At 36.1% G+C, this 288,358-nt stretch overlaps 1 protein-coding gene across 3 annotated transcripts; it reads right to left on the bottom strand.

Moving 5' to 3' along the window:
* Window positions 1-5,994: 5,994 nt before the first annotated feature.
* Window positions 5,995-210,869, bottom strand: Grm3 (glutamate metabotropic receptor 3). Of its 3 annotated transcripts, XM_047562725.1 has the most exons (7): window positions 209,940-210,867; window positions 133,244-133,279; window positions 89,506-90,117; window positions 68,979-69,834; window positions 29,205-30,271; window positions 19,544-19,718; window positions 5,995-6,590 (listed from the first exon to the last, which is right to left on the bottom strand). In XM_047562725.1, the coding sequence occupies exons 3-7, from the start codon at window positions 89,965-89,967 to the stop codon at window positions 6,517-6,519; spliced, it is 2,634 nt and encodes an 877-aa protein (XP_047418681.1). In that variant the 5' UTR covers window positions 89,968-90,117; window positions 133,244-133,279; window positions 209,940-210,867; the 3' UTR covers window positions 5,995-6,516. The 3 variants fall into 3 exon arrangements, with proteins under 3 accessions (XP_047418681.1, XP_047418680.1, XP_047418682.1); XM_047562724.1 differs by lacking the exon at window positions 133,244-133,279; XM_047562726.1 differs by lacking the exons at window positions 5,995-6,590; window positions 133,244-133,279 and adding an exon at window positions 18,403-18,838 and having other exon boundaries at window positions 209,940-210,869.
* Window positions 210,870-288,358: the final 77,489 nt, after the last annotated feature.

A 288,358-nucleotide genomic window follows, 5' to 3' on the forward strand; every position in this document is an offset into this window, starting at 1 on the left:
TGATATTTCTTATGATGGATTATTAGCCTTAGCACAACTTGGACATTATTTGTTGAAAGAAGTTTGAAGATGAATTTGACCAATTTTGTGTAAACTTTTAGAACTGAGAAACAAAGGTAGTTACTGGCCATTGATGATCTAAGGTGCTCTGGTTTGTTTCCAATAAACAATAATCTTTATAGACCTTAATCCAGATTTTTAAAAAGATTTGTATTGGCTGAGAGAGGCAGGGCATAGGGGTAAGGCATTTCAATGAAGTATGAGTTGTAACATTTGATATTACAGACAGTTTCTTCATTTTTGTGAAAAATGGGAGAAAATGAATAATTGTGTATTTGGTGGATAAAAACTAGACCATTTGCTTTCATTAAATGAATTTTTGTTTTATGTATACCTCTCCTGTTGTGTATAGGCATAGAGGAAGTTGCCATTGTTTCATTGTTCATTGTGGGATTCAAGAGGTTGTCACATTGCATAAAACTTTTTTTTTTCATTTAATTTCTTGAATCTTTGTATAAAGAAGAAATTATTTTGGCATTAGTCATTTTTATCCCACTAACAGACTATTGGCATGCCTTCCCCCATCTTGACAAAATTTAACCAGAAGAATGAAAATACACTTGAAATGCACACTTTCAGGAACCCTGACAAAGTTGTACAGACCGGACAGAGTCTGAAAATTTCCGCAGTCACCTGTCACCTCTCTCTTCATCTTCTGCTGTGCTCAACATGTATGTTTCAAGCCATAGAGATAATTGGGATTTGCTCCCAGGTAGCTTCTTTCTTCTCTTGTCACTGGACTAAAATCTCTGACATGTCAAAAATGCCTTAAATTTTTAATGAACTCTCTGAAAATGTAGTTGATATTGAAGAATTTATTTATTTTATTTCTAATTTTAGATATTAAGTAGATTTTGTCAGCTTACTCCCAACTTTGGAAAGGAGCTGCCTATTTCCTTTGGATTCTAGTGGCTTGTCATTTTATTTGAAGAACTGAAGAAATATGACAGAAAGAATATTATGAGGAAAATATTCAGACCAATTCTGGTTATAAAATTAACTTTAGCTTTATGTCTGGTCTTTGCAAACAAAGCTCAGTGAAATGTTGAAAGTCATAAACTAATTATGTTTCTGTGACTTTTAATTGACATTTTTTGTTCCTTTCCCCCTAAGTGGTAGAAAAAGATGTTATTTGTTATTTTCCAAAAAGGCCCAGTTTTGAGGCCTTAAATACTTCATTAAATCAACTGTCGCCTATAATATCTCTTAGCATTCTGTCAAAACTATTAAAATCAATTTTCCACTGGATGAGAACATGTCTTCTATGGATAAATTATATCATGCCATTTAATGATGTTGAGCAATTTGATATGTGTTCATTTGATTTAAAAGACTGGATTTTATTATTATTGACTTTTCACCTCTTTGGTTACTAATAATCAAATCCTTCCTAGGATTAAAAATATTTCGTATTATTTTTGTGTAGACCTTTGTCATTATTTTCTTCCCAAGGAAAAAGGTGGCTTATTGGTTATGTGGAAAACATTGCTTGGATCATCATTTACCATCTGGATCTCCAGGTCCTCAGGTGGTAGGTCATGCTTAACTGTGCTTCTTCAAGACTCATTTGGTCAACTGTCATTTAATGTCTATTGATAGAACTTCCTATAGCTCATAGTTGTTCTTAATGGGAGGCTAATGTGTACATCATTTCTCTTTTTCTCATGAAAGTAAATTTCTGGGGGGTGTTAGGATGAAAACACGACTGCATTGGCCAATTTAAAGTCAATGTATTGTTTGTATTTATCTTTTTGCATTAATGAAATGTAGAAGAGATCTTCAGAGAACTTAAATCCTCCATCTTTATTTTAGATGAATCATGAATAACATCCCATATTTATAGGCCCAAGTCTAAGTTAAGGATGCCTTAAACAAGAGTTCCTAAGGATAAGATGGGGGTAGATGTTAAAAAATCTCAACACCTGAATCACTCTTTGGAAGCTAAAACAGAGTTCACCCTCTTAGTACTGACTAGAGACTCTGCTCTTATTAGATTTTATTTCTTTTGGTTTATCATATTTAAGGCAAGTTCATTTTAGGATAATAAAGAAAAGAATTTGTAATTGATATTACTATTTCAATTGTCTAGATCAGATGACAGCAATTTTTCAAGGGTCACATAGTACATATTTTTGGCTTTGCAGGACATGTGGTCATGTTGCAACTACTTGGCTCTACTATCACAGCATGAAAGCAGCCACAGACAGTATGTAAACATATGGGTATAATTGCATCCCAGTGAAACTTCACTCATGAATGCTGAAATTTGAGTTTCCTTTAAATGTCTTGAAATATTATTTTGATGTTTTTCTAATTATTTAAAAATATGGATGCATTCTTATCTCACAGGCTTTATAAAAACAGGTGGTAGGCTGAGTTTGGCCTATGGACTAAGGTTTGCTAACACCTCCTTTAGATTACAGCAAGCCACCATAAGCAAACTGACCAGAAGAATCTGTTTGCACACAGTTGCTTTTCCCTTTGTAGGAGGTTACCATCTCTAAATTTTGTCAAGTCTTCTGAGATGTTCAAGAAGAAAATGACCCATCGTCTACCCTTACTGATTCAGTCACCTACCTAAAGTGAGATCATCTCCTGAGTCCCTCTTGCACTTCTGGGACTCCATTATGGATTTTAATTGGCAAATGGTTAAACTAAAGCAAGAGAATGAGTTCAGAGAAAATTAGCAAAGTTGATTTTTAAGCCACCTCTCAATAAGGTTAATATGACATTTATTGCTCAGGTAATTGGTTTTAGAGATAATATTCAGTCTTTTATATAGATCTATTTAAAGTAACTATGTAGAAATAGGGTATATTGGTACACAGAAGCAGTTTCAGCATAGATTCTTGAGACCTGGCACCAGAGAGCATTCCCTGGTTTATTTTCATTCATTCAGGTGAGGTACACCTTAATCATCACACATTTACCAATTCTGCTGTAAGACTTGGAGAGCTACAGAAGGCATTTGGGATTTGTTTAATGATTGGTGACTCAAGAAACAGATTTCCAGTTTTCTTGAACAAAGTGTCCCATTAAGGCTTTTAATTGCTGGACTTTTCTTCATCTTATTAATAACTTTCTAGAAGGAAAGTTCTATCTAAAAGAACTATGAATTCTGGTAAATTTGATTTGGAGGGGGAAATATTTTCTTTATCTGAGACAACTGATTTCAAGGACCATTAATTATATTTCAAATAAAAGAGTTAAACCAGTGAGAATTATGTAAATCCAAACCTTCTGTCGTACAGCAGGATGGATAACTGCCTTATTTGTGGGTTTGGCCCCTTGTCTTTAAAGCTCTGGTTATAACCCAGTTTCTCAGCCTCTCACTTTCATGGCTTCTCCACATTCACAGCCCTTTGCAAACCTCTGGGTCTTGAAACTATCACAGAGGGCAGGTCAATATAGCAGAGACCAGCAGAGAGAAGGTGTGGAATCAAAGGTGGAGAAAGAAAGTTCACCGGCTGAATCACTTCCTTTCTCACTATTCATTAAACTGTCCTGTGTGTGATCTACAAGCCAGTTTGCCTCACAGTTCACAAACAGGAACTGGTTTATTTTACCATGATAAACATCAATGGTCAGGAAAATCTACTGATATTTAAACTAGAGTGGACATGGAACACCTCAAAATCTGTAAACACTTAGAAAATCATGGCTAATCAAGCATATAGTTAGGTTCTGATTTTTTTTTTTTTAATGAATGGGATATATCATTTGGTTTAGGTTCCTTAAATTTAGGAAGTTTTTCAAAGATGGATTGTCTCAATCGGTTTTATATTACAGAAGGACAAAACATTTCTGATGTGGAGGAAAAAACCCAAAATACATTTGCTTTTAATGGCTTATGTAAAAAAAAAAAAAAAAGATTTTATAGCACCTATTTTCCGCATATATGTGTAATTTAAAAAAATTACTTTTAGGAATCACATGTTTTATGATGCACTCTCAAATCAGAAACAAGTTTTGTAGCAAGGTAGGAGAAAACGACAGGAGCTGTCAGTTAATGTATTTCAGTATACTGGCAGGGCATGAAATATAGTGAACATAAATAAAAGCCCAGACCTCAAAACCACAATTTTCTCATGATTTGTACACAAGCCTGATTGTCTTGTTTTAAAAGGTCGGTGATCACTTTGATCGTTGGAGGCATCAGCTGCATCTCTGCACAACCCATCTGATACTGTCTTCCACAGACTGTCACATTCCATCAGTGGATTCAGTTTATTTTCTCTCCCATCAACCTTACCTCAGCTTTATTCTGAACAGATGCTCCTTCTGAGCACACTTATCTGGCATTCCTGCCAGTTTCGGTCACAGCAGAATTCATTTTTGTCATTTAGTGGTTTTAAATCTCTTACTCAGTCTACCCCATTCACTCCCCAAATTCCAGGTTCCTGTTTGAATATGAGCATTCAGGGACTGGTGAGCACTAGTGTTTTGAGCATATATGAGCTTTGGATTGATTGATTAGGTTGCTAATTCAAATGCATTCAGAAGGAAGAGAATTTTTAACATCTGAATCCCTTATTTCCTTCAAGGCCAGTCCTGTTGTCTTTTATGAACTTGTTCATTATTTTTGGAGGTTTTAAAAATAGTGTCAGTGTATCTTGCTTATTTCAAGCCTTTACTGTTTAGCTTGAGGGTCCCTCATATCCTTGATTCTCCTCTGCTTCTCATTCTCTTCCTTAGTCACAATTAACCTCATTAAAATATTTTCTAGACTTGATTCTTCTTAAATGTGGAGACTGCATCTTAGTCATCTTTCTTGTGCACTAAATAGTGGCCTCTAAAACAAATATGTCCATAGCCCATTCCCTGGAACCTAAGAATATTACTTTATTTGGATAAAGGACCTTTGAACATGTAATTAAGAATGTCAAGATGAAAAAACCTGGATCATCTAGGTGGGCCCTAAATCCAGTGGCAAATGTCCTTTCAGTAGACATACAGAGGACAGGATGGGGACAGAAGAGAATGTGATGTGAGGATGGAGGCAGAAATTCAAATGATGTGACCATAAGCCAAGAAAATTGGCAACCTCCAAACACTAGAAAGGGCATGAAATGAACTCTTCTTTGTAGCCTTTGAAAGGAGCACAGCCCCCTGACTTTGATTTCAGACCTCTGGCCTCCAAAACTGTGAGAGAATAAATTTATATTGTTTTAAACCACATAGTTTGTGGTGATTTCAGACATTAGCCATAGGAAACTAGCATTTTCTCTATCCATGGTACCTGGTGCAGGATCTGGCAGATAGTTGCGTTGTCAGTAAATGTTCCTACATTAATTAGTGATTTGGGACTACAAGGTTGACAGAAGTAGGACAGTATTAGGAAAGAATAAGCCAGTTTTAGCTTACTCATACTTTTCCTGTTCACTTCTTTATTTAGGTAAGGACAATGTTAAAGTTTAGTGACAAGCCTGTGTGCCTGAGCATTGTTACTTGGACTTTGGGAAAACATTGAGAAATAAGATATCCTGTACTTCTATTACCTTATTCAGCTCGGAATGGTAAGAGTAATTTTCCAATGAAAAGACAAGATGCTTTCCAGTCTCTTTCCTAGTAATGAAGTTTGTGTTTGGAAATGGGAGTCATCAGATTTTTCTGGCAGTTTCTATATTCAGGATGTAGGAGATCTCTCTTTGCCTAAGAGCTCTATTTAGGCAATTCTGGGCTCTCATACAGATGTGACTTTAAAAGAAGAAAAATTAATATGTATGTAATCATCTCAGTAACCAGATACTTATGGTGTCAATTTCTGATCATCGTAATCTGTAGAGAAGTCCAGATCTACTCACAAATCTCTAGCAAGGTAATAACTTGAGCTTAAAGTATGCATGGATGTAAAGAGCAGCAGACAATTTCTTCCAACATTAAAAGTAAAAATGACTTGAAGTACATATATTCAAATTACACTAAGTGATTCAAAAAGGACAAACCATTATCCACCATGCTGGAAAACCTCGAAGGTTTTATTCCCAATAGCTTTACATTAATACAGATGCTTTTTATTTTGTGCTCAGAAAAACAATCTGTTACACATAATGTAACTTTAATATACAACATAGAAACTCATCCTAAATTAGTTACAACAAGGACCTACAAAAAACTTCATAGGAAAAAAAGTTACCTAATATTGCCACCGTATTTTTTTTTTTTTTTTTTTTTTTAGTAGACTGACCCTGTCAGACCCTGTCACCAATGCTCAGCTCTGTAAACAATGGTTATTTCCATGTTCTGGGGAATTGTTAATAATAGGGGCACTAAAATCAGCCTAGAAAGTTCTAGCACATCACTATATACTGTACAGTCCTCAAAAATAATTTATTGTACTGTTTCTAAAAAAAGGTACTAGGGTTGTTCTTTTGCTCTGTTTCCATATTCTGGAGTTGCACATGAGCACGTTTGTCTAACAGTCTAAAAACACAAGAACTGAACTGCAAATCACAATCACAGAGACGAGGTGGTGGAGTCTAGGACTTCCCGCCCATTGCACACCGTCGGGACATACGTGCTTGCGGAGGCTGCAAAACAAAGTGGGACAGAAAACTCAGTTAAGTAGGTCATACAGGCAAGGCATGGATTATCATAGAAACTACTTTAAAATTAAGTTAAAAATTCATTTTAACTTGACTTTGGCTTAATGCTATAGTAGGTCAACTTGCAAAAATATTCTGTTCAAAATGATTTTGTATCTTGGAACATACCTTCACACATCATACCTCCTGTGAAGAGAGAATCTGTAAGCATAATCATTGCTGAAAGAATTCTTTTGTGTTGAAAATTAGCTTTGATAATCTATAAACTGGTAAAAACACAATGCACAAAATTGAAAGTTCAGTCAATTTTCTTATAGCTTGTTATTTACTATTTTCAAAATCTTTAACTAGTTTTGGCATCTTTATCACAAATGACTCCTTCAGGGCCCCTGTCCTGTCATCTGTGAGCTCCACTGCTTTAGAGGAGGGTGATATATATTTTCATTGCCTTTTTTCATGTTGTATTTTTTAAAAATAAGAAGTCTAGGTTAAGAAAATTTTATCTATTTCACTCTTGGTGATTTTTCTTTTCACTGAATGAGGACAAAAACAAGAAGCCTCATTCCCCATGTGATGAAACCACATAGCCAAGAGAATAGGTTAAAGAGATAGCCCAACATTACCTTTAAGGTCTCTGCACATCCGGTTCATTGGTTTGTCTATTTGGACATACTCTGAACAGCAGGGGCTGGTCCTGCAGACACCTGCCAACAGCCCAGATGAAACTGACAAATCATCTGTCCCATCCTTTAAAGATATATGAACTAATATGCTAAAGTGTTCATGTCTGATAGTGGATATGTTGTTGCCCCACAATATTGCATTTCACATAGAAATTTCTTTAAACACAAAGGAGTAAATGTGAATTTTGGGATTATGTGGCATTCAGTGGGATCATGTTCATCAATGTGAACACTGAAATCTTTCAGCAGGTCCACCACTAGGGAAACTAAAGTCCTTCAATTTTGCATTGATAACTTGGGTAGGTATATGAGAAAGCCTCTAAAGTCAGGTCTGTGTGGCTACCTAAATTGATAGCAAAGTCAAGTGGCATACTAACACTTAGAGACATTTTTCATTTTATCATTGTTAAGACGAGGTTCAATTTTCATTACCATAGGAGTCCATTACAACTATGATATCTTTCAGGGCAGAGATAGCACAAGCTACATCTTCTGAAGCTTCTACAATGAAGATATTTTTAACACATTGTATACCAGACAAATGCTTGGTGGAAAGTGGTTGTAATTCCAAATGTGAGGACTTTATTTTATTATTTTCAAAGTATTTTCATTTCTTTATCTATTTCCAGCAATATCAAAGCTAGGGAAGGTAAGAGAAAGCGATAAGGTGAAGTTCAAAATCCAGGTCCCTGGAGACTTAGGGGAGTACGCCTGGTCATTGAAAAAGTGCTCTTTCTGCAGCCCCCTCATATCTAAGCACCTGCTTGATGTCTTCATGTGGATATTTCATGGAAATTTCAAAACCATCATCCAAAGCTGAACTCTTGATTCTGCAACCTGTCCCCATTTAGCCTTCCTTTCCTCGGTAAATGGTCTCATCATCTTACCCAGACAAAATGTCTAAAATTTGTGTTTTTTTTTATTCATTTCTTATCCCACATCAAACCTATTTCAAGATCCTATCAACTCTCTTTGGACACCTGACTACTTCTCTCTCTGTACCCTGGACCAAGCCACCCTTTTCTTTCTCCTGAGTATTGCAATAACTATACCCCTGACATCTCTGTTTCCACTCTTGTCTCCTGGTGATGTTTCCTAAACAGCAGTGAGAATATAGTTATCTCTCTGTATCCCCGGTTCTGCATTCTTGGATTCAACTAACTATAGATAAAAAATATTCAGGAAAAAATGTTTTTGGGTATATACAGATACTTTGGCATTCCCTAAAGAGTACAATATAACAGATATTTATATAGCACTTATGTTGTATTAGGAGTTATAAGTATTTTAGAGATAATTTAAAGTATATTGGAGGATGTACATAGGTTATGTACAAGTATGAGCATCCATGGGTTTGGAGTCCTGAAACCAATCCCCCGTGGATACTGGGGAATGACTGTATTTTTAAATACAAGTCACTACCTATACACTTCCAGTGACTTTCCCTTGTGCCTTACCTCCCTACTCTGGCTTACAAATCCCAGTACAATTTGGGCTATGCCTCTCACATGTTTTCTCTGCCTTTTTGTTTTTGTTCTCCAGCACAGCAAATCTGCTTCTCAACTTTGTGCTTTGCAGTAGCTGTTGCCTCTGCCAGGAACATTTCCTCTCTGATGATCTTGTCTAGCTCCTTCTTGTCATCTGCATCTGACATATCACCTCCCCAGAAAGACTGTTATCAGGTCACCTAGTCTAAAGCAGCCAGTCAGTGACTCTGTCGCATCACCCAGTTTTAAAACAGACTAGCCTCATTGTTTCTGCCTGATTTTTTCATGCTTATCATTTCTTTTTGTTGCTGTTATTGTTAGTATCCATACTCTTGACCAGAAAATATGTGGGTGCTTTGCTTGTCTGTTTCATCACTTTATTTATCTCTAATGTGGACCATGGTGTAGAGCTTTAAAACAATTTCCTGAATGATCATATAACTATTTGCATTTATATGCAAAGAATGAGGAAGCCAAAGGAAGTTTTAAGAAGGCAATGGCCTACATAGGTGAGGCCTCTAAGCAACCTTTTTTTGGGGGGACAGGTGGGCCTTTCTGTTTCTCAAACCTCTTTGTGGTGATGACCATCATCTACTCTTGCAAAGAGAACTGGCTCAGGCAGTGAGCTCCCAGTAGCAAGCATGCTGCCGTTGACATTTTGACTAATCCCTTTATCTTTCCCAGGATCAAGTTTTATTATTTCTGTGCAGGATTTTCATTTTTTGAGATTGAAGAGGAATGATGTGTCATGAGGGTAAGTCAAGGAGAGCAGAGGACTGGTGTGCAAATGCCCCTGTCTACCTTAGACTCGTCTAAGACCCCTTCTTACCCACATTTCTTATGATTGTATCAGAAACCTATTCTGATGTTCCCAGTCCTATCATGAAACTTGTCACGGCTCTTTTGAAATCAGTTTGCTCTGTGCATTCTGATTGCTTAAACATCAGGTGTATTTTGATTAGGTAGGAAGTACAGGGGCTACAAAAGCTAGCAACTGCATGGTTTAAATATTCTTCTCCTATACACCCTATGGACATCATTTTGGAGTTTATAGAAGAACTTTGAGTAATCTACCTGCTCCACAGGGACAGTAAAAGGAATGCCCAAAGTCAGAATATCTAAACTCTTTGTGAGGAAGTTAATACACATGCTTATAAGAAATAACACCAGCAAAAACACCCACAAGACATCTTCTGCAAGTATTTTTTCCCCTAGATTCTTTGTAGCATGTTGAAGGAAACTCTACCTTATATTTTTCTGCTTCTCTTTTATTGTTTCATCTGTAGCTTTTGTAATACATTTTATTATGTAAAAAAATCTCATTTTTGCACATGCTGCTGAATATAGTAGAGAAAATTATTGTTTTATGAGTTTATTACCTCAATTATTTTGCCTTTCATAAATATTTTACATGTGCCTCCCATATTAGCCCATCTGTTATTCCCCAAGGTAGTGAAATATGTGGAAGAGCAGAGTACTATCATTTTTGTGTGTGTTTGTGATGAGCTTTTGCTATTGTTCTGATGAAATTCTCATGAGATTTTTAATGGTGTAAGTTTAGCCCATTTTCTTAAGTGCGGTTAAGCAGATTTCTGTAATCATCCTGCCAGAAATAAGAAGCGAGCAGGCCTATTTTTGGCTTTCCTGGGACTTGGGGTGAGCAGCAGCTGTTAGTTACTGTAGGCTAAGGTGGTGCTTTTTGCCATTCAAAGAGAAAACCGAAGATAGCTGAAAAAGACCTCATAAGTTTCACTATTGATCACAAAAGGGCAATTTACGCCCATTAAAAGGCATAATTTGCTTCACAAACTTGGTGGAGCATTGGAGATCAATGCAGCCAAGTGGCAGCTTTTTTTCGCTCTGTGAAATACACTAGTAATGCATTGGCTGACTGGGCTTTGTTGAAAATGACCACTTTTTTCAGGTAACTGGTCCCCCAATCAATGCTAAACATATTTACTTAATAGATTCTTATGGGTGCCAAGTCTGTTAAGTCAATTTAGTGATTGAGATGTTCCTGAGAATCAGCGTCTTACTATAACTCTGTACTACATCACAGTCAGAAGAAAATAAAATAAACATTTCAACAGAACAGACATTCCAGTTTGTGTCCATCTGTTCCATTTCCTTGTTCCCAGTGACCCCAGCATGTCTGCTTGTTTAGATGTAATGTTATGATCAGGGGATCCACTTTCCTCCAGCCAGAGGTTGCCTTGTCCTCCTGCTTTTTCATTGAGTCTGTTTCCTTAATGGTCACCTTAATTTCACTTGACCTATTTCAGAAGAAGTTCACCCGCTGATGAACATGTGTTGTCTGGGAAGATGAGGACACCGTTAGCTACAGGGTGCTTAGTCTCATCATCTCAGAGACTGCACAGTGGAGATGGAGAATTCATTATTACGAAGCGCAGACTGACTTCTTAGGACGTGTTTCCTCTTTATGATCCAAGTAATGATCTTGAACTATTTACAGCAGGTTAAGATGAAATCATATCCCTTATGCTGTGGGGTAAAAATTAACAAACCCAAGATTTAGTTTCCAAATGAGGAGTTGGAACTGTATGAAAGCAAAGTCTTCTTCATCCCAGGATTCTTTTCTTTTAAGATTCACAGAAAGAGAAAATATGTTGTGTACCATTTTTAGGATCCACGATTCATCTTAATTACCATATCAGCAGAAGTTTCACTTGGTTTTCAACTAAATACGTCACACCATTGTTGCTGCATCAGGCTGTTTTTTTTCGATTATGTTCTTTTACTCTCTGCTCCCTCCCCCAAGAAGTACAAAGTGGATTTCTGGTAAGTAATTGGTAAATGAAAGGACTCCATACATTTATGCACTGTGTTTCTGATTCTGCACTTTTCTTAGCACCTCTTAGTTGCCCAACATTCGCTTTTCTATCCAAATATGGATAGAAATTCATTCAAGGATCAGAAGCTCGTTCACCCAGAGGCTCAATAAATCAATGTAAGCTGCATACGCTACTATGCCTAGGGATCAAAGTCTGAAGATGAAAGTGTTAAACTGTAATAAAATTATGACTGGCATCAGCCCTTTTTTCTAGTGAGGCTAATCCTGTTAGCTTCACCTTCAAATTATACACAGTAACTAAACACTTTATTAGCTCCCCCTTCCATCACCCTATCTGAGCCACCAACATTTGGGCTATGCAATAGCTTCAGAAGTGATTTCTCTGCCTGCTCCCTATGTTATAGTCTACCATACAGCCAAAGCGATGCTTTTCAGGTCAGGGCATGCCACACCTCTGATGAAACTCCTCTAGGGCTTTCCCATTTCTTTTAATAGATAAGTGAAAGTCCTTACAATGATTTCCAAAGTCTACACAATTTGCTCCTTCTCTGTTCTCATCTCCTCTCACATTTACCCTGTATGGTTTTCTGTGGTGACCTTGGCCTCTTTGGTGTCTTCCCAACTTTGGGCCTTTGTGTTCACTGCTCTACCTGCCTGGAACATCATTCCTTCAGACGCCAGCATGACTCATTTCCCTTGTTTCCTTTATGTCTGCTCAAATGTCATTTTATCCAAGAGGCCTTTCCTGGTCACTCAAAAAGATAAATAAATAAATAACTCCCTGTGTTTCCGTTGTGGCTTATTTATCCATTCCCCCACCATTCATGTCTCTGCATCATTTATCAACACCTGATATATCAGATGTTGTTGTTTTATCCGTCTGTGCTCCTCCTCTGCTTTAATAGAAGAGCACACACTATGTGTGTAGAATTTGTCTGTTGTGTTCATTACCATATACTTGGTGCTAGAGCTTAGCCCAGGTTCAAAGAGTTTCCTCAGTGAATGAGTGAATTGAAGATGAGTCATATCAGATTCTTACATTTACCTGGTAAGTAAAAAAAAAAAAAAGCCTCTGAAATTGTACTAGGTAAGACAGACATTCCACCTTGTCCCCCCTATATTTTTCACATGAGTAGGGCAAAAAATATGTATGAAAAATAAGTGTAGCCTATTTTTCAAGGTGTATAGGCATACAAGGCTCTCCATGTAGGGATATTCTCCAGGGAATTTCACTTAAAAAAAAGAAGTAGGAAAGAGAAATTGAGTATGATAAATCAGTATTATCTTTTGCTTGCCTGTTTTAACGTATAGAAGTCAATGCATGGGCAATAGTTAATTGTATAATATTTTCTTTTTAAAACTAGTATCTATATAGTTGTGAGAATGTTATCATGTTCTCAAAGACATTTAATAAATTCAGGGTTACTTGAAAATGTTTGACTATAGTTAATCTCTTGTACAATGTTGAGCTCTCTGGTTTAGGAACTCTTTATGACTTTTACATTGTTCAAATGTACAGGACAGAAGAGGGAAATATGCAGTGTAATTCAAGAAAGGATACTTGCTTTAAAAGGATCATCAAGTGAGAAATTGTGCCTTTGACATAAACATTTATCCAGTCACTACTGGCTAATGATATTCTTTTATTTGTCTTCAGTGAATCACATTGTCTGAAAAGCTTTGTGGGTAGCCCCTCTGGAAGGTCATCCCTTTTCCATGTGCAGTGTGCTTCTGTGGAGCCCTGGGGTCTCCAATGGACTTGATCTGTGCTGTGGAACTCCCTAGCATGGGATTTTTGAGAGGATATAAGTCTGCACTGTGCTGACTGAACGGGATGCTGTTCAGAGGCGAAGGGAGAACTTTTAACTTAAAAAAGAGATCTGTGAATTTGTAGAGGCTAAGATTCTCATTGTCAAAATAGACTCTGAGTTGAATTTTGTAACTGAACTGAGGCAGAAAATTCAGGAAGGCCAGAATAGTGATAGAACAACTTTTGAGAGTTGTATTTATGATTTCAGTTGCCAAATTCCTTAAAGTATATAATAGATAAGGCCCTGGCTTTCTCATCGGGAAATGTTATTAGAATAAATGATCATTAGTAACCCTTCTAGCTCCAATCTCTGTGGTCACTGTTATTATAGAAAGTGGGCTATATTTGCTTAAGGGAAAAAAAAAAAAACCCAAAACCTAGCAAAATATTAAAGGTAAAGGAAAGTAATTTAAGGGTTGGAAAAGAGCAGTAATGAGAAAAAACATGGTGGTCTTGAATAGAATAGAGAGAGATTTAAACATGAACTCTTGAATACAGGTGGGATTCCCCATTATACCCAGAGTCTCTATTCTTCTGTCCCCGATTAGGGAAAAAACAAAAGGGAATGGGATGAGAATCTCAGGAATGCTGTGGACTTTTCAAGAGGAAAAATGGATTGACACCTATTTGAATTAGATGCACTAGGTTCTTTTGCCTGGAAACAGATGGCTTAACTTTCTGACTGCTCTAGCCTCCCCCTGAATTGTCCACTGAAGATATTTGTTTATAATATACTCATTCTGTGGTGAAGAAGATGGTTAGTTCAGTCTGTGTTACCGGATAACTTGCTAATTAGCCTGGTCAGGCTAGTTCATGGTGTCATTAGGGTACTCCCTAAACTTAAGAGTGTAGGTTATGCTGCTGTGTCTCTGGAATTGCAGCGTAGAGAAGAAACTTGGGTATTATGTGGTATTTTCTTTTCTTTTATAAAGTCATATTCAGACTTCAACAATGGCTTGCCCCCTGCTAACTAGGGCATCTTCAAAGGCTCAGCCATTGATAAGTACAAAGTCTTGTCCTTATGCACTTGCTTTCAGTAGCTATAGTTCTGTGGGAATTATGCTGTGATTCTAGAAGACTGTTCATTTGATCTTTTTATAATACTTTCATTTTGTAATGTGAAAATACTTTGTAATAAAGAATAACTATTAATTGAGCAGTTCACACATTAGCATCCTGACAGGTGACTTTCTGAATAAGGTTTTGGCAGAGGAAATCAATTTCTATGTGCCTACAGTCCCTCAGGGACCCAAATCTGGGCATTGCTAGTTAACAGAAGGCTCTTGACTAATTGTAATGATAATGACACACATACATCTAAATAATCACCATGAGCAAGAGAAATGCATATCTCTGTAGTACCAAATGTGGGTACAAAATAGCTCTGCATAGTACGGGGCTCACTTCATTTCCACCTCTCTCCCTAATCTATGCTGATACAAAAGCATATTAATACCAACATCCTGACCTGCACAGTTCCTTACATGACATAACCTCATGTACACATCCAGTTTGTCTCCTTCAATATTTTGCAGTTCCACTTAGCATTTCCAGCATGTAGTTTTGATTGCCTGTCTTTGGGAACCAGCTCTGAGCAGAACAGAATAAAAAATGACCTCTTTTCTTTTTCATCCCAAAACAAAGGATGTTTGCTTATGTGTGTGGGTGTAGAAGCAGCATTGTAAGGATGCATTTAGGATGCCAGGGTCTCTGAGTTATACTGCCATTGGAAGGAACGTGTTCACTTTTAGGAGCATCTATCCTGGAGGGGCCCAGAGAAAGCTTGGGAAATAACTGAATGGTTATATGACCACAGACATCACAAGGCCAGGAAAGAGAGAATACCACTCCCTCTCTGAGCCCCATGTCTGCTTCCTCTGTAAAGCTCATTTAAGATGACCTGTTTGTGCTGTGCTCCTATCAATGGATAAAGTAAACAAGAATGTTTCAGTTAGGTTTCTCAAAATATTTTCTCCTGGACCACTTCCACTGAAGCAGCTGGGTTATCTGTTACAAACCAGATTTCTGGCCTTTGCCCCAGACCACAAAAATTGGTGTATCTATGGGTGGGGCCAGAGAATCTCCATTTCAAAGATGTTACTTTTTGTACACAAATGTTTGGAAACCATTGACCTATGATTAATGAAGAAGAGATAAAGTTTCATTTATATTCATTCTGACTTCCATTATATATAATTAATAGATATAACTTGAATTGTTCTCTTTTGCACATAGTAATGCATGAAACATTTCTCAAATGGTGCATTTTCCAAGATGTCCTTAACCATATTCTTTCTTCCATGCCTGCTTCTCAGTTTGGTCATATCACTTTCTTGAAGAAATGTTTCAGCCTTAATAACCCAATACCAATACTATTTCTGTTATTAACCACTTTAGTTACTGTCAAAAGACTAACCTAGACTTCAAAGAACTGTGGTATATTTGCCATTCTCTTGTCAGAGAACTAACTGGCAATTAATGTGGTCACACCTTGAAGTCTGGGTGACTTCTTGGTATCATTATAGAGAGCATGCATTTTATTTAGATTATACATGTAGTCATTCCTCTATATTTGTAGGTTTTGAATCCACAGATTCAACCAACTGCAGATCAAAAATATTTGGAAAAAATTGTATCTGTATTTAACATGCACAAACATTTTCCTTGTCATTGCTCTCTAAACAACACTATAACAACTTTTTACATACTATTGTATTAGGTATTATAAATAATCCAAAGATGATTTAAAGTATATGAGAGGGTGTGTGTAGATTATATACAAATATTGCACCATTTTGTAGAAAGGACTTACTTAGATTTTGGTATCTTTGGGAAGGTGCTGGGGGGTGGTGTCCTGAAATCATGAATACCAAGGGATGAATGCAATTTATATTGAATGTTTCTGATATTGTTGCTGGTTTTGGACTTATTTTCTTTAGAGATGAAAGAAATACTCCAAGTATGGATGAGAGTAAACTGGTAACAGAGGGTTATACTCTGTCCTTTCCACATGTTATGTCTTATTCCTGCATAACATTCTCTTAACTTAAATGTCTTAAAATGACCACTAATTTATTATTACCCATGGTTTTGTGAGTCAGGAATTCAGGTAGGGCTTGGATGGGCAGTTGCTTTATAAGGCTTTGCCTGGCATTCTTCTATGGCTTCTGCTGATATTGAGCTGATCTGGAAGATACATGATGTTTTATTCTTATTCTTTGCACCTTGGTGGGAAATCTCTTCATGTGGTCTCCCAGAAAGCATTCTTCATAAAAGAGGAAGTAGAAATTGATCTGGCCAGGACACTGTACAGTATGACTGGTGCCATATTTAGTCATCAAATAACCTCATGATAGAGGTTGTCCAGATTTAAGGGGAAAGATATAGACTGATTTATTATTATGCCACATTCCCTGAATTCTAACTCAATCCAGGCCTATGCTCTTTTTGGGGATTACAGCAATTTGAAAATAATTAATCCTATTTTCTATTCTATTTTCTTTTTAAAAGCACCAAACACATTAAGTAAATTTCATGATCCATTAATGAGTTATATTCCATAGAATGCAAAAACACTGCCCTAGACATTAAGCTTCATATGGAGTACACAGAGATTAAAAAATTTCTGGTATATACTAGGTACTCAATAATTTAATGAAAAATATGAATTTTATGATAATAGTTCTAACTTATTAAAATGGAAATGATTATAACTACAAGTCAGGAAATCCAAGGTCAACTCCTAACTCTTAAATGATTGTATATCCTTGAGGAATAACTTCAAATCTCAATTTTCTTACTGACAAAATAGAACTTTTGATATCTGGTATTCATGAGGATAAAATTAGTTCATAAATGCAAAACTGCTTTGAATAAGAGAAATAGAATTACAAATAACAGCTGAATGTATTTGTTACTTATGCACTTTGAAATGCATAGGTATATTAATTTTTCATTTTGTTACATAGTATGACTTCATTGGTTTGGATTAATTAATTAGGGTAATACTGCTGAAACACCAAAGTCTGAATTTAGATCTTTTATGAGGAAGAAAATTTATTTAAAGTATCATTGAGTAATAGAATAGTCTAAAAATGTTGGGTTGAGTAGACACCTACCTGGAAGCACTATTTGGATCATATCCGGTTAGCATATTGAGCAATAGCTTAGGCAGGTCCATTGCAGTAGGTACATTGTTTTTTGTGTAAAAGGATATTTCTGAATCTCTGAGGAAAGACTTGACTGGGTAAAATGCCCTTGTTGTCTCTTCAGGAATTTATTCATTCCCAGTGTATATATTAGAAAATGCTATCATTTCTGAACTATTGGTCTGGATTTATGAGATTTTGAACAAAGTCTGTGGAAGAGTTAAGGATTTGCTAACTTTTTCTAGTACCAACTAAAGCTTTGAGCTCTCAACAGAGGCCAGAGGTAACTCATCCTGCACAGGGCAACCTCCCTTCACCCTCCTTGTAAAGTCTACCAAGAACCTAGCATCATGAGAGCTTTCCCAACTTTATTTCTGGGAGAAGTTGCATGATACTGTGTTTAGGTCACTGACTTTGAAATCAGAGGTTTTGACCCTAAAAATCTGCTTCAGCCACTTTTAAAATGTGTGAGCCTGATTGGGTTTCTTCACTTTAAAGAGCTATGAACATTAAATAAAATATAGAGTGCACACACACACAGTATTTAGCAAAGGGTCCAACACACAGAAAATAACACATAATTCCTGTTAAATGTTATTCTTGTTTATTGCCAATTCTTTCTTGTCTGGACTAGCTATCTGTTAGAATTAGGCTATGAAGGAAGACTTTTTGCTGAAGAAATAAGCATGTTTCTTTATTTTACAGGTCTTACCATATCTTGGGATTCAACCATTGTGAAACCTGGGGATTTAACTGGAAAGACAGTAAGTCCCCCCCCACCCCACAGCAGCTGAGGAGCTATGGTAGATACAGTGCATCACTGAACACATGGGCTCAGCCTGCCAGTCTTCCCTCTGTTTGCTGGGGGAGGGTTGCGCTGTTAAATTCTGTACTTTGTTGAAGAAATTGGGGCACTGATGTGATTGCTCACCCTGTGATGCTGAGTTATTTTGAAGTATCCTTTCTAATTGACTGGAGGCAAAATTGTGAAGTAGTCATTTGTCTCAGTCACTTCTAGTCCTCTCTCCCTCCTCATGGCTCCACTTCCCTTCTTTCTCCTCTCCCGTGTGTCAGTGCATTTCTCTTACCGAATACCATAAATTAGCTGAGGTGGTTTAAAAGGCTGTCCCCTTCAGGTACATTTGTGCTTTAGAAAACTCTATAAAGAATTAAGTCACTGATTCTCGAAGGATAGTGTTTCAGACATCTGCCGGCCAGTAGGAGAGGGATCTTTGGATTGGGGAGATGTCCTGGGGTCCTTCAGTTCTTACTGCCTTCTCAGCTGGCTCTCAGCTGAAAAAACATGGTGTCATTGAAATAAGAAAATCTATTCCAGCATTTTCCAAGCTGTGTTCCATGGGAAGTGAATTGGGTATAGTGTGGTCAAATACTTTTAAGAAACTTGGAATAACATTGTGAATAAACACATTTCTTTGCTGTAGAGATTTCTCAAAACCTTTAGTAGGCTCGTGGTAAAGGAAGTACTTTAAACTTTGAAGAGGGTATTTAGGATGTAGCATTTCCCATCTTATTTGATTATCTTCCCCTTTCATTTTTCAGGAAGAACCCTCAGCATCTAATTGGCATGTAACATACTTTGCAAGCACCAAACTTGACCAACCCTCTAGTCCAATGAGTAAACTGAGGCAGGGAGAAATATCTTGCTTAAGGTAACCAATTAAACTGATTGCTGAACAAGATCAGAGGTCAGGTTATTTGGCTGCACAACAGGGTCAAAAATCCTCAATACAGTTATAGGTCAAATGTCTTTCTTCCCTTAGTCTGTACATAGTGCCCAAACAGAAGTTTGACTCTCCTATGCTCCACCATATCTACAACTCTTAAGAAAATACCTGACACATAGGTATTGTATGAATTAGTGCTTACTAAGATTGAATTGAGATTGCTCATGGGGCAGACATAAGTTGCCTATTCCAGTCAGCCTATTCTCCACTATGATGTTACGTAAGAAAGAGTCAGTGTTGAGTCCATACTTACACTGAGAATATGTGGTTCCTGTTCCACTGACACTGAACCTGTTGAGGTGCAGTCTGTGTGTAACCACATTCTTCTGGGGTTGGAACAGGATGATGTGCACCTTGGGTGCAAACAAACAACCCAAGACCACAAAGCCACTCAGGCTAACGGAGATGCACATGGTTGTCGTCTGCACCTACAAGACAAGAAAGGTTTGACTAGTAAGTGTATTCTGCAAATTCAAGCTGCTTGCCAGCTAAAGACAGGACTAAAGAGAGCAAAGAGAGAAACCAGAATCAGCCATAGTTGTATACTTATTATAGCCAAATCCAGATCATATTGGATCTTCTGTGTTTACAATATCATGGAAACATTGTTGAGGATTTATTTATACGTAAACTCCCTTTGTGTGGGTTACTTCTGAATGGTTGCCAAGACTTAACAGGAATTTTCTTTTCTTTTTTTATTTCTATAAAGATATTTATGCAGAACCACTGAAGTCAAAATCTTTAATAGTAAAACATAAGTATTCAATGAAGAGACCAGATTGCTGATGGTTTCAGTCAATGAACTTGGCTTACTTAAGTTTGACTACATTATGAATCAATTTGGGCTTTAACATTTTCCCATCTTCCTTTCCTGCTGGGAGCTCTATCAGCCACTGGCTTTCCTACATGATATTGGAAGACACTGTAAACTTTTCTCTGTGTTAGTATTCCTTTTACATATTTTGTTGGAATCTTTCTGAATTTTTTACCTCAGGTATTCACCATTGATCTTTGTATTCTCTAGGTTTCTATAATCCATCCTTGAAAGAATGTTTACTCCTCCCCTCTTTGCTTTCCTGGAAGTGTTCCTTGGAGTGTGGACTATCATCTCTTCTCCTTCTTTTGCTCTCTTCTCTGATTTGATCATTTCTTCTGGCTTCTGTTTCCACAGATTTACTGGAAAGTTATGCATTGTACCCCACTTATTTTTATCACCTTCAGTACTGAACAATGAGAAATTAATGACTTCTGCTATTTTTGTGAACACTGACCACATATACTCAGAGATTTCTTAGCATTCTAGAGTAATTTTGGTTTATTTTTTTTCTCTTCCTCCTAAGGCAAATTCTTTTATCAAATAGCATAATTTTTAGTGCCCAAAAGTCTATAATTTTCCTTTCTAATCAAGAAAAGCTGAACTGAAAACTGAACAATTAATTGGAGAAGTCACATGAATTTAAAGGCTTCATTCTGGTTTTTATTTAAATAAAAAGATTCAGGGTATGTTTGTGGTATGTATATATGCATGTATATGTGTGTGCATTCATGCGTGTGTGTGTGTGTGTGTGTGTGTGTGTGTGTGTGTGTGTGTGTTGGGAGTGGTGGTGCTGGGGCTCCAACACAGGACTTTGCACGTGCTAGGTAAGTGCTCTACCATGGAGTTACACCACCAGCTGATGATATATTTCTTTAGACCCTACTTTCATTTTAAATGCTGAAAGCGTACTTCATCCTTAACTCTTGCCTTCCTTAACTCTCCCAGTGCCCTCAAATTTCAGGCTCCTTTCCCTTTTGCCAGCTTCTCAGAAAAAAAGGCTACTATCCAATTCTAGGATGTAAAACCATGATAAATCTGTTACAGTTTGTTTCATTTTACATATATATGTAACAAGGGTTTTAGAATTGTACTTCTTTTACCTCAGTTTTGACTGTGAAGCTAATATAAGAGACGGCATATGTCATACTGGGGAGAGACAAATACAAATATGTGAATTTTTAAGGAAAACTTTTCTAAAGATATTTTTATGTTCAAAGTTCTCACACTTTAAGACATCATAAGGAGCTGGGGGGTGTGCATAGCTCAGTGATAGAATGCTTGACTTGCATGCATTAGGCCCTGGGTTCCATCCCCAGCATCTTTTCCCCAACTAAGACATTATAAGAAGAGGAGAGGAGAGGCCTTTAGAAGGAGATCATGGAAAAAAAACTTCACAATGAATTCTATGCGCACACTTAAAGCCTAGTGAGGAGTGTTTCAATGTGGCCATTCCAGGAAGAATCTGGTGTCTCTACAGGAGGAGGATGTCCTGAATTGGCACCGGATTCCTGCTCTGGAAATCTAGAAGGTGAGAAAATGCTAATCACCTTAGTGGCATTGCACAGAGACTTGCTACTATATTGAGATATTCCAGTACTATAAGAATTTATTAAAGCAAAGGATATGTGAATTGTACACATGGACAAAATGGGCTACACAAGAGCCATCCTGGGTAGTCCTGGGCCAATGTGGAGGAGCCTGACACTTTCACAGAAAGAGGTTAAAGGTATACAGCTGGGTGCCTTGGGACTGAGTAAGGAAACAAAAGAACTCAGACTAGAGAATTGCCAGCCAACTCACTCAGTGACCTTCTGAAGAAAAAGACTAGAAGAGAAGCACAATTTGCAAGATCATAAGAAAATACCTTTAATTCATCTTCTAGTCATCCTAAGGATGCATCTTTAACCACTTGTGAATTTTGAGATGATAAAACCATCCAGCTACATAAGAACTGTCCTACTTATTTCTTATTGCTCTTCAATCGGCGTCAAGAGGGAAATAGCAATTGGTGAATTGGGAAATACAAAGGAGAAGTCAACCACTGAAGGCTATTGCCCCAATGCAGGCCAGACCTCAGGAGGAAATGAAAATTTATGTTAAGATATGATTTCAATAATTACATAGGTCTAGACATTTTAATTTATTAAAAGAGATGATTTCCAGTTGAAAAATGGTTATATACTTAAGAGCATACAAATTCATAGATTTGCCAAGGTCATGAGTATTTTCTTTCACTGTTCTCTCCCTAGCATCAGAGTAGTATCTAACATATGGTTACACTCAACATTTGAATATGTCTACTGGAATTTCCATTCAGGGGAGGGGCATGATTATCCTCACTAATACTAAACGGATGAGCTGAGGCAGAACCAAAGCTATGCTTTGATCATGGTTGGTATGTCATATTTATTCAATATGCCTGTTGTAAATTTAAGATCTTTAAAAAAAATTTTTTTTGAATCTACAAAGCCCAAGTATCAGCCTCATAGTTTCAGTTACCCCGTTCCTTCCATGTCACACTCTTAACAATCTGTATTTATCTACAATTCTATGTTCTGACTCTTTGTACACTGGCAGTCCATACTACTCTGTTTTTATTTCCCTCAACTCCCAACAACGTTTGACATGGTCAGTCATGTCTTTTTTGGCTCCCTGGTCCCATCATCTTCCCTCACTGACTGCTACTTGACTTCAAGTGAGGAAGTGTCCCAGACCTCAGTTTTGGGCTCTCTTTTTCATCTCATTACATTCCATGACTTAAATACCTGCTAGAGTAATTATATCCAAATATTTATTATGAGTTCAGGCCTATCCTCTGTTCTATATATTCTTCTGGATATATAATAGGCCTATAGGGATTAATATGTAAGCAAGATTTGATCCCCTTCCTCAAACATCTCTATTTGAGTAAGTGACACAAAACATCACCCATCTGTGCAAGTCAGAACCTGGGAATTGTCTTTGATTTTGCCATTGCCCTTACACCCACACATCCAATCCAACAGCAAGTTCTGTTAGTTCTGTTGGGAGGTAGTTCTCTGTCTGTGACTCATGTTTCCATATATCTTGCAAGCAGAGGCTCTGACTGTTCTGAATTTTCTTTGCAAGTATACTTGTATAGCAGTGAGTTTTTGAAGATGGACATAGTGCTCACCTCTACAGCCAAGGGCCATCATACAACCATGTGAGCATTAGAACTCAGGACCACTGCAAAGACTGACACTGGTTACTATTATATAAAACTTTTCAGGCTAACTTGCCACCTTGTAAAAAGAGTAAAATCTCAGGCAGTCTTTGATAATTTTGGCAATGAGGATGGAATACCAACAGAGACATGACTTTGTAAAAAAGGAAGTATAAGGGCAGATTAATAGGATTTTAGGAAAGTTCATGAGAATCAGTAGCAAACATGTTCACAAAACTGTATGGTCAACTGGGAATAAAAAACACCCCACTTCATTGCCTACTAATGAGGAATATTTGAGGGTGGGGGTTGAAGGAATATTCGGGGGTAGGGGTTGGAGTAATAAGAAGTAATTTCAAAGAGAGCTGTTGGACCCGCACTCTGACTGTCACCAACTCCCCTCTGGAAGGAAGCGTGGGATGAATTTCTCCCCAGTAGGATTCAGAAAATTTGTCCTGAGTGGGCAGAAAGGTCCACTCCCTTTCATATGAAAGTTGCAGAGATAAGCATCTATGCTGAGCCTAGAAAGAGGGATCTTCAGAGAAGGCAGAAACCCAATGAATTCTGGTTACAGAAAAGGAGCATCAGTTCTCATGATGAGACTTCCCTAAGGCAGAAAAACTTTGGAGGAAATCATAGATGAAGTAGCAATTAGTATTTGGGCACTTACTCATCTGGATTGGGTTTATAGTGATGCCAAAGGTACTGTATTGAAGAATGAGAAACAGATGCAAAGAAATCTAGATAAATTCATGCAATAAAGGTGCTCTGGAAAACTTCCTTAGCTCTAAAGTTAAAACCAGACAAGATTCTAAGAAATGATGAAACAGTAAATGCCATGGATTAAGGTGGCTATCTTTAAAAATACAGTTATTGCTATGTGAGCCAAGGTCAAGATAGTTGAAGTATATAAGCTAGGAGTACCAGCCAGAAAGCTATTGGCCCTGACATTCTGAGTCAATGAATTGCCAAAGTTGAAATGAATAGTAATAGTAAGGATGACCTCATCATCCAGTTTAGGCTTTTGGGTCCACAAAAACATTGGGATCTTTGTTTGACAAGCCACAAGTAGCTCTTCGGTGCTTAAAACTGAAAGCAAATGTGTCTTGCTTACTGTCATGGAGCTGTTCTTTTCCATCAGCATTCCTGACTCCACCTCCCTGTTCACCCTGATTTTAGCTGCTTTAGGAGAAAGATGCTTAAGGTTAGAACCAAAGTTTCTCTCTCATGAAGGGTGGTTGAAGTCTATATGCACCACACCAAATCTGCTGGGGAACTTCAGAGACGGGAGGAGTTCAAGATTTTATTCTGTATTGTATATAGATACCCATATCACCCTCCAACTAGACCTGTCAGGGGAAAGGCAGGCCTGGGAGAAGGAGGCATCTGAGGCACTTGTTTCAGATGCAAATTTATGAGGACACAAAAACAAATAATATTTTAATGTAATATTTTTTTAAATTAATGGTAAAACCCATGATGAACACAACATGAATACTTTAAATAACCATTGGATCAGTAACAGTACCAGGCCATGGCATATTCAATTCTAATACAAAAAGAAAAATTAGTAATTTTGATCTTATCTTGATTACTGAGTATGCAGGTATCACCTAGTTCACTTTGCATTATTCTGTGGAAATTGGGACTCAGGGAATCCCCACAAATGCTGATGCTATTGCTACTGCTCTGGTTGTAAGAAAGTTGTTTGTCTATGAATCAGGAATCTCGACTCTTCTGCTAGCCTTCCTGTAACTGTGTGGCAGTCTAGCTCTATAGATTGCACACAGAAAAAGAACCTTTCATAGTGGGGTGTGGTGGCACATGCCTGTAAGCCCAGCGATTCAGGAGACAAAGGCAGGAGGATCACAGGTTTGAGGTCAGCCTTGGCAACCTAGCAGGACCCTGTCCTAAATAAATAAATAAATATATAAGAAAGAGCTGGGGATGTATTTCAAAGGGAAGCACCCTGGGTTCAATCCCCAGTACCCAAAATGAAAAACTGAAAACCAACTTTCACAGTTCTCACGGGGTTCTATCTCCACTTCCAGTCATTCCTGATGTAGTTGCTGAAGGCTAGGCTCTGTCCTACCAAAGCAGCCTAACCAGTCTCCCTATTCCTGCCTTTTCTTTTTCTTTCCATCATACAAAGAGTCTTTATAGCACCTTGATGTTTTTTCCTTAAAATGTAAGCTCAGAGTTACCTCTGCTTGAAAAATTTTAAATGGTTTCCTTTTCCATATAAAATATATTTATTTTTTGCTATGGCCTGTGAAGTTCTATGTGATCTAACTCCCCTGCCTACCTCTCACACCAAGTCACTCTTCCAGTTGCTCATAAAACTATAGTCATGAGAGTCTTTCTTTTCTGAGACATTTTGCAAAAATGTGTTTGTACTTGCTGTTTCTTCTGCCTAGCACACAGAATTCCAACTGTGGCATGAGTTAGCCTGCATTTTCACTCATTCATTATTAACTCTCCATTTCTATCCTCCCCTACTCCCCACCAGACTGTAAGTTACAAAAGAGGAGGAACTTTTCTATGCTGATAGCTCTATCTCCAAAGTCTATAAGTGTTCAAATACTCCACTGAAAGAATATTGTGAAATGGGCACAAGCAAAGTAGGGGTGACAAACATTTTGTTTGAAAGAATTTAATATTTGATATATTTTTAAAAATCTTCAACATAGTCAAAATGAGTAAGTTGGAATTGCATTGTAAGTACTTGAACCTTGTTAGAATTCTAGAGTGACCTCCAAGGTCTCTGCCTACTGTAGGTAGAGTGCTTTACCTGTCCTAGCCCCAACAACAGTCCAGTATCTTCATACTGGAAGTATGGCCCTTTGTCTAGCAGGATCTGCATTCCCCAAGAGCTTGTTAGAAATCCAGATTTGAGGAACCCATCCCTTCTTACTGTATCAGAATCTTTATTTTGACAAAGTCCGCAGGTGATTTGTACTCACATTAATGTTTGAGACACTGTAGTAACTCCCTTTTCAAGAAAAAAAATTAAAATCCCATCGCACACCACTGCATGAGTTAGCCTGCATTTTCATTCATTTATTATTTACTCTCCATTTCTATTCCCCACTAGACAGTAAGTTACAAAAAAGGAGGGACTTTTCTATGTGGAAAGCTGTATCTCCAAGGTCTGTATGAGTTCAAATATTTTTGGAAAATGTGAATGAACAAAATACTTAGCAATTACTCTTAGTGATTCCTTTGTGGATCATTTTCCACATAAACATTGTCTAGGTTTTATTTATGCAGTTTAAAGTATGTATTTTGATTCCCAATGACTCAATGATTGATTCTTAATCTAAGAGGTTTTGGTTGTAATACAGCAGGAGATGACCTGGAAAAATTTTCAAAGGGCCTTTGAATTTTTGCCTTTTTACCTAATTCTTGCTTGCTCTGTCTTGGATGCCTGCAATAGCTTCGATTAGTCCTCCTAGTTCTAGTCTCTTCATCAAATCTGTCCTTCACATTTAAGATAGATAAGTTTGTGGTACAGTATCAAGGGCATGGATTTGGATCAGAAAAACTTGTCCTATTATTTCTTAACTGTGCCACCTGGGAAGTTAATTATCCTCTGAGTTTGTTTATTCATTTCTCTGATGGATAATAAAATTTGCTTTCCAGGGTGTTAATGAGGATAAGTGAGCTCATGTATGCAAAGCACCCAGCAGAGTAAGTTGAACAGGAGGGAATTGTGAATTCTTGCCCTCTTACCTTGCATTATGTCTCTTTTTGTCTAAGCACTAACCAACCAAAAGAAAGCAAGACAAATTTTTTAAAACTCAAGACTTCAAAGCCTTTAATCATTATCTAAATGAAATCCCCTGCTGGTATAATCTGGCCAAATTGACTATTTCCATTCAGTTTTCACTAGACCCACCCTTCCCACAACCCATTTTCCACTGAGTAAGACAAATAAAACTGCTTTCTGGTTGATTCATTCCTGTCATGTCTCAGCACTATTCCCTGTGATCTCTGCCTTCCTTAACTGTACCTGCCCACTAAGGTATGGGGGAAAATCCCACATCTTCAAGAAGTATCCTTGGAGAGACTAAACTCTTAATGATCTGTTTTTTAAAGTCCATAGACATTGAGTTCATATCACCAGTTTAATTATAAGCTATTCTAGGTTAATCTTGAATTATTTCATCTAATGGCATGAATGAATTTATAAAGACTCAAGTGGTATAAGGGCATTAAAATACATTAAAAGTAGTTTTCCAATTTAATCTTCAGACTCTAAAAGTTCAAACTGCCCTGTGGTTCATAGATTTTTTTTCCTTTGATTTTGCTGACCCAGTGCTAGTGTTACCTTTTCTTAAAGATTTTTTAAGTTTTTTATAGGTAGACTTAAAATGCTTATCCCAACACCAAACTTATGGTCTCAATTTTTATTGTTCATCCTCTAGCACAGTCCACAGGTTTGTGTCACATAGTTGTGAATAATTTAAATAAACTATATATGTTAAGCTTTACCAACCTCTTGGAGGCAACCTCTTGATCTAATGCTTTGAATAGATTTTCTTTCTTTTTCGTTTTCTTTTTGATATTTTCCTTCTTTTTTAAAGCATTGTTTTAACTGACAAAAATTGTTTATGTATATCACATACAACATGATGTTTTGAAGTATGAATATATTGTGTAATGGTTAAATTGTGTTAATTGATATGCAATATCTCACATACTTACCATTGTGTGTGTGTGTGTGTTTGTGTGTGTTGAGAACATTTGAAATTTCAGTCTTTGAGTGACTTACTAAGAGTGTTATTAACTGTAACCACCATGATATACATAGATATTTTGAATTTTTTCCTTCCTATCTGAAATTTTGTATCTGTTTTGTCTTCCTTTTGGGATGCAATTTTCTAGGTTTTGACAAGTAAGAATTGCTGGTAAATAGATTTGGGGATTATTATACCTATGGGGCATTTCATTTTGTAAAGTCATGTATAACAAGGAAACTATTATGCCTCTGGAAAATTTTAATTTCTGATGATTTAAGAAATATGGTGAATAAAAACCAATTGCCCAAGGAGAAAAAATTCTTACACTTATCCATTGTAGGATACCAATGTCAGAATTTTTAATGTAAAAATAACTAATGAATGGTTTCAACAATTTGGGAAGTTATGATAGAATGATGAAGTTTCTTTTAGAAGAAATGGTAATTATATGGGAGTTCAGAAATTTAAACTCTATGTTACTAAGACTGTGAATAATGACTTACTTAGGTCTTGTATATGCACAGTAAAAATTTTGAGTAGTTCATGGACTCTCAGTTTCTATACATACACACATAACATATTTGAACATAAAACTAAAATTTTAGAAAAGGCATAACAAATTAACATTGCATTTTAATCTGCTTTTGGGAAGTAATGAAGCATAATGAATTTTTTAGATCTTTTAACTGGTCCTGGATTAATGTCACAAATATATTTTCATTTGCAGATAGATCTATTGTTGCAGATGGATTCTCTTCTGTTTAATTTGAAGGATTCTTATTAGGTTCTTACTGATTATGTCTTATTCTATTTTCAATGGCTTTTTAAATTTAATTTAAAAAATTTATGTGTATGTATTATATTTCCTTTACTACTAGATTTTACATGGCTTGAATAACTACAGCATTTACATTTATTTTCCCCACTGTGCCTAGAACAGTGCTCTGAAAAATACTGGTACTAATGAAAGGCTGTAAAAACCTACTGAATTAATTTTTATGTATAATTTCAAGGTTTGTCATGGCACTTGCATGTACTTAACTTGTTCCTGAGATGAAATAAAAACATTCTATTTCCACTTCTACACTCCACAACACTGACAAGGTAAAACAACAAAGGAATGAAGAAACTAGTCAAAACAAAGAAGAGAAGAAACTAATCAAAGACTTACTCTGTAGTCGCTCGATGTCACATAAAATATAGGGAGGAAGGCCAACCAGATGATGCAAGTGGTATACATGGTAAAACCTATGAACTTGGCTTCGTTGAAGTTTTCCGGGCACTTCCTCGTTTTGAAGGCATACACAGTGCATAGGATCACCAGGATCACATCGTAGGTAAGAGAGATCAGCATGCTGGAATCTCTGACATTGCATTTTAAGATGACTGTTTCCCGCTTCTCAGGAAGGGTATACCTCCTGGTGCCTGGAGTCTCCAGGATGAGCCACACAGACACTACTACAATTTGCACCAGTATCAGACCCAGGCAGATGAAAACCTGCGAACTGGGACTGATGAATTTGGGCCTCTGAGCGCCGTTCTTGACACCATCGAAGATGCGGGCGATGCAGTTTGTCTTGGTCAGCAGGGCTGAATAACAGACAGCAAAGGAGGTCCCCAACCCCAGCCGGCGCAATGCACAGATGACGGGTGACGGTTTGGCAATGAAAAAAAATGTCATGCAATATGACAGGCCAACCCCAAACAACAAGATATAGCAGAGTTCCCGGCCTGATGCTTTGACCAAGGGTGTGTTGTTGTGCTTGATAAACACAGTTACAACCATGCATGTACACATAAAACCCAGGCAGGCAATGGAGACTGGGCCAATGGCCCAGGCATCTTCCCACTTGATGTAGTCCTCGGGAAGATTAAAGCATCCAGACAGATCTGCGGTGGGCCACTGTCCGGGCCCACAATCCATACAGGTAAACTCATCAGCCAGGTATTCGTAGGGCTCACAGGGGATGCAAATCCAGCAGCAGACATCCCCTGGTTGCATGTTCTTCATTTCATTGGGGGCACAAGGGTCACTGCACTGGGAAGTGGGGATTGAGTTCCGGGACCAGTGGATAGAGTCAACATCTAGTGATAAAGTTTCTGCCCAGTGACCAACCTTCAAGTAGGAATACTTTCCACCCACGAACTGGAAATTGAACACGTTGTATCGTCCCATCCCATCTCCATAAGTGTCAAACTTGACGATGCTATCTGCACCTTGATTTGGGTTGAATGGAGCTGTGATAGGTAGAATGAAAGAGGGAAAAAAAGAACACTTGTTTAGGTGTCTTATATGTGATCAGTCAATTACTATATGTCATACACTTAGCAAAATTGCAATAACAGAATGGGGACTCCAAGGCTGACACAATTTATCCGTTAACATTGAAAATTACACATCAAAAGCTACTAGAGTACTTATGCATTCATAAATTCACTCAACATTACTGAGTGTCTAGGGGGTGCCACGTGCCAGTGATAAAAATGAGTACAATACAGTGCTGCCTTCAGAGGAGCTTATTATGTAACAGAGGAACTGGCAAACAGGTCATCATCCTCTGTGTGTTGTGTAAATATTCTTTGCTTGAAAGATTTCACAATAGGAATTGGATATAATTTCATGTCTCACTACATATTTATGTATAGCTACCAAAATGTATTCAATCCTTGTGGGGTATGGTAGTGCATGCCTACAATCCCAGTGACTAGGGAGGCTGAGGCAAGAGGATCACAAGTTTGAGGGCAGCTTCAGCAACTTAGCCAAGACCTTGTTTCAAAATAAAAATAAAAAAGCACTGGTGGTACACTCGATGGTGGAGTGCCCCTGGGTTCAATCCCTAGTATCATACACACACACACACACACACACACACACACACAATATTTCACATCAAAATTTGCATGAAATTATAAAATTAATAGGACAAATTTTAGAAGAATTTGGGAAAAATTTTCTCGTTATAGATGTATGATACAGTTCTTTAATACAGTGCAAATGAATCAGAGAAAAAATGAAATCCACTCAGAATGTTTCAATCCTAAAGTTTTACTATTTTGGAGTATAATTACCCTGACTACATATATGTATGTGTCTATATATATCATATTCCTTTGTACATAAATACCTGGATATCATACAGGTACCCACAGTATGTAGAATATAGGTAAATATTTGTTAAAATTTGTTCCTTTGTGTGAAGGGTCAGCAGCACTCAGAAAATGGTCTGCTGAAAACCCTGTTCCTTTCCTATATCTCCCTGCAAGTCCCTGGGAGCAGCAGATTTCTGAGCATCTACACTTCTCTCCTAGTTGCAGTTTGTCTTGTCTCTCTTGCTGATGTCTGCTGCCACTCTGATTACCTTTGTTTTTTGGTACTAAGATTTTAACCAGGGACGCTTAACCACTGAGCACATCCCCAGTCTGGTTTTTGTTTATTTATTTATTTATTTATTTATTTATTTATTTATTTATCTATCTATCTATTTATTTATTGAGACAGGTCTTTGCTAAGTTGCTGAGGCTGACCTTGAACATGTGATCCCCTTGCCTCAGCCTCTCAAGTTACTGGGATTACAGGTGTGTGCCACTGTATCTGACCCTGATCACCTTTTTGTTTAAGTTTCTCTAGAACAATTTATTATTATTATATTTTAGTTTGCATGTATTAAGTGTCTTAGAAATATTACCCTTAAGTAATAGAGCTCTAGAGAAAGACCACTGACTCAGAAGGGAAGTTTTATTTAATATGTCAGTCTCTGAGTTAGCCTGTTCACCTCCCAACTATGGATGCTGCTCTCTTATGCTTGTTAGGGTGTAATTGTCTTTGCAATATGGCTGAAGCTTTCCATTTAGCATGAGACCAAGTCTGTGAATCTGTGATCACTTATTTTTATGCCACCTACTCTGATCCACTGTGCACTTACTATTTCACACTGCCTGTCTTTACTCTTTCCTGGGACTTAGAAGAGGAATCATGCTGCTGTCTCTGTGGTACATAAACACACATAGTTAGAATAGGTTTGTGAATGTGACACTGACTCATAAATATATGGAGAAATCAACAGAGTAAGAATAAGATATTTATAAATCAACCCAGTACATGCTAGAATTTTGCTTATGATAAAGGTGGCATCTCAAACAAGTAAAGAAAGATATTTAAAACATAATATTAGGCAACTGTTTTGTGAATTGAAAAAAAAAATTGAATTGGTATCTCCTAACTTATGCCCAAATAAGTTTTGAAAGGATCATGGTTTTATATGTGAAAAATAAAACCATTATAAATTTCTAGAAATAAAGAAGGCAAATTAACATTGAAGTGGGAGAAATCCTTTTTCACCACTACCAAAAGTGCAGGAACATATCACAAAATCTAACCATATGACCTTTTAAAAAAAAACTCTGAATAACAACAAACATAACAGAAGAGCACAAATTACAACTAATACTACAAATTACAACTCAAATTGAAGAAAATGGGCAAATTTCTAATACATAAAGGATTCTAATAACACAGTAGAAAAAAGGTCAAAGGTATAAATAAGTATTTCATCAAAAAGGATAATCAAATTATTCTTAAGCATGAGTCAAAATATAGAAAAAAAGGGTTGGGGAGATAGCTCAGTCGGTAGGGTGCTTGCCTTGCAAGCACAAGTCCCTAGGTTCGATCCCCAGCACCGCAAAAAAAGAAAAAAAAAAAAAAATAGAAAAAAAGCAAGAGGTAAAATAATAGTCCTTCAAAGATGTCATGTTCTCAACTTCCAGAATCTGAGAATGTTAGCCAACAATAAAGAATTAAGGTTGCAGGTGGAATTAAGGTTGTTAATCAGCTGACTCACAGTAGGTAGATCATTTTGTTTTATCTGGATAAGCCCAATGTAATGAATCAGGATTCTTAAATGTGGAAGAAGGCGGCAGAAGTTCCAGTGTCCTAGTGATGAATAGGAGGAGGGTGAGCCTGACCTTGGTGGCTTTGAATACAGAAAGGTCTTTGTATGTGGACGGCTGAGAGAAAATGGAAAGGCAGAAAAATGGATCCTCTGCTCGGGCCCTCAGGAAAGAATGCAGCCCCATGGAACTTTGCTTTTTAGCCCAGTAACATTCATTTTGGACTTCAAACCTCCAGAAATGTTAAATAATGAACTTATATTGCTTTAAAATATCATGTTTGTAGTAATTTGTCACAGCATCAGTAGGAAACTATATGCACAGATGAACTATTTTGTGTTTGCAACATGTGTTCTGTTAATGAGACTGTAGTGAAGCAAGAACTCTTACCCTGAAGTTGGGTGTATAAATTAGTACACCTCTACCTGAGGATATTGACAAGATTTTCAAAATGGCAGATGCTTTAACTTTTGACTTAGTAATTTTAATTTGTGGTATGTATTCCATAGATTCCCCTACATGTGAATGATGTTTTTATAATGATATTTACTGAAGGACCATTTGTAGTAGAAAAAAATTGGAAATAACCCAGTTGTTTATAAATAGATTTCATTAATAATAAATACAGCAGAATATTACATTGGTATGAAAAGAAGGAAGTGTTCTGTGTTGTGCACTATGGACATGATAGAAAACCTAAGTCACATTGCTATGTGTGAAAAAATAAGGTGTTCAATTTGCTATGTATAATGTAAATAGGGAAAACAAAATAATTTATTCTTCTTTCTTCTTTCATGTGTATACAAGAACTCTGAAAGGATGCCTAAGATTAGTGGTTACCTACAGACAAGAGATAGGGAACAGATAGGTGGATAGCAAAGCAAAGATAGGAGGGAAATTTTCGGTGAATGTCATCTCATACTTTTTGTATCTTAAAGCATTAAAATATTTTATCTATTCAAAAATTAAATAATTTAAAGTAAAACATAAGTGGACAAATATCACCAGACACTTGAACAAACTTCTAACCTGAAAGAGAAAAACTGGAAAAAAAATTCAAAGCAAAACAGAATTAACTAGGAGAGAATAGGGATGATTCAGGGAGCAAAGACAAAGCCTTTAAAACATTAATATATCCAGAGAGAGAAACAAAGAGGTTACATCTATGAGAGGTACAGAATCATCTCAAGAAGGAACAGAGAATAAGAATGAGCTTTTGGAAATGACATAGCAGAAACAAATTCTATATAAGGATTGAAAGATTAATATGAGCAAACCCTCAAAGTTTGAACAAAATGCTGCGAAGAAAGTAGAAAATATAACAGATAAAGGATCATGGTGTGGAATTTCAATATTCAACCAACAGGTATTAGAGAAAGACAGAAAGAGAAGGTAGAGGACATTTCAAGAGTCAAAAGGGACACTGGTAGGGAGAGGACGTGGTTTGGGGAAAGGTGAGGCAAAAAATGTTTCTTTCTCTTATATGTATTGTGTTAGTGTAAAAATTAAGTACATATATTATTTTACAAAAACAAATTATGAAGTTAAAGTAGAATCATTGAACAAGGTCAGGCAGAACAGTTTATAAAGTAAATTATGAAAATAATACTGCTGCAAATATAATAAATGCTTGAAAATTATAACAATGCTTGAAAAGCATTTATGATACATGATCATTTGTGGTGAATAAATAAACAGTACTTTGGGTGGAATGTTATTGTTTAATAAAAGTTTACCTTTTATGAAATTTGTTTTGTTAAATTGTAAAATATGAAACAAAATGTGGTCCATTGTCTAAATCCTTTAAATTTATAAAGCCCATAAAGTACTTCAAATGAATACATTACAAATTCCAAACAAAAATTAATTGCCAGAGAAGTGCCTTGATTCTTAGTATGGAATACAAGGTGGCAGTATCTACACTAGAATGGAAAAGGTGAACCACATCTGTAAAATATTCTATAAGTGAGAATAGTTCTGTTCTTGAGCAGAGATCACAAACACAACATTGGCCTTGGGTGCTCTTGGCAAACTCTCAGGTGTTGTTGGCGTGACTTCAAGTGGCAAAGCAGAGGCCCGGGTGTACTGATCCCATTGCCTTCCTGATGCATTTACAGTTGCCTCTGGGTCAGATGACTCACTAGGGAACTGGCTAACGCCAGTGAACTGGAACCATGATTCTCTAGCAATCAGTCATATAGCTCTTTCGTGTGAGAAAACTCTGGAGAGTTTTGCTGTTTCTCAACTTGGGTCTCACCAAGAGAATAAACATCAATCAGAATGGAAAAATAAATCACTTCACCTTTCACTGGTATTGCAGTAGCATGAAAGAGCCCAGACTAAAAGGATGAAAGAAAGAACAACCAGAAAGATGGTAGGATTTTTTGAAAAAGAATTTACAACCTTCTCCAACATTGAATTCCAAGTCCCTTATCATTCTAATGCCTCAAAATCAGGTACTCGTTTTCAGAAGGAACCTGTTCTGGCCTCAGGTCAAAAGAATGGTTTCTCAGTATAGCTCATTATCCAATTAGCTCCAATATCAGCATCGAATGAATTTATTTGAAAGGTTTAATACCAAGGTGACTAACCCTCCTAGGACCCATTTGATAGAGATGAGTCAAGTCTATTCCTTAGAAATATCACAGGTCAATAGCAGGACAAAATTAAATTGGTTCTTTATTTTTTTTTTCTTTTCAGACAAAGTCCAATTAAGGTAAGACAATAATGTGACTCATAAGAGGCCTTCAGTAATGGGACTATTGCCTCCATTGCCAGGGGTCACATTCCTAAGTACCAATGAAGATTGCAAAAGCTGCTAGCAGCAACATAGCTCCAATTGGACACTGAAGTGTCTGTGAACTAATCTGAGGAAATGCAATACAGATGTTGGTGAGAAGAGAGAAGATGGCATCTCCCTTGAAAGACTACATTAGAAGTCCAGAGGTGAAGAAATCAAATCCTTTGGCTAGAGCAGCCAAAATGTTTTACAAACATCATGTAGCAAGAAGATAGGAAATAAGAATGAATCCCTGGCTGTCAGCAATTAACCTACTGATTAGGAACAAAGTCACTGAAGTATTTCTCAGTTATTGACTGAGTACAGCATCTGGGACAGAGCACCACTTAGATGCCTTAGGTGCGTGGTAAGAACCTAATATGCACAGGGAAGATGAGTTTTGAGAAAAGATCCAAAAAAGTGCATTGTGTTTTTTAAGATGCTATCATTTTTGAAAAGGGCTCTCTTCAGTTCCCATGAAGAGTTAGTATGGCTAATCTACTACCAGTGATTAGTACATTAGGGCTGTCATCAAAGTACCACAAACTGGGTGGCTTGAAATGATGGAGATTTGTTGTCTCACAGTTCTGTATGAAATCAAGGTGTTGGCAGGGTTGGGTCCTCTGAGAGTGGGCATGGAAATCTGTTCCATGCTTCTCTTCTGGCTTCTGGTGGTTGCCAGACATCTTTTGTGTCCCTTGGCTTATAGATGCATCACTACAATTTTCCATCTTTATGGGGTGAGCTCCCTGTCTGTGTGTCCAAATTTTCCCTCTTCAGAAGGACACTAGTGATGCTGGATTCAGGTCCATATGAATGAACTCTTCAACTTAGTTACTTCTGTGAAGAATCTATTCTCAAATAGTCACATTCTGAGTTGCCAGGGATATGGCTTCACAAATACAGTGTCTTTATGGAAAGGATATAATCCATCCCAAACCAATCATGTACTATTTTGCCTGATGTTGAGGTTTATTCTAATGTAACCATAAAGTGGGTCTTGTTTTGTATTTAACAGCTTTTGTTCAAAATTAAGTTTTGTGAGATTTATTCATGGAGTGATGAGAAGCCACAGTTGGTTAATTTTTAATGATGCATAGCATTTAATCATATGATGTGCCAAATTATTTTTTCTATTCTTCTGTTGGTGGACATTTCTTTCAAAATTTTTCTGTTAGCTTGTATGAATAAAGTTATGTCTTTGGCTGGATTATCCCAGAAGCAAGTCCCTAGACTAAATTTGAGCTTGAGCCATTGATTTTGGGAGGTAATAGGAGAGTCAAAAATTAAGATAGAGGGAAGAAAGAATCCAAACCCAATAAAGGGTACAATGATAAGTGAGGGCAGGTAGGTCTCTGGCTCATTGGGGCCCACTGGAAGGTAGTATAGAATGGGAACTGGGGCACAATACCCCTTATCTTACTCACCAGTTGGATCGGACAACTCTTATTTTTCATTGGTTGATGGCTGCTCAGGAGTGCTAACTTCAGGAGACTTCTAGCATGTTCTAGTTATAGGTAGAGCATACTCCTGTGGCCAAACAAAACTCCCAAGCAGAGAAAAGCAGACACTTTTGTTAAGAAACTATTAGCATGCTTGAGAATGTATGTGTGATTGGTAAGGACATATGGGCAATATACTGACATCTGCTACATGCTGTTGTGATTGCTCTTGTATGCATGTACTGGTATTCACATGTATGAGTTTCTATGTGCGTGTGTGTGTGTGTGATAAAGTTGTAAAACTGTGAGTTCCAATTGCTTCATATTCTTAATGTTAGTCATTTTAGACATTCTGATGGAAATGTGGTGGTATCAACCATACCATTGGGGGTGTTTTAGCAATTCATACTTTCCTGATACTTGATGATATTGAGTACTTTTTACAAAAGTTAATTACACACTTGGAAGTATTTTTCTATAAAGTACCTTTTCAAATCTCACTTACATTGGATTTTTTGACTTTTAAAATTTGGCAGAATTTTTTTTATATATTCTGGAAGCAAGTTCTTTTCAAATATGTGTTGCAACTATCTCTTTCCACTTTGTGGCTTGTCTTTTCACTTGCTTGGTAGTGTTGTCCAATAAACAAAGATTGTTAATTTTAGTACCCAATAAATTATTAATTTTATGTTCAGTTTTCAATTTATCAATGTTTTACTTTGTGATTAGTGCTTTTTTCACTCTGTTATTTTTATCTACTCTAAGATGATGAATATATAACTTTAAAATCTGAGGTTTTCAGATTTCAAAGGAACATTGTGTCTTTAAGGCATGAACTCTTCCTCTATGCTGATGATGTGATGTGCATTTAACTTTAAGGGGATTAATGACAGTGCATTAGAAGACTATCCATCGCATGCCTATCTCATCAAATCCTAAGCCTAGAACAGGGATAATGACTTGTTCATTTTTGTTCTCTCATTGAAAACAGTGCTGGGCACATGGTGGGCTCTCACTAATAGTTTCTTAAACAGATCATTAGACTCATTAGAATCATCTCAGGAACTTAAAAATCATACTAATGCCTGACTCATAAACACAGATCAATCAAATATGAGTCTAAGGAAATGAGTCTTGACACTTACATTTTGACATCCTATTATATAGCCAAGATTAAGAATGACTGGCAGGCAGGAGTGTACCAGTGGCATCCAGTAAGTAGAAGCCAGGGATGCTGCTAAACATCCAGCAAAGCACAAGACACACCCTCAGAACAAATGAATATCTGACCTACAATGTCAGCAGTGCTGAATTTGAGAAACACTTGCCTCAAACTTCTAGATATATTTTGAAGATCTCAGTCCCTTTTGTAAATGGAAAATGCCCATGCCAGGTTAATTCTTTATAGTTTTCCCTTCTCAGGGTTACCTGCCGTTTCTACTCCTCACAGTCATTTCCAGCTTACAGACTTCCTTTGATATTCTCCTTTGCAGGAATCTCCTTTCCCCATTCATCAGCAGCCTCAGGCACAGGAGATTCAGTGCCCCTGACTCCTGTCTGAACCACAGACCCCATTTTGCCCAGATCTTCAAGGTTCCCCTTTATCCTTCTTTTGTAAAATTATGGACGTCTCCTTCCTGTCAATCACCTTCTAGGAAAAAGCACATTCTTATCTGTAGCAGGAGTGGGAGGTAGGTAGCCTTTTAGAGCCAACTCACAGCAAGAATACCTGTGGTTAGTGAGAGTTAAGTGGGGTCTCTGTGGGAAGTTTCTCCATTTGATTTCTAGCCCCAGCACAAACCTGAGTACCCAAGAATACTATGTGACTTTGCAACACTCAACAAGGGTTTCAATTTATAAAGAGAAATTGTGAATTCTGAAGACAAACTCAATCTGTCCTCTTATTTTTGAATTTGACTAGATCATGTAGGAGAGCATAAAAAAAAAAAAAAAAAGAAGAATGGAAAAAAGAAGGGTTTCCCCAAGTTAAAATTGGGTAGAAATACATATCCATGACTTTTTTTTTTTTTTAAGAAGGCATATGTTTCCCTTTGTTCTGTCCTTAAATTGCCTCTCCACCTGCCAAACTACAGACCTAAGTGCTACAGAAGAGTGAAATGTGATATGGACAGAAGGTGAAAACGGCTGAGAAAATCCCATTCAGAGATGCTCCACTAAGCCAGCAGTGCAAACTATGAAGAAAGGATTTGAAAGTCGGTGGCATGGCTAATAGTCTGAAGAAAGCAATCACAGTAACGAGAATACTTAATAAAATGAGCTTTCCCACTTTTAAGCAAACAATGGACTTCTTTATATAAAAAACAGAACAGCAGAAATTTTATTCAGTCACTGAAGACGTTGGTGCCAAAGATAAGCACAGCAGCTTAGCATGCAGTCACTGAAATTTCTATGGGTGAAACAAATTAATTTCTATTCTCTTGCCTGATGCATGCACGGACATGTATTTTACTCTCTGTGTCATATCATGTAAGGAGAATACAAGGTAAAATAAATTACTTCTCCTGCCAATTCGCTGGTCTATTGTTAAGTTGTCATGTGCTTCCCAAGCCACCATAGCATGGTTTAGTCTTCTCTCTTCACAGAGAGGGGCTGTATTATTGAACCATAAGATCTCAAGCAACATTGTCAGGTCATCAAGCATATCCACACCTTGCTAAGAAATTCCAAACCTACATCATCCTGAAAGAGTTTCTGTCTCTTAGGAAATAATTAAAGTGACAGAGTAAAAAGTTATGATTAAAAAATTTCTCCTCTTCCCCATGCCACAATTTCTGTTTTGAATTATTCTGAAAATAAAGGTACTAAGGGGATCAGAAATCTGGTTTTCTTGTTCCCTTTTTAGAAAATACACTTGGAAATTGATCAGCCTCAGAAATCCATTCAGCCATTTTGAGTCCTACTTCTGCTCTTCCCCAAATTGTGTTCAATTAATAAAGCAGATTAGTTTGACTTGGTTAGAGTTCCCTACATATCCCTTAAGCTTAACAATTATATATGCATATCTACATGTCTTTCTTGCATGAACTCCCACTTGTCCTGTCCCATATTTTTTACTGTAAAACAAGGGAAGATGGCATTGCTAACATCCAGATCTTCACCCACAGTCTCCTTTAAACAGATGGAGGAAGTTAGTAGTTAGTAGTACATGTGAGAATCATGGTACTCACATGTCAGCATTCAACCAGGTGTCAGTAGGGAGCTAATGCACTTCTTCTTTGTGCTCTTCTCCTTCCTTTTCCTCTTCTCCTTTTGTTCTCATCATTCTTTCCTGTTTGTAATATCCCCTCACTCCATGTAGACTCTAGCAAAGCCAATTCTCATCCAAGTACTGGACACTGTGTGTGTTACCTCTTCAGGGACAGTCAGTTCAAGAAAGCCCAGTTAAAGACAATATCAAACCCCACAATGGATAAATTAGTGGTGATGGAATCTGATATGTGAGTGGAGAAAGAAATTTGGATAGGAGGTTTGTCCAGCTTTCCTAAAATGATATCCTTTGAGAAAGAAAAAATTTTTGTTCTTAGATCATGTTTTTGTTTCAGTCTAGGAAAAAGGAACTTTTGCTCCCTAGTTTCCATCCTTTCCCACCATTTTCTTTTCCTCTGCAGAGGGGGAGAACTGCAGATCTGATTGGCAGAGCTTGGCATTCATGGGAACTTCTTCCCCAATGGACAGGATTCTAGCACCCAAAACAGCCACCTGAGCAGGAGCTTTTCTACTCCAGTGGCAAACTGATGGAGGGGCTGACTCTTCAGTACTGACCCAGCCATCTTTATGCTCACCTTTGCACTTCCAGTCTCCTGGTTGTACAGACCAGTGGGACTTGCCTCAGTACTTCTCACTCTCCCTGGGGTTCTCTGTTCCACCTGCAGATGGGGAAGGAAGACCTGCCATACACTTATACACATGGGTGTTTAGATAGTAGGCTTGAAATCTGCTCTCAAGACAAAGCCATTGAGATGAAGGTGTGGCAAATGAAAACTTTTTTGACTTCTGGCCTAGGCCCAGCTATAATATCAGTTAAGTCTTTTTGAAGGAAGATGGTGGGAGAGATTAGGTTCAGTTATTAACAGAAGTTAAAATTTGTTTCCTCTTGGCTGTTGATCTTTATGTGTTTAGAACCCAGGAAGGGAAAAGGGCAAAATAGGATTGGGGCACTAAATCTCATCCTATATTACATACCTCCACCAGCCCCCTGCAGTTAGCCATATAATTTCTGTTAGTCCAGCTAGTAACATATATTTTAAAAAAGGACAGAGAGAACTAAGAGGAAGAAAATGAAGCTCCATTGATCAAAAAGTTAGGTAGTAGCATCATTCAAATTTCAAAAGTTTGTTTTCTTTCAAACTGTAGTTGAGGGGTATATGTACTAGTGCTAGATGACAAAAGGCTGGGGCAGTAGAAAAGTGAGATGGAAAGAGGGGAAATTGGGAGGGTTGGAGGGGTGGTGGTGAGTGCTGGCTTATCTATCTTTGCCCTTCAATTGGATATTGGTTGCTGCTATTATCCCAGGTCAGTCCTCATTAGGAAATGCACAGTAGGAAGAGCACCTCAGAGGTGTCCAGTGTTTAGGGAGTGGTATGTGATAGGAAGCTGTAATTACTACCATAGCCTATTGTCATAGACTTCTGCTATTTTCTGTATCCCATCTCTCCCCTCCTTTTCTGGTTCACCCGTCTTTTAAAATGTCTTCAAGTTTCCACAATCATCAGCATCCCATTACTCCATTGAACGAAGGCTTAAATGACTTTCCTGTTGCATCCAGGAATATTCTAAAAAAAGTTTTGTAACCATGCAAGCTTGATTAACAGAGTAAAACATTTTTCATTACTGGACATAGGGATTAGTTCTCAGTGTTGGTGAATCTACTTTGAGAATCAGCCACAGATTAATATGGTATATACCCTATCCCAATTTTTTTACTGTCAAATTTCATTTTGATTAATTTACTTTATTTAAGGAAACTTAACCTTGAGTGAATTGATGTGACATGGAGCAACACCCCCACAGAATAAAGTACCACTATAAATTTCACAGTTCTACACAATATGGTCTGCTTTACCCTGCACATCTTTCACCCTAACCCTTCATAATTCACAAGGGAACCTAATTACTCCCTTCTTTATTGCCCATATACAATGTGTACTTTGCTACCTGTGCAGTTTTATTCAGTTTTCCTTGTGCTTTATATGACCTTTCTTCCCTGTAACACCTGTAAAATAGGCTTCAATGCCAGTACTTCTGCTGTCCTTGTTGTTTCTCAGTTGAAAGTGCTAATTCCTCTGTGATTCCATGTATAACATTCCTTTTCTTTTAAATTTTTCATCTTTTTCACTCATTATAATCATTTTTCTTTGCATATCTTTCATTGCTATCTTACTATGCCTATGTTGTGAGCTCCTTTGGTGGTGCAAACTAAACTTTATTATCTTTCAAATAGGAATTATAATGAGATCTATAGGTTAAATTTAGCCTAAGAAATGCTTTGTTTGTCCTGCACTGTATTTTCAGTGTCTTTTAGTAAACTCAGTATTTACTAAACTCCAAGTCAGGGTCCAATAGAAATATGTTGAGAGAACAATTTAGATTTCTTCTTCTCTTGAAACAAGGAATGATCTGGTACCACTGGGCCTTTGTTGAGAACAGTCAAAATTGGAGTGCATTTTATTTTTCCTGGTCCCCACCTGGACAGACTAATCTGCTTGATGATGTAGTTGAATTTTCATCCCTTTAAGCAATGTCATTCAGAATAGGTTCTAAAAATGGTTGTTTTAAGTCAGATGTAATTATCTCAAAAATGTCAAGGGAGAAGGAAAAGATCCCTTGTTAGAAAAAAAAATTATGGAGTGACAGACTTTTGAGTTTGATTAAAGAAATGTAGTGGGGTAGAGAATGTAAGTAAACAAGTTATGTTTGATTATAAATGACCCCTGTGCTTGAGTCCAGAACCCTTGTATGTATATCTCTACTAGAATATGATTCACCCTCAATGTATTTATTTGCTCTGATCCACTATGTAGACTGAGTTCTGAGGTCTGGGGCTATTAATGTGTCACTATTCCCTGGAGGTCTGACTGTGTCATTGGAGTCTCAGCTTCACTATTTACTGTCACTTTACTTTTTTGTGTGCATCTCAGAGGGTTATTGTGAACATCAGAGAGTGCTTCGTGCACTAACATGTAAAAAGTGTTCTGTAATTGTTACCTTGAATGGTAGAGTGCCTGCCAGTCGGTAGGTATTCAAGTAAATGTTTGTTGAATGAATGAATCTGTGTCCACTATGGAACCACTGGGCTATCAGCCAGCTGGTTTCTTGAGCTTTGGTTAAATGACTTGATTACTATCGGAATCATTACAATTCAGGTTGCAGACTTCATTTACCTAAATTAGACTAAATGACCTAAAGGTTTATGACATAATCTATTTTTTCTAGTTAAAAAACAAAAGCCAAAAAACTTTGTTGTTTATCCAGCTTTTTCCTTGAAGCATATTGTATGCAGTAGTGTCCTCTTTTTATACCTTTTGCGAATCACTTGTGAATTAACTTGAGTTTCACCCCACCCTAAAATCTTGCATGATTACCTGTGTTAGAGTTGGGTGTTAACACCACACACACACACACACACACACACACACACACACACCCTTAAAAAACTAGAGGCGGTAAAGAAATGTTGGACTGTTTGTAGGACATAATCTTGGCTATAGAAATGAGGAAGCAAGAACATGTGACTTTGCCCCTCTTTACCTTCAGGGACATCTTTGCTGGAAGATTGACATTGGGTGCCATTAGATGGGAAAGGAGATTAGGAGACTGAAAGGGTTTACTTTGCAGAGTTTGTTCTGGTCTGTAGATGCATGGACATGCTTTTATATCTGCTCTTTTCTTTCAGAGAAACCACAAGATTATTGAAAGCAGGAATTTGGCTTATGTTCTAGCCCTAGCACTAAATGTGTGCTGGAAGAATGAATAAAGGAATTAGGGAAGAGAGAATGAAAAAAATATGAGGCATAAAGCAAGGACCCTCTCTAAACATTAGCTGATATTCCATATTGATAAAATCCTTATAAACCTATAAGGCTTATATTATTACATGGTCAAAGCACTGGGAAGGAACCTCGTATACTTAGCATTAAAACTTCAAATCTTTTATCTGAAAATTAAAAACCACTTGGGACATCTATTATTATTATTATTACTATTATTATTATTATTTTCTTTTCAAGTGCTGGGGATTGAACCCAGGGCCTGCTATGTGCTTAGGCAAGTGCTATACCACTGAGCTACACCCTCAGCCAGAAAACTGAAAAATATTTGGAAATAGATTGCTTATACAAGGTATTGAATAGCTTTACAGTATTAATTTATATTATCTATTTTAAAAATAATGACTTACAGACAACAGTAATACCTCATCTCTCTACCCAAGTGCCACAATTGAGATTCTGATACAAGTCCAGGGGTGCACCCTGCCATTTTGTAAACGCAAGTCTGGTCTCTTCCAATCACCACTGGCATGCTCATAGACATTTCTAGGCAAAATCATTATATGCTTGAGTTTTGACTCCCCAGTCTCTCCTTTCCACATCATTTGTACTCCCAATATGTTACGAGCCAGGTACCTTCTTCCCATCAACCATTGCCCAAGGAAAAAGGGTGTGATTATTGGTTACAGAAACCAGAGTATAAATTTAAATCTCTGTAAGAGTTCTTTCATAGGTTCCTTTTGAAAAGTTGAATTTACATTGTAGAAAATAAGATCTTTTCTCCAGTAATTAAATTTAATATGGTCGTCTGGGAACAGATCATTTTTGGAATGGTGGAATGAAAATGAGGACATCAGGAAATCTGCCCCACCTCCCAGTTCACCTGGAATTTGTGGGATAGCACCTTCTATTCCTCTTTTATTTTGTTCTTACAGTACCTTACATAGAGTAGAAGGCATTTTTTGACTCTTTTTTACTGTAGCAAGTGCTTTCCTTTTTAGAGCTTGTAATAGAACAACTTTGGGAGGAGGTGGAGATGGCCTGTGATTTTGGCACTCAAGAGTTGGAACATTCTACATCTTGGATCAAGTGCCCCTGAATAAATGCGCTACAGAAATTGCAGTTTTCAGGCAAATTCATTCTTTGTGGATCACAGCCATTGCCGTGTGCTTTCACCCCTAGGCCTGCTGTGCAGTGTGGAATTAGCCTCAACTCAGTCTCTCTGTCTCTGATTGCTGCTGCTACAGTGGTCAGTTTTCAATACTGTTCTTCGAACAGTTTCAAAATTGTCCTTGGTGCATTTCTTTTGTTGGCTTTAGGATTTGCAATAGTCTTTCTTGAATGCACCAAATGGTAACTCATTTGAAGCACAAGTGATAGTATTTTTGAGGTAGCAATTGGAACTAACGCAAAGTCCTTTTTTTTCAAAGCTTTGCTTGATAATGTGTGATTTTTAGAAGGTTGAAATTTGCAAAAATTGTTGCAAATAAAGGGGAAAGGTGAAAAACTAATTTTTCCTTAGATTTACTGCTTCCCACACATGCATAAAGACATACAAACAATGACAGCTATTTCTTTCATTTTCTTTTTCATCCCAGGAATTCAGCAAATGGCATCAGCATCTCCAGCTGTGATAATTGCAGAGTAAAGTGAAGCACTCTTTCAAGTGGAGTAGCTGGAACTGTTTGAGCAGGCTGGTGGGGATGCATTTTATAAGCTGATACATCTTGCAACAGAGCTGTCTGAGATGAATGTTAGGGGTCATTGCACGAAGACTTTAGGATTTCCTTGCCCTGTTTTGATCAGAGGTGTAATCAGTGTGGTAGGAAGAGAAGCTTATGGTCAACAGGGCACGTGAGCATGCCAGAAAGCTGATACCTCTTTGTGTCATTGTGGAATCATACCTACTTCTTTCATTGATAATCGTACTCAGTTTCTGGAACTTTGTGTGCTTCTGGGTGTTGACTAAGATTTCAGGCATGGACAGGACATCGAGGCATTTGGCATATCTGCCATTTTCTTTATTGAATAATATACTTGGTGAAGTCCACTGTGTATCTTCTCCTCAGTTCCTTTTTTTAATCAAATGAGGAAGAAGTCACAGATTACATATGATTATTGTTGCATAGGTACCTGTTTGTGTACCTATATGTATCAGTTCATTGAATTTAACCCAATATATGGGTCCTTATTGACAATTTACAGAGGAGGGGACCTTGTATGAAAGAGGTCATGTAATGAGTAAGGGGAAGCCCAGGACCAAATCAAGGAGGCTGGGCTCCAGCCTGGTGTTTTAACTCTGTTGTGCCCTGCCCTAGCCTACTCTGATTCTTGGGTTTTTTGGTCATCTTTACATATGTGTTCCTAGTGCTTCCCAAGGCACTGAGTCTATCCACTATAGTCATTGTCACATGCTGATTTTATTGACTAGAAGATAGAAACCTGTCTTATTCTTCCTTACGGTATAGCACAAGCGGCACATTGGAAGCATAGCGATAAGTGCTCAGTGAAACCCCAACTAGGAATGATAAGCAGGGCTTCTTTTTCAGTCAAAATCACCTTTGCAGTGTGATGTGAGGATTTCTATAAACGGGTCCTTGAGAAGGAATTCATTTTTCTGCTGTCACCGTGAAAAGCAGTGATTTACACTAGAAGGAATGCCCTAGTCTGCAATATGAGATAGCGTCTAAGAAGGCAGGCTCAGCATGTGTGTGTGTGTGTGTGTGTGTGTGTGTGTGATGTGATCTACTTCAGTAGATTCAAATTCCTCTGCTAGCGCTAGACTGCACATTTGATAGTTTTGTGATATGAATGGCTTCTGGGTAAGTTTAATGTTGTTTTCAGCATCTCATTTATTGAGGATAACTTTTGACATTGTATTTGTGAGTTATTTTTGGAAACATTAAATTAAAACACATTTAATTTGGGCAATTAAAAAGAATTGTCTCTTTTTAATTAGGGTGAAGGGGGAAGGTTGGGAAAACAAGAAGGCTCTAAATTTTCTCCCTTTTCCTTAATTTTCACATATTCTTTTATTTTTAGTGTCAACCTCTGGAGGTAGATTTCACTACTATTCGATTTACTAAAACAGCTCAGAAAGTGTACATTTAAATACTTTCAGCAAAGGAAGTTTTTTCAGCATGGTAACTAATTTCCCTGCTTGAGTTGAAATTCCTGACCTCTTACTCCAATCCATTGTCCATGCTGTGGTTAGAACGGTATTCCTAACACTGCATTTGCTATGTTGCTCTCTCGATCAAAACCCTCTAATGAGAGCTGGGGACATAGCCCAGGGGTAGAGCACTTGCCTAGAATATATGGGTGCTGGGTTTGATTCTCAGCACAGGAGAAAAATTAACAAAACCCTTCAATGGGTTTTTGCCTTTATGAAAAGAAGTTCTCAACACACTTTTGCTGTCTTTGGTAAGGATTCTTTTACCTCTCTAGCAAAGGTTTAACTGTTACCTCCTAGTCTTCCTGCTCCTCAACACTTGTTTCTACACCATCCTTTTCCAGTTCTATTCCAGGAATACAGAAAATTTCCTATTCCTTTCTTTATGCATGTGATTTCCTTTGCCTGGGTCCCTGTTCACCTGACAAATTCTTATCTGTGTCTTGAGACATTAATTACTTTTTGCTGACCCTCCAAAATTAGAATTAACGACATTCCTTGATCTAACCTCATTTATCTAGCATCCGCATCCAGTAGGTCTTGAGCTAAATGAGGGAATGACACACCCATGATCCTGACCTTCATGAAAATCAGCCTGGTGGGTTACAAACGAGCAATACAATGTCAAATTCTGACCAGCGCTATGATGAAATTAAAATAAGGGTGTGGAGCGGGATGGGTGGGGGCAGGGGCAGAGAGGATTCTTTAGCTCCAGTGATGGAAGGAAGTTTCTTTAGGGAAGTAGTATTTGAACTGAACTTTGAGATAAGGAGCCAGCCATTTGAAGGTCTGGAAGTAGTATATTCTAGATGGAAGGAAGAGCAAATCCAGACTTTTTAAGGTTTGAACATGCTTGATATGTTTGATGGACAACAGAAGCCATCTGTGTAGTTGATGCACAGGGAATGGGGGGGAAAGGGATGCAAGATACGAAGGTGGAGCATCGGGAGAGGGACTGGATCATAAGAGGTAGTACAGACTTCAGGAATGTGTTTAGATAATACTTTCTCATTCAGGAAAAGTTTTCAGAGGTTCTGATTGAATTTTTTCTAGCTTAGCCTAGTTTCCATGAGGAGAATGAACTCTAGGAACAGAAGAAAAACCAGTAAGTTTCAGAAGTGGAAGTAAGAGATAAAGAGGGATGTCTTGCAGAGGAGTACAGATGGTAAGATGTGATCTCGTTTAGGATGTATCTTTTGAAGTAGTGCTCGTGAACTGAACATTGGAAGTGGAGGAAAAGAGAGTACTTCAAGATAGTATAGGTTTTACTTTAAATGAATGGATGCTGGTGGGGTGGGAATGATAGGCAGAGGAGCAATTGGGTTGGGGGGCTTAGGGGAGGAAGAGTAGGGGGAGGGGAAAAGGGACGTTAAGATGCAGAATTTTGAATTGGATATGCTAACCTTGAGGTATTTTTTAGAGATCTAAGATGGGATGTCAAAACATCATTAAATATAGAAATCTAGATGGCAGCAGAAAGACGAGGGAGAGAGAGAAAATATTTATGGTTATATCATGGATTTAGGATTATCTCGTGGATTATCTCCTGTCAATATCAGGGTCTCTAGGAGGCAAGTACACAGATATGGTAGACAGATGGAGCTTTGAGACATCCCATCATTTAGAGTTTGGACTCAGAGTGAGAAGGAGGAAACTGCCATAAAGACTGAGAGAGAAGGGCCAGTGAGGAAGGAGAAAGACGGTGTGAAATTGTGGGTGTCAGTGTAAGACTACAGTGTTGTGAAAGTGAGTAGAAGCCATGGAATCAACAGCCACCTGGGTCCCATCTGGGTTAAATTTATCACACTGTATTATAATTACTCTTTTATAAGTGCATTCTCTGGTAGATTCTAATTTCCTTGAAGGCAGAGACTAATGTAATGAAGATAATGTAGACTTTTATTTAAATGAATGGATGATGGTGGGGTGGAAGCTTTCTAGCCTCAGTGTTCAGATAAAGAGCACAACATATAGTAGGTGCTTGGTAAGTATCTACCAACTGAACGGATGAATAATGAATTCCAAAGTCTGGCACTATGACTGCTGAACTTGACTGCATGCAGAAAATTTGAGAAAAGTTTCCTGCTCTTTGCACTGACCTCCAGCCTAAGTTGTACTTTAAATTTTCTCTAATAGGTAACACAAAAGTTGATCAAAAGCAGGCCCCAAGCAGCTCACTGAATAATACTCATTAAAAAAAATGATGGACAGCAGGACAGAGCATGCTGTACAGGAGGGAACTGGGAAGAATGAAATATATTTTCAGTTAATTTTATATTCATAAATAAGATTGGATTTGTAGCTCTGCTTTGATTCACCTCATTGAAAACTAAAAGAGAGAACTGAGTCTTTCCCCAAAGGAAATCTAAAACTGAATACAGCATAGATGGTAATAGTGCTTTTGCGTAACTTTCAATAATGTATCATTTTATAATTTAATAACAATCCTAGGGAGATGCATTAGAAGGGACACATAAAGCATTTAAGGTTCCTTGGAGAAAGCTATTCATAATTTTTAAATTATGGTGATAATTATGGTGATAATAAGGAAGAATAAAATTATATCTGATCTACACCTTGACAAGCTTCATTTCCTCTGAGCTCTGCCTTTATTCCCAAACTGGGAAAAGAGCAAGATTTTTTTCTCTTTTGTTTGACTCTTCCTCTACCAACTTTCCCACCCCCGCAGTGTCTTTGGTTGAGAAATTGTTATTATTTCTAAATAAGAATATTTCTAAATATTTAAAATATTCTAAATATTCTTCATCTTATTTCTAAATGTTGGGATAACTGAGTGTTCTGGTCTGTGCCTTTTTCTCTTTACTTGTTTCAACTTTTCTCTAAGTGATCTGAATTTATTTCTTATATTTTAAATATGCTGATGAGTTCCAAACCTCTCCAATTCAGAAGTGGTCCCTGAAATATGGATTCTCAAATCCTATCACTTACCAGGCTGTGAACTCTTGAAGATAGGAATTGACATCTATTTCTTTCATGATTGTATCAAAAATTACTTGATGTTTAGCCCCAAGAAAGGTGTGCAGAAAGGCAATAACAACAATATGGGTGGACAGCACTATATTTCTCCTAATTTGCCCATTTTGTTACTCAGCTTCTTCTGCCTTAGAGTACGTACACCCCAAACCCTTTCTTTTTTGGAGGGTAGGAGTACCAGAGATTGAACTCATGGGCACTCAACCACTAAGCCACATCCCTAGTCCTATTTTGTATTTTATTTAGAGACAGGGTCTCACTGAGTTGCTTAGTGCCTGCTTTTGCTAGGTTGGCTTTGAACTCTTGATCCTCTTGCCTCAGCCTCCCACCTGCTGGGATTCCAGGTGTGTACCGCCACGCCTGGCCCCCAAACCCATTCTTTATATGTTTACTTCAAATGTCACCTTCCTGGTGAAACAATATATCCTTCTAGTCAGAAGTGATTTAAACCTTCCAGGTACTAATGAAACTTCATCAGACATTTTTTTTTCTGTTAGTTAGTCATGGATGAGTTAACACAAGAACAATGGATTCAAATTATTCCAGTGCTGAGTACTTGCATAATGAAAAACAAGTCCTTCTCTTCACTGCCCAAGTCTGGGATGTTTTCACTACACTGAATTATTTCATGGTTTTATGTTTGTTCTTCTGTAACCTGAGTTGGCAGTAGAGAGAGATGGGGAGAGGTGGTTTCTGTTGACGAGGGGATTTGATTACCTATAAGTAGACATTTTTATCCTGGTTTGTTTAGGACAGTCCTGGCGTGTGCATGTTCTTGCATAATTATACACAAGGATGCTCAAGTGTATGTTCACCTAATCTATAAGGTGAATCTATGAGTGCAGAAAGCACAGCCCTTGACACATTTTAAAGTGCTTTGTGTACAGAAAAGACCAGTAACATAAAATTGTGTATAATGTAAGTAATTTCCCCCAGAATTTGTATTTGCATGTGAGGGCAGAAACTTGACTATCCATATTTCCTTTTATGTAGAGGAGGAGTTTATTTTCTTAGTAATCTCTGATGTTACATTTGGATAGTGACCATGGCTCAGAGTTGAACATACCAACCAAAGCCACTTTTTATGAATGTTGACAAGTCATCCATGGAGGCCACTGGCATTCAGATACGATGTAGGGTTGCAGGGATATAGGGAGCTCCCACAGATATCGCCTCTCCCTGACTGGTCTTGAGAAGAAAGCATTCTTCCAATGTGAAGCTCCTATAAGTATATATACATTCTGTCCAGCAGATGGAGTGTTTGCAGCAAATTGTTCTATTTCCACCCCCTCCTTGGAAATTAACCACCAGGTTTCTGCCAGAACCTGCCACATTCAGGGTGACATATGATGCCGTTAAAATAAAATATAAAGGTTAGAGAAAGAGCAGTAATAAGTCCTAAGCTGAACATAGATTTCAAGAAACCACCTCTAAAAGAGTCTAGAAATTAATAGTCCATAATATGATGAAAAACCCCAGCTGACATCAAAGGAACCTCTTGCCTTCTTTTTAAAGAATTCTGTTTAATGCATAATTCACTCAGTCCATGAAACATTCTGGGAAACTTTTGGATGGATATCAGCCTTTTAATTCAAAATTATGCACTCTGGGAAATGGCTGGCACTGAAGGTGGGAGTCTAGTAGGTAATTTACACCACAATCAAATTGCAATTACAAAGGAGATTAAAACATGGCTTTAAAGAACCTAACTCTACCCTCAGGGCTACTAGCTGTTTGGTAAACAGAAAGAGAGCCTGTAATTAAAGGAAACCTGTAATTAAAAATTTCGACCCTCTTCAGCTTTGTTAGGGTGACATTAAAATCTCAAGGGGCAGGGAAGGAGACTCATTTCCAGCAATCTTGGGGAGGTAGCTTTATATCTTCAAGAGGGTACGTTTCTTCCAATATTGTCTATCCCATCTTCTACTAGTTGTTTTTTAAAATTGATATTGTTCTTAGTTTTAGGAATAAATAACATGAAGAATATAGTCAGCCTCCTATCATTGGACTATAGAGGAGATGAGTACCTTTAGGCTGTGACAGTGACATAGCTATATAATTTGGAATGCTAAAAGGCAGAGACTCTATAAAGAATCAGAGTTGTCTGGGCCCATCATTTGATCATGCCTAGAAGATTACAGTTCCCTGAGGATTTTTTAAAAACTGCCTGTGCTACAAAATTGAAACAGGGGAAAACCCAAGTAGGGTACTAGGCAGAATGATGTAGTGTGGAAACATTATCTTAGACTTTCTTCTTCCTCCTGGGTTCCAATTCCTCCAGAGCCCTTCCCCATAGTGCTCCTTCAGGATAATGCCCTCAGCAAGTCATTCTCTATTAGGGTAATAAAAAATCATGTCCTTTGGGAGGTCTTGAATTGCAAGATATTTTCCTTAAAGGAGAAATGAAATTAACAAGATCATGTGGCAGGTGATGCTGCCTATGAGTTCTGGCCACCATGATGTGACTATACATATCCTACCTAATATCTGGAACTTTAATAGGAACCAAGGTGTGGTCTGTTAACCCCATGTCTGTGTAGCAATATATATACTTTCACTGTAAAACTTCCTTCAGTTTTTAACTTGTGCTTCATTTATAACTCCGATTTCAGGCAAGCCAATATCCTAGGCTGATTCCAAATAAATGGTTACTCTAATGTTAACAATGCTTTAAAAATGAGGTTGATTAAAAATTCAACTGGTGTTATCTAAACTCTGAGCTAAATAACTGATTAAATGAGAATATATATATAGGCCTGATTTTAAAGACATTTAATCCTGTTTCCTTGTAGGAACTTGACTCAATTCTAAACAGATTGAGAGATTAAAATATTTTGCATGATGCCTAAGATGTTTCATTTCTAAAGACCTATGAAGCTGGAAAAGGGTTTTCAGAGGCTCTCAGAAATATAATTAATTACTGAATTAGGTCCTTAGAGACAGGAACTGCTTACAGCCTGATACAGACCTTTTATCTAGTTAATTAGCTTTATAGGAAGAATTTTGCACATTTAGCAGATGAGTATAGATTTTATTACTTGAAACACAATACAATTTATTTTATGTTGTACTTTTAAATTAGAGGAAAAAGAAAAATATAATCTTGAACTCTGAAATAATTCCAGAAGTCCTGATAATAATGAAGGACATTGTGATTAGACATCATTCTCTCAACCACACGGTACTGCCAAAGGAAAATTAAAATTGAAACAATTTAAAACCCTCCAGATAGGTGGATTCATTCAAGATAAGGGACTTGTGGTGTTCTGGAGAAGTTTAGTTGTTCCTTATATAGAGCAAACTGGTTCTCTACATACGAATAAACCACACTGCAAAAAGCTGTTCATAAATCCCTTTGCTACTAAGTCCAAAGTGATGGCAAGGAGATTTGCCCACCATCCCTTCACTTCCACTAAACATATGAAGTGGTGAAATGGACATATTATTCTCTTCCCAAATAGACCAAATTTTCCTCATCACAAATCTGCTGAGATGGAATTACCCCTGATGTCCCCTGCAAATGCCCTGAGGAGTTTCTCAGCAGCAATTTTCTTCTTCACAACCTTGATGATCACTTAGATTCTGTTTAGATTCTAATGGGCCCTGATGCCATTGAACCATCTGCAGCTTGAAAAAGAATTTCAGCAGTAACATTTTCCCTGAGAGTAAGTTTTAAATTCTTAAACTTAATTCTCATCTCCTTTTGAGTGAACACATGGCTATAGGCATCAGAGGTAAACAGTGATTCTCTAACCACTGACTCCAAAGCTTCCCCCCTTTTCTCCCTTGTGTTTCCATGGGTGTTGATGCACATTCACATCAGCACAATCATATAGACATGTCCCAAGCAGTTTGAGGCAATCTCTGCCATGGAGAATCACCTACACTCTTCAAGTTCATCTCACATTTCACTGCAAAATGAATTACTTTTATTAACACTTGAAAAAATAATTTTACATCTCTTTTCTCTTATAATCACATACACCTTCTTGTACCTATTTTCTATACTTGAACCTTTCAAAAAATGGAATAAATAATAATCATAGAGACATTTCAAACTGAAAAGCTGCTGAGGTTGTGAACACAATAGCTGGATATGCTTACACTCTCATATGATTCGTAGAGTGTGTGCAATTTTTTGTTTTGGACGATAGCTTTGCTAATTTGAATACAAATTAGTAAGTTTTAAGTCTATAAGGAGAGTACTATCTATTATGTAATTTATGTTATGTGCAAATTTATACTATATGTCAATGGACAGTTGTAACTCTATTATGCAAACTGTCTATCACATAGAAATACACCTCTGGTTTCCTTGTTTAATAATTGAGTATAATAAGCTGAAAAGGGGAGAGGATTTAAAACTTAAAAACATAGACTAAGTTATCCTTTGGTTCTTTCCAGTTTTGCCAATGAGAAGCTCTGTGGAAGCCTTCAGTGCAGGCTATATGGATTTGAAAGAACAGAAAGGCAAGTTTAGGGTTTGGAGGAGATTTGCCATGGCTATATCAGGTGGGCAAGAGAATGTCATCCAAAGTCTCTATTCATCTGCCCTGAAAGATCCCTAGACATGACACTTCCTGGTCAGTGAAGTCACTGAGGAAGGGAAAATTATACACAGGAATGGAGAAACAAAAAGTGTCCAAGGATGACTTAGTTGCTTTTATTGCCTATTTTAGGACCAGGCTACAAATGACTAAAAGTTCAAAAGTTGATTCTTTCTATTAGCAATCTGAAAAAAAAAAAAAAATGTGAAAGACATAAAGCTGAATGTTTTTTCCAGCCCTTCAGCAAGTCTTTATTGCGGTCGCTTATCATGAGCTTTTACTCTGCTAATAGCTTATGAGCAGTCGGATGGCACCTCATGTGCTGTAAACAAAAAATTTATGGGTCAGATGTGTTGCTGTCAGTTTCTCGCTCCTTTCCCTAATTTTTACCTGATGTTTCTTCCTTATGGTGAAATTCAAAAACACGTGGCAATTTTAGTATGAGCAAACAGGAAAAATGACACGCTGGCCCATGTCTATTGAAGATGCTCCCACAGGACAAGAAATATTGACTAGATGAAATTTTGATGAAGTGGGAAAAATGATCCACTGTTTTAGTGGTACTGAAAGATAAACTGAGAAAACCATCCCACGGTAATTTTATGAAAAAAAATATGGGAACTTATTCCAGTGGGTATATTTAAATGTAACGTGTGTGCATGTGAATGTATTTGTCACAAACAAATGCTTTAGTGAATAATTTTCAAGAAAAAACAAAGTTCTTCTCAACAACTAAACTTTCATTTGATGTATGACATAACTGAAGTCCAAAGAGCTTGATTGACTTGCTCTAGGTCACAGAATTGGTTAATATCATGATTTAGGCAGACCTCACATTTCTTGATTCTGAGTTCAACGTATTTCACTTATATCACTATACATGGTTACATGGAAATTATCTTGAATTTTAGTTACTCTATGACAAAGTCATAAAGCAAAGATCAGCTTTACAAAAGAAGACATTTCTGGACTCACAGAGGGAATGTTTTCATTTAATATATTATCTGTATTGGTTTCTAATTTGGAGGAACCAAGGAATATTATGTTGCCATTTTTGGTGAATGGAACTAAAGTATGAAACTTCTAATTATATGGTATATATTAGCCTGGTTGTTCTTCAGAATAAAAGCAGTAATTATCCGTGAATTTCTAGTGGAATGCCATCTTTTCATTTCAGATTAGATCTGTGATTGTCTTGAAAACAAAGTTTGTGCTTGCCAGGTTTCCAAATGTTAATGATAGCTCCAATTGTATAATGGATTTCAATATTTTCTTCCACAATATTGAGCAGAAATTCCTAACTTGTTGACTTTTTGACAAGGATGATATTGAATAAACTGTTACAGGCCAGAATCTATGTGGTTTAAACTAAGGTTGTCACAAATTAGATAGGAGAAGATCCCACCACAGGGAGGAAAGGCTATGGTGTTAACCTTGGAATCATGTTCTACCCATTAGGTTCATGTAAATATTCATGCAAATTTCCAGTGGTTCACCCTTCAGCTTTCTCTCAAGAATTCTTCCTTAACGCTTGCCTTTTCCTCAATCCCTGGTTAGAATTTGTATTCCCTTTAACTATATTTAAAAAAGGCATTATTTGCTTGGGAACAGTATAAAAGATCAAATGAAATGCTGTATGTGAAAGTATATTTTTAAGTCTACAACACAAATGGGTGATTTTGTTGCCCTAATACTTCTATTACAGCTGTCAATGCAGCCTGCCTCATGCTGTGTTTCAAGATGTACGCTTGCCTTTCCCAGGAGACAGGTTTTCCTCAGCAAGCTTTTTCTTTGTCCCCTTTCTGGTGTCTGACATAAGAAAAATGCTTCAATAATTGTTGTAGAAATGACATAACACGTTGGTCAATAAAATTCACAATATTTAATGATTCTCCTATAATTAATAATACATTATGTGGGAATGGGAGTAACCACCTTGCTCTTCCTATTATGGAAAGATCAAGCAAGAGGTCAGGGCAACCTGAGGATAGCTTGAAGTCACACAATTAGACTAGAGGCGTTCTGCTGTGGAGCAGACAAACTTCCACAGAGAAAGAAAACCCTTTTGTCCCAACATTCAGGGAGAGGCAAACATCACTTGGAGATTTTATTTTTTCTTTAGACATGATCAATAATTGTATGATAGGAAGTCTGAATGGGAAATGTACAGATTTCTATTGAAATACATAGTATTTTGGTAAGTACTTGAATCTAGTCTTGAGTCTTGAGGATAAAAATTACAATTTAATAAGAGGTAAACTCACCTGTGCTTAATTGGTATTGTACACTAGAAAGAATTGACTCTGGTTTTAGTCAAGTGCCTTGGGATTTTAATAAATGACTTCTTCCCTGGAAATTAAAATAGCTGAGAATACTTGATATTTGTGGAAGATATATATTAGGATGTCAGTATTGATGGGTCTCTTTAGGTTTCTCTATTGGCTTTTCTTGATGTGTAACTATAATTTTAACATGTGTCTCATTCCAACTCTGTGATATTGCTCCTGTCACTTCTCAGAGCCTCCAATGCTTCTAATCTCACTCAGAAATAAAACCCAACATTGTACAAGATCTGAACCCTACTACCTTTCTGACCTCAGCTCTTTCATCTCTTCCATGCTAATTTCATCTGGCCATACTGGTTCTTTTGCTTCCCCTCACACACATCCAAGAGGCTCTCACCTCACACTTTGTTATTCCCTTGCTAGAAATGCGCTTCCAGCAATACTTCTCCCTTATTTCCTTCAGGTCTCTGCTCATGGATCAAATTGTCAGGGAGATATGTTTCACCTACCTTATATAAAATAGTAATTCCACCACTATCACCACTACCCAACACACACACACTGCTTATTTCTCAGGGTCTAAGGCTGGGACTGATGCAGAGAAGATCTGCAATATATACTGAATGACTGCATAAAATTTCCCTGTTTCTTCAGTCTGTCTCTTGTCCATTTCCTTTAGGAGTCTTCCAGTAAGAGTGGAGGCTATATTGCCATCCTCTTTTTAAATACAACCAGCAATTCTCCTTTTCTCAGAAACGGACATGTCTTAGTCATATGAAAGTAAGGACAAACATACCATATTCACTAGGTCTATTTGGCACCTAGCGTATCTGTTGTGTTTCTAAAACATTAGCAGATGAATCCTGAACTGGCTCTGTGACTTGCTGCAATCCATAGGGCCATAAATCAGTGTCTCTTACTCTTTTTGGTGTTAGTATTTTCTCAGGACTCTTCAACAACAACCATAACCAGGCTACTTTTGGCCTCTGGTTACAGTTTTTCCACTTTATTACATACAAATCATTATACTGCCTGTTACCTTGGAAGTCGAGGATATTACTGGATAATGGACAAAGGATGTGAATTCTACTTTAGGAAGAGTTCTTTCTTTTTGACCTTGGGTAAGTGACTTTACCTCTCCTATTCTCTACGTTCTCATCTATAAAATGGTAAACAACATTGACTTGACTAGTTCACAGAGATGTGGTAAGGTTGAAATGAAAGTGTGTTTAAAGTGATTTTAGAAATGGTGAAGTACTGAGTGGGCAAACCTCATCACAATGAATACTAGCATCTTAGAATTCTGAATTCTTGGCAATGTTTTTGTTGCATCTTCTTGACTGAGTTCTTGTAATGGGCCATCAAACATGTAAATAAACTCCTTGCCACACTGCTGCCTGGGATATGGGAAAAGGGGATGGACCTGCACACTCAGGGGACCAAATTAATTAATTTAATCTCTCTGGTTTAGTAGCTTGGGTGAGTAAACTTAAACTATAAATGGCAGAAAAAAAGAAGTAGGAGGCTGGGATATACTCCTCTTGCTTCTCAGTTCTGTTGTTAAAATAGTTAATCTTACTTGACTTTAAAAAGTACCTGTCAGAATCCTATATATTGCTACAATATTTTAAATAATGTTATGATATAATATTCCCAAGAGAAAAAAAAAAAATCAGTATACATCCTTTTCCATGCTGCTTAGCAAATGGATTAATTCAGCTTCAAGAAACCCCTGCAAAGCCAGGTGCAGTGGCACATGGTTGTAATTCTAGCCACTTAAGAGGCTGAGGAAGGAGGATTACAAGTTCAAAGTCAGACTCAGACCCTGTCTCATCCTTGGGGATGTAGCTCAGTGGTAAAGCACACTTGGGTTCAATCCCCAGTACCAAAATAAAAACAAAAAGAACAAATCAAAACAAAGCCATCAAGATCCACTTGCCTAGCATTTATGAGACCCTGAGTTCCATTCCCAGCATCACAAAACAAAAAACAAAAACAAACAAAGCAAGACAAAAGGCAGAAGAGGAACATAGTAAATTTTCCCAGGTAAAAGGAAAAAATTTAACTGAGGAGAAATTAACCACAAGACAAGTTTTTAGGGAGAACTTAGGCAAAATCAGTGAAGTGACCCATGTTAGGAAGTTGACACATATTTCCTGTTAGAAACATTTTATTTATATTTTTACTGTTTAAACATGTCTGAAGATAACAGAGTTCTCAGTGACTAAAAATTAAGAGGACGTAAGTAGCTTCATTATAAATGCCTTGTTTCTTCACTTTTATTAAAATTGAGGTTATCAAAGTTTCATGTTTTATTAGACTTACAAACATTTTAGGAATAGAAATGTCTTTTTTTAAGAACCTAGAAAAGCCATTATAGTGCTACCATGTAGTTATTAGTGATCAAATAACCTATAAACAAAAGTTTGCAACAGGAAATTCCTTGAGTTCCAATTTAAGAAAGAATTTGTGGTATTTATTTCTCTTAGAAACAAAACTTGAGTTGTGACAAACTACCACAATCTTCTGACAATGGACTCAACGAGAAAAATGTGCAGACACACCGAGCAAACCCACAAAACTTATAATGGTCATGCATGGAAATTCTGTAAGAGGCTCAGACCCAGTATTTTTCTCCTTTATTTTATCAATTTACTTTTAATTAAATATGGAGGTTTGTAATGAGAGTGAGAGAGAAGGGTGATAGGGAAGAAAAATGTAGTCTTAAACAGCATTTAAGACATGGTGATTACTTTGGTTTTTTTTGCAATTTACTATTGATTTTCGGAAATAACAGTATGATATTGCAAACATTGATCTGGTGCAATCTGATGCTCTCAGAGGAAGGAGTAAAGTATATAATTGGAGGTCTACGCTATGAGTCATTCTTTACTGAAGACACCATTATGGCAATTAATGAAAGAGTTAACAAATACATTTTTGGATAATGAATGTTGGGTAATCATTTATCATTACTGCTATTGTTCATAAGCTGAGTCAAGTGGCAATGGTACTGCAACCCCCCCTTTTATTTTTCTAATACAAAGCTATTTTTTACCCCTAGCAAGTAGCAGTGGAAAATAATGTATGATTAGGGAATAGATAGACTTGGGTTGACTTTGGATGCCACTGGCTTTTAAACCAATTTTTTTTTTTTTTTTTTGGTACCAGGAATTGAACCCAGGAGTGCTTTATCACTCAGTCACATCCCCAACCCATTTTTACATTTTATTTAGAGACAAAGTCTCACTGAGTTGCTTAGGGCCTTGCTAAATTGCTGAGATTGACTTTGAACTTGCCATTCTCCTGCCTCGGCCTTTCAAACTGCTGGGATTATAGGCATGTGCCACTGTGCCCTGAAGTTTTGCGAATTTGAGAAAGTCCCTTAACTACTTTGAGCCTCATTTTAATCTATAAAATATAGGGGAAAAAATTTCAGACTGAGTATTGTGAGAATGAACAAAATTATGTATAATGACTGTTGTCAAGCTGTTAGTTATTCATTTTTTCCTGTCAGATTAGAATTTTACTGGTTTCAGCTGAAGTTCAAGGTAAAGATGGCAGGTCAGTGGTCATAATCAATATGATTTTGGAAAAAATGTATTTTATGCAAGGGGACTGAACATGTACACTTCAGATTAAATCTATAAAATCAGGGAAACACTGTACTATTTCAATTTCATTTTAATTTTCAAAAGAGCTCTTTTTATGTTTCTTAAAAATTAAGTATTTGAAAAGTTATAAACATGTCTATATTGAACAACCTCTCCAAGTGGATCACCTTTTCTCTCTTCTCTCTTCTAAAGAAATTATAGTGGTACTCAGTGTTAATCTTTTAGGAGACCTTTTCTGAAATCATAGTGACTAGGGGGTCACTATGATTTCTCCTTTGTGTCTACATGCTGTGAATTTACACTTCTCAAGATGCCAATGGTGAACTGGAGTAGTGTGTATAAGTTATATTCTCTTATTATCCTTGCTAGCTAGTTAAAAAGCAACTTGAGGGCTGAAATATTTTTTTTTCTACTCTTTGTTTTTCTTTTTCTTAGTGCTGTCACTGATACCCAGGAAATACTAAATATTCCCAGAAAATTTCATAATGATATCATGATGTTCTGTCTTCATTACGTGAATGTCACTGTTGTCCACAAATCCCCTCCATATTTTAAAAATATTATAAAAGATCTCATTTCATAACATTCAATTCTTAGTTCTGTCTTTGCTTTATCATGGGGAACAAATTTGTAAGAAGTTTGCTATGATAAAACATGAGACCTATAGCTAACCAACTGTTTACCATAGGAATAGAAAGTACAATCTTGTTTCAACAATGAATCTTAATAACCCGAACCAATGGTTCTCAAATTATTCTCCTACACTTGGGTTCTGTATGTAATGAACCCATTCTATAATGAAAACAGAAATAATAATCTTTTATGAATTGACTGACTAATTAATACACTGCATTGACAAATTATTTTTTACTATATTTGAAAAACTTGGTTACTTCACTGCTTAAAGAAGAATGACTAAATGAATGAATGGACAAATAACAGGTTAATATTCCTGGCCAATCTTAGACATGAAGTCATACTTGGCTAGTGGGCTCATGTGTGTATGGACATAACTTTTGTAGTTGGAACATTAGTTTGAAAATTTAAGAGAGCTCTATGCTAGATAAACTTTGTGTTTTTTAAAACAGAATTACATATTTATATATTCTGAAATGCTATTACTATAACTTCTGAGGACTCGGCCAAATTTTAATGTATTTTAGACAGCGGGATGAATCCTTTGACTACCATAGTTTTGGAATAAACCAGACATAAATGGAGTGCCTACGTTACCCCAGGCATAGTGATAGGTGTCGGTGACATATAACCTTTTCTGCTAATGTCACATAAAGTGACTAAGGAGCACTGCAGACCCTTCTTAATTGTCCAAAGTGAGAGGGAAATGGGAATGGTGGCCAGTGGTCAAGGTCTGTAGCCATTTTTCTCAATGTCTACTCCTCAGGGTGCCACATCGTTGGGCCCAGTGCTCAGGCATGATGAGAATTATGGTAAGTTTCTGGGAGGGTTACCAAATTAAACTCTGGGAAGAACTTTCCATACTTTCCTGCTTCATTGGATGACAATCCTGTAGAAAAGAATTCCCCCGTTTCAGTGTGTGGTTGCTGTCCTGGTCAGGAATGTCTTTTTGGAAACTACTGAAAATACTTCCTTTTTCTATGTTGGTTTTTCAGTGTCCCATTGGAGAAGAGGGGTAGCAGTAGGAAAGTAGGAAAAATATGGGTTTTCAACTTGACTGTGACAATGTTTTCAGGTAAGAAAATTTTAGAGGACTAGGTTGTTGTGGGATTGTATAGGATGTCAGAAAGGTCACCAATATAGGGTGACTGATTTTTAAACGGTACATTAGCTGCATTAAAAATGTTTAAAATATTTTCTCCAACCTTCACATTCTTTCGTGAGTGATTCGCAAAGTGATAGAGCCATTTCTTTTACTTCTTTGGGGTTGATGAGGTTTTTTTGTTTTTTGTTTTTCTGTTTTATAGACAAATGAATTTGAATAAGATAAAATTAAGGTTTATAAAATAGTAATAATAATAGCAACTCTAATGACATAGTAATAACAAATAGCAGCAGAAAGCACAGGCCAAAGTCCAAAATTAGGCTTCCACTACATGACCTTAAAATCAGAACCATTTCTCAAGCTCCTAAGACACCAAAGCACAGTGTATAAACAAATAAGTGAGCACATTAGTGGTGCCCTTAGAGGGTTTAAATCTTATTCTTGTAACCCCAGGAAGCTGACCAGAGAGAAAGGGGAAGAAAGAAGTACAGGATATTTATCTTTACGTTTTCGAAATGCTTTTGATCAGGAGAGCTGGAACAAGTTTCTGTGCTTTTGTGGGAACTACAAATGTTCCAGTGGAGGAAGCAAGATCAAGAGCAGTTTGCTCTTTCAGGGACTTCAAAGCCCATTCATCTAAAGATGTGGCCATTACCATTTTGGCTTTCTCGCTGTGCCTTGGATGGCCCTGTACTTTTCAAGAGGAAAGCCTTGCTGGGTTGGGGCCAGCTAAAATGTATTCCTTAGAGTGCAGTGTCCTAGAAAATCTGCCCTTCCTGGCCTGTGCTCTGTGATTATAGTTCCAACCAGGCTTGATCCTCGCTTCTATTGGATGAGTCAGGCGCAGAGGTGAATGGGGCAGTGAGGTTGGACTACCCATTTTCTGCATCTGCTGCTCTTCCAGGTGTGGAGAATTGTAAACATAAGATCAAAGTTGGACCCTATCCACCAGGCTCTAGGTCTCTGATCTCTGTAGGTTGTTGCTTTATGGTACCAAGAGGTGAGTGGGGACTGGGGGAAGCAAGCAAGCAAACAAATAAAAACTGTCATAGTTGTGCATCCTATTCAGTCTTGTTTTGGTCACTAGTAATGGGATTATTCTCTTCATTGTTAAGTCAAACCCTGAGAATTAGATTTGTTCATGAAATTTAGATCTATTCTGGGCAAAAACTACACAATAATTTTCCCATCCCAAACCCAAACTAAAACTGAAGCAAAAACAGCACAAAAAGCCTAGGGCAATGCCCCAAGAGTGTAGCTCGCATTGATCTTGCTTCTATACTCTGGAGATGTTCTGGAGACTAGAGGCTGGTGTTCCCTCCAGGAAACAGGGACTGCATCTTTCTTGTTTACTGCTGGGTCTCCGGGCTCTGGCATACATCTAAATATCTGCCGAATGAATGATTAAATCAGGACTTTGTTATGTCACTTATTCGTTATGTGATCTTGGACAAATTTCTTCTGATAACAAATCTTTAATTTCTCCATTCTCAAACATGGTAGCCCACCCTTGAGAATCACACAGGGGAATGTTAAGAATGATTCCTGATATAATGTCCCCTTGAAACTGGCTATGTATTGGGGTGCCTCTGGTAGTATGTTCAGTAAGTGGTTACTCTTTCTTTTTTCTTTTGAATTGAGTGTACTCCAGTTACAACGTCACCCTGACAGTTGAGTTCACTTTTGTGTGCTTCAGTAAGTGAAGATAATCATGCTGACATCCTAAATTTCCACCTCTGTCAAGCGAGGAGTAGGCACAAAGCTCATGGTTCAGGAAGGCCCTTTGTAACTATGATTTTATTCTGTTCTACTTTCTAGGGCTGATCTGAGAATGAAAAGTGAGAGAGATTGTGCTGTACCGTGAACATAGTGACAGTGACATTGCATTTCTTTAAATGTTTAATAGGCCTCTCTATTTCCTCTGTTCTTAACTGTCTGGGGTAGTTTATGTTTTCCTTTTATATGCAGCACACAGGAAATTTTACTCAGACTAACTTTGAAAAGTCACATGACACCAAACCCAATTCTCATTTAAATGTTTACTTTTGAAGTTGGGATGCCATGACTCTTTCGGATGGAAAAATTTAACTAATTAAACATGCTTTCAAACTTTATATTCTAAGGTTTGGAATTTAAGTCCCACCTTCCAAAGTTTGAGTGTTCTATGCACCCCTTAGCTCCTCTTAGTTGAGAAAGTGGCCCAGGAGTAATAAAGGGATAATAAAATGGAACACAAAAAGAAGCATATCTTAAACCTATTGATTGGTCATCTTTCACTTCTTCAATAAGCATTTCCTTAATATCTAATATGTGCTAGAAGTTGTGTTCAGTGTTTGAGAACAAAGACCTTCAAACCCAGAGCCTTTGTGTATGTTTAATAGCAACACTGAATTTGGCAAACTAGATTTCAGTCATGGCCTTGCCACTAACCAGATGTATGACTGTAGGGAAATGGTTTTCGGTTTGGGGAGTTCTCTCTACAAGATGGTGATGAATATCTTCAAGCTCTAATGGTATTTGGTTTTACATTTATCTCAAAGGAAATGATAGAACATAACTGAAGGAAAGTGCTTAGGTAAAAGCAAGTCATTTCAGAAGTCATATAGTATACTTTTCTTTCTTGAAATTCACTTGTTAATGAATAAAACATATACATTAAATTTTCATGAAAGAATCACCTTATAAATCTGTTCATTGATTTTTTTTCATTCCTCATTCCTTCTGTAAACATTTATATAATGCCTCTTCTATGCCTGAAACTGTTAGGTATTTGAGATAAGAGATGAAATATATGTTCTGTGCCTTGGAAGAGCTCACAGTCTGGCAATAGAGATGAGAAGAAAATACGAGTTTGGGTGTGAAGTGCTGTTCATAATAGACAAATATTTACTGAGCACCTATTATGCTGGGGTCACCTGAGTGAACAAATTGGTAATGATTTCTGTTTTCATGAAGCATGTATGCTAGTGTGGGGATCAAACAATAAAGAATAAACATGAAAGTAATAAATGATGTGTATAGCAGGAGATGGAAAAATCATGAGATTGAAAGCAAGAAAATCAGGTTAAAGGGAAATGGGGGCATCTGTGGTGGGTCAGAATAGGTCTCAGTGAGGAGGTAAAGACATGATGGAAGCAAGGGGACTGATTAGCCTAGGGATATGTGGGGAAGAGCATTATAGGCATAGCATGTCTGCAGAACTGCCATAGTTTCAATGAAAAGAAGAGTGAATATTGGGTGTACGGCTGGAGACGAGTCTGGAGAGGTGGACAGTGGTGGAGCCTAGGACAGAGAGCTCACTGTTTAGAAGAAATTTTAATAAGGCATAATTCTTCAAAATCTACTTTGCAAAAGGAATATTTAAACTGTGTTAACTTCAAGCAAGACTCATTGGACTCACATTGACCAATGCTTGAACAAGTTAGTAAAGAAAGTACCAAACACCAGAGAATATTTTAAACTATGTGGTTAAAATACTCAGGAGGTCTAGCTTTTTTCATCCTGTAAAGATGAGAGTTATGGGCTGGGGTTGTGGCTCAGTGGTAGAGTGCCTGCCTACCATGTGTGAGGCACTGGGTTCGATTCTCAGCACCACATATAAATAAATGAATAAAATAAAGGTCTATCAACATCTAAAAAATATTAAAAAAAAGATGAGAGTTATTACAGAATTGGTTACCACTGTCTCATTTCAGAAGAATCTTGGAATAAATGCATTTGGAACAGGCAGATGACTGAAAGGACTTTTTTGACCCAACCAAGCAGATTTCGTGTCTGCTCAGCGTTCACTCTGTGCCCAGTCCATTGCATCAATATTCAAGTGAGAAAAATAAAGATAATGTATTATAAAATAATATCAAGCACTTGTTTTGCAATAGCTCACAAATAAAAAAACGATATTTTTTCAATCTTAAGTCAATAATATAACATTTATGCCTATAATCTGTTACCTATTTCCATATTTAAAAATATATGTGTATTTAGTTATATATAGGTTACTATGAATTCAAATTGTCATTCTATCATCAGCATTCTCTTCTATTTATTACCTCCTAGTGAAGTGCTAGGTTCTTACCTAGCACTAGTCAATTCTTCATGTTGTTTAAAATGTACTGTTAATTTAGAATCTTGGTACACTCCTATTAGTTATGCATTTTCTTGTCCAATTCTCATTGCTAAGCATACTTACCTTGTGACTAGTATAAATTGCCTCTATTTTCTATAGTTTAAACCCGCTTTTCACCCTCCTACTCTCTTCAGAGATGGAGAGTGACTGGTAATATCTGGCAAATTGAGAAGGCTAAAGCAGCACTTTGTGATCAGGTCTGCGCAGTCAAACTGAATTGTAGAACTAGAGCTAGTAATTGAACAAGACAGACAAAAGGAAGATATTTTTGTTTTATTTATCCCAATAATGGCTTTATTTCTTTGCTTTTCTTTGCCTTTTGAAACCTAAGAAGTCAGATGAAGGAAAATGTTTTGGTTACATAAATCACCTTGCAAAGGCTTTCTGAAATCTGAGTGTCCTTAGCTTCGGTTGTTGATAAGTGGATATATTTATATATTTTCATCTAAGAATTAAGGAGCAAACTAGAATAACAAAGTTAATTAATAAATGTGGTGAATAAAGATAAATGATTATCCCAAGAGTAGTCTGAAGGGGAGAACATACTGAAGTATGTTATCTTTAAAAATTAAAAGCATTGTAGATGTTAATTATGGATAACCCAGAGTTCATTTATTTTTAGAGTAAAGAAATTCTTTTTTAATGACTCTAGGGTCAAGCGTATTTTCTGGAGATGTCAATCAGAACTGATCTGGGATTTTGAGAAGAATGCTAATTTAGTACTGTTTATATATATATATGTATATATATGTTATTGTTTCTATATGAATCAATACATGTGTGGGAATGCAGAGCACAAAAATTTAAGACCACTTTTAGCTGTCATTCTGATGAGAGGTTGTTTCTATCAGATGAATAAGAGGGAATAGTGACATTATTGATTTGTACTGCTTTTGTTTCCCTTGGGGAGAACAAAGAAGGCAAGTTATGCAAAAATGCATGATGGCATTATTTGTGCTTATTTTTAAGGCTGCCTGTGGGTGAGAATTCTGGAATAGGAGGAGGTGATGACCACAGAGTTCTCTTGCCTACTGCCAGCAATTTTTGCAGACCACTGGACTTCTGAGGGATCACCTTTAACGTGAGAATGTCCACTTGCTCCAATGACAATATGATTTATGTATATAACCTTTCAGGTCTTAGATGATAAATAAATTGATAAAGACTGTGAAGACTTGAATGATGCCCTAAAACATGGAAGATTATTAGCAATGTAGGAAAATGAAAGTGTTGTATCATTGTAATGTTTTGGCATCAGAATTGTTTGTGTTCAGTATTACTTACAACTTTATAATTTGGATTAAGCTTGGGTTCCCAGAACTTGTCCCTTAATGAGATGATATTTTAGTAGAGAATACAACCTAAAGATTTTGTTTTTTATGTTAGAGATGCATTAAAATAAAATTCTGCTGAGTATGGTAGTGCATGCCTGTAATCTCAGCAATTTGGGAGGCTAAGGCAGGAGGATTGCATGTTTGAGGCCAGCCTCAGCAACTTAGCAAGATGCTGTCTCAAAATAAAAAATAAAAAGATCTGGGGATGTAGCTCAATGGTAAAGCATCCCTGTATTCAATCCCCAGTATAAATAAATAAATAAATAAATAAATAAATAAATAAATAAATAAATAGACTATATTTAGAAATACTTAGACCATATTTAGAAATAAATGAAGAGACAGCAAAAGTCTCTTTAAATACACTTTGGTCACTAGTAATTAAAATGACTTCCATTGATCTTCAATTTGATTATATATATTAAGACTCTGAAAAAGTTTCACTGAACAATATAATTCTAGAAAAGCCATAACTCTTAAAACCCATAGGGAAATGTTTCTGTACAACAGAAGAAATAAACTACAATGTCTGAGTGTCTTTTCAGTTTTGCCCTTAATTAAGCTCTGGGAAAAGTGACTTTTTTCTCTCACCCACTGTGAAAGTTATGAGATTCTTTTGCTCAGTCACCCACAAGGAAGGCTTGGAAGTTCATGTTCCTTAGACAGTTGCCAATTCTGCTAAAAGAGATTAAAAGGCCATATCACATGTGTCATATCCTGCAGCTAACAATGAGAAAGAGCAAATGTAGCATGGCTCACATCTGGGCAGTTACCACAGTGGGGCCATCAACCCAGCCTAGGGGCCTTTGATTCTCATATACTATACCAGTCAAGATTACTAAAAAATGAGTAAAAACCTCAAAAAGCCTTCATATTGTACCTTGAAATATTTGCTTAACAGTTTGAACTCTTTTGCGGCTCTGAAACAAGGATTTCTGGTTGTGGGCAGAGGTATTCTGTTCCTATATGATTCCACCTGTTTGCACCATAGAAGACGATTAAAGGTTCCTTGCTTACCTGTGAAATTGATTTTCAGCAAGTAATCCTTGTACAGCTTCTTTCCATCCAGGATCTTCATTGCATCGCAGAGCTTGGTAGTGTTAGGGCAGAGGGTGCGCTGCATTTTGTGCAGGGCATGGGCCATGGCATAGACAGCATTCACCACAAACATGATCTTGGATTCTTGCTCATAGTTGCTGCTGTCAATGGCCAGGTGCTTGTCGCAAACCCGCCTGTGGTTTCTCTTGTTCTGGAGGCTGCACTGGAATTTCTGTTCCCAAAAGTCCCGAAACCAGGGGTTGCGGTGATTGTTGTAGGGGTTGAGGCTCTGGAAGTAGCGGTCGAACTGGCGGACGGGATGCGAGGCCAACTCCAGAGTGATGGCACCGTATGCCACATGCTCGCTGCCTTTGACGATGCTCTCCTGCGCGCCCCAGCCATCGCTGGCCACCCACGTGAAGGAGGCATTGACGCGGCTGGCTGCAGCGATGAGCTCGCGTGAGTCGTCGCTGCGCATGAAGAGGACCACGACTCGCGCATTGGGCTTCTGCAGTAACTCGCGTATCACACTGTCGTAGGACTTGCGGATGTTGGAGCGGCCCACCTTCTCTGCCGTCGCGATGCAGATGTTGCGCTGGCGGGCTTCCTGCTCGAAGGCCTCGATCCCGGTCTCTCCATAATCGCCCTCAGAGGCTACAGTGGACACGTAGGTCCAGTTAAAGAAGCGCAAGATCTCGGCCATGGCTTTGGCTTGGTAGAAGTCGGGGGGCACGGTCCTGGCAAAGTAATCATAGCGCGACTTGTCGCTGAGTTTGGCACTGGTGGACGCATAGCTTATCTGAGGGATCTGGAAGAGCCTCAGCAGGTTTGCCACCTGGGAGAGGGAGAAAGAGGGAGTTCCTTCTTAACAACCCAGAGGTAAATAAATGACTGAATATGAAAAAACGATTGCACCTGCCTTACCTTTTACCAGCGCCCTTTTCACCTCTAGATCAGCACACTTTTTTGTCAGTTCCTCAGATGTGTATCAGATCCTTCCTTGGATACTCTGGATATTGGGACGCTGGTCCAAAGCAGGTAGTACGTGCTTTGGGAAAGTGCGTAGTAACTGAATGAGAAGGGCGCCACCTGCTAGAGTTTTATAGACTTGGTAAACCCTAGACTAGGAAAGTGTGTTCAGATGCCCTCAGTGTGGTTGTTTTAAGTTCCTGGGGTCCTGCTAGAGCTCAAACAATGAACTACAGTGAATTGGCCAAATTCGGTTTTTAGACAACTTGGCTGCAGTTGTATAGAAAGAGCCAGGGTGTTTAATTCTCACTTCCCCCTCTTTTGCTAAAAACAGCAGTCTCTGAAAGAGTTTAATTTGGGAACTATGTGCCACATGGACAGTCCAAATTAGACATTTATTATCTAGGTTAAGCAAAAGAAAAAATCAATTCTACTGAAATTCTATTTGGTCCACTCAAAAACCGAGGCATACACTGTTCTAAACTTCTGAAAAACTTGACCAACTTTTTTTGCTTTCGTTTTCTTAAAATTTGATTCTGCCTGGATTATGTGAAGGGAAAACATACAAACATGCTATTCTTAGGGTATTTTTAAAATTAAAAATCAAATGAAATATTGTCAAGAATGCACTCCTTCTTAAAAATATTTAAAGCTGATTCTGAATCAAAAATTTAAGTATTTTATAAATCAGCCATCAACAATATTTTTCTATATGAATTGTAAAAATAAAAAGGAAAATGACACTAGTTTAACAAGGAGGATTGCATAGAGCATTTGTAGAAATATGTATTTACAGATACCAAATAACAATGTGTTTTTATTTTTCCTGTGTTCTGAACACTTTTGTTTCTATACTGACTTTAGTTAAATTATGTAATATTCTAAGTGATGTTAATCAGAAACAACTTGAATATTTCAACGTACCTTAAGTGCATTGGAATAAGTATGAGTACTTTGAAATATTCCTTTTGGAAATTGTGGTTTCACATTTATATTTGACATGTTAGGGAGCACAGCTTGAAATAGGCAACTGTTAGCAAAGAGCACAAGCAATATAAAACAACTGACATCTGAGTCCTTATTAATCATCATTTCATGTGACAAAGGAAACCAACAACCAAGTTCATACATAGCTACACAGCATGTTATTGGAGATCTGGCCTGCTATTAAAGCTAACACTTGATATAGCCCAGAGCTATCAAATGTTTTCTATATCTTTTCAAGTCCTGGTATTTCTCACTTAACCACACACAGATAGAATAGCCAGAAAATCTAGGGCTTAACATACAATATAATGAAAAATCAGAATTCAAAAACCTTTTTGCATTTGGTATTTCTGGATATGGGTGAATTTGGGGGAATGGTGGTGAATGGGTGGATGAAGGTTAGTATACCATGTATTTGTTCTTTTCTTACAATCTGGGGAAAAATACTGACTCATTTGAAAACAGGAATATTAGTTGTTTACTCAGCCTTATTGAAGCAGCAGGTGCCACTGAGCCACTACTGTCATTAATTCTAGATGAGTACCTGACTGACACTGGATTTATGTGCCACCGTGGCAGGTTTAGTGATAGAGCCCTGTCTGTGCAGAGGTTTGACTTAAATATGGAGTTTCTTGGTAGCACTGGAGAAAACATCTCTTAATGCAGTACAGGTAGTTTACTCATCTTGAAGTTATATTCATCAGGAACTGAATCATTTAGGAAGACAAAGAATGAAAGACCTAAAAAATACCCAGAGACATTACTTTCTGACAGGTAGAAACCACAGTGAAAGGATTCTAAATGGCTGAAACATTCTTCTCCCAGAAGGGTTAGAGTAATGAAGTTGTTCAAGAAAACAGCTCTTGTCTTTTGACTGCTAAAATCCTATGGCTTCATGTCTACCTCTCTGGGACATTTAAGAACAATTTACAATCAAGGAAGACTACATGGGAGAATGAACTTGTCAATGAACTTGAGATAGAATGGCAATATGGAAAAGATACCCTGCCTTGGGAATGTGCACAATGAGCTGAAGCCTGTTTGGGAAGGCAGTGGGCTAAAATAGCAATTATTGCCATCATTAGGAAAGTTATATATAATCTTGTGCATGCGTATTTAATGAGGAGACTACAACCAACTCTAGAAAAAGGAGGCATGTTTGGTGAATCAAAACATGAAGATAGAACTCTAATAAATATGTATAATCTCAATTGGATCACCTATATGAATAACATGGGTCAATAATATAGTGCAAAGTTATGATATTCAGACTTACATTAAAAATACACTTAATACAAGTAAATCAGCAAAGCATAGAAGCACTTTTATCATAGTGAGTTGTTCCTTTTAAAATTAATTTCCTTAGATTATAAGAGTAAACATGATTAAAAGTAAACATGATTAAAAGTAAACACTACAGAAGGCAGTAGATGATTAAACTCTTTTCTTTCTTTTCTTTTCCTCTCTTACCCATACCAACCTGATTTCTAGAGAAGAACAATGTTCACAATTAGTTTAATACACTTTAAAAAATGTGTTTGTTTTGTTGTAAAACCAGTTGCCAACGTACTGAGTATGTGTACATATTATCTTCTTTGATATTTATAACATCCCTTTGTGGTGGATATTATCATCTCTATCTTAGTATGCAAAACCTTAGTTCTATTAGGTAGGGAAACATTCACAGTTCTATGGCTAGAATGTGGCGGCAGATCAAGATGTAAAACCAAGTCTTTTGACTTCAGGTACAATGGGCATCCCTTCACAACTTCCTCTCATCCCTGTACTATGTGACCATGAACCTGAGGCTTGAAGCACAGAAAGACATGCAGGTGGGAAGAACAGGTGAGCAATGTCATGATATGCACCAGAGATTGCCTAACAGTGGTTAGTAGGTGCTTTCCTTTTAATGTAAAATTTTAAATTAGGTTTGGGGGATTTCCAGGCAGTTGTCATCTGAGTCCTCTGTTCTATTTGTCTAAAAACTGAGCATTTGAAGCATTCCTAACTTGCTTACTGACCATATGGTTTCTCTGAGGAAGCATGAAGAAGTAAGGGAAACTCCTACACTGGACATTACTTTGAGTGGTAAAGAAAGAATCATTTTATGATAGGGAAGTAATGCGAAATCTTGGAAGAAAGTTACCCAAAATGTTATTATTAGTAGGAGAGGAGGAAGGAAAACCAGGATCTAGTTATAGCTGTTTTAGGAAGAAGCATTTTAAAAGAAGAGATATGCTTCATATAGATGCAGATTCTAAAAACGAATACAGCTTTAGAGAGACAGGAAGATTTAAAAAATAATTCATACAATACAGAATAGTTTTAACAAGACATAGACTATAAGAACTCCAGAAAGTATGCTGGGTTGTGGCTTGCATTGGGACATTTGAGTGTGAAAACAACTAGTGACCAGGGATGGGTGGGGAAGTGTGTATAGGATGTCATCTCTATACACAATATAAAATACCAGCATGAACCTGTGAGAAAAGGAGCCACTAAAGCACAGAATGTGGAAATGGAGGAAAAAAAAAAATTGTCATTAGCTTTTGAAATTATGTTTCAGGAGAAATGTGTAAGAAGAAATAGAACTAATGGATAGGAAAGTTGATTCTCTATCAGTAAAAGAAAGTCACTGTTTAGACCCTCTTGCTTTCTCATTCTCCCCGTTAAGGATAAATCCTAACATAGAAACAGTAATATGAATCACATTAAAAAGCTAACTCACACAAAGATAGGAGGGAATAATAAAAGTTAAGTTCATAATAATGTTGAGTTTGCCTTTAGTAATGAGTTTTGGAAAAAATTACAGATTAAATCATGGAATCACTATAAATAATCATTGAGAATAATGGGATGACCGAGGATGAAAAGGGATGAAGAAGGGAAAACTCAGCAAATATAAATCAAGAATAAATATTAGTCAACAATGTTTTCCTAGCACTGAGTTTCTAAGTGTGAACACTTAGAAATAAATTTGGCAATTATTATTATTAGGAGTCGGGCATGGGTTCACTAAGAGTGAATTCTGTCAGAAAGATTTCTTTCCAACATGCATCGAACCATTTAGGGAAGAGTTGTAGCTAAGAGAACCATGAATTCAACAAAGCATTGGTGACATTACTTGGACTTGTGGGTGAAATGAAATGTGATAGAAATTTGATAACTAAGTTAAATATATTCAAAGAGATCAACTTTGAAGAAAGTCTGTATATGGTGGTCAAGTAAGATTAAATGCTTTATCAGTGCTGTTGGATAACATAAATAAGCTCCAAGATATTACATTTTAAAGCTGGAAGGAACCATAATGATAATTTAAGTCTTTCACTTTATTAGGGAGGAAACAGAGTTCCCAGGATAATATGACTTTACCAAAGTTTTATAACTAAGAGGCAGAAAAGCAAAGACTGGAGCCCAGCCATTTGATTTCCCCAAAGGACAAGGCTCTCTTTTTGGAATCCAGGTGATACTACATAGGATGAGATATAAGTTTCCAGATTTAAGTGAAAAATCACACAAGTGAAAGAGAAGAAAACTAAGAAAAATGAAGTTACAAACGTGAAGTTGAATGTTGCAGTTTTCATGTCCCAGAAATCTAGCAATGGCTAAAGCCAAAGAAGAAGTATTAATTGGTTTGTTCTCTTTAGATTTCAATTTAGAATTCCTCAAAAGTGGACAGAGAAGAACTATTTTAACCTTCCAATTCTCTTAAGTTATTGTTCTCAGATATCCTTTTTAAGAAACCTTTAAAAAAATTCCTGATGTTTTTAATAGTCCTAATATTTTGGTGTTAACTACTATTTTACTGGTTGTAGATGTGTTATCTCCTTTAATCCTTGTAACAATCTTATGGACTAGGACTCTACCATTATCCCATTTTACAGATTAAAGAACTGAGGTTCAAAATGCCTCAAGATTTTACTGGAAAGCTCATATATCTTAGAGGTAGGATTTGATCCCAAGAATTCTGAGACTACTTACTGTACTCCCTCTTCCCAGATTCACTCAATCCACTTTGAGACCCAAGTTCATAATTGATTCCTCTCACGATAAAGCTGTGATGATATATTTCAAGGTATAACATTCTTGTCTACTTTTATTTCTGAAACCATAAACTCCTTTATTTGAGGACAGCAAACAGTCGTTCCTGGTTATCAAAAGTATATTTTTTCATTTTTCAGTCTGTGCTTCTTGGTGGCTCCATAAACGCCATTTACTGACTACAATCAATGGAGATAAAAGTGATCCTTTAAGAATCTACTGGGAAATTTCCACTGGGAGGATGAAAGTTTTAAGCCATAAATATCAGGTTTGGCTTTATAATTTATGAGAAGCACCATGACCTTATAGCAGAGCCCATTATTTCTTAGGGCCTGCGAGGCTGTATGCAGGTAAATGACATTTATCAGAAACACTTTTCATGTGCTGTTGTATACTCTTGTTTTATATTCCATATTCAGTTACTTTAGGTTATACATTTTCTTGGTGGTTTGAACTTATCCAGGACTAGGAATTGTAATGTTTTCATTGTAGCATACCAAGTCATAAATACATTGACTTTTTAAAAATTTTCACTCAAAAAGACATGCTTAGGATGCTAGCCAGTCATTATTATTATGTTTTCCAGCAGATACTATGTTCTAAAATTAGTGTTTTTGTCATTTTCCCATATTTGTAGTTGCAATCTGGGTTGATTTAGGATGGACTTCACCTTCAGTAATTGTCTAATGAACCAGTGTTTCATATTGTTGAACATCTGCCACCATTTTCCCTGTACTTTCCCCTCTAAATGAACTTGACCTTATATTGTTTCTCTCATTGATCATGTTTTCAAGTCTAGGTACCCTTTGTACATTTTGTTTCTTTAGCTTACAGTGATTTTACCATTTGTTTGCTCAGCAACTCCGTTCAAGTGCCTATCTCTGAGGAACCTTTCTTGGTGCCCCAGTGTAGACTGAGTTGCATGCCCAGTCTCTGATGTTCTTTCTCTCCTTTATGCATATCTTTAATATTGCTAATCAAAGTAGGTGGTTATTTCTAGATTATTCACTAATTCCTCCATTGAAGTGAGAACTCTTAAGGACAGGGAATGTTTGTTACCTTATGTGTCCTCAATGCCTTTGAGAGCATAAAGGCATTCTGTAATATTTGTTAACAGAATGAATTCATGAATGAATGGGTCATTTTCTGCTCTACCGTGTAACCTTTTCTCATTACAGGGGGGTGGGTTCTGTGGGGAAGGAAAAAAGAAATATCTATAGCAAGCAATGTAGAGCTATTCTCAAAGTCTACTCGCTGTGCTATGTGGACTCTTCCCTAATTACATTAAATTTTTCACCAAAATGAGATGACACATAAGACAAAGAATTGGTTTAGATCTTTAGGGATATTCAACCAAGGTTTTCATACCATTAAAACCAATTTCTTCAAATTATCTCTGTATAAACTAGGAGTATACAAAAGGAAATCAATTTTATGTCCACTGGATCTGGCCATTATACCAATTTCCTTAAGACTGAAAATTGCATTTTTATTCTGATGAAAATAAACTAAGGCCTTATTATGAAGCCTTAGTTCTCAAGCCACACAGACCTAAAGTAGGATTCAAATAGATATACTTCAGGTAGACTTCACACAATGAACTGACACCAAGGCCTACTGCTAAGGCAAGGATTTTCTGGAGACAAATGCATCTTGTACAGGATATAGAAGCAGCCAAATACTCAGAGCTTGCATCAGTTGCTCACTCATTATTCTTACTTTGGGAATGTGCCAAATTGTATCTTTCCCAAAAGCAATAGCCAATTGCTCTTGTAGGCATCTAAACCCTACTGGTCACTGATGGGAATTATGAGTTGCACACTGATTTATTTGAGAGTTTTACTTCTCTTGACAATTTTTAGTAAGTCACAAGGACTCTTCTTTTTAGGATTTCAAGTGCCATGCTTTATTTCAGTGATGCTGTGATCTTGAGAGCAAAAGAGTGTGAACTCTGGGAAAGACCTCAGGCAGTCCACTATTCTTTTCATGTTGTGAAAAAAGAGAATGTCAGATGGAAAATTTCAGAGTCAATTGTGAGCACACACATCAGTCCTATGGTCACTCTTCCTACTCAGGATGTCCATGACATGCCTATTTCAAACATGAGCTTTGTGCCTTCTGTCATGACAATGCCAGCTATTTTTAATAGAAAACAAAAGGATTATGCACATTTACAGTCACTAGACTTTAAAAAGAAGTGTTCACTGAAGTAATTTTCCTTCCTGAGAATTCTTTTCAGAACTCTCAAAGTTATGGGTTTCTGATTCTGTGCTTATACATTAAATGGAACAACAACAACTGGTTTTTATGTGGACCTATGTTCAGCTACAAAAATTCCAGATGGCAAAGAGGCATCAAATGCTTACTTCCAAGAAAAATGCTATTTACAGAGCTGAACTATATGCATTTGATAAAGATGCTGTTGCTGCTGTCTTAAGAATCTAGTACATGTATGACTGCATGACTGATGTGATCTTACAATTTGTATAATCAGAAATATAAGAGATTAAACTTCATTTATGTATGATCTATCAAAATGTATAAATGCATTCTACTGTCATGTACAACTAATTAGAACAAATAAAGAAAAATAATCTGGAGACTTAATAACATCCATAGATTTTCCTTTGTATTCTGTGCTGTTCTAAGTTCATCTCTCTTTGGGTCTGTTCTCTAAGAATAAGCCTACACCTTTAATTGTTTGTCACACATGACAGTCCTGAATGTTTTGTTTTGCTCTTTCAATTAAATGCTTACATATGAGCCTGGAAGAGAACTACTGAGGACTGCCCTTTGAACCATCTGTTATCTCGTAGCCCAAGTTATTATATAAAACAAGTTCTAGAAATTATGATGCTAGGAAACCTCAGTGCCCTTTCTATTTGGAATGATCAAGTTAAACTATTAGCTGTACAAAATCCCAGATTGGCTTGTATTTTAAAGTGGAACTGGAGGTGGTAGATAGTTGAGAAACTGCCTGAGGAATTCAAGCTGTTCACATCACATGAGTTATCTGCTCATAGAGGATGCCAATCATATTGTTATTGTAGGAAGGATTAGTCACTTTTTTGGGCCATATCTACAGCACATCTGGGAACATTTTCCATTGAAATAAGTTGACTACAGTTCATGTGTTAAGGTCACAGATTGATCTTGATTTAGAAAATCATTCAATGAAATATAGCAAATGTCAGTTTACTTAGTAGAATCTGCAAAAGTCATCAACTCTACACTCCAGGGGTCCCCAAAAATTCATGCTCCAAAGATCCACCGTGCCATTCCCATTCAATAGCAAGACTCAATCTCAATCATATTCCATGGATATTCCAAACAAAGAATTCCTTAATAGCAGCAGAAACCTGAAAAGTGGTTCAAGGTACTCTGATTTGTATCCCAAATCTTTCCTGAAACACTTTCACTCATCACATGTGGTTTGCAATCCAGATTGTCGTGTACTTTACATTTCATTTGTCATTTGAAACTAACAGTGAAGTTATCTATATTGGTATTCTCATAGCTCATCATTGAGACTGAAATCATAGCTGATCATTGAGACTGAAATGCCATGCAGACCAAAAAGGATTCCTTGAATCGCATTAGTTCAGAAAACAAGCATTATAAGTTGTGTCAGAGTTTTCACCATGACAGTGCCACTTCACATTCAACAAAGGTCTGTCTTGCTCCCTTACCAACAAGAAATTATCTCAGAAATAACTTTTTCTTCACTCAGACTCAGCCTACTCAGAAGCCAGAAAGGAGGCATTTTGCCCACTGGATCAGTCTCTCTCTGCTCTTTGCTCCTCTTTTTCCCCATGAATTAACTTGCAAGTGAAAACATGGAACTGAATTGGCTTGGGTTCTGGACACTGACCATGGGGTCAGATGGTCTCTTTCATGTCTCACCCCAAGTGTTTGTGCTAGCCAGCAATACCTGTGAAAGATAACTCCCAGGGTGACATGACACCAACAGACTTGTCAGAAACATGTCCTTTAGTGCCTTAGATATTGATTTTTGAAAATGTCTCTTGAAGATTTAACACAGACAGAAGTTGACTCATCCATATTTTTCTTTGACCCCCAAACTCACTTGTAATAACAATAATATGACAAAGATAGCTTTATCAACAAACAAAGGCATTGCAATCCTTGTTGGTGGTTTAAAGAATTAAAAACTTGGGAGCTGAGGGCTGTAGCCTAATGTTTCCTTAAGTGCTCATTATTTACTTCTGAAGTCCTATGCTAATTTAGGGCAGAGAGATATACACTGTGGCAAACAGAACTATGATATTCAGAGTGATTTCTTTGTTAACTCTTCATTAATTCAACAAAACTGTCAGGCACAAAAGGAAAAAAATAGTGTCATGGTTCAGTGCATAGAGCTGGAATCAGACAGGCCAGCATTGGAAGCATAGCTCCATCCTTCACTAGCTGTGTGGCCTTAGGCCACTTATTTTAACTCCCTGTGCTTCAGTTTCTTCATCTGTAAAAAGAGAACAATAGTAATACCTGGCTTACGAAGTTATATGAGGTTTAAATGATAACGCATACAAAGTGCTTAACTCACTGACTGGCACATAGTAAATGCTTAAAAGCGACAGAGACAATGACAATGTCTAATTCAGTAGTCCTTCATTCAGCCAACTTGGATTGATGCCTATTATACAAGGAATTCTTTTAAAATGAGGGTACTATGCCCTCATTGTCTTCCAGGAGGTTATTATCCTCTAGGAGACAAAGAAACATTTGTCTTTGGATAAAATTTTGAGATACATGTATTTAAGCTTATATAAAACTCAGGTGAAAGAGCAACTAATTACACTCAGGTGAGATAGGGCCATAACATTTAGGCACAATTCTGAAGAATAAGTGGCAGTCTTACAGGCAGAGAAAGGGAAAAGGAAGTCTTTAGGTAGAGGAGAGAACACAGAGGGACCTGCACTGCTTTAATAGTACCATATCTTTCTGTGTCATCAGGGTACCCAGTGCCTCATAGGGAATAGTACAAGTTAAAGAAGCATAGAATTATGGTTACACTGCCAAGAATTTTATGTGCCATTATAAGTATTTTGATCTTTATCATTTAAGAGATAAAAAGCCATTAAAAGTTTTTAGGAAAGGGAATGACATGACCAAAATTAGATTTTAAAAAGACCACAGTGGATGACATCCAACTCAAAAGAGTCTAGAAAGGATCATTAGACAGACTAAACATTCATTCTCATTTTGACTGTGAGTTCTTGAAGGCAGGAACCACATAATTCCAATAACATTGAAAAAGTTAATGATAGAAATACCAGTTTTGGAGGTTTAGAAAAAAATTGAGCCTGCTTAAACTATTTTATTTGGTTGATAGTCATTATTTAGGTACTAATGTTTTAATTTGGGTCATTATAGGACACCTCGAATCCTTGGAAGGAAGCAGGTCATAAATTTTGACAGTTGTTGAAAACTGTAGAAAGGCTGAAGAATTTTTAACTTTCTGAAAGCATTATAGAAAAGATAACACAAAGACTTTCTTTAATGTAGAAACAAGAGTTGAGGGGCAAATAGCCATTGTAACAGTTGAAATTTGCCCAGTGACAACAATCTGCATTATTGGTGCCTTTCTTCAAATCTTATATGAGTTATATATCTAAAAAGACTTTGTAAACATGGACAATATGTATTTAATGAATTTGTTATATTTTGTTGGAACATTACTTTCTGTAGAAAAATTCTGAACAAATTGTAAATGGCATGATCAACTAAATATATTCCACATTGGGAGAGCTTCATCACCTGGTTTGTTTTCTAAGAAGGCCCAGTGTGAATCTGATGACATTCACCCAAATTGGAGGCACAGTACCTGGCAGGAATCAATTAGTCCCTGGGATGCATGCCCTGCAAATTCAACCCTTTTAAATGATGGCATATTTCTCAACATGCTTTGCCGTTCTGACCACTTGGCAGGGAAATCTGGTCTTTATTTGGAAGATAATTTTTGAAGGTGTCATTTTGATTGTATTTCCTTATGTTGTACTTCCCTGTGTTGGAATGTGAAGTCAAAGAGCTGGCAAGAATTAAGACTTTGTCACTAGTAACAGAGGGATTTCCATAATATACCAGGTGGTGGTGTCAAAAATAGCAACACCACAATTTTAGTGTTTCAAGTCCTACTGATATACTGCCTGGAATATCACTGTTTGCTTAGAGTTTACCTGCAGGTGTTTCTGGAACACTGTGCTTAAATTTCCAAAGTCTACTAACTGGAAAAATACTCTGTGAGTTTTCAACTGCGTGTTTTCATAGATCAGTAGAAGCACTTATACTACGTTAAATAACTAGACTCCCATTATAAACTGCTAAGAATTGGCTCTTTCTATATCGAAATAGTGAAACTTGTACATATTGATCCATTAAAAGGCACATATTTAATGGCAATTTGAAAGGAGAACTTGGTGTCGTTAAAGTCAAATCATATCTTAGGTTTAACTAACAGTATCAGGAATCTTATTTCAATTAGTTTATCTATTAATCTATAATCATAAAACCCTTGCTGAGATCTTGGGAATGTCTGTATCTCTTGCTTTTCATCCTGTGGCTTCCATGATGGACGTGTGATCTGCAGCATAAGCTGGTTCCTGGGCCCTTCTATTGCCCTGGGAATTGACGCCCTGAGAAGAGTGGTCCTGATGGTAACCTCTTGTTTCTCACTAGTTTCTAAATAAATACATGACAGAAGGGGAATTAATTAAGGAACAAATTAACCCCAAAGCAAAGGGAGAAAATAGTGTATCTTAGACAATTACTTCTGGTGAGAATTTTCTACCATGAAACTATGTTAGCAGAAGCATTTTTAATTGCTGGTTCTGGTGCCTCCCACACTATGATAAAGCCCTTGAACACCATTGCCCTTCTTTGCAGGAGACAAAGCAAAAGCAATGGAAGGATGATTCAAAACAGTTTTGTGAGATTGCTTTACAATGAAAAGTCTGCGTAGAAAATATATTTTAAAATTCTGAGATAACTTTGAGTAAGGTTTTCTGAAGCTTAGATGATGTGAACGAGCAATGCGGATAGCAGTGTGGGTGGCAAGCTAACTGAAATCTAATGATTTCACTACTTATAAACTGATAGAAACTTGAAGTTGGTACTTAACCTTTGTGAGTCTCAATTCCTCTTGAAAATTGTTCCACTTAGTCTGGATATGTTAAAAGAAACCAAACAAAACAAAATAAAAAATGAACAGATAATAATATGTACTAAAATGTTGACTGCTTATTAGCTGAGGCACTATTTTATTGCTTTTTGTGTATTTTCTTATTTAATTCTCACCATAATTCAATGAAAGGGATATTGTTATGGTTTGAATGTGAGGTTTCCCCCCAAAACTCCCAGGTGAGACAACGTAAGAAGGTTTAGACGAGAAATGATTGGGTTATGAGAGCCTTAACCCAATCAGTGAATTAATCACCTGAGGCAGGGAGGGTTTGGCTGGAGGAGGTGGGGCATTGGGGGAGTGGCTTTGAGGTATATATTTGTATTTGGTAAGTGGAGAGCTCTCCCTCTGCTTTCTGATGGTCATGTGAGCTGCTTCCCTCTGTCACAGTCTTCTGCTATAATGTTCAACCTCACCTGGAGTCACTGGGGAATGGAGCCTGTGGTATAAGGACTGAGACCTCTGAAACCATGAGCCCCTAAATAAACTTTTCCTGCTAAAATTGTGCTGGTCAGATCTTTTAGTCACAGCAGTGAAAAAGCTGACTAAAACAGATAGATATTATTAATATCTTCATCTCAGACATGAGTAAACAGAATAAGGGGTTGAGTAAGTCCTAGCCAGTTGGCACTTAGTGTTTTTTAATTATTGTGTTGAAATTTTCAAGAAAAGTACACTAAAAACTTAGTGTATAAGATTGTCACTTATTCCTACTGTAATCATTTTATTTGCAATATTGAACTCACTAAATATAACTATCACTTTTACTTTTCTAGTGATAGACACTGATTATAGGTTAGTAAATGAATTTTGAGTGCTGTCATTCTGCTCTCCTTAGGTTAGAATGAAGTTCCTTTCTCCTTTGTGTGAGCTAGGAGCACAGCGTCTGGCATCTAGTAGGCACTCTCCATGTTCTTTCTGCGGAAAGATCGCATAAAGCCAGAGTAGAATAAAGATGGGGCTCCAGGCTTATCTGTAATGGCCCTGAGTATCCAGCTGTTTTGAGTCTTGGATAGTCTTCTCTGAAGAGATGCTCTAAGGACGAGTGGAGTGGAGTTCCTAGAGCTGCTCTCAAGTCAAGGCATCTTGTGGCATAAGTGCAGACGGTAAGGGGAGGAAGGAGGTAATTTTGTTTCATATGCTCATCTTTCTACATCATTTGTATTTTATGTCAAACCCAGTTTCCACTGTAGGAAAATGCTTGTTTCTTATTTATAAACATACAGACTGTTGTAGAATTGGTTGGTCATGATCATGACCCTGATCCAAGATTCGTTTGGAGATTTTTCAGCTCTTTGGATATGTGGCAGTTTATAATATATTAATCTTTCAATTAATTTGAAAACTTTCCACTTCTTACCTGGTAGAGACATTATTCTAGGTGCCAGCAAAACAAAGACAGATGGGTGTGGTTCCTAAACTCAAGTGGCTTTATAGTTTGGAGGAAAAACAGATACAGCTATGCAAATGAACAACTAAAATGAGTTAATAAGGTAGTAATGGAGGCGTGTGTTTATGGAATAGACGCTTGGGAAAGGGTACTCAAAAGGAGTAGGTTTTCAGCTGAGAATTGAAGGTTAGGATTTGGCAAAGCATACAAACAGCTAAAAGACATTGTATTACATTTATAAGAAAGTTTTCTCTTTTATGGAGGTGTGTGCAGATACCTCTCTATAGACTATGGGAAAGCAACTTCCTAGAGAGACTTCAAAGGTAGGTTTTCTATTTATACAGAACTAAAAATCTTTTTCCTATTCAATTTCATTCCTTTCTACTCCTTCTGTCATTCTTTCCAGTCTCCTAGTACTTACGTTGTCATTTGTCAGGTCCTATACTTGCACCTGTTTTATTGACATTTTCTAATTTGTTTTTACATGCCTTAGAGGTTTGTAAGATGCTTTACTATTTTTGAATTTTATTTTACATTCTTTCTGCTCCATGTCATTTAGACACTACACAACACTTTTTGAAGTATCTAAAATATGTCTGCTTAATAAAAGCAATATTCTGATGAAAAATCATTTTATATATGCTCCTGAGTTGGAATATCTAGGTAATTTAGATGCTTAATTCATCATATTCACAAAATACTCCCACAATCTAGTAAAACAACAATTGGTTGGACTTCTGCTTCAAAATGATCCTGATAGAAAGGTACTTATTTTTTTTGCATTGTGTTTTAGATACTTCCTTTGCAATCACTTAGGCCCTAATAGAATATTTTGATTAGCCACATATAATTATAAAATTAAGCAATATCCTTTAGTGCCATATAATTCAAATACTGATATGATGATTTACCATTCTTAATAAAAGTTGGCTTTTGTTTGAACAACTTCAGTGATGGAGGGTGCTATTCCTTCTAGTCCCTCACTTCCAGGCAATTTCATTTCTCAGAATTCTTCCTTATATTGGCCTTAAATATGCCTTCCTTTAGACTGGAGATTCTCAGTGACAAAAGGAGTTAGTTTTGTAACTCTGCAATGTATGGAAACACTTTTGGGTGTCACAGCTTGGGCTGTGGGCCTGTTATGGGTAGAGGCCAGGATGCTACTAAACATTCTACAATAAAAGATGGCCTCAAACATCAAAGAGTTTTCCAGATAAAAATGTCAATATTGTCAAGGTTGAGAAACTCTGCTCTAGATCCAATCTATTTATCCACAGAGAAAGTGTAACTGTTTCCATTAGCAGCCTTTCAGGTACTTGGAGACAGCTAACTCTGTGAAGGCTTTTGTATCCTTGGACTATTTTTTCAATTTTCCTGTAAGACTAGCAATTCATGTATGACCTTCCCAAAAGCATTTGAGTTTAAATGAGGGATGAATCACTGAAGGACAGCAATACTTAATACAAATTGACCAGTCCACAAACTCTACCAGCACTATGGAATTGAGTGGAAGAAGTAAAATAAAGTGGTGTCTTCATGTGCTTTCTCCTTTCTCCCAACATAACGAAAATCTATGAAATTTATTGCAAAGGATTTAGTTTGAGGAGTGATTCTTCCCAGGGATATGATGTGAGAAATACATGGCATGTCGAAAGCCATGTCATGATAAACTATGTCATAAAGACTGCTACTCAGAGTTAGAATTCCTGGGCTATAGATAGTACTAGAAATCTTGAAAAAGGGTTTAAGGATACCAGGGACGAGAAGGAGGTGGTAAGATCCTTTCAAGACAAACTTCTGACTTTCCTATGAGCTCAACCTTTAGAGGACATTTAACCCAAATCCTCATTTGTTTCTTGGGTCACCACATTCATAGACAAAGCAATAGCTGGGTACCTTATACTTGCACCGTTCTATGGAAAATTTGCTCTATTTAGGCAAGAAAGAATGAGAAAATGTTACATCCTCCAAAAAGAGTCAGGAACATTTTTGAAACATTTCAAGGAACATTTTTGACTGCACACTTACGAGCTAACTACAGCCTATTTGAAAGCACAAGCATAAACATTGTTTCTAAATAAGTACCATGAAGACAGTTGCCTAGCTAAAAGCAATGGACTGATTCCCTTCTTGAAGAAATACTATTTTCCCTGAAGTGAGGAGTTTGTAGGATTATAGAGAAGATTAGGATATAGTATTAAAATGTTTCGAAAAGGAACTTACCAAAGTGGGTGAATAGACCCCCAATGCTATTTGCTAATATAGAAGGATTTTGAGGCTTGCTTTTATTGATTACTGAATTTAAAAAATCAATAGTGTTGCTCTGTGAAGGGACCACCACCGAGTGGTTTGTCATCCTTAATTAGAACATTGGGAAAATAATTATCCAGGTCTTCATCCATGGTGATATGGCTTAACCCAGCCAGTCATTAAGAATCCCCCCTTCCATTCAAAACCCTCTCATATAACACAGCAGGGGATGTCTCCTTTGCTGGCTTCCATAAGAATTCCTCTCCTTTAGTGAGAGGGAAAGGAAGCTGTAAAGGGAGTACCCCCTGAAGCACGGTGGCCAATAAAGCAACCCAGGCCCCTGTGGGGTTTACAACATCTAAACAACGGATACAGCCACAGAAGGAAGACACACAAATATGATTCTCTAAAATTCTCTCCCAATGGGCAGTTTTCTTACTGAAAATTCTGGGCTTTAGTTTGTGACTGGAAGTGACAAATGAATGATAGGAATTTTTAAAATTATAGATTTGTACTCATTTGCTTCTACGACTTCATCTTCTTCCCTGCCCCAATTCAGTTCAAGCACAAACACTTTCCAGGACATATTGAAGAAATTGAAAGGAGGTAAGAGGATGGCAGGACTACCAGTCACATGCTGTATCACAGTCACCAGACACCATGATGACTAGAATCAGTCAGGAACTGAAGAGGATGAGTATGAGTGATACCCAGAAAATCCTCCCTCCTAGAGTGCCTCCCTCATTCGTGTACAAGAGTTCCTTAAATTCACCATTAGGAGCATATTTCTTTGATTTGACATTGAGTGTATTTTTTAGAATTCTTATTGAAGGACAGATATGTTTGCAGGGATAATGTACTTCAATTCTTAGCTATATAAAGCCTCTTTGGACCTCTTTTCATTCATGATGCTTTGCTGAAAGGAAGGTCTGATGTGGAAGGTTTCCTTGGAAGGGTGCCTGGAGGTCACTGTATAGACCATTTGTTCCATTTTGCAGATTTACTTTGGTTTGGGGTGTAGCCTAATCAGAGTCTGAGTAGTCAGAAAACTTGGGAGCTGTGGAGGAGGGAATGGAGATCCCCACTCCATCCCTTTCTCTCTGGCTCACCCCCTTACTCCTGCCAAGGTCCTTATCCCCTTCGCCATAAATATCTACCAAAACTTTCTGTTCAGGCTCCTCAGGTCCAGTATCTAATTCTCACTGTGGCTCTATCAGCCTTTCTCCAATGCAACTTTCATTCTGTCAGTCATTCCCAAAACCATTCTAAAGGTCATTTCTTACCTTGTGAGCCATGTGAACATATCCTGAATTAGAGTAATTGCTATTTCACAGTAGTACTGAACCCACAGCCAGGCTTTAAGTGCCTTCAAGTCAAGAATACTTGCTCTATGACTTTGATATTCTCTCTATCCGTGTCACAGCATGGAGCCACACATTAGGTTCTTTATCCAGACTGACCTGCTGGGGAACCAGCCCATGATTTCATTGGACCGCTTGGCCACTGCAGAGGTCACAGAATTGGTTTTAAATGTAGCTTCTCTACTGACTTTTCCTATAATTTGGGGGACACAATAGTGATCATTTATTGAATTTGTTAATTTTTTGAAGAATTTTTCATGAATTTTTCTCAATTTCTCCTTTCTACACCTTATTGAGGTAGATTCTGTTTTGCTCATTTTATAGTTAACCAGAAAATGGTGAAGTTGGACTTCACACCCAGGACTTTCTGATGTCAAAGTCTATTTCTTATGTACTTGTTTTGGTTTCTTTATTTATAGTATGTGGACAAAAACCATATCAGCATTTTGGACTTTATGCTGTATTGACCAGATAAATGAAATAATAAGCCAGGCCCTTTGATGAGTAAGATTAGTGAATTTTTCCCTTGAGGACCAGTACAGGGTTTCAGAAGCCTACATTTCCACCCCTTAAACAAGTCTCACCTCTCTTGAGGAATATATAATGTCAAAAGAGTAAAATCAGATTAAAATACAACTTTCAATACATAGCTTGTTAAATTCTTTGGATGAATCATTATGACACATCCACTAATGGAATAGTACTATTTACTACATTGGGATGAACTAATGTCAGAAAAAGCATATTCCCATCCCTTACTAGTGGTAATATTGGGCATAATACAAATATTTGTGAAATGACTGATATTCATAGATGAAATTATTATTAAAGAATGGTGGGTATATATCTTAAATTTTTTTCTTTTCTCAAATAGCAAATTCTACCTCTACTGACCCAAGTATAGAAATGGTGACAAAATTAACATGCTGTGCTTTGAGATGTGCAATATTTTCTATTCATCTAATGAAGTCAAAGGGTGTTTATGAAAAACCAATTATCCTAATTACTTATAATATGACTGTGTGCTCTAAAGAGGGAAAGAAATTTGAAATAGCTCATTTAGAACAGTGCAGAATTACACATGGAATTTTAAGTGCTGCAAATCTGGGATATAGAAATAAGGTTATTCCAATGCAAATAGAGCCACTTAAAGTGGGTTTGTGACATACAAAGACAATATGAGTATCTGTAGTGCTTGTGCTTTGATTATAGTAATTTGGTAAGAAGCAAAGTGTATTACTCTTAGAATCATGAACTTGTAATACTGTGACAATAGTGTTCTCACCAGAAAACATATTGAACTTTAAGTAACACATGGGGTAAGAAATCACGTGGGGTAACTGAAAAAGCACAAAAGTACAAAAATCTGAATTCTAGTTTTCATACTTCCTACTGATGGGAGTTTTCTTGAAACCAACATCTCTTTGGGAATTGGGAAAATGAGAAGGTTGAGCTAGGTGATTTCTCAGTTCTGTTCTATCTCTAAGTTCTATGATCATGTACATAGTAGCCCTGCAAGAATCTAAATGTTTCTTTTTTTTCTAACAAAATCTGAGAATCAATTATCAGCTTTATATCTACTTTATGTGCTAAGTGTTTCTGTCTTTTTCTTTTTTGGAAAGTGGGATAATTACCTGGCTTCTCTGCATGCATTTTAAAGTTTGTATTCTGAGAAATTCTTTATATGGTGCCTCTGAACAAAATGATGCTTTAGTAAAAATGTGTGTGAGTTCCATCTTGTTGTACCATGATGTGATTGGATCAATGACTTCAAATCCCTATTTCATCTTATATGGATACTCTGTTATGGAATTCTGCAGCACTTGTACTCTGGGCAGTCCATTCTTTCCTGCTTCTTGACCCTGGGCTGAGCCCTGTGGAGTTGCTTCAGCTAATGGAATGTTAGCAGATATGACACAGGCAGGAGCTTGAAAGGGGATTGTGCAGTTGAGTTTGCATTCCCTCACACCCCTCCATCCCTGTGAGAACATGCATGGGCTGGAACATTGATTCTAGGAGGAAGACAAGAGACAAGCTGGGCAGAGCCACCCACAGCTAAGCCCAGTCTCCATTAGCTCACTCTAATGGAGTGAAGTCATTACTTCAGACTTGTAAACTCATAAGTAATTGTGTCAAACCATTGAATTTCAGGGCAGTATGTTATGCTGTAATAGCTACCTGTATGATCAAATACTGATAGAAATAGGACATCACCCATTGATGAAATTATTAGGATAGCCTCCTTTTGTTCCCCCAAGATATAAAAGCAAAGAGATGCAGACTTTTAGCAGTAGTGTATGCCAGTCTTACCTGTATGGAGACACTGCTGTAAGAGCCGCCAATGACCCCTGCAATGAGCAGAGGGATATTTTCTTGAATGGCATATGATCCATCAGGACACATATACTCAGCTTCATCCACTTTAGTCAAAGATGCCCTGACAAACTCCAGTGATTGCTCTAAAGCATAGGTATCCCTTGAACATGTATCCAGAATATGAACACCCAGCTTCACTCCTGGGAGAAGGTAATTGTCTTTGTTGATTTCATCAATAGCAAACAACATGGCTTCCAGGCGTTGGATCCCTCGGTCTTCATTAATTCGCCCACAATCTTCAGTTCCAGTGCCTTTTTCATTAATAGGAAATAGGCCCCCCAGAACAAGGTCACCTTCTATTTTAATCTCCCTCCTCATAAAGTTATGATCCCCTAAAGAGAGTAAAAATCCCTTTGAAAATAAAGCTAAAGTAAGAACTTGAAGTCTTGTCCACATCTTCGTGAATCCTTTTTCTGTGCCTCTGGGAGATATCAACAGATGGAGCCAATGTCGCCCGCTAGTCTTCCTTTCTCATTTCCAAACTGGATCTTTGGCCTGTCCTTCAAATAAGGGAGGATCAGACTAACAGAGCCTGCCACCAAATTCCTAAAGAGATAAAAATTATATAAGCAAAAATGGTAAAGAAAGTGACAGTGATTACTTTGATGCTCTCTAGTCAGAAGTTTGATGGTTTAATGACTCAAATTCCCATACCACACACTTCACCATGGCCCAGACACTCTCTCACAGGTATGCCTACCCAGTCCTCATAATACATCATGGAGTGGACCTTAGTGATCCCATCTCACAGAAGCGGCCGGCGAGGACTAAAGAGGTAAAGTCACTTGACCAACGTACTTAGAACGGAGGTAGGGTTCAGACTCTTGTTCTTGGAATGCCAAGTTCAGTACTGTACTCAGCATTTACTTTCATTTTAGTAGGGTGGCAACCTGTATCCCCGTTCATTCAGCTACACTTGTAAACTTGCCCCTTTTGTGAACTCTTGACCTTTCTTTTGGAAACAAAACACAAAATTAACTCTGTTAGCAATTCAGCACTTTTACCACCACCTCCCCGTTCTCCCCTTCATACACAAGCTGTCAGAAGCAATCTTTGTGGTGTTGCTCCACTTCCTCTCATCCTAAATGCTCTCAGTCCACTGTAATCAAGACTCTGTCTCCAGTCAGATGAGGTGGCTCATACCTATTATCCCAGCAACTTCTCAGTGGTTAAAAAAAAAAGAAAAGATTCTGGCCCCACTGCTATAACAAAATGGTTTTGGAAAAAGCTACTACTCTTCAACTAGCTCTACATTCAAAAAACCCACTCTAGTCATTTTGCCTGTTCTTCATTGAAATCTTGATTATTATCTATCTGTTAGATCTTTTCTGTTCTCATACTTCATTTCTGGGAACATCTCAAGTTCTGTTGTTGAACAGCTGCCCTCCCCCTTTCTCCTAACCCCCTTATGCGGGTTCAACTCATTTTTTTCATAGTTTCACCAACCACTTATATGAGCTCCAAACTCCTTGGTCAACTACTTGCTAAACATCTTTACCCTCACATCCTTTGAATATATCAAGGTCTGCATGTCATGAACTCTCCCTTTTCTCTGAGAATGGATCTTCTCTGTGTCCAGGCTTTCAAGCCAAAAATCTGCACTCTAGCATCCTCTCCATTTCACCCTCTTCTACCCTCTTCCTATTAGCCACTAATCCCTGAGGGGTCTACCTGCTTAACCTCAGCCAAAGCCACTGCCTCTTCTGTATCCCCATGATGCCAGGCTCTTATCAGAATCATGGCAGTAGATTCTGTAGAGCAACCCAACAAAGTACCATTTTTATGAACTAAGAAAAGATATTTCTTTCTCGTTTCAAAATTTTAACTTTGCGGTACAACTACTGATGATAAAGTAGGATTGTTGGTTATGTAGCCAGTGTCAGAAAGTTCCTGATGTGTCCCTCACATTTCAAGGTATGCAATGAGTGCTGGTGTTCGGGTTTGCAAAGTAGGTTGTAACTCAGGATAGGACCATAAATTAAACTTCTTTTTACATCATAGGGTAGAAGGTGTGCATCCACTGTGAATTAGGCAAAGCCCTGTGGTGAGGATCATGCTTTTAAGAGTAGTTTGGGTCTTCTCAGGGAGCTTTCCAAAATACTGGAGCAGGCCAGTTGCATGTGCACATGAACCCCCAAAACCACTGTGTTCTCTGACACCCAGTTCCCCAGCACTAGAGCAAACACTTGGTCGGTACACACTCTTTCCTCCTTCCCTGCAAGGTGCAATGTACTTCCTGTTTTCAGAGTCAGGTGAGAGGTGTGTCAGCCTGGGATTCCTGGAGCATTCTCCTGAGAAGGTGCAGCCACATGTCCCTGAGTGTGTAGTCAAGTTGGCCTGTCTTCTGTCCTACATTTACTTGTGATTGTATGTTGTTGGCTTTAGGAAGGAGGGACCTCTCCTAGCTGCTTCCAGACTCAGTCAGGATCCTGGAAGCCACACCACCTGTACGCTCTCAGATGAATTAGCACATGTTAACAATCTGAATGGTGTCCCATTGGAGGAGTCACTCTAATGCACAAGCTTAATTACTGCTTGGAGTGACCCATCTCCTGTCAGACTCTACCGATCTTTCCTTGCCTCCAGGTTTAAGCATTGACTTCTTGTAAGCAGTTCTCAGTGCTCCTTGAGCTTATTCCTGGCTAGCTGTCAATTCCTACTGCTCGTTGTGCCCATCAGCCTTGCCACATCTCTGTCTTTAAATCCCAAGCTCCAGACTTAGAACTATGTGCACTTCAGTGGATGCTCAGGTGCTGATGACCCCTTGTTCCTGCCCATGCTGTTGCCTTTGCTAAGAATGCCCTTCTATACTCATTTGTTGGCAAACACCTACTTATCATGTAGGACTCAGTAGTCTCTGCCAAGAAAGTCCAAGTATTCTTTCCTCTCTTTCTCCCAGTTAAATTGTTTACTTCCTATTTTATATTCCTGCTGTAGCTTGCTCAAGAAATACCTGCTATTTACATTATAATTCATATTGGTTTCTGCACGTGCTCATGGGAATAAATGAAATGGCACAGCATTTAGGATTGTTGAGGAACCAAGAGAAAAATCTCAATAAAAAAAAAAAAATTGAGACAGGAACTAGTCCACTGTTTACTTCAACATTTTTTGACATTTCTCCCTTCTCATATTAGCAGTGCCCTTTAAAACCCAGCTTTCCACTTGCTTTCTGTTCCTTTCACATGGAACAAATGATGAGTTGTTTTCTTGAGACACACAGTCAGCTGGGCTTTGTTTTGTTTATTTATTTAGATGTGAATCACAGCAGTGAGGGCTGCAGTCCTTGGAACGCTCAGTGTTAACCCAGAGCATCTCTGGGATTCCTGCCACAGGGCACCAGGAAGTCTAATAATAATACTTTTTTTAAGAAGTTGATACTGTAGTACCTTTTTTACTTTAGTCTCCTATCAGTTTCTGGTCTCTCTTTGATCTTTATGTACAACTCCCTTTGAAGTGAAACTACCTTGGATGGAAGGCAGCAAAAGATACTGATCATTATTACTAATGATAAAGATGCAGCAATTGCTCTATAAAATCATTGTTTTATTTGCCTAATAACAGAGAATAGTTGCCTGGAAGAAGGTCAATAACTCATGTATCTTTATTAAAAAAAATAGACATCTCTTGAATGTGAAAAAAGTTTGACTGCTCTATTCATAAAGATAACCTGATAGTCTATAGTAAGCTTATTTCTCTGCTAGAAAGGTGCTTTAACACAAAGAAGACTTCAAATGAAGTGCTTCATTACAGTAATGGTAGAAGTATATATTGATATATCTGTTTTACAGGTAGGGGCTGTGGCTTTATTTATCTCTATGTACCTAGGAGCTGGCATAGTGGCTGCAATCTAGAAGGTATTCACCAAATGTTTCTTGAAAGACGATATCAACAATAATTATGCCTGCAAATAATCCTGGCTTGGGAAGTGTGAGATTAAAGAAGGGAAATGGATTGTTTTTATCTCATTACACACCTAATTGCCCCAGATGATATTCCCTTATTGTGTTCTTTGATGGTGAATACCAGCAGGTAAAAAGTTAGGAAGTAACATTATAGCAGTTGAGCATCTTTAATCTGAAAATCCCTAATGTGAAATCCTATAAAATCTGAAACTTTTAAAGTGCTGACATGGTAGCACAAAAGAAAACTACAAATTTCACGACATAAAATGGGCCATGGTCAAAATGCAGGAACACTAAATATGTTGTATAAAATTACTTTCAGGCTACTTGTGTAAGGTGTAAATGAAACATAAATGAATTCATGTTTAGACTTGGGTCCTACCCGGAAGAGATCTCATTATATATGTATGTATTGTGTGTATACTACAAAATTCAAAAATGTTTGAAATCTTAACAATTCTGGTTCCAACCACTTCTGATAAGAGTTTACAGTTTGTATATATGTAAAAGAAAATGCTTCTTCTATTTTTGAAAATTGCAACTAAGGTTAAGTTCCTGTGAAGCTACAAGATAATATGGCCCTGAACTGGCCTACATTTACATCTGTGTTCTTGGTCAGGAGAATGCTACATAAAAAGCATGCATAATATCCTATCTAAAAGCTTCAGAAATACATTCATTCATCAAATATTTATTGAATTCCTCCTGTATGCATGCTAGGCCATGAGCTAGATACCAAGAATATACACTTCAATTGTAGACAAATAAGCATCCCTGATGTTGAAAACATTCTAAATGCTTAGACATTTTTATATAGAATGATGGAAGAGTGTTCATCTTGTTCTACCAACTAGCTCCTTGATTTGTGAAATTCTAAGTAAGTATACCATGGATTTCCTTTAAAATGACGGACAATTGTTATTAAGTGCTTGACTAAAAAAGCAATCCATTCATACTACATACATTATATACATTTAAAAATTAGATATGCTGCCCATAAAAACAAGTTGGTGGATAACAATATCATATAACATATTTTTTAAGCCTTCTGACAGGGGCATCTTCAAGTAATATTTAATGTAGTCTTACAGAATTACAAATCAAAAATCAATTAAAGTAATGTTTGAATACACTTGTCTTAGCATTTTCTTATTTACCTTTTCCTTAAAGTAGAATTTATAATGATTAAGACTGTAGGGCCATGCATAATTTAGAAATATTTAACATTATGTAAAGTGAAACCCTAAGAAACTGAAAGAAGAGGAAATTAAAATTTAACATTGAAAAATAGACAAACATGCCTAATTCAATGCAACGGTTTATCTCTGTGTAACAGCTTATCGGATTGTGGGAAAGGGCACCAACCACTTCTTTTCAGGTTCCTTTCATTATAAATCAGCCTGAAGCACATTCCCCAGATAAACAGACTCCCTACTGCAGCCACATTCATATGCAGTTGGAGAATTGCAGCTCTACAGTCAATGTTCTTCATTCAGGGATGATGAGTGATGTGTCACTACAAACAAGCATGTGTGGCCCTCAGTAGGCAACCTCCTCATCAATGTTTTATTAATCAGTGCACTAATAGAATCTCAAAAGTTTGCTGTGAATATAACCCCTAGAATATGCGGACAGGAAACATTTCTATACTCTGCATATGTTAACATGTATTTTCCTTCCTCTCTTGACTTTTCTCAGGGACTTGGTATTAGAAATTAAATCCACTTCAACTCAATGAATAAGTAGTTTATCCAAGGAAAGGACAGGGTCCATTGGGGATAGATAATGCCATAAACCATGCTCCTTCTTTCCTGAACATGAATCTTTAATTGCTGATGCATTTTTGAGAGTGCCCAAAACCTGTTCACCTAACCGTCTGGAGCAAAGTTAAGCTTAGTCCTACATATGAAATTTGAGGGTGACTATAATTTTTCAGCTGTCAGAATTTTAGGCAACAAAGGGCATAGCCATTTTCTTAGACTGCCATTTTCAACTGAGTAAATAGGGGCTTTGGTTGTACCTGTATTTTTAATGGCGGAGTAAATCATTACGTGATTGTAATTCCTCAACTCTTACTAGGGAAAAAAATGTATTTTTTCCCAGAAGCTTTTAAGAAGTTATTGTGAATTGCTGACTTTTTAAAACCTAATCACTTTAGCAGGTCTCAAATACCTCATCTTTGTAACCTTCCACATTACTCCAGCTGTGAGGGAGGGGTCCCTCCATTTGGTGCATTACCACATACTCTGCCATGTTTGTCCTGGGGAACACATTTTGTCTTGTACTTTATTTTCATTGTTTTTTATTAATTGAAAATTGTTCCTTGTTTTCTGTTAGATGGTAAGACACTGTTTATCAAGGACAATGTATTAGATGCTTTGTGTTTCCCACAGTGCCTCATAAAGAGTTGTCAAATGTTGGGTATATGATAAATTCCAAGTAGCATTTAAGATTTTGAGAGAGCCTGATCAAGAGATTGGAAAAATAACATGGAAAATCCATTCAGAGAGTGAAGAAAAATCACTAAAAGGTGATCATTTTTAAAATGACGTTACAGAGAAATTTGCCCCGAATGACTCTGATCTGACATTTTAATATTAAAAAGTTGATCAATTTTTAGAGGAAGAAATATATAATTAGAACTGGAAAGTTGAGAGCATTTGAAGAAACTAGAAATAAAATACAGATTGTTGATATGACAGAGCTTAGAAGGAATATAAAGTAATACATCAGGGCTGGGATGTAGACCAGTTGCCTAGCGTGTGTGAGGACTTAGGTTTAAACTCTGGCACCACAAAAATAAATAAATAAATAAACACATAAATAAAAATTGAGAAGATTAATGCATCAAATGAAAGGCAAAGTCCATTGAAAACATGAAGGACTGGGTAGAACAGCTTTGTGTGGGCCAGGCTTATAGACTAAGATTTGAAGTTGGGGAGAAGAACTCTGCTGTTCCTCTAACTTTTTAAATTTAAGGCTGTGTTGCTGTTTGAAATTCTACAATGTATATAACATTTCAAATAACCAAGAAATTAGGTTGAATAGTGGGAATTCATTGAGGAGACCCTTTCCTATGAGCCTCTTGTGTTCATAGAGAAGATGAAAGAGGTCCGAGAACTGTGGGTGACTACATTGAGGAAGGCGACATTGCCAGATGAGATAATGGAGCCAAAAAAAAAAAAAAAGAATACGGATGGTTCTAAGAGTACAGAGGCTCATTTTGCTATTTGACCTTGGACCAAAATAATATTTAAAAACATAAAACCACATTTTGTCTTTCTTTATCTTTTGAATTTAGAGGAAAGTCTTTATGAGGTCAGGAAACAGATTTACAATTATGCTAAAATTTTGCTCTTAAAGTAATTTCTGATAATTTACTTCTAATCAATGGTTTTAACTTGGTTGGGTCACTCAATGTAAGAATATATGAAATATTTGTTCACTTCCCTTCAAAGTAAATCTTTATTTCTCTAAACACTAAAGTGCAGTATATTCCCTTGTGTGTGTGTGTGTGTGTGTGTGTGTGTGTTCGCTCATGCATGTTGTGCTACCATTTATCTTTTTTTTTTTTTCCTTTTAATCCTCAAGTTTCCTAACCCCACTACAAAGCCTCTGAGTTGGAACCTCCCCAAACTCCCTGCAGTTTACCTTTGTTCTCATTCTCTTAGAAGCTGCCAAATCTAATAGAAGTTACAGGTTTGTCAGCAGGAACAGAGTTTAGAAACTGGGTTTGTCAAAAGCTTTCCCTTTGCTTCTGAACAAAATGGTGAAGGGGATGAAATGGAGGAATACCTTTATAGGATTCTTTACCTATGGGCAATATAATCCGTCAAGTGACCATTATTAATAATATCCTGGGAACACACAGTTCCTTTTCCTGCATGACTTCAAAGTATTCTGCACAGTGAATTGACTCTTACTGATTCTGGTGAGAAAGAATTACATTATTTGTTGTTAAGGTGTGAAAGCAAAGCACATTGTTCAAGGTGAAAATAAGTTGTAGCATATAATTAGGATTAGCACTTAGGAAAACTTCAGCATTATTGCCCAAAAGAAAACATGTACACGTTTCCACCAAAGCATCACCTCTGACTTTCAAATTTTCTTTAGTATATAAATGTTCAAATGTTTGATAAACCACCATCTTTGCTTAATACTAAATGTTGACTTTAGCTTCTGCTTGTTGCCATATCATAGTAACTAGTATTGAATTTGCCCTTCTGCAGGAAGTAACTATAAAATTGAACAAAATATATAAATAAACTATAATCACCAAGAGAATCACCCAAGGAATCTACCATGATTACCCTCTGATTTCTTTAGTATTCTGCATGGGGACACTTTCCTACCATGAAGCAGAGTTAAATGTTGATATCAGAGGCCATGTACAATCATGTTTCAGCATCTGAAATGACTTGGTTCTAATAGTTCCTGCAAATAATGAAATCCTCAGATGTTTAAGTTTCTTAAATGAAATGGTCTAGTGTTTGCACCTAACCTACTTGTATCCTTTCATAAACTTTAGATTATCTCTACATTTTTTATAATACCTAGTACAATGTAAATGCTGTGGAAATAGTTGTACTGTATGGTTTAGGAAATAAATGTCTGCATGTGATCAGTACAGACAAACCCACCATAGCACATAATAAAGAGGAGAAAGAAATAGTGCCGAAATAATGAATCTGGAGAGAGACTATGGATCTGTGAACTGCTAGAAGGCTACAGCAGGGTATGTCTATGTTTCATGTCACTCATGTGGATTCTGATTAGTGCTCAGCATGTGGCAAATTCAAATTTTGCTTTTTGGAATTTTCTAGAAATTTTTCCTGTTTTGTAACTGCAATTGGTTGAATGCACACATGGAGAACCTATGAATATGGAAGTCTGAGTGCATAGCTGAGTGATATGAGACCTAACCCAGCTGGAATGCAGAGACCAAACGAGGCAACTATGTACTTTTCATTAAAACCACAGAAAGGCTGTACTCTATGAATAAAGGCTAAGCTCTGGAAGAAAGGGCATGTCACAGCAAGAAGTACAAAGCAGACCTACTCTAATAAAGAATAAAACTAACCTAGCAAAACTAAAATGATCCACTAGTTATTTACCTATCTCCTAAAACAAAACTCAAAACTCTTAAAGGAAAATGACACAGACCAACTACAAATATGTTTTTCACAGTGATTAATGTGCAATAAAAAGTTCTTTGGTTTGTAAGAAAATAAAAAAAATGTCACCCAAAGAGAGAAAGTATGATTAGCAATAGACACTGAAATGACTCCCAGTTTTGAATGAATAGATGAGGACTTTAAATTGACTATTACAAGTGCTAAAACACTTAAATAAACTCAGCAGAAAAGGAAAACTATAAAAAATATTGTATTGTAATTCTTGAATTCAAGAGTACAATATCTAAAACAAAAGTTTCTTGGGAGGAAGTTAACTGATTAGAGATGGTAAAACAGTGAACTTGGAAGATAGGTTTAATAAGAAAAAGTATCCTATCTGAGCATAGAGAAAAAAAATTGAGAAGAAATTGAACAAAACTTCAGGTTTTTGCCATACAATATTAAGTAGCCTAACATATATGTAATTAGAGTTTCAGAAGGAGAGGAGGGAATATGGAAGGGGAAAAAAAAAAACAACTTGAAGAAATAATGCCTGAAAACTTCCCAAATTGGATTGTTAACAAGACTATAAAACCAAGAAAGTCAGCAAACCTGAAACAGGATAGCTACAAATAAAACAATTTTTAAGCAAATTGTAGTTAGGTTGACAACATAAAAAAGGGGAAGGTAAAACTTAGGAAGCAATCAGGTAAACAGCATATATGTGCAGAAAAATAACAATATGAGTGACAGTTGACTTATTACCAGAAACAATGGTAGCCATAAACTAATGGGATGACACCTTTAAAGTTCTAAGGAGGAAAAAACTGGTCAAACACCATGTATTTTTGCATAAACTATAGTTCAAGAATGAATGTGAAAAAAAGATGTTTTTCAGGTAACTAAAACTGAGATATTTCATAATCAGTAGACTTACATTATGAAAAATGCTAAAGGATTTACATCAAACTAAGATAAAATAACACCAAAGAAAAATCAAATCTATAAGGAATGAAGATCACTGAAATGTTCAATATGTGGATAAATACTGAAGAGTATCTGTGAGTCTAGTCATTAAGCATTGTAAGGATAGTTTAATGAAAGCTATATTTTCTGAAATAAAAAACAGAAAAGATGAATTCCATTACCATCTTGGCAATTTTATTGTTTGATTGTATTCTTTCCATATGTATATGTTAGAACATTTCCTGTTAGTTAGAAACCCTTTGGGACCTTCTAGAGTCTTCCTGCTAAAAGAATGATACCATAATTCAAAATTGTTGCTTCTGAATGTAGCATTTAATACCACATTCTTCTTAATTTTATAGCTACTAATAGATTGAATCAAGGATGAAACCCAGCTGGTATGCAGTGACACATTTGAACTATTTGTTCAAATGTTGAAATACTTCTGTCAAGTTTGTGAATGGCCAATCCTCCAAGCCCTTTGAGTATTCCTCCACTTCTCTGGCTGTCCTCATGCCTCTTGTGACCTCCAGAACCTCTCACCTAACCCTTGAATTTTCTTGTGATCCAGACACTCAAGAATTAAATTCAGGCACAATAGTGTCTTTGAGTTCCAACTTCAAGGTTATGGCTAGTCTCCATTTTGTTAACTTGTTACTAGTTGTTATGCCTTTCAAATATCACCCCTGAATTGACTTGCTGGATATGATGTTGGAGATTTAGGGAAAGTTTTACTTTTAAGCAAAATCCTCATTAGCTTAAACACAACTGGTTTTTCTTTTGTAGTCTGACTGGAATCTATTACCCATTTTTCTGGTATCTACAGTACAGTTTTCTGTTGGGAACCAATGCATATGTTCCTAAGGTAAGGCAAATCTACTTCTGGGGCTTGACAGGTAGCTTTTGACAAACCTGAATAACCAGAGTGTCAAGCTGTAGCCACTGCTTCAGGGATGAGCCTATGGTTAAATCATCACCAATCAGGCTAATTTCAGGGAAAAATTAAAGGACCACCTAGGTACTTTCTTTTAGAGAACCTCTGAAGAATGGACATAAACTTAAGAACTGCTTGTGGTCATCTTACCACCATGAGACAAGAGCTTATTTGAGAATAAACTCAGAGAAATGCAGAGCCAAGATATGAGAAAATGGTGATACCTAACAATATTATATATGCTACTTAATCCAGATAAGATTTCTTAGTTACATAAGACAATAAATTGTTTTTTTAAAGTTAGTTTGAAATCTGTTTTATGTCACTTGTCTCTGAAAGATGCTTAAATAATGTCTCTCTGCTTTCCCAGTCCCTTTCCATTAATGAAAGTAAAATTTATGGAGCACATACTATGTGCTAAAACTGTAATTATTCTACATAGACAATTTTTATTTAATTCCACAACTTTTTTCTTGGTTATGTTCTTTTATAGATTCTTGATGCTGTCTTGACTCTCAGATAGACCCAGGATTTATGAGGGCTCCCAATATGCTACCCTATTTATGTTGGGTCTTTCCAGAATATGGTACTCCAACATCATCCTTCATGCTCATATCAGAGCATGATATGTTTTGTCCCAGGTCAGGTCATCTCCCTCCCTTTTTCTCCACATGTACCCACTTGCCCTTCTGCTTTCCACTGAGTTGACATAGCATATGGCTCTCTCCTGATGTGGCTACCTGATCTTGGACTTTCCACTCTCCAGAACTGTGAACCCAAACTGCTTTCTTTAGAAATTGCCCAGTCTCAGACTTTCTCCTACAATGACAGAAAAGAGATGAAAAATCATCTGGTATAGTAAGTCATTAGATTTCATCACAGTAATGCAAGTTAACTTTTTATCCCATTCGGGGATGATCAACTTTTAAGTGGACCAAACACTGGCTTAAAAAATTAGAGAACATTTTAGTCATGGAATTTTAGATATCTCAGTGTACGAATAGTTAAGGATAAGGGTTTTTCAGATGTTTTCCAAGTCACAGCACTTATCAAATCTGTACTCAAATAAAAGTCAACTTCTATGAGATTTCAGACTTAATACTTTATCAAGTAGGTGATTAAATATCATTAAAAGTTATTTCAGGCAAGGTGAGGCTATTGTGGTCATTAAAGTGACTTTAAAATATACATTTTTTTTCAATTCTACTTTGCTGAAAAAATTTTGGGAAAATCATTCTTGTGCCATATTCAGCTGGTACAAGCACTCCAGAGCCAATTATGTGTATCTCTTCCTAAATCTGTATTTGGTGGCATTGTGTTGGTAGCTTACAATTGACCATGGTGGGAATATTTACATCACAGAAATCAGCAAATGCTAAAAATCAATCCCTCTACATTTCCCAATATCTGGGTTTTAAATAGTTATCAATGCTACATTGGTGTTTGACTTCACAGTGTGCCCTTAAAATCCAATTTCTAGACAATCAAGTAGGAAGATCCTGGGAAAGCAATATAGCATAGCACCTTAGAACAGTGCTTTTCTAACTTCAGATCAAATTTTCACATCCTATTCATGTGTCATGATCTGTATCAATAAATCACAATGAACATTTTAAAGGAAATACAGATAACATATAAATATTAAACTACAGCATTTATGTAGAAAGGATGACTATTGTTTTCCTAAAATCTTTTTTGGAGACTATGTGTCTATATAACTATTCTGTGTTACAATGTGAAATAATTTCTCACTGGGTCATGGTAAAAAATGAAACAAACACTTTGAAAGCCACTGCTTTAATTTTCAATTTATTTACTTTTGAGGTGCTAAGAATTGAACCCAGGGCCTCACCCTACTACCCAAGCACTCTGCCACTGAGGTACATTCCCAGATGAAACACTACTATCTTAGAATGCAGGCTCTGTAGTCAAAGGTCTGAATCTACGTTGTGATCCCATGATCTGACTGGCTCTCTGTGCCTTGTCTTACATGTTTGCAAAATGAAGACAACAGTAATATCTATCTCATGGGATTGCTTTCAGAATTAAATGAAGCGATATATAAAACTCAATAACTGTTAGCTATTATTAGAATTTGTGGTAGTGAGGATAATTGCCAATGGCTCCAGTAAAATTGGAAGGGGTATTCAGAATTTGCTATATAATCACCACGGTCTAAAGCCACTGTGGTTCCAGGACTGGACAACCCTAACTATCTAGCCATTATTTCTCCATTTAATGAGCAGAACCACCTGGTGATAATTCTCCAGCTCCTGTCTGGAAGATGTCATTCTGGGAAATTGCTGGTTGCCTGAATGATGCCAGGGGGACCTAGCTCCAAGGTGTCCAGTAAATTCTGGGTTGTTCAGTGTTTAATGGGTGCTAAATATCATACAATGCCAGGAGAAGATGGAAAGGGACATCCCCCCATCCGCCAACATACACACAAAGAAAAACAACAAGGTGTTCACAGAAATTTGATTTATTCCATTTTTCCAGAAAATGTTTTCAAGCCTGCTTCTTTGATCCACTCCTGTTGTACTGAGGTTTGCTGTGGGGGCACTGGGCACCTCTTGCTCTGAGTTAGTCTGGGCTAAGACATTAATGGACTCCTGTGCCAAGAGCAGAATATTCCCTAAACTTGTACCAACCAAACTATATCTGACTTCATTTTCATTGCCACAAGGCATTAGGGGCCTTAGGTACAAAGGGTTTGGGCCCCCTATAATGATTATTACTCTTCCAATTCCATGGCAACTACTATAGCAATGATTAGCCTTTAAATTTCATGGTAACTACTGTGCCCGTGCCAATGAGTTTGGGTTCCCTTCTCCTCGACCTATCCACTCCCTATATGGGTTTCAGGATTGTTCAAAAGTAGGAAGCTCCCAATAGTATAGCTGTAACTTGAGACATAAATTTTTAGCTAGCAGGACTTGCATGTCTCTTGTATAGTTCTGAACTGTTAAAGTGATTCCGATTTTGCCTGTGCTTTGAAAAGAGGAAGTATAACCAAAACCCTCTATAACAGAGCCTCAAGGTTTGCATCCCTTTCTTTGTTCTGTACCCAAGTTATCAGTATGGAATTATGGCACTCCTGTGTTACACACGGGACCATTTCCCCAGGTGACAAATGGAGGGATAGACACAGAAGAGTGGATACTGCATGAATATGTTTATATAATAGCCTAAACCAAGTGGAAGTAATCTATGGTGTTAGAAGTCCAGGTGGATCTTACTCCTGGGAGTGTGGGAAGTTAGTGAGTGAAGGCAGCATGAGGGCTTCTCAAGCTTTGGTAGATTTCTGTTTCTTGATCTGGATTCTGGTTTCATGAGGGGTGTTCAGTTTGTAAAAATTCATCAAACTGCACAGTTATTATATGTTCATTTTTCTGTATGTATATTATACTTCACTGATGCTTAGAATGAGAAAGCAGGGCTGAAGTGAGAAGGAATGGTAAGTATAGATGTGTATTTTTAAAAATTGGATTTCTATCACAAATTGGCCGCTGGGGTACTCGCAGTAACTTGCTCCTGTGGCTTACTAGCAGCACTTGCCCTGATGAAAGGATCCCCTAACACCTGGTGGAAGCTCTAGTGTAAAATGGAGTGTCTTAAGTCATTGTGAGTGAGCAATGGCCATACTCTTTCTACCCTGTGGTAGGGGTTCTAAGGATACAGGGATGAATAGAATAGTGTCTCTGCTAAACAGAGTAAAAATGTGGTATCTTGGGACTCTGATAACTGTCAGAAGCAAAATAGAAAATCTAACTCAAATTTACTTTGTCAGCTACTCTATTGTGACAAGTGGGAGGAGAATCAAAAGACTTCCCCATCCTTGCCAGAGTTGCTTGCTTCTACTCTATAGTTTGGCATAGATTACCATTTCAAGTTGTATGTAATAATAGTCAAGTTTATTTACATACATGTGCTAAGGTTTGGGTCAATGTCTCCCAAAGGCCCTGTGTTAAAGGCTTGATCTCTAGCCCATGGCACTGTTGGGAAGTGGTGGAACCTTTAAGAAGTGGAGCCTGGTGGGAGGTCATTCAGTCACTGGAGGTGTGCCCTTGAAAGGGATATTGGGACCTAACCCCTTCCTTTTTCTCTGTTTTGCATCTGGGCTATGAGTTGAATGTCTCTACCATATGCTTCCTGCCATGATGTACTGCCATGCCGCAGGTCCAAAAACTACCAGCCATGGATTGAAACCTCCCAAACTGTGAGCCAAAATAGATTTTTCCTCTTTTAAAGTTGCTTATCTGAAGTATTTTGTTACAGTATGGAAGGCTGACTAACACAAAGACTTCACATTAATGTTTCTCTTTCCAGATGAGATTAACATTTGAGTCTGACTGGCCCATTGTGATGCCTGAGGCTATTTTAAAGAACTGAAAAACTGATGTCAAAGAGACAAACTGTCTGGTTCAAGATCAAAATGTCAATAGGTAACAATCTTGAGGGTAGTTCCCAGATATTTACTTCTGTTATTTTCCTTATGCTCCATATTTCTGGTTATAGTAGATTCTTATATTTAAAATGTTTGCAAATAATTATTTTGAAAGTTAGTTTTAATTGTTTGTGCTATCCCAACCTTTTAGTTCACAACATTTTCTCTTGTGCTCAAGCTTTCACCAAGTCCTGGTTGCTGTTTTGCTCATAGTAGTTCCAAATTTGGCTTCTCTCTGTTGCTGTTGTTAGATAACATTATTCTTTTATTGATCTTTGTTTCTGTCTGCTGCAGCCTTCTGTTTGATTTCACACACCTTTCTTCTCTCTTTTTCAGTTTGTTCAAAGCATCTCTCTAAACTTGTATTTACCTGTGCTCACTTGAGCAGATTCAAATATCTCATCAATCTAAATTTAGTCTTAGCATGCCAGTTTCAATGGTGTTCTCCATTTACTTCTTTTCTCTTTATCAGCTCATTTTGTTTCATTCCTAGGAATTCAAGGACAACTCTTTATCCATTTCCTTTTCACTGCTTACTCAACATAGTTTTCCAAGTTTGGACAAATTAATTCAGATGGTTAGGTTGTGGAACTACTAACATTGACATCATTTGATTTGTCTATGTTGTATTATCTCAGAGAAATCTTGTGTTACATGTTTGGTCATCATCTGTTTTACAGTAACATACTATTAGTCATAAAGTAAGCTGTGTCACAATTGCCTGGAAAGCTTAGAACAAACTAGTTATCATAGTTACACTTTTGCATTCCAGCAGATCAGTGCAGGTTGGGATGACCTTTCCTTGTGATGGATAATGTGTTGCCAGGCATATAGTAGGTATGCAACAAATATTTGTTGACTAAATAAATGAATAAACATTTTATACTTTTGTTTCACACTTTACAACAAATGTCAGCTTTCATTTTTACTATTTCCTTCATTCTTGAATGAGAAAATTAACTAACATATTTTAAACTCATATGCAAGTTGCTTTACATATGCTTATTTACTGTGCCCAAGATTTCTGTTGTAAATAGAGATGTAAAACTAGCTTAGTGGCAACCTTAAGTACTACTTGATCAGGACCTCCCAAGAGACTGAGAAGTGGAATACATCTGTTTGATCCCCAGCCCTTTGGATTTCCTGTTATAAGTCCTTTGAGAATTGTGTCCTAATATCCCAGGGCACTCTGAAAAGATGATAGGAATATTTGACACATTAGGCACCTTTAGTGACTTGTTTTTGTTTTTTGTTTTTTGTTTGTTTGTTTGTTTTTTGGTACTTCTCTTACCTTAAACATATTTTTGTTTTGTTTTGTTTCTTGCAGTACCAGGGATTAAACCCAGGGCATTATACAAGCTAGGCAAGCACTCTCCCGTTGAGCCACATCCCTATCCCACCCTTAAAATATCTGTGATGACTTCACTTGAATTCCTATGGTATTATAGTCTCAAGTCTATACACGTTCCAGTTTAATTTCAGGAGACTTTTCTCCTAGGCCATGATACTTGGATATGATCCTGCCTAGAGAGGAAACCTTTGAATGTGAATTTGTTTCTACATCTGGCATCCATTAGCCTTCTCATCAAGGCCATTTTTGGAGCCAACTTCATTGCCTGTGCAGATGTTTCTTTAACTCTTGTCTTAGCACAAGATATTTACACCTTGCTGTTTAGCACACATATGGGGTAATAACCTTGGGGAATTTCAAGAGTTCTGAGCTGTGATTCCTGTAAAATTGTACGCAAGGTTATCCCAGTGGTGTGAATGCTGAACTAATGAAGCATCTCTCTCCACAGACTCCCAGTGACCCATTTCACAATGGGAGGGCTGCCACTTTATAGGACCTGTGATGGGGCCACAAGATGTCACTCAAAGGATGGCATTTCATATGACACCCAGAGGAAAACCAAATACCAAGAGGAAAGCAGATTTTGTCTAAAAGCATTGTTTCTTTACTAGGTAGAAAAACTAATGATACTAAGAATTAGAAAATGGACCCTGATTTTTTAAAATGTGCAATATCACCTTGTATTTTATTTTCAACTGTACAAAGTATGAGCAAAAAAGTTTTCTTAAATATTATGTATGTTGCCCAGACTTTGAATGAAATCCCATGCTAGCATGTTAGCATGAGTGTGTTTTGAATAATCCTTGTGTGTTGATCCAAACAAATTCTTCGATGTTTGCACTTGGCTGCTCTTCTGGAATGTATTATTACTATCTATGGAAGCTTGGCATATGGGATGTCAGAACAATGACACTATCTTCAACATGGGTAAGCCAAAGGGAAAGATATGCATTCTTTTGGGGGTTCTGAGTTGATTTTTTGACAATCAGTGAATAAAAGGACAGTAGCCTAATTCTATGAAAAATTTCATAATATCAACCTCCCCCACCAACAGTAGACCTTTTAGTTTACTAGTTTCACTGTAACTTTCTACTGTCACTCTCACTGCACCACAACTAAATTTGTGCTCTTGTTTTTAAGATCTGAGTATTTATAGATTATAAAATGTTTTTGTAGAAAACCTCAGAAATCATCCAGGCTGATCACTCATCCTCTCAATTATCATATGAAGAATCTTAGTTGCTGAGGAAGAGAATTATTCTGTATCCCTATTTGGAGTCTTGTTTAAAAACTTACTTAAGTGCTCTTACCCTGGATGTAGTCTAGTCTGTGCATGGTACATATTTTAGAGCATCTGTGATTGTAACATGCTGTATTTTATTCTTCCAATATATTTCTCCATTTAGCTAGAGACCTGTTACTTTCCTCCAAATGATTTGAAATTCCTGCTGACATATTCCTTCCATTACACAATAGTATTCTTTCCCGAGGGGACAGTTGGTCAAAGAGTCCGGGGTACTGGTGTGGATGAGCTAAGGCAGAAGTGTTCTATGTTCAAAAACAGGGATTCATGGCAGCCAGCTGAAGGAAGCATGAACTGTGTGTTGGCCTCATGCTTCTGCTTGGAGAACAGTGGTGAAAAATGAAAGAAACAAAAGCAAGCAGCAAAATAATAGGTGTATCCACAGGCTGTCTCCTGCTAGGTGAGGAACAAAAAGGGAATGTTTCCTTGTGGAAGGCACCTACTGCAGTCTACTGAGCTTTTAAAAAGAAGTTAACCACAGGGAAACAGGAGAAGCAGCAGCATAGAGGACAAACTACAGAACACTAACTGTTCCCCGCACAAACGTTAGCTGCAGGCTGTGCTGTTTAGTGGGGTGTGAAATCACAATTAACAGAGCAAAGGTTTTGTAAGTGAGCCGAAGCTGATTCAGATTACATCCTGCTATTAGCTGATTTTAGAACAACCACATTGAACAACTCCATGTTTATTGGACTGTGATATGTTCTTGAAGAAATCATTAATAAAAACAGTTGATTATCATTATACTTGCTGTGTCGGTATTTTAGATCTTAACTATTCATGATCTTTACTAGTGTGAGATGCAGAAGCAGGAAACAGGTTAAGTTGAATAGACCGCCAGAGTTGGTGGTATCAAGGTATTGCAATAGAGTCTTTCTGAGATTTTTATTGATTAATTTATGCATGTCTGGTGAATGTTATACTTGGACTCTTGAATGTGGTTTAGGTTAAAACTATTGAATACTTGATGAGATAGACAAGTGAGTGTTAGCTCAGAAAGCATATCAAACTGATAAGGAGAACAGAATCTTGGATTTATGTGGAATATTAAAGATATTAAATATCATGGTTGTCCTTGTAATAACTTTTTTATAAAATAAAATGAGCTTATAGAAAATAGGAATCAAAATAATAAGAATAAATCCTGTGAATTTTCTCCTAAAATAATGGCTTTGATTTTTTTTCTCTGATCACATTAGAGGATTCATTCCTACATCTGTTTTGATACATCAGTGAGGGTTTAGAAGCTACAAAGGAGAGCGCAATATATGGATATTACAGTATTTTTGGAGAATACTGAAAGTTAGTTAAGCTGATGTGGCAGCTAACTTTTCACAGCATGGCTCAAAGTTTCCCTGCTTAAATTTTTCGCAGGATAATTGGATGTGTAATGGAATTGAACACTTATGTGTGGAAGAAACTTGTACAATGGCTCTTCCAACTTCTCTGAGGTCCTAGAGCTATAAATGGTCTTGTCCACAATATGAACTCACTTCTCAGAGCTAGGACTAGAACTAAGTTTATGACTCCAAAATACTCTTTGAATATGTTGTCTGTACCAAAAGGTGTGAGTTGTCTTTACTACACACATGCTGCAAAATTAGTGTAGAGCCGACATTAGAATCTGAAGTCAGTATGAGACTTGGATCCTTTCACTTCATATCGGATCTAACTTGTGTGATGTTTGCCAATCTTATTATTCAAAGGAGCTTATTCCAAATGATCTGCTTTACCCAGAAATTACTAAAAATACCACTCGATCTCTGTCCAATATTTCTTTGGAATACAGTGATATATGCCCTGTGAAATCAGCTCTCCTGAATTCTGGCACTAGCAAATGCATCAGGCTAGGAATTCATTCTGGTTTAGAAGGTGAGACAGAGGTGATGACAGCCATGGCTGGATTCTGATGAGTTAAGTGGCTTTGGAAAGTCCCTGAGTTTTTTCAATTTTTAGAATAAACAGATTGAACCGAATGATCTGTAAGATGTCCTCTAACTTGTACATTTTTCCATTTTAAGTATTGACTGATATTTCTGGAATTCTGGCAGTCTATCCACTTCATCCTCTCTCTAGCACAGGATTTTATTGAAGTGATTCAGATATATAGAGTACATATATGTTTAAATTGTGTGTGTGTGTGTGTGTGTGAGTGTGTGTGTGTGTGTGTGTGTGTGTCTGTGTGTGTGTATTACACACTAATCACATTTTTGGTTTTGTTTTCCAGTAATAAGGATATATTTGGCTGCCCTTGCCACTCTTTCTCTTATCTACTACCCTGCATCTCTCCTCTAGGATGGAACACAAATGAAATAGTCACAAAATAATGATTAATGAGCCAGATTAAGAACACATTCAAAGAATATTTTGGGGAACTGTTACAGTTTAGATATCTGGTGTTCCCCATGTGTGAGACAATTTGAGAATATTCAAAGTTGAAATGAAAGGATTATGAGAGTTTTATCCTAATCAGTGGATTAATCCTCTGATGGATTAATTGGGTGGTAACTCCAGGCAAGCAGGAAGTGGCTGGAGAAGGTAGGTCACTGGGGGCATGCCTTTGGGATTCATATTTTGTCTCTGGTGAACAGAGTCCATTCTCCTTGCCCCTTCTCATCTCTCTCTCTGTTTCCTGGTGACCATGTGGTATACTACTTACATCTGCCATGATGTACTGCCTTACCTTGGATCCAGAGCTATGAAGTCAGCTAATCATATAGTGAACATTTGAATCTGTGAGCCAAAATAAACTTTTCCTCCTCTACATCATTCTTATCACATCTTTTGGTCACGGTGATGAAAAATCTTACTGAAACAGGAACTCATTGCTAGTGAAAGATATTTAATGCTTGATGCTCACCTGCAAGAAGCTTTGGTGAAGTTGAAAGAAAAGAAATGGAGGGGGAAAATGAAAAAGCAAATACTTGAGAGCCTACTTTCTTCTGAGCATGGTACTAGACACATCTATTTAGTTCTAATTCTGTCTTCTCCACCATTCACTCCCTAAAACAAATATTGATCAGTGCACTTAAATTCCAGACACCCAAGATGCTGAAGTAAAGACAGACGTGGTCTTTGTTCTCAGTGAGTCATTTAATCATCTAATTACTATATCTTCAACTTTACACAAAAGTAGTTTCTATATTTTTATAAAACTATGGATTACTTTTAGAAAATCTGAAAAAAGTCACCTTTTTTTTTTTTAGAAATTTCTCCTAGCTATGAAGGATAGAAAGATTGGCTATGTATACTTTTTACCATAATGTTGATGTAGTATGTTTCATTTAAAAAATTCCCACTCCGAAGGCCCAATTTCTCAGTATCCTAAGCTTAGGGTGAGCAGATATGCAGTAAGGCATTCACATCATGTTGTAATTGGAGGCTTAGTGAGACTAAGTGACTTCTCTAAGGTCACAGTGTGAGGTGGGAGTGAGCCCCTTATCCAAGGTGATTGCAGAAGTCTGCAGTTCTAGTTATGTTGTTTTTGCCGTTCTGTTTAATCAGATTTTTTTTTTTTTTTGGTGCCAAGTTTCCATGTTTGGAGACTGGGATTCTAAACCGGAGCCTGTTTTCTCCAAGGTGGACCAGTGCTAAGATAAGAGAGGCCTCACTCTATTTTTTGGCCAATGCCACTTTCCACCCAGCAGCTCAGCTGAGAATAATTAGATAAAACATACCTCCCGCTGTCCCTAAGGGGTTTGGGTTCATGTGCCAAGTCAAATAGACTTTATCTCAGTCAAGCATTGCATGCCCCTTTGTTGTAGCCAAATGCCCAAACATTTTGCTGCTGCTTAACAAAACCAACACAGAAGAAAAATGACCCACATGCCAGCACTGGAGGGTACTAGAGGTAGAAGGGATATTTCCATAAGGTAAAATGTGCAATGAGAAAGCCTGGCCTTCCTTCTCATCATAAATCAGCCACTATCACACTGGACCAGGAAATGCTGAGAGCCAAGGTACCCAAATATGGCGGCAGCAAAGGGAACCAGCATGAACAATTTGGCTAGGAATCCAAGGCCAGGGAATGAACAATAAAGCCAAATCCATTTCTGTCTCTGTGACTCACTATTCCGTACTTCTGAGAGTGCTTTTCTTGTCTCTTTTGTAAGGGGCATTCTATTTTATGTGGTAGAGAATCCATCTCAGCATTTGTTTTAGTCACCAGACTATAGTCCAAATGAGTTCCTGAATTACATATTCAGCTCCTTATTCATGTTTGTGCATCACAATGCTGACAAACCTCCTGGTCCTTGGCAGGAGTTTGTCCTTTACCTCTGAGAGTGGCATGCAGTTCACACCAACCTTACACTGCAGATATGGGAACAGGAGTTTGAAAACTTCCCTGATGCCCTCCATGGCATATGGTGTGTTGGGAATCTGCTATTCCTGCCTCTGGGCCTCTTGGTAGGGCCCAGAAGTAGAAAGTTATGTTCTCCATTACAGGGTAAAGTCAGCAGCATAGCCCTCTACATTTTTATTTTCAGAGCCCTAAAAAATCTGGGAGAAAAAGTAAAATAAAATAGTTTTAAAAAGAAAAAAAAAAAAGAAGAAGAAAATTTGGGAGAGATACAAATCAAGCTTCTGCAGAGGGCAAGCCTGCCTGTCACTGTATGTCTGCTACTGCATCTCTTCAAGGAAAGTTTAGCTCACTCTAGTGCAGTGCTTGGGTCAGACTCTGCCACAGGCATCCTCTTAGTAGGGAAAGAAGAGTTGTGAACTATGCTGATGGCCAGACATTGCCTGGAACCAGCTGGAGGGATACATTTTGTAGAGGACCTAAGGAGAAGAACAAGATTGGAGCACTGATGTGAACTTGCTGCCAATCTTAAATAACCCTGTGTCTCAGTTTTCTCATTTGGAAGATGAGGCTAACAGTACCTGCCCCAGAGTGTTACTTGTGAATCTAAATGAGATTATGCTCATGAATGTGCTTTGTAAGTGATAAAAGATCTTTTAGTGGACCATCACTTTCTGAGACAGATCCCTTCTTGAGGAATTACCTCTGGAAGCAGTTTGGGTCAGACTTGAAATTAACTAGTATATGTTTGATAGATTTGGAGGAGGGACTAATCACTCCCTCCCAACTCACAGAGATTCTGATCCCTGGCCTCTTATGAGGCCTGACATTCTTTTATTCTTCATATGCTGTGTCTCTTATTACAATATAATTTTTTTTCACTTAGTAGAGTACATTTTGGATGCCTAGGGTGAGTGGTTGCTATAAAAGTTCTAAAAACAGACATCAATCTTCTGATTTTTCCCTGGTCACGGAGATGGAGTGGGGTCAGGGTTTCAGATTGAGTCTCAGAGCATGAGCAATATACACAGCTTTAACGGAGAAGAAATGTGAGTCATGAACCCTTGTAGATAACTGTTCTTAAATAGAAAGGGAAGAATGAAGGACCATAAAATCTTCACAATTTTTTCCAACTTTATTGTGGTTTTCTTTTGGTTCTTCAGAAATTATGTTCCTGTTCCTGGCACAGTGGCGCCTGCTGGTAATCCCAGTGGCTTGGGAGGCTGAGACAGGAGGATCACAATTTCAAAGAGAGCCTTAGCAACTTAGTGAGGCCCTAAGCAACTCAGAGAGACCCTGTCTCCAAATAAAATATTAAAAAAAGGCTGGGAATATGAACTTGTCAAGAGAAGATTTAGACTTTAGTTCTCTGGGCCTATAAAATGCTTTCCCTGAAGTGCTTTGCAAAGGTCACATTTAATCACAATACACATCTCTTATTGGGATAGAAGTCAATAAAAATTCATTGCACACAGAAATCTTTGCTCCAACCCTTTGCTCAATTTCCTACCTTAACATGTCTACACCTTTCTGTCTGACTTTCAAGTTCTTTGGTAATTTTGTATGTATACTGTACCTATTCAACTCAATATCTTTCTGCCCTCCACTATTTTTCTTATATGTTCTATTTTATTCACTGGCATGAGAAATTGTATTTCTCAAAATAGCCCTGGTCCTACTTTCTCTTCCAAAACCTTGCTGTACTGTCCTCAGGAGGAGAAGTTTTTGAACAATTTATACATACACAAGTTTTGATTGTCAACTATACCTGAAGAAGGTTGTTAAAAGAAAAGAAAAAAATGGAGTGAAGCATATTTCCCCTCCTCTGAAACTGGGAAGACTTTCTGATATCCTCATATTGAATAGAAGTGCCAGCTGAGCTTGACCTGTGGCACCTTGTTGTGAAAAAGCCAAACAGTCATACAGAGAAGCACATCTAAGTGTTTCAGCAGACATCCAGCAGTGACCACCAGAGTGTTAGGGAACAAGCTGCCAGGTGGTTTCAGCCACAGTGTTGAGCTGCCCCAGGTGGTGATGAGTGAGGGAGAGATGGACTAGCTCCACCAAACCCTGGTGAAGGCAGCCTGCCTGAATCTCAGGTTCTTGAGAAAAATGTGAGTATGCTGAGTACTCATCATGTTACAGATTAAGTTTGGGGATGGTGTGGTAACCAGAACGACTGGGGACTACAACTTTCCATTTACACTTAAAGTTTTTTGAGGTTAAAAACCATATTTTGTCTATCCTTTATGTGGAGAATCTATCAATGCTGAGCATACAACATATGCAACAAAAATGGTCCTTGGTGATAGAATCCAGCAATTTGCAAACCATCCCACAGCTGAAGGATTTGAAAATAGATATCACTGCTTCTTGAGATTTTCATGAAAAGGTCTGGGGTGGTGCCCAGAAAAGCCTTCTGGTGAGGATTTAGACTTGGAAACCACTAATACGGTTTACACTTTTATCCTTAAAGATGCAAAAGTAGTACCAGAGGCAGGAAGGGATTTATTTTAGGTACTAAAGCAAATCAGAGTTGAAACTGGAACTCAAATTCTTTGTCTCTTGCACTGGCTCATCTTCTAAAACACCTTTATTTAGATAACTCAGCATAGTTGACTAGGGATATTAAATTACTTCCTGTAGCCCCTGTTCTTCAAGGCAACTCTATAGTACATTTATCTCTGCCCCATAGTTTTTCAAGTGAATCTAGTTTTTCAGGTGAATAAAATATTTCCATGCTTTCATGAATTCTGGGTGAAAATGGCCTAGGGAACACTGTTTTGTTTTGTTTTGTCTTTCCAGTTTGTTAACTTTCTCATTTACATTTGGTTTGCTGTTCTCCCTAATTTACATTTGTTTGCATTTTCTTCTGATTTGTAAATTTTTTTTCATTACGTTTTGGTTTGCTGAAATTTGATTATCCCTTTTAGGTATTTTGTTGAGGTTTGTATGTTTTCTAGTTGTGTAAATTTGAACTTACAGCAGTTAATATTTTTGAATGCTTGCAATAGTATCAACCTTACCTTATTAATATAAACAATATTTTCTTTAATTCTTACAATGTCCTAGTGAGATAGTTGATATTATTATTCCCCTTTTAGAGAGGAGGACACTGAAGAAGGAAATAAGGATATGTAAGTTGCTATATAGCACAAAACTGGTAGAAAGGCTTAATTGTTTTATTTGTGTACCTCAGGTAATAAATCTACCTGTCTTCTAGATGTGATTTGGCTCTGTTTTTTTTTTTTTTTTTTTTTAAGTTTCCTGAAGGTGCATTCAGTTTACCTTAGTTGACTATGCTCATCATCAGAATCACCCACAGGGCTGGTTAAACCACAAGTTGCAGGGCTCTGCCCCTAGGGTTTCTAATAAAGGAGACCTGGTGGGCTTCAGAGTTGGTATTTCTGACAAGTTGCCTGATTTGTAGCTGGTGCTAGTCTGGGGCAGCTCTGCAGGAAGCACTGATTTAGTTCATTTTCTTCTGATAGAGAAAAGACCTTTTAATCCAGTTAATTTCATCAAATATGACAATTAAGGATTTTTTTTTCCTCAGAAAAACAGTTATATATGATTGACAGTTTCTGAGCTTTCTGGGGTCTTTGGTGATACTCTCATATTAAGGCTATTTTCTAAATTTAAGTGACGCCTTTGAATGGGCCATAGGCCGCATATGTTCAGAGACCTGAAAATACTTATTCTTCTACATTTGTGCTTGAGCAAAAAATCAGCAGTCCATCAATTAAAGGGAGATATTTAATCCTAATTGCTTAGGAACTTGAGGCTGCTGTGTAACTTAGCCATTTTGTAGCTCTTTCATTATGACCCTTAGTTTTGGCAGGCATTTATGGAAAGCATGGATCTGATTTTGATAAGAAGTGATAATGGGCAGCATTTTTATTGTTTGTTTTTCGGTTCGTTGATCATCTCATTATTGATCGTCAGTTTTATCAAAGTCAGCTCTTCTTGACTCACTATTACATTGGGTCACTTGGTAGAACTTTGAGTTGCTGTTAGTTGAAAGACTTATTTTGTGAATTGCTTAAGAAAGATATGAAAGGGCCAAGGAGATGAAGATCTGGGGAGTTGAGCTACAGGATATACAGGAGGAAGAGCAACATTGGTATTAACTGGTGGGCACATGGCAGGATGAAAAGTCTCAGCTCTATCTCCCTGAGGAATATTACTGCCCTTTCCCCACAATTCCATCTTCTTATAAATGTAGGCTTGGAAAATGGTGTTGTGATTTAAACTGTAGGTAAATTTTGTAACCCTGAGGAACTATACTGTATTTCAGGCTTCTTCTAGTACTGTGTCTCGTAATCAGCAGGCATTTGAGATGGCATCAGAGGCCATCTATTAAAATTCCTTCCAGAGATAAAATGCTTGTGAAATACCTATTAAATCACCTGGAATTAAAACTTGGATTTCACTCACACTGTACAATAAGTTCAATCATTCATTAACTCAAACTTTCCATTGCACCCCAGCATCCACTGCATCAGGAGACTGGATTCGAAGTAAAAACTATTTGAGCTTTGCTCACAAGGTATGTGATCTTGGATACACACTTAACTTCTCTGTCAGTTTCCTCATCTATAAAATGGGGAAAAGAACATATGTTTCACAGAAAAGTTGTGAAGCTTAAAGTTAGAGATTATGTAGTAAAGAGTAAAATGTCTGGCTTTATATTTGACTTCCAAGTCTCATCATTATCTGGCTCTCACAATTAATTCAGTTTTGTAACTCACATCTTCCAAAGTGACTTCTTCTCCAGTTAGACTCTTTTCCTCAGGGTTCTTTGAAAATGCCATTCTGTTCTGCTTGACTTTACTTGGGAGTTTCCATGCTTTTTACTTAGCCAAAAATATGTGTATTTGGCATGTCCCAGTATAGTTGGATTTTCTGTTCTTGGAGTAAGTCAGCTATTGAGGGAAAATGACTGTGGATACAGAGTCAGTGTGAAACCTTGCAACTGCTAGATCCTGAATTTCTAGTTCCTCAACTACTCTGTCCATTCCTGTGGTGGGCATGGAGCATCCCAAAGAAATAAATGAACCTTCCTACCATTCTCTTCCTGTCTTTCAAGCAGGTTCACTAACTACACTGCCACACTGCTGCCTATAAATTATTCCAGCAGAATGTATCTTCTAAATCTTGGAAATGTTCTCATGTCAAATCTGACAAGGGGCATCTAAATGGTGAGGAGAATGTGCACCATAGATTTCATACAGAACTAACTGGGGCACGCTGAAATCATAATGAAAGTATTTATCCTTCTCGCCTGCCAGCTTATAGATTGATAGATTGGCTGCTTCATTACAGATTTGCCATTATATTTCATCTTCCTTTTTTCTATAGCTGCTCTACAGATCATATTTATTTCATATTATGGTCTGTCCCTGCAGAAGCTGTTTGAACCCTTATTAACTGCTGGCAAAGCTGCCTGTGGGTAAATTTCTGAAGATTTCTGTATCCAAAATGGATGTGTCATGAACATTTTTATTAGCTTTTCTGGATGTATTTTTGATAGTGAACAGAGTAAACTATAGTAGACTGAAGCTTATATTGACAAAGTGGGTATTTAATATGTTTAATAATTACTAACAAAGTAAGCACTTCTCTTGTGCCTGGTGCTGTTATCTGTTTCATGCATGCGATCATTACCAGCTTTTAAGAAATCAGAGAGGAAGGTATTATATTCCTGTTATATGAATGAAGTAGGTAGTAGATGGTGTTAAGAGAGGCTCAGTAAGTGCCAGAGCCAGCACAGCATTGGAATTGCAAACCTACCAGATCTATTTCTATAACCTATTGTGTTCATGAGCAAGTGAACCAAACTCTGTAAACATATTTGTTCATAAAATGTGCTCTGAGTGTTATTTGAAGGTTTTCTGTGATAATGAGTGTACATGAAGTGTAAGCATGGAACTTGGTCCTTAAAGGTATTTATTTATTAAAAACCATTTGTTAGGATTCAGACCAGTTTCTGTGTTGTGTGTCCTTTGTCTGAAGCCCAAGCAAAGCTATTGTTTTTATGCTGAGTTAATATCTTACCTAGCAGGTGTGCTTGGCTCTTTATGAAGGAACAACAGCAATGATCACTTTTCGAGTAGAATCAGATTGTGTCTGTTCACTGAGGGACCTACTAACATTTTTTTTTCTTTTTTTTTTTTTTTAATTATTTATTTTTTTATTTTTTACTGACTGCATTTTGATTCATTGTACACAAATGGAGTACATCATTTCATTTCTATGGTTGTACATGATGTAAATTCATACCATTCATGTAAGGAAATGCGAGGGAGTGGGATATGAAAAATCGTGGAATGAGACAGACATCATTACCCTATGTACATGTATGATTGCACATGATTACACAAGTGGGACCTACTAACATTGAGTTAGGGCTTCTCTTATTATGTTAAAAAAAGTGTCTTTTTTCTTATGAACCTATCTAGACAATTTTATTAGATATAAGTTCATTTTAAGAAAACATGAGGGTTGGGGATATAGCTCAGTTGGTAGAGTGCTTGCCTTACTAAGCACAAGGCCCTGGGTTCAAATCCCCAGCACTGCAAAAAAACATGAAAATTTTAATTTACAAAAGAGCAATATGGGTGTAGAACAGTTGTGAATGTGTGAATGTGTTAGATATTCATTAAATCTGGCTACTCCTCCCCTTGAGTGGACACAACACCTACGTATCGACAGTGGGTTGAATTCTACCAGTGATGGAAGAACAGAATATGGTCCACGTGAACCTCCCCATGAACTGGTTTCCATGGTTTTCCATTCCTTGTTGAACTGAGACAAGCCTGGAGACCTTGGAAACTAAGGTTGGAGAAGTACAGAGCCACAGATGAAAAGTACCTGAACTTCTTTGAATCACACCTGAAGAATTGGCACCTGGCCATCAAAAATATTCAAGTGGAATTTACTTGAGGAAAATATAACTGTAGTGTCAGAAATTATTCTTCTGTGGATTTGTTTGCTCCGTCAAACTAATATAGAAATGTTTCACAAACTTTGCCAGATATGCCAGATTGACTTTTAATTGAAGTGCTCCTTGTCTTTTTCATCTCTTGATGAGTTAAAACTCAATAGCTTCAAGAGTAAGCCTGCATCTGGCACCTGGAGATCACGTTGAATCCCTTCCTTATTTGCCTATCTGCCTGACCCAAAGATGCTCTTCACAAGCCTTCCCTAGCTGTTAGTACACACCAATCCACTGCTATCCCCACCTGCGCCTGGGGCTGTTATGCATTACCACTCTTCATGCCAGGTTAGTATTCTTCAGTACTATGTTATGTTCAGTACAGTTCAGACAATTTGAAACTTTAGTCAGCTCAACACCTCAAAGTCATCTTCTTCAAATACAATGAAAAAATAAGCTAGGCAGACCAGGGAGTTCATTTTGGTTCCTCTGCTTAAGGACCATGTAGCCCTAAGTAAGTCTACTACATTTCTCTTAAACTCAGGGTCCCAATCTGTAAAATGTAACTGATTCCTGTGCTGCTTGTCTTTCTCAGATGCTTTGAGGATAGGCATATGATTGATGACAGTGTTTCTAAGGTATTAAAGTGTACTGTAGGGCATTATAATTGCCATACAAAATAAGGACAACATTGGAATCTTTACAGTAAAATTGTACTTAGTACCACTGTGGAAGGCAGTGTGGTGGATTAAAACAAATGAGTAGAAGACTTTGTTTGATTCTTTTTTCATCCATTTCTGACTAGTTTTATGGACTAGTAATTCACTGAACTAACAGCTTCGTGATTTGGTTTTATTTAAACTTAGTATAATAATACCCACCTTGTGGAGTTGTGAGAACCAGATGAGCACTTGCAATTTGGGCACTGACAGATATAGTAATTAATCTATTTGAAAGATTTGCTACAGGTCATGTATTTCCAGAATTTATAACTGATTATATGCATATTAGAAAATATTTAACAATGGAAATAAGGAAGTAGATAAACCTAATATGAAAAATTAGAAGCCACAGTAAGTTGGAGGTCAGGTAAACATTAGCATAATGCCAACTAGTGAGATTATTACCCACCCCTCTTGGTCTGACTTAGAATTTTAAGACAGTAGAATTAATAGGACATAAATTTCCTATTTCATGTATGAATACATGACCAACCAGTGTAACTCCACATCATGCACAACCACAAGAGTGGGAAGTTATACTCCATGCATGTATAATGTCAAAATAAACCCTACTGTCATGTATATCTAAAAAGAACAAATAAAAAAAATCGAAAAAGAAAAAGATAATTCTTTGCAGTTGTCTAGGAACAAATTTGGTATATGGAGAGCTTACTCGTACTGAGTAATGCAGCAGCAATTTACAGCCAGGTATATTTGCTCTTGGTTACACGGAGACTGAAACCTGAAGAGGTAGGCTAACAGCAGGAAGATTGTATCATCATTAAGCATGACTAGCTGCTCTTTCCCATTGAGCTATTTTAAGATAGCTTTTCTTCAAATCCCTGTGGTCTCCTGTAGATTAAGCCTAACTACCACATTAAACTTTTATCTGGTTTCATATGCAAATAAAGGCTATCCTCCCTGCTCCATTTAATCCTTTCCCTGCAACCATTTTAACAAAACGTGTGGGTCCATTACTATTAGTAATAATAAGCCTTCACACGTTGGAAAATCAAGAAAATATTCACATATTATCTAATATGTGAATACAATATTAGCATATACTTCTCAGCTAAGTTAGTAGAAGAAAATTAATTTTTGTGTATAAAGAAAAGATATGTGATTCCATTTAACTGAACTGCTATGTGTGGTGTGGGAAAGTGGAAGAGGAGGAGAAAGAGGGGAAAGGGGCACTGGAAGTAGAAATGCAAATCAAAATGACAGGTGAGGAAAATTTACAGGGAAAAAAAAGGAAGAGCCTAGTAGGAAGAGTTTCACCAAGTATTCCAAACTAGCTGGGAATGGAACTATATCTGTGTACATTTGTCTGTGAAGGATATTTTTGTTGTTAGAAGGCTTTGTTCTGGAATGAGGCTACATGCTGAGAGATTTCCTGTGTGACATTTATGGGAATATGAGCTTATTTTTCTTTACGAGTAAATATTTGAGTTATCTAACCCTAACATGTCTTTGAGAGGTTTACAGCTTATGACTAATTCCATGTTATTGATGAGCAGAAATAGAAATGGAATTCAAAAATTATCTCCTAATTTCACTTTAACCCACAGTTTCAAACGGCAGAATTGTTAACAAGTACAGAACTTGTTGGACTAAGTTGGACCGCTGGGCACATTTTCCAGAAAAGGAAAATATTTCAATAACGGCCAAAATCAGTGAGAAATAGGTACAATGGAGGAATCAAAGGGCTTAGAATTAAAGAATTATAGAGACTGAATTATAGAGACTGTATTATTAGAATTATACAGACTGTATAATTAATGGTACTTTCAGGAGGGAAGCACGAGAAGAGTCTCAGGTGCTCCATTTTTCTGAGTTTGAACTAAACCCTTCTTCCACAGACTGGAAGCCCTGTATTCTAGGGAGTGAGCTTCTAAGTCTCATCCTTTATTGTCTCCCCAACACTTCTTCCACCATGGGATTTGTTTATACATAATGCTTTTCTGCCTCAGTTGTACTGCCTACCATTCTAGTTTCCTGCCGGATTTGGATTCCAACACTATGTTTAGAGTACAGATCACACCGGTTTCCCACTCTGGTAAGAGTATGTTTCTGGATATGACTTCATTTCATTCATTCTTCTGTGAAATGAATGATCACCTAAGATGATCTTCAAATGGTACTTAGTTCCTCAATCTTCAGTTGGTACTTAATTCCTAATCTCCAGCTGTTACATATTCTGTTTACTACCCATGTGACCACTGAAAACTTAGTGAATCTTCTTATTGTCTCATGTGGAGGTTGGTATAGCATGAATACCTATGTCATAGGACTGTGGTGAACAGGCGATTAGTTAACCCTTGGGACATTGCCTGCCACATTTAAACCCTTGAAAATGCTATCATTATTTCTGTTCTTATTAATATCATTGCTACTTTGCCATATCTATTGTAATATTGTCTCTGCATTAAAATCTCCTATATGAATCACTCCTGAACTTACCATGCTCTTTGGACACTGACCATGTCCTCTGTAGCCAGGCTCATTTTCCCAGACCTAATACTAATCTGTTGCAGAATTTTCCTCTTTTGTAGCTTGACTCTGCCTCATACTTGAGTGTGCTTAGGTTCTAATGTTATAGGACTTCATATTTCCATTTTTAAAGCACTGAGTACATTTTACCTTAAAACTTATTTAACGTTTTTTTTTTCTCTGCTAACTTTCAGTCTCTTTATAGCTGGATACTTTGCCATTTACATGCTCATGTCTAATATATCTTACATATGGAAGGCCCTCATGCATGTGTTTTGATTAATTGAAAGATCCTCCATACAGAATATATATTTTCTAAAAATTTAACCCTTCAACACTTCAAGTCAAAGTAGCAATTTAGAAATAAGGATTTTTACTTCTGTTAGGGTCACTGAGTGTGTATAAATTACCAATCCTGAATAACTTAGAAAAATGTAGCTAACCTAAATCAACAAATATATATCAGTTATCAATTAAAAACTAGTCGCTGTATTGGGCTTTAGTAATAACAAATAAAAAATAAACTTAAGCACTTCATTTGTCTATGTAAGATAAAGAATAAATACATGGGTTCAGATTCTTTGATGTATTAATTCAGCCAGGTATTCAGTCATTTAATATTTGCTGACCTATTGACACTGCTCATGCAGAAGACGAAGACTCTTTATTCCTGGAATGTGACCCAGGGACTCCCTCCAAGGTGCTAGCATGTTCTAGCACACAGGATACCATGGCCCTTGAGGTTCTCAAACTACTTCATATATATTCAGAAATTCTATGAGATAGATATGAAAACCAAATTAAACCATATTTTCAGATGAAGAAGATTACATAAATAAATAGTATGGTTAAGACTTGGAAGGTAGATTGCTACAACATCAAATAATCAGGCAGCATATTAGGTTAAAGCTTGTAAAATTAACAATTTTTTATGAGAACAAGTTGAAATTATCAATTTCATATGGTTCAATCTAATATACACAGGATCTGAGTTGTTTTGGAAAGAATGGTGGAGAAGTAGAATTTACTGTAAATATTAGAAAGTTGACATAATTTTATAGGAATTGGGTACTCAATAAGTAAAGAAGACTATGACACTTGACAGAAATTCTCATATTTATCTAAGGGAACTTTGGATGGACCATTTGGCTAGGTTATTGGGAATAAAATGTGGAAATACTAGGTCCAGGTTACCGGGGATTTGGAGAGAGGAGAGACACAAACTCTGAAAGCTTTCGTGTTGTTTGGTAGTTCCTGAAAAGAGTTTCTGCTATTGGACTAAAAATATGGAAGATCTAAGCCAGGAAGGATGCTGATGTGAAGGCATGCATGTGTGAGCACGCATGTGCAAATGCACCAGATCAGTGTGGAGAGTCACTGGGGTCAGGAGCTTTTAGGAATCAAGTTCTTAAGTGAGTAAATGTTGGTAGTAGTTCTGGAAACTTGAAGGAACTGATGTAATGGATAATCATTTCATGAGAAGAATCAAAGTAATTTGACTATTTTGGTTTTTGTGTAGTGAGTAGGGAGAGGGAAAAATCTATTATGATTCTCAAGATTCAAACCCAGGTGACTAAAGGAAATATACAGTTACAGATTGAGAGCAGGTTGTTAGGGGAAGGACCTATTTAGGGGAAGGGAAAGCAACATGGTGAGTTTGGGTTTAGGATTTGAGCTGCCACTAGTGACACACACTTGGAATCCCAAAGACTTGGGAGATTGAGGCAGGAGGATTGCAAATTTGAGGCCAGCTTCAGTATGCAATTGAAAACATCCAATAGGTAGCTAGAAATATGATTTATAGCTCTACAGAGGTTGGGAATGAAGTCAAGCTTGTGGAGATAATGACTGAAATCAGAATATTTAATAAACTCACTGAGAAAGATGGCATTGTACAGGATGTACTCAAGGACAGAAACTTGAGAATGCCTAGACTTCAGCAGAACACACACAGCCAGGCTAGCAGGAGCATTCAGAGAAGTAGCACCATAGAAGCAAGTTCCTCAAGACTTAGTAAAAACAGGAACTATCAAATTGTCTAAGCAAATTCAATTAAGATAAGAGCAAAGGTCATTTGTGAATATTGGGATAGTAGAAAGCCAGAAGTAGCACTAAAAGGTTGTTTTGGGGGGGGGTGAGGGTGGGAGAAGCACCTCCCACCCCCATGCAGTGGAAGATATAATGCTAAAATTTAGAGAAAAAACATTAAGGCAAGAAATGTAGGTTATCATACAAAGTGGTCCACTTGAAAGGAATCTAAAACTGCTGGAGGAAATTTGGTCTGACCAATACTTACTATTTTGAAAGTCATTTTGAGAGAGTATGTATACATGTCTGTGTATTTACATATACATGTTTATACATGCAGGCTCAAAGAGTCCAGGTCCTGTCCTTTCTTCCTGATTGATCCGGAATTAGGTTTGTAAAGTTATTAAAAGGAGAGACAAAAACACTGATCTCCAAAAAACTAATTTTCCTTATGAAAGCGTACAAAATGAATGGAAGGAATAACGAGTGTAATGCTAGAAAAATGATCCTGTAAGAGATGAACTGTTGGGACACTCTTTCCAGTGAAGTCTACTACCCTTTTTAATAGGTCCCTATTATTGCTACTTGTGCTATTTTTCATAGTAACTTAGATATTCTGGGCTGTTGAAAGAATGAAGATATTATATAATCAAAGCAATGAGAGAAAGACAATAAAACATTGTTTTGTGATGTTTGAAGTTATTTCTATTCTACAGTAATGAATTCAAATGACTTGGTCAGGTTTTGTTAGAAAGGTATATTATTTCATTCATGTATGTGAGAAGTTAGTTTTCCTTTCAGTTACAACCGAGGTACAAGCCTTGAGTGCATCACTGTATTTTCAAGGAAAACAGGTAAAGTTAATGATTTAGAAATCTTAGCTTTTGTCCATATCAGGAAAGGAAAAATAGAGCAGTATTTTTGTCTGAAGGATTTTTTTCTGCCATTAGTAGGTCAGGATCACTTCTGTGCTGGACAATAGGTAGCACAAGAATACTCTAGAAAAGTATAGAGAGATCTAGAGTAAGAAATAGTACTATTGGCAAGTTTTATATGTCAGGGACTATTCTTAGAATGTTGGATTAGACATATTACCTCACTTCCTCCTTCCAAAATTCTCCTGCAGTAAACACTAGTATCATCACAATACTGATGGAGAGAGATGAAGATGTTACTCTGCTGAGGTGAATAGAGCTGGAATTTGAGCAGGCGGCCCTGCTTAGTAGTCCAGGCTCTTAATCATTACACTGTGATTTCTTTAAGGGTCATAAGCATTCTTCAACTTAAAAAAACAAAAAACAAAAAAACAAACCTGAAATGAACTCATAATAGGAAGCTAAACAGAAGTAATTTTGGGTGACTGCATCTGGATTCACTCTATAAAGTGAAGCCAGAACAGATAAATGAATGCTGCTTTCTTTTGGGATAAATTGACTGTGGCAACTGTAAACTCTTTTTCTTGGAAGGTGCTTTTAATATACAAGTAATATATCAACAAAAACGCCCCTGGAAACGAAGGAATTGGGTTTCTTTGGACTCCGTGCATTACCCCAACCCTGTAATGATGATTGTGTATCTCCACTACTACATTTCACTCTGGGAGGCTTGGACTTAATTGCAGTTACTTTACCAGTTTTATTGCCTGCTCATTAGCCAAATGATAAAATCCCAACCAACAGAACAGATGTGGACATGGATGCCCTGCTCTGTGTGTGACAAATGAAGGACAGTAAGCATATGGGGAAAGTCACACCTGAGTACTCAAAAGTGATAGGACAAGTGGAAGCCTGCTGAGAGGAGGGAAAGAGATGATGTGAAGGACTGTTAGCTCAGTAGTGCGGCACAGTGCAGATCAGGACTTTGGAAGAGATCAAATCTGAATACTCATTTGCCTCATTTAATTCATCAATTTACTTCAGATCCCCATTGCCTGGGGAAGAAGAGAGCAATTCTCAGGATGATGGATCTTGTCTCTTAAGTTCTCAGGAAAGTCAAGGTTGTGCAAACTTTCTAGAAGTAGTCTGAGAAAATGATAGGCCTAAACGATGAATAGTTCAAATATGTTTGACTTTCAATAATACTTTTATTTCTATTCCATGGGAAATGCATCTCTGTCACACACTTTCTCTTGGTAATCCATTTGTTTTGCAGGAGGTGAAAGGACTGCAAATGTTCCTACCAGCTGCATTTTTGGTCTTTAATTCTAAGTTTCTAGAGGGCAGAGTCTAGGTCCTTTGTGCATGCCCTGTCATAGTGTCTACTGTAAGAGACTAATAGGTGCTAACAGGGGCTTGGTAGGAAAATAATACTAAAAAGTATTTATGAACCTCCTTCGGCACACACAACAAAATGATCTTTTAAGCTAATGTAAATATTTTCAGGTTACTATGTGCCGTTTTGAGATGTTACACTTTATTATTTTAAACTTTATTCATCTTGATGTGTGAATCTTGTACTGATACATATTTTTTTTGTGAAGTTTCAGATAGTAAATATTCCAGTGTTGAAGGGTATACAGTTTTTGTTGCAACTATTCAACTCTGTTGTGATAGTCTAAAAGCTGCTCTTGATAATATACAAACACATGTGTGCAGTTGTGTTCTAATAAAACTTTATGCACACAACTCCAGAAAGCAGTATGGAGATTCCTCTGAAAACCTAGAATGGAATCACCATTTGACCCTGTTATCCAACTCCTTTATATATATCCAAAGACTTAAAATCAGCATACTACAGTGACACAGCCACATCAATATTTATAGCAGCTCAATTCATAATACCTAAGTTATGGAGCCAACTGAGTTACCCTCCAACAGATGAATAGATAAAGAAAATGTATCATATATACACAATGGAGTATTACTGAGCCATAAAGAAGAATGAAATGTGGAATTTGTCAGTAAATGGATGGAACTGATCATGCTAAGTGAAATAAGTCAATCCCTGAAAAACAAAAGCCCAATGTTTTCTCTGATAAGTATATCCTAACACACAATAAGTGGGGGTGGAGGAAGAATAGAAGCTAATTAGATTAGACAAAGGGGAAGGAAGGGAAGGGAGAGAGAGATGGGAATAGGAAAGACAGTGGAATGAATCAGGCATACCTTTCCTATGTACATATATGAATATACCACAGTGAATCTCCACATCATGTACAACCACAAGAATGGGATCCCAATTAGAATAAATTATGCTCCATGTATGTATAATATGTCAAAGTATTCTACTGTCATATCTAAAAAGAACAAATTTTTTATAAACACACACAAAAAACTTTATGCACAAGAACAGTGGAGAAAATTTTAGTCTGCAGGCAAAAGCTTCAAAATCTTCATTTAGTTCATACACACTTTCTCTCCCTACACTATATGTGGACACACACACGCACACACACACACACACACACACACATATACACATGGATTTCAGAATCTCATTCATATATTAAATAGCCATTGGGATAATGCTATAATGTGCTATGCATTGTTGTAAACATACAAAGATAAAGAGGGGGAAAGGTAGCATCTTTCCTTACGAAACTTACTGGCTAGAGAGGAAGATGGGTAAAGACAGATAAACACAAATGCTCTGCAATATATGTCATGATAGCACTATGCATAATAGGCCAGGGGGAACACACAGTCTCCTGAGAAGTTTACTGAAGGGAGTCTTCCTGGAGCAGTGGGATTCAGGAGTTAGCTGGGAAGGAAAGAAAGGGAATATATGTGAATGTAATGAGGTTGAGGCACAGGTAGGGACCAGACAATAATGGACTTTGCCTTCCCAAAGAGCCTGCTTTTTTCCCTAAGAGATCTTGTGTGGTTAAAATAGATTTCTTCTCTTAAAACCTTCCATAAATTTCCTGTGAATCTCTGTCTTTCTTGTACTATTCACTTTCTCCCCTGTGCTATAGTTTGTCTTGCACTTGCCTTCTTTGTGCCTGACAGTTTCCATCCCTGACTGGGTTTTGAGACCTTTCTATTAATAATATTTGATTCCCACTCAGGTCTTGGGTTCCCTTGCTTTAATCCTGGTTGTAACTTCAAAGTTGTACATTTCAGTTTCACTCCTTATTCTGAGTGCTGAGACCTCTCTTGACACATATTAGGCCTCTTGAATGATGGGATTGACCAGTTCTATTAAGAAGAGCATTACAGTACTATGCTGATTTTAAATCCTTTGGGTATATATCAAGGAGTGGGTATATGGTAGTTCCATTCCAAGTTTTCTGAGGAATGGTTGTACCAATTTGCAGTCCCACCAGCAATGATTGAGTGTACCCTTTTCCCCACATCCCTCACCAACATTTATTATTACTTGTATTCTTGATTAGTGCCATTCTGACTGGAGTGAGATGGAATCTCAGTGTAGTTTTGATTTGCTTTTCTCTATTTGCTAGAGATGTTGAATACTTTTTAAATCTATTTGTTGACCATTCATACTTCTTCTGTGAAATGTGTGAAGTGTCTATTCAGTTTCTTTGACCATTTATGGATTGAGTTATTTGTTCTTAACAAAACTTAAGAACTTAAATTTTGGTATTAAGTTCTTAGAGTTCTTTATATATTCTGGAGATTAATGTTCTATTTGAGGTGTAGGTGGCAAAGTTTTCTCTCATTCTGTAGGCTCTCCATGTTCTTGATTGTTTCCATTGCTGTGAAAAAGTTTTTCAGTTTGATATCATTCCATTTATTAATTCTTGACTTTACTTCTTGTGCTTTAGGAGTCTTGTTGAGGAAGTTTGTTCCTAAGTTGACATAATGAGGGTTGGGCTTATGGTTTCGTCTAGTAGGCGCAGGGTCTCTGGTCTAATGCGTAGGTCCTTGATCCACTTTGGGTTGAGTTTTGTGCAGGGCGAGAGATAGGGGTCCAATTTCATCCCAGTACATATGGATTTCCAATTTTCCCAACACCATTTGTTGAAGAGTCTATCTTTTCTCCAATGTAAGTTTATGGCACCATTGTTTAGCATGAGATAACTGTATTTATGTGGGTACGTCTCTGTGTCTTTTATTCTCTTCCATTGGGCTTCATGTCTGTTTTGGTATCAATATCATACTGTTTTTTTGTACTATTGCTCTGTAGTATACTTTAAGGTCTGGTATTGTGAAGCCCAAAGCAATTCACAATACCTAAGCTATGGAACCAACCTAGGTGTCCTCCAACAGATGAATGTATAAAGAAAATGTGGTACATATGCAGAATGGAATATTACTCCACCATAAAAAAGAATGACATTATGACATTTGCCAGAAATTGGATGGATCTTTGACATGTGGATGCTAAAACACAACCAGAGAATGGGCGGAGGGAGTAAAAGTTCGGAAGATTGGACAAAGGAGTATGAGGGAAGGGAGGAGGGACAGGAATAGGAAAGACAGTGGAATGAATCTGATGTAACTTTCCTATGTACATATAAAACTACACCACAGTGAATCACCACATCATGTATAACCAGAAGACTGGGATCCTAATTAGAATAAGATGTACTTCATGTTTGTATGAATATGTCAAAATATACTCATACTGTCATGCATAACTAAATAGAACAAATAGGAAAGAAGAGCATTACAGAGAAAATGACTATATGAATTTGCAGTAGATAATCATGGTGGGTGCACAGAGAATATTAATGGTTAAGGGGAGCAGGAATTCTGAGGTTTAACTTTAAAAATGCTTTAATACTTTCATTTTTAATTATGTGTTTAAAAAATAATTTACCTCAGATGAGGAAGGGGTGTGAAAAGTAATAATTTTGGGCTTGTGTTCTATATTGTTGTGGGTAATGGGAGTAGTCTGAAATGTTCATGGAGAGAAGGTTTAGTGATAGATTCAGAAAAGAATGTGGAGAGGAAGGAAGTTGTGTCAGAACACAAAGGATGGAACTGATCCGTGCAACCTTGAGTACCAACTCTGAATCATACACCACAATGTAGTCAGTGTAAAAACTGGAGGAAATTGGAGCTAGGATCCATACCTTCAAGGAACTTGGGTGCAGTTCCCTCAAGCAGGGATGTAAGGCTTCTTTTAAACTTAGGAAGAAGATTCATCTTTTGTTTTAGAAAAGCTGTCATGATAAGAAAGATCCCTTGGGTGAAGGAGTTGATCTCTGCTCATCATTCGGGGCGAGTGCCAACAACTATTCGAGTACACATAGGCAGTCTTGTCAAATTGGAACTGCTGGAGATGTTCTTAGATTAATGCTAGACATAGATGCAATTAATAGAAGAAATAATGACCCCTGGAGAAAGAAGACTGATAGTTTTCACCATATAAGTATGAAGTGGCAAATGTCATTCTAGCCCAGTTATTCAATAGGTGAAATAAATTATTTGCTTCCCCCTAAATTCATATTTTGAAGCCTAATTAATGCCCATTATGACTGTATTTGAAAGTGATTAGGTCATCAGAGTAGTTTCCTTCTGAATGGGATTGATGTCTTCATAAGAATAGAAAGAAACTAGAGTTTATTTCTCTTTCTACCAAGTGAAAATATTACCAGAAAATGTGCCCAAACCAGTAATTGAATCGGCCAACATTTTGACCTCGCCTTCCTGGCCTCCAGAACTGTGAAAAATAATTTCAGTTGTTTAAGCCACAGAGTCTATGGTAATTTGTTACAGAAACCCACACAGACTAAGACAAGGATTTCAGTTCACAAAATGGAAAGAAGTAATTATTGTTTGCCTACTGTGGCTGGTTATGTTTTCCAGAGGGCTATCCTCCCTGTTCTTTTACAATGAGTCTGTTTTGAGTCTGTTTTTCCTGCCTGTCACTGTGGGAGGGTTTTCTGTAAGAGAATGTGCTGGAAGTGATGCTGTGTGACCTGTGAATCTAGGTCATACCTTTGTTGCCTTTTAGTGATGTAATTTGGAAAGACCACACTTAACAGAGTTTGGCAGAGTATAAGTGTTCATTTGTTCACTGAGTGATAAATTGAATTGACTTTTGCAAATGATCTAATTTTCTCCACTCAAGAGTATGGTCCATGAATTAGGAACAGGCATAATACCTAGTATCTTGCAAGAAACACTCTTAGGTCCCATCCCAGGGCCTGTTGAATCAGAATCTGCATTTTAAACAGTATCCCCAGGTGCTTCAAATGCACATTAGATTTTGAGGAATACCAATTCAACTAATTTTGGTATTCACCTAGGAAAACTTCCCAGACATGAGATAGTCGATCTATTTGCTACTGTATGTTCTCCAATGTATTATTGTGAAGAAACTAAAGAGCTCCTGGGAAAATGATTTTACAATCCAGAAATTTTATCTTAAAGTTAGTCTTTTTGGAAGCTATAGAGATTGACTATATGAGCTGTGAAACCTTGTGCTTACGTTCTATGATAATGAAAGTTAAATTGTGCTACTAGTGTCTTACCTGGAAAATTATTTCCTGACATTTCCCTAGATAATCCTGAAGAGCAATCCCTCAGGAAGAAAACAGTTCTACCTGTGTGTGTGTGGTTTGTACAGGAAAGCAACAAGCAGCCTGCTGATTTATTTTCTAGTTTGATAGAAGGAACTTATTTAGTCTATTTATCTACATATCTCTTGACCCAATGACTTTGTACCAGCTGACCTAAACAGTAGTGTCTCTCTGCTCCTGTCATTGAAAAGTGCTGGTGGGGTGGGAGTGATCCCACTTTCACCTGTGAAGTAATTGCTCAGAAGTGTGTGAAATGGTGACCAAAGGTCCTCTTATAGGAAGTCTAGAAAAAAAAAATGTCATTTTCTCCCCCGAATTACCTCATTTATCATTAGTGAGCCTGCAGTCCTGATCTATAATTGTAAATACATGTTATTTAAAACCCATTTGTTACCACATGCACTGTCTGGCAGACAATCTGGCAGAGTTTGTCATCCAGGAGGGTCTACAAGTGATTAGCTCAGTAGAGGCCTTGCTACCCATGATGGTGAGGGCAGAGCTGAGGAGCAAGGTGAGGACTCCAAGTGCAGGAAGAGAAATTCTAAAGCACTCAGAATCCTCTGGTTGGTCAAGTGTCCCCAGCCATACCTTCAACCTCCCTCAAAGAACTCTCCTTGTGACCTCAACCACTGGTATTTCCACAACCCATACTACCCTGATGAAATGAGATAGAGCTCAGTTTTTTAAACTCCTTTAGTAAAAAAATTCCTATTCTTGCATAACAGATCCTGTTCATCAACTTTTTTCTTAGCATCAATTTAAATCTCAAAGTTTGCTCTAAGAAAGGGTCTTTTTTTTTTCTCCCTTAGTTCCAAAGGGGTTCATCCAGTCCCCATTCTGTGTATAATATCCCTCCAAGTACTGGGAGAATACCATCTCTCCAAGCCTTTCTTTGCTAGACTAGTAATTTCAATTTTGTTTATCTTTTCTCACAGGTGTCATTTTCCTTACTTTTAGTCATTATACCTATTATCTGAACCATATTCTACAAGGTACTTTTTATTTTATTTTTTATAAATGTGAAACTCAACAGGGAATTTTTATTTCATAGGGTTCTGCCCATATGGAGAATAATAGAATGATTACCTCCTTGGGATCCATTCGACAAACACAAGTTCTATATTACCTGAATTTTTTGTGTCATTCAAAGAAATAACTTGTACCATGTACAGAATCAAATTTCATAGTATTAATAATATTCCTAGTATCATTTGGGGCTTTTAGAATGGCACTATGAATGGCCAACTCTAAATTTAAAAAACTGGGAGAATATTAATGTGCCAGCAATAGAGTAAATGAAGAACAGAAAGCCCAGTTATTCCAGTTAATGACCTTAGAACTAGTACATTAAGACTACCAAAAAAAGTATCTCCATCTTAGGCCACACTGACAAAACTGCAGTGAGTCTCCTGACATGGGTAGCTCATTACTGTAATATTTTGTTCATGGGCTGTTATGCTAACATTATGGACAAGACTGAATCCAACCAGAGACCAGCTCCAAGGAGCCAGGGATTGTTGTGGTTAACATCCCTGATAGATATCAAGTTCTTAGTAGTACATTTGTAAAAATAAAAAGTACCAATATATTAAGTAGATAGTAAAAGTCTGGCAACTAGAACAAATAAATTCATGGAGAATGATCAGTAAGTATTCTAAAACAGGCAATTCATGTATCATAAATAAGAACCTGTTTTAGATTTGCTAGGTAAGGGGCAGGGGTGTAGCTCAGGGGTACAGCACTTACCTAGCATGTACAAGACACTGTGTTTGATCCTCAGCACTGGAAAAAAAATTGTTAGATAGTATAAATCATTTTTGAAAATAAAGACTTCTGAGAACAACTCAAGATATAATGAATCAAAGTTGCTGGTGGTAGGGAGGGGAGGGAGCTTGGACTCTATTTTTCAGAAGACTCTGAGGATTTGTACGACTGAGTGAGAGTGAGGACTGCTGGATCTCAAGTCTCTTCCAATGCTCAGTTTGTGTTCTAAGATACCTTTTCTCCCAAGGACCCAGTTTTCCAGAAGGAGCATGTTATGGTTTAGATAGAATGTCTCCCCTCCCCCAACTCCTATGTTAATGCAGGAATATTCAGATGTAAAATGATTGGACTATGAGAACTTTATTTTAGTTTGAATGGACAAACTGGATGCTAACTGTAGGCAGGTAGGTGGACGTGGCTGGAGGAAGTAAGTCACTAGAGGTACATATTTAGGACTTGTATTTTGGTACCTCATGTTCTCTGGTTCTGGAATCCAATGACCTGAGATGCTTTCCTCTACCATGCCTTCCTGCCATGATGTTCAGCCTCACCTTGGGCCCAGAGCAATGAGTCCACTGACCATGAACTAAATTTCTGAAACAATGAGCTAAAATAAGTTTTCCTGCCTCTAAGTTGTTCTCGTTGAGTCCTTTGGTCACAGGATGCAAAATCAATGTGGAGGGGACTTCACTTCCTCAACTTTAAGGTCCCTGGTCATGCTAATATTACAAGGAACCCAAGCTTCTCCTGATGTCTTCCATGCTTCCCAATGATGTTCCTTCTCCAAGGTGCCCATAGAGTTTACACTTCCATGTGGCAGTTCAGGTCTTCCTTTGTGGTATTTACCACCTGGATCTGTTCTTCCTACAGAGTGCCTCCCAATGCTGGCCCTGCCTTTCTCTTTTGCCTTAAAATGCATCTATTCTAAATTTCATCCTCTTGACCAGGTAACAAGTGCACTTTACTAGAGATAGAGATAATAATATCTCAAGATAATATCTAGTGGTGAAAACTGAACACCTTTGACCCATTGGTAAAGAGAATTTATGGTCCCTCTCAAATCTTAGTGTGCAGAAATCTTATTGAATAGCACAGAGCTTATACCCAAATATCTATGTATTTTGTATGTTTAATTTTAGATTTAATTTGGTGGTTTAAGTTTAAATTCTGAATTATCAAGCTGGAAATCCTGAACAATAGTACAATAACCTATTACAAAATAAGCTACACTTTACATAGGAGGCTATATGATATATATAAATATTGAGACAATCTTTGATCAGTTTAATTTTTTATTTGTGTTAGGGAAAGATAGTGACTTCCAGGTTTTTAGGGGTCAAAAGGATGTCTCCTAGATTTTTCTCTTACTTGATATTTCATCCAAGAAGCCATGAGGAAGAAATTAAAAACTCATCAACAAACCAGCATGAAGGCAGAGATGCTGGAAGCTTTCATCTGTTAAATACCATGCTCCTGGGTAACCCCTTTTGAACTCTTCTGCTCAGTAGAATAATTTGCTACTGATTTGGTTCTGAGCAATGGGGATCTTGAGAGGACAGCTGTCTGTATAGTAAGCGAGAAAGAATGTGAGTGCATAAACGGTGTATGTTGGAGACCTGGACAGCTGATTTGGTAGAGCATTAGCTTCCCGTTGGGGTCTGAGGTCAGCAAATGCTTGAGCAAGCAACTTAAATCAGTTCCTGCTCTGTTCCCATCACTTGTTTATTTCTCTCATAGCACACAGAGAACTTATCTGATTCTTTCTTAGTGTAAAAACTAAGAGGCAGTTTCTCACTCCTTTATCCCCAGGATTTAAAAAAGTACTTTCAATATAATGAGTACCTAGTAAATATTTGTTGAATGAACAAATTGAGTGAACACTTTCATACAAATTCTAATGTTTGGACTTATTTGAGGTATTGAACATTCACTGTACCCACTAATGCACTGTGCTAGCTCATGCTGAATATACCACAGTGCTTTGCTCTGCCGTGACTCTCTGGAATATGCCAATTGAGGTGCTAGGAAGAAAGGACAACTGGTAGATGAAGTGTTCAAAAGGAGGGGCTAGGCTCTGCAATACACATCTGATGGTGTGGCCAAAGCATCCAGATAATTCCTTCCCTAGCTTTCTCTCATCTCCTGGGATTCTGTATCAGTGTGAATGCAAATGCTTTACATTTTCAATATCAAATTCACTCTCATTCATTCCCATGACTTCACTCGTTATCTCCATCCAACTTCCATTCATCTTCTGGTGTCTGAAGCTTTTTTAACCAACTTGTCAATGGCATTCTTGTTTTGGTACCTCGCTGGCACCTCAACATACTGATCATGGTACACTTGATAGTGTCCCTTCCCATCTGCATTTCTCTTGGAGTAGCTTCTATCTTGGAGTCCTTTTGGTTGTTCATTGAAGAAAACCTGGATTCATCCCAATGCCCTCCTTTTCCTTTATTGCCCACATTCAATCACTAAGATCCAATTGAGTTCGAAATGGTTTTTGAGTTTGTCATCTTCTTCGACTCATGCCTGCAATTTCAGTTCAAGTCACCATCATCTCTCACCTGGGTTATTGTAATAACCAGTATTTGTCTTGTCACTGTTGTCCTGTCCCATCTATTATCTGTAGGCTGTTCCTATGTTCTATGTGGCCTTTCCAGCTCTGGTTCTTGCCTACTTTTCTGGTCTCAGCTTATATATACACTTTCATTCTTTCAATCTACACTTTAAAAAATGTTGGACTTTAGAGTCAGAACAAGCTCCCTCTTGTCATACTTCAGGTTTCAATCATGCTAGGGCCATAGTCTTTAGGTTCTTGGAGCTGCTAATTCCTATTCACCCTCTTTATCACAGTTTGAAGGGTTTCATTGAATAGTTCTGATTTCCTAGACTGGCTAAATTGTCCTGTTAGGTGCTCTTATAGCGTTTCATGCTTCTCCTTTTGTATCACACATCATACTTAAGATAACTTGTTCAGTATCTGTCTTCTTCACTCAAGTGTAAAGTTCACTCTTTGGCATATAGTAAATGCTATGTCATGTTGAAAGAATAAATAGATTCTCGCTTTACCTACAATCGTTTGTTCCCAAGTTTGTAAAATTGTACATTTCCAGGGAACTCTAGACCCAAGTCCACCTGAATTCATCTTTTATGTTTCATTATGTTTTGTATAAACTTCTATTGTAGCATTTATCAAACTTCATAACAGCTTGCTTTCCTGGGCTGTCCACTCCTTGAGAGCAGGCCTACATATCATTGCTGACATTGTGCCAGGCATATAAAGATAAATGTCTGTGATGCGCCATAAAATCTTGCTAGAAGGACATATGAAGGAAATTCCTGGAGAATCATGAGTGTAGACCCTTTCCAGTCTATGGAATTCTTACTTTTGTGGGGAGTAAAAATCCTTAGAGGCCATGATTAATAAAAACAAAACAAAAACCAAGCCAAACAAAAAACAAAAGGACTTTTTATTTTGTTTCTTAAATCTTGAGAATCCAGTCTTTTCCTACAGATAAAAAATACCCTAAATAAGCAAAGTGAATAGGCTTCTACTGCATCTTTCCTTTTTTTTTCAGAATTGTTTGACTTAGAACCTTGTTCACATGGATGAACACTTTACTGGAATGTTTTCCTTAGTCAATCCAACGTGTAACAGGCTCACTTATTAAATGTATTGCTCAAGGGTCCAGGACATGAAGATAATATTCTTTCCAAATAAAGTCAGAAATGTTGTTGATTCCACCTTTCTAGCCAGCCAGTGCCATTCAGAGCTTAGACGCAGCCACTGCTGAGTCTGGGTCTCATAATAGAACATAGGTGGACCCTCAGCTCTATGTCAACCAAATAATCCTGACAAAACAGAAGTGTGGAATTATTAGGTTTCTTCAGTGATGTTTTTCCTCACCTTCCTATATTTAACATAGGTTGCAAAGGCCTTGAAGGGTGAAATTAGTTGCCACAAACTAATAAATATCATTAATGCTATTGGCACCCAGGTTTCCTTATTTCCAATTTGAGCCTCTCTTCTCTACACCTTCTCTCCCATGTGTAGACTTGTCTTTACAGAGGTGGATAGCGACTGAGACGTTGACAACTACACTCAACACAAACATCCTTGGAAATAACATCCCTGGCAGACTAGAACTTAGTCTCAAGTGTTTGGAAACAAAACAACCATTTCTAGTAGAAATGTCTGAGATTCACTAGGAAAGTGTCTTTTCAAATCCTCTTTCCTCTCTGTCTGTCCCTTTCTCTATTTTTTCCTCTGTCACACATGTGTACAATGTATCATTTTCATTCTAAGGGTCAGATTGTAGTAAATATGAAAGTAAATAGTGCCTTGTTTGTTTTCCAGTGTTTATTTAATTGACTAGGTCTTTACATTCAAGTCTTAGGTGGTGTTTAGTTAAGATAGTGTGATGTGAAATTTATGCATGGGTGAGATTGCTTGTTCTACAACACCAACATAAATGCCAGACTGCAATAATGTCTTCAGGTCAGGTAGGCTGAAGTATGTAAATGGTAACAGATTTCCATTTCCATTCTTATAAAACCCTGCTAATAAGGCAAATTTAAAGCCTAAAATATCACACTCAGCAATGAAGACATTAGTTTTGCTTATACAACACTATTCACACTTGTAGGATTTCTGACAGTTTCAGGAACCCACGAGAATTAAGAGGCCTCTAGCAAATGAATGCACATCAATAAAATATCCTGAGTGAGCTTTTTTTTTTTTTTTTTAAGCTGATCCCATATTTTCTACTTAAAGTCACTGGCAGTGAAGATGGTGTGTGCAATGTTTTACAATGACTTTTTGATGTGTTCTTCCTCTTCTGAATATTCCCTTTGTGCTTTGGAAATCAATAGTGCTGCAGAGTTTTTCCTGTTCTTTAATATTTCAAAACCCCTTTCCTCAGTGCCCATCTTTTCATAGCCAGAATTTGTTCAGCCTTGACAAACTGTTACGTCCCATGTCTTTAAGTAACCAAGAATTTCCACTGTTTGCTTTCAGAAGGTGAGGCATTTAAAAAATGACCAAACATACACTAATCCACATCATTTCAATAGTTTGATTTTTATTATTTATTATCTTAGAAGAAAAATAAAAGTTCATAATACCATTGTGATCATTTCATAAATTTTTATCAGTGATATAAGGAGAGGTTGAAGAAAAGTGGAATGGAGAATAAAACAGGATGGAATGAGAGCCACTTGCTGATTATTCTACTATCTGTATTTATCAGATTGAAGGTAATAAATGTCACTATGAATTTAAATAAAAGTCATTGTTCATACTTACTTTAATGGAAGAAGGAACAATTTGGTATATTTCACTGTGGGGACTTGACATTTAAAAGTGATCTTTCTTTGACAATGACATCTTTTTTTTGATCAAAACTAAGTTGAGTCCTGCCTGTTCTGAGGTTACAAATCTATGTGAGGAGTTAGCATAGCCCAGTGATAAGACAACCAGACTTAAAAGCTAAGTTTGTTATGCATTTTATAATGAGACTAATAGCTAATGTTTATTTTATACTGTGTATTTGAACATGTCTTTACTCACTTAATCTTCATTATAATCCTCTGATACACATATCATTATTATTCTCTGCAGATGAAGAGTATGAGGCAGGGAGATTTAAGTAACTAGCCAAAGGACACAAAGCTAGTACTTGGGGAGCCAGAACTTAAACCTAGATAAGAGTTCTAGAGTTCTATGTTCTGATCCTTATAACTTATACTGAAAAAAGCCCATCTTTAATCTGTAAATCTGAATGAGTCATTTTCCACTTCAACAGAGGTGGAGATATTAAGGAGAAACAAAAATTTCACTTCTCTGGGCTCGGGTGCTCAGACTATCTCAATAGGAAAATTGGAGATTGTTTTTCTGATGACCTCATGCAAGTTTTAAGCCAATATTAGGCTTAGATTAGCCCATGCACATGGCCCCTACTGGTTGGTAGTAGATGCCTTTTGATCAGTTTTTGGAAGTCTTGTTAATCAGGTTATTGAGTGACTTTTAGGCTTTAGAGTCAGAAGAACTGAGGTGCATCTCATGTTCTTGTTTTGTTTACTAGGTGTTTGATTTGGACATATTTCTTGGAATTTCTCAGTCTGAGTTTTTTTTTTTTTCCATATATTATTCAAAGCAAAAGTTGTTTTGAGGATTAAGTGGAATTACACAATATATTTAGGAATGGTAAGTGCTCAGTAAATGCCTTCTATTTCCCCCGTTTCTTTCTTTTCTGTCTTCTTCCCCTTTCTCACACTGCACTAACAGATTTATCTTTTCTTTACATTTCTTTTCATTAATGAAGATCAAGTTTTATAAGCATAAGTCCTGATTCCTGTCTTGACTCTATGATGAATTTCCTGTGTGACAATGTGAAAATTGGGGATTGGGATCTCTATTTCCACTAATCCAGCTGTCAAATGGCAACCACATTTACATGAATAAGGGATATGGTAACAATTGGTCTAAAGTTGATCTTCTTTTTGAAGATGAAAAATGCCATGTAACTTCTTGCTTCTGTAATTTAGCATGACTTTCGAATGATCTCTTTCTTGAAGATGAAATCACCATTGCTTTCATATTTTCTTTCCCTTATAATCTCTCCAGCTTTCCCACTGTTACACTCTATCCCATCCCTATTTTTTCAGGCCTTTTATGTTTCAATGTTGTTGCAAGGTGATAGATCAACATTTTCTCTTATTATTCTAAACTTGCGTGCATTGACCTTTGAGAGTAAGCCAGTATTTCAGAATTAGGCTCAAGATTTATTAGAATGGCCTTTATGCATCATTGTTGAGGTAGATTTGGTCTAGGAGGTCACCCATTTAAATTTTCATCTGGAGAGTCCACTGACTAGACCACAAACCATTTATTCATAAATAATTATTGAACATCCATTCTGTGTCAATACTATAATTTCTGAGACTATGTGACCTGGAAATGAGCCTCAAAAGAGCTGACAGTCTGGCAAGGGAGAAAGATTTGTCATGATATTAAGAGACAATTACTGAACACCTACTTATTATACCAGGCACCCTACTTACAATGCCTTATCTAGCTTTCACAACGAATATCAAATAAGGGAAATAGACTTAGAGGGGTTAATTAATGTGTCTATGTACAGTTTAAGCCAGCAAGTATGGTGGAAGGCAAAGCAAATCTCATTGGTGTCAAAGTCCATCTTTCCACGATTCACTACTTCATAAATTAACAGTTTACTTTGAGTTTTGCATAGTTGCAACCAAGGTAACCAAGAGATGGAAACTGGTGTTTGAAACTTTAATAAAGTCATTTTCCATTTACATTTGGTCTTGGTTGTTACCTCCTTCATGGCCTAATGTGGGTGATTGATAAACAGAATGACTCCTGCTGGAAGGTGGAAATGTACTTGCCCCTCCTGTTCTAATGAGCTATTTCTGATTTAGGGTCCTGGCAGGGGTAAGCTCATTAAAGGTAACGCTTCAACATCATGAAAAAAAAATTACAGAAATGGATAGAGAGGGAAAATCTTGATCCAAGAATTGTTTTCGTGACAAAGAAATGGTAAATGGTAGAGGTTTAGAATGCTTTTGAAGTAGAATTTGACATAAAATAGGACTCTTCTTTTTGAAGAAGTGAAAATTTTAAGGAAAATAGTGTTCTTTATTTTTGTAGTACATAACCAGACACATGATTGTCATTTGAAACATTTGTTCAACAGATGAATGAATGCCTGTAACATTAAAAATGTTTTTCTGAATCTATTATGTGTAATGTCGGTTCTCATCCTATACTCTTTGGGAGTTGTAGGGCACTTTGGGAATAGCTATGTATTCAATAAGGTGAATCTTTGTAAATTTTTGAATGGATGCAAAGATTTCAATCTTATGTTAATGTATTTGACTTAGCAAACTAAATTACTTGGCAGCACAACATAGTGTTTAAAAGAATGTGTCTGGATGAAGATTTTATGGATTCAAGTCCTGGCTCTTTTATTAACTAAATGACTTTAGGCAAGTTACTTAACCTCTCTACATATCTTTTTTTTCTTCTTCCCATAAGTTGGGAATAATTGTATTTTCCTCATTGTGGTAAAATGAAAGAGTCCATACATAATAAAAAGTTATTATTTGAGCTGATTGTTGAAGTAACTAAGGCAAAGTTTCTACAGTACAAGCGGGGTGAGAAGCTTAGGAAAGAAAGTTAAGGGAAAATGTATAGTCATGTCAGATATGAAATTGGGCAATCCTGGTCTTCTGAGAGACAGAGACAAAATGGAATTAAGCATGCAAGAATGTTATTAGGGGATGTATTTGTGGGAGTAAAATGGAGAGTTAGCTGAAGAAAGCTAGGTGTGCCATTAGTGATCCCAGATGTCATGTTTTCTGGTTCTAGTGTCCAAACTAGCATTGGGCTGCATTGTCTTCCACACAGTCTAAGAAAACACAATTGTGTACTGGAGTTGAGAATTGTAGTGGATGATACTTAATTTTCTTCATTCTATTTGTAAATTTAGGATGTATTTTTAATTCCTTCTCCCCAAGTTATGGAGAAGACAGCACTCATGTCCAGCAGCAGCTTATATGTAGACATAGTGATTCAGAAAATGAGTGACTTAGTAAAAACACAGAGAGGAGTAGCAAGAGAGACCATAAAGAAGCCACAGTTGAGATGAAAAAAAGACATCTTAAGTCTAATAATGAGTTCATTCAAAATTGTGGAGTTTAGAGAAAAAATAGATTATATTATGTTACTAATTGGTTATATTTACATTATGAAAAATGAAAACATAAGTAAACACTTTGTATAATAAAGTGCATTTGCAACCTATTTTCCTTATGAAAAGTGGTCTCATATGGTGGAGTATAAGGCCATATTCAAACCTGGGTTTGACATAAAAGAAAATACTCAATTTTAATTTCAGGATAATGTGAAATTCTAGTTTCTTTTTTAAATAATTTTTAAAAAAATTTTTACAGATTGCATTTTGATTCATTGTATACAAATGGGGTACAATTTTTCATTTCTATGGTTGTGCACAATATAAATAGTTTCATTTTTAAATAGCAAGATATTCTATGATGTTGGTTCCTCAAATAGATTATTCCCACCCATTGCTTGTCTTTGCAATAAAAACCAACAAAGACAAATGCTGTTTTCTCAAAGTTCTCCAAGGGTAGCTACTACTACTTAATATGTTCCTCTTTTACTTCTCTCTCCCTCCCTCTCTCTCTCTCTCTCTTTCTCTCTCTCTCTCTCTCTCTCTCTCTCCACCAAGGATTTATTTTTTATATGTCTTTCAGTTACAGCCATGTATCCTCATTTTACATATCTCTGCATTCTTAGATCTATAGGACTTAGAACTTTGAATCTACTATACAATGGCATTGGGAAAAAAAAACAAAACTGGGCTGATAGAGCTGAGCTGATTAAAGAGAATCTGAGGTGTCCTTTGGGGATGAGGAAAGGAGAGGGTGGCTCCACTTGGTTAACCTGTGAGGGATGCCCAGGGCTCAGGCTGGTGCTAGAGGGGCTGAGGTTGAGGCAATGTTGAAATTAAGGGACCGTACAAAGTTACCAAAGGGAAGCCTGGCTAGGTATGTCAGCAAATGAATTTCACCAGATTGAGGCCCAGAAATAGCTTCTTCTGGGATCAGTAGTGAGATGATCTGCAAGGGGGAAATGTGAGCCAGTGGGATAAGAAGGGTAGGAAGCATAGGGGACTTGAAGAGAGCTGGCGAGCTGTGGAGTGGAGCTGGGGAAATTGGCAAGGTCTCACTTCAGTTAGAGACTGTTCAGAAGTAGAAAATTGAAGCAGGTGAGAAATTTTAGAATACAAAATACAATGGCTTGAGAGGCTGAGGCAGGAGGATCATACGTTCAAAGCCAGCCTTAGCAACTTAGACTTGTTACAAAATAAAAAATAAAAAGGTCCAGGGATGTGGCTCAATGGTTAAGCACCCTTGGGTTCAATCCCTGGTACCAAAAAAAATTAATTAAATAAAATAAAATAAGAAAAATACAATGATTAAAACTCAAGGTCTGGAATTGTGAGTACAGGACCAAGCTCAGTCTTCACTATTACTAAAATGCAGTTCAAGTACAGCACATGGGAAATCTAAGCTTTGGGTTGCTTTGACTATAAATGAAAGAAGAGACCTTGGTATATAGGTTATAATCTAGCTGTCAAAGTGAAGTAACCTAACTCTTTCCTAAGATAAAAAAATTAAATTTTCTTCACTAGTTTGTGGGGAGTGGGAGAGATTAGAGATACTTGTCAAGGTGCTCTCCTATATTTTGCTTATATGCAGATAACCCTTAAATTAGATTTAGTTGATCAATATTTTATACTCTAAAGATGCTCGGCCAAGATTCTGGCCAGCCTCTGGTCAGAAAACCTCCCTCTGGTCAGGAGATCTCCCTAATGATGCATAATTAGGAGTCATGCCTTCATTACCTGGAAACTGATTTGCTTCTGGGTGAATTTCTTTAGCTTTATTCTTCCATTAGTGGACTCAGTAAGATCTCACATAGCACCAAGAGGAAATGTGTTTAAATCCAACTCTGGTTGGATTAGTTGACATGGGGTCCCTCTGATCCTCTGCCAGATGTCTATTCCCAGCTGGCAAATCTCCCCACCTCCTTTTCAAAGGTTGTTGTCAATGCTGAGCTTCCTGCCAGCAGGAGTTGGTCTCCCCTCAATTGAGGGCAGCATGCCCTCAATCAGCATTTAGATTCTTGTGTGGAGACATTCATGGATGAAACTCCCCACTGCTTCTCATCTGCCTTCTGTTTTTGGAGTTTCCCAGACATCTTATGAACTGTTAGACTTCTGTGTGTGGCCCCTGTGGGGTGGTGGTGGGAGGGGGGAAGAATTGATGACAGAAACTGGAGAGGCCACTGGGCATGGAGCCTGAATGTTTACAGACCTCATTCCCATAGATTTTCAAATGTCAAGAAGGGGATTTAACAGTGCCTGGCATGTGGCCCAGAAGATTGCATTAGAAAAGGGCCTACAGATTGAATGTTTTCCTTTCTTGGAACCTGCATAGTGCCATGGTTAGGAGTACAGACCCTAAATCCAGAAGGTCTGGATCAGAATTACAGTTCTATCAGCCACTAGCATTGGGGTAGATTAATGGCCAGTTTCCGTAATATAGGGCTAATTGCATATCCTCTATGCACTTCATATTTTTCGTTCATAAATTGGGAATAACAGCAGTATCTTTTTTCATAGTGTTCTTATAAAATTTAAAAATGAACTATGTGTAAAGTACTGGTAACAGAGACTGGCACTTGACAAATATTGTATAATTCTTTATAAACTAGGGTCACGTCCCCCAAATTTAATGGACTGAAAACAAACATCAATTAACAGAACTGATAACATATTTTGTTTGAATGGGAGGTAGTTATCTGTAGTTACCACTTATTGGATGTTTACCATTATCCAAATAGTATTCCAACCATCTTTTGGTAATAATTAGCACACACATACCACTCATATCTGCCAGGTATACTGCTAACTACTTTACTCCTTACAGCAACCTGGCAGGAGTATGCATGTCATTATTTTTGTCATCTTCATTGTTTCTTGAATTCTTTCTTGCCTAAGGTCCAGGAGTGGAATAAAATATTGAATCCATGTAAAATGGTCTCAGAGTCTGTGCTCCTTACCACTGTAGGCAGTTCCCCTCATGGAAACCCTGCTTAATGTATCACAGTGATCTTATGAGGGGGTCATGGATTACTTCTCTCTTTGTACAGGAGATGAAAGGAAGGTTTAGAGATGTTTAGCAAGTTGCCTGCAACTGTCCTGCAAGAAAGTGGGGGATACCTGAAATCAAACATATTTGCTAAAAATATAGAATAAAGGTGAATCAAGAAAATCCAATACGAGTATACCAAAGGTAGAAAGGAGGAAGACAACAGACCAAAATGTGTTATCAGGGCCACTCTGGAAAATTCAAGATGTGGAACATGTGCATGTGCTTAAGGACCTTTCAGAGGAATGTTTATAAAAACTCATCAAGAAATAATGTCTGCTTTTAGCTACCTTCTTGCTATAGGTCTAATTCTATCTTCGAGGGAAGTATTTCCTCAAAGAACATTTTAAAAAGCAAAAGAGATATGTTCAACATTATAATGTTCGGTGAAAAAATCTGAGTGCAAAATTGTATAACAACTTCTAGGTAAAAATATTCAGCCATATGGACAAATCCCTGGAAGGGAATACAAAGTTATGAACATATTTGCTTTTTTGCTAAGGTAGTAAAATTGTGAATTACAAAATGATTTTCTTCTAATATTGCTATTGGATAATTAAAGAAGACAATTTAAAAAACCAGTCCATTGTGTCAATATTGGTCCCTGCCCCCACACCTGTGGTCAATATCCCTAGGTCATGATCATGTGCCTGGTGGACTAGAGTAAGTTCTAATTTCATGCACACTTAGCTACAGTGCCCGTGGCTCCCATATCCATATTCCCTCATGTGATGTTGTGCTTCTTTGACTTTTTTTTTTAGTGTTGTCCATTTGATTTGTGGTGACCTCTTTTGAACCCTTTGCTCATCCACATACCACCTGCCATAAACCCTGTCACAAAGCCACCTTGACCAATACCAGCTAAATGTGATCTCCCCTCCCCTGGACTCTCTATCTATAACTGCCATGTGTGGTCTATTATGAATCCATCTTCTCTGAGATTTTAAACTTCTTGAGATTATGGTCTCCCTGAACTCTTTCCACCTTGCATATTGTCTTACAAATTGCAGGGAATTTTGAAATACAGCTTTATTAATGGAAATAATACATTATAAAAAAAGGAAGGACTCTGTTTGCCTTATTTAAATGCTAAGGAGTATTTCCAGCACCACACTGCTTTCACCTTAAGGAACAAAACAATATTTCAAAACGTAGGACTATAAGAATTTTTTAAAAAATACAATTTCAATGAATTCATTCTAAATGTTTCTTAGTAATTTTCATTTATACTTAGACTTATACAAATAGTATATAAAATTTCTGTTCCAGTAGTATATGGATCAATATACACAAAGGGTCAGTTTTATCATCTTCAGTAGATGACCTTCTGATGAGCTCAAGTCTGATGACGCAGTTTTGGTGCTTTGATACATGTGTTCACTTTAGTCTTCTGTGGAATTGCCTTCAGTTTTATATTTTAATGAACTCAATCAGTGTAATCTTACCTTGTGATCTTTAAAAAGACTATAGAAACTCATGGTTTAGATATAAGGTTTGTCAAAGGAGATGAAATTGATTAGGTGACATTTATGTTCTCTAAGTCTGGTGGTTTAAGATTATTAAGGAAGTTAAGGATAAAAACTAGAAATTTGAAAATTATTTCAGTTTTTTGGTTTTTTTTTAACACCTTATGCAAACAAATGTGCCAGGTTTGACAGTTTTAAGTGTTCATGCGTATTTTTTCTAAGTGTTTAAACTACTGAAGCTTTGTCTACTTGCTCACAACTCATCGTGTAGATGACTTAGACCATCTGCCAGTTCAGCATTATCTTCCTCTTTCAACAAAATACCTGAAATGCCTGTTTGATTTTCAAATCACTTATCCATTGTGAAGAGTCTGTCTCAAAGATGGAAAGCAGAGATGACTCTCTCCATTCTCCCAGTGAGGGAACCTATATGTTGGTGCCAATCGACCAGCATTTCACTTCTCTGAGATGTAATGAAAGCCATTCTTTGTGTTTCACTTTAATGGGAAAATAAATGGTCCAAAGATTGAAAAATAAATGACATTGAAAGAAAAAGGCAAGGCAATTTCAAAAAAAGGAAGAAGAAAAAAATGAAGAGAGAGTTGTTATTGGAAATGTCTAATTGAACAGTTTTAACAAAGACATTTTAGCATTACCTATTAGATTATTTGTAGCAAAATAATATTTGTATTGTATGTAAGTTCCCTTATTAAACTTCTTTTTTGCTTTTATAAAAATGCTGCATCTATGAAAGAATGAACTCCACATGATTAGAACATAGGTACCTATGACAGTTTAGTATAACATATCCGATACTCGTAGCAAGATTAAATACGTTGGTTCATAGATAACATGGATTCACTTGTCCTTAGTTTTTATATTTTTGTACACTTGAGGTTTCTCTAAACTCCAAGTCTTTGAGAATCTAGAGAAAAGAAAACTGTATTAGTGGATGTTTGATACAGTTTGAACTGAAAGAGGAAAGGTAATCTGTAAAGAAATTTCAAAGGAACAGTAGAAAAGGATGTTAATTTCCATGTAAATGTATTCAGAGGTCTAGGCTTTTCAGTTTTCCAAGGTGTAAGAATTAATTATCAGTTTGCAAGAACAAAATTTATTCATGGTAAGAGCTATAGCAATCAGAATTCTCTAGGTGTAAAATTCATGAAATTAATATTGAGCTGATTAGAGTTGAATAAATCATCCTTTCTTTCTTTTGTTGTATTGCAAACTCCCAACTGTTTGATGTTGCCCTTTGGCATGCTTGTGAGCAATACTTAAAGATTACTGTATATGTTCGGGCTTACAAAGGAAGAAGTTAAGTATGTTCTTGTTCCTAGTAAAAATGCATTGGTGAGGATGATGTCTTTCTTTTGGCTCAATATTAGGTTTTGCATCTTTAAAGGACTATTCTGGTGATAAAGAACAATATGGGAGTTACTGTCATGGATGATTATTATTGTATTCATATAAATTATAATATTTATCTAGTTAATCCCAAAAGGATCAAATCAAAATTTAGGAATCATATACTCAAGCTGGGGTTATGCCTCAGTGGTAGAGTGCTTGCCTAGCACATGTGAGTCACTGGGTTCGGTCCTTAGCACCACGTAAAAATAAATAAAATTAAAGGTATTGTGTCCATCTACAACTAAAATAATTAAAAAATAATCATATACTCTACTATTCTTATCTGTATTTCTAAGAAAGATGCTTAGTTTAAAAATATGTTTTAATTGCATGAGGAAATATGAAAAACTTTAGTACATTTTAATAATACAGTATGAACATATTTGATTGTATGGTTTAAACAAGGCTGCCATATGGAATCTTAGCAGTAACTAAGAGAATACCTTGAAGAAATAAAAGGTGCAGTCATCACCTAAGATAATTGGAGGGATGACCTACGACCAACCAAAGGGAAAGAATAATGTGATTAAACAATTTTGTAAATCTTTAGTGGGGTTTTCTTTGGGCATTTTATAAAAGTCACATGTTTTGTTTTGTCTTAAAGATCATTGAATATAAATGTCTAGTGTGCATTAGGGCAGATTAATATGAAAGGAGCTTGTAAGAAGACATAAACCCATTTTACTGATTCATTTATCTGCTTTAATTAAAACAACAGATGATATTGTGTATTTCAGTGGAACATATTCAAGGAACTGTGCTTTTCTGAGGTGCCATCAACTTTCCACGTTTCCTGATGAGTCATTCCATTTGGCTGAGCCTTGGTTTAGTCAAAGGAAGAGCAGGATGAACAAACACACGCACATTCCTAGAGAACAAAGTGAAAAGTTTTCCTCCTCCTATTCTTTTGGCATTGTAATATAGGATATGAGCATTACATAATCCCCAAATAACATTTCCCTCCCTGCAGGAGAAGTGTGAAGCAGGCAGAAAGTCTCGCTCCTCAGATAAGGCTTTCCTTAAACAATTTTATTTTTAAGGGGCCAGTGACTCTCTGTTCCAAATTAAAATTTCAGTAAGATTGCTCAGACACATCATGTGAGAGTGTACCAGAAATCCAAGAAGAGGTAAGGTGAGAAAAAGTGGAAAGAGGTAAGACATTTGGAAATAACCATGCCAGTCATCTGTGTAGGATGATTACTGAGCCACACTGAGAGACTTCAGCTAACTGCATAAGTCTGGGACTTTTCAATGGCTGGGCCTTCTCCAGTTACACATCCTTAGAGATGTTGGGTCAAGGTCTCACTTAGACCATGGGCATGTTCTGTTTCAATGACCCCTGAATGCAAGCAGCTTCTAGAATACTTCAGCACACTTATCTCTCTTCTGTCTACTCTGTTTGCTCCATTTCCTTATCTGAGCTTAAATTTGAAGAGTGTCCTCTCAAAGTTCTCAGAATACATAGAAATCACATGAACCTTTCACACTGTAACTTTGTGCAGGACAGATTCTCCCATCAACTGAGGGAGTGGTATATTGAGATCTTGTGAAGCAGTTTTAACCAACAAATCTTTGTCTCTAGATGCAATTTCTAGGGAATGACTTAAGGATTTGTACTTTCATATAAAATTAGATATGATGATTAAAAAACTTTAGATTGCAGTTTAATAAAATCATTGACATAGGAAAGTATCAGATTCCAGAAATATCTTCTTAAGACATTTAGCTGGGAAAAATGAAGAACATGATATGTCTTGCTGTCAAGGTTTCCAGTGAGAAAAACCACAGGTAATCATTACTATGTGTCCCCAAAATATGAAAACAAATTCATCTCTAGGATTATTTGTTTAACAAAAGAAAGTTTATACAGCTTGTGGGAAATTGTCTCTTGGAACTCAAAATGGGTTGTTGTTCTTTTTTATGTTTGTTCTGCCTAATTTTCCTCCTGAAGAGTAAAATTCCACTGTCCCAACTGTAAGCTACTTTTTGACACATAGGCTCACTGCTAAAACTGGCATTGTGTCATTTCCCTTGGCTTAAATCAAGAAACGTGTTTAGGTGCTAGAACTTGCCAAGTACCCAAGAGTTTGCCAGGGCCAAATACTATGTTTAAGGGGAAAAAAAAGGAAAGAATGAAAAAAGAAAGGAGGTAATCTAAAGATAGAGATCATTCTGTTCACTCTTGTCTACAGTTTAGGGAGGGTTGAATTTTTTTTTCTTTTCATAATAAAAAGAGCAAAGGAGAACAATAATTTAATCTTTTAAGGATTCTAAAGCTGAGCTCCAGAATATGAGTCATATACCCTTAAGCACAATTTTAGAATTTAGATTCTTGAAAATATGATAACTCTGTATTTTCCACGTTTGACCTCAAAAGCTTGCTTGTTGGGAGCACCTAACAGTGATATGCAGCTACTTATGAAAGCCTGGCTGAGGAAGAGTCCTCTTTCATCTGGGCACAACACTCACTCTATTCCCCAAAGAGTGTACAACACAAGATACAGCAAAGGATGAAAAGATGCAGATGCAGCCAGATAGTCTGATCCACCCTGAGGATCCACTGGGCGACGGGTGTCCTAGTCAAGGAGTGACAGACAATGCTCCAGATAATCTAGGCGGGAATTTCTCCTCTTCTGTTTCTATTCTTACATGTCCTCATGCTCATTTGTACTTGGGTAAGCTTAGTATCTTCCTAATGATTAGAATAAGAATAGCAAGAAGGACTTCCTTTAGGAGATCTAGGTTTCATATTAGTCTAAATATGTCCAATCTGTGTAGCCTTGGACAAGTATAGGAAAACCTGTACAAATATGAGAGTACATCAATTTTATGTAAAATGAATTATTCTTTATAATTCAGGAAAGCCCACCCTACCTTGAGTTTTAGCCTATCTACCCTCAAAATAAACGGTCATTCTTGCAAATTGTGTAACATTTATAGACAGATTTTGTTTTCCATAAGAGTTTTCCTTTTGGGTCTCAAAATTGGAATGTCATTGAGTAGGTTCGAATGCTACAGTTGGATAATTTTCTTTCTTTGAATAAGTTAGCTTTAGCAAAAAGCACAAGAAGACTGTTGAGCAAATTATGGGTGATTCAAAATGATTTCACTTTAAGACAAAGGAAACACATCATGTGACAGATAAAGGGGGAAACAGTGTTAGCAATACTTTATATAATGCAAACCTAAACTGCCTTAACCTTTAGGACCATCAGACAGGAGCTTTTCCTCAACTTTTATTATTATCATCTTTGCCAGTACAAATTTGTTACATTTTTATCAAAGAATTTAGATTTCAATTTCTGTATTCTGGAATGTCTCTAATTCTTTCAATGTTTCTAATTCTTTTGAAGTCTCTTCAACTGCAGTGAAGTTTCTTTTCCCTAATAAGATAGCAAATAATTGTTCTGGTATTATAATATTCTCATTAATGGTTATAATGGATGGACATTCTAAAAACAAGACTATAAGAAATGCTTTTAAATTGGACATTGTCTTTTTCTGATTATATCTAGTTTCTTTCCAAGCTTCTGATAGTTATAAAAACCTGTTAATGGAAACCTGTGTTTTCCAGTTTAATTCTGGATAAGAGTGCAATTGCGGTTTGAATATGGTAAAGTCTTAATAATTTGGATTATGTTTAGGATGATGAAAATTCAAAAGTGTAGACTATTTGAATTTAAATGAAGTTTTATTGCAATAATTAACTTCAGTTGATCTCAGTTTGAAATCATATGTTTAAATAGTAGAGAATGAATTTTTTATATGGATACTATTAACCCAAGTTGAATGCTCCTGAGTTTGTGTATCTGTGAACATTAGTGTTTATTTTATCCAGCCACCAAGTAGAATATAGGACAGCAGAAACAATTTATTTTGAGTGACCCAGTAACACTGCATTTTTATGGAACTGTCTGGTATCCTCTGTAAAGTATCAAAAAAGGATCCCAGTATTGCCCGACACTCTACTCTCTAGATACCTTAATCACGTTCTATGTCAAGATATTGAGACATAAATAAGATAACTGTCTGGCTTCACTAAAGAGTGGGAGGCAATTTTTGCTCAGGCCAAGAAAAGTAGAAAGTACTTTCCAAAGCAGTAACAAGCTGTTAATTAAAATACAGTGCAAATTCGGGTTAAAAATTGAAGTCATGCTTAGTAGTTGGGGATTGATGTGAGGCTTCTCCCAAAAATTTGAAAGAAAGATTGTGGGCTTCCAGTTTCACTTCACAATTAAAGATCAGAGAAGAAATCTCCCATATTAAACACTTCAGCAAAAACAAAAGGGCTCTTGGAGAATACTCAGAAAACTGCCTGTTAATAAATTCCCTTAGTTTTAACTAACTCTTCTAGTTCTCGTTTCATGCTTCTCAAATTATTTTCTGATTATGAAATCGACTTCATTTTTAAGTCCATCTGAAAAGAGCAGTTGGGGTCTTTCTGCAGATTTAGGTATTCCTGTCTCCAAGACCTTGTTTTTCTTTCTCATTGCAAATCAATGAAATGACATCATGACTTTCATACATCAGTTTCATGAGACTGGTTAGCAGAAGCCCCATTGATAGATGGATTTGCTTTAAGTGTGTTCAGAATATCTGTTGGATATGGGCAACATCTGGATACTGGTCACTTCACCAAGTACACAAAGAGTATGCCACAAAGCCTGGCATAGATTACCCTGCTGCCTGCCCTTCCTAAAGACCAATCAGTCAGAGGCCTTTGTAGAAAAGACATTTACAAAGACTACAAGTTAACAGAGTTTTCCTGTCCCAGAAAAATAAGCATAACACAAGGAACATTTTCCCCACCTTTATACCCCTGCCCCAGAAATGCTGTTTCTCATTTCATGGTACAGAACTTTTTATCTCCAATGCAATTTCCCCTTGATAAAATTCTTCCAAAACCATTTGGTTAATTTTTAGATGAACTGAAAATGTACTGAAAACTGTTGACTTTTTATTTCAGCATGTAATAGTATATAGAATTTAAATCCATGCTAAAAATAACACATTTTATGACTGAATAAACCATGTTCACAATTTGGAAAGCAAAGAAACAAAAAGAAAATATAAATTCTCTGTGATACCACTACATACATGTAGGTGCTCCGCTTTTTAAAAAAAATCTGCTGGCTTCTCATGACTAAAGTTATATTTAATGACTCCTATCAAAATGCTTTGTTATTCAGTGGGAGACACTGAAGTTAGGGAGAGAAATGGTACTTTAGAGATAGTTATTAAGAGTAATAGTTGCTCAGTTATTAAACCACCAGAATAAATAGCCAGGAAACCATCCAGCGTCTGCCTCAGGACAGATTTACAAGGCACGGATAATGGGTAGAAAATGAAAATTTCAATTTTATTTGCTACATTTAATTTCTTATAAAAGCTATAGGTATTAACCTCCACTAATCAAATGGGAGAAAGTTTCTCCCTTTTATGGTAGAGCTCTGCTTTGTGTGAATTTTCTTTCTGAATCTGTTTCTCCTAATAATCAGGTCATGTTTCATGGGTCCCTCTCCTGAAGTGGTCTAATGGCTCCCCACCCCCATCCCCTGCCCTCCATATTTCTCTTATGGTTAAATTTTACTTTTCTTTTTGTTTTGGACTCTAAAAATATCTTTTTGTGTATATGTGATTGAAGATATTCAGAGGCTTTCAGAATTCATTAGTGGCCCCTGTCTGGGTTTGTCCTCAACAGTAATAAAGTTGAACAGTTTGCTAGTCAAGAAACAGCTTCAGAAGGGGGCATGCTTTTTGAACTTCAAGCCAAGACTAAGTTTTAACAAGGAAGACAGGATAGGATGGGAAATGGAACTATCTTGGACACTTGGAAGATGAGGCAGCTACAATTTGTGCATTGGTGTTCCAGGTATTTAAACATTTGCATATTAAGCAAAAGACTTTCATACCAGGTAAAAGATTCATGGAAAAGGACAGGGGACTGTTTTTGTAAGTTTTCTCTGTATATGTGCTTTAAGGAACCCTTTACTCTTAAACTGTTAATGGTAGGTTGTGGTATAGGATGATAGTTTGTTATAGGAAGGTCAAAGAATACTTTGGTCAAAAAGTGGGGCCTTTGAAGCCTTGATGTATACCCTAGTTTGAATTTTCCAAGTAATTGAGATGCTTGCTACTGTAGGAAATGGATGGAGAATGATTAGTTATGGTTAAAATGTCTATTTCAGTTTATTTCCAGCCACTAAATAGATATGTTAGCCCAGACAAGTTTTTTTCTAATTAATATCTATAAAACTAGTGAACTTACTTGCATGTCCTGAGCCTTGGATTTTTCATTTGTAAATTGAAGAACATCTAGTAGTACTGTTGGTGTTAAGGAGAAGGTCTAGACAGGCACTAGTTAGTAGAATGGGCAGGTCAGTCCCCTTGCTTTTCTATCTCCAAACATTTCCTAAACCAGAGACGGGAATTGTTGTCTGTTTTAGAGCAGCTTTGGAACTCCATGGAGGGAGTTATTACCTCTTAGGCTGAGTCAATATCACATAAAGCACTGTAAAGGGATTTGAGTATTTTAGGAGGAAAATAATTTCAAACTCAAGTAATGTTTATTACCTATAACTTGTAAATTTAAAAACTTGGAATAATCTTGAATTATGTGTTTCCTAAAATTTTCTATATTTAAAAGTTCAAACTCTTAGGATGATTGTGGAAGAAAGTTCAAGTTAAAAAAGTCTTTCACATTTTTCACAGTCCCCTCTATGAAGGCACAAATGCTTTTCCATCCTCTGACAAATCAGATCTGCAACTCCTCCCACCAGTAAAGTCTTTCCCAAAACAGACCTTCCCTTAGTAAACATTTTTCTGTTCTTTCCTAGTTCAAATTGTTGGTTTGGGTCAGTTCGGTCTTCCAATTGGTTCTGTCTATGAAGCATTTGTATTTTATCTTTGTTTTCTTCTTATTATTATTTGATTAATTTTACATTGTCACTTAACTTCTTTTCCTCTATTCATGATACACTCAATTTTCAAAGCTCCTTTATGTGGGGAGATGATTAAATTTACTTGGGCACACAGTTTGAAAATTTTCCTCCCTAGGTCCCTGTTTCCTCTTGTCTCTTCTCCTAATCTCATTTGCTTTCCCTATGTATGCACTCCTTAAGAATAGCTTGATTTTTTTCTTGTACATAATTGAAGGTCAAAATCTTTTTGCAGAAATTATAAGAAATGAGCACCTTTCTCCCATTTTGGATGTCCCCAAAGGATAGAGATCTGAGACCACAAAAGAAAAGAAGAGAGAGAGACAGGAGAGCCAGAATAGCACAGTGACTAAAATGATGGGCCTTGGCATCAGATAATCCTGGTCTGGAGTCTTAGTCTTAGTTGTCTCATCTGTAAAATGGGTTTAACTGGAGACACTTACAGAATAGAGCTGGTGGGTATATAATGAGACAATGTAAGATATCTAATTCAGTGTTTGGCACACAGCAGGAGCTCTATAAATGTCAGTCATGGTTGTTATTACTGTAAAAGAGCCCAAAGTAAGGGAGGCCCTTCAACTTCATAAGATGGGTATAGAAATGTACTCATGGTATATTAGTTTCCTATTATCACTTAAGTAAATTATCACAAATTTAGTGGCTTAAAACAGTAAGTTTGTTCTTAGAGTTCTGGAGATCAGAAGTGAGTTCAGGTTAAAAGTGAAGTGTTAGCAGAGCCACATTCTTTTCTGAAGGTTCTACATCAACCGCTAGAGGCGCTTGGCATTTCTTAGTTTATGATCACATCGCTCCAATCCTGGTTACCATTTTGGCATTGTGTTCTCCTCCCTCTGACCTTCTTTTATCCCTCATAGAAGAACACTTGACATTGCATTGAGTCCACCTGGATAATCAGGATAATCTCTCATCAGTGTCTTAGTCACATTTACAAAGTTGCCATTGTCATATGATAGTCACAGATGGCAGGGATTAGGAGGTGAACATCTTTTTCATGGTAGGATAGGAGGAATTCATTGTTCAGCCTTCCACAGACAAACTGAACTCTTTGCAGAGGAAGCAGACATGTTTGGAAGGCAATAGAAGGTTGGGGGCGGTGGTGACTTGCTCTTTATGTAGAAGAACCATAAATGTTTACAGAAAGGATTGTTTATTCAGCTTTGAGTGACAGCAAAATGAACTCCTACTCCAACAGGCTTGTTATTTTTAAGTGAAAGCTAAGATACTATGTTCTTTTCTAGACAAATATATTTTTGTATAAAACGTTTTATCCATTAGAGTTGGTGCTACTCTTAGGAGTTTCATTATTGCCTTTCTACAACTTACAAATCACCATGGTTCTCTAAATGGCACCTTCATTAGATTAATATTGTATGTTCTGGGGAATGAGAACCATCTTTTTGGAACAACTAGTTAAGTTCTGGTGAATCGTCTAAATTATCTCCTTTAATCTTCTCTATTGTTTGAGGTAGGTGTTATTACTCTAATTTTTCTGTAGAGGAAACTAAAATTTAAAAGCTGTAAGTAACTTTCTTAAAGTATCACAGCAAGTAAATAACATGGACCCATGTGGTATCTGATGACAAACTCAACTTTTGTTCCTTGGATGAACAGTCATAAAGTATATCTGGCATTTACCTGTTACAGATTTTGTTACTAAATATGAGGACTAGGATCTAAGTACTTTTGTCCCATCCCCTCTATTAAATCCCTTCTTTAAATCACTGTGTGTGAGTACTATAAATTCAGAATTTTATACTTAAAACAGTTTTATGTAGTAGTAATACTTCATTTTATTTGTAATTATAAAAATTGTCCATGTAGCCTATGGGCAGGGTCTGGGTCTTCCTTTTGTATTCTTTTCAGTTTAACATGGTATTTACTATGCTGGACATAAATATATTCAAAACTGAACAGAATAGAAAAGATTTTAATTCCAGACTTTATGTAATTTTAATTTTTAGAATTGAAACAAAATTCACACATATCTGCTTTATAATGAACACTTTTCTAAAAATCTTATATTCATATATAGTAGAAAGGAAATAGATAATTTTCCATGACAGTTTCTCTATTTTTAATCCATCACAAGTTCATTGTCTTTTCTTGTCTACTGTTCAATGAATTTTAGTTGGGGGAAAAAGGAGGATAAATAAATCAGGAAGGTAATTGAAGTACATTTATGAACTCCTTTATTTTAGGTCATTTGTCCAGGAATCAAGCGAATGAATACTTCCAAGGATTTGATAAGCATTGGTACAATCCACTATTACAAATGCTCTCTGATTACAGTAATTAACTTTGTGGTCATGAAAGAGAACCCTTGATCTTCCTTTATTACCCAACAGGAATGCTCTGAAAAGAATTACAAGAAAGAAGCCTGTGAACAAACAATATGTGTGAGAAAGTGAAGGTACCAGTTATTTCCCCTTCAATCTACAGAAAGTCAGTCATTGTGTAGCTTATCACACTACAAGCCCTGTCCTGCATGTGATTAGCAATTTTCCTCAGGAAAACAGCAGAACCCAACAAAATGACCTAACTTTCATAGCCAAATAAGTCACTTCTTAAGTGAAACCAGATGCTTTAAAAATATATCCTTTGGATCACTATTTAACAATTTTTATATGATTTCTATATTTCATGTGATTTTTTTTCCTTTTCTGTTTTAGAGTAGAGAAGTCAAAACAGGGCTCAATTTTGTTTCTTATGTTTTTTTAAGGATGATCTGTACTTTATTTCTGAGTCATTTGTTAGTTGTTATTAAAAATAATTTCCATTCTTATTTTTTTCAAAATTCTATGCATCTAAGTGAAGGAAATAATTGTCAATCCAAATTGGGTAGCCTCTATAATCCATATTGGCTCAACAACCTTTATAATCATTCAGTTGTCTATTACAACTATGAATGAAAAACTTTGGAATGCATAGTGTGAAAGTGATTTATGGACTTAATACATGAAACAGTGGAGTTGTAGTGAAAGGGCTATTATTATTCATTTCTAGTGCAATGACTTGAAAGTAGGCAATGCAGTTATTAAATGACATGCTCTTCAAGTCCAAAGCTAACTGTGGTTAAAGGAAATAGAAGATTAAGATTTTGCTTTTTGATACTTCCAGGTCCAGCACAGTATTCTGTAAAGAGTAGGTGCTCAATAAACTTGTTATAATAAGCTGCATTTCTGTGACAGATGGTTGATCTCTCTTCCGGTGTCTGACTTTCTGAGATTATGTATCTGCTACCTATGGGGTCATACTCTAAGAAGCTCCAGGGATAATTCTTGGTTGTAGATGTGATGGATTTTGAGAATTACAAATGTAGTTGAATTTTAGCCCCAAGGAAATTCTGCCCTAATATTATGCAATGATTTTTGTTAGTGAACTATTAAGTAGTTCATTATGATCAAGCCTTTTTTCCCCAGAATATAGGATCCTGACTTTTATAAGTTGGCCATTCTTCCTGGTCATGATGACTTTGGTGGCTGGACTCCTGCCCTGTTTTTGTTCTTTTTATTCACTCACCTTGTTTCATTGAATTCTGTTGAATCCTAGCCCAGACGTCTGTATTTCTTCAATTTTCAGATAGACCGTCTGATGTTAAAGCTTGCCTGTTTGTGCAATTATTTCCTGCTGTGTTTGAAGTGAGGATGGGTGGAGAGCAGCAAAGATCAGTATGAAATGCATGAGTTTCAAACTGATCCATGCCCTAAGGCAGGCTCTGCCATTTACTAGTTATGTACAATTTTCCCCTCCTGAAGCCTCCATCTCCTTATTCGAAAACGGGTATTATATCACTCACCTTGTAGGATTTTGATGAGAGTTAAATGAGATAACATGGGGAAAGTACTTAGTACAGAGTCTCACACAGAGCATACTTTCCTGAGAGTGGTCTGTCACCAAATTTACCCTTAATCTGTACTCCTCCCAGGCTGATGTCCATCGCCTATCACCAGACAGTCCTTTCTGACAATAAAAGTGCACCTGCCTGGATTTGATTGTATTTCCAGCCTGAGAGCTGTCTTTATACTCTAGTTTCATGGTGGATCTGTCCAGTTTCTAGGTGCTGAATCAGGGAGCCACTCCCCAAAAAAGTCTTTGCATATTCTGAGTCCCATATCTGACACCTGCTTTACTATTCTTTTTGGAACTCATTTTTTACTTATTTTTTCTCTCATGAAATATTTTGAAAGAAGATATTTTAATTTTGTGGTTAGTTTTTATGTGTACTTTAATCACTAATTTTAAAAATATCTGTGCTTGTCATACACCAAGCACTGTTAAAGCACCAGAGATTCCTTAATGTTAAAGGAGGCCAAAAATAAACAAGTAGATACATAAATACTATGCCACAACACAGTAAATGCTATGAAGAAAAATAAAGAGTGATGGGATGGTTACAGGTGGCAGTAATGTGTCCAGGTGTGCATCCAAGTAGAGGCAAGAATGATATGTGAGTACAACCCATTGCTCAGCTGTGCAAGAGCCATAAGTAGAGTACAAAGTAAGAGTGTCATTTCTGAAAGACGCTGTTGAAAGAACAGCAAGAGTCACTGGTGTTGTCATAATGATTGAGGAGAAGGAGATACAAAGAGAAAGTTAAGGATGAGATTGGGTAGATTCTGTAGCCCATGAGAGGGAATTTTTATTCGAAGAAAAAGTTTGAAAACGGAAGAACAGATCCCTATTTATGCTTGTTAAAGAAAATTACTGTGAACCTGTTAGAAAAAAGTCAAAGGATGGCTCTGTATACCATTTTTTATTATACTAGAACATTGTCCAAGGATTATTTTCTAGGAAATATGCCTTAGTTTCGCACTCAGTTTATGTTTTCTTTCATGGTGCTGGGGCTTTAACCCAAGGCCTTGTACATGTTAGGTATGTGCTATCCCACTGAGCTGCATCCCAGCCCTATCCCAGCCCTTTGCCTTACTTTTGAATAAGGCACAGAGTGTGAAATTGCATGTTAACTTACAGATTTTTGTTCATTAGAAATGCAAAATTTTCTGATTGGCAGAAAGGATAGAAAAGAGACCCCAAAGGTTACAGTTGTGTTGCCTGTAGGACATTGACCAGTTTGTCTCTTAACTCAGAAAAATCTTTTAGTGTGCCTTTCCTAAGTGCTCCATTTATCTAATTGCCCTTTGAAAGTAGCTTTACAATCTTTCTGCCTCTCCTATCGATGGGTTGAACATCTTTAATATGTGTTCTGTATTCACTGAGTGTCATGGTTTTAGCTTTGGGAGAATTATTAAGTACTCCGACATGCTAAGAAAGCTTGTTTTGGCTGCTGAGCAGAGAATGGATTGTATGAACATTTGTGGGGCAAGCTGTTAGGAGTGGAACCTGGAAGACAGATGGGAAGAGAGTATAGTGGTTCAGGTAATGGCAATGTCAAGATGACCTGGTCAGTTGTAGTAGTGTGATGGGGAGAACTAGATGGATTTTACATTTGATTTGAAGGAAAGAATTAGACTTGCTGATGAATGACTATGTAGTGTGAGATACAGAAAGAAAGCTAGAATTTTTTCTTGGGCACCTGGGAAATCATGCTGAAGGAACAGCAGGACTTTTGGAGAAAATTAAGAGATATTTTTGATAGGTTAATTTTAGACATAATCTATTCCTCTTTGGCAAATTTCCTTACAGTAAAGATATCCATGTTTTTGCAATAATAAGGAAAATGTTAGGTAATAGTGAACATTTATAATTATGCATATGCTCTTTATTTTTATTCTATAGAAATAGTTGTACATACATGGGCACACTAGCCATCTGAGGTTTCAATGCACACACACACTAATATTGGCATTAATGTTCCTTGGAACTGATGAAAATAATCCTGTTCTCCGGAATGATAAAGTTCAGGTCTAAGAATTTGGTTAAATTAGTTCACCAACTCCAAAGACTATTTTTTTTGTTTATTATAAAAGTCTTTATGATGGTACAATTTGTTACTCAACTGATGAATAATTGTATTAAAAAGAAAGCACCAAATCCACTAATCTTATTCAAACATTTCATTTTTAGATAGAAATCACTGTCCTATTGTATGTAACCATATATGTATTTAATGAGACAAAATTTTGAAAAGTGATACCTCTAATGATATATAGATTATTATTACGTATTACTATTTGGGGAAATTTTGCTCAAAATGTGGTTCTCTAAGTGAAGCATACCTTGACTACCTGATTTAAATGACAACCTGCTATTCAAAGTTGACACTCTTCCCTAGCAGTACTGATTCCTTTGCTTCATGTCAGTTTTATTTTCATTTTCTGTTTATGTATTCTGTTTATTATTTATCTTCCCCCACTAGAATGTAAGCCCCCTGAGGATAGAATCTTTGTTTCTTATTTACTGAAGTACATAAAATGTCTAGTGTAGTACTCAGTACATACCAAGTGCTCAGGAAATTGAATGAATGAATGAATGAATGAGAGACTGAATGCAATTGGAGAAAGCTTTTCAATCTTAAAAATGGAACAGAAAAAAGATAATTCAAGTTAGCTGCATGTGATTTATAAAAACTATTTACACAACAATTTCATCCTACTATCCTTTGGTTAGGCTAATGTTAAAATTATATTTAGCATCCTAAATGTATAATGGTCAGAATTTTAGGTATCCTCAAAGTATGCTTGGTGAGCTTGGGAGGTGTTTATCAGATATGTTACATAATCATGGGTGGGTAGCATAGGAACTTTTTTCTCCTATCTTCAATTGTAAATTGTGATTAGTAGCACCTGCTTTGTAGAGTTGTGAGTACTAAATCAACCATTATACAACAAAACATAGACCAATATTCTGGTAGGTAGCACTCAATAAAAGCTTTAAGCTATCTTATTATATGAATCACTCCATTATCATAGTAAGGCATTCAAATAATAGATACTTGAATTCTTGAAAATTACACATTAGGAAAGTTGTTAAAATGGGTATAAAAACAAAAACTCAAACTATGGAGTGAATCACCTTTAAAATATACACATGACTTTAGTTGATCCAGAAAAATGATGGAATTTTTTATATATAAAATCAACTTGCATGTTAATGATTTTTTGAGTTACCATTTTACTTCCCTACTTCCAGCTGATCAGTTCTTGAAAATTAAAGATTTTAGAAAGAATTTGCCTTTTGTTCTATGTCTATTTCTTTCCCAAATTTTGTTTCAGAGCTCTCATATAGGAGAAGAAAAGAATATGTAAAATGAATACTTAAAATTTTAAGGACAAGAAAGAAGCACTTTTAAGGACCAAACAATATGGGAATACTGTAGAAGAGAATCACATCTGGCCTCCCTTTGAAATGCTTATCTTTATAACAAAGAAATCTCAGAATTTGGGGGAAACAATTTCCCCCTTAAGGAATGAAGAAAACTCTATTCAAATACATAATGATATGCAGATAGAGTGAATTTATTTCACAATTAGTTCCTTTCCCCTCATTCTTCCACTTCCAGTCTTCTCAATTCCATAAATGGTTGACCCAAATACTCAAGTCAAAATTTAGGGGATTTCCTTTCTGGTTATACACAATAATCAGTAAGGTGGACTTATAACATCTACATTTTGAATCTGTCTACTTGACCTTTCATGGCAATGGTACAGTCCAGTCTGGGCAAGCATCATCTCTTACCTTGAGGCCATTGGTCTTCCCACTTCATTTCTTATAAATTCATTTTTCATTCAATCTTAAATATAAATCAGACCATGTCCATTTTCTGCCAGAAAGACTTCATTTGCCACTCACTGTTCTTACAATCAAATCAAAACTCCTCAGCCTGGCATCAGTGATGAACTTCACCTTTCGCCAAGTTCATCTTGCCCTACCCTTCCTGTCACTGACATGTCCCAGGCTCAGGAGCTTTCCAGGTCCTTGAGCTTTCATTTCTTTCCTGACTCGAGGCCCAATTCTCTGCTTGTAACTTTCTACTCTTTTAACTTAAATACCACCCCTTCCATGAAGGCCCTTATGCCAATCTACCTAAAACAGGTCACTTGCTTGTCAAACTTGGAAACTTGTTCATTCCACTCCCATATTTTACTTCCATTTTATTTACTTTAATGGCAAAGTTTCTCTGATTCACCATTTTATCTCCAGCATTAAGCACAGGTCTACAACAGGGAAGACACTTGCTGTATAATTGTTGAAGGGACAGATGATGAATTTGCGAAGTATAGTCTATGATGATATTTTTTAAAAATATAAGCAAAGGTAGAAAGGTTTATATTAAAAACTAATAGACTAATGATGATCTCAGAAAAAGCTAAATAAGCTAAAAGAGCTAAATTTTTGTATTTCTTTTGTAGTGCCCAGTCCCTGAAGAGACCTTCATGTAGATGAATTCTTACTGCTCTGATTTCTCAAGAGAATCTTTTTTTTTTTTTTTCAAAATTTACATCCTATAGCTGTTTACCAGCTCTTCTTGGCTTGGACCTTTATTTTCTTCAAATACTGTTTATATAATACTATATGTCAGAAACTTTTTCTCTAAGCATAAAGTATTAACATTCTTTTCTATTTCACAAGTATAATGGTACCAAACTATCAAAGATAAAGTTACATGGCAAACAATTATTTTCATGAGGGGGAAAGAAGGAAATATCTTACTGTTTGTTCCATTATAAATTTATCCTTAGGTTTTTACTATTTTTGATTATTTTCTGTTACATTTTATTAATTTAACATTATAATAGGACAACATTTATCCGAGATGGGAGTAATTTTGGAATAAATTATTCACTTGTTGCCCCCTCCCCATTTTTAACTTAAGAAAGTTAATAGTTCATGGTAACTTTCTGTATGGTACAGCTAAAATCTACTGTCAGGATGAGGATAATAGGGATGACTCAATTACTTCTTAGGACTTCATGGTTTTGAGTATATTTGTAAATAGACTTAGTTGATCAAGACTAGATCTTATTTGATCAAGTATAGATCTTAGGACACTAGAACCTGGGGAAGACTGACTGAAAACTGTTATTTCTTAACCCTTTGGGAACATTTAAGACTTAGAATGTTCATTTCAAATATAAAAAAGTTGTAACATGTATGTGTGTAGGTATATATCTATATACATACATATAACGAAGACTATGTTGTAGTGATTGGTTCTAATATTCTATGAACTGAAATAGGTCAAATTCGTTAATATTAGTCATTCTAAACTTCTGTATCCTTAATTGACTTTTTTTTTTTTTTTAAATCAGTTTCTTCCCATTAGTTACTGAAAGGTTAAAAAATCCCTCATGATTCTGTATTGCAAATTATCTCTTTAAGTCTATAAACTTCTACTCTTTATAATTGAAATTTATGATTAGATATTTATAAATTTATGATTGTATAGCTTTCTATGGACTTACTGTTTTGTTTTAAAATGTTCACCTTTATATTTTGTAGTTTTACTTGAGATCTTCTGTCTTATATTAATATAGCTGAAAATTTTCTTTTAGTTAATATTTACACATTAAATATATTTTCATCCTTTAGGTATATTTCCATTTACCTAAAATATTTCTTTGGTTTATATAATATGGCTGTATTTTGCCTTTTTAAAATCTAGTCTGACAAAGTATACTTAAATATAATTTTATAGTTTACATGGAATTTTTTTCTAACTTTCTTGAGGTATAATTAACAAATATGTAAATTTTCAAGGTGTAAAACATGGTGTTTAGATATACGTGTATATTGTGAAAATTCTTTATTTGGAGAGTTGAATACATTTACCTTAAATATTACTGATTTAGTTCATGCAAATATATCATCATGCTGTTTATACTGTTGATCTCATTGCTTCCCTTTATTTACTTTTTGTGGACTTTCTTTTTATAGAATCACATTGTTATACTTTTTGTTACATTTTAAAAATCCTTTAAGATCTTAATTTTACATTCTTCTATTACTCTTGGTGATTATGATTTACTATTTCCTGAATATGTAAGATGCTTATAAACTTTACTTACATTGCTCCCCTTCAACCTTTTGTGTTCCTCTCCCCTAACATTTCATTTACAGATTTGTTATATTTATGTTTTAATAGTCAATCTGCATTTGAGTTTAGCCCCAAATTTATCCTTTCACATGGTTACCTGAAGTTCTGTGTTCCTTTATAATTATTTTCCTTAAGTAAGTGCTTTTAGTGTTTTTCAGAGTGCAGGTTTACCTGCAAAATATTCTCATCTTTTGAGTTTCTGAAAATATCTATTTTGCCTTCATTTTCCTGAAATATGATTTTACTGGCTATGGAATTCTAGGTTAACAGTATTTATTTTACAGATGCAGTTCATTGTCTGGTTTCAACATTTTTCCATTGGAGTCAACTGTCAATTTGACTTTCCCTTCTTACTGAAGATAATGTATACCCTTGCCTCATCCCAGGTACTTTTCTTCCCTCACAGTGCTGGGGTTAACCCCAGGGCCTTGCCCATGCCAGGCAAGCGCTCTTCCACTGAGCTAGCCCCCAGTACCCTTTAAATGCTCTTTTTGCTTTGGCTTTTAATAGTGTTAGTATGATGTCCTTAAATATGGTTTTATTCATATTTATCATGCTTAGTATATGTAGTTTTTAAATCTTAAATATGTAAAATAAAGCATTTTTCATCAATTTTGGAAAAAATCCTGACCTGTGTGTGTGTGTGTGTGTGTGTGTGTGTGTGTGTGTGCAATGCTGGCAATGGAGCCTGGTGGTGCTCTACCACTGAGTTACATCCCCAGCCCTTTTAATTTTTTATTCAGAGACAGGGTCTTGCCAAGTTGTTGAGTCTGGGTCTTGAAATTGCAGTTGTTCTACCTCAGCCTCCAAGCAGCTGGGTTACAGGTGTGCATCTGGCAGAGGCCAATATTTTTCTAAAAATTATTGTACTGCTCTTTCTCCCCTCTTTCAAGTATTCTGGTTACATGCATATAGACTTTCTCTTTGGATCCTACGTTTCTCTGATAATTTTCCCTATACTTTCTACCTTTCTCTTTTATATAGGCATCAATCTGGGCATTTTTTATTACTGTTTTTGGTTCATTAAATTTTCTACCCTGGTATTTCCCATATATTAATGAACTTTTCTACTGAATACCTAAGTTTGATTTTTTTTTTTCGGTTGCAGAACTTCAATTTGGTGCTTTTAAGGATTTCTGTTTTCTGCAGAAAATTTCCATCCTTTCCTCAATGTATATAAATATATTAATCATGGCTCTTTTAAAATTCTTGCAACATAATTTTAGTATCTGAAACCCTTTGTTGCCGGTTTGAACTTTTGGTGTTTTTTCTGTTTCCTGATGAGTTTGTTCTGTTTTTAGCAAGTCTTGCATGTTTGGAAGGAAGGCGAACAGTGCAGACATCACGTTCAGTATTGAATTTTCTTTCACTAGTCTGATAGTGGCAGTGGGTTATCTTGATCTCTTAGATGAATGTTCTCAGTCGTTGTTCAGCCTGAACTACCTTACTTGTCTTTATTCTTGAGTGAGGTTTCACAGCCTCTCGACTCAAAGCTGTTATTTACTAAGCCCTGCCATTTGGAGGGGCTCGAACACTTTTTTTTTTTTTTTTTTAAACTCTAGTATTACACAGCTCTGGAAAATCTTTTTAGCCCCATTGCTTTGTGTTTGGTTTCCTTTGGTTCTACCCTCTGTACAGCTCAAGGAAAGAAAAAGAGAAAAAAAAAAAAAAAAAAGAATCATATTTTGAGACTCCCTTGCCTGGGACTTCCTTATTCCTTAGATTTTACCCTTTAATTCCCAGCTTTTCTGGCAACTCTGAGCTTTTCAAGGAAGCAAGAGCCCTTCTTGCTGCTTCTGCTCTGCTCCCCAAGCCAATGCAAGCTGCAAAGTCTACAGAGAAAACACAAAGTCCTTCTCTTCCTTAGAGGACTGCAGTCTTTTGCTTTGCTCCACTTTAGTAGTTCTCCAGAGATAGCAAAGTTCTTTACGTTTCACTCAGGATTTTAATTGTTTATAGTATGAAGATAACCAATCTCTCTTGCCTATTATTGAAACTGATGGTTTTTATTTTTAAGCTACCTATATGAAGCATCATTATTTGCCAGGTATGCTGCTTAGGGATTTAATCTTCTTATTTTATTTAATCCCTACAGTGGTGTTTGAGGTAGCTATTCTCACTTTTTAGATAAGGAAACTGAGACTTAGAAAGGATAATAAACTAATCCTGATTACACTAGTTGCTTATCTAGATCTGTCTGATGCTGAGGTGGCAAGATGTGTTTTAAGCTAAAATAAGCCAGTCCCAAAAAACCAAAGGCCGAATGTTTTCCCTGATAAGTGGATGATGATACATGATGGGGGTGGGGAGGTGAGGAGTGAGAGAAGAATGGAGGAACTTTAGATTACTAGAGGGAAATGAGAGGGAGGAGGGGATGGGGGTATGAAAGATGGTGGACTGAGACAGACATCATTACTCTATGTTACATGTGTGATTACACAAATGGTGTGAATTTACATGGTGCACAACCATAGAAACAAAAAGTTGTACCCCATTTGTGTACAATGAATCAAAATGCAGTCTGTAAAAATAAAATTAATTAATTAGTTAAAAAATAAAAATAAAATCTGGTGTCCTTTATCTTGAGTCAAGAAGAGAGGGGCTTGTCTCAGGCTCCCAGAAAGAGCACCAGGGTGAAGAGCACCAGGGCCTGCTTGACTATTTCTTTAACTGATGCCTTACCTCCTCAGACTTGTTTTACTTCTTATTAGACCCTGATCTCTATAAGTTCTGCTAGTGATATGAAAGAGCAGGAAGCAAACAACAAAAAACTTGTTTATTATTTTTCTTAAAACCTTATTTCAAGCACACTTTTGAGGAAACAGTATATGTCATACCAACTGTCTTTGCTACTTTAATTGCTACTTAAAGAAATTTTCAAATCATTTGCCCTAAACCATTTTCTATTTTAGTCTGTGCAGTTCATTAATTGAGGGTAGCAGACATGCTGTAAGTAAAAGCAAATGGGGATATTTGAAAGAGTGAGAAATGAACTGAACAGCAGATTTGTTGAATAAAAAGGAAGCAGTAAATACCAAAGACTGAATAAATGTGTGGGAAATGATAAGTGATGGCATCCATGGTATGCTTACTTGGTGCCTGGTATTGTAAGAACTTTCCATAATTAGTCCTCTTACCATCGTTCTGAAGAAGATTGCCTTATTATCACTATTTAACAGATGAGGAAACTGAGGCATGGAGAAGCCTAATAAATTGCCCAAAGCTAGAAAGTGGCAGAGGTAGGAATCTCAAACTTGGCTGTCTGTCCTATAGAAAGATTCAATACTTAGTGAAATCTTGATGAACCTGAATTGGGATATCATTATTTATTCTCTAAGTTAAGCACCATTTGCATATTTTCTATTTTAACACTAGTTTTGCTAAAAAATATCCTGTTTCATGATATATTCCTCAGATACTGCTAAGGAGAAAGAGGATAATTGAAGGCAAATTTTCTAGGAATTTGAAGTAAAATTTTGAGGTGAGGAAGGGAAATTTTGGATAACGAAGAATATTGGCTATGTAAGAATTTAAGTTTAAAGAATATCTTTTCAGTTTTTAAAATTTTATTTTTTGTTGACTTTAGATATGCATGATAGTAGGCTGTATTTTGACATATTACATATACATGGAGCACAACCCATTCCAATTTGGATCCCATTCTTGTGGTTGTACATGATGTGGAGTTACACTGGTTGTGTATTCATATATGAGCATAGGAAAGTTATGACCGATTCATTCTGCTGTCTTTCCTATTCCCATTCCTTTTCCCTCCCCTTTATTCCCTTTTGTCTAATCCAATGAACTTCTGATCTTCCCCTCCCTACCCTCCCTAGTTATGTGTTAACATCCACACATTGGAGAGAACATTTAGCCTTTGGTTTTCTGGGACTGACTTATTTCACTTAGCATGATATTCTCCAATTCCATCCATTTACTGATGAATGTCACAATTTCATTCTTTATGGCTGAATAATACTCTATTGTGTATATAAACCACATTTTCTTTATTTGTTCTTCTGTTTAAGGGCACCTAAGTTGGTTCCATAGCTTGGCTATTTTGAATTGAGTTGTTATAAACATTGATGAGCCTGCATCACTGTAGTATGCTAATTTTTATATACTGAAGAGTGGGATAACTGGGTCAAATGGTGGTTCCATTCCAAGTTTTCTATGGAATCTCCACACAACTTTCCAAAGTGGTTGTGCTAATTTGCAGTCCTACCAACAATGTACTAGTGTACTCTTTTCCCCATAGCCTTGCCAACATTTGTTACTTGTATTCTTGATTATACAAGTATTATTGCCATTCTGCTTGGAGTAAGATGGGATCTTAGTGTAGTTTTAATTTGCATTTCTCTAATAGTTAGAGATGTTGAACATTTTTTCATGTTTGTTGACCATTTGTATTTCTTCTTCTGTGAAATGCCTGCTCAGTTACTTTGCCTATTTATTAATTGGGTTATTTGGTTTTTGGTCATTCAGTTTATTTGAGTACTTTATATATCAGTAATGTTGTATCTGAGGCACAGGTAAAAGATTTTCTCCTATTCTGTAGGCTCTCTATTCACATTCTTTATTGTTTCCTTTGCTGTGAAGAAGTTTTTTAGTTTGACACCATCCCATTTATTGATTCTGGATTTTACTTCTTATGCTTCAGGAGTCTTCTTGAGGAAGTAAATATGACTAATGATGAAGAGTTGGGCCTACTTTTTCTTCTAGTAGGCACAGGGTCTCTGGTTTAATGCCAAGGTCCTTGATATACTTTGAGTTGATTTTTGTGTGGGATGAAATATAGGGGTTCAAGTTCATTTCACTACATGTGGATTTCCAGTTTTCCCAGCACTATTTGTTGAAGAGGCTAACTTTCCCCCAATGTATGTTTATGGCACCTTTGTCTAGTATCAGATAACAATATTTATGTGGGTATATCTTTGTGTTTTCTGTTCCGTTATTTTTAAAGAGATCTGAAAACTATTATCAAAAACACATGGATTGTCTGATCCTTCATTAACTCATTTATTCTGTTTAAGTTTATTTCATGCTATGTATGCACTGAAAGAAAGTGAACCGTCATTTACTATTTACCGTGAGTCAAGTAATATGCTAGGTAGTTTTATAAACATTATTCCATTTAATGCAATAGCCCTCTGTGCAATGTCTTATTCCTATTTTCAGTTGAGGAAACTGTGGTTAGAGGGCATTAGTAATTTGGGCATTGTCAGAGAGATAATGGCTATGCAAGTAGCTGAGATGGGCTTTCAGCCTGGAACAGAATGACTTCAAGAGCAAGGTTAAAATGCTGTCAGGTGTTTGTCCAGGCACAGGGATGGTATGGGGAGGGAGAATCAGTCCCAGGACTAAGGCACAGTTTGGGACCACAGAGAGCTTTACAATGTGGTAGCAGAGATAAGAAAAAGAATATAAATCTAATAATATAAAGAATGCAGTATGTATTATAATTGAGATGCAATGTTTAGATCTTCAAAGGAGGGAGAGATTACTTCCAGCTATGATAATTAAAGCTCTGGAGGAAAGAAAAGACCTGAAGGATACTGCATAAGCTGTAAACCGTGATCATGTTATCATACAATAGCCACTGCAGAGCTTCTGTGCTCAAAGTGGGGAAGGATGCTCTCTGCTCTCAGTTCCCCAGCATCATCCCAGCCTTTTCTAAAGGCACCTGTCACTTTCTGTCTCATCATGATTGAATGTGCACATGCTTTCACAATGAACTCATTCAAGGTACAAACTCCCTCCTCCGTGATTCCTATAGTACCTGGCACAGTGCCTATGACATGAAATAACAGGTGCGTTTCAAGATCCCTTCTCCCTTAGTATCAGTGAGGTCATGCTCTTCCGGCATCTTTCTATCTCTCTGGACTCTCCTTAGGCTCCTTAGATGAGACGTGGTGTCCTCAGTGTTCAGTCCACTGGCTTCTCACACGGCACCAGCTGCAGGACTCCATGCAGCCTCCTACCGTCAGCCACGTCCTCCTGCCTACTCAAATGAACAGTTACGTATGAACTCCAGATCAGTCTGCGCAGCTGCCCGGCATACAGTTTCAGCTGTGTGTCCCATAGCCTGTCTGTTGTCAGCAAGTCTCACACCAATCTCATTCCTCTCCCCAGATGTCCATCTCAGTGACTTAATCACAGGGCCACATGAGAATCTGACTCCCTTGGCTCTTTTCTATTCTCTCCTTGCTTGTCTACATCTACTTGGTCACAAAGTTATGTCACCTTTCAGGAAATACTTCTCTAATCTTTTACTCCAATAAATCTCTCTAACCACTGTCAGATTTGAAGTCCCATCATGTCTCGTCTGATTATTTCAGAATCCCCATGACTTTAGGCTTGTTCTCTTGTGATCTATTTTTAAAAACTACTTCCTCAAACGTTTTTTTTAAAGTGCAAACCTGAATATGCTACCACTTTAACATCTATAGTGTCTACAACATGAGAATTGAACTTTTCAATATGGCAAATAGGGACAGCAACTTCTCTCTATCTCTTGCTTTGTCTCTGTTTCAGGTGAATGTCTTGCCTGATCTGGACTGTGCGTCTCTGCTCCTTGGCACACTGGCACCTCATTGGGATATTGACTTTCCTCATTGTCCAATTTGGCCTTCAATAGTAAGCTTAAGATTTTCCTCTTCCAGGAAAACATGACACTTCTTCTACTTGGGATTACATATCCCTTCTATTTTCTGGGTTAGTGCTCTGGGCTAATTTCTATCGTGGTTCTCATCACACTGGAGTCTATTTCTTTTTTTTTCTTTTAACATTACTATCTTTTGTGCTCGCTTTTCTGTATTTTGAAAGAAGAAACCTTGCTTTCTGTATCTAAACCACAATGTCCAGCTGATTATCTGGCACATTGCAAGAGCTTAGTAAAGAGTTGCTGAATAAATGGATAAAGAATGCTTGACAAGTTAAATAAAAATATTTCTGAGAACAAAGGATTTACCCTTTTTAATGTGAAACTTAAATTTACTTCAGTTTGGGGGAAAGCTATGTGAATCTCACCTTCATGGTCATATGGCTTTTATTTCCTCATCCTCACTCACAACTCTTTCACCAGAATTCTCCCACAATGGCAAATAACAAAACTATAGCCAAAGCATAGTACAAAACCAAGGATAATATGCAGAATTTCCCTTAAGTATGCACTAACCTGAATCTAATGGTTACTATTTTCTTTGCAATTTATTGGGTACACAGACTTGGAACACAGCAAATTGGATTATTTAGTATTGCTATGACATTCACATAAAATGCAATGCTAATATATGCACATGATTATGACATGCACTATATTTTACTTCTATAATATTTTTGCTTTTTATGACACCCGATATTGCTCTACTGACATTTTTCATTTTACTTATAATCCTTAATGATAGGCAGAATGTGCAGATAATCAACTAGATCACACTATGAAAAACATAATATATGTATATCTTGGTGTTACACTTTGTTTTGCAAATGTATTATTTAAAGGTGAGAATTGTTTAGCCACTCAATGTGGTTATTAGACTGTCCTGGATTCATTTCTGTTCTGCAAACACCAGACTCCTGTGTTAGAATTAATAAATTAACTGTAGAAATTGTGGGCTCAGTAGTGTGGGACATAAACTTCAGGCAACATCACTGATCTACATAGTGATCTCACTTCTGACACAGGGTTTTCAAAAATTACATACCAGAAGAACCCATTTCTCAGAAATACGACCTAAGTTGACCCATTTAGATGTGTTGTTATATCTTTGAAATGCAGGGCTTGTTCTACATTTAATTAACTTTTGTGAGTGTTTTTGTGCCTGTCAAAATCATGGAAATGAAATATAAGAGCATGAAGAGAAGATTCAAACACAGAAACCCAAAAGGTAAAATATTATCCCAACATTCAAATACATACCAGAGACTTCTGCAGGCATATGCTAGATGTTGGACCATTGCTCCATTTTCTTGTGCTTGCCAACTGCTCTTATCATATCCTCACCTCACCTTGCCCCCTGGCCACCCAAAACTTTGCTAAATTAAAAATGGAGCCACTGATAAATAATGTAGACACATTGAAAAAAGAGCACATTCATTCCTTATTGATGTTAGAACACATTAATATCTAATTCTATTAATGTACAAAGGTATAGGAAATATCTAGAGAAAAAGGAAATGTAAATGAGACTTATCTTTTGATCTTAGAAACTGATGGGGTATTAAAACTACTGTAGATGGCTCAATTCTTTTGGCCATTATGAAGATCCCCTGTGATAGTTGGAATTACAGGTGCTCTAACTTCTGAAAATTTTCTACTCCGGCGGAGTTGTTTTTATCAATTTTGAAATTGTTTAAAAATACTATGAGAAGAAAATCATCCTATTTACTATGAGGGTGTGTTGATCTTGAAAAACCAGTGCTATGATAACTTTGCTGCCTTAAAGTGTCATTGAGTCATACTGTGGATTGAGTCAGAGGGTAGGTTGGGAGGAGAGAGAACTTGATGTCTCTTGATTTGAACTGTCAAGGCCAATGGTCCTTTACATATGGGCATGCCAAGTTTAAGAATTGTGTAGGGTCAAAGAAAAGGACCTATGAAATCATTCATCCTTGGTGACTGAAGTGTGGCTAATTCCTCAGAGCATGTGGAATGGGAAGGGACTGGAGATCAGAGAACAGTCCAGCTATGTGAATTCAGGACCTTGGGCTTCTCATCTGTGAAGTTTTTGTACTCTTCTGTGATCATTCTTCAGCAATAATTTGGCATTTAATAATTTTGAAGAGAGCTTTAATTTATCATAATTATGCTATATTAGGAATATTGATGTTAGAGTTTTTCCTAATTTGCCTATTCAAGTGGAATGTATTAAAATAAGAAGTAATCACCCTAAGCATGCATAGTAGAGGTGGCTGGAAATGAGTAGTAAGGATGAAACTTGGATGAAAGCAGTATCATTAATTGTCTCACTGTCTACCAATTTATCCTTTAAGATCAAGTCTTAGCTGGGCATGGTGGTGCACGCTTGTAATCCCAGTGACTTGGGAGGCTGAGGCAGGAGGATCTTGAGTTCAAAGCCAGCCTCAGCAAAAGTGAGGTGCTAAGCAACTCAGCCAGACCCTGTCTCTAAATAAAATACAGAATAGGGCTTGGGATGTGACTTAGTGGTCAAGTGCCCTTGAATTCAGTCCCCTGTACCTGCCCCCCCCCCAAAAAAAAAAATAGATCAAGTCTTAGAGGTTTGGGTTTTAATTGAAGTAAGCCATATTGTCCATTCTTTATAACTTTTCCATAGGCTTTGTTCACTAATATTAATTTGTTCTTCTAGAGATACCGTGAATAAAACCAAGGGCAAATACAGACAATGAGACTTAGAATGTTATTCCAGTTGTGGTAGTGCTTTAAAAAACTTCTTTCAAAATAACCATGGTTCCCTCAGCAGTCTTATACTTTGTGCTTCATCATCGTGATTGCTCATTTCCAGAACCACATGTGCCTTTCAAACTGTGGCATGTGGAACTGCTCAGAATACTCTAGGTGAGCCATGGGACCCTGCCAAGACAGTGGGACCACCACTTCCCTTGTTCACACACTGGATTTCTATTAGTGAAATCCGAGTCTGCATTTTGATTGTTTTCCTCAGTTGGAATATAGTTTCCTAAAGAAAATTTTGATTTCTCCCTCTGTATGCAAAGAGAAAAGTTCACTTTGAATATATTTAAAATATGTGGTTTTGCATAAACGAATGAGAGGTAAATTTGTATTGGTTAGCTGATATAGCCACCAAAATAGTTTGATCCTTGTTTTTAAGTAAGTTTTGTCTTTCTAAGCAAAAGGAGTCAGTTGAATAATTAGATCAGAACTTCTCTGGGCTGGGTTTGAGAAGTATAAAGAATGAGCTATGGGCAAGAGGACCCAGGGGAAAGATTGTTTCCTTTTGGAGAGGATCAAGAGGGTGGGTAAGAGAGGAGGAAGGACAAGAATGGGGCAGGAATGATTGTTGCCAACACAGTTATTCACTTCTATGTTTTCCTAGTCTGATGTAAGCAACAAATTATTCTTCCTTTAATAAATACTGGTGGTTTGATGTCTTCAGTTTTATTTGCCCATGTGAGTGAGGTAGGATCAGGCTAAGAGGAGAATACCCCTACATCCCCAGCTCCTCTGGATAGCTCAGTATGATCACTCCAAACAAATATTGGCTCATTGAACTTGCAGATAACTCAAATTCATGGTCTGTTTTATGAGAAATACTACCAAGACAGTTCCTTTATGCTCTATTTGTCAAGCAATTTTTAAAAGATGCAGTTTTTTAATGAAAATATTTGCGTATATACTGTTTTGTCACATAATCAACATTTAATATCTTTGAGAATCCAAATCCATTTAACTTAAACATATTTACTTCCACAAGTTGATAACAGCTATAGATATGATACGACTGTCACATATGTATTAATTACCCTGATCATTGATAAAATGGCCAGACAAGAGATTACAGCCCCATGGAAAATCATTACAGGGAGTGAGATGAATCAAGGATTACATGACACATTAATCAATGTGATGTGGACCATTTACCTAACCATTAATATGTACTTCTAGCCTATTATTCTCTAGTCTACATATCCATCTTGCTCAAAGCGATGAGACTTTTTCAAAAGCCGTGTGAAAGCAAAAAAAAAACTCTTACTTAAGATGGAATTTCAGAATTAGAAAGGAGCTTTAGGAATCATGTCCTATATCCTTCTCACCTCGGAGAGAATATTGATCTACTAACTACTAACCTTATAACAAAAGTAGAAATGCCTCATGCTGAAAATACACTGACTCGAGAGCTCCTTGTCACTTTCTAAGGAGTCAAAAATCTCCCTGTAGGTTCATTCTGGAAACGGTTAAAGTCAGCACATAACAGTTTTCATAATTCATTTGTATATTCTTGGGAAAGTTGATAAATATTTGTCCATGTCCACATTTTTCTCACCTCTCCTGATGGCTATGATTTCTCAGAGATGTCTACCATATCATGGTAAAACCTAAAGATTACTGCCTGACACTGGAATATAACTTCTTGGGTTTGGTGACATAAAATCATTTCACGTTTCCTTACCATATTCTTAACTGGGGAATCACCACTGGTCTTGCGCTGTCCTTCCAATGTGATGATTTGTTTTGACTGAAAGAGAAGTGATGTTAACATGACCTCTACTTGGAGAAATGGGTTTAGCTGATTCTGGTTTAAACATAACTTTTAAAATCCTTTTCATCTTCTTAGCATTATTCATAAGCCTGAGTTATTGCTATTACATTCCTGACACCATTCTTAAAAGTCGTATCATTTTTTTGTATTACATTCATAGTCCTGTGCTCCTTCTACACCTTTTGTACCTGACCTTTAGAATGTGTTTATTCCTGTTTATAAAAGGAATAGTTACTGAAGAAAACTTAAACCAGAGAACAGTATAAAGAGTAAAATAAAAATCAACTCTAATTCTACCACCTAGAAGTAAGGATTACTCATATTTTAATATACCTTATTTTTATGTATATATATATATCTTTACAAGTTAAAACCATACTCATCTATCTGTACTGGATTTTTACCGTGTAAGATTTTTTTCCCTAGTCTGCAATATTTTAATACAATATATTATTTTAGTGTTTATAAAACTTTTTTATTAAATGCATTAGAATTTACTCACTAATATCCTTTCTAGGAAATTTGAGCTCTTCAATTGTTGTATTCTTACAAATAAAATCATACTGAATTTTCTTCTGCTTTCAAAAACTTCACCTTATCACAATTCCCTACCCAGGTACAATAATTTGCTTAGACATTTTTTGTTTGTATAATTTTAACTGATCACATGATAAAAACACTAGTCACAATTTAGTTTGAATTTCCTGTCCTTTGTGAACTATTTTTTTTTTTCATCTAAACAATGTCTTCTTACTGTTTCCTGAAATTTTAAAAATCTTTTTCTAGATTAAAGTATATTTATCTGGCTAGATGACACATTTGCTTTTTCCTGGGCTACCCATTAATTCCCTATTAAGTTCTTCCTTTTCAGCAGGATTGAACATTACAGAAAAAAAAAAAGTTTTATAATTGATATTAGCAATTATCTAATATGATACCTTTGTTTTCAAGTAAATATGCTTTATTCCTTTGGTCTTTTAAAACAGTAAATTAATAGTCACATGTCTTTCATAGTTTTAGTGACAATGTGCTTCACCTCCTTGGAAAGTCAATTGGGCATAGATAAATCTGAAACTAGAAAGCATTGTTTGGTCAGGTGATGGGCAGTCTCCTGAGGAGAGCAAGCACAGTAGTACCATTCTGATTGGTTTACCATATTTCAATAGGACATTGGCTGCCCAATCAATGTCTGGATTCTGGGACTTTTCCCCTAATTTTAAGAGTTCTCAAAGTGTCAAGTGGATAAGTAATTAAGCTAGGAATCTTGTTCTAATTAGGGCCTTTACTACAAAATGGATATTAAGAGGAAATCAAGTCATATAAGTGAGGAAATACAGAATGGAATGGTAAAGACTCAAGGACAGTGAGAGGGAAGGTGCTTGGGGTTCTAGCTAGTTACATCAACACTGGGCTCTGGGGTACTGGTGGATTTGAATTTAGTACTTATGATCTGCAGCAGTCAGGATTGGTTCAAGGGCTATATAAAACTGAGAATGTAGTTTGAGTCTTGGTGAATACTGCTGTGAAGGATTAGAGTGAAGAAAAGGCTGGAAAGACCAATATCAAAGCACAACTATACTAGATCATCTGATTTTGGCCAATAGAAGTTTCCATAGATGAAAAGATTGTTAAGTACTGTCTTTTTGTCATTACTTCACCTACTTCTGTATGAGGTTCTATCAGAAAATCTTTATCCTTATACTTCATCTTAATATATAGTCTACATTATTGCCCAAATCCCAGTAGCAGTTCTCTTTTCTTTCATGCTTATAGAAGTAAAATTTGCTGTTTTTCTACTAAGTAAGTTTAATACAGTTATGTCTATGACTTTTAATAACATCTTCTATCTTGGAAGAGATCATCTCTGATTCATTTGAATTTTTTACAAGGTATATGTTTTAATTTGTATATTTTAGTCATTAGTTATACTCTTATTTTAGAATATACCTATGAGATTATGTTTGTCTTAAAATGTATTATGTTAGGTTTATTCTTTGTGTCTTGGATGTATTTTTCTCATTTCTCATATTTTGTTTTTTCATAGAGAATCATTTGATATTTCTGTTCCCCCTTTTTTAGTTTTCCAATGTTAATGGAGCTATTGTTTTCCATGGTGCTTATACTTTTATTGGGATATTCCTCTTGCTCAGATTTTAATCTAGAATCTTTTTGATCAGATCAGCAACTCTTCCAACAGTTACTTTCTCCATGTCCTTCTGAGATGTACTTCATCCCTTGCCAGAAGCTACATCAGATACTTTGGTAATCTTTACAGAATTTCTTGGCTTAGAATCATATAAACATATTGATGAAATTCATGTAGCTTCTACAGAGAGCTTTAGCTTGGGGGGAATAAAATCCTAAAGCTTAATTTTTTTTTCCACTTTAATGAGAGGATACAGTACTGAATGTAGTCATACTCTTCTTTGGATATTCCAGAAATTATTTATTACTTTTGCTTCTGTTTCTTAACACTTATCTTTCATATCTTTCCCCATATTGAAAGAATGAACAAAATATAGGTAGCTTTAAAATTAAATAGAATTTAATTCTCATTTTATTAAAGAAAATCTATATTCTTTTTTTAGGTACTTCTATTTTTGAACTTTTTTTTTTGGAAAAAAGACATTTGGATCTATGGAAATTTTTTAAATAAACATAGTACTTCCTTTAACAAGAAAAACCTGTTTTCTTTATTTTCTTTGGATTTAAGACTCCACACCTGAAATGGAGAACCAAACTTGACTAGAAATCAATTTAACCGTTATACATTAATATTGTTAATTAATTATATATAATTAATTAATTATATATATAAATAAAATATATATTTACATATATATGTGTGTGTGTGTTTGTTTTTTTTGGTGGTGCTGGGGATCAAACCCAGGTCCTTTGCATGTGAGGCTAGCACTCTAACAACTGAGCTATATCCCCAGCCCAAAGAGTGTAATTCTTTAGGATAATGGTTTGAGAAGATTGATTACGGGAGCTCATCTTAAATCCTAACCCCATTTGCAAGCCTACCAAGGACATGTTAAACCTGGGTCTGGCTGCACAACTGGAAGCCCTACTCTGTGTTTGTATTGTTTAGTAAAATAATTAGTGGTCCTCTAAGGACCACTGGTAGGTTATTAGCTTTCACTACACTTGGATTTGGTTTACTGGTTTTCAATCTGGAATTTCTTGAGTTTTAACTTCTGGTTGTCTCTTGAGGCTTTGAATTTAGGCAGACAAAGAACATGCCAGAAGCCGGAATTTGATGTGTTCTGTAAGGATTTATAATTGAGCATAGCTCACCCTTTTGGGCCTGCTATGGAGTGGGGGCCAAGCGGGTGGGGGTTGTAGGTCCATAATCATACTTGAATGAGGTTCTATATTTCCAGAAATGACTCTGTGGTACCTATTTAGCAACTGTCAGACCACCTTGATTCTATCTAGTCTTGAGTCTCCAAGAAGGCCAAAGGATGAAGTCTGTAATCAAAATGTAGATATACATTGAGATTTTGGATATAGTCTACTACAGGAGCTACTGTTATCCCAATTTACATAGGGATACAAAATAATGTTTCCCTTACTGAACTTATTTATATAAAGATAATATGCACAAATTATAGAGAACAGTTGTTGAAATGGTAAGAGATTTTAAGAGACAAGGAAGAGATACATCTGGGTTTAGTAATGAGAGGCATATTTCTGAGAAAGTTACTTAAGAGATTTTGAGATGTACATTTGGACTTAACAAATGGATATCCTTTAGTCAGCTATAGAGGGCAGAAAGATCTTTAATCTGAGAAAATATTGGGGTCAAGAAATAGTGTAGCATGTAGTGACTAGCAAGCAATTTAGCATTCTTAGAAAATAGTAAGGATTGAAGGGAACTGAAGTTGTAGAACTACTCAGGAATCAGATATTTGAGTTTTGTAAGACCTGTAAAGAAATTTTGACTGCTTATGTGGGTGATGGGAAACATCTTTTAGATTTTTAGTAAGTGAGGTGTCAGTGACAAATTAATGGCTTTGGTAGATTTTTCTGAAAGTTGAAAGGATATTGGCTGTGGTATTTTTAAAATGCAGTTGCAATTTCTTTGATACTCCTTCTCTCAGAAGGTAGAGCCCAATTCCCTCCCCTTGAATGTGGACTAAACTTCATGATGTACTTCTAACAAAGAGAATAAAATGGAAACAGTGGTGTGCAACTTCAGAAGTAGGTTATAACAATCATTGAGGTTTCCTCTTGGTTCTCACTCTCTCGGATCACTGGCTGCGGGGAAGATAGTTGCCACATTGCAAAGACACTTGGGAAACTTGTAGAAAGCCATGTGGCAAGGAATTGAGGTCTGGGTACACAGCCACATGGAAAAAACACTGTGAAAGTGGATCCTTCAACAGTGTTCACATTTTCTGATGAGTGACCCAGAACTGCCAGTTAAGCTGCCCCTGGATTCCTGATCCTCAGATGCTGTGTGAGATAACAAATCTTTGTTGTTTTAAATAGCTGTATTTTAGTGTAATTTGTTACACAGCAATAGATAATTCATACATTCATTTTTAAGGAAAGCAGGACTTCAGTACAGGCAGATAAGCTGAGAGGTGGTTGTAATTGATCAGGTTAGAAATGATAAGAGTCTGGTTTAGGCAGGTAAAACTGGATAAGAAGGAAATATGTCTAAAAACAGGAAGAGTTAAAAAAAAAAAAAAAAAAAAAAACTCTTGTTTTTAGAAAAGGATTAAACGTGGAGATACAGGAGGAGTTGAGGTTGATTATCCCCATGTCTCTTGCTTGGGCTCCCAAAGGGATGGTGGTGCTGACACACAGAGAAGGAATTTATTTTTGGAGAGAGAAATGGATTCAGTTTTGGACATTGAATTTGAAATCTCTGAGCTGCCCAGGCAGAATGTCCAGATTGCAATAAAATATCAAGGAAGAGACTGGTATAAGGAATCATGAGCACAGAGGAGGCAATTGAAATGGTAAATACAAATATGTAGGGAAAGTGTTTAGAGTAAGAGAAGCAATCAGGAAACAGTTGGCATAAATATGACATTATTGGAAGGCATGAAGGAAACCGGGAAATGTAGAGAAACTTGAAAAGGTAAATGGTTTGGTTTCAGACAATACATGGGAAACTACTTTCTCTGCACTGGTGAGAAGATAAAGAGAATGGGTGTCCTCATAAATTTTGAGAGGGTTTCATCATTGAGAGGAAGCTTCTTGGTGTACTCATTTTCCAATTGATCACTCAATATGAGTAAGGGTGATGCTAACTGAGAGGAGAGGAGGGGCCTTGGAATAACTATGGAGGGAAAATAAAGAACAAGATGAACCAAGGCAGTTAAAGGAATGGATGGATTGTGCCACATACTCAGCCATGTCTTTGATGTGACTAATAAGAAATTATGATAATATATGTAATTGGGCTCTTTCTATTTCAGTTTAGCAGGAGCCCTAAAGCCAACATTGACACTATAGATAAGAGCTTATCTATGCAAGGCATGCTGAAAGATTGTGAAATTGGTTTCATAACTCCCAGTTCATCACCTTTCTTGAGTATAGAGAGAAGTCAATATTGATCTAAGAGATATTGAAGTGCTTGTTCAGGGAGTGTTGTTGTTCTGTGTCCACTATTCCACACCCACAGAGAGAGGCAGGCATGATTTTGTACATTTTAAAACAAATCAGGGAAAGGGATTTGTGACAACTGCCTGCCTGGAGAGATTGACACGAGTAACCTAGAATTCTGGGGACATGATCAAAAGTTAAGGACCTGGCTAGAGTTGGCAGAACAGGAAGACAATGGGATGATCTAGGAACTAGTTGCATTTCTATCATGGGAGGGGTAAATGTGTTTCCCATGTACGAGGTGTGCTCCCCCACAGAGAAGCCAGGCCATGGTCTTCTTAAGCAAACCCTGTCCCAGACAACCACTCGAGTTGAGGTGGCTTCTGGAGTACAGGTGCTGCTCAATCTTACAGCTGTGGCACTTTCCAGCACAGTAAAGGGAAGGTAGGAAAGAGAACAGTCTTCTGGAAACCACAAATGTCACCATAAATCACCTATGGATATATTATGCATAGAATGAACTGATAGCAGGTCATAGCTGGGCCTGCCAAGATTTTGTTATCCATTTATACAATTTGTCAGTCCAATTGTGAAGCCAAGACAGTATCTATGGAATGTATGCAGGGGAAGAGCAGGATATGAAATGAAAAACAAAACAAAACAAAACATTAGTTCTAATCCTTCCTCCACGATAGGCTTCCTAAATGTTAACACTCCTAAGCTGAAGGGAAGGAGAAGCCTTATATTTGTCTAACTGATTTCACTCTATAGTGGACTATATTAGATATAGTCTTTCTTTAGAAAGAACCAGACTTCTTATCACCCAAGATTGATCAGAAAATCTATGTGACCTGACTGAGATTTTATTCAAGGGTGGGAAAAAGCAAAGCAGTATCAGTAACAATATTCCAAGAAATTTTGTAACAGTGTGAAAATTAAGATTACTTTCTAGTTGAAAAGAGTACTAGGAGTTTTGTTGTTGCTGTTGTTGATGGTTGGTTGGCTTCTCAGTGCCACCTGAATGTCTTTGAGCCTTTTTTATGATGAGGTCAGTAAATGGATGAGGTGATTAGGGAATTGAGAGTTCTAGTAGAAAAATGGTTCAAATGATTAACCATAAAATCCAGATTGAGGAAAGAAGGAAATGAGGTGGGACTGAAGTTGAGAGAATTGGATCAAGGGTGGGAATTTCAAGAAGGTTGATGAGCAATTGAGATGGAAACCAGAAAGAGAACTGGAAGGATTGGAGACTGTAGACAGAGGTCTTGACTAAAGCAATTTCCATTGTTGACACATCTAACTCTTCTCTATAACTTGAGTAATTTATTTCAGCAGATACTGAGGATATGGTGAGTAATATGGAGTCTGCTATCCCAGAGTTTGTGGAAACAAAATTGAGAATATACAAATATGAATATTTAAAAAAATGAGTACAGCTTTGGTAAAATCACATCACAGAGAGGCACCTAATATTGTTCATTTGTGATATGGAGATAGTGTGATAGCTTTTCTTTTTTATCTCTTTAAGTTATTTATCCTTAAATATCAATAATTGAGTAATGGGAAGTCATAATTAATATATAATTAAGTGAGTGAGTGCTATTGAAATGGTCCCAGAAACATGTAGAGGGAAATATCTAGGAAGTTGAGATAATTAAAAGTTATCTTGAACTGAATGACATTGGATTTGCAGCTTAAAAACTGAGGTTTTAAGATTTTTTTTTGTCAAACAAGAGGAATGATATTTGAGGCTGAGAAACATATTTTGTAAAGACTGAATTTGAGATGAACCTTGAAAGATGAGTAATATTTTTGAAGGAAGTGATGAGAGAGTGTGTACTGTCTAGAACGCAAAATGCGCAAGATCTAAAGATCAGGAAAACACAGATCCCTTCTTAAGAATGAAGATTTGTGCAGTTCATAGTTTAGAGAATGTTTAAGGGTATTAGAAGATGAGCATAAAATGTAAATTAAGTCTGCCCATGAAGGAGCTTGAAATCCAGCAAAAACCTGGGAGCTGGGCTCATGTCACACAGGGGAGGTACATGATGAGAGAGTGGAAGCATAGGCAGAATGACCTGGTAGATGTATAATTAGGCTGGGAAGAATTGAAAGGAATCAGTCAGGTAAGAAATTTTAATACAGCACTCAAGAGCAAGTCTTGAAGCAAGATGTGAAATTGGGGAGTGGATTCAAGATACCACTTGAAAATGAAACCAAACAGATTTGTTGACTAAAGATGTGAGGACAAACTCTTTGAGGTTACCAAAGCCATATTACTGATTACATGAGGATATTTTAATCCCATTAAAAGACAAGTCACAAAGGAGTACTGGTTGCTAAAGTAGCATATGACGCATTTGCCACATTGTGTATCTAATAGAATTGCCTGACAGGCATTTGGAAATGTGAGCGCGGAGTTTGGGAGGGAGATTAGAGGTAAGTTTGCTAGCAGCTCTATGATCACTAATTGATAGTGGTTTCCACAGGAGCAGGTGAGATCTCTTGCCGTGCAAGCTAATTCTAAGTTTTTACCCTACTTGAGTTATGAACTCTCTTGAGACTATGATGAAAGCTATGAATGTCTTTGCCAGAAAAAATAGGCAAATACACAAAAACAAAAATTTTTTAGGCTTTTTGTTAATATATCTTGGTATTAAAAAAAAAAGTGATGAAAAAAATTTTAAATACTTGAAACAGAATTAGAAAAGACCCAGAGACAGAAAGCACACCAGGGAAGAGCAAAGGTGTTTAAAAAGATGATTTGAAATATTTGGAGTTACATAGTGTTTCAAAGACCTGAAAACTGAGAAGTTGTTGAATATGGTGATTATTGACTTTGGAATTCATTGTTGATCTAGGACTAGGAAGAAATCACTCAGGGGTGGTGGGGGACAGAAGTCAACCTATAGGGAGATAAGGAGTAATTGAATTGTGAGACTGTTGAGTAAGTAGTGTGACTAGGTATATTCTGCTCTTATATTAAGTTTAGTCATAAAGGTAAGAAGATAGTGATAACTGGAAAGAATACGTAGTCTCAGGAATATTTTTAATATGATTTAAGAAATACTAGGCATGATCATAGAAGAGAAGGAATTAATCAAGATGGAGGACAAGATGTAAGAAAAATAATCATTAGGAAATTTAAGATAAATTTTTCCAGTTGCATGTTACTACTAGCTATGTTTTGCACTTTTGGAGGACAAAGTAATGCTCACTCCACATTGACAATAGTAACTCACAACTAAGTTTTATAAAGATTTGTCTTACGGGGCATAAGGACACATTTAAAAATCAAAACAAACAAACAAAAAAAAAAACGGAGTGAAGAATAGCCAAATCTGAGGATTTTATTCCTTAAACTGGCTGAAGTGTTTTCTCAGAAAGAAAGATGTGATTGTGGCCATTACTGACAGCCATTCTCAGTGGCAGAAGTTAACTCTTGATGTCTGTGTTCTCTGTCCTCAACTGTGGTCCTGACTTTGTGGCTCCCCATTGAAATCATGTGGGGATGTTTTGAAAGTACTAATAACAGGGGCCTGCCTGATTTAATTGGGTTGGGGTGTGGACATGCAAAGTTTTGAAGATGATACTCTGTGAAGCCAACATGGAGAATCACTATTTTAACATATTCACAGGGCTTCACTTTATCCATTGAAGGTTTTGGAGTTCATTTAGATATTTTCCAAATGCTATTTGAGGAAGGTATTGTCACTGGCTAAAGTCTTCAGAGTCTTACCAGACTCCAAGGAGAAATCTTCATTCTCTTGGGACACGAAGGCAGTGACTTTGTTCTCTTTGCCCCAGCTTAATCCAGTCTTTTCACCCATAGGTATGACGTAGAAAGCACTAACAGGAGCTTATGCTTTGGTCACTTGGAAAATTCAAGCTTAAGGGAAATGTAAGTATAAGGCAAGGCTCCCAGGAAATACACTTTCTCTCTTTTCTAAAATCACCACCTGATGATTAACTGGGCTACACAAAATACAGTCATGTACTCTTGGTTGAATAAACAGTTTGTGCATGACAGATGGGAGTGAGTCTGTTCCTCAGTGACAGTTACTTTTCCAGGGTAAGAGCATGTAGCCACACAATTCTATTTTCAGGGTAGGTCTATGCTAGATCCCTTGCAGCTCCTCTTCCTCCCTTCCACGTTTCCCTGATCTCTAAAGAAGGGGTCATTAGAAAGTGTGAGAATTGCCCAAGGATTATATGAAGTTGTGGCAGTTAAAGTGAATGCCTCATTAGCATGTGAGAGAAAAGCCCAAACAACACCATCAAAGGGTGTTAAACCAATCCAATAGGGTGGTGGGGTGGTGGTTAGAATTAATTGAAAGCACTCTAAAGCCAACACTAATGAAAGAATGATTTCCTTAATAGTAATTTAGCCTGCCTGTGAAGGTGTGTACGTTTTCATGTGAATATAAAAGTGCTGATTAGCTAAATTGTTCATAACTGATGGCCTATATAATTAAAACAATAAAAACTATTTTGATGTTTCAGGTTTTGTTTTGTTTTGTTTTTGACTAGCAGAATCCTGCTAAGGAGAGTATCTAAGCATTTAAAGCAGTAGATTATAATTCTACTGTTACAGCATGATGACAATTGAAATAATAAAGACACACAAAACAAAACAATAAGATGGACAAACCTGAGTTAAGAACCTAAGGAAATCATTTACTTTTAATTTGTGTCCATAAACTGGACAAGTCTCCCAACAAACAGGGCATATTTAGAGGATTGGTGACTAGGGTGGGTTGGTAGGGGAGGAAGGAATGGAAAAAAAAAAAAGGGTTGATTAGCTATTAAAATTTCCCTTCAAACCAACAATTTGGCTCCCTCCAGTGTCTGCTTAAAGAGCCTGTTGTTTATTGATTGGGTAAAAGTGAGTGGAAGGCTTGGCGAGTGATTATTAGAACTTGCAACTCCAACAAAACCCTAGTTGGTATTTCAGAACTTCATGTCTCTTTGCTTCAAATGACATCTCTCAAGAGCAGAGCGTTTCAGAAGCTGAAAAGATTCTTCAGTTTCCTGGAGATTTGGGCTTGCTAGTCAGAGGTGATCAATTATAAAAATTGGGGCCAAAGTATCTGAGTGATGGGCCATCTATTGCTTGACCAGCTATTTTATCTCCGCTATATATCCCAATTCCAGGAAATCACTTCTAAGAGTAGAGTAAGGCAATGCGACTCCTCCACTTTTCCCAAGGGTGGCTGAAGTGTTATGCTGTGGCTCTGCTAAAATCTTGGTCACATAGATAATGTAATGTTGAAGCTCAGCTTCATATTTATTGAAATAACCTATCTCTACTTTGTGAAATCAGGAAAAAGGCAGCCTGCACAGTGGGTGAGGGAGAATCCTACAGGACAACTTGAGATTCTTACTGTGATATGTACTAGTATTCCTTCACTGAAAGCAAAGCAATCACTACTGAATATCGTATCTCAACCACAGGTATTTCCTCTCTCTGCTTTTGGGACCTAGTTGAATCATCCATTATTCTATGACCTTAATTCTGTAACAATCTGGGCCAGTCAGGCAACTCTACTATTTAGGTCAGATGTGTTAGTACTGCATTGTTAGTTACCTGGTATACGTAGAACATCAGTTATTTTACAAAATAATTTTGAAGAATTTTGACATTTGCAATAGAGATGATCCGTAAGTTGTTCATTTGATAAATTGCTTCCTGCTGCCTTCTTCCTGTCAGAGGTATTGAGCCTGAAAATGAGATCAAACTTCCGGAAAGAAATATGCTTTATATAAATGTTCCTACTCATATTATTTCATAGTCTCCTATGACAACCTTAGCGTCAAAGATTTATTCTGGGTAGTTAAGTTATACAACAAAATATCTGTCGTGAATTTTGGCAAGAAATTCACTAACTGGGTAACTTGCCAGGCACAGGTATCCATATGGAATATGGAATAAACAGAAATTGGGAAAATAGGTAAGATCATGTTCACCAGAGCTTGTGTCTCTGAATTCGTTTCCCAATTTGCTCTGATAAAATAAATATCAGGTTCATCAGTGCCTCAGTCTGTATTTTTAGCAAAATGTACTTCATGAACAAGACAGTTTTTCACACACACACAAACAATAGCTGGTCTGAATACTATAATTGATTTGAAGGGGAGAGTTCTGAAACTTGAAGAACTATCTGGGAAGTGTGAATAATTAAAGCAAAACCCAAAATGGCTCCAAAACATCAAAATCTGTTTGAGGTGACTTACAGAGGTGAATATCTACTTTTAAACAGAAAACCCCTCACTTAAATTGCTCAGGTTTTAGGTGAAAAAAGAAATCACAACCCTCACAAACGTTTACTTAAGTACACAATTGGTTCTGAAGAGACTATTTTAATTTTTGTGGAGTTAAGCCTGAGAGAGACCATGTCTTGTGAATAGAGTCATATTTTGGGCCATAAAAAGGCAGTGTGGTATCTTGAAGTATCTTTCCGTTTGCTTCTAGGAGTAAACCATTTCCTAAAGTTAATATAAGAAAAGGGAAGCTAATCAGATCATCTTCTGTGGTGTGAGATGAAAGATTCTTTCTTCCTATACAGTGAGTTATTAATTCCCAAAATTTTAATCCTAGATTCCCCTGCTTATTAAGTGAAGCTTAAAACCTCTAAGGGATTATTTGACTTTCAATATCTCATGCTTTTGTTAAATACATTTCAACTTGCTCCTGTAATTAACATTAACATCAAGTTCTTATTTCTAACTTCAAGGTTCTCAGAAAGCTAAGATTACAATATAAATTTAGATAAAAATGATTAGAGGGTAAGAGTAGTCAAAAATATGAATGACAGAAAATATGTCTAACAGCCCACATTATTGTGTACTCCTCAAACTTGTTCTTCCTCAGATTTTGCCGAATATAAGTAAACGTCTGACACTCTGAGTTAACATTTAAAAATACGCATTAGTTTCATAATCACTGCAGTGCAGAAGTTATTAAAGCAACAGCAATTCAGCATGAAAGAAGCCAGGAAATTTTCTGCATTATTTTTCTTCTTTATACCAAATGGCAATTCATATGAAATCTTCATTTTCATAATTTTAGATCACACTATCTTCATAAACATAAGAAAACATGATTGATAGACTGTAAAATTCATAGTGGGGTCTATTAAATTATATAACTGTAAGTAAAACATTTGATTAATGGTTGTTTTTCAATATCCATGTGGGAATTATAAAAAGAGTTGAATTCATGTGATTGGTCACGGGATATTACTATTAGAGCAAAGAATAAGAAATTTGTGTCAATAGATAATACTCTAGGTATAGACTTGGTTCAACATTGGTGAGTTTCAGTTAACATTTAATGAGAACCTCCCAAATGCCAGACCCTAGTACGTATTTTTATATTTATTACTTTCCCTGATCTGAGCAACATTGTGAGGTGGATTGGAGAAATTTCATGCATCTTTCAGGAGAGTGGAACTTGTAAGTGACAGAATTGGGATTCATAGCATGCTCTTCCCACACCAAATGTGGTGCTCATCCACCTCATGTTTTCTCTATCAAATATATTCAGTTTAGTAACAGCTGAAGAAAATGAAAAAAAATTTGATTTCCTCTTGTATCAGGTAAAGTTTGACTAATGAAAAATGTATCTTTCTAAGCAGACTTTCACAGTTACCACAATCAATGAAACCTAGAATGAAACTCTTGTATTCTAAGACTTAAATTAGTTTTAGCTATCATTCCCAGAAAGTTAAGAAAGTTCATCTTTATTATATGTTAAAATCAATCTCTCATTGATTTAAATGATGGTGGGCAGATATTCCCGAGGCTAAGCTATCACAGCCCCTTAGTTCTAGGAGGCTCAATTAAGAATGAAATTAGTACTATGCCTGACTTTGGGTTTACTAGCACTGTGTTAAGAGAAGATGAGAATGTAGTTAAATTTTGTGATTGTGTGGGTGAATCACCCTCTATGGGCTTCTTGGCCAAATGTAACCTACATATGTTTGCACCAGAGTTGTGCAGGCTGTACTGGGTAGAGATGATTTTGTCATTTCTTTTGGATGAGCCTCCTGTAGCTTCTGAATGCACCCTTTGTTCCAAAATCCCTAGGACACAATGGATAGTCATCAACAATGGCTTGTTTCTTTTTAGAGTGTCAAAAACAATTGAGGTAAACAATGTCTAGCATCTGATCTTGACTTTTATTGCATAAATAATTTTGAACTTTGTGTAAAAGGGGGGGTAAATCTCATTGATTGATTGTTTGATTCATTCATATTGTATGTTCTAAAAAACTGTGTAAAGGTCAAGATGATATCTAATATCCATAATTCATTTATCAAGTCCTTTCAGGTTTTAATTACTAAAATTTTTCTTTAAATCATTCATTTGCCATTATTTCAAAATCTGCCAACTCAGTTCATGCTATCATTTTCTGTCTTCTAAACACTTGCATATGTCCCATAATTGGTCCACTTGTATCCATTTTGATCCCTCAGTCCACTCTGTTTTCCACATTCTTATGAACATTATTCTTTTTTTATTTTTTAAGTAAATGAATGAATGACCCACTCCCTCTGGTACTTTAATGATTTCCCATTGGTCTTAGGATAAGGAAATCCCTCCACCCGTACACCATTTCCATTTTCAATGTTCTAGTCACTGACTCTTCAGTTCCTTGTAGGTGCCATATTCTCTTCTTTAAAATGATCTCTGCAGCTGCCCATCCCTCTTCATACGATTTGATTTCTTCTCATCTTCCCTTAGTTAACTCTTACTTATCCTCCATTTGTCATTTTTTCCCCCATGGGACCCTGACTTCTAGGATATTGAACCCTCTCACAACATTGTATACCACTTATTTTTATCATGTGCCATAGTTGCAAATTTATATTTCTTTGAGACATTTGAATCTGTCTCCCTGACTATTTAATAAGCTGCACTTGGGCATAGACTTATATGGCTTACCATTACTCTCAGCCTAAAATGTTATAAATTTCTTAACAAGATCTATATGGTCTTTTGATCTTTCCTTAATTTCTGATCTGACCTTAATCATGATTGTTCAGTCTAATCTCTAAGGAATTATAAGACATGTACTTCAGTAGAATATAAAACATTTGTGGATTCTCTTTTGTTCAATGTTCCCCCTTAGATATTCCATCTCCTAGCCAATCTTAATAAAAAATCTGCATAAATAAGGAGTAGTCACTGCTTCTAATTCCTCAAAACCAGTTTTTTTTTCCTCAACATCTTCAATTTCTCCTTATAGTCATTCAAGATTTTCAACACTTTGATCCCATTTTTTTTAAATCAAGACATCAAAAACATTGCATTGATAATTTTCTGACATAATTCACCCTCCTAGAAGCATCAGTACAGTTATTACTGTCTTCTTTGAAAAAAAAGTTCTTCTCTGTTTTTATGATACCATATTCTCTTGGTTTGCCTCTTACCTCAAGGACCACTATTTATTAACATTTATATTTTATTTTTGATTTTCATGATGCCAGATTTCAAACCTAGGGTCTAGTACATGCTAGGAAAACACTACCACTGAGCCATATCCCTAACCCTGATACTTATTATTGTTTAGTAAGCACCTACCAACTGCCATACCCTAGTAGGTATTTTTATATTTATTGTCTTCTTTGATCTGAGCAACATTGTAAGATTGATATCATACTGAAATAGTCACTACTTATCTGAATTTTTTTCTTTTTTATTGTTCCTTCTTAATGTCACTATAAAAAGCATTACTCCAGTGCTTGGTCTGGGACACTGTATCCTTCCATATTACATTTATATTCCAAGCGATCTTGTTGGCAAAATTGTCTGTTATTAGACAGTGAATGAATTATAAGTACATTTTAAATTTCTAATAAAGGTTATTGAGTATTTGCAAATAAATGCTATTTCATTTTTATCCACTGCATTAGATATAGATTTTTATACTAGTCCCAAATTTGGTGCATCTTTTAAAATTTAATGTGTTAATTTAACTTATCAGGGAAAAAACTATAACAGAAATTATAAACTACTGCAGAATATCTGAATGGATATGTTTACTTTAGAAACAAATGCTAGGTTTGGAGGCAAAGATATTGGGCTTAGGTGGGCCGATACTTAAGCATAAAGGCAAGGCTACAAAAATAAACTATTAGAATTTATTTAGAAAATAAGCATTTGAAAAAGATTGTGTTTCACATGAAGTTCATAGCTTCAAAAATTCGTCTCTAAAATAAAAGCTAATAACTCAGGAGTCATAGCCTAACAGACAATATGATTAAAAATATTTGAGTACATGAAAGGACTATTTGAACCTATGGCTGACATAACAAAACTCTTAAAAACATAGACTTTAGATATATATGAAACCCAAATAAAATTTCATCATTAAAATTTATTAATTTCCTCATGGTTGTACAAAAGCAAACACTATAGCAAGATATTAAAACTTTATCACTAAACTATGGTAATATACCCTGTCAGTCAATGTCAGGAGCTCATTATAATTCAATAAATATTTATTGAGGGCTCATTGTGTTCAAGGTCTTTATTCCTCTTTTCCCTCCTCCATTATTTTATTTACTCACTCAACAAGTATTATTTTTAAGGTGTAATAGACTTCAGCACAGAAATGACCAGAACATGACTTTTGGTGCAAGGAATATATACAGCCAGGTGCAGTGGCACGAATTTTTAGTCCCAGCTACTCTGGAGGGAGCCTGAGGGAGGAAAGATTCCAAGTTCAAGGACAGCCTGGGCAATATTAACCAGACCCTGACTCAAAATAAAAAGGACTGGGGATGTAGCTCAATGACAGAGCATCCCTGTGTTCAAACCCCAGTACAGCAAAAAAATAAAAATTAAAAAAATGTATAGCAGTTAATAAAACCATTCTTATCAAGTAGGAATAATGAAGGTATTGAAAGATAAAATATGATTATGGTAATGAGGTTATTTCAAAGCATATAATTTTGGATTTTGAAAATATATGAAAGAAGGAAGCAAGAGGTAACACATTTAAGATTAAATTTGGTTAAAATATTTGCAATTATTTTTTAAAAAGTTTACAAGGTAGTATGCTTGAAACTAATATTTCCTTAATTCTGATACAATTTGTTACAAGACTCACCATGAATACAAGGATATATTTTAGGCAGAAAATATGTTATTACATAAAATGTGCAAATAAATAGAATTATATCTCAATTGCAGAAACATTAAACTGCAAGAGGAAAGTACCTATTCTGTTTTATGGAAGAATTATTGTAAATAGTAAATCAATTTACTAGCTAATGGTGTTTTCTGGCCTTATATGACTTATTGATTGGTTTCATTTTTTGATGTCATTTAAAACATATCTTGTAATTAATTTCAGAACAACATTGGCAAAACATTGTTTTTATTTTGCATTTAGATTGTTCTTTCCAGTGTCATTTGATTCAGAGTACTATTTTTTTTAATTGTCTAAGAAAGCCGGTGCAGGGGCAGATGCCTAATCCCAGCTATTTGGAAGACTGAGGCAGGAAGAATCACAAGTTAAAGGTCAGCGTTGGCAACTTAGTGAGATCCTGTCTCAAAATAAAAAGTAAGAAGTACTGGGGATGTACCTCAGTGGTAGAGCACCCCTGGGTTCAATTCACAGTACTACAAGAAAAACAAAAATAAAATAAATAAGTAGAAGTAAAACAAAATTGTTTAGGAATACTTTGCTTTCATAATTACACAAAGGTTTTTCTAGCCTCAGAAAATAGATCATCAGAAAATATGGTTCCCACACTCTACATTCTACCAACTACCTTTTGAATTTTTAAAAATCCTGAGCGCATGATCACTTATAGGTTAACACTACACATAGTGCAAGTTCTATACAACTGAGTTATTTGAGGTCAAATCTACATATTCCCAGCACTTACTGCAGGGTCCAACACATAAAGAAGGTGCTACTCAAAAGTTTTTGGAAAGAATGAATGGATGTGCCAAAATATACTAAGTTAAAGCAAACAGACACATGTACTAAGATATTAAAGACTTTACTACCAAGATATTTTCTTAGTCATTATAATTGTGTATTACGATACATAATGTTTTTTCCTGTTAAAAGCAGTAAGTAAATTGAGTTAAAAAAGAAAAGACTTGGGGGTATCTCCTAGGCCTAAGTCCATGATTTTGGGGAAGCCCATTCCCTTGTAGACTTCATTCACTCTTCTTAGCTAAAATATTAGATGAGGAACCTTAATGACTCTCATGCTTTTTCTAATTTTAAATGTAGAGTTTTAAAACTGTAAATAAAGATCTTTGAGGATAGGGAATAAATTTTTTATGGTTTACTGTTCTACTTCTCAGTTCTATACTCAGTACCTAGCAAAGTACCAAGCTTGATAGTCTCAATTAACACCTATTGAAGGCATAAATAAAAAAATAGTAAGATTAAGTGAAAGAAACTATAGAAGTAACATCATAAGGTCAATATTAGCTAACTGAGATGTGTATGGGAGTATCATATTTGAGTAAGTCAGAATACTATATACTATCAACATTCATAGCTAGCAGTATCACAATTTATCAGCAAATGCTCGGATCTCCCCTTTGTGAGAACTGATAGCCTAGCTGATGTTCAAAAATAGATATAATTTTTACTAAGTGCTTTTATAATCAGATCACCTAATCAAACCATAGAAGCCACAGCCTTACACATCTTTATTAATGAGCAAGACTGCATTTTATAATCAGACTTCTGATGTCATCAAGAATCTTTCTTTGGGATTATTTCAAACCAAATTATCAAAATAAAGATTTTCAGACATTGTATTTTCTCTTTTCCTTTTGCTGATAAATTATTTGGTTCACCTTTTCTTTTTTCTTTGTTTTGGGAATTAGGGCTTTCCAATGAGCCCGTGTAGTGTTAAAAACTATCTCCAGAAACTGAGTTTACATTACAAAATTCCCAGTCTGTCAGAGACCTTCTCCTAGGATACATGGAAAAGCAAAGTTCAGCTAAACTGCAAAATTAATTCATGATCACTTCTGAATAGAGAGAAAAGGTTGCTTAAAGCTGTTTTGCTTTCCTCTTAGGGATTTAAGGTCAGTTTCAAGAAGTAAAATTACTATTCTTTCAAAGTTGTCTCTCCTGATTTGTATTCCTGTAATTATCTCCTCAGGACCTCTTTCTTTTTAACTTGTAAACTCAGCTTAATAAATCAATTCAAGGATTAGCTACATGTAAATATACCTGATCTGACAGATGGACAGGTAAAGGAATAAACAGGACAAGTTTTTTTCTTGATCAGTGACTTCACCAATATATCAATTAGTTTTGTTTTACACAAGGAATCTGAGGCATTTTCCCCTCAGAAAACAAGGAAAATTAATTTTCTTCTTTGCTTTAAATTTTCTTCCTCCTCTTTTTACAATATAAAAATGAAAACTAGCAAACAGATTCTGTAGATCAAAAAACAAATAATTTGTAAAGAAATAAGACCTTAGAATATGATTCTTTTAGCTTTAGCTAAGTCTCAACTTATTGAAATTGGAAGACTTTATGCAAAAATAAAAGCATAAGCAGTTAAATATATTCTGCTGAATAATATTAGCAAGTTGAGACAATATTTAACTAAAGTACCAATTTTTAATTTTTAAAAAAGTCCAGAATGTTGTTAGGGGACAGATGGATTAGGATGGTGGTAACACGAGGTTGAGAATAATTCTATAAAGTAGGCCCAACTGTGCTGAGCCCCATAGGCTTTCTTTTCCAAGAAACTATACATGCAGCTCTGCCTGGCCTCAGTGAACAGGATATGTTATATTCCTCAGCAAATTACCTGTTCACTGAAGGAGAAGCGCAGGCCCAAATAACATTGATAAGAGGAACACATTACCCTGAAGGAGGAGACTTTTGTAACCAGATCCTGAAACTCTGGAAGGTAAGGATAGTTCCTCTTAACCATAAAATCTGTAGGAAAGTATGGTTAAGAATCCAATTAGTTCCTCCATTCTTCTCTCACTCCTTTGCCACCCTGATTATATATCATCATTTGCTTATCAGGGAAAACATTCGGCCTTTGGTTTTTTGGGATTGGCTTATTTCACTTAGCATGATATTCTCCAATTCTATCCATTTATTTGCAAATGCCATAATATTATTCTTCTTTATGGCTGAATATGGAAATGAGAGTGAGCTGGGGTATGAAAAATCAGGGAATGAGACAGACATAATTACCCTTTGTACATGTATGATTACACAAATGGTATGACTCTACATCGTGTACAACCATAGAAATGAAATGCTGTACCCCATTTGTGTACAACAAATCAAAATGCAGTCTGTAAAAAAAAAAAAAAAAAATCCAATTAGAACCAATCAGCAAGGGTCAAGGTGACCTAGAGTTGCCATGACAATGGGGACTTGAAAGTCTGATGTTGCCCTGCTGTCAGTCAAAAGTCAAGAGGTGAACCTGGGGGGACTCTGGAAACATCTGTGGGATCCCCAGTAAAACTGGGAAGCAGAAGAGGCACATAGTCCCTCTCTTCTCTTAGAGGATCCACTCTCTCCCTTGAGAGTGTCCGCTTTCCTTTTTCCCTATCCTTTCAGTGAACTCATGCCTGTTATTCTTTCTGACTTGATCACAAGAATCGGAGTTCAGAGAGGGGATCTTCATGGTGCCTCAGTTTCTCAGAAGGACCCAGCTCCATAACATTGTCAGTAGGTTTAAAGTCATTTTTTATTTTCAAATCGAGGGATATAAGTCAGTTATTCATGTATATATGAGTGTATAATTTTACACAATCTAATTTGGGGATGCATTCACAAAAGAAGTAATAGTCAACTGATCAGGTTCATGAACTCTGAAGCCAATCAGGTTTGTGTCCTACCTGTGCCCTTAGTACCTAAACATATTTATGTTTTAGTTTCTTCCTTTGTCAAATGGAGGTAACAACACCTACTTCACAAGGATATTGTGAAGATTCAGTGAGTCAGTATAGGTAAAACAAATAGAACAGTACCTGGCAAATTTTAAACACTCAATTAAAATTATCCTCATTCACATTATCCTCATTCTGCTAAAATGCTGTAGAAAATATGTGAACAACTTTTATTTTATTTTGAGAAGTATTTTGACAGTTGGGATTAGGTGGGATACCTTAAGGTGTTATTTACTGGCACTGGTGGGAATTGGTATTGTCAAATGAAATGTGCTTTTATTTTGAGGGATTCTGGGGATGAGGAAGCTGACTTTCCTGGGAAGTTTAGTCAACTTTGAGTTTTTGTTTATTTCCCTGTTTCCCATTGTTTATACTTCACTGTTTAAGGTGAATGAACAGATAAAAATTTGCAGAATGAGGACATATACTGAAGAAAAAGGAAACTTATTTCTAGAATTGTTATTAATGGACTTCGCTAGATAGCAATTAATTTAAATTTAAAAATAGGACCTAATTCTTTTTTTTTTAGTATAATGAGTTAATGATTCAGACTTGCGATGCTGAATTCTGACATCTTTATTGATAAAGTTTACTTATAGAAATTGTAGGGCTACAAGAAATCCTAAAGATCAATACCCCAATCTTAAAGATGAGTAAAATGAGCTCCAGAGTAATTTAACTAACCACTACTGTTTATTCAATAAATGTTCATTGATCTTCTGCTATGTAGGACTGGTTCTGCAGGATAACAGATATAGTTATGAATACACAGGGCTTGGTCTTTTTAGCCCTTAAAAACTACAGTGGGGAGATAGACAATTATGTAGTGTGATGAAGGGAAGTACAGAGAGTTGAAGAGACCAGAAGTGTTAGAGAATTTAAAGTGAGCCCTGAAGGAAAATTGGAGTGGGCAATGCACTGGGAGCTGCTGAGCCTGTGGGCAGTCCTAGGGAGAAGGGCCAGACATGTAAGCTGTTTCCTTTGTGTGGAACAGGAAGTGTGAGGGGCAAGGAATGAGAAAGAAAGCTAGATATATATGCAAATCAAAGGGTGGGGGTGGCAGGTAAATAGTGATTCCAAGATCACAAAGCAATGGAAAATCTTTGGAAAGTTTTAAGCAGAGGTAACAGACTCAGATTTGTCTATTTCAAAGATCATTTTGGTTGTAGCCAGAGGATGAAGACAAGATTCAGAGGCCAGTGGTGGCTCTTAGGAGCCTGGGGGAGAGACAATGGTGGCTTAACATATCTGTGGACACAGGCTATCAAATCATAGCTGCATAGAGAATATTTATTTCATTCCTACATATTATTTTCAAAGGATTAGTGTTTTGATGAATTTTACTCTGACACAATTCCTTTTTAAAAAATCCCCTCTTTCCCTTTATTAAACAAGGGGTTTGATACAGCATGCCCTTTTCTATTGTTGAAGAAAGAAAATGATTATCTTAATTATTTTGGCTGGTGTTTTTCACCCAACAGCTAATTCCTACCTAGTAGGCACTCTTCATTTTTATGTCTATTAGATTCATTTCATGTTTCATATTCCCATTGCCACTGCCCTAGTTTAGGCCATCATTACCTCTCACCTGGACTGATGCCATAACCTGCAAACTCATCTCCCTGCCTCCCATGCAAAGATTTCCTTGTATTTATCTTCATATTGTGCTTTCAGAATCCCCAGACACCTTTGGAGATTTCCATCTGACTGTAGGAGAAATGTTAGCCATTACTGCATCTTCTCTTAGAGATTTATCTTCTGCCCTCATCCTCACATACTCTGCTCTCAAACCAAGCCAGATCACAAAAAGAACCCCACTCCTCCATACACACACAACCTCTCTACGTCTGCACAGGTCTATAATGGTGTTCTTTATTAGTTTTTCAGCCAGGGCACAGATGCAAATTTTCCATGATAATCCTACAGTTGTGTCAAACAGAAGTCTTACTAACTTCTCAGTGGTCTCCCAGCCTAGCTCCTGAATTTTTTTTGTTATTATATTGTTTTTACTGTTGTTATATTTATACACATCTGGTCTCTCCTATAAGATTGTTAAGTCCTTAGGTCAGGCACCATGTCTTGTTCAGTTCCTTGAAATTAACAGGTAATCATTAAGGATTTATTTCAGTGACTTGATGTCACAATGCCAAATTTTAAAATATTTATATGAAGTTATTTTGTTTGAGATCCAAAATGCCTTCAGGAAAATAGTGCAATTTATGGATTAAAATTAAAAATGTAACAAAATAATTCTTATTTTTAAAGTGCAACACAAGAAGGGGAGAAATTGCATTAATATTTCATCATGGAAGGTATTCACTGATTAAATTTAAAAATTAAAATAGGGCTTCATTCATTAAATATTTATTAAATATTGTTATATGTTCCATGCATTATTATAGACTTTGCTAAAAAGGACAAAAAACATCTTTGTCCTTTTGGAGCTAATTCTAGTCAGGGAGACAGATAAATGTTTTAGCCAAATCTTAAATTATTTCACAGACATGGATTTCTGTAAGTCTTAATGTAGATAACCCAATATCAAGCATTTTTTGGATTATAAAGACAGTCATAATCTTTCTTACTTAGACTGTATTACTATCATCATACATTCATCAAGCATCTATCAGAATAGCAGTGTCTAGGTGCTTTGCTAAATCCTGGTATTCACAGTCAAATAGGGAACAGCAGATATCTAAGCAAGTGGGTTCACTGCATGTCAGTATGTCCCAAGGAAGAGAGTATCAGGAAATGCTTACAAGGATCAAAGAACATGGTATCATAAAATGGGCTAGTTCTGACTCTAGCCAGGGACATACAGAGGATGAGAAAGGGACCAGCTGCATTAATGCTTTGGTAGTGGAGCAGAAAAGATGGCTATACGGGACTGGTCCATATGCCTGTGACTTTTCTGTAATATTATGTGAGAGATTCCTGTAACATCAGCCATGGTGAAAGGGGACACAGAAAGAGGTAATAGGACACCAGAAATGAGATTCTGTGTTGAGTGGACCCCTGAAAGAACAAGAATCAAGGAGGTGTGGTCAGATAAAGCTCTGTCAAGAAACTTAGGTGAGGGAGCTTCAGCAATGGACAAAGAAGTCTAGACGTGGAGTTGTGTGTGCCTACACATACGCTAAGCCTTAAAAAGATGGGGGCCAGAGTATGCCAAGCCTGTCAGGTGAGAACCTCTCTTTTCCCATAAACCCCCTGCCCCTTGACTACCTTCCACCCCTAACTTTGGAGAAACCAGAACTTGGATTAGTAAGAAAAACAAAGAAGGGTAGAGGATAACCCTAGGAGCATTTGGGCTCCTTTTCAGACTTGAAATAAGCTCCTGCTGGGATTGGAGAAAAGACTTCAAAGTTTCAGCTATTATTGGTCTAGGCATACTGATTTTTGAACAGAGACTATTTTCAAATTAAGGCTTATTGTTTTATTACACAAGCTTGTTTTACTGAATATATTTTAAAGGGAAGTGAGAAATAAAAACAAATCTGCTTTTTTATTCTATCCTAAAGTTATTTTTCTGCTTACCTATTGCTCTGCCAAGATACGCTACTATTCATGTGTATGTCCACTGAGGACTGTATGGATATTTTAGATAAAAATTGCTTTGGTAGGAAAGATGGAAACTTCATTAGTGTAGACTTCAATGAAGTAGGATTTTGAAGTTGAATTTAAATATAGGTTTGTGGAAAGGAGAAAGAGAACACCTTCTAAATGAAGTTACTGTTAACAATAAAGTACAAGTCCTATCCTGGATACAAAAAGAAAGCAGCTGTTGGTATTTAGGAAAACAGAATGGAAGGATACATCTGGGGTCTGACTGTAGAAAGCCTTGACGACCAACCTAAGAAGTTATCTTTCAGTAATGGGTTTACATTTAATTCTTTAAAAAACCTAAGAGTAGAATGGAAAACTTAGTTATTCATCAAGCATTTTCTTTTACTTTTTAAAAATCACATAATTATTTTTTTCTTCATGATACTTTGTGGTTTAGTGTCTGACTCTTAGTATTGCAAGCAGTTATTTCTGGAACAGTGACTGGACCCACAGTAGGGGCTCATTAAATAATTGAAGGAGAGACTTAAGAAGATAAACTATTAAAGAAGACTGAGAGAAAAGTGGTAGCCTGGGTTAGATTTTGACAGTGGCAGAAGAGAAAAGACACAATGCTGTTTAAATTATGAAGGGGGCACCAACAGAGAACCAAACAGGGGGGACATGTAGGCAATTCCAAGATGTTGAACTACCTTCTGGGGAGATGATGTTGTCTCTCCTAGAACCCGGAAGTAAGAGGGAAGGAGCTGGTTTGGAGGGGATGGGCTTTAGGTACATGGAGCCTGCTATGTCAGTGGGCAGTGCCATCATCAGGGAGAAGCACTGTGACCATCATAGAAGGCCAGAGAGTCAGGCTCTGCTGGAGATAGAGTGTGACTTTCAACAATGAACTATTGTGTCTGTCTGAGCTAAGTTTTAAAAACTCAAACTTCAATGTTTGGAAGAACAGAGGTGTGGTCTTTTATTTTTTTAATTAATTAATTAATTTATTTATTTATTTTACTCTTTGTGAAGTTGCTATTAAGTGTGGAATTTCAGTGAAGGCAAAGAACTAGTGTAGCACCCCCACCTCCCACCAGGAGCTAAAACGGGTGGCCCAGCCTGAGCCTCCTCCACTCTCACTGCCCATCCGCATTCTCTCAGCATTTTTCCCATGTGGTTCTGAACGCTGCTTAGGAAACTATCTTTGTGAAGATTGCCAGCTTCAGCTAAGCAACCATTCACTTGAACGAAGTAGAAGCTGAGTGCAGAATGTGTAAGTTGCCAAATGAGGTTCTCCCCACCCCCTGCTGCCCTGCAGATCCGGAGGGCAGTGGGGAGAATTGTGACAAAGCAATGTTTTCCCACATCCCCTGGCTTGCAAGGATATAGCCACAAAGACAATTTGAGTTCTAAGTGGGTAGTTTTACAAATCAAGATCCTATTCTTAGAAATGTTTCCTTAATGGTACTCCTCAAACACCAGTAACTTCTCTTTCTTGTATCTCAATATCACAGTTACAAAATACAGGATAAAAATCAAGAAAGGGGAAAGTTTCCCGGTAAGACTATGCAAAAGATAGGTATTGTAAGTGTTTGTGTGTCCTACAGGAAGTTATTTTAAGAAACAGAAAAATTCCTCTGTCACAAAAGTAATCCAAGTCTTCTTGAAAATAGAAAATCTATTCATACAATTCAAACTGCTTTATTAGTGGAGCTTAATTAATTAATACTCAGGCTTATAGACTTTAGTTTAGACAACTGGTTAATCCAATTAGAGTGGAATTGCTGTGGGAAATAATTTGGTACAAGCTGTTCACTAGATGCTCCCTGTATGACCATCATTTTGTGTGTAAGCGATACGGACTGAATATTTGTGTTCCTTCAGAATTCATATCCTGAACCCTTAATCCCCAATGTGAGAGTATTTGGAAATGAGGATTTTGTCAGATAATTCAGTTTAGATGAGATCTTTAGGGTGGGGTCCCTATGATCAGACTTGTTTTCCATCAGAGCTCTCCCTTTCTCTCCCTGCTTGAACACAGCAAAATAACAGCCTGTTGGGGAGAGGTCCCTCACCAGGAACCATATCTGCTGACACCTTAATTTTGGATTTCTCATGCTCCAGAACTGAGAACTATTTGTCATTTATGGCATTTTGTTATAGCAGCCTGCGCAGACTAAGTCAGCAGTGTTCTCAATTAAGCTTAACTTGTGTCCAAGCATAATCTGAAATTTATTTAATATGTGTATTTCTGAACCCCAAACTTGTATTTTTTTAATTAGTCTGGGATGCATCTGCCCAGTATTCTTCATTTTAAGTCAAATTTAAAGTGATGCAAATGCAGGCTCTTCTGGGCAATTATTTGCCAAACACTATTTATAGCAGAGGTTAGCAGGTGATTGTTCACAGGGTGGGAGGGTGGGAAGCAAAGGGAGAGGAGAGAGACTCTGCCTTTGTCCTTCACCTTCTTCACTCTTCCTTACTTGAAGTGTGCCAACCTTTCCCATTTGAGGAGCACCTAAAACTACAGCTTCTTTCAAATATCACATGGCAAAGAACACAAATTTAGAATCTTAGAAAAGCAAAGAGAGTGAGCTTGATGTAACACCTCCATCTTTTCTTCTGCCAGAACTTCATTTGTTCAATAACTGCAGAGGTCTATTTCTTCTAAACTACTGCAATATGAGTATTCAGGAAATCATAGCCAAGTAAGGTCTCGTTTAGGCAAAATTGTGACGTAGGCCAAAATTCATTGATCCCTTCCCACAAAACTGGGTGAAGTTAGTTTGCTGAAAAGTGGGCCTATAGATTCAGTGTGTTGGAGACAGTACACAGGATGGACCTAAAAAAAATGATTTTTTGTACCTTTTGGATGAGAAACTTTAGTTTAAAATTTGGAGAGTTTAGTGAACCAAGGCAGGTACTAGAAGAGATTTTTAGAGGACTAGGGCAACTGGAGGTTTTGAAATTCTTCAAAGTAATTTTGCTAAGGGCAGGGCTTGAGCAAAATCTCAGAACCAGATGTGTTACCAATGCACATCCCATGTCCTGGCTCCTTATCAGTTCTGAAGTGAGGACTGACTTAGACCAGTATTTCTGAACTTGACAGAAATCAGTGGGATCAATGCATTAGCAAGTAGAGGGTCTCTGCTTTTTCAGGGAAAATAAGAAGTTTCAAAATAGAAACAGTTAATTATATTCTTCAGCTCTCATTTTCTCCTTGAGGCAGATTCAAATGCCAACCGTTTCTGACCTTGTAGTGCCATCTCTCAAATTGGCATGTATTTTGACATATTTTTTGAAAGCAGTTTCCATTATGTTGTATTCACCAACACATGGTGTATTAAAACTGTTAAGCAAAATACAAAATATTACTAATAATCTATCTGCTATGTCTTATTAACAAGGAAAAGAAACAGCTTCTGCCAGATGGAGGGACCGATCTGTGATAGCCATTTTTTTTTTAAATGTCCATAAAATATTCTAGTACAAATCGCAAATCATAGAAAGACCCTCAAGTAAAGATTCACATTTCAGTTCTTCAGTTGTGTGAAAATAAGTATAAATTTATGCAATTAAGGCAGCAGGTTTCCTGCCTGTAGGAAAATACCCAGGTCAGAGATTGATGAGATCTGAGTTTTTTCAGAGCAGCCCAACTGACTGCGCCTTTGGAACCACCAGCAGGTCACTTCACTTCTCCTATGCTTAGTGTGTTTAAAATTTACAATCCCTGAGTCCATCCAGCTTCATGCTGTTGTATGTACTGTGGATAAATGCCCTGATGTGTAAGATGCTGAGAGTTTCTTACATAAAGATGAACCATTACTATTCCAGCTGGGAAAAGAAATTTCAAAATTTTACTAGTCTACAAAACATTTTTGCCAGCTTGTTTTCCTGGTTTGAAGTAATTAGGTTGTAAGAGGAGAGAAACACGAATATTTTGGCCCTGACAAAGCAGCAATGCTATTCACTTCCGTGATGGTTGGTTGTGAAACTAGATTCTTGCCACTGTAGTTTTATAGATTGTGATGTTGATTGAAATCAGGTTCTACGAAATTTTCAGAGATGGTGTCTATTCTCAGATTGTTAATACACATATCATTTTCATAGACATTTTTGTTTCTCTGATTGTTACCCCCCCACACTGTTTGTTTATTTCTTGCATTGCATTCCTTTGCTTTTCATAAGGGACTCTGGGTGGAGAAGACCTAGCCTATAAGACTATTGGATTCCCTTTGATTGGTCATTGTTCCCTTCTTTACCAAAGCATGCTTCTCCACTTGGAGCTCAGAAAATATTCGTTGAATGAAGTAAAGCCTGGCAAAGAAACAAATTGGGAGGCAGTGTAGCTTAGTAGGCAATAGAATACATCTTTCAGTAAGAAAATTTTGAATTCCTTGTTAAGTACGGTACTTGGGCAATTTTTTGCATCTGGCCTCCATTTCGTAGTCTATAAAATAGGGCTCACTTTACCTACCTTATAGGTTTCTTGTAGCATTAAACCAGATAACCATGTTATAACCACGTTATAGCAGAATTCTTACCACAGGGGAGTTGGCCAATAATTATCATCTATTATTATGACATATCATAAGTTTTATCACCTTAGCATCCAACACAGTATCTCCACAGTATCTCCATATATATAAGAATATATATATAAGAATATATATATACATACATATACACACACATTTATACTCACACATATTTAATTTATGTTGTATATATATTTAACATCTTAAATTTGCATTCATCTGTTAAATGAAGTAACAGATTTTTCATTCACTTGATAAAATTCTGATAATCCTTTCTCTAGAATTTCAAGTTTGATTTGGAAACACCTTCCACTTTCACATGTTTGTGAAACTTTGTGTATATTTTATCTTTTTCATTTTTATTTTTCTCACTATAACCTCTAAATCTTGTTTTGGTCATAATAGGTGTTTAATATTTTTGGATCAGTTGTTTTTCTATTAACTACTTTTTTTTTTTTTCTTGTTGTAATCTCTTTGGTAAGGGAGTCTCCTCAAATTCTAAATCTACTCTAAAGTGAACCATTAATTTGGAAATCACTATACTGCCCATACTCCCATATTGGTTGCATTTTTTTTTTGAAACTATGTGTTGGCATCATAGTTTTGAAAATTTGTCTGTTGGGTGGATATCTATACTCTTCCAATTGAATTTACTCAAACATTGTGTTTGAATGTAGTGTGGATACAGGCAATGACAGTGAAAGTAAATTCTGATAAAGAATGAAAGATGAGAGCTACCTGTGCTTTCTGTGTTGATGTCTTCTTTGTATATGGCTTCATTTTCAAACATGGTGTTTTAATCTATGCTTTGTATAGTTATATCTAAATTTTTCCAAATTTATTTCCCTCCTTAAAGCACATTGTGCAATTTCTAGTTCCATAATAAGATTGTTGATTTGATGAGAAGAGATTATACTCTGTGTAGACACTGAATTCTTAGAATGCCTCTCTGTGCCAGGGTGAAATCGCAAATATATTAATGGCCTACTTTTCCTGTACCAAGAAAATTGATTTCCCCTTTGTTTCTAAGGAAAATCATTTTGAGGGTACTCGCCACTGTGTGATGAATGGCACTAAAAAACACTTTGGGACTGCAGGAGGGAGAGTGCTGGTTTAAAAATTGTTTAATCCATGCAGTACAATTTATTCTCTTAAAAATACATTGAATTTTGGCATGGCACTTCTATTCACCATCACCAATGTGTGTATGTACCATCTAATGCTCAACAAGCATTAAGGAGGACGCCACCAAATGGTGTCTTTAGTTGCTGAATACCTTACACCTAGTCCTGTATTTTTTGGACTCGCCAAGTGTGCCTAGCAACTTATTTCCTGGTTTATATCATTTACTCCTCTACTGTCTAGCGGAACTCACATTTCAATTCCTGGGACTTCCAGATACAATTGAGTGGGATGGTGAGTCTACCAAGATATTTGCTTAAGAATCTTAAAGAAGCCTACACATGTCTTGGAACCAGATTTTAAGTGAACAAAGTGAAAACCTGTTTTTCTCTGATAGTTATTTCAGGCTTTTCTATTTATAAAGTAACCTTCCCATATGGTTTCTCCATTTAAATCTAAAATATTCCATATTGATAGAGGAATGATTTAAGCTTACTTTTCATGATACAGCACAGTAAAGAATTTGGCCTTAATTCTACTTGCTTTTTCAGTTTGTTTCAGTATGAAGGGACCACTGTAAATTCTAACAGAATTACTATATTGTGTTCATATACACAGAAACGCTATATACACTGTTGTGGTCCTAGCACATTCTATTAATTATGGAAATCACTTTTGTTTCAATAGTAGAATTTACATGACAACAGCTTCTGGGGCTTAGTGGAGCATCAGACTTGCATGTCACAGAATTCCCTTGTAGTGTGGGCGTTGACAGGGTTCTGTTGACAACAAATTTGCAATGAAAATGTCTCATAACTGTGTACCCACATAGGACATTGCTCAGAAGGGATCATTTGAATATTCACATTGGTCACTAATGTCAGAGAAAGCAATTTCCTCACTCTTGCATTAGTACAGTAAATTATTAGGAATATATAGCCATAAACATACATATAAATGGCCTAAAAGATATATCTTAAATATTTAGCAAAGATGTCCCGATGTAGAACTATCACCATTGTGTTCTCTCTTGTAATTGTATTAAGGTTTTGTATTTTATAAGTCCAGTATAAATGCTAGATGCAGACTCTAAATCGGATAAGAGGATGAACTAGACCAGAGGGGTATGAGGAGGAGTTAGTAATATGATAAAAAACAATCAGAAAAAATTAGGCTGACTATCACAACCAGGTTCTTAATAGGGAGAATCATTATGCTGTGAAATAGTCTTTCTAAGACCTAGAAGAAGTCATTATGTGAATCATATAAAATCAGACTGGACTGCAGTATTCCAAAATACAGTAAGACCAAGTCCACTTTGCAAGTGAAAGGAGGGCGACCTAATAGTTTCTATCATCTCAGTGATTACTATGATTGTACTCATTTTATGTGTTCAATCTTGATCATCTTCTTTCATTTTATGCTACTTTTTTGAGAACAATTTAAGCAAATTCATGTAATGCAGAATTAGATGCATTTAGCAGAGTCTCAAAAGAGATGAGAATCCACAATGAACTCAGTGTAAAATAGCAAAGCAAGACAACTGAGTAAACATCTTCCCTTTTTTTGGAAGTTACTACTGGAAAAAGCAAGTCTCATCCTGCAACTCTGGCCTTACTCCAATGTGCATAAATGTATCCTGCTCTCCTGCTTTTTCAATAGTATTTAGGTATTAATTTTCATTTCTTTTCTTTAATGGTTTCTTGGGGTGATTTTTTTTTCTTTGGGTGACGTTGAGTGCAGGAAAACAAATTGAATAATATTTCATCCCCAAGTCAACAGGCTATATTTTGTTAGGAGATAAAACTCTAGAAGAAGATCACATTTCCTTTCATGACTGATTACTTTTATGGAATGGACAAGAAAGAGAAGATGGTTTAATGAAAAAAAAATAAAGAATTTGACATGAAAAAAAGAGAAAAATTTACCTAGGGAAGTGGTAACATGATGTTGCAATGAATCTTTTAAAATTAGAACATCTTCAATTTTGCATGGTTCTAATTGATCACCTGTCGTGGAGTAGACAAGTAGGATAGGTGACCTTTGACAAATATCCTATTTCTTTCATATAATACAAGTATTAATTTTAACTTTAATATCACTTAATTTTATGCTGTCTTTGTATTTGTTCAACTTAATTGCAGTAACATAAAATCAGAGATGGGCTCATTTTGGTAGTTGATAATTGTGGGATAAATCATCTATCTAATTTACACTTCTTTTCACATACACACAAAAACTTTTTAAAAAGTCCACCATATACAAAAGTGTGATTAACAGAGTATATTTTCTTTATTTATAATATCTGTTCACGTAGCTTTCCACACATTTTCTTGACTTACAGATGGCATATTCCTGAAGTGCAAAAAATACCATTCAAGTTCAATAAATATCCTTTTCTTTAAGCCCCACAATTTAGCCTAATTTGTGGGCTAGGACAGTTTTCTCTGATTTAAGGTGCACATTTTGTGGTAAGGATCTAGATTATGGAACTAGTGGCTTAATGCCAAAATTTGGGGGAGTGGCAGGGCTTATAAATATAAGGTTTTCTTATTCATTTTCTTGTTTTTAGTCCAAGTTTCAAGACTTTCTCTCCACATTTTGTATGATGAACACAAGATAGACTAGGAACTGTCTATTCAAAGTATCTGTGTACTCCTGCTGGGTGATCAGAACCCCAAAGGGTGGACAGCTCAAATGCACAGGTGGGGGAAATCTTTGTAAGTATGATGCTGCACTTTCAAAAAGAAAATATCACTTTATTAATGCCTGGTGTATAATGGTTTCCAAATCTTTTCAAATTCTATTAGACATTAGACTGCTTTTAGAAAAAAGGCACATAGTAAGATAATAGAATCATAATGACAATTGAAGTGTCCTGAACATATTTGCTAGGAATTGTTATCCCTGGAGGGTCTAGTGTAATGGTAATCTATATATAGTAATACACATTTGAAATACACTTAGGCAAACAATAGAGTTCAGATACCAGCCTTAAAAAATGATTTGATAAATTAAAACAGATTTACACTTAGGTAAGTGAATAATGCTCCCAAATGAATGCTTCTTTCATTTCCATCCAAAGAAACATAATATAACTACTCAATAGTTCTAGGTCCCAGCAACACAAAGAAATCCAATCAAAGAAACTTCAAGTAATGAACTGTGCCTAGGGTGCTAAACTCATACTAATCTCGGCTCACAATAATCTCAACTTTGAATATAGCAAAATGTAATTATCTCTATACATACCCAAAATATATCTATTACTATTCAAACAAGAGTGGACATGTTTTATAAGTAAATCATTTGAGTACTTGACCACAGATCTTTAGACGTATATAGTTTTGTTTTTAAAATTTACAATGCTCTAAGATACTCAACAAACCATCTGTCTAACAGTATTATATATGCCTTAGAGACTTTTTACACATTTGTTGACCCAAGGAAGAACTAGAAGGAAATTAAATGAAAATTTTAAGATCAAGCTTATTGGATATATTACTTAGTCTATTTTTGGATGGAGAATCTCCCGCCCTCTCTTAGTTATCTCACTGTCAGATAAGAAAATGGAACAGAATCGATGAAGAGATATGCTCCCAGCCTGGCTCTTTGATTTTTCGTTCAAGCCAAAAGGAGTGAAGGACAGCGAGTTAGGGCTCCTTTCCAAGCATGCCTGAGGGAGGGCGAACCTTTGACTGCCCCTGGCTGCAAAGCTTATCCCAGCAGCTCCAGGTCCTGCAGACCGCTACCCACCTCGCCTGGCAACCTCCACACCCACATGAAACTGCCAGTGTGTCAGCCAGTCATCTCACGGGTTCCTGTGCACAAAGCCTTGCAAGCTCCCAAATAGAAATGAAGCGTGAGCCCAGAGCAGAGCTGGAGCGGTTGGCTTGTGAATCTGGTCTCTCTGAGGGGTCTACTAGTACTAGTTAGTCCCTCTACCTCTTGCTCCCTGGCCGCAGATGTGTGCCCTGAAATCTGCCTCCTTCCGGAGACACAGACGTGCGCGCAAACACACAAATTCTCACTCACGCACACCTACACCGCCTCTGCCCCCTACCTTTCCCACCCTCTGCGTATCTGTAGGGACTGGTCTGTGCCTTGCCTCTACTTTCCCAGCTGTGCCTACCCCATCCGACACCCAAGCTCCTGCGCCCTCGCTGGGCGCCCTCCAGAGGGACACATCCTCCTCTGGGCTCCTTACCTCGCACCGACAACTCCTGGCAGGAACTGGAGCTGACCACCGTGGCAGCGGCAGCGGTGAGCCTGCACTCGGGCTCTGGCTCATGGTTGGTCCTCTTCATCCGACACAAAAGAGGTAGCTTGCTGCCTTTGTCCTTTCCAAATCCAAGGGAGAACTTATTTTGCCCCCGAAATGGCCAACTTGTGCGTGCGGCTTCCTGTCACAGTGCCCCCTGCCCCCGCCCCCTCCTGGCTGTGCGCTGGACCACTGCCTGGCGGCAGAGCATCCAGGCCTCCGAGTCAAGGGGGAGTGGGAAAAGGGAGGGGTAGAGGAGAAGAAAGGGAGGAGGTTGGGGGAAATGGGGACCCAGTGGTCTTCTGCAGAGGGAAGGGAAGCACTTCAGAGCCCAGTTCCCCTCCTCCTCTTTACAGGCAAACCCACTTCCTAGGCGCGGAAGCAACTTTCCTTCACCTTGGACAGGCTGAAACCGTCGCAGCTAATTGGGACTCTCAGCTGAGGCATGGACCTTCTGGCATTCTTTCCTTCTCATTTTTTTCTCCTTCCCTCTTTCTCTTTCTGCCTTCCCTCTCCCCTCCCCCTTCTTCCCTCCTTTTATAGGGGTGTATCTGCAGAGTCTTCAGTGAGCCAGGGTACCTAGAGGAGAGGATTATTATAAAGAAAGCCAGGGCGGTTTTGCTGGTTGCTTTGCCTCACTCGGATTGAAATCCTTAGGCAGTGCAAGTAAAGGTCGGTGAATTTCGGAGAAGTGGGGTGAAGGGGCGTGGGGCAGTAGAGTGGGCGTCGTCGGCTCCAACTTTGAAGCTCTGCTAGAGCTCTTGGCTTGCGGGTGAGCTGGGACTAACAGTCGTTCCTAGGAAGAACTCTCCTGTGGTCCCGGTGCAACTGGCTGACCGCATGCTGGAGAAGACAAGGGAAAGCAGGAGCCAGTGAGCCAGGGAGGCGGGTGCGCAGCTCTGCCCCACACGCGGCTCAACTGCACATTGGGAGCCCCGGGAGAGGGCTTGTGCAGAACAATCCCTGGGTCAGGAGGGAGGGAGACGCTCCGGTTTCCTAGCAACTCTCATCAATCTTCTCCGGATAGCTCCCTCTGAAGGAATTCGATTGGACAGCCCCTGGAGAGAAGTCACGCCCCTTCAAGAATGCTCGACTGCTGCTTTTTCGCATTCTCCCAAATTTCTTGGGCGGAATAAGATTCTAGAGGAGTGTTGAATTATCTTCTTTCTTATGCTACTGTGCAAACCACACTGCTCCTTTGCAGCTACCCCCTATGCCCACAAATTAGTTCTCTAGTCCTACTTGTGGTTAGAATTGTCAGGGTTTTCTACAGAACCTCTTCTTTCTTCTTAAAATTAAATAAATAAAGACCTTAAATCGGTGACGTAGGCACAAAAGAGAAAAAGGCACACGGAAATAGCTTTAATAGGCTGCAAGCTACAGATAAAATCCTAAAGGTAAAATCCCATACATCCTTTCTTCATTTAGAGATGCATTGTGTTTAATTTCAAAATAAAACTTCACTAATTTTTCCACCCTGATATACTAACTTTGTATTAATCCAAGGGCTGAGTTATGTGAAGCCAGACACAATCGAAGTTAATGCTCTAGATGCATCATTTATTCTTTAATGTTAAGTTGTTCAACTACTATCTTTTGCAACTTAACAAGAATCCTTAAACTACAGAAATAATTTAACACTAATACTTTTGGAGGGCTGGTGATATGTAGAAGACAAATGTGCATATGTATTTCATTTTAAATTCCACTAAACCAAGAAATTTAGATATTTAAATCGTAAAAATGCTATTATATAGCGAAGTGCTAGAAGTGGCCCTTTTGAAATCTCTTCTTTTTAGAATGCAATAGCATCACCATAATAAAAAGCAAAATCGCTCTTTCTTTATATTTTGTAATTATCTAATATGTACTGTTCAGCACAAACACATTAGGTCTTTATGAGGGGCAATGTCTGTCCAGTGGAAAACAATATTAAGGAACAATGACATAAACAATGAGGAAGATAAAGTCTTATGCACAGCAAGGGCAGATTTTGATCTTTTCCAGAATGTACCAGAAGATATCATCATGCATTTCTAAGACCTTATCAGAATCAGTTGAGATTGATAAAAGTAGAAGAGATCAGACATTTGCATCTCATTAAAAAAGAAATGTAGGTGTTTGTGCAAAGAGAGTTGCTGGTATCTGGCAGTCTGCAGGTAGACACTGAACACACTAATGCTTGGAGTGTGTAGTGACTCAAATACTGAAGCAAATAATCTATCAGTTATCAGAGCTGGGCTTATGGGATGCTTATTGCCCTTCCCCATTCTGATGACCCAAAATGCTGCTCTGCTTGGTGGAAGCACATTGCCTGAATTTGATTCCTGAATTCCCATCATTTCCTAGCTGTGTAACCTTGAACAGGTTTTTTAAACTCACCATATTTGTTTGTAATCACCTATAAAATGGACTACTCGTTCATACTTCAGTTATTTATCTTAAAGATTAGTAGATCCATGTAAGCAGCATATAAGTATTAATTATTATTAGTCTCTTGTTTATAGTTAATTATAATGATGGCATTTTATCATTGAACATATAGAATATTATTTGAAAACAATTTACCTTGAACTTCTTCCTTCATAAATTAAATACATCATTGACTGGAAATTTAGCTTAGCTTTTAGTGTTTATTTGTTCCTGTCTATTTTCAAGTTGCTTTATAAAACTTCAAGAAATAGGGTTAAATAATTGCTGACTAAATGACACATCAATTAAGAAATTACATTCTTTCTATTCCTTCACCCTTCCCAAGTGTTCTAGCCAGGGCCCATTTCTAACAATTCTAGTTCCCCCTTTTAAGCACCTCTGGTGTAGCATCTTCATCAAAACCAAATCTTGGACTGGGATGGGGCTTAGTAGTGGAGCGCTTGCCTAGAATATGTGATGCACTGGGTTCAATCATCAGCACCACATAAAAATAAATAAAAGCCTCTAAAGGTATTGTGTCCATCCACAACCAAAAAAAAAAAAAAAAAAAAGTTTAAAAACCCTGGAACTTTTTCAAGTAAAACACATTTGTGTTTGGCATCTATACCACTCTTTCTAGTTCACATTTTTTCACTAGTTTAAACTTTGATCCATTTATATTTGTGCAAATGATTATCATATTTCTACTAGAACATTTTTTAGTGAACATCCTGATTTCAGGTGTATTGCTTTAAAAATATGGCCTACAAAGTATATACTATCTTTTATCAGGAAGTAACACTGGGAATTGATGTACTATCATCATTAATTGCAGATAAAACGCTTTCCCTATCCCATGCTGGTCACTAACATTCTCTTCAGAGCAAATTTCCTTTTCAGTACAGAAATCAATTTCGTTGCTGGTTTCTACTACCATGTAGGTCTATTACAATTACTTTGATCATATGGTGTAATCAAGCATCCAGTTTGTACAGAACAGTTCAGTTTATGCCTGCTGTCTGGGTGTGTTCTTAGCTCTCACTTTATTTATCTCAAGTGTCAGGTTTGGGCATTAAATTATATGACTCCCCCAACCTTCCAAGTATCTGGTTATACGGTATCTCTTGATTTAGCCTTGGCTTGCTTTGTCTGCCCTGTGACTCTTAATTTATTTGTATAACTTATATTTTTTTTCAGAATGGGACTGGTCAACTCTGGAAATGTAATACATATATCTTTATAAATCTATAGTATACATATCAGATATTTAAATTTCTTTAATTTGCTTATAAGCATACCTCACTCATTCAATTCTTTTTAGTACAAGAGATTGAACCCAGGGGCACTGAACCACTGAACTATACCTCCAATCCTTTTTATTTTTTTATTTTGAAATGGAGTCTTGCTAAGAGACTTAGGGCCTTGCTAAATTATTGAGGCTGACCTCAAACTTGTGATCCTCCTGCCTCAGTCTCCCGCACTGCTGGAACTACAGGCATGTACCACCACACCTGGTTATTTTTAAACAGAAGAAAGATCAGTGGAGTAGACAAAGGGGAATGAATGGAATAGGGAAATACAGTGGAATGAATCTGACCTAATTTTCCTATGGACATATATGAATATACTACAGTGAATCTCAACATCATGTACATTCAAAAGACACTAATTAAAAAGAAAACCCTATGAATAAAAAGCAGAAAGATCAGGGAAGAAAGAAGGAAGAGGGGAGGGAAAGGAGATGTATTAGGGACTGAACTAGAGCAAATTATATTCCATGCTTTTATAATTATGTCAAAATGAATCCTACTGTTATGTATAACTAAAAAGAACCAACAAAAGTTTATCTACCAATTCTGCTTTTAATTATTGCTACACAATATTTAAAAAGTATCCTAGCCTTGATTTTGACTAAAGCATCAAGAAAAAGAGGCATCAACACTCCATATTTCAAAGTGAGAGTTTTCAGGCCCCTTGTGCTGAATTTGAGTGGGCATCTTTAAACCATATGGAATATAAGAGTCAAAGTTTAACAGGTAGAGAGAGGCAGGGCACTGCAGTGCAGCATGGGGAATTTTCCATGTGCTCTAAAGGTGCAGGTCCAGGCTAAAATGAATGTGCTGCTGCTGCAGGGAAATTATTGCTGTGTTGTCCTGGACTTGGGGATGTAGTGGGCTGCTTTTTCATTCACAACAGAGTAAACAAAATGTTGTGAGTAGCTTGCCTCTCAGAGGCCTGAGGGAAGAGAGGATGAGTACTTCTACCTTTGACAGGTAAACTGGAGGGTTTCCGTACACTATGTGTGGAGAGAGTGAGCATGGAGCAGGAGACACATTTTCTTAGCTCCTACCTGGAAGGGTTGGTGGAGAATCTGGTTCCAGTAGATGTCTGGGGACGGCATAGGGCTGTGGCAGTGGAACCTTGAGGGTTGTGCTCTGCACAAAGATGCTGGGCTAGCAGAGAGGCAAGAAAGAGCTCTTTGCTGGGCTCTTCTGCGGAGTGGTATCAACCTGGGAGAGGGCACCTGTTTGCACTTCATCAATCTGGTGTGTCAGCTTTTTAAAAAATTCACATAAAGGATGGTACAGAGAAGCCTGATGGTGAAGTGGGTAGTGCAGTAGTAAATGGCCAGTCATGAATGCCTGACCAGAATTGGGTCAGATTCTGCAGTGAGAGATCCTGGGAGCCCCAGGATCTTCAGAGGACTGACGAAATTGACAGCAGCAAAGTCAGTGTCGAAAACTGCTCAGCCCAGGGAAAAGCAATGCTAGAGCAGGACTGGACAAACAGGAGTTTCCTCGTCCCCTCATTCTTGGTCTTTGACCTCTTCTACTCAAAGTTCAAAGGTTCCAGCCTATGATTTAAGGTGGAGGGAAGATGAGGACAGAAGAGACTGATGACTCCAATTGTGGGCTTCCCTCCTGCGCTTCCCAGGTTGAGTGAGGGGCACAGCATTAGCCCTGAGGGATGTTTTGAGTTTTGGTTATTATTCTGTCTTATATCTAATTCCTCCTGTGTCTGCGATGTATTTATTTTTACTGAAGTGAAGAGTGAAGGGAAGAATTTTTATCTAGGAATAATCTGAAAGTCAAGGTGCTGTCCTTGAATACATCCAAGGAAATAGAGAAGAACAAGCAACAGGTAAGATATGCAGGGGCAATGGTGTTTTTGTGGTGCGTTATGGCCCTTATTTGGATTTTTTGTATCAGGGATTGAACCCAGGGGCGCTTAACCACTGAACTACATCCCCAGCCCTTTTTTATTTTTAAATTTTGAGACAGAATTTCACTAAGTTGCTGAGGCTGGCTTTGAACTTCTAGTCCTTGTGCCTGTGTCTCTGGAGCTACTGGGATTAGAGGTGTGTAGTTACTAGTTGCCCAGTTTCTTTGGATTCTTTACCATTTTCCCCCCTGATTCTCACAAGAGCAAAAGTAAAAGAAAAAAAAATAGTCCCATTTATGATTTTTTGTTTTGGTTGTGTCCAGCATATTGGATAGTTAACACCTGAATTGTGCTAAATTCTAAATTTAAATGTTTGAATCTTAAAATATTTTCTGCTCATAATACGGCTGCTTTGGAACATTGTAATTTTTGATCATTACAAGGTTACAATGGTTGTCATATTTTTGCTTATAACACTGGTGCTTATGGCAATTATTATTCCCAGATGAAAATTCTTCCCTTCATTCTTCACTTCAGTAGGGTGTGTTGGGGAAGAGAAAGCTGGCCCAGCAGACATTTGTTGAATTAATGAGTTAACTGTGAAAGATTAAAATGTCTCCTTGTATTTTATGGTCGAGTAAACTGAGTCCAAATATAGCATGGACTCTTGATTATTTTTTATACAGGAGGAGTATAGAACTACTAATTTGGTTCATCAGACTGCAAACTTCATGCGGGAGGGAGTGTTCATGCTCTTCTGCTATCTGGAGTGCTTAGAACTGCCTGACATATTGTAGATTTCAACAGGCAATTGATGAACAAAAAGATTAAATGACCAAAAAGACCTTCTTAAGGATTTTGTCTCAAATTCCATATTTTTATAACATGAAACTGGTTTTAGGTTTCCTTAAATAATTTTGGGGGGCAGGGTGGGATAATAGGATCCTGTGAAGATTATAAGCATGGTAGGGGTGCTAGAGTCTCCAGGCACAGCCATTGCTTGGAGATTTAACTTAAGTAGATAATGTGTGTAGTCCTTGCCGTTGCTCTGGGCTTGTGACTCCACTTTAAATAAATGATGCAGAGTAAACACTACAGGAGTACAAGAGACAGAAAAGCATGTCAACTAGGTTTGTTTATCCACCTATACATTTTTTTCCCTCAGATTTTGGCATAGGTTTCCATTGTATATTTTAGATAAAACATATTTTGATGCTATTTATTTGTTTCCTGACATTTCAAGTCTATTTCTCATATCTGGAAGTGATGGCATATTGTTGTTTCTAAATTGGTCATTCATGTCAAAGCAGGGTTTGGTTAGTTATGTATGTATTTAAGTAATAGTTATTGAAAACTGTCCCAGATCAAACAAAATGCCAAATACCTAGGATACCAAGAAGATGAGAAAACCTAATCTGAAGATTTTTCTTCCAATAGTGGTGAGCAGAAATGAAATTTGTTAAAAATATCATGTGAATGGAGGAACTTTGGATTATGTAGAAGGAAATGAGGTGGGGGGATGAAAAATGGTGGAATGAGACAGACATCATTACCCTATGTACATGTATGATTACATGAATGGTATGAATCTACATTGTGCACAACCATGGAAACGGAATGATGTATCCCATTTGTGTACAATGAATCAAATTGTAGTCTGTAAAAAATAAAAAAAAAAAATAAAAAATAGGAATAATAATATGCTTTTTACTGGGCTGCTGTGAGGCACAGATAAGATCATGCATACAATCACTGTGTAAGCTGTAAAGTACTACACAAATACAATTTGTCAATATCAACAAAAAACAAAAAAATAATGTGATACCTAAAGGAGGTCCTTTAGGAAAAAGTGACCTAATTATATATAATTATTGTGATAGAAGTCCTGAGTTCAGTCTTTGATTACGATAATACAAGGGATGAGTTTGTTGTTCCATGAGTATACCACTTCTAGACTAAATTTTGAAATAAATATGTATGAGAGAGGAAAGTAGGTTAACTAGAAATGTTTTTGGCTATAAGCAACACTAACCCATCTGGAAATGGCTTAAATAGTGCTTTTCTAGATTATTTATTTTCACATATTGAGAGTATGTAAACACACAACCTTTGGCATTGATTTAGTGGCTCAGAGTTGTCAGGGCCAACAACTCTATCTTTTCCTTTGTGTTACATTATTGATGTTTTAGCTCCAGCTATCACATCATCATCTGAGGTGGTAATACACAGGACCAGCAACACTATGTATATTTGCTCTGTTTATCAAGGATATATAATCTTATAACTGCACAGCACAGATACTACTTACTGTTCATGTCTCACTGTCCAGACTTGTTTATATGAGACTTCCCCTAAACGTAACTTAGGTTGGAAAAGTGTTCATTGGCTTTCTAGCTTCTTTATTATAAGACATGAAGGAAGAGGTGAATGGGTTTGGGCTAGTCAGCCCATATTGTCTAACTTGGGAAATAATCTCACTCCTTCCCTCTTTTTTTTTTTTTTAAGTACCAGGGATTGAACCTAGGAGTGCTTAACCACTGAGCAACATTCCCAACCCCTTTTTATGTTTTATTTTGAGACAGTGTCTTGGTGAATTGCTGAGGCTGTCTTTGAACTTACAATCCTTCTACCTCAGTCTCCCAAGCAACTGGGATTTGAGGCCTACACCTCTGTACCCAGTTACTTCCCTCTTGTTAAACCTTTTTTCCATTTGGATAGTTTTCTAGCTCATAGTATAGGTGCTGATTTCTGAAATATGAATGTTGTACACTGAGATATCTCTAGTTTTGTTCTTAGAGATTCATTCAATAAGTATTGAGTGCCTACTCTGTGCCTAGCAATGTGTTAAATGTTGGGTATGCAAGATAGATTAGTTTAATAAAGCTCTTGGAATTGTGGCACATATAGCCAGAGAATGCTTTCAATCAATGTAGACATTTATTTTTAGGAATGTTCTGACCATAGTCCTATGACTTTGGATGATGTCACAAGTATTATATTTCAGGGTATTTTACTCTAATTGACAATACTCTGATTTTTGATTTTTTTGTATGCTACTTTGGAAATATTCTTTTCATTAAAAACAAAAGCAAACAAAACACTTCTATTTCCTACCTCTTAATGTCCTCCTTTTAACCTTTCATATATTTGAAAAATGTTTAATGATTATACAGGTTCATAAATGAATCCAGTGTCTAGTGTGAAAGGCACTGTTTTTACTGGGGAAAATATTTGCCATAAGGAAAATCAAGGCCCTTAATAACAGGGATTTTTTTTCATGTCCTAGTACATGGGCATCTTAAGAGTGAAGAGAATCTGGGTGGAGATAGCATCTGAATGTAAATAAATGACATTAAGTTTGGCTATCACTTCTAGGCTTGAATTTAATAAAATATATCAGGGAAGCATTTTTTTTTGTTGTTGTTGTTTTTTTTTTTGGTCAGGCAAATGGGTTTGGCTTGAACGATCTTAGCAATTGAGTAAAGATATTAATTAGATAATTACTACTATTCTCCAGGTTACTTTGGTGGTGGAGATTCAGTCAGCGAGGGCAGGTTACTTCAATTATATGTGGTGCCAAATTAGCAGTAACCCATGACAGTTACCAAACTGTCACCAAAATTAAAGTCCATACTGCTCAAAATCAAATATCTCAGACTGAAAAGAAGACTTGAATTTAAGTGCTGGGAAATTTTTTATTAAGATTATGTGTTGTTCACTAATCCTTGATTTGGTTTTTCCTGAAGTATAATTATTTTGATTCTAAAAGTTGCAGACTAAATGAGCTCTTATTGGGAGCAATGCTTAGACTGTAATGAGACATTGTTTTTCTTCCCACTGGTTTATAGGGAGGAAAGTGCAAATCCCCTTCTTGAGTGAGTTACTTTTCTTCCTAAGTTTACTCTTCTAAGGATAAATTTGTTCTTGTATATTCTGACTCTAAGGAATAAATGGAAGTTCAAGGGACATGTATAGATCAGAGAATTGCTCAATAAGGACAATATAAGGCTCACAGAAAAGACAGCTAATCCAGTGCTTCTCAAACTGTTTCCTGCTCAGAACCCATGACAGACAATGTTCCAGCTGGTAATCATTCTGAAAGGAATACTTAGAATTATTTTGAATTCTGTTGTCAACTGTAACTCCTTTCTCTTTCATCCACTGAAATAGGATATTGGAACGCAGGTAAGAACAACTTCATGCTAGGATCACTCTCAAATTCCTGCTAGCTTATATAGAAAATAGAACATTAAAACAAAAGGGAAATATCAAAAAACTCACTACATTCTCATAAGAACTGATGACTTCTTCTATTTTTATGCCCTTTGCAAAAATGGCTAGTTTGTGAAGTCCAGGAAGTCTTCATCAGGCTCCTCAATATTACGAGATTAATATTATTCTCTTGAATAAACACTTTGGAGACTTCAAGATGCTTTACTTCTAGATTTTACCAAATTCTTTAAATTTAAAAAAATTCTATTGCCTATATTTTTCTGAGGAGGAATCTAACATTTATGTTTAAGATTATATAGCAAATGTGTAGTAAAGCCAGAATTTGAATCAAACAAATGGATTTTTAATCTACTATGTGTACCAATATCCCAACCTGTCTTCCATTGTTCCCTATTCACTGGATAGTGTCTTTAGGCTGCATCTCTTTCCACTACACAACACTCTATGCTTGTGCCTATTGTATATTTTTGTTGCTCCCTATGACTTGAACTACTCAATTTCTTGTCGCTATGACCAAAATTCCTGATATAAACAGTTTACAGGAAGAAGGATTTATTTTGGCTCACAGTTTGTTTTCAGTCTATTGGTAAGCTGTCTGCAAAAGCAAAAACATCAGGACCCAAGAGCGTAGCAGAGGAAAACCACTCACCTTATGGAAGCCAGGAAGCAAAGAGAGAGAAAGGGCCAGGAACAGGAAATACCTCTCTAGGCATGTCCCCAGTGACTGACTTCCTCCAACCATACTTCACTGCTGACAGTTTCAACCACCTCCCAGTAGTAAATTCAGTTATCAAGGGGTTAATTTACTGATGAGGTCAGAGTCCTCATGATCCAATCACTTCCCAAAATCCCCATCAGTGAACATTGCTGCACTGGGGACCAACTGAGCCTTCAACACATAAGACTTTGGGGTACATTTGAGATCCAAACCATAATATGGTAAAACTTTGTTCCTTCTCAAAATTCTGCTGAGTGTATCTTTTCTTCAGGACTTTAATATTGTGTAGATTTGCAATGAATAAAAAAGTATTGTAAAAAAAACTATCTCAACTTAGGGTTTAGCTAGGTAATACTTATCTTTTTAAGGTAAGTTTTAACTTTAGGGAGTTAGGTAATTATGGAGAATTTCAGTTATCTTGGAAAGTGATAAGATTATAAATATCTTGCAAATATGATTGGGAATATGATAGCAAAGCTATCTCCATAATCTAAAATGAAATAATCCAGCCAAAACTTTTATGAGAATATTGGGTTAATATCCATGCTCCCTTGTCTCTGGATCCAATCAACCTCATGGTAAAATATGACGAAGTTACCACATCAGGTCCACTTGTTCCAAGTTCTTGACCTGGAACTTAATCTAACATCTGAATCATCTGCTTAGAATCAGTGGATGTCAAAGATATTGCCAATTACCTGCTTGATTGCAACCATAGAAAGATGGTGTAGGGCATATTCAGTTTGAAGTGTAAATTGTGTTAATGTTATTATCATTAGTGATAAGATTAACTAGGTGTATCCATCAGAGTTGCTGAAAATCCATTGCTATAGGAAACAAAATCTCTTGGCTTAAAACAGTACGCAAACGCCATGTTGATTAAAGGCTGCCTAGACTCTCTTCTGAGTGTTGCCTTTATTCTGGGACCCAGGCTGGTGATCTGGAACATTGCTGGTTGTGCAAAGGGAAAAAAAGATCTACAGGGTCTCATATCAGCACTTAAATGTGCTGTTCAAGAATAGACAAGCATAGATTCTATGTACAACTCAAAGGCAGAACTGATGCCAATAGCCACAAGGGGTTTCAGTTCTACCCTGTGCCCAGATGGCAGAGATTCTAAAACAACTGAACAACACTAATGACTACCACAATAGTAGTGTTGCTCTTGTGTATTCTCTCATAATATACACAAAAATGGTATTTCTATATTTTTACCATGTTCTTATGTATCAAATGCTCCACTAGTGATTTGCATACATTGCTTTATTACATGCAAAAACCCTAGAAGGGAGGTAGTATTATTATTTATATAAAGATGAAGAGACTGAATGAAATGAGGTTAAATGACTTGCCCATGTAGTAAATGGTGGGGCTAAGGTTAGGGCTTGGGTCCATCTGACTCCAAAGACGATGCCCTTAAGTGTGACATTGCATTTGTATAATACTTCTGTGTCCTTCAGTCTCCATAATTTAGTAACTAATTTGCTTTCAAAGGTCCTTTTAACTGGGTTCCTGAATGTCCTTTTCTCTGATGTTATGAAAGTATGCTTTTAAACATCAATACAAAGTGGGAAATGAACAATTGACTCTTGCTATAGAAATGAAGACTGTAATATCTGAACTAAAGGGAAAGTTATGAGACCAGTAGCACAGTAAACACTGATTGAAACTATCAGACTAAATATAAAATTGCCTTGTTCTGAAAAGATCAAGTTCTAGGTCCTATTTTCATTGTCTATATAAAATGTTGGTTCAGTGTTTGAAAACCACAAGTAATAGTTTCAAAATATTTATTAACTTTAATTATTTTGAAAGTGAAATTTCCACTTAGTAATTTGGTTTCAATCTTTAAAAATGAATATTACTTTATACTTAGGAGAAAAGTTCCACAGGAAAAAAAACTTTAGGAAGAAGAGGCTTTTTCCATATTAAACATTTTAGAAATTACTTTAGATATCATCCTCTAAACAATTGCAAATGTTCTGAAATACAATGCTTATTGTTGGTTGGGTGGGGATATCTCTCCTCTTGTTTAAAATTTAAAGACTCAAGAATGAAGCAGGCTACTACCTGACTGCCCTGCCACCTTTGCTCCCAGGAAGGAGTTAATCATTACACAACTAACATACATGGAGAATGAGCAGGGTGTGAGCAGCTTAACTACTTCCACTTACCCTCTATGGAAACTGCCTGCTTGCAGAGATCCTATTTCATATTCTATTCTAAAACATATTTTTACAAACAACCTCTTTGAATAAATGTATATTTTATGATAAATGGCAAAGTCCTAATTTAGATAACAAGGAAAGTTCTTTTTTTTTTTTCTTAAATGTAATTGCATACTTTACAAGCCTGATATCTTTTATTAGATGAAATGAGGTATTCTGTTCTTTAACATTTGGTAGAAGACTAGAATGTGTATGGTTTACAAATCTAAGCCATGACCCCAATCATTTCCTCAGTAATAAAGCTGGCATCTTTATTCTCCTGACTCATTTGATCAATTCTTGGTTCTGAACTTCAAAAGGGAGACAAAAGTATTATATCCTAAATCTACAAACCCCCAAATCTTATACATTGGACCATATACCTTGACAATAGTTATGGAGAAGAAATTGGGATAGAAGAGAAACAGAGGAGGTCAAGACAGACTGCTGAAGCAAGACAATAAATTATCAAAAGGGTAGTGTTGTGTTTTGGTTTACCAGTCAGCAGTAGAAGTGGAAGTCATGGGTTTTTGACTTTGGAAGATGTGGTAACCTTCTACTGTATGCCATATGGCTACTTTTTACAATTTTATTATTGGTTTTTAGCTCAAGTGACCTAGGTGGGTGGCATTAGGCCTCAGGCTTTAGTAAATTGGCCAGGTGAGATTTTGACTTTGATGGGTCACTGAAGCATATTAACTATGTCTCCAGAAAGTGGCAGTTTTTATTCAGGCAAGGCTGCAAGCACCTGTGCTTTAGACAAACTCTGACCTCAGTTAGCATTCCTGGGTGAAACACTGAGAGCAAGACCTTAAAAATTCACAAGTGTAGTGCGGCCTAGTATTTTGGGTAACTAGTTCTCTTAGGAGTTGGAAGGAATAACACTATTTCTTGCTTTTAAACAGCAAGGCACTTGAGTTTTGCATGTTCTACAGAACAGCAGTGAAGGCTACACAGTTGTGCCAGGCCTTTGTAGGCAGCTTTTGATCAACTGTCCCACATTCTGTTTGTCTTTGGGTTATATCACTGGCTTTCAAGATCAAGAGAGAGAAGTGCAAAGGAAATAAACTCTGTTGTGTTGAGTTGGCTTGAGAGCTGTTAAGTGACTAAACGTTCTCTATGGATCCTAATTTTAGACACCCAAATTAGGAGTTTCCCAGAAAAATGTGATAAGATTTTAGGAATGAATGAATGAAACAAATGGAGGCCCTTCTCAGGAATAGAATATGTTATACTTTTGGGATGCTGTAAAAGCATATAACTCGCAGAGACGTTGTAGCAAACCTATGGTCTAAGAAGAAAATTAGAGTTGGTAACTTTAAACTCTAGATATCAAGTTATCTCTGGCAATTGAAAAGAAACTGAAGTGATTGGTTAATAACAAAATAAAGGAAGACTGCTAAGTCAGCCAAAGAGGTTGCTTTTTGAAAAAAAATGTATTTTAACCAACAATCAAGACAAATATTCTTACATGTTTGACAAATATTATTGGTTAGCAAAAATAGGAAAATGAGTTATACTAGGCCAAACTGCCCTAATAAGATAGAAGAAAAGGATAGATACTGGTTTAGTTGTTATTAGAACAGAAAGGATGACTGGGACTAAAAGAATTCTCAAAGAATGGCAGGGTCTCAAAGCAGGATTAAATAACTGTGTTGGAAGGAACCAGGATCCAAGTGACTATGGAGAGGATCTTTACAAAATTGTTCATAGAGAATCCCTGGGAAGAATAATGTAGTAAATGTACCTGGATGATTAGAATGACTGTAACATTTGCTAATAGTAATCCTTGGGTACATTTAAAAGGATAGAGTGCAAAAACATTAAAACAATTGACAGGTGAGTTTCTAGATGACAGTTACTATGGGGTAGGGTGAGAGTTAGTTATCATCTTTGTCCTTAGGGAACTTGCTTGAGAAATTTGTGGAATTTCTGTTCAACAAGAAGGCATGAAAAAACAAGATCCAGAATAACAGCAATAGAATGGATTTTTGTCTATGTCAGTCTTAAAACAAACATTCTACAGATTATCCAGCAAAGGAAGCTAAAAATGGTAAGATTTTGGACAGACCTAAACTCACTGATTTATATCTCTCACTGTGGGAAACTTCGAAAGATAAAATCTGAAATATATTAGAAAAACAAGCTTCTTGGTTAGGAAAAAAAAAAAAAAGGAAATCATAAGTCACTGAAACTGTGACCAATATGAGTCCTACATCAAGTAGAGAGAGAAAGAAACCAACTTAAGCAAAAATGGAACTATTACTAGCATTCTGTAAATCAGTTAAGGTCACCCAAAACAAGAAAAATCTGAGAAACTGTCACAGCCAAGAGCAACCTAAGCAAATATGGCTACTAAATGAAATGTGATATCTTGAATGGGAGCAAGGAAGAGAAAAAGGACATTAGATGAAAACTAAAGACAACGGAAGAAACAGACTTTAGGTAATGTCTTAATATTACATACTAATGTAAGTTGTTAATAATTGGGGATATAGGGTATGGGTACATGGTAATTCTGTACTATTTTTGTAATTTCTCATTTAAAATTAGTTTGAAATAAAAAGTTTTATTTTATAAATTAATTATTGAAAAGTCAGCCTAGACTTGGAGCAGTTGGAAAGGGAAAGGGTAGGGAAGACAATGTTCCAAAAAGTACTATTGGCCTTTATTTGGCCATGAAGGGTAGAGCACAGGTATCTACTCTAGTATGAAAGTTCATTGATGATGATTATTTATCTGAAACAATTGCAGGGAAGAAGAAGCACCTTTTCTGGAGAGGAAGCTTTTATGCTAAAAGAAGAGGCAACATAAATAATTACTAATAACAAGATTGAAAATATTCATTACAAGACTTTATGGCATTGCACAGTGCTGAGAGTCCAACACTGGGGTGCCAGAAACATGGGACCCAAAGGAGAAATGAAAATTAAGAGGGTTTGAATATGCTGAATGGGAAAGAAGCACGTAAAATACCTTTACGTGACTGAGCCTGTTGCTATTGCAATTTTCCAAACATCACCAGGAAAACAAATACCTGGGGAAAACAACCTGACGATGGGGGTTGGTGTCATGGGATGACTTTCCCACCTGATGGCCTTATTGCTGTCATCACTCTGTTGGTAGCATTGAGTTTAATCTCCCAGGTTGTAGATTCTGGGCATCCCTCACAGAATGACTAGCATCTTGTCAAGGCCAACACCAGGATCTGATCTGTTCATTTTTCTTCCTTCAGATGCCATTGAGATTCTACTGTGAAATTTGGAATTATTAAGTATTGAATTTGGAAATATAATTTTGCTTGTGATAACTTCTAGGAGCTAAATAATTGTTTATTTTCTAAATAGTAAATAGTTTATAATATTAGTACTCAGCAACTACAGTGATAATTTGGTATGTCATTTTAACTATTTATTCTCTTTAAAAGGATAGCTCATAAGAGATTTACTGACAAGTGTGTTTAGTCTTGAGTGACCAAAATACCACCAGGGTTGGAACTGCTGAAGGCTGCTTTTCTCCTGGCATCAAGAATTTATCCTATTGAGACTGAGTGAAACATGACATCAAGGAGGATGCATTTAAAACTACTAATTTCCTGGGAATTTTAACTCACAAAGGAAATAGGATTTTATGTCTTTGATTATAAATTATAAGAGGATTCCTGTTTTATACTGTAATTTCTTCCTAAAAATTACAGTGAGGGTTATATTTAGGTTAGGCCATATCTGTACTTTTATAGTCAGAGAATCTTAATATTATCATTTAATCATATTGTAGATCTTCTGATAAGAAGTTCTGGACATTGTGACTAGATATCATTTGGGTCAGAGAATAGAAAAGTGTATTAATTTCCTTCATAATGTGGTAGTTTGGCTTGGGTCGAATATAGTTAATTCATTGTCAAGACCCATCTAAAATCTATTATGGATAAAAAAGAATATTTTGAAAATAAGTACATATTTTACATAGATAATGAAAATTGACATTGGAATAGCACCTTAAATTCATAATTTTATCACACTATTAGGTTGATTCATCTGTCTATCTCTAAACTTCCTTATACTTCCCAAGTAATGAAATTCTTATTTCCAGCTTTGGCACTATGAAATCAATAAACATTTGAATGATTAAATAGAACAAATGAATAAATTCTTCAATAAAAATGCAAGTCATTTCTCTTTTTTTGTTTTTGGAGATTGAACCCAGGGGCACTGAACCACTGAGCCACATACCCAGCCCTTTTTATTTTGGGGGGGGGTCTTGGTAAGTTGCTTAGGGTCTCACTAAGTTGCTGAGTCTGGCTTCAAACTTGTGATCCTTCTGCTTCAGCCTGAAGAGTTGCTGAGATTACAGTCATGCAACACCATGCCTGACTTCATTACTTACTTTTGTAAAAACATTTAAAAGTAACCTATAAGATTAATAATACCATTTTACATTTAAGTTTAAAAGCAACACTGTAGGAAGGCATTTTGAGGAATGAGAATCTGTTGCTTGATAAAATCAGGTAATTTTTTCAAGATCACACTGGTACATGGAAAACCACAGATCACAACCTGCTTTTTCTCTTCTAAACAAGGGCACTTTCCATTACACAGACTTTTAGTCAGCTTTTCATAGCTGGGATAAAACATCTGAGTAAAACAACGTAGAGGCGGAAAGATTCATTTTGGCTCATCGTTCCAGAGTTTCAGTCCATGGTTGGCTGGCTCCATTGCTTTGGAGGAAGGGCTTGGCAGAGGACAGCTGTTTGTTAGGGAAGCTTGAAAGCACAGCAAGAGAGCAAGGGACCAGGGATAAATAAAAGTCCCCAAAGGCATGCCCTGAAGGACCCATTCCCTTCTAGGTCCCATCTCCTACAGTTTCTGCACCTCCAGTAGTCCATCCAAATTATGAATACCTCAGTGGATTGATTCCTTGATGAGGTCACAGCCCTCATGCCAATCACTTCCCCAAACCCCCTACCTGTGAACATCGCTGATTGGGGACCAAACTTTCAACACGCAAATATTTGAGGGTCAATCTAGATCCAACTCATAACAGAATGGTAAGAAAATATGGTTCTCATTTTTTTCATGTTTCTAGTTTTCTTTTTATTTTTTCATGTGTGAAGATATAAAGAGAAAGACTTTTTGACTGATAATAATTTACCTTCCTTAAGGTCCTCAGTGGTGACATAATTGATTTTGTTGCTATTGATTAAAAGTCACATTACGTTTAATACTGTCAGCTGAGTACAGAGATAACATTTTCATAATGACTTTTAATAAACATGGAAGAAGTGATTTCATTACATTCATAAATTTGATTAATGATATTTTCCCAGGACCAAAATAAATGAGCTTCTCATTTGCAAGCTTAATTATTATGTTATAGGTGGATCTCACTGTTGTACATTTTTTGGAGAGAGGAGTACTCTAGAAACGGATCTAGTAAACAACTCTCAAAACTGATTCTATTAGTAATTTCAGAAATCTCAAACTGATCGTGTTTCATCTACCAACAAAGAAGAACATTGTGATTCACTCAATTTTTACTGTGGTAAAAAGTATGGATTTGATTCTTTTTTTATCTGAAAACAATTGTTCTAGTCACATATATCTGAACTCTGGACATGCCCTCTGGATAATATTTTCTCTGTGAGTTTTCCTCATCTCAGTAAATGGTAACTCCATTTATGTAGTTTTTGTTCTGAAAGTTTGGATTTAAAACTTGACTCCTTTCTCCCATCAATTCCATCTTCGGTCTAAAACGAGAATTTAACCACCATTTGATCATCAGCACCATTTTGCTCACTTCCTGTCTTGCCCATTTTCAGTTTTTGTCAGTATTTGTGTTCGTGAGATCACATCATGACATCTTGTTCTTATTCTGCTCAAAACCTCCAGTGTTTCTGCTTTCATTGGAGTAAAACCCAAAGTCTTAACTATGACCAATGAGGCTTCGTATGAGTCCAGCACTCCAGTCACTATTCCCCAAATTCTGACAATCCATTCCAGCTACCTTGAACCCAGCCAGAAGGCAGGCTGTATCCTCAGGGCCTTTACACCTGTTATGTCCTTTGCCTGGGATAATTTTCCCAAGATTTTTGTATGCCCAACTGCCTCACTTCTTTTATAACTTTATAAAAAATTCCTGGACTTTCTGTCTAAAATGTCAGCACATTTTCCCTTTCTCCTATATTTTCCCCCTTCACAATATTTCTGGTTATCTAGTACAAATATAGTTTATATACCTATCTTCTCAAATGTCTTTATCTCCCAACAAAACATATGCTCCAGGAGGGCAGGAAGTTGGTCCATGCACTGTTTTACTCAACTGTCTTAGAATAGTGCTCAATATATAAGTCTTCTGCTAAATGTTTAGACATCTGTTAAATAAATTAATGTGTTGGGAAAATATTTTTTGCTCTTATATACCCTTTATACCCAAAGATATAGGTGCATGAAATCAGACTTGGTGACAGGTGTCTTCTAGTATACAACTCTGAAAGCACTCTGTCTTAGGGAGAATAGTATAGAGCTACAGAGGACAGTAAATTCTGCTTATGATTTTGAAAACCGGGACTCTTATTAGTTAGTAGGGTTCAGAATATCTGGATAGATAATAGAGTATTAGAAGTATCAGTACTGAGTACAATTCCCCCAAGCTGAGAATCTTTAAAAAAAAAATTTTTTTTCAGTTGTAGATGGACTCTATGTCTTTATTTACTTATTTTTATGTGTTGCTGTGGATTGAACTCAGTGCCTCACACATGCCAGGCAAGCACTCCACCACTGAGCTACCCCAGCCCCAAGCTGAGAATCTTAAGGTCATTGTTTTATGTTTCTTATAGAAAGTAGAGCTGATGTCTCCCCAAAAGCCAAACACGGGGATTTATGTATTTTCATGACATAATCTGAACATGGGCAAAAGCAGGACATGAAGGAATTTCCTGTGGAAAAACTGAAAAGGTGGCCATCAATTCCTGGGATGTCATGGACAGAAGCTGGAGGTTGTTAGGTGGTTGCCAGATTTACATCATGAGGCAGAGATTAGAGTACCAAAAACCAAAAAAGTGAAGAGATCCAACAGAGCTTCAGGCTGACTCTGGGCCCCGGAGGGACTACTGCTGTGTCCCAGGAAAACCACAGCAGGTAACAATTGGGAAGTACAGCAAACATTGGGAGTCCAGTTGCAATGAGAAAGTTTGGCCCCTAGAGTTGCTGATTCTGTTGATTGTAGCCCCTGAAAGGATATGGAGCCTAAGGTCATCAGTGAAAATAAAACAAAGTCAGTAATGGAAACTAGGAGTCACATGAAAAGCCTTTAACTCTTGGGATATAGCATCCTTCTATGTTTAGTTCTCAGACAAATGGCTCCATTGCTCAACTGGAGCATTCATACTTAACCTAGAAACTGTTCATAAGCATGGTAAAGTACAAACAGTGTAAACTGGGCTTCCAAATGAAAAGGGGCCATTAGGGTGAGGGCAAACTTCAGGCACTTGACCATTTAATTTGCCCTTCCTCATTTTTGAGAAAATAAATGTAGGTGGTTGCAGTGACACATGCCTGTAATCTCAGCTGCTCAGGAGGCGGAGGCAGGAAGATCTTGAGTTCAAAGCCAGCTTCAGCAAAAGTGAGAGGTTAAGCAATGCAGTGAGACCCTGTCTCTAAATAAAATACAAAATTGGGCTGGGGATGTGGCTCAGTGGCCTAGTGCCCCTGAGTTCTATCCCCAGTACCCCCCAAGATATAAAAATAATAATAAATAAATAATAAATTTAATCTTTACATATATAGCTGCTGGAAAAGGCAGAGTTAAATTTCACTGATTCAACGAGATTGAGAATTACCATGTGCCAAATGCTGTGCTACTGTACAGTATCTAGACTTTTAAGAGAAATTTATTTCCTCCTATCCCTGCCCCTCTTAAAAAAAAAAAAATTGTCAACTCAAAGCACTTTCAAAAGCATGCTTACAGTCTCTGAAGGATATCTCTTTAACTACAATCTCTCCTCTTAATTCTGCAGTTATCTTTATAATTGAGTTGACTCTAAAATTTTATTCTAGTTTCAATGATGTCTAGTTATATTTGCCTGAGTACCATTTTTATATCGAGATATAGATTTTAGTAAGAGCAGAGTCAGAGTCCTTTATCTGCACTTCTCTGAACTTCTCATATCTTATCTTACAGTGCCCCATTAAGCATTTGTTTTGTGCATTTTAGCTATAGAGATAAGACTGGCTGCCACATTCAGGCATAGACTGAAAGTCCACTGGAAACCATTTGATTGATAGCATAGTTGAAAAGAGTTGTTAAAACTATGATATTAATAAAATTTTGTGAGAAGTCTAATGAACCTCATCTCAAACAAAAGAATTCAAAAGCAATTATTTGAAAATAATTTAGACTTTTGAGAATTTGACTTTCATAGGCTAGGTATGGGAAGAAAGAGACCAAAAACAATTTGTTTTGAACTAAGCTGTGTTTTTACTACTTAAAAAAATGAAAGCCAATAGTTTTAATTTATTTTTAACTTCATTTATATATAGGTGGGTTAATTCATATTAAAACTTTATTTCATTAAAATTATAGGATATTGTGGTTCTCTTTCAAGTGAAAAAATTTAAAAGAAACTCAAGCTATTAACCATCTCTGATCTGAAGTTCACCCTTGGCATCATATGTGACTTTGATCTTAATTTGTGTTTTTTTTTTTTTTTTTGTACTTTGCCACTTTTGTTTTCAATATGAGGATTCAATGATCCTGGTACATATGGTACTAATGACAAATAGATAATGCAAAAACTTAAGTGATTTCTGGTAGCATTTCTTCAACATTTTTAATACCTATATGTGTTAATATGCAATATATAAATATATATGTGTGTGTGTGAGTATTCCAATGGATGACACTTCTTTGAATAAAATTTATGTTTTAAAACAACACGAGGTGAATGTGGGATATTTCACATCTCAATTCTTTGGTCTTTTCTTAAAATAATTTTTTTTTAAGGAATGGCATATATAAAGTTCAAAAGTAGAGTAATTTTAGACTACACAATGCATGTTAACTTCATCTCTGAAGCAAAACTGATTTTCATGGATGGCAGTGCCCATAGAACTTTTAGATTATCCTGACAGAAATAATTTCTAGAGAGACTGGATTTATGGCAGAGGCTGGGAGAGGATGTTCTTAGAAGTTTTCACTAACTGCTCTGGCTTTGAAATTTGATGAAATGTCTATCCAATAACTGGCAGATAAATACAAAGTATTGAGAACTGGAAGCTCCAAGTATGATTGGACTTTTTATACACTTCACCTCCATGGCTCTTTGAAGCAAAGGGCCATGATTTCCTGGAACTCCAAGCTATGGTTTAGTGTGCACAGTACTGTTCAGGACTCCTAGTAAGTCTGTTCTACTTGTGGCTTCCCATGTGTTCTTTCAAATAGATGTGCTTTATTTATCTCACCTTTATCACATAAAATATTTTCAAAAATAAAAATATTGCAAGGCTGGGGATATAGCTCAGTTGGTAGAGGACTTACCTTGCATGTACAAGGTCCTGGGTTCAATCCTCAGCAACACACACACACACACACACACACACACACACACACACACAAATATTGCATATAAAGTTAAATTCAAATGTAGTTTTCCTTTTTGGATTCTGACAATTGCTGAAAACCATACCACATTTTAATTTACATAATATTCTGAAAGCAATCTTCTTATACAGTTTTTATCTTCTGGGATTTGATTGTCTTTTTGTTGTTGTTACAACAAGCATGTCTTCATGCTAAAAAATAAGGAAATGGCAATGGCAGTGAAGACATGCTTTCTAAGTTGCTGGGGCTGGCTTTGAACTTACCATCCTCCTGCCTCAACCTCCTGAGCTGCTGGGATTACAGCATGTGCCACCAAGCCCGGCTGAGCAATATACTCTTAACAAATATTTAAGCAAATATTATTATTGACTATAGAATAATGTTGTATAGCATATATCTTTAGCTTATTCATTTTGCTTTACTATAGCTTAATGCCTATTGATTAGTATTTCCCCATTTTCTAGGGAAAGAATACTCTTTGTTTTAGTCAGCTTTTTTGCTGCTGTGACTAAGTGATTTGACTAGCACAATTGTAGAAGAGAAAAGTTTTATTTGAGGGTTCCCGGTTTCAGAGGTCTAAATCCATAGAGGACTGGCTTTATTCAACAGGGCTCGAGGTGAGGCTGAACAACATTGTGGAAGACAGTGACAGAGGGAAGCATCTCACATCATGGTGATCAGGAAGCAGAGAGAGAAGAGAGAGTCTCTACTGTCCAGATACAAAATATATACACCAAAGCCACGCCCAATTCCAATCTCTTCCATCCGCACCCTACCACTTCAATTAATCCCATCTGGGATGAATTCACTGATTGGGTTAAGACTCTTACTACTCAATCATTTCTCTTCTGAACCTTTTTGCATTGTCTCATGTGAGCTTTGGGGGAATACCTCACATCCAAACCATAATAAGTGGTGTTGGGAATACTGGATATCCACATGCCGGATGAATTAAGCCCTCATCTCAAAAATCAACTCAAAATGGATCAAAGACTTGAGACCATAAAACACTAGAAGAAAACACAGAAAAGAGTTGAGAATAGAGCAAGATGATTGACTTGAGATACCTAGAAACCTTTCCTCCAGAACAGGCACCAAAACAAAAGGAAGAAAGGTTATTTCCTTGGAGTGTGGAGGCAGAACATTGGAGTCCAGAGGGGATGTGGAAGAGACATTGCAGAACATGGAGACACTGGATGACATTATAAAGAAGGGAACTAAGCACACAGCATCTCTTGTTCTTTCTCTCAAGATCAACACTGAACCAAAATGTCCTTTGCTCTTTGGGAAAAGGGAAAGCATAAAGCTACCCTTACCTAGCCCTGAAAATTAGACATGAGGTTCATGATACATTCCTACAACCTAGACAAACCTAGAGCCATCTCTGAGTGACTCAGCCTGTTGATACCCTGAAAATGGATGCGTGGTCCTATCTACCCTTCCACTGCCACGGAATTAACAAGGTGGACACATCTACCTTCCTGCTCCAGAAGTAACCAAATGGACTGACCCATGTATCCTTAGCTCTGGGAAGAAGCTGGGCAACTAACTTTGAGAGGGTTGATCTGTGGAAGCTCTTAGGAAGCACTTAGGTGGCCTCACCCACCCAGTCTCAGTCCCAAACCTAACCTGAGAACTGTCCTGAATGTCTAGGCTGTAAGCAGCCCAGAAAAGCAAAATAGTGGCCCTGCCCACTCATTCATGACTCTGAGAAGCAGCTGAGTAGCCCTTTAAGTGTCTTAGCCCTGAGACCCCAGGAAATATCCAGGGGAGCTGATTATCCTTCCATGGACCCAACAAGATGCACTTTAGAAACTGTATTAACGAATGAAAATTAAATAATGTTTTTTGAATGATCAATGGGTCAATGAAGAAATCAAAGGAAAAAAAATTAATTTAAAACAAATAAAAATGTAAATGCTACAAACCAAAACCTTTGGAATATAGAAAAACCAGCACCAACTAAAAAGTTAATAGTAATAAATGTCTATTTTTAAAATGATTTAAACTACCTGATGGTGCAACTCAAGGAACTGGTGGTACCAAAACCCAATATTAGAAGGAAAGGAGTTATAAAACAAATAAATGGAATAAATGTCATCAATGAAATAAGGGTTGGTTTTTATGAAAACAATCAACAAGCATTAGCTAGATTAAGGATGAGAGAGAGGACTCAAGTAAAATTAAAGATGAAAATGGAGTTAGTACAGATACTGCAGAAACACAAAGAATCATAGGGACTATTTTGAAAACTATGCCAGCAAATTGGAAAATCTAGAGAAAATGGGTAAATTTCTGGACATATGTCTCACCAGTATTGAACCACTCAGACAGAAAATTTAAACAGACCAATAACAAGTAATGAGATTGAATCAGTAATAAAAATTTCCCAACAAAGAAAATCCTAGGACCAGGTGGTTCAACTACTAAGTTTTGAGAAACTTTAATAGAACTAACTGAATTGGGGAAAGCTGAAATTGTTTCCTCTTAGATCAGGAACAAGACAAGAATATCTGGTTTGAGCATTTGTGTTCAATATAGAATTGGAAGTCTTAACAAGAGCAGGAAGATAAGAGAAAGACACAAAGGGTACCCAGACAGGAAAGGCAAATGTCAAATTATCTCCCTTATCACATGACATGATTTTATATACTAAAAAAACCACAGTCCCAAAGAACGAAACTGTTACAGAAATCCAGTTAAGCTGAAGGATACCAAATCAACACTCAGCACTCAAAATTCAGAAACTTTTTATATACCAACAACTAAATTACTGAGAAAGAAAGCAATCCCATTCATAATAGCTACAAATACACACACACACACACACATAGAGATATATATTTATATATATATAGGTATATATAAAACATATATATACATATATACACACACATGTACATCCAAATGAATATGTGTGTGTATAAATAAATTTAACCAAGTAGTGAATAATCTCTACAATGAACATTACAAAACACTGATGAAAGAAACTGAAAAAGAACATACAACAAATAGAGAGGTATTATATATATGTTCATGAACTGGAAGAATTAATATTGTTAAAGTGTTTATACTATCCAAAGCAATCAACAGATTCAATGGAATTTCTATCCAAATATCAATGATATTCTCTACAAAAATAGGAAAAAATATGCTCTTAAAATTTGTGTGGAACCACAAAAATTCCCAAATAGTGAAAACAATCTGGAGTCAAAAAGAACAAAACTTGGAGGCATTATAATACCTGACTTCAGAACATACTATAGAGAAATAGTAACCAAAACAGCTTGACACCAGCATAAAACCAAGCACACAGAACAATGAAACAGAATAGAGAACCCAGAAATAAATCCATGCATACAGTCAATGAATTTTTGGAAAAGGTAGCAAAAAAATTCATTGGAGAAGGATAAGTCTCTTCAATAAAGTCTTGGGGAAACTGGATGTCCATATACAGAAGAAAGAAACTAGACTCACATATATTGTATAGAATATAATTTCAGGACCCATATCCGTTAGTACAAGGATTCTTAGACCGTTTGAACTGCTCATTAGGCTAACATTTTTCAAAGACAACTGCATAGGAGACTTGCCATTACTTAGCTGTGTGACCTTTGGTGAATGAGTTAGTCTCATTGAATCTAGTTACACAATGGTAAATGGAGATAATGTATTCCTTAAAGACTTAAATGTAAGACCCAGGACTGTCTACAAGGAGAAAATATAGGGGAAACTTTCTAGGACATTGGTGGGGGCAACTCTTTTTATATGACTCCAAAAACATGGTAACAAAAGCAAAATTGAGCAACTGGTATACATCAAACTTATAAAGCTTATGTGTAGCAAAGGAAACAATCAATGGAGTGAAGAGACAACTTGCAGAATTGGAGAAAATATTTTCAAATAGTAATCTTATTTAGTCAACTTTTTTGCCACTGTGGCTAAAAGGCCTGACAAGAACAATTGTAGAGGAGGAAAAGTTTATTTGGGGGCTCACAGTTTCAGCAGTCTCAGTCTAGAGACAGCAGGCGCTGTTCCTCAGGGCTTGAGATGAGGCAGGACATCATGGTGGAAGAGTATGGTGGAGGGAAGCAGAGAGAAGTCTCCACTTGCTGGATACAAATATATACCCCATAGCCATACCCCCAGTGAACCACTTCCTCCAGCCATATCCCATCTGCCTCTAGTTACCACTCAGTTAATGCCATCAGGGGGTTAATTCATTGATTAAGTTAAGGCTATAGCCCAATCATTTCTCCTCCAAACCTCCTTGCATTGTCTTACAAGCAATCTTTTGGGAAACACCTCACATCCAAACCATAACAAATCTGATAAGAAGTTAACATCCAAAATACATAGGGAACTCAACTCCAAAGCAAGAAAACAACAAAATTTTTAAAAAATGGGCAATAGACTTAAATAGGCATGTCTCAAAGATATACAAAAGGTATGCAAAAAAATACTCAACATCATTAACTATCATGGAAATACAAATTAAATTCCTAGTGAGGTGTCATCTCATACATTTTAGAATGGCTATCATCAATATGATGAAAGATAAAACGTTTCAGCAAGGATGTGGAGAAAAGCACATTGTTAGTGCTGCCTTTATGGAAAACAGTCATTATTTTTTGAGAAACCTGAATGAGAATTACTACATGATCCAGCAGGTATGTACTACTAGGTATGTAAATTACCCAGGTATGTCTATACTCCCATGCTCATCACAGCATTATTCACACTAGTGAAGATATGGAATCAATCTATGCCTATCAGCAGATGAATTGATAAAGAAAATATAATATATATACACAATATATTATTAAACCTTAAAATAATAAGAAAGTTCTGTCACTTGTGACACTAGGGGTGAACCTGCTTAACCTTATGTTAAGTGAAATAAGCCAGGCACAGAAAGAAAAATACCACATGATCTTACTTGCATGTGGAGTGCGACAATGTTGAACAGAGTGAAATGGTTCTTCCCAGAGACTGGGCATCCTAGGGGATGTGGAGAAGATTTGATCAAATGATATACAATTTCAAATACATGAAAGGAATAATTTTAAGATTTTTATGGTAGTCATTAGCAATATATTTTATACTGGAAAATTAATAAGAGTGGATCTGAAGTGTTTTCACCACAAATGATAAATATGTGAGGTAATGCATATGTTAAATAGGTTATGCAGTCTACAATGCACACATATACCAAACATCATTTTTACACCATAAATATATAAAAGTTTACTTGTCAAAAACAAAGAAAAATTGTTAATTGAGAAAATAATTTCTCATTTTTTTTCCTTCCTCTGACCTTGGGAATCACTGTTTTCACACTTTGATCCTATCAAATTGACTAATTTGCCTATTTTAGGTGCCTCATGTAAATGTAACCAGGCAAATTTGTCTTTTTCTGTGACTGGTTTATTTCACTTAGAAATGTGGTCAAAGTTCCAAGTTGCCAAAAATGGCAAGATTTCTCTCTCTTTCTTTTTTAAAGACTAAATAATATTAAATTGAAATTATATACTTAAATTCTTTATTCATACATCTGTTGATGGACATTTAGCTTGCTTTTCATCTTTGTTATTGTGAACAGTGCTATCATGAACATGGGAATGCATATATAGCATCGCTATCTTGACTTCAATTCTTTTGGACAATACTTAGATGAATCACGTGATAATTCTATTTTTACATTTTGAGAAGCCTCCATGTGGTTTTCCATGTTGGCTGCACAATTTTCAAATCCCACATGCAAATGTTCCAATTTCACCAATACTTGTCTTTTGCCATTCTGACAAGCTTGAGGTGCTATTTTATGTGGTTTTAATGTGTGTTTGCCAGATTATTAATGATGTTGAGCATTAGTCATATACCTTTTTTTCATGTACATGATTTATTTGGAGAAATTTCTTTTAAATTGGCTACATTTAATCATAGTGTTAAGATATTTTTAATTCAGTTTGAGAAATTCCTCATATATTTTGGAGATTGTTCTTTTATCAGAAACATGTTTTGGACATACTTAATCCCATTATGTCATTGGCCTTCTAACTCTGGATTGTTTCTTTTACCATGTAGTAACTTTTTAGTTTGATGTAGTCTCACTTTTCTATTTTTGGTTTTTCTGTCTGTGCTTTTGAAATATCTGTGAAATAATTATTAAGATCAATGGCATTAAGATTTTCTCCTTTACTTCTTCTAGAAAGCTTGCAGTTTCAGATCTTATACTTAAATCTTTAATACATTTTGAATTGTTTTTTCTACTTATGGGTCAGATTTTATTCTTTCGTACATGAATATCCCATTCCCTTGACACCATTTGTTGAAGAGACCAACATTTCCCCATTGTGTGTTTTCTTGACAGGCTCATCACAGAACAACCAACTATGTATGGATTTACTTCTAGGTTCTCTAATCTGGAGTATATATATAAATGCCTACCTTTGAGATAGTACTATCCATATATATATGGATACATATATATATATATATATATATATATATATATATATATATTCATAGCACATAGGAAGAGTAGAATTGTGATTCTTTCTGTTTCTGTAAAGAAAATGTCATTGGCATTTTGTAGGCATTTTTTGGAATCTTTAGGAAGTATTGACATTATGACAATATTTTTCCAGTACACAGACAGATTTCTTTCCATTTGTTTGTGTTTTCCTTAATTTCTTTCAACAATGTTTTATAGTTTTTAATACAGGTGCAGCATCCCTCATCTGAGAGTTGAAAATAAAAAGTGCTTCAAATTCTGAATTTTTTTGAGTGTCAACATGATGCTACAAGTGGAAACTTCTATACCTGACCTCAGGTGATAGGTCACAGTAAAAATGTAGGCACACAAAATGTATTATAAAAAAATTATTTTCAGGGGCTGAGGATATAGCTCAGTTGGTAGAGTGCTTGCTTCAGAAACACAAAGCCCTGGGTTCAATCACCAGCACCACCCACACACAAAAAAATATTGTTTTCAGGTTATGTTTATTTGTTAAACATAAATGAATTTCTTGAGAATTGGGTCTCATGTCCATGACATATTATATGTATATACAAATATTCCAAAATCCAAAAACATCCCTAACCCAAGGTGCTCTGGTTTCAAATCTTTTGGATAAGGGTCACTCAATCTGTAAATACATCTTTCACTTCCTCAATTTATTACTTAATATTTTATCATTTTTTGATGCTATTATACATAGGGTTATTTTACTAAACTTCTTTTCAGTTAGTGCTTAGAAGCAAAACTGATTTTTGGTATGATGATTTTATAGCTTGCAGCTTAACTGTATTTGTTTATTATAACAGCTTGTTTAGTGAGATATTAGGACTATGATTATATCATCTGCAACAGGAAAATATAACTTCTTTATAAGTTGGATGACTTTTATTATTTTTATTGCTTAATTGTTCTTTCCAGGACTTCCACTGCTATGTTGAATAGAAGCATAAATAATTGATATCCTTGCTTTGTTTCTGATATTAAAGGAAAATCTTCATTTTTCACCATTGAGTATGTTGTTAACTGTAGAATTTTTAAAGATGACCTTATCATGTTGAGTCTATTGCTTTATATTTCTAGTTAAGAGTTTCTGTTATGAAAGTATGTTGAGTTTTGTCAAATGTTTTCTTCTGCATCTATTGAGATAATCATGTGATTTAAAATTTTTATTATGTTAACATGGTGTATAATGTTAATTGACTTTGTTCATGGAAATACCTTGTATCCCAGGATAAATTCCACTTAGGTAATCTGATTCTTCTACTGTACAATTGCATTCACTTTGCTTATATTTTGTTGAGGATTTTTGCATTTACATATTGGGGATATTGACCTCTAGTTTTCTTTTCTTGTGTTTTCTTTTTCTGGCTTTGATATTAGCATATGCTGGCTTCATAAAAGGAGATTAGAAGTATTCCTTCCTCCTAAGTATTTTGGAAGAGTTTGAGAGGGATTGGTATTAATTCCTCTTTAAATAGTTGTTGAAATTCATCAGAGAAGCCATCTGGTCTAGGCTTTTCATTTTGGGGAGGTGTTTTCATTGCTGATTCAATCTCCATACTAGTTTTAGTTTTGTTCAGACTTAGTTTCTTTTGTCTCATCTTGGTAGACTGCATATTTCTTAAAATCTATCCATTCTTTAAGGTTATCCAGCTTATTGATAACTGTTCATAGTAATCTAATAATCTTTTTACTTCTGAGGCTTCACTTGTAATGTCTCTTTCGTTTCTGATTTTATTGCATCTGATTTATTTTCATCTAATTTCTGATTTATTTGGAGAAAAATTTTTCTTTAGTCTGACTCAGAGTGTATAAATTTTGTTCTCAAAAAATCAACTCTTACTCAATGATTTTATTTTTGTTTTGATTTCATTTACTTGTACTCTAATATTATTTCCTTCTCATAAAATTGGGCCCAGTTTGTTATTCTTTCTTCAGCTTCTTGAGGTGTTAAATTGGGTTGTGTATTGGAAATTTTTCTTTTTAACGTAGGCGTTTATCACTGTGATCTTCCCTCTTAGCATTGCTTCTATTGCATCCTATAAGCTTTGGTATATCTTGCTTTCCTTTGTCTCCAGGTATTCTCAAATTTCACTTTTTTGACCTAATGAGGTTTCAGGCATATGTTATTTCATATACACATTTGCATTTTTTCCAGATTTCTTTCTGCTACTTATTTCTTTTCATTCTGTTGTGAACAGAAAATGTATTTGGAATAATTTCAGTCTTCTTAAATGTGTTTGACACCTAATATATGCCATATCCTGGAGAAAGATCCATGTGCACTTGAGAAAAATTGGTATTTTTCTGTTGGATAGAATGATCTATATGTGTCTATAATGTCTATTTTGATTTTTCTGTTGCTAGGTCTTTTTAAAAAAATTGTTTTTCTGTTATGGCATTTTGGATGGAGCTGGAGAATATCATGCTAAGTGAAATAACCCAATCCCCCAAAACCAAAGACTAAATGTTTTCTCTAATAAGTGGATGCTAGTTCACAATAAGGGGTGGGGGCCTGGAGAAGAATAGAAGTACTTGGAACTAGGAAGAGGGGTGGGAAGGAAAAGGAGGGGGTATGAGGGTAGGAAGGATAGTGGAATGAATCTGACATTAAAACCATATGTGCATATATGAATACACAACTGGTGTGTTTCTACATCATGTACAACCAGAAAAATGAGAAGTTATACTCCATTTTTGTATGATGTGTCAAAATGCATTCTACTGTCATGTATAACTAATTAGAACAAATAAAATTTTTGATTTTCTGCGCAGATGTTCAAGTTAGTCTAAATAAATGAGATATTGAGGGCCCCTACTATTACTGTATTGCTGCTTATTCCTCCCTTCAGTTCTGTCAATATTAGCTTTATGTATTTAGTTGTTCTGATCTCACTCACCTCCCACATGGGCAAGGGAAAGGGTTCCTATTGGAGAGATGGGCTGGCTGTGAAATAATAGCTAAGAAATTTATTTATCAGAAAAAACTACTGGAAACAGAATTATCTTTAGAATAGGATCTCACTGATTGAACCATCCAAAAGGAACTGGCTCTAACAAAGGAAGGAGCTGAGAAGGGACTTGGTTTATTTATAGCAGTACAGATTAAAAGGGGACCCTTGGAGCTTCTTCTATGAGAAACAGGATACGGGGTGGAGTTAAGCAAGTCATTTGGCTGTAGTGGGTCATTCCCACATCCAGGGCCTGCATTTGAACTTCAGCGGTGAGCTAACACAGCGTAACCTCTTGACTTAGGCAATCTCGAGCAGTTATTGATAACTGAAGAGTTCCTAAGACCAGATTTTCCTAGTTAATGACCCAGCTGCACTTGGTTCTCATACAGATCATGGATAGTTCCCCACACTTAGATATTGGGTACATATATAATTGTTTTCTCTTACCAGTGGGTTGACCTTTAAATCTTATATGATGGCCTTCTTGGATTCTTGATTCTTTTGACAGTTCTTGACTTAATGTCTATTTTGTGTGATGTAAGTATTAAGTATAGCCACCCCTGTTTTCTTTTGATTAGCATTTGCATACAATGTCCATCGCTTCACTTTAAGCCTATGTTCTTATATCTGAAATGAATTTCTTATAAATATACTTGGGTTGTACTTTTTAAAAAATCCACTTAGCTATTCTATGCTTTTGCTTGGGGAGTTTATTCCATTTATTCCATGTATGTTTAAAGTAATTATCTATGAGGAAGATTTGTTATTTTCACATTGTTTCATTTGTTCAATGTTTCCTATTGGTTATGTAATCCTTTTGTCTTTTTCTCCCTTGCTGACTTCCTTTGTTTTGTTGATTTTTAAAATGTCAATATGCTTTGATTCCATTCTTATTTGCAACTTCTAGGTACTTTTTTTGGTGGTTACTTTGGGGCTTAATTATCTTATAGATGTATCAGTCTCTGTTAAGCTGGTAACTTAGTTTCAACTGCGTGCCCAAAACTCTACATTTTAAGTTCTCTTCTACATACTTCCTTACCATTTTCACAATTTGCATTAATTCACATTGTATATCTTTAAACGTATAATTTTTAATACTTTTGTCTTTTATATATGTGGATATATATAATTGTTTACTCAGCATCACTTCAGTAATACAGTATCAACAGTCTATATTTATCACTGTTTACCTTTATCAGTGGATTTTGCATTCTCCAGTGTTATCACATTGCTGTTTAAAATTTTTTATAATGATCTGAGAAACTTCTGTTATTGTTTATTGAAGGCAGAAATCTAATTGTTAATGAATTTCCCCAGCAGTTTTTTTTTTTTTTTGAGAAAATATTGCTTCTTTGTTTTTGAAGGATAGGTTATCTGTTTATAATATTTTTTTTGAACAGGGCATCAGGGCATAGTATGTTTTATTTTTATACATGTTAGTTTTTGCCAATGCCCAAGTTCAATTCTAGTACATAAGTTACCTGATTTAATATTTTAAAAATTGGTTTTTCCATACAACCTCTGAGCATGGCATTATGCAAAAATAAAAGAACTTTAATGCCAAGAATCAATTAAGAGAATATCTTTATAAATATTGGTAAGGTGGAAAATTAACAGGAATGCCAAGCACCTTTAAATGCTGTGTTAGTCTAGCTCTTGGCTTCTTAGTAATATTGAACCTCATCTATTTAGAATAGTTTTTCCCCCCCCCATTGAATGTTTTCTGTACAGGAGGTTTAATAAATTTTTTTTTTGAATGGAACACTCCAGTTGTCTCACAAACCTCCTTAGGTGTCCATTCAGGATTGTGCTCGACAATTATTAAACATTTTAAGCAATGGAGGAAGCTTTCCTGGGGTCACCTCAGACTTATTGCACTAAAGTAACTGGAATTCTTTTTTTTTTTTTTTTTAGTTTTTTTATTTTTTATTTTTGCAGACTACATTTTGTTTGATTTATTGTACACAAATGGTGTACAACATTTCATTTCTATGGTTATACACAATGTAGATTCACACCATTCATATAATCATACATGTACATACGGTAATAATGTCTATTTGGTTGCATACCAAGTAACAGGAGAGGTGATCATTTGCTCAGGCAATTAAGACAGATCTGAAACAGGAGCTAGAACCAGAGTCACACCTGATGAAGTTTATGATAATCCATTATCATTCTTCAAGATCCATTGGTTTCCGTACTGATAAAAAAGTGGAGTTGACAGCCATAAAGAATAAAATTATGGCATTTTGCTGGTAAATGGATGGAGTTGGAGAATATCATGCTAAGTGAAACAAGCCAATCCCAAAATACCAAAGGCCAAATGTTTTCCCTGATAAGTGGATGCTGATACTTAACAGTGCAAGAGTGGGGTAAGAGAAGAATGGAAGGATTTTGGATTGTGTAGAGGGAAATGGGGTGGAAGCAGGTGAGGGAAGGAAAGACAGTGGACTGAGACAGACATTATTACCCTGTCTATAGTATTTTTGAGACTTACTTTTTAGCAGAGCTCTGAATATATCAACCCAATCCCTTCTGTCTAGGAGAATTCTACTGGGTGAATATTACCTTGTATATGAAAAGTCAGTTTTATCTTGTTTTTTTCACAATTCCCTCTTTCTCTTCATCTTTAGACAATTTGATTATAATGAGTCTTGGTATTTTGAGGTATTTGGTGGCTTTCTGGGTATCTTGGATCTGGACATGTGCTTCTTTACAGAGTTTGGACAAATGCAACATTATTTCTTTGAATGAATTTCTGGTCTTTCTTTCATCTTCTTGAAATCTCATAATGCATATGTACATATCCACTCAATAGTGTCTTATAAGTCCTTTAAGCTTCTCTTATCCCTTTTCATTCTTTTTTTTCCTCCAATTTATTTCCAGTGATGTGTGTCTTTGAGTTTGCTTTTTTATCTCCTTCTCCTTCTGGTCTGCTGGAGAACCCTTGTAATGAAGGTTTTAGTTGAGTTAGAGTGTTCTTCAGCTCCATGGTTTCTCTTTGGCACCTTTTAATATTTCTAATCTCTTTTGATGACCTCTTTGTTCAGGTGTGTTTCTCCATAGAAAGCCACTTCATGGCAGTTATTTTAAGTTCTCTCTTAGGCATGTTATAGCTGTCTCTGAATGTATCAACACAATGCTGTTTTAAACATCTTTGATTGATTTTTCATTTTTAATGAATCTTTGTGTTTGTGTTATTCCATTGAGTAAGGCGGGCACTTTTCCCTGACTACTATTGTACATGAGAGGATTCCCTCAATTGTTCTGGTCCTCAATTCTGGGGGCTTCCACCTCATGAAGAACCAGGTAGCTGTTTTTGATCGGCATTGTGCTGAGCCAATAGTGGGAAGACATAGGGTCTACCAGCCCAAATTGCTACCTTTGCTCTCTGCTAATTCTTTAAGAATAGCATGTAAGTTGCAAGGTTTTCAGGTATCCCCTAAAAATTTGGGGTGTTAGATATTTGAATCAAATTTTCCCTCCCCAGGGAAAAGCTGAGAGCTGGAATATTTTTTTTTATTTGTTCTGATTAGGGATACATAACAGTAGAATGCATTTTGACACATCATACATAAGTGGATTATAACTTCTAATTCTTCTGGTTGTATATTTTGTAGAATCACACCAGTCATGTAATCATATATGCACATAGGGTAATAATGTCCAAAGTAACTCTATTCTTCCCTAGTATCCACCCTCCCTCCCATTGTGAATTAGCATCCACATATCAGAGAAAACATTTGGCCTTTGGTTTTTTGGAACTGGTTTATTTCACTTAGCATGCTATTCTCCAGTTTCATCCATTTACCTGCAAATGCCATAATTTCATTTTTTTAAGACTGAGTATTATTCCATTGTGTATATATATACCACTCTTTCTTTATCCATTCATCTGTTGAAGGGCATCTACTTTGGTTCCATAATTTGGATATTGTGAATTGAGTTGGTATGAATATTGATGTAGTTACATACTGCAGTATGCTGATTTTAAGTCCTTTGGGTATATACCAAGGAGTGGGATGGGTGGGTCAAATGGTGGTTCCACTTCAAGTTTTCTGAGGAATCTCTACACTGCTTTCCATAATGGTTACATCAATTTACAGTCCCACCAGCAATGTATGAGTGTACCTTTTTCCCCACATCCTTGCCAACATATATCGTTGCTTGCATTCTTGATAACTGACATTCTAACTGGAGTGAGATGGAATCTCTGTGTAGTTTTGATTTGCATTTCTCTAATTTGTAGAAATGTTGAACATTTTTTCATATATTTGTTGATTGATTGTATTTCTTCTGTGAAGTGTCCATTCAGTTTCTTAGCCTATTTATTGACTGGGTTATTTATTTTTTATTTGTGTGTGTGTGTGTGTTAAGTGTTTTTTTTATTATTATTTTGATTCATTATACACAAATGAGGTACAACTTTGTTTCTCTGGTTGTACACGAAGTAGAGTCACACTGTTTGTGTAATCATACATGTACATAGGGTAATGATGTCTGTGTCATTCTATTTTCTTTCCTTCCCATGGTCCCTCCCCACCCCTTATTTCCCTCTACACAATACATCCTTCCTCCATTCTTCCCTTACCTCCACCCTTCCACCCCCCCATTATGTATCATCATTCACTTATCAGAGAAATCATTTGGCCTTTGGTTTTCTGGGATTGGCTTATTTCACTTAGCATGATATTCTCCAACTCCATCCATTTACCTGCAAATGCCATAATTTTATTCTTCTTTATGGTTGAAAAATATTTCATTGTGTATATATACCACAGTTTCTTTACCCATTCATCTATTGTTAAAAATACACAGAAATAAAAACAGGAATCAATAAGTGGGGTAGATTCAAACTCAAAAGCTTTTTCGCAGCAAAGGAAACAATCAACAATGTGAAGAGAGAGCCTACAGAGTGGGAGAAAATCTTTGCCACACACACACTTCAAATAGAGCACTAATCTTCAGACTCTATAAAGATCTCAAAAAATTTTACACCAAGAATACAAACAACCCAAGCAATAAATGGGCTAAGAAAACAAGCAGGCACTACATGGAAGATGATCTATAAGCAATCAACAGATATATGAAAAAATGTTCAACATCTCTAGTAATTAGAGAAATGCAAATCAAAACTATCCTCAGATTCCATCTCACCCCAATTAGAATGGCTATTATCAAGAATACAACAAAAAGTTGTACCCTATTTGTGTACGGTGAATCAAAATGCAGTCTCAAAAAAAAAAAAAAAAAAAAGAAAAAAGAAAAAAGAAAAAGAAAAAGAAAAGAATACAAGCAACAATAGGTGTTGGTGAGGATGTGGGAAAAAAAAGGTTCACTCATACATTGCTGGTGAGACTGCATATTGGTGCAGTTACTCTGGAAAGTAGTGTGGAGATTCCTTAGAAAACTTGGAATGGAACCACCATTTGACCCAGTGGCCTATACCTAAAGGACTTAAAATCAGCATACTGCAGTGATGTAGCCACATCAGTGTTCACAGCAGCTCAATTGACAATAGCTAGATTGTGGAACCAACATAGATGCCCTTCAAAAGATGAATGATAAAGAAACTGTGTTAAGTGTTTTGAGTTCTCTATACATCTTGGAGATTAATGGAGAGCCAGAATATTTTTATCTTCATGTTCTATGCTAAGCAGGATGGTGAATCTATTGTATCTACTAAAACAAACTGCCATTTCCATTTTCTCTCAGGCAGAAAGATTGTACCAGACTTGTTAGAGTGCCAAGACTGACTAGACAGAATCCACTTTTCTGGGGCATTCCCTCAGAAGAGTAGGGATGCTGGAAATGTGATGCAACCTCTTCCTTTACCTTGGAGAAGCTTGCAGGTGGGAGATCTCTTCCTGAATATATGACATTGTTGCCAAAGGCATAGAATCTGGCAAGAGGGTGTCTCAAGTCTCCCTATTGAATTAGTGAATGTGCTTACCCATTCATGAAGGGTGCAGGAACTTTTCAACTAGTATCTACATTTCTCACAAAGGGAATTTGTCTAAAGATTTTTGCTGAATTAGTGTGCTTGAGGGAGAAAAGAAGATCTAGGTCTTCCTATGTCACCATCTTGCTTATGGCAAAAAATTCATTTTTTCAAAAATAATTGTGATTATCAAACATTTGACTTCATTGAAAGTATCATAATTTGATTCATCATGTTGAGTGTCATTGAGGATGTTGATTTTTTAATCTCATCTTTTTCTTACATTATGTATCTTTTTCCTCCTCTGTCAGTTTTCCTGCTCATCTTATTTGTCTTTCATTTCAAGTACTCTTCCATCCCCAATATCTAGAATTCTTTTCTGCTTATTCATTTAAGAGTGAGAGAATTATAAGCTCTGTGCAGGTGAGAGAAAAGTTATTGACAGATTAGTTTCACTTTAGCGTGAGTGTACATTAATTTAGAAATTCCTGAGCTCTAAAGATGGGAGGGCATCACTTTGGGTTGCTAGGCCCCCAGAATTTACTAAATTATATCTACACAGTTTATTCATTTTCTAAAATCAGTAATTGCACATGTTCTGGTAAGTGAAAGAGATCTCAATACTTCCTGAGGAATACTCAGCCAAGGCTTTAATAGAAGCAAAAGAGATAATGTACAACATAAGAAAATATGTGGATGCTAACTGATAACAAGGGAGGGTAGGGAGGGGAAGATTAGAAGTTCATTGGATTAGATGAAGGGGGGTGAAGGGAAGGGGGGTGAAGGGAAGGGAGGGGAGACGAGACTATGAAAGACAGTACCATGAATTGGATAAAACTTTCCTATGCTCATATGTGAATACAGGAGCAGTATAACTCCACATCATGTACAACCTCAAGAATGAGATCCAAATTGGAATGGGTTGCACTACATGTATATATAATATGTCAAAATATACCCTACTGTCATGTATATCTAAAGACAACAAATAAAAAAAATAAATTTAAAAAGAGAAATAAAATATGAAAATTACCAAAAGATCTGAGATTTCTCAGTATAGCCCATTGGGATCTTTTCTTAGTGGCAAAACCATTCTTTGTTTTCACATTTTAAACTACTAAGATATGTACACTGTATTTCACTTTCAATTTTGAATAGGAAATCCTTGCTTTATAAAGGTATTTTGTAGTTTTATATGATGATTCTGCTTAGTATTCAGGAAATAAATATGTAGGAAATGTGAAAGTCTAGCCACCACTTTAGTGGGGGATGATGAATTTCTCAAGTCCTAAGTTATGTGTTTATTATTAAAATCAATATTTAAAATAGTTTTTTATTTCTTTGTAATCTTAGAATATACTATATGTTTTATGTTAGGCATAGAGGTAGGTTTTAGTAGTGTTAACCCAATTTAATATCTTGTCTGTTTGTAAGAAAAGAAAGTCATGTATTTTGCAAAGAAACTTATAACAAAGACTATTCATTACAACCTCTTGGTTGAGTTGGCTATTAACCATGTTTCAGGGTTTTTCTATATGAAACATGATTTCTGTAACAGTCTGTCCAGGAAGGAATCAGTTTTATTTACTATAGTAGGGTGTAGGCACTTAAGACTCATTAAATTGTAAGAATTATTTAACAATGTCAGACTGTATGCCATTTGGAATGCTGGCTATTTAGATGTAAATAATTTGTGTCCTTAAACTGACCTCTATATTTAAAAAGTTCAGCCTGGGATTATAACTGGTTAGGGTTCATTGAGCCATTTTTTAAAAATTTTTTGGTAATTCCTTCTTTTGTAGTCTGTTACATATAAAATGGAAATAAATTTAAACAGTATTCAAATGTTCTCATTAATTCAAGGTGTGAAGTTCCCTGGAAAGAAATGTAACTTATGCCCTAGAGGTATCCAGATTTCTGAGCCTTAAAGTGGCTACTTTGCCTGTTTCAACTATTTTGTACTGCTTATTTCAGATTTCATTCACATATAAAGATCATCTGTTATATGCAGGGTCTAAATATTTAACCAAGATTTTAATTTACTACCAGTTAAAAAGGGGGAAAAAAACCCTCTATAGAGTCTTAGTTTATCACTGTTTTATTTGTTTTTATTTAGTTGATATTTAGCTAGTTTCTTTAAAGATGTTTTTATCCATATATCTGTATGTTACAGTAGCCAAGACTGAGAGACTAAAATACAAAAGTTAAAGAATCACCTTAATGTTTCCCTAAGGCTACAAATCTTGAAACAAAATCTTTTATCCTTGGTGAACTACAAATCAGGAATGAGAAGGAAGGAATAAAAATAAGTTTGAGTTAGTATTCTTTTAAGGGCATTTATATAAATTAAGTACCAAATCAATAGTTTGCTTGTTATTAAAATTTATGATATATAAAGCCAAAAAAAATTGATTGCATTTTCCCAATCTTTTTCTACCTCCTTTTATGACTCACTGTTAACATAATTTTATGTTTCGAGATTTTAAGACTCAGAAAAATATGTGCAGGTATTCTTTATGCTATAAAATTAGGTTTATAATATACATATTATTCTAAAGATAGTTTTTAAAGATTAATTAATTAATTAATTTTGGTACTGGATATTGAACTCAGGAGCACTTAACCACTGAGCCACATCCTCAGCCCTGTTTTGCATTTTTTTAAGAGATAGAGTCCCACTGAGTGGCTTAGCATCTTGCTTTTGCTGAGACTGGCTTTGAACTCGAGATCCTCCAGCCTCAGCCTCCTGAGCTGCTGGGATTACAAGCATGTACCACTGTACCTGGCTGACAGTTTTTTTTAACACGACATATCTTAAACATCTCATATTAGTTCTGATTTTTAAGAGCATTATTCAGATGTAGTAAATTGTTTAAGTTTGAAGTGTACAATTTGGTAAGTTGTGACAAGTGTATACCCCTGTGAAATCATCTCTACAATCAGAAGACCTGAAAATATCTTTCACTGAAAAATCCCCTCACTCTATTTTCTGATCTCTTTTCTATACTTATTTCCTTTTTGTCATCTCCTCAGGCAGCCTCTGAATTCCTTTTATTCACCACAGATTCATTTGCATTTTATAGAACTTTATTTAAATGGAAGTATGGGAGCATAATTTTATGTTTTGCAGTGCTGGGATTGAACCCAGTGCCTCATGCATGCTAGGCAGGCATTCTACCACTGAGTGGAGTACATATTCTTTTTAATATGACTTTTTTCACTTAGCGTAATAATTTTTAAATTCTTATTTATATTTTTAATCAACATAATATTTGTACTTATTTTTGGGATATAGTATGTCCATTGGATACATATATTCAATGTATAATAAGCAAATCAAAATAATTAGCATTTCCACATCCTCCAATATTATTGTTTCTATGTATAAAGAATCTTCAAAATTTTTCAGTTATTTTGAAATGTATAATAAATTGCTAATGCACATATCAATAGGGCATTACATTTTATTGATGAATAGTAGTCAAAGTTGTGTGGACATAGAACAATTTATCTTTTCATCTTGTGATACACAGTTGGGTTATTTTCAGTTTTGGTTGTTACAGATGAAGCAACTCTGAGCATTTTCTTAAGGTCTTTGTGCATAGATATGCTTTTATTTCACTTGAGTATACCCATATAAGTTGAACGTCTGGGTCATATGGTGGGAGAACGGATAAATATTTTACAAGCTGCCAAATGATTTTCTAAAGTGGTTTTCAGTGTATGGAAATTCTACTTCCTTCCCATCCTTGACAACACTTAATATAGTCAGTCTTTTTAATTTGGGGCATTCTAATCGGTATGTAGTATAGATGAATTTTCCTGATGACAAATAACGTTAAACATGCTTATTTGCTCTCGTATATTTTTTTGACAAATCTTTTAGAATTAGCCATTACTTTCTTTTAAAAAAGATAGATGAATATTGATTCAGATGAATTCATAGATCAATATTAGTTGGGTACTGTAAATTTCAGTTTATGAGCATATTATATTTAGTGATTTGTTTAGGTCTTTAGTTTCTCTCAATATTTTATGGTCTTCAGGATTTTCATTTCTTTGTAAAATTCATCCCTAATTTTTTATGGTTTTGATACTATTGTGTTACAGATTTTTAATTTCAATTTCTGCTTTTTCATGGGTAATATGCGGAATGCACTTTATTATTTTATATTGATCTTGCTAAATCCTAGGATCTTGCCTAATTGTAATAGCTTTTTTTTTTTTTTCTTTTTATAGATTTCATAGGGTTTTCTATAGAGATTATCAGGTCACCTGTTCATATTGAAAGTTTAATTTTATTTATCAATATGTTTGAAATTGATTCTATTTTCTTATTATATTACCCAAGCTAGAGACACTGAGTTTTATTTTCTTTTTTATAATCTTAGAGAAGCTTTTTTTTTTTTTTTTTGTGGTGCTGGGAATTGAACCCAGGGCCTTAGTGCTTACAAGGCAAGCACTCTACCAACTGAGCTATATCCCCAACCCTGAAGATTCATTTTGTCCTCACAATTAGTGTGATGTGATACATTTTTTTTGTATGTCTATATTACAAGGTTGAAGAGTTTTCCTTTCCTTTTAGTTTTAGATCGAGTTTTATCTGGATTGTTGCTAAAGCACTGTGTAAAGACTTGCTTCAATAGTTGAGATCATTAGATTGAATTTTCTCTTTACGTCTGTTAACATGGTGAATTGTACATTGACTTATTTCCCACTGTTAAACCCTTTTTTCATTCCCACACATGGTCATAGTGTGTTGGGACTAATGACACGTTAACTAACTCAGGCTGACTCCTTACTCCCTGGCCAGTGAGCCAAATCAAGGCCTCAAAGGTGGTTTCAAAGGTTCATGACGATAAATCGGACCACCGTCAGTTCCATGAACATGATCAGCTTGTGTTTGCCATGTAGTCCAATGGGACTCTCGCCTGCGTGAACCCCCCTGCCTTGCTGATCTTTAAGCTGATTGGTTCCCGCCTAGCCCCCACCCTACATAAAAGCTGTGTGACTTCCTCAATAAACGAGTTCCTGCTGTGACGGGTCTCCCCTGAGGCGTCTGATTGTCCTCCGCCTGGAGGGCTCAGAGCGGGCGGTCAGTCGGCCCTACCTATCCCCGTCTGACCTTGTTGGGGAGTGTCCCCTTCCCTTGTCACTGGTCAAGAGGAGCAAGGGGGCTTAAGACCCCGACATCAGTGTATTATTCTTTTTAATGTATTTATTTGTCGGGATCCTCTCTGCCACATCCGGCGTGGAGGAGAAAGGGTTGACTGCTGGAGGAGGATGTTGGTGGTTTTTCTATTACCCAGAAAACTTATCTACTCAATAAACACACAAGAGCCGATACTCTTTTTTTATGAGAGACGGTGTGACGGGTCCACCCACACCAGCTCTGGCCTCTTTACAACGACTGAGTTGCCCAACTCTCCTTTATTTATAATATGCAGGTAAAGCGGGGGCAAGGACCAGGAGGGACTTCTGTGATGGACAGGATAGGGTGGAATTAGGGGAGCCATCCTCTTAGGGGGAAAATTCCAGAAGGAGACAGGAACCACCCCTATGCAGTGCCACATACTTCCCAGAAGTTCCTAGAAGCCAGGCCTCTGTGTCACATGGCTCAATCTAGTCTGATTCTGCTAAATAAGGATGGCTTCCCACATTTATTCAATTTGATGTTAGAATATTTCTGTTAATTTTGCATTATTATTACAAATGCCTGGGATAATCAACTTAGAAAAGGTTTTTTTTGCTTTGTAGTTTTGGAGGTTTTGGTCCATGACTGCTTGGCCCTGTTGCTTTGGACTTTGGACAAGGTAGTTATATCACAGCAGGGAGTGTGTGGTAGAGCAAAACTACTCACCTCATGGCCAGAGAGCAAAAGGGAGGAAGAAGGGGAGACTGGGTCCCAGGATTCCCTTCAAGGCTTTTTGCAAATGGTCTTAAGACTCCCCCTGGACCCAATTGTTGAAGCTTCCACCTTCCTGGGAAGCAGGCTTTTGCTATGTGGACCTTTGTGGAACCCTTAAGATTCAAATCTTGGCTTTTTTTTTTTTTTTTTTTAAAACAAATTTTGCATCTGTGGCTATAAGGGATATTGGCATGAGACATTGTTTGGTAATGACTTTGGATATGGAATGATAGTAATGCTGAATCACAGTGTAAGTTGAAAGTAGTCCTCCTTCAAATATCAATTTTAGGATTCATATTTTTCCCTAATTTTTTTAACCCAACATTCACCAGTGCAGCACTGTGAGCCTTAGGGTACTTTTTTTTTGTGAAAAAAAAAAAAAAAAAAATTAACTACAAATTCAAATGAATTGATTTAAGGCTTAAATTATTTAACTAAACTTTGGAAATTTGAGTGTTTCAAGGGATTTGTCCACTTCAATTTTTGATAGACTTTTTTCATTTCATTTAGTTAAAAATGCTTTCTAATATCCCTTTTGATTTATTTGACCTATGGATTATTTAGAAATGTAGCATTCTTATCCACACATTCAAATACTTGGAGATTTTTGAGAGTGCTTTCTATAATTATTTTCTAATTTAATTCCTTCAGGATCAGAGAACATTGCATGATTGTACCCTTTTAAATTTACTGAGACTTGTTTTTTTAGCGAGATACATCTGCTGTACACAAGAAAATGAATGGGTATTCCATGTTGGGTGGAGTGTTCCACACATGTTAATTAGGTAAAATGGATTAAAGTGATGTTCCTATTTTTCAGTGTCCTTACTGATTTTTCTGTATACCCATTTCATCAACTTTTGAAAAAGGAATATTAAACTCCTACTATATGCTTTTTGTATTTTGAAGTTTTATTACTAGGTGAATAACTATTTAGGATTATGTCCTCTAGGAATTGATGCTTTTGTCATTACAAAATAATCTTTTTATATACATAAGTATATTTATGCAAATAAGGCATTTACTTGTGTGGTTACTATTTCTAGTATTCTTCATTCAGTTGTATTGACCTAATTTTGAAAATCAGATTTTTTTCTATTTGAATAACTTCCTTTACTATTTTTTATAATGCAGATATGCTGATAATGAATGCTTTTAGCTTTCATGTGTCTGAAAAAGTCTGTTTCACTTTGTTAAAGGTGTTTTTCAAATTATTATTTCATTGTTTTAAGAATTATGATGTGACTTTTGTTCTTTTAGTGTTTAAAAGATATTGTTTCCTTGTCTTCTCCTCTGCACTTCACATCTTTGTCTTTATTCTTCTAAATGACTTTTTTTCTCTCTCCTTTTAAGCCATTGTCTCATCACTGGATTGAAGGAATTTGTTTATGATGTTTTACAGAGATTTCTTTGTGTTTCTTGTTCTTTTTTCATTGAAATTCTTGCATCTGCTTGATAATTTTTACAACATTTGGAAAAAAATTGGCCTTTATTACTTCAAATTATATTTTAATTCTTCATGTCTCTGGGGACTCTAATTCAATGTATATTTTATTGCCTAAAGTAGCCTGTACTTTATAGATCCCTCATTCAATTCTATTCTTTTTCTTCCTTCTTTATTTCTTTTTTCTTTCTTTCCTTCTTTCTCTTTCTTGAGCTTTCCCCTCTTTAATTTTGGATAATATTATCACTGTGACTTACATTTGCTAATATTTTCTTCTGCAATGTCTAATCTGCTATTAAAACTATTCGATATATTTTCATTTTAGACTTTTTAGTTTTCATCTCCAGAAGTTGAATTAGGTACTCTTTTGTATCTCCTGTGTCTTTATTTTAGGAAATAAGTTCAATCTTTTCTCAAGTTTCCTCAACATAAGAAACAGTTATACTAACTGCTTTTGTGTCTGATAACACTACCATCTGTATTATTTCAGGATCAGTTTCAAGTGGTTGATTTTTGTCCTCATTATGGATTGTATTTTCCTCCTTTGCATGTCCTATGATTTTTTCACTGGATGCCAGGGCCTGCCTGTGAAATTTACTTTACAGGGGTGTTTTTCGATTTTTAAAGCTATTTCTAAGTTCTATTCTGGGATATAGTTATTTGTAAACAGGTTGATCCATTGGGGTCTTGTTTAAATTTTGTTAAGTGAAACCATAAAACTTTAGTCTAGAATTAAGTTTTCTATACTACAGAAACAAGACCCCTGTTAATACTACATGTCATACAAATTGAGATTTTTCCACTCTGACTATTCAGGAACAGGTATTCCCAGCCCTATGTGAATTCTAAGCATTGATTCAAAATCCTCTCTAGTGACTCCACACTCCTTCCCACAATCTTGGTAGTTTTCTCACACTCTTGCACTCCTCAGCATTTAAATGAATACCAGAGGGAGAAGCCTCTTGGTCTCTTCTGAGTTTTCTCTGTGTAGCTTTCTCCATTGCATTATCCATATTCTGACTTCCAAAAATTTTAAGTTCCCTTGCTTTACTGGACTCCCAGTTCTGTTTTACATGTATAGTCAGGAACTGTGTGGGTTTTTTTTTTTTTTTTTTTTTCCCCTCTAAGTCGCCAAATTGAAACAGGTTTGGCAGAAAGTTTGGAACTCCTAAAGCTCACCACTTTGCTTCCATTTCCTAATGTCTAGTGATTGAGAGACTTTCATTCATGTACGTTGTCTATTTTTTTTTTTTTTTTTTTTTTAGGAGTTTCTGGGAGAGTAGGTTTAGTCATTATTACTCTTGGTTGGAAGCAAAAGTCTCCCTATTTTTAATGACTTCAAAGAGTCTACTATAGTACTTAAATCAAAATTTATTTAACTAGAAACTGACTGAAGGGCATTAAGATTATTTTTGATGTTTAAAATGATAATATGGAAATAAAAAATCCTATATTTATATTTTAAAGTTTGATAGGAAGAAGTCTCATTTTTTAAACAACCAATAAAATATTTTAAAAAATATTTTAAAACATTTTAGTTTTAAAAGTAAGATCTAGAAAAAAATTTTAAATGGCATTTCCTGAATTATTAAAGTCAGAACAGTGGTTATCTTTTTCTAACAATTCTGGAGTAGGTGGAAGCTATAACACATAGAATAAGGTATAAACCCCAGTGTTTGCTAAATGGTTTTTAAGAAGTAGTTTATTTAAAAATGTTTTATTGAGTTCCAGTTATTTGATGGCATTGACACACCCAGTATTTTTTGAGAAGATATTAATGGACATTTTATTGAGTATAGTCATTATATTTTATATTTTAAACACATAAGATGCTTCAGCTTTTACATTTTTGTTTAAAAATTTTTAATATAAACAAACAAAAGATGTATTTTAAACAAAATAAAAACATTTTCAACTCCCTGTCACACTACTGAATTTATTTTAAAGTATAATATTAGAGTAATAAATATTCCTTCCACACTAGCACTTGACATTGGAATTCAATGTGAATAATAAACTCAACGAATCTGTAGATTTTTTTTTATTTTGTAAAAAATACTTTAATTTATCACAAAATCTCCTAGTAGACATTGCATAAGTCAACATCATTTTGAAGCCCTTATCTTTTTAATGAAGACACTTAGGGTAGAAGAAAAACCTCTTCAGTGGTTACAACATCCATGCATACTGAAGGCCTCATAGCTCTTCCGTAATGTGATGTTATCTTCTACACACAATTTTTATTATCAATATTGTTTTCTTGAGAAAAATCAAAATAAACTTAGATTACAGGCAAGGTGGTGCTTGCCTCTAATCCCAGCAATTCAGGTGGCTGAGGCAGGGTCACAAATTCAAGGTCAGTTTCAGCAATGTAGTGAAACCCTGCCTCTAAATAAAAACATGAAGAACTGGGGATATAATTCAGAGGCCAAGCTCCCCTGAGTTCAATATTGATACCAAAAAAAAAAAGAAAAGAAAAAAAATCAGGATTAAATGCTAAGGCAATTTTTTAGGGGTTAGACATTATCCAATTTATTGGGTATGTATTTCTTTCCCTAGAAGAACACTTCAAGATTAAAAAGGTGAAAATGATAATACTGCTGTGAACCACACTTTATGAAAGAGGAATATTTCACAGTTGTGTGGTTCTTAATTAATGAACATGCTAATAGGATTTTGTAACTAGGTCTGCCTATTAGTTTTCTATTTCAGGCAAATAGCACCAATTTTGAATGGAATAGTTAGTTCAAAGCAGGACACCTGGTGAGCTTGGGGCCAGGGGCAGATCAGACTTTCCTGGGACTGGTGAGTCAGGACCTCCTAAGAAAAATTAATGCAAAATTTAAAGCACAGAATTTATTCATAAAAGAGTTATTTGTTTAAAATGAGAAAAACATTGTAAGGTGTTAAAGAGTTAAAAAGCTGATAAGAGTTTTAAGCATGAAGAACACAAAATCCAGAAATAATATATTTTTAATAATTAACTGCTTCAGAGATCTCTAATATCACATTCTCTTATTTTGTGCAGCCTTTTTTATTGTAGGGGTGTGGATGGGTGGGCAGTTAAATGCCAATTTTCATTGATTAAAACGTTCATAACATTTTGGGGAGTTGTTAAACTGGTAAATTACACCAATAGATTATTGTACATTAAGTCAACACTGAATTTTTGTTTTATGTTCAACTTGAGAATGGTATATAATCTTTATATTGCTGAATTTTTTATGCCTGGAATAATATATTTCAAGTTCTGAAAGAACATGGATACCATACCCAGCAAAACTAACCTCAGATTTGATGATGAAATAAAATCTTTCCATGATAAACAAAAGTTAAAAGAATTTACAAATAAAAAACCTGCACTCTGTATGGAGATTTCTGATTAGATTTTATTAAAGGATTTTTGTAAATTTTTTTCTAATATACTTGTCTGGCACAGATAATAAGAAATATTAGCCTCATAAAATGAGTAAATTTACTGCTGTTCCTCTGTCCTCTGTTTTCTGAAAGATTTTCTATAGAATCAACACAGGTTATTTCAATGCTTATGGAGAATCATTAGTGATGTCATGTACTGGTACTATTCCATTATTCCATATGCATATGTATTAGTACACATGATTACACAGAATGGTGGGTTTCATTTTGTGTCCTATTAATGTATACATGTAACATATTGTGATCATTTCTACTCCACCATTATCCATACTTACCCTCCCCTCCCCAATTCCCTTTCTTCAGTGTCTTTCCTCTACATTCATGGTCTTTCTTTTAACCTGACTGTTGATTCCACATATGAGAAAAACACATGCCACATTTATCTTTCTGGGTCTGACTTATTTCACTTTAAACGATGATCTCTAGTCCCATCCATTTTCCTACAAATAACAAGATCCTTCTTTATGGCAGAATAATATTCCACTGTGTATATATATATATATATATATATATATATATATATATATATATATATATATATCACGTTTTCTTTATCCATTCTTCTGTTGATGAGCACCTAGGTTGATACCATAACTTGGCTATTGAAAATTGTGCCACAATAACCAAGGGTGGTCAGATATCTCTATAGAATGTTGACTTTTTAAAGATATGTAGCAGTAGTGGTATAACTGGATCATGTGGTTGTTTCTTTTTAGTTTTTAGAAGAACCTCTATACTGATTTTCACAGTGGTTCTACTAATTAACGTTCCCACAAAGAGTGTTTAAGTTTCCACAGTCTCACCAGCATTTATTTTTTTAATTTAAAAATTTTTTTGTTCTTTTTAGTTATAAATGACAGTAGAATGTATTCTGACATATCATATATACATGAAGTATAACTTCCCATTTTTGTGGTTGTGCATGATGTGGAGTTATACTAGTCATGTATTCATATATGAACATAGGAAAGTTATGTCCAATTCATCCTACTCTCTTTCCCATTCCCATCCCCCCATATGCCCCACACTCCACCCTGCTCCGCCTATGGTGAGTCAGCATCCACATATCAGAGAGAACATTCTACCTTCGGTTTTTTTGGTATTGCCTTATTTCACTTAGCATGATAATCTCTAGTTCTATCCATTTACTGGTAAATATCATAATTTCATTCTTCTTTTTGTCTGAGTAATATTCCATTGTAGTATATATACCACATTCTCTTTATCCATTCATCTATTGAAGGGTACCTAGGTTGGTTCTATAGCTTAGCTATTGTATATTGAGCTGCTATAAACATTGATGTTGCTGTGTCACTATAGTATGCCGATTTTAAGTTCTTTGGGCATATACCAAGAAGTGGGACAGGTGGGTCAAATCACTGATGGTTCCATTCCAAGTTTTCTGAGGAATCTCCATACTGCTTTCCAGAGTGGCTGCACCACTTTGCAGTCCCACCAGCAATGTATGAATGTGCTTTTTTCTCTGTATCCTTGCCAACATTTATTGTTACTTGTTTTCTTGATAATTGCCATTCTGACTGGGGTGAGATGGAATTTCAGTGTAGTTTTGATTTGCACTTCTTGCCACTGTGGTATTTTTAATATCAGTCGCACCTCTGATGATGTCATCCTTTTCATTCCTGGTGTTATTAATGTATATCTCTATCTTTACTTAATCTTTAAAGCAGTTCTAACAGTTATTAATTTCATCAATATTTTTTAAAGAACTTTTTGTTTTGTTGATTCTCTAAATGGCTTTTTCTGTTTTCTGTTTCTTTGTTTCTACTTTATCTTTTATTCCATTATTTTATTTTTGATTATTTTTATTTTCCAAAATACTAAACTTGGAAACAGAATTCATTGTTTTTCACCTTTCTAATCTAATATAATATTTAATACTATATATATTTTTTAAAGATTGAATTATCAACATTTCGCAAATCTAAATTTATTGTTTTATTGTCATCTAGTTGTGTATATTTTCTAATTTCTAGCTGATACTATTTGTCCTCAAGTCTTTTGACTGTTTCAGGTTTCTTATGCTTAACACTTACATGTGAATCTTTATAAGAAATCCTTTTGCTTTAAAACTTTTGTACTTTTAGATTTAAAGTGTACATAATTCTTGTAAATAAACATATTTGGGTCTAACTTTTTAAATACAGATTCATAGTTTGTGTTATAAGGGAAATATTTTGCTTTTAAATTTTAAAATAATTATTGACATGCTGGAATTTAAGTCTACTATATTAGTATTTGATTTTGATTTTGTCCTATCTGTTCATTATTCATCAGTTGTTTTCTTTGTCTGTTTTGGAAGCATATTAAATATAATTTTAAATTCCTTTTTATCTTATTTGCATTTTATTCATTCCTTTGTGTATTTCTTTGGAATTTTCTTTAAATAATAAAATGCATGTATGACATATTGGAGATTACATCAAAATCTTATTACTTCATGAAAAATTTAAGAAATTCATAGCAATGTATTTTATTTTTTTAAAAATTACTCTATTTATTCTAATTTTGGTACATGACAGTAGAATGCATTATGCATTTTGATAGATCATACTTAAATGAAGTATAATCTGTCATTTTTCTGTTTATACATATTGCAGGATCACATGAATCATGCATGAGGTGATGATACTTGTTTTACTCTACTATCATTCTGTCCCCTATGTCCCTTCCCCTTCCTTCACTCCCCTCTACCTAATATAAAATTATTCTATTCTTCCCTATGCACCCCACCTTTTTGTGAATTAGCTTCCATAAATCAGGGAAAACATTAGTTTTTGACTTTTTGGGTTTGGCTTATTTCACTTAGCGTGATATTCTCTAACTCCATCCATTTCCAGCAAATGCCAGAATTTATAATGCATTTTCAGTTGTTACACATTTTACTTCTAAATATTCTATAAAATATATTTCTTGTTATTTTTCCTGTAAATGAATAATTATCTCTATGAGACAACTAAATATGTAGAAAGTGTGAGAACAATAATTTCAAATGCCCCTGGTATTTACTGACTAATTTACTTTTTCTGTTCTTTATCCTTTTTTAAATACCAGTTTCTTTCTCAAGTACTTTTCTTTTAGTTTACCATTTTTTTGTGTGTGTTTTTTGTAATGGAGATTAATTCCTTCATGTTTTTACTCCAAAAACGACTTCCTGAGCTACAATTTTTACAAATAAAATTAACTAAAGAAAATTTATTCTTTGATAGGCTTCTTGGAAATGGGCACTCACTCTGCTGTTAAGAGGAACAAAAGGAGATCCAAGAGGCAGACTAGAGGGAGGCTGTGTTCCTTGTCGCTCCTAACTCTGTTTTCAAGCAGAGGATATCTGTTTCTTGGTGAGGCAGGTTTTACTGCTTATCGATCTCCTGCTGTTTACCCCATTTGTCTACTGTGATGACCTGCAGGCTGCCAGCATATCGACACGTTTTTTGAATGCAGATTGCTCACTGTCAGGCGCCTATCATCTGCCATTTGCCTGCCTCTTGCCTGTCCATTGCACCTATCCATCACCCAACGCACGAGGTTCTACTCCAGATCATCCGACAGCTGCCAGCAAACTGACCACAGATCACCAGTGGAGGGCCAGCTGCCTGCTGTTGCCTAGAAGTTCACTGTGACAGTACCTGCAGGTTTGCTTACACGTGGCTGCCGCCATTTTGAGACAACAGCCAGGTCCCATAGAACCCCTAACCCGACTACTGAGCCCGGTCTCCAGGATCCTTCAGCCCAACCCATCTCTCCCTGCCTCCAGGGCCCTCACATCAACTGACTGCTCCCTGCTGCCAGAACCCACAGACAAACTGACTGCGTCCTATCACTGGGACCCTGGACTGACTGATTGCACCCGGCCTCCAGGATCCCACAACCACACCAAACACACCCGACCTCCAGGACCCCTGCCTGACCAACCGCACCCTGCCTCCAGGACCTCCAGCCGACCACATCCACACCTGGAGCTGCAGCTCCCCACTTGCCAGCACATTTGGAAGCCAGAGCGTCCATCTTGGATAATCCTGGAAGCCATAGCTCCGATCTTTAGGTGGGGCAAATCCCATCCTGAGATGCCTGCTGGAGGCTTGAAGTTCATTGTCAGGTACCTTGCATGCATCAGGCTACTGAAGAGTGGGAGGTTTGAATACTATGTGACTGTTATAGTGTATATTTTCTTTCTTCTCCTTATTGAACAATTTAAAGTTTCTATTTCTTTACTTTTTTTGGCTCTCTTTTCTTTTTGTTTACCTGTTCCCTCAGAGTCTCTTTCTCCCTTTTTGCATGCTAACATCCAATTTCTTTTGATTACACTCTCACCCTTTCTATTATCTAGAACTTGTGTGTATTCTTTTCATATCCCATTAACAACTACATCCTACATCCCTCTGCATCCTCTTTGTCCTCCATTAGAAACTGCAGACCTTCTTGCAAATCTGTTTGTTATACTGAAGATAATATTTGAAATTATTCTGTTTATTATGACAATTTTGTTATTGTCCTCATAGGGGCCATTTGGTCTAGGATTGCAGAGTGTCTGAACTGGGCACTGCTAATATTGATCTCCCCTTAAAGAAAGGGTTTTGGAAACCGGTAGGGCCACTATAAGCCTATAGGGGGAAATCTGCAATACCCCAGATCTGCACTGCTAGAGGGGAAGATACATGAACAACATGAAAAAACAAGGGAAGAAAATGATCCAAACAAATCTAGATTCTATATTAATAGAATACAATGTTAGAAGAAATGTCAGAAAAGGACTTCAGATTATACATGATTAAGATGATTCACAAAGCAAAGGATGACATAAGAGAGCAAATGCAGGCAATGAATGATAATACCAATAAGCTGAAAGAGCACCTGCAGGAAGCAAAAGATCATTTCAACAAAGACTCTAAAAGCTAGAAGGGCCTGGAACAACATATTTCAAGCTCTGAAAGAACATGGTTGCCAACCAAGAATCCTATACCCAGCAAAACTAACCTTCAGATTTGAAGATGAAATAAAATCCTTCCATGGTAAACAAAAGTTAAAAGAATTTACAAATAGAAAGCCTGCACTACAGAATGTTCTCAATACAATATTCCATGAGGAGGAAATGAAAAATAACAATGTAGGTCAGGAAAGGAAGGAACTACCTTAGAGAAAAACCACTCAAAGGAGAAACCAAGCCGAGTTAAAAACCAAATACAAGCCCAAATGACTGGGAATACAAATCATATCTCAATAATAACCCTGAACATTAATGGCCTAAACTCATCAATCAAAAGACATAGACTGGCAGAATGGATTAAAAAGAAAGACCCAACAATATGCTGCCTGCAAGAGACTCATCTCATAGAAAAAGACATCCACAGACTAAAGGTGAAAGGATGGGAAAAACCTACCACGCACATGGACTCAGTTAAAAAGCGGGGTTTCCATCCTTATATCAGATAAAGTGAACTTCAAACCAAAGTTAGTCAGAAGGGATAAAGAAGGACATTTCATATTGCTTAAGGGAACCATAAATCAGGAAGACATAACGATAGTAAATAATTATGCCCCAAATAATGGTCATCCCTGTACATCAAACAAATCCTTCTCAATTTCAGGAATCAAATAGAACACAGCACAATAATTCTGGGTGACTTTAACACACCGCTGTCACCACTAGATAGATCTTCCAAACAAAAATCAACCAAAGAAACCATAGAACTCAATAGCACAATCATAACCTAGACTTAATAGACATATATAAAATATTCCATCCATCAACAAGCAGATTCACTTTCTTCTCAGCAGCACATGAAGCTTCTCGAAAATAGACCATATGTTATGCCACAAAGCAGCCCTTAGGAAATGCAAAAAAATAGAGATAATGCCTTGTGTTCTATGAGATCATAATGGAATAAGAGTAGAAATAAATGACAAAATAAAAAAGGGAAATTTCTCCAAGACTTGGAGACTAAATAATAAGCTATTGAATGAAACATGGATAACAAAAAACATCAGGGAGGAGATAAAAAAAATTCTTAGAGGTCAATGAGAACGATGATACAACATATCAAAATCTCTGGGACACTATGAAAGAGATATTAAGAGGAAAATTCATTGCATGGAACACATTCCAGAAAAGAATGAAAAGTCAACAACTAAATGACCTAACATTACAGCTCAAAGCCTTAGAAAAAGAAGAACAGAATAACAGCAAAAGTAGTAGAAGACAGGAAATCATTAAAATCAGAGCTGAAATTAATGAAATTGAAACCAAAGAAACAATTCAAAAAATTGACAAAACAAAAAGTTGGTTCTTTGAGAAAGTAAACAAAGTAGACAAACCCTTAGCCACACTAACAAAGAAAAGGAGAGAGAAAACTCAAATTACTAAAATTCGTGATGGAAAAGGAAATATCACGACATATCACTGAGATACATGACATAATGAGAAGCTACTTCAAAAATCTGTATTCCAACAAAATAGAAACTACCGAAGACATTGACAAATTTCTAGAGACATATGCTCCTCCCAGACTGAACCAGGAGGACATACACAATTAAAACAGATAAGGAAAAAAAAAAAAATCAAGCAATGAAATAGAAGAAGCCATTAAAAATCTACCATCCAAGAAAAGCCCAGGACCAGATGGAATCTCAGCTGAGTTCTACAAGACCTTCAAAGAAGAACTCATTCCAATACTGCTGAAAGTATTCCAGGAAATAGAAAAGGAGGTTATCCTACCAAATTCATTCTATGAAGCTAATATCACCCTCCTATGCAAACCAGGCAGACACATCAAGGAAAGAAAATTTTAGACCAATATCCTAGATGAATACAGTTGTAAAGATCCTTATCAAAATATTGGCAAACCGTATCAAAAAACATGTTAAGAAAATCGTGCACCACTATCAAGTGGGGTTCATCCCTGGAATGCGAGGATGGTTTAACATCTGTAAATCAATAAACATAATCCATCATGTCAACAGACTTAAGGATAAGAATCATATGGTCATTTCATTTGACGCAGAAAAAGCATTCGACAAAATACAACACCCCTTCATGCTCAAAACACTAGAAAATATAGGGATAGTAGGAACATACCTGAACATTGTAAAGACTATTTATGCTAAGCCCCTGGCCAACATCATTCTTAATGGAGAAAAACTGAAACCATTCCCTTTAAAAATGGGAACAAGACAGGGATGTCCTCTTTACCACTTTTCTTCAACATTGTCCTTGAAACTCTAGCCAGAGCAATTAGGCAGACTAAAGAAATTAAAGGGATACGAATAGGAAAAGAGGAACTTAAGCTGTCACTATTTGCTGATGACATGATTCTATATTTAGAGGATTCAAAAAACTCCTCCAGAAAACTGCTAGACCTCATCAATGAATTCAGCAAAATAGCAGGCTATAAAATCAACATGCATAAACCTAAAGCATTTTTATATGCAAACAATGAAACATCTGAAAGGGAAGTGAGGGAAACAACTCCATTTGCAATAGTGTCAAAAAAAATAAAATACTTGGGAATCAATCTAACCAAAGAGGTAAAAGATCTCTACAATGAAAACTACAAAACATTGAAGAAAGAAATTGAGGAAGACCTTAGAAGGTGGAAAGATCTCCCATGTTCTTGGATAGGCAGAATTAATATTGTCAAAACGACCATACTACCAAAAGTGCTCTACAGATTCAATGCAATTCCAATCAAAATTCCAATGATGTACCTTACAGAAATAGAGCAAGCAATCATGAAATTCATCTGGAAGAATAAGAAACCCAGAATAGCTAAAGCAATCCTTAGCAGAAAGAGTGAAGCAGGGGGTATCGCAATACCAGAACTTCAACTATACTACAAAGCAATAGTAACAAAAACGGCATGGTATTAGTACCAAAATAGACAGGTAAATCAATGGTACACAATAGAGGAAACGGACACAAACCCAAATAAATACAATTTTCTCATACTAGGCAAAGGTGCCAAAAATATGCAATGGAGAAAAGATAGCCTCTTCAACAAATGGTGCTGGGAGAATTGGAAATCCATATGCAGCAGAATGAAACTAAACCCCTATCTCTCACCCTGCACAAAACTCAACTCAAAATGGTCAATGGACCTCGGAATCAGACCAGAGACCCTGCATCTTATAGAAGAAAATGTAGGTCCAAATCTTCAACATGTTGGCTCAGGATCAGACTTCCTTAACAAGACTCCCCTAGCACAAAAAATAAAAGCAAGAATCAATAACTGGGATAGATTCAAACTAAAAAAGCTTTCTCTCAGCAAAGGAAACTATCAGCAATGTAAAAAGAGAACCTACAGAGTGGGAGAAAATCTTTGCCACTTATACTTCAGATAGGGCACTAATTTCCAGAATATATAAAGAACTCAAAAAACTGTACACCAAGAATACAAATAACCCCATTAACAAATGGGCTAATGAAATGAATAGACACTTCACAGAAGAAGATCTACAAGCAATCAACAGATATATTAAAAAATGTTCAACATCTGTCGTAATAAGAGAAATGCAAATCAAAACTACCCTAAGATTCAATTTCACCTCAATTAGAATGGGGATTATGAAGAACACAAACAACAATAGTTGTTGGTGAGGATGTGGGGAAAAAGGTACACTCATACTTTGTTGGTGGGGTTGCAAATTAGTGCAGCCATTCTGGAAAGCAGTGTGGAGATTCCTTAGAAAACTTGGAATGGACCCACTATTTGACCCAGTTATCCAACTCCTCGGCCTATACCCAAAGGACTTAAAATCAGCATACTACAGAGATACAGCCACATCAATGTTCATAGCTGCTCAATTCACAACAGCCAGACTGTGGAACCAACGTAGACGTCCTTCAATTGATGAATGGATAAAGAAACAGTGGCATATATATACAATGGAATATTACTCAGCCATAAAGAATAATAAAATTATGGCATTTGAAGGCAAATGGATGAAATTGGAGAATATCATGCTAAGTGAGATAAGCCAATCTCAAAAAACCAAAGGACGAATGATCTTGCTGATAAGTGGATGATGACACATAATGGGGAGTGGGAGGGGGGCGAGAATGGAGGAAGGAGGGAGAGTATAGAGGGAAAAGAGGGGTGGGAGGGTTGGGGGGAAGGAAAAAAATAACAGAATGAATCAAACACAATTACCCTATATGAATGTATTAGTGTACAAATGGTATGCCTTTACTCCATGTACAAAGAGAAACAACTTGTGTCCCATTTGTTTACAATAAAAATAAATTAAAAAAAAGCGGAACAGAAAATAATAGGACTATATATAGCTGTGTTTTGAAAATAAAATGTTTTTTCATTTGACTTAAATATAAAAAAAATTGGAATTATAAGGAAATTCAGATATTTGCAAAGATATGTATCATCCAGGGGTGTATAGTGCATCTTTATTTTTAATAGGATAAAATGGATACAATGTCAAAATTAGTAAAGGACAGTATACCCATGTGAAAATGAAATACTACTTTGCTATTAAAATTTGTTTTAAGATCATACCTCTAGAGTTGAGAAATGGTAAAAAGCTGTTGGTATAATAAAAACTAACTTTAAAAAAATACACATACTTTAACCTGCCTGGAAAAAGATATCAAATTTTTTTCTTTGTATATTTTGTTTGTTTTTTCACAACTTATCAGCCTTGAGTTTATAGTTAGACAAAAATCCTATACTATTTATTCAAGAAAGAATTAGGAAAGACAGAAGGAAATATTTAGTATGCCTCTGAAGTGAAAACAACTAAGAAAGAACTCCTACTGATCTCTGAAGTTGAGTCAATTCCCTAGAGAGAACAGATCATGCCTAAAGGGCCAGCAATGGATCCATTTAATTCATCTATCTTCTCTCTTCCCTATCTAATGAACTGTAGTAAAGAGAGAAAAGTTAAACTGTTAAAGTTGTGGAGGCCACATATTGTAATCCCTAATTAAAAAAAAAGCCAATTAGAACTCGAAATGTCATTATATTTTATAGGACTAATGAAAAGTTTGGTTTACATATTTGCAGGTTCCCAAAATGTTTTGAAGTTAGCATTTTGTTTCCCAGGATGTGTTATAATTCTTTTTTGCCAGAGAACTGGGAACTGGAAATTTTTAGTTTGGTGACCAGAAATGAATTATTTTGGCCCGAGGCTAGTTGACCTGTCAGAGGAACCAGTAATGAATAGAAGAAGGGTGGGTTTCATCTAACACTTCAGTTTCTATTTTTATCTATGCACACATGCATTACCTTAAGGGATGTGCTATGCGTGTTTTATAGTCTGGTAGTATTGTGGCAAATTGCAACTTAGGTCTTATGACATTAGGCTAATTGTCAACTCAATTCTCTTAGTGAAATAAAACCTACAAAAGGACTCAAAAGAGAATTTTCAAGGATGCTTATTTTCATATAGTTTGCTGTTTCATAATATTAAAATGTTACTTGGTGCTTGATGGCTATTGCCAGATAGAGCCATGGTTCAATAACTACTTAATATTACTTCATTCTTGTTAGGAAAGAACTAGAAGAACTTGTAAGGTGGTTGTCAGGTGGGTTCTTTGTCTTGTCAAGTGGAGGAATGAAATCCATGGACACAGGGGTGAGAGCAAAGCAATAGGATTTATTAGACTAAAAGAGAGAAAGCAAAGCTCCCAAAGAGTGCGGGTGGGGCCACTGGTCCTGAGAGAGGGATGCCAATGGATGTCTGTCATCTAGAGTTTTTTTATGTGTTTGATCTGTCCCTCTTGGTGTTTGGTGGAAAAACATGAGGGGCCAATCATTCTCTCTTTTTTGATTTTCTTGGCAAATCTAGATGAAAGAGATTTGTAAGCCTTTATTAGTACAAGGGTTGTGCGGAAGGTCTGTTGGCACTGAGGAAGTCCGAATCCTGGCTAGTTGTGTCTAGAGGCTGTCTTTGTGGCTAGGACCAACGCGGGTCAGAAGTTTGATTTCCCAATCCTGTCTTCCTCTTTTTCTTCTGAGATCCCTTTTCCTGGTTGCATATGGGTGGTCTGTCTTTCTGTCTCATTATGTTAGATCTGGAAACGAGTTCATAGGAAAACTTGAATACAAGTGTGTGTGTGTATGTGTGTGTACATATCTCTCATTCTTAGCATTGTATTGTGACTATTATTTATGGAAATTTTTACCTAATAGATACATTTTTCAAGAATTTCATTTTCAATAGATATGTAATATTCTCCAAAAGGCCTTTGTTTTCTCCATCAACCAACGAATTGCTAATGAGCTATCCAGTCTTTGTCCCAGGATGATAAAATCTAATAAGGTCATATGAGTCTTAAGAAATGGCTTTATGAAACCTCAAATATCAGTGATTGCACCATGAGGTTACAAAAGAGTTATTTTGTAAACAACTTATTTTTAACTGTGAGTATTTATATGTCATATAAATGAGAATATTTTAATCATTGTCTCCTAGAGAGTTTAAATGAAGTTGTAATCTATCTTTAGGAGATCTATGACTGCATTTTGTTTTTCTATACTTCAACCTCACTTTAAGTTAGCTTGACATATTTATGTATCTTGAGACATATTTATGGATGAATTAGTTCAATTAGTATATAAATAAGAAACCAACAATAACAACAAAAATTACCAAAAAGAAATTTTCTGGCCTCTCCGAATTTCCTTTTCTTCAAACTGTGGATAATTATTCTGGTGTTTTAGGGTAGGGCCATTAGTATGAGTTTTAAATTAGATAACTTTAAAGTTCATTACAGAGTTAGAAAAAGGTCAGAGTTGAACAAGTGTTTTCCTTCTCTCCTTTTATTGGAGACATACCCAGTACAAAAATTCCATTTTCATTTAGCTAACACAGACTCTGTTAAGTGGAACAATTCTGAAAGCACCCTGAGTAGATGAGAACCTATTCAGTGTCCCCTATGCTGCCATTTTAAATTGAACAACTTTATATATATATATGAGACATTTTAAATACTAAAAATATAGGCATTATTTAATTTTTAAAAGATTTGTTTTGGCAACAACATAGGTCACGAGTTATTTCAGGGGCTGGGGATGCAACTCAGCAGGGAGCATTTGCCTACCATGTGTAAGGCCTTGGGTTCAATGTGTGATGCTGCCAAAAAAAAAAAAAAAAAAAAAAAAAAAGAAAGAAAGAAAGAAAGAAAGAAAAATATAACCATTTGTAGTATAATGTGAAGATATACTATGACTGTTTTTATAATATTCTATATGAAAGTGCTAAGATGCTTTACATCTTAAATTATGTATAAGAAAATATGTAGAGGGATGAAAAAGTCAGTGCCTAGAACCATAGGTACTGAACAATCTAAAATTTATTTTAAGATTGCAAATAAATCAGGGATGACTATTTATAAAGAGAAATTTGTCCCACTATATATATTTATGTTAATTTGCTTTCCAAGAGTAAATTTTAAAAAAAGAACTGTCTAAATAAATTTTAAAAATTGATAGATATCCCTAAATACTACCCTAACTTAATTATTTGTCTTTGCTTTTGTCTTCAGTAAAATTCTCATTTAGCTTCTACACTGAAAATAAGAGAGAAGAGAGAGCAAAGAGAGAGCTTTAAGAGAAGATTTTTTCATTGTTTTGAAAATAAATGAGGCACAATAAAATTTGTATTTATAGTAAGCCACAACTGTTATCACTTAAAGCATGCATCTTTATTAAGGATGTCATATCTACACCTTTGAACAGATTTTAATAAAGATCCCAATTTTAAGAGATTTTGTAATAACCTGGCAATTATGCATGCTATACTGCATTTGCCCTATTTGTTTATATTATTTAAGTAACTGTGATATACAAATATACCTTGGCAATTTTTGTTTTCTTAAATTGTTTACCTATTCATAATTATAAAAAGAATACATGTAAAATGAAATTTCTTTAATCAGACACATTCTTTGGTTAAAAATTAATATTTGAAATAATGTGGCACTTTTTCAGACCTCTGGATTATTAGTATATTGGTGGTAGATAAAAATTAGTGTTCTTATCTTTGTCAGAGTTACCAATATTTACAAACCATTGAGCCTCTGTCAGGATTCCGTTTTTCTTAGACCACTGTGTACTGTTTAAATATCATTGGATGGAACATGGTAAGTTTGCTTCTATCAATCAACACATAATCAATATTTAGTAAATGGTTTTCATATGCTAGGGCAATGGATTACATACCCACAAGATGAGAATTTACTACTTTTAAGATATTCACATTTAAAGAAACAGTAATAACACTAGGAAGGAATAGTGAACAATAAACACTGGTGCTATAGTTTGGATCAGGAATGTCCCTTAAAGGTCCATCTGTTAAAGACATGGTCCCCAGTCAATAGTGCTAATAGAAGGTGATGGATCCTTGAAAAAGTGAGGGTTCATAGGAGTTCTTTAGTAATGGGGAATTCCCTAGCAAGGACTAGAAGACCCAGCCCCTTCCTCTTCCTCTGTTTTTGCTTCCCAGTCATGAGGAGAGTGATTTTGTTCTGCCATATGCTCTTGGTATGAGTTGTCTGTTGCTACAGGTCCAAAGCAATAGGGACAAGTGATTATAGACTGAAATCTCTTCAACTAAAGACCAAAAGAAACCTTTTCATTTTATGAGTTGATTATCTCAGGCATTTATTATAGCAATGGAAAGCCCACACAAACAGTTTCTGATAATATATATATCAGAAACTATGGTCATGTAAACCAGATGTGTCCAATAAAGTCACCACTACAAAAACAGCAAAATAATTACCTTTCGTGAAGGGTGACAGTTGAATAAAATTCCTCAAGTAGATCACATTCTATTGTTTTCTTTGACTTGTTGTGAAACTATGAAATATTTTTTTGGTTCTAGGTAGCTGCGGATAACCCTGTTTGGGCCCAGCCAATGCACAATTTCCTTGTGCATTGGCTTGGCTCCTCAGGGATTCCATGTTACTAGCTTAAAATACCCACATTTTACTTTCTGAATTTCTCTAAGGATCTATGCCTAGTGAGAGGGCAACTAACAATTACCTAATACTGATATACTTAGATCAGTTTCTTTCACATTGGTCAAAAGGTGTTATGTAAGAGATTTTAATTAAAAGATATGAATGATTACAGTTATGAGCAGTCCACATGAGTAGGTCACCTTTGAACAGGATTTTAAGACTCATTAAGGATTTTGACATGGACCAGAAGATATATTTCAATTGAAGGAGACTTATTAATGACTAATTTTATTAGTTATTAACTTTCTTGGAAGTAAGTATGGACTATAAATATTATTAAATAAGGTGCGACATATACTGCTGAATGTAGTAATATAATTTTAAATCCCAAAGCTGATTTCAGATAATATAGCTTTCCATCTTAGGCATTTCATCTTAAATTTTTGTCTGTTGGTCATACACAAATGGTAATTCATGTACTAACCAGTAGTGAGTGCAAAAAAAGTGTTATATGAGAAGTTTTTAACTGCAACATCATTAACATTCTTGGTGCTATCATCTTGATTGAATTCACTAGCAGCATACATATCAGTATCTTTTATTCTGACTATCATGAGTGTGACAGTGTGCTGAACTACTATTTGACTGATTTTGGTTAAGGCAGTTTAATTTTTAAAAAAAAGCAAGCAAGTAAAGTTTGTGATAGCCAGATGCATGGCCAGGGAATGTATTATGTAGCTCTTGATGAATTACTTTTGGTTGCTTTAATGAAGTTCGTGACATGGTTTGGACAAAGAAAAACTTCATGACCTTATCTTGGTACCTTTTCTTGGGAGCATGTTCCAGCATGTTCAGGGGTAGAATTAAGTGAGTCTTACATATAATTTCTCAATGTCCACCTTCCACAGCAAAGATCACATGTACAGAGGCTGAGGCGGTGGAAGGGGTATAGAAGAAATCTAGATATTTCAAGTTATTAGATTTCTTTAATGTCCTACATGTGATCATAATCTTAACTTTATCCTATATTCATTGGTTGAGATTGTTATGATACTAATAATATCTGAAAGTGGAACAAAAATTTAAATATAATAGGTGATCAATAAGAGAAGAATGGAGGAACTTTAGATTATGTAGAAGGAAATGAGAGGGAGGTGGGTATGAAAGATGGTGGAATGAGACAGACATCATTACTCTGTGTATATGTATGATTACATGAATGGTATGAATCTACATAGTGCACAACCATAGAAACGAAAAGATGGACCCCATTTGTTACAATGAATCGAAATGCAGTCTGTAAAAAATAAAATAATTAATTAATTGAAAGAAATGATGTAATAAAAATCATGTAATGTTAGAACATTTTATAAATTTCAAAAGGTTTGCACTGCATTATCTTCTTTAAAATGTAAAATGATTTTGTGGATGAGACAGACCTTGTTAATATCCTTTTGCAGATGAAAAGGCAAACATTTTAAGATTCACTGAAGTTTATATAGTTAATTACTGTTAGAGCCAGCACTAAAATCTTCCTCTTGACTTCCATTATGGGCCTTGCTCTCTGACCATAACTTACTATTCATAAAATATATTTTCCAGTTGAATTTGGTCAGTTAAATAATTTCTGAAAGTTGTATTTTAAGGCTAAAGGCAAGTAGACAAGAGTTGATCTTATTACAATTCTTTCTAATATGGGTTAACTTCAGTGTGTCTAATTATCCCAAACGGTGTGAACTCAAGTAGTGGGAAGTTACAGCAAAAGCTAGATAAAATGAAACTATTCCCAGTCCTAGGTGATATTGTGGAAAATATTTCTTAAGTGACAAATCTAAGAAATTATGAAAGAACATGAATATAAAAAGAGACCTGTTTTTTAAAAAAATCATTAGAATACTGCATTATGAATTCTTCATGGAATAGATTATTTATTCTTCAGTGAAGCGTTTAGAAAGGTTGTCTATGAATTCCTGAAGGTTACAATGTTTAAATTTGAGTTACATAATATTATTAGTGATATCTTCATATTTATGGCTGGTTAAACTAAGGAGTAATGATCAATGACAATTTTGGGAGGAGAATTGCAGCATTTTGTTTTCCCTGTTGAAAACTGTTTCATTTCTCTTTATATAATTTAGATGTCTAAGTAAAAGGCCATGAAGACAAAATTCACACACAAACAACATCTACCACCACCAGAACACAATCATGATTTCTTCTGAAATTCCCACTTTCTGGACATAAAATTCTATGGGATTTATCATGAGTTAGACATTAAAAGGACATCTAATTTTTGAAAATTTTGTATAATCAATAAATTTCCCAAAGAAGACAAGTAAGGAACTCCTCTTGAATCTTAATGAAATAGCTCACAATATTAAGAACAATTAACACAAAATTGATGTTTCCTAAAACAAAATTCTATACTTTAGAACTATTTAATCATGCCTTAATTGTGGAATTTCAATAATGTTAATTAAGTCATTTACTTTATTTAGCATGAGTCTGTGAAGTTTTCAGGATTTTTTTTTTTCTGAAACACAACAGAAATGCACCCATTCTTTTTTTGTCAAAGTGAGAAGGTCATCTTAGTTCTCTAGCTTTTATGTTCCTGAAGACCTTAAATAACCCTAGATATGAAATGCTGAGTCCAGACCCTGGAATTCATTAGTCAAGAAGACATTTACCAAAGATCTTTTGATCTAATATTCTTAGTTTCATATATTTTCAGGACAGATGAAATATCTAAAATCTGTGGAAGAAAATACTCAGAAATACTCAGTCACCATTCATCATCCTGTTGGATAATTTCATCCTGACTCTCATTCTTCTCAGAGGTTATTTGTTTTGGATGCAGCTCCCCTGCTAAAGGAGTGTCTTGTGTATCACTTGAGCTTGAAATACACAAGAAGAATGTATGATAAGTGGTTATGTAATGTCTTGATAGTATAGACAAGCTCTAAGAAAGAATTATACAAAATACATCTACTTAAGTGCATGGTTTTTAATTCCTAAAAGATTAAATAATAATGATTGTTTCTTTAAGAAATTGAAAAAAAAAACTCACTGGTGCATTCAGTGAACAATTTTTCCAAGTGATCTTTGGAACATTTTCAAAGGGAAGAGTCAGAAAAATATACCTATGAATGTGTCCTTCTGTGGGTTGGCTGCATGATGGGGAATGGTAATGACTATGCCTGGCATTATCTGCTTCCAGTACTTCACAAGAACATAGATGGTCAGCAACATATTTCCAAGGACAACTGGCTAATGTGAGAGCTGGAAAAGTCATTAGCAATCTTGGAGTTTTAATCTCTGCTTGATTGTGAATTTGATTGGATATTTGAGGAGCAGTTTGTAGGTGACTTGCTTCTGTATGGGAAGTGGGGAACTGCCCAAGGACTACCTGCTTTCAGATGTAATGTTTCTTCACACAATCCTCCCCTCTGTACTGATCTATGCTTGCTAAACCACTTCATTAATTTGGCAATATAAAATTACCAAGAATGCATAAATAATTTGGTATTCCACATATCTTCATATTGAGAAGGTTATCCTCAAAAGTAGAGATTAGCAAATGATGACCTGAGACAAATATAACTCACCACCTATTTTTCGTATGATCCACGAGCTGAGTTGATTTTTACATGTTTAAATGATTAATAATGATAATATTTTGTGACTTATAAAAATTATGTGAGATTCAAATTTTACTAAACACATAAAGTCTTATGGGAATGCAGCCATGCCATTCACAGATAGTCTTACTGCTTTCACACAATGATGTGTTTATACAGTGATATATTGGAGGAGTCTTGGGAGAGCTCATATGATCTCTACAATATTTGTTATCCAGTCCTTTACTGAATTTTTGGCTGACTTTTGGTCTACATTATAGAAGTTCTTATTTTCTTCTCTTGAAATAGGACTGAAATTAATATTATCACATCATTAAAAGAAAAATTGCTGGAGGAACAAGTAGGGATTACAAACTGATGTAGAAGAATAGAGTGGCAATATCTTCATTGTCCTAAAATTATTTCTGTTTTCATGGTGATCTAATTGAATTAAATACTATCCTTGGAAACTATTGGTGCATCTGAAAAAGTTACAACTCTGAAAACTTTGAAGTTTATGATTATGGATTTAATAAGATAATACGTTTCTTTAAAACAGAAAGTAAAAGACATCAAATATATTTTTTTCCATGTTTTTATTGGTACTTTATAGTTGTACATAGTAGCTGAATTTGTTGTTACATATTTGTATACGCACACAATATAACAATATATAATTTGACCAATACCATCCCCCAGCATTCCCTCACCGTCTCCTGGTTCCTTTCCTCTATTCTACTACTTGCCTTAATTCAAAACATCTCTTAAGACTTCATTTAAAAAATTTATATCTGGTAAATACAATTAGAGGTGTCACCTACCTCCAGTCTCTCTTTATAAACAGTGAGGAATAAACAGCCAGGGAAAAAGGACATCAGGTCTGTCACTCTGAGAAAAACAAAACAAACATCAGAAAACTTATTAAAGTAGGCAGCTTTGGGTCAAGTTCAATTCAGGTACATTTTTTTTTCTTTCTTAGACACTGTGTTTTCTTTGAAAAAATTAAAATAGTTGCCAACACATAAAAATTGAGAGATTTCATTCAAAAGTTTGGTTTTCTGTTTTTTCACAAGATCTTAGAGTGTGGAACATAATTCTCATGTGGAACCCTGGGCTATGCTGAGTAGCACAGCACCCTTTTAGAAGGCACAGTCTCCCCCAGTACACTATAATCCTCAGCTCTGCGACTTTGCTCATTTTCCTTCCCTGGCTGGCCCAAGAACCCAGGAGTCTTGTATTGGGCTCCTTCAAGCAACAGGGAGATGAGGCAAAGGGGAATGGAGGCTTGTGTAGGAGCTGAAGAGAGCACGTGTCTGCCAGAGAATGTGTCTGAGCATGTGTCTGAATGAGCAGCAAATGACATTGTCCTGCATTGAAATGAAAACGGTGAAAGACAGAAGACCGCATCTTCCTTCTGCATAGAATGAGAATTTGCTATTGCCACTATGAAGTTCTGATAAAAACGTTTTTAAAACGATGAAATCCAAGCCAAGATTTCAGAATATACAGAAATTAATAAAAATGAAAACACTGTGAATCAAAGTATGCAATATAATTACAGTAGTGCCCAAATTATTATTATTATTATTATTATTATTATTATTTGGTGCTATGGATTGAACTCAGGTGTGCTTTACCATTGAACTACATCCCCAGTTCTTTTATTTTGCAGTGGGGTTTCACTGAATTGCAGAGGCTGGCCTTAAACTTGTGATCCTCCTGTCTCAACCTCCTCAGTCACTGGGATTATGGGTGTATCTCCAGGAACAAAGGACAATTTGTTGCCTTAAAAATATAATAGATAAAAAAAGTGAAAAATCAATGTGTTACACATTAAATAAACTGATAAAGAACCACAATATAAGTTTAAGCCAAACTTAAAATAGGAATTAGAATTCAACAGAGCAGATATGAATGAATAAGAAAGTGGATAAGGGGTAGAACTTAAAATATTTGATGATTAGTATAAAATAAATCTCATATATTAAATTTACAGTATTTTGTGTTTTATACTGTAAACATTCAAAATTATATTGAGTTGGTATTAAACTTCAATCTTTTGTATGGTGGGGGGAATGACATATAGATCCACTAAATTTATAGCAGAGAAACGATTATTTTTGCCATCACAGAATTTCTGTATCATATTGGTTTCATTATTTAGAATTTTGATTTTTAAATAATTTGTATTTATTTACTTACTTTTAATTCATAGTTTAGAAATCAAGTATTTCATATATATTTTTTAACCTGGTAGATCTACACAGTCTTTTAGCAGAAAGTCGCACTTCTCCCTATTGCTAGAAGATAGAAATCAAGATCCAGTCTCCTTTTTCAAAGTCAATTATGGAATCAAGAAGTGATATATGCCTAAAGATGCTTTTACATGCAATCAACTATATCCTTTCATACCCCAGAGTTTTACTTTTGAGTGTTTACTATGGTTCAGTCATTACAGTGTTACTCATTCATGTTCCTTGTCTTTGAACTATATTGCTCTAAGTTAACCATGTATAAATATAATATAGAAAATTAAAAAAAAACTCCAAATGTACTGATTCTGAATTTCTCAAAGAAAATAATTTCATTACAATTAAATTGGCATGATTATGTAATTAGGATATTTACCAAGACATGATTTTATTTATGAGACAATTTAAAAGTCTAAATAAAAGTTATTTATCTTATAATCATCGCCAAACTATTTTTAAAAGGTTGCTGTTTTATCTCTAACAGGCACAGAAAGAATGCTTCACTGCTTTCTGTGTATCAAGCACTGTTATTTATATTCAATGCCTTATCTGATCTTCAGAACAACTGTATAATTCCCATTTTATAGATGCGTAGACAGAGATGCAGTGGTTAAGCTTTTTGCTCATTGTCAGTCATCTAAGTGGCAGAACCTGGATTCCAAGCTGGGCTCTGGTCTGATTATTAGGCTTAACCTCTGTTCTTTACTTCCTCTGAATACAGCCTCTCTGAAACATCCTAAGGTGTTTCTCCAAATTCTACCTATCCCTTAAAAAACACTTTATTTAAGACTTTCTCTTGTATCTTTTATTCTTCAGAGGCATACTGTTATTTCATTTGTATCATAATATCACTTGGATGCCTTTCAGTGTTGTCTCTCTCTTTTGTCCAGAGAGAAAGATTGACCCTTTGATAATTCTGGAACATCCTTTGTCTTGTGTTGTATTACTACACACACACACACACACACACACACACACACACACACACATACATGCACACACACACACACACACAGCCACTTGACAGCATCCAGCACCCGCTAGCTATTCATGACTTGGCAGCAGGCATTAACAAATCAGCAAAAGCACTTTTTAAGAAGTGCCAATTGCTATAAATAAACTTCTCTTTATTCCCTGCAGTATTTCCCTTTTACGACCCTGATTTTTATCTGGAGGAATTTTTACTATTTATAATTTTAGTGTGTACTTTCACCTAAGTCTATTTTAAGAAAAATTTAGATTGGTCTCTTTGAATCTTCGAGTCTGTTTTTTTTTTTTTTCTTCAAATAGGAGTTGATTATTATTCTTTCATTTTAGCTTTATTTTCAAATTGTTAAACTTCTAAATTTAGTTAAAACATACTCTTACTTGAAACATATTAGTGCACATTTATGGGGTATAAGATGATCATTTGATACAAGCATACTATGTATTATGACCAAATCAGGGTAATTAGCATTTCTATTTTCTTAAACATTTATTATTTCTTAGTATTGGCACCTACAAAGTCTTCTAGTTCTTCAGTTAAATTTGCAATAAATTTTTGTGAAACATGTCATCCTCCTGTACTGAGTACACTGGAACTTATTCATCCTGTCTACCTGTATTTTAGTGCCCTGTATTCAACTTCCTTTTCTCTCTCTCCTTGCTTCCACTTTTTAGCCTCTGGTCAACACTTTTCTATTTTCTTCTATAAGATCAACTTTTTAAGCCTCTACATATGAGTAAAAATATGTGTTCAAGTTGCTAGATTTTTCATCGGTTTTCTTTTTCTTCAGAATGTCTCAGTCCTCCTTTATTTCATGCTACTTTCTTATTTACCCTAGCTCAACTCTTGTTCTAAGATAGCCCCCCATTTCCCTTGTTATTTTTATTGTTGATTAGTTTTAGATCTCTTCTAAATGTCTAACTCCCCATTTTCCTCTCTATCTACTTTTATCCCTTTTTCATTGTTAAAGGTTTGCTTTTTGCATGATTCTCAGCTTTCATGTCATGCCTCCTTCAGCATTTTTCTCATTATTTAGCAGGCATCATACATTGCTTTGCATGAGTCATGAAAAACAAGGGGAGGAAGTGATATTAAAAAAGTTTCATGTCAACAACCCTGTTTTTCTCTGCTCTTCTTATTTTCTTCTGTTTTTAATGATCATGTCTAATTATTTTGATAATAAGCAGATTTAAATTGATACTCAAACATATGGCAATAAATTACCTAGTAAATTTAATCAAGAACTCATCTGTGTGCCTCAAAGAAAAAAAGAAATTACAGATTTAGCCCATATAAGTCTTTCTTTTTCTTTTGAGTATGCTATGATGGCACATTCTTTATTTTTACATAATATTCTTTGTTCTTCGCATTCTTCATTGTCTAGGATTATTCCTAACATCATAATATGTTCTAGGGAAGCTCTTAGATGTTGTAGATCAAATTCTGTTACAGAAAAGTTCACTGGTATTTTGTTGTTGTTTTTTTTTTCAGAATTATTCAAAAATAATCAACTGTAATTTGAGAATGGGAAACATTTAAGTATTGGTATTTTTAATCTAAAAATGTGTGGAAGAAAAGTGGGGCTCCTTCACTAATTGATGTCCTCTCAAACTAGTTTAACTGCTGTGAAGGAATAAGGTAGAGATTCTAATTTTTTGTTTTTGCTATCAGCAGTCTTTGCTGCCTAGACCCCAGGTACCTGATTAGTACTTGTACCTCAAGATTCCTGTATTTTCCCTCTATACCTACCATATATGCTAGAAATGGCCTTGTTGCTGACACTTATGGGTGTGTGTGCGTGTAAATCTCAGAGTGGAAGCATCATCCTTTTTAGAAGAATAATAAAAATGGATGGAGTGGTATGTACTGTGCTTACATCCTTGAAAGGAGGATGAAATAATACTCATGATGAAAATAACATCCATTGAATGCCTACTTAAGGATTGAAAGGTAATACTAACCATAACAATGATAAACACTAACATGTACTTAGTATCTTCTATTAACCAGGCTTTGTGCTAAGTTGCATTATACATATTTTCTTTTTTTAAAAATAATTTTTGGTTGTCAGTGGACCTTTATTTAACTTATTTATTTATACGTGGTGCTGAGAATTAAACCCAGTGCGTTGCACATGCTAGACAAGCACTCTACCACTGAGCTACAACCCCAGCCCCCATATTTTCATAATACTTTTAAAAATCCTAAGGAATTTTTATAAGAAATATCAGCTACACCTAAGAAACTTGCCTAAGGCTACAGAGCAGACAAATATTTGAGACAAATTTTATATCCATGTCTGCTTGACTCCAGAGACTAAATTTCTCAATTCCTTAATATTTGCAGAGTACCTGCTATTGAACACTGAATGCCAAGTATTATGAAAGATGTTATTTCCCTTTCTAAAATTATGGGCTTCTGGTAATCCCTATTTTGTCATATATTTTAACTTCTGAATAAGACAAAGACGAAAATGTATGAATTAGATCAGAAAGAAAGGAAAAATTACTGCGAGTCATGAACAAATTGTCCAAATTCCTTCCCAGTGGGTTTCTTCCCAACCTTCTGCAAAATGCATATACACAAATCAAATAAGGAACCTCCTTCTCCTATTTATTTGAAATTTAACATATGACACTTTCATTACATTAAAGAGTTTGTGTTCTGGGAATTTAAATGCTATCAATTCTATTATTTGATTACATTTTAAGTCATCATCATTTTAGTCATCGAAGAAAGTAATTGCTGTTACAATTGCTATTGGGAAATAACAAGTTAAAGAATTATATAGAAGCTGTGTAATGGCCCCATAGAGCATGGAGAAAACAAACAGATCAGGAAAGGATAATCAATTTTACTGTACCATGAGGGCAAATGTTGTTCTAATAAATAAGAATTCCTTTCTATTACTTTGCATGCTGCTAGTGCTATGACTCACTTGGTGAGATTTTGTTGTTCAATCTAAAGTGCTTTTGCCATTAGAACTTGTATAAAGTAATAATAGTTTTAGGTTCATTTTCATAAAAGTAATTAAACTTTATCACTTCTTGTTGATGCAGCAAACCAAGCAATAAATGGAGAGAAAAGGCCACAAACACAAACTTTGGATTCAATATAATATAAAATTAGCATCTTCTGTTGCATGGAATATACTGATAAAGTGCATGGAATTAATCATGTTCAAACAACAAAACAAACAAAACCTACAGGAAAACTTTTCCATTTATTACTAGCTACATAGGTACAAGAATATTTAATATAGTCATGGTTGTGCTATTGTTATGTTGTAATACTTTAGATAGATTGCCAAAGACATGAGAAAGATGAACTCCTTAAATACTTGGATCCACAATAAGTCACGTCTCTTAGAGAAAAGATAGTTCATAAACCCATAAATCTGTATTAATCCACAGAGTAATGTATAGAGAAAAATGATGCATTTTTTGATGTTGAAATATGCACTATATCTGAAAACCATTCAACTTGAGGGGTTATGGTCCTTGGGTAGATGAAGTGAAGAAATAGCTGGATGGTTGATTTCTCATAATGTAAATAACTTGTTTCTAAGTGATGCTACTGTTGTTGTCAATTTTAAATTTATGCTCCAATGGGTTTTATGTCATAAACTCTACTGTAGGGGCAAGTTTGTCAGTGCCTGTGATTTGTTACCAATAAGCCTTCATTTTAGATTTGTAAATTTCTTATTGAAACTTGACATGGAGGGATTGAGTTTGTATAGCTCCTATTGTCAATTGATGCAAGCTTCAAACATATATAAGGATGAAATATTTGTGGTATGCACACATTAATCCATTTCAAACATACCTTCTAATGTAGACTTTTTAAAATAGGCAGAAAAGTATTAGAAGTTCTTGTTTGATAGCATCCAAATCTCAATGCACACACTGAATTTTTAAAAATCATTGTAAAGTAATTTAAAAGGCTATTTGAAACTACTTTTACTTCAAAAACTAATATATAGAGTTGGTTAAATGAATGAAAAGGAAAGATATAAAAGGCACATGGAATTATACTCTACATATAAACATTTCATTCATATTCCATTAATTGGTAAGTATAGTGATGCTAGAGTAAGGCTTCATGTATGTGAATGATTACTTGAAATGCATCTTTCTTAAGTATATGAGTTTTGTGATCTGCTGGACACTATTCTTATTTTTCCAAGGAGCTAACATTGTATAAGTGTGTTTAAATTATTTAACTTTAGTCACTTTCTCTATAAAGAGCTTACAATAGGCTTAAATAGAACATCTCAAAACTCCTCCTTAGCTGTTACTTCTGAAAACACAGAGAGAAAATCTGCAGAAATAAACATTTTATCTAACTTCAGAAAGAGAATATAATGTCTTTCTTAAAAAATGTAGAATTCACTTTCTAGAGCAATATTAAGGTCACAGTGAAATTGAGTGGAAGGTACAGAGATGGTCTATATTCTCCCTGCCTCAGACCCACATAATCTCTCCCATTATCAGCATCCCATGCAGGAGTGAAGCATTGATTACAACTGATGAAACGGCCTTGACACATTGTTATTTCCCAGAGCTCAAGTGTGACTTTTGGGTTCACTTGTTGGTGTTATACATTCTCTATATATGAACAAAGGTATGTATCCACCATTATAAAATCACACCAAGTAGTTCTATAGTTGTAAATCTACTCTATGATCCCTGTTCATTCTTCTCTCTCCTCATGGCAATCACTGATCTTTTTAAGTCTCCACAGTTTGGCCTTTTCCAGAATGCTATAGAGTTGAAATCATGTAGTGTGTAGCCTTTTCAGATTGACTTCTTTCACTTTGTCATGTATGTTTAAGTTTCCTATGTGTATTTCCAAGTCTTCACAGCTCATTTCCTTCTAGTGCTCAAGAATAACCCATTATCTAGATGTAACAACAGTTATCCACTCACCTACTGTTGAATGTTTTGGTTGTTTCCAAGTGTAGGTAATTACAAATAAAGTGCTATAAGCATCTATGTGAAGGTTTGTGTAGACATAGGTTTCTAACAGCATTGAGTAAATACCAAGTAGTGCAATTACTAGATGACATGATTAAGAGTATGCTTAGTTTTATATGAAACCACCCAACTGCCTTCAAAGTCCCTGTATCATTTTCACCTTCCCACTAGCAGCAAGGAATGAGTGTCTCTTGTTCATGTTCTTGTCAGCATTTGGTATTGTCAGTGTTCTGGCCACTCTAATAGGTGTGTAGTGATACCTCATTGATAATTTAATTTGGATTTCTTTGTGACATACAATGTGGGGCATCTTTTCATGTACTTATTTACCATGTATATATCTTCTTCAATGAGGTATCTGTCAATGCCTGGACTAATTTTAACTTGGATTAATTGTTATCATTGAGTTTTAAGAGTTCTTTGTGTAGAGTTCTTCTCTTGATAGTATCTTTCATAGAGCAGAAATTGAATATTCTACTTTTAAAACCCAAAATGGCATTGCTTCTCAAATGTTTTCTTGGCTACAGCCTGGATTTACTTTTAATTTTTTTCTCACTGGCTCAGATTTTTTTGGAAAAAAAAAAAAGTAGTGTTCTGTTTTAATTCTTTGGCGTGCGGAATGGAAGAGAGTGGGAGGGAGTGAGGGAGAGAGAGGGAAAGAGAAATAAGAAAAAATTATGAACAAAGACCTGAAGAAAATACCTCAAAATATTTATTGCATTTCTGAGTTTCCTTGAGGGCAATTTAATTTTTTTGATTCTTTATATTTTTGTAAATTTTCTGCAATAAATATGATTTTTCTGGAGAAAATATTACTAAAATGCAAGTATTATTAGAAATCCTAAAGATAGCTCAAAGCATCTTTTATCTGAAGATTAAGGGGATTAACTTATTACAGATCAATGCTACCTAAAAAAATTGTGAACCACATTTGTAATTTAAAACTTCCTAGGAGCCATATGAAAAAGGTAAAAAGAAACAAGTTAAATTTAAAATTTTTTTTGCAGGGGTACCAGGAATTGAACCAAGGGGTGCTTAACCACTGAACCACATTCCCAGTCCTTTTTATTTTTTATTTTGAGACAGGATCTTGCTAAGTTGCTTAGGGCCTCACTAAGTTACTCAGGTTGTCTTCGAACTTGTGATTCTCCTACCTCAGCCTCCTGAGCCACAAGGATTATAGATGAGCACTGTAATGCCTGGCTACATCAATTTTTAAGAACATAATTCTTTATGATTCTATGTCTCTTGCCTATTTTTACTTTGTTGCCTTTTTTTTCAGTATCATATTAAAAAAAATCATTGTCCAGACCAAAGTCAGTTTTCTTCTACTCATTTTATAGTTTCAGGTCTTTTAAGTCTCTCATCCACTTTGAATTGATTGTGAGATGAGTCTCCAATTTCATTGTTTACAGGTGAACAAGAATTGCATTCTTCTGAAGTTCTCCCAACATTTATCAGAGACTATCCTTTCCCCATCATGTGTTCTTGGCATGCTTGTTGAAGATGAGCTGATTTGTTTCTGGACTGTCTATTCTATAGAATTCATCTGTGTGTCTGCTTTTATGTAAGTACCATGCTATTTTGATTACAGTACTTTTGTAATATATTTTGAAACCAGGAAGTGTGATAAGTAACTCCAGGGTTATTTTTTCATGCTCAAGATTGTTTTGGTTATTCAAGATCTTTTTGTGGTCCCACATCAAATTTAGGATGACTTTCCTGGTTTTATAAAGAAATGCTTTGAGATTTTGATATGGATTGCACTGAGTCTGCAGATCACTTTAAATATTGTGCAGCAAAAATTAAAAAAATAATAATAAATTAAAAAAAACAGAGTGAAGAAGTAATTTGCAGACTAGAAGAAAATATTTGCAAATATTTTCAGATACTTGAAAATATATCTGACAAGGTTTGATATCAGAAATATGTAAGGAAATTAATATCAGAAAGATAACTTTAAAAAAAAGAAAATAATGAACTAAAGAATCTGGAGTGACATTTCTCAAAAGAAGACATATAAATGGACAATAGGTCTATGAAAATGTCATTAATTATAAAGGAAATTCAAATCAGAACACAATGAGATATCATCTCACACGTTAGGATGGCTATTACCTAAAAGACAAAGGATAATAAGAAAGAATGAAGAGAAAGAAGCTTTGCACACTTTTGGTAGAAATATAAACTAGTACAGCCATATGAAAAATAGTATGAAGGTGACTCAAAAAATGACAAACAGAATTATCCCCTAACCCAGCAATTTTACCTCTGGGTTTATATTGAAAGGTGAAATCAGTATCTCAAAAGAATATCTGTGTTCCATTTTCACTGCAGCATTCTTCACAACAGCAAAGACATGGAAATGAAATGTCTGTTGATAAACTGAATTGATACAGAAAATAGATTTTATTCAGCTTCAGAAAAGATTTGTCATTTTTAAAAAATTATTTATTTTTTTTTTACAGACTGCATTTTGATTCATTGTACACAAATGGGGTACAACTTTTCTATGGTTGTACATGATGTAGATTCATACCATTCGTGTAATCATACATGTACATAGGGTAATGATTTCTGTCTCATTCTGCCATTTTTCATACCTCCCTCCCTCTCATTTCCTCCTACATAATCTAAATTTCTTCCATTCTTCTCTCACCCCTCACCCTCCTGTTATTTTTGACAATGAAAACAAATGTAGAAGATGTAATGCTCAATATAATAAGGCAGAAAGACAAATACTGCCTGATATCACATGTGGAATGTAAAACAGTCAAATTTATAAAAGCAGCTGGGTGTGGTGGTGCATGCCTGTAATCCCAGGGACTCAAGAGACTGAGGCAGGAGGATCACAAGTCCAAAGTCAGCCTCAGCAACATAGCGAGGCCCTAAGCAACTTAGGGAGACCCTGTCTCAAAAAAAAAAAAAAAAAAAAAAAAAAAAAGAAAAGAATGTTAAAAAGGGTTTGGAGATGTGACTCCAGTAGTTAAGCTCCCCTGGGTTTAATCTCCAATACCCAAAAGAAAAAGAAATTATAAAAACAGCAATTAGAATGGTGGTTTCTAGGGGACACAGTACAGAGGAAATTGGGAGATGATGGTTAAAGATAATAAAGGTTTAGTTACATGGAATGAGTAAGTTCTGGACTCCAACGTACAGTGTGGTGATGATAACACAGCATTGCATACTTGAACTTACTAAGGTTATTAATCTTCAGTGTTCTTACCACATACGCACACAAAATAAGCAGAAACTAAAAGAGTTTATAACCACAAAGCCAGCACTACAAAACATACTTAATGAAATACTATACAGAGAAGAAATGGAAAAATAAGCATCAAAGCCAACAGATGGATGAATTGCAGCAGAATGGTCAATTAAAGGAGAATCAAATCTGAATTAAACATGAAAAATAAGTCATTTGTTTTCTTTAAAATAAGTTTGTTAAGAACAACACATCACTATCAAAAGCACATCTTTTCAAATTAAAAACATTCACTAACTCGTGCCAACTCTCATTGTCCCTTATTAACTTCAAAGATTACTGCCTAAATTAAAAAGAAACTCCTTCAATGTCAACAAAGCATTCATCAAGCTGTTCTTATAATTTTGGCAGTTGATTTACATAATCCAATCAATTGCAATGAAATTTTCTCCATATTAATTCATATTTCAAAAATGTATTATAGCATTGTTATATAAGGAGAAATTTTAATTTCAACATAAAGTCATCTAGCTCATAAACTACCTTTTCCTTTCATCAGAACTTCAGATTTATCTGAATTGGTAATGCGATATGATAAGAAAATTAAATTGTACTTCCATTTTTTTCATCTTCCATTATTGCATATCTGGTGAACACTTCTTTTGTTAGAAGAAATACTGAACTGGATGAAACAGGACAGTAAATCTTTGTAATTCAGATCTCAGCCAGTGAACATTGGCAAAATAAAGGAGATCATTAAAATTATTTCATTATTTTTCACCCTGGCAATGATTTATATCATTTATATGTACATCTGTATGTGTAGCCAGATCATTTTTGTAGGGTCTACTTTAGAA

Source organism: Sciurus carolinensis, chromosome 8 (genome assembly GCF_902686445.1).
Source record: "Sciurus carolinensis chromosome 8, mSciCar1.2, whole genome shotgun sequence".
Lineage (NCBI taxonomy): Eukaryota > Metazoa > Chordata > Mammalia > Rodentia > Sciuridae > Sciurus > Sciurus carolinensis.

What these genes read in the sequence shown, in the direction of transcription:
- Grm3 (XM_047562724.1), bottom strand. Translation starts at nt 89,967, where the DNA reads ATGTGGACAAGACTTCAAGTTCTTACTTTAGCTTTATTTTCAAAGGGA. An exon ending in ACAGCAGTGTCTCCATACAG is followed by an intron (nt 69,835 to 89,505) that starts GTAAGACTGGCA and finishes TCCCTCTCCCAG; the next exon opens with GTGGCAAACCTGCTGAGGCT. An exon ending in GCTGAAAATCAATTTCACAG is followed by an intron (nt 30,272 to 68,978) that starts GTAAGCAAGGAA and finishes TACCTATCACAG; the next exon opens with CTCCATTCAACCCAAATCAA.